Source organism: Phaenicophaeus curvirostris, chromosome 15 (genome assembly GCF_032191515.1).
Source record: "Phaenicophaeus curvirostris isolate KB17595 chromosome 15, BPBGC_Pcur_1.0, whole genome shotgun sequence".
Classification (NCBI taxonomy): Eukaryota; Metazoa; Chordata; class Aves; order Cuculiformes; family Cuculidae; genus Phaenicophaeus; species Phaenicophaeus curvirostris.
The window spans coordinates 7,893,329-8,134,178 of record NC_091406.1 but is presented as its reverse complement, the minus strand read 5'-3'; the positions used below and the strand labels follow the sequence as shown (position 1 = coordinate 8,134,178).

The window sequence follows — 240,850 nt, the reverse complement described above, 5'->3', positions numbered from 1 at the left end:
CACTTCGATTTAGAGCCAACTTGTTTTAAACAGTTCAGTGGGCAAAGGGCTTCCCAGGGGTGGTGGCAGGAGGATGGTCATTCTTCTAGCCGTGCCAAGACTGCCTTTGAGAGCACTTTTAGGGCTTTCAGGAAAGGAAGAAGAAAGGAAAAAAAAAAAGTAAGTTGCAAAGACAACTAAGCGAGCCCAGTTAATGTTGTGAGACTGAAAAGGACGACCTGTGGAATTTGTAAGTCAATCTGTACAGCTTGTTCAATGATCTGCTTACAGTTTTATCCAGCTGGGATGCTGTGGAAATTTGCTTCTCCATGTAAAATGACCTTTAGAAATGGAGACGTGTCTCATTTTCATTTTTTATGTGCTTCTGCATCCACTGTTCAGATAAAGCAGGGTAAGAGGCAAGAGAAAAATTCTGCAGAACGTGGAAATGAAGGAAGGTGTCTTTGCAGAACTTATTGTATCCCTGGATCTCTGCAGCTGGGGCCTCTTTACATCCAGGTCTCTACATCAATGTAAGTTTTGGGTGTGTACAGCACAGCAAAAGCTCAGCTCGTCTCGGTTTTCAACAATGTCTTTATTCCTCACACATTTGCAGATTTTTTTATTTTTTTTTTAAATCATGCCATAAGGTACTGGTTCAGTAATTAACTGGTTCTTTAATAGAGCTACAATTACTTTGTTTCATGATAAGGGAAAAAAAAGAATGCATTCCAAGACAGAGCTACTTTCGACATCTGGGAACCTCCTAACAGCTGGCTATCTAATGAATATGCATCTGCTTAAGAGGCTGTAGGCCATTAATAAACCAATAGATATAAAACAGAAACAATCTTTGTCAGCTTCAAATGAGATTGGATGCAATGTGCTGTGAAGTGTCACTGTCACATTGAATCGAGCGGGGGAGGTTAACAGTCGCTCCTTGGTACCACTGGCTCCGTGGCGGAGAAGGCGGCTGAGGGAGAGGGCTGGGCTTGCACAGTTTTGCAGGTGGCTTCTTCTGCATTCTACCTCCTCATTTCTCCTGGTACCAGTTGTGTATGAGGCACTGGTGACCTTTTATTTGCAGCTGTAGCTAGTCTATCTTTTGGTTTGACATAGGAGGGTGTGGATTTTCCTACACAAATGATCTGAGCAACACAGGAATTGATCATGTGAATAAATGACTGGGGAGAAGTTACAGGAATGTGATAAAAATGCACCGATCTGATGGGGATCTGGGGCTTTATAAGGGGACTAAGGTCGCCCCATGAGCCATGTTGTACAACAGGATTGTTGTAGGGTGAAATAAACACTCTTAAAAACGGCAACAATGACCTCATTTGACTGTATAAATATCTCTAACCCCTTTAAGAATTGTATCTGCATGTGTTTTCAGGTGTGCAGCATCATATGGTGTCCCAGCCTGCAGCAATGTTTGGTATCTTGTATTACTCTACAACTTTATTTCCTGGGGCATCTCCCATAAAGTGTAAAGTGGATTTCACATTATTTTAGGCATCCTTGTCCCTTCTGCACAGCTGGCTAATCCAGCCCAGGTCACTTTAGCATCTTCTTCCTTTCAGACGACAGTCACACTGAACACACTGAGCTTCTTGGAGCAGCAGTAATTAATTATTTTGATGCAAAATGTTAACTTGGTAGAATTTTCCTAAGAGAAAAACGATAATTTCATCTTAAGCCACAGAAATGGTACAAGTTCCTGTCAAATGTTGAATAACTGGTCTGCAGGCTCCTCTGGGACAGAGGCAGGGGTAGCTTTATTTTTGGTTCTGGGAAACTGGAATTGCAGTCTTGTACCTCGCCTGGACTCTGCCTTAAAGCCAGATTTAGACCATACGAGTGTTAGTTCCCAGCAAACTGTATAAATTGAGATTTGGAAGTGGGGTTTTTGCAAGTCAGCTTTGAAGAGCAGTCTTGGAAAGTTCACTTGGCATTAAGCTTTTTGCACCCTGATTTATGTATTTTAGTTATGAGAAAATAGAAGCAATAAAAGTTAAAATACGAAGAAATAACTCTGGGATTACTGCAGGTCTTTTCTAGCAACTTCTGAAGCAAGCAAACTATTGCACTCTATATCAACACATTGATATAATCTAAGCCAAAATCTGTTAAAAAGATTGACTTAATTCCTTGAATAGTATTCTGCTTACCCGTATTACTGAATATTAAAACAAAAACTATTCAGTCTGTTTGAGAGCTGCAGCCACACTGGTGACAAATATTAGCTTCTCAGACTTCAGGTTTTACACCAAGGGCTGATCTAAACTGGAGTTGTAAACCTCTGCGCTACAGGAGAGCATCTCTGTGGGGTTTGCAGGGACACAATTTTTCTGTTCTTCCTTCAAGTACAAGTACTGCTGCAGCCGGTGTCCCTGGGCAGGAGCAAGTCCTCATCCATTTTGAGTAGAGCAGGTAGGTCACTGATTAGCAACCTGCTTTTCATCTCAGCATTAGCAGAAGTAAGATGTTAGGTTTTTATCTTTTCCGAGACAGACAAAAGAGCAAGCGATGAAGGAGGGCTGTTCTTTTAAATACTTTAACTTTTCAAGGTCATTTGTAGAGCTTTTATCAATCAGAAAGCTAAACTCATACAAAAAGCATCTATAATGAACCAAGCACATCTTGAACCTTTATCCTTTCAGCTGAATATGAATTACCTAGGAAGGTGCTTCAGTGGCCACATTCACGGAGTTCAGCATCCCTGTGAACACTTATAAAGTAAGCAGAGAAGCCATGACTATTGTGGTTTGGCATCTATCAATTTCTTGTCTTTTTTTTCCTGTAATTGATTTATTAATTATAGCATCTTAATGATCTATTTAAAATAAATAAACCATTTACACCATTTCAAAGGTATTTTGTGATGTTCAGCCGATATTAAAATAGCACCAGCCTTATGTGCTTTTTCAGCAAGTGACCTAATTAGTTAATAAAGTAATTGAATATTAAAAAGGATGTTGCAAGTGATTAAAATTTAAGAGCCTTCAGAACATTATTAAAGCTATAAATCATACATCACTGTTTTAATTTGCATAGCTACAGAATTACTAATGGTCCCACATGCATAAGCTACTTGGCAATTAGTCTTTTAACAAACTGTTGGTGATACTATGAGGTTACCAAAATTTTTCCCCATTTTTTGATTTGCAAACAAAATTCAGATGTAAGAACAGTAAGGGTTAAATTCCTAAAAGCCAGGAAATGCTGTTCTTCCACATGTCCCTCTACCCTAGCCTTGCTCACCCCTTGTCCCTAACCAGGAGACCACATCCTCCCAAGTCCCTCCAAGGTGTGAAAAGGAGAGGAGAAAGCATCCGCTTTCCTCTTCAGCTTCCTGGACTCCAGGTGCTTTCCCAGCCCAGTCTCATGTGGATGAATCTCCCTACCTGGCACTGGGACATCCTCCAGTTTTGTCTCATACATGATTGTCACGGTGCCTCTTTTCTCCTCGCTCAGCTGGACTCAGTCCAGAACATCACCAGAGGGACAGAGCAAAGGGGGAGGTGCTGCTGCCAGGCAGTCGTGCTTGATCTTTGTCCCACGGCCATTGTCTTTGGGCTGTGGGGAAGAGCCAAACCAGGTGCTCATCACCTTCCACTCCCTACATGCTGGGGCTTGCAGCTCATGGGAAACTAAATATTGCAAACAAAAAAGGATTGGAAAAACTTCACTGCTGGGAGCTACCAGCTCTGCCCATGCCACTGGCTACGGCCTGCTGGCCAGCACAGCTGTGGCAGCACCTCTGTGTTACAGGCCCTGGGCTGGCAACAGGCAAGATGACAGTTTTTACCTTAAATAGAGATTAACTGCTTTGGCCAGATGAGCTGTCCCGGTCTCTGCTCTTGCCAGCAGCCAGTCTCTCTGCAGTGATGGCTCCTGGCCTCAGAAATACTGTCCAGCAGGGTACGGTCCAGCACACAGGCAGAAAGCGGGTCTGTCTGTGGCTTTAGGACTTGCAGCCTGACAAGAGAAACGATGGTGCTGCAGGCAGAGCAAACGCGCTGGTGTGTGACAGAGCACAACCCCAACATCAGGCAGCTCGGCAGCTGGTGAGAGGGAAAACAGCCAGAGTTATGGCTATGGCTGAGCAACCAGCACGACTGCTGCGTGAGCTCGGCAGCCTCTTCCCCCTCAAAGCAGAGTTGTGCATTGCGTTGTTGCCACCTCCCTGCACTGCACAGCCCCTGGGCTCCCTCAGCCAGCCCAGGCTTCTTTCTTTGCTCCTGCTCCAGGGACAGACTCACAGCAAAGGAGGGTACCTGAGCAGTTCCCAGTTTCCCCACCTTTTTCTTTGAGAAAGGCAGCGTCTTTCTTCCCTCTGGGAGTTGGGACTTCAGCATCCCAGCCCATCCTGGGAACTGGATCCTGCGTGGCTCTTGCTCCCCAGCTCCTTCCCTTGCACACTGCCCAGCTCAGTCATGGCAGGTGGGCTGATGTGTAAGCTGGTACCCTCATCTTCTAAGTCTCAAGTTCTTTTTTTTAATGGAGGGAAAAAATACATCACAGAGCAGCATTTACTTGCTAAACAAAGATGATGTTTCCACCAAGTCAGCAGAAGCCTTGATGTAATTTTAGCTATTAAAGTGCACTGGCCGCTACATTACCAGGAGAATTTCTTTTTTGCGCTGCAAAAAACTTTTCAGGAGTCTCCTTTGAAGACTTTATCGAGGTCAGGGGCTGCAGCCTCTTGCAATCTTTTCATGTCAGCCTGCAGCAATTTTTGAAAGCCCTTACACTGGATATTGTGACAAACGCCAGCTCTTTGTTCATTAGTTTACACTTGGTAATAGATGTGAGGCCAGGGTAGAGGATGGCTCTCGGCAAGCAATTCACACTCTACTGCACTAACATTTGCCATCTCTTAAATAGTTGGAGACAGTACAATCCTCTTTTAAGGATCATGGTTTTAATTAAAACAGCAAGCTGAGGAAGGGGTGGATTCAGAACATTTTGACCCAACAAGAAATGGCAAGCACGTGGCTGCCTTTAAAATAATTTAAAAGTGTCAGCACGTGAGGACAAACCCAAGTGCAAGGCAGTTTTGCAAACTAGGCTCTGTACATGCAAATGTTACTGTGATACAAGCAACACCCTGAGTGCCAAAGGCAAGCTGATAGAGACTGGAGTTGACAGTGATCGACACCGTCAGGCTGATTTGGGGGCAAGTGACATCAATGACCTGTTTCAGAGCACCTTTGTCTCCACCACCCAGTTTCACAGCAACACTGCAACATCATCCACTGATGCTCACAACACCAACATGAGTAGGGGCTGGGCGCCCATGCTCACAAGGGCCCTGCAGGTGCATATTTCGACGAGCATATTCTATACAATTACAGATATTTAATTCATAAACACCTGGTTTACGAAACACTGCAAACGTGCGATTTGAGAAGCAAATATAGCCAGCACTTCTCACTAGATAACCTTTTCTCATATACCACAAGCAACCCTAACAACTTGTTTATGAAAAAAGCCCATTCTATACAGGACCCCTTCCCTGTGAGAGAATCCTCCAAAGAAGGACAAATAAAAGACATTTCTTGCTCTCAGATTTAAACACTTCCATTTTTATGGTGGTCACAAGGCGGGAAGTTGAGGACTTTCTCACTCACCTACTTCTGCAGCTCACGGCTGGACTGCAGAAACAGCCAGCTCAGCTGGAAACCTTGAGGAGCAGCTGGGCTGCGAGCGTTGCAGTCTGGCTTTCAGATGCGCCTGTGCCAGTTTGGTAGGTGGTTTTTAGCCACGAAGCTCACACCCCTGATCAAAATCTAACTCTAGGTCACGAAGCGCTGACATCTCATAAACAGTTTTTCAAGCCTGCCAAAATACTGATTCACCTCAAAGACAACACCAAGCAAAAATGGAAGAAGAGTTACTGTGAAAGTATCTCCCCATCACATGACCTGCTGTGGCATCTGCACCAAAACTTTAACTTCTAAACAACAAGAGGATAGGCATTTTCCCACTCCTAGCCATGTTCACAAGGTGCTAGGGCAGATATCAGGAGAGGCATACACGCATTCCCTCAAGCATTGTTTTGAACCTGTTTATCCCTGGTTTTGGGACTGCATCCCAGTGAAGCCCTGGATGCAAGGAGGTCCCACCAAGAGTCTTCCCCACTGCTTTTTCCAGCTTCCCACTGCTCTCATATTGGAGCCTCCTAGCAAATAAAAAATTCTTCCAGCATTTTGACAACTTTGGGATGTTGCCTTACATTCACTTGCTTTTCTCCAAAAGAATCAGCAAAGAACTCTTCTTCTCAGCAGAGAAGTGCAAGATGAGTAACCCTGTCCCTTCTGGTCCAGCTTTTCCCATGCTCACAATCCAGACCTCGGCTGAGCCCAGCCTCTGCAGCCACAGCATCATTTTGTGCTCCTTCTGGTGAGCGCGGCAGAGTATCCTGTTTGCCATCCTTCCTGCTGCTCTATGCCATTAGCACGATAGTATCAGTTTTTCCACTCAAACTCCCACATCCTTTTCCTGATCAACACATCGTATGATTGTTCCATTGACCACACTGATGGGAAAATCTTATTCTGCTTGAGCCTTGTTCCCTAGAAGGCCAAGACAGAAAGGGGCTGGTTTCCTTCTTCAAGCCTGTGCTGGTGGGTTGCAGTGAGATCTACAAGAGCATCCATACTCTCAAAGCATATTATTTTACAGGATTTACTCCACTGCATCATTGTGCATAAATGATACACAATTTTAGCCTGTCTGTATACGACAAGACACAGATACCCAAGGAGCACTAGCCCTGCCTGTTTCACAGCCTGGGTAACATCTCCTAGCAGTCACTGCTTCCAGCTGTGTTCTACTATGCCCATCACCAGGCAGCACCAACTCCTGCTCTCCTCCCACAGCCTGGATCATCACACACCTCAGACAGCTATAGGACTCCTTATACCCCGAACCACACACAACAGTGACCTGTGAGGGGGTTGCTGCCACTCCTGCGTCTTGGCCCAGCGATGGTCCCCTCTGCCAAGGGTTGCCTCCCAGCGAGGTCTTCAGATTTGCCTGCACATTCCCTGCAACCCATCCAGTGATATTATGCCTATCCTAGTGTTTCCTTTGCAGGCTCTGATGCCAGATCCAGAAACCAGTTTGCAGAAAACACCCCTAAGAAAACACACAGTGACAAACTTTTGACCAGTTCTTGGCATTTACCTCCTGTTTCCAGCCCCTGGCCGGGAGGTGATGGCTCTTTCTCAGTGACTTCAGCCATGCAATCACTCCAGGACAAGTGGGTTTAGGGGAGATTCATAGAATCATAGAATAGTTTGGGTTGGAAGGGACCTTAAAGACCATCTAGTTCCAACCCCCCTGCCATGGGCAGGGACACCTCCCACTGGATCAGGCTGACCAAGGTTCATCCAACCTGGCCTCAAACACCTCCAGGGATGGGGCAGCCACAGCTTCCCTGGGAAACCTAGGCTGGGGCTTCACCACTCCCATAGTGAAAAATTCCTCCTTATGTCCAGTCTAAATCTGCCCCTCTCCAGTTTCTACCCATTGCCCCTAGTCCTATCGAGGAGGATTTGATTCAGTCTGTTGAGCAGTGATGCTCTAACACTCAACTACTCACACCAGGGCTGCAGCGCTCGGGGTGTGACCCAGGCACCACATAGCAGCAATGCAGGGTCTGACAGGCATCCAAACTCCTGGCCCTGAGCTGGCTAACAGTCCAAACGTGCCCCACTGATCTAGTTCGTATTTTTAGATGCCCAGGTCTCTCCTCTATCCAATCCCAGGGACATGGATGGGATCTGGAGGACACACTGTGAGGAGCACGGCTGCCCTTTACACCCCCAGGCATCAGGGAGAAAACAGATAGCGAGCCAGGCAAGGGCTCCTACGGTCGAGCAGGGTCCCAAGGAGGCGTTTTTAGGGAAATTGTGTCCAGTTCTGGAATCCTCAGCATAAGAAGGATATGGAGCTGATGGAACGGGTGCAGAGGAGGCTACAAAGATGATGTGAGGGCTGCAGCACCTTCCATAGGAGGACAGGCTGAGAGAGTTCGGCTTGTTCGGCCTGGAGAAGAGACAACTCCGAGGAGACCTTAGAGCAACCTTCCAGTACGTGAAGGGGCTATAAGAAAGCTGGGGAGGGGCTTTTACCAAGGCTTGTAGTGACGGAACAAGGGACAATGAGTATAAACTGGAGAGGGGCAGATTTAGACTGGGCACAAGGGGGAATTTCTCCACTATGAGAGCGGTGAGGCCCTGGCCCAGGCTGCCCAGGGAAGCGGTGGCCGCCCCATCCCTGCTCAAGGCGAGGCTGGATGGGCCTTGGGGAGGCTGCTCTGGTGGAGGCGTCCTTGCCCACGGCAGGGGGGGTGGAACTGTTTGATGTTTAAAGTCCCTTCCAGCCCCAGGCCCTCCGCGCTCCCGAACCCCTCCCGGGCGGGGTTTCCCGTCACCCGAGTGCCACCTCGTGGGCGGCGGGAGCAGCGGCCGCAGCTCTTCCCCGAGGGCGGAGGGATGGCAGCCGAGCCCAGCGCTCCAAACCGCACGGCTCAAGCCACCTCCGGTTCATTTTAATCACCCCTTTTTTTCTGGAGGGATTATCCGCAGGTTTTCTGCTCCTTGGAGCGGCCGCAGGGCTTGGCAGAGTCCCCCTGGCATCACCTACCTGAAGGGATGATGTGGCCAAGAGACTCCCAGGTGTAGAAAGAGCAACCCGAAGGGCTCTAACATGTAGGGAATTCTTTGAATAATCTTTTTGGAGCATTTAGTGCTCATGGAAGAGAGAAATCCAGAGCCCTGAAAACACCTCTAGCCGTTCCCTGGAGAACAGGACCCTCATTTCATAGAATCATAGAATCACCAGGTTGGAAGAGACCCACTGGATCATCGAGTCCAACCATTCCTATCAAACACTAAACCATGTCCCTTAGCACCTCGTCCGCCTGTGCCTTAAACACCTCCAGGGAAGGTGAATCAACCACCTCCCTGGGCAGCCTCTGCCAGTGCCCAATGACCCTTTCTGTGAAGAATTTTTTCCTGATGTCCAGCCTAAACCTCCCCTGGTGGAGCTTGAGGCCATTCCCTCTCGTCCTGTCCCCTGTCACTTGGGAGAAGAGCCCAGCTCCCTGCCCTCCACAACCTCCTTTCAGGTAGTTGTAGAGAGCAATGAGGTCTCCCCTCAGCTTCCTCTTCTCCAGTCTAAACACCCCCAGCTCTCTCAGCCGCTCCTCATAAGGCCCGTTATCTAGCCCCTTCACCAGCTTCATTGCTCTTCTCTGGACTCGCTCCAGCGTCCGTCCCTCCTCTGCCTGTAGTGGGTTTCCCCACACCGCTGGGTCTGGTTTCTCCTTTTTTGCCCATCTGGAGTGGCAGTGACAGGAACAGCATCCGGGGGTTTGGAGCTACATCCCAGAGGGGTACATACTGTCAAAATTTAGCTGTAAAATCCTCTGGGCAACTGGCACAGGTCATTCTTTACACATACAATCTGGATTTATTAACTCTAACCAGGACCTGAACTATTCACTCTCCCAAACTACTCTGCATAAATAGCAGTATCCCAGAGCAATTTCTTCACAGCGAGACCTGCGTGCTGCTTGTGTGGTGCAAGATGAGGCTGTTATGGGAGTCAAACCCCCTCTATCCACTGTTTCCTAAGCACAAGGCAGCAATGCTGCAGAGCTGTGCCGAGCAGGTGACCTTGCTGGTAAAATCACCTGAGCAGCAGTTGCAGATTTTAACACCACAACCAGCAGATGGAGGGGAAGCAACAGAAGAGCTGGGTAACAGTGAAACTGAGAGCAGCAAATTAAATGCAGTCCCAAACTCCAACAGTTCAGATGGTCAGAGACCAGCATACATGACCGGTACACAAAAGAGATTTGAGAGTGGCTGTAATAAAAACACCTGGTTTAAAATTTGTCAGATACTGCAAAATGTGAAAGGGGAGGTGAGGAAGAGAAGTGCCAAGATGCTTGCAGGGGCAGGTGGAACAAGATCCCCAAGGCAACCATCAGGACCCAAACATTACCTTCTCCTGTAGAAAGCTGCACCCACATCCCTGGGCTGTGAAGGAAGCGAATCTAGTGAGATTCAGTTATCTTGCCAGAGCTTCACAAAAACTGCACCTGCATTCAGTAGAACCAAGGCACACCTGCGTTAGCAGAATATCCAATCCAGCTGGTGCTGTTAAGTACTCAGCAGAGTACTTATATCCACTGCCCATTAACTGAAAAACCTAATGATACCTATTTTAGATATTCAAGTACTTACTCAGATCTCAATCAGGCTATAAACATCACCCGGACTGACCCATAAACTGAACATGTCAATCAGCAACACACTTATCTGCATTATTAAAACTTCATTTTTGACATACCCTTCATCACTCAGATCATTTAAGGAACTGAAGACTGCAAGGCTGAAGAAACTAATAATCAAACCCAAGAAATTTTCTGTGTTACGAACGATGACTGGACAGACTCATAAACGCCAAGATGAGAGAGGCTACAAGGCTCATAAGAACTGTGGGGAATAAGTTAGTTGTTTGGGATAATAAATCATTCACAGCAAGAAGACACAGCTTGGAGTTGAGAAGAACTGCTCAGAGAATTCAGATAGCACTTGATTAGGAAAAAAACCCACCTCGGTATTGCCAGAAATGCCTTAACTTCTTGTGACTAGCAGGAATGTCTCATTCCCCGTTTTTTCTTTTAAAATTTCAACTCTTTTCTCAAAATAGGGACAAAGCAACACCAGAAAGAGAAGGTAAATACTTTCTAGAACTCCAGGAGAGCAGCTAAAATCAGAGCTGGAATTTGTGACTCTTCCTTACCACTCCAACTATCACTTTTCTATAATTTGCGCAATAGTCTCACTGGATACAAGAAGAATGTTTGCTTAAATACTCCCAGATGTATGTCACCTGCATGCAAAATAACCCCACACCACACCACAAATTGCATGACACAAAAGTGACAGAGCAGAGATATTTGTTTTACAAGGAGCTGGAGCAATGCAAGATGTTGTTGCCCTCACTGCGGGGGAGATGGAGAGGGCTGCGTGAGCTCTTCACACACAGTCTTCACACCCTTGCCATCCAACTTCACTTACAGCACCACAGAAAGTGCTCGAATGCTCCAACCTGCTACATCAGCAGAGGAAACGGAACTTTCCAGTTCAGGTGGCACCACGTTTCAACTGCCTTTTGCACACTGGAAAAGTTACAGAGTTTATTTTTTAATAATTTGGAACAGTAAAGCATAATGAGCAAAGCTCGGTAAGGTTTTGCGTGGCAGTCCAGGGACCTGTTCCCCAAACAGCATGGGAATACAACTGTTGCAGCTTAACCAACTGTCTTGACTCCAGTTTAAGAAGGTATTTGAGCACAGGCTTACCCTTAAGCACCTGCATGAATATCAAAGAAAAAATCATGTCTCTTGCACTTGTGAATTAAATGGATAGAACTGCAAGCCAAAAGAGCACGAGTTTACTGCTACATTAACTGTAAATCATCTTGTAAGACATCAGGGAACATCAGACACTGGAAGACTGGGGAGATTGCCAGTGTAAAACACACTTTAAAATGCAAATGGAAGTCAATGGGTTGCAGACCTCTTCCGTGAATTCTGTCTGATCCTTCTAATTACTTACATCCCCATACGGCCACTTGTAGCTTTAAACTGCAGATTTTGTTCTCTTTAAACAACTCCCAGGTCACAATGGGAATTGCACCTTTTGGCAAACATCTGAATTCCAGAGCACGGGTATGCTAACATCTCCAGCAAGCTGCACCCATATAGTTTGCATCTCTGATAGAAATACTTGCGTCATTCACCATGAGAATAAACATGTTTCTGGAAGTCGGGTTCCTGACTAACTACGCACACACTGGACTGGAGGCTTGGCTGCAAGCTCTGGACCTCTACGATTCCTGGAGAACCATTTCCTGATGGCATGGTGGAAGACCACCCAGCAAGGTAACAAGTCTTGGAGTGATGAGGCCAGTAGCTCTTGCCTCCTTCATGGTGAAGTTCACTTCCTTTCCACACCTCTAAAAACCAGGAATAATATTTTATAGATTAATATACTTTTGAATACACAGACAACTGGTCTGCCTGCAATTCAAGTGATTTGAGCATTCAGAACCTGGTGGTCTCTACATCCAGGCATCTGTCCTAACCACTGCTGTAGCAGCTTCATCACTGCCACAAGCACACTGACAGAGCACAAACAACCATGCTTTCAAGCAAACTGTTACATGGATATATTTATTGCATTGCAGTCTTAGCACTTTTAAATATAAACATTTATATCTGGAAAGCAGACTATTGCAAATTCAGTATTATTTAACATGTTCATAGCAGCATCAGCTCAAGAAACAAAATATTTAGGAAGACAAAGAAGGAATTACAAAGGAGTTACAATCTCATTTATCAGCATTTGACCAAAACGTGGTATTGCAGCTTGGAAACAAGACACTGAAGTCACCAAATCTGATCTCGAAGACATAAGGAATTTCAAGACTGAAGTGCGTCGTTGTACCCGATATCCGCACATTTTCAGTGTGCCAAGACAGAAGTTTAACAGTCAAGTGCCTAAAGAGGGCAGATGATCTACGTACCTGCCCTACCTGACATATTATAGTTTTAATAACAATACTTGGCACTTATACGTATAGCACTCACCACTTCCCAAATCCTTGCAAGGCAGGCAGGGATTGCTCTCAGATGTATTACAGCTGTGGAGCATATGGGAAAGGGAGGGATGTGAATTGCCAAGGCCATTCAGTGAGCAAGTGGCAGTAGAGATCAGAATTTGTCAGCACCTGATTTCTAATCCCACGTCAGCGTGGTAGGTCATGCTGCTTCTCTGTGGTTCGTTAAGGAAGTTTTATGGATGACTAGTTGGTTAACTAGTCCCAGCCCACGCCACCATGCAGGACGCATGCACCATCTAAAAGGAGGTCAACACAACTGCTCCCCTCAAAATGCCCATTTTCGTTTCAAAGAATCTGAACACTTTTCTCATTTCCTCATCTTGGAATGATCTGTAACGCCGAAGATACAATGATGCAGCTGTACTTCGCGCTGAAGCACTGGATATCAGAAGCAATTGCTAGAGGAGAAGGAGCAGCTTTCGTTTCTTTCCTGAGGGAGAGCACTGATCTTTTGAGAGGAAAAAGGATGGATATGTTTTACACAAACTGATCAAACTACTTTTCATTCTAAACGAATACAAGACTGACTGAAAGTCTCAGGTGTACTAATTTTCTTCAGCTAAGTCATCCAAGTGTACACTATGAAGCTAGCAGCTAATAAAATAGTTACCCAGGAACATCAGAAGGTATTTTCCTTCCCTGACAGGCCTTCACTCCTACCTGCTAAGAGCAAGAGCACTTACAGTGACATCTAAAAGGACTTGTAAATATCATGAGACAAGCCATCTCTGATATTCCTCCACTAAAGCAGTCCTTTCTGCGGCAACCCCAGGAAGCTAACAAGGATAACCAAGCCTCCTACCACCCCTGCCTCAAAAGGGGAATTTTGCTTACTTCTTTTTCTCCCACTGGGCTTCCACAGCAAAATTTTAGAGGCAGGATCAAATGCGTCAGTTATTAAGGATGGAATCTTGCAGACCCCAGAGGCACAGTTTGCATGCTGTGAAAATGCTCACAACATAACAGAGGCTGCACTCATGAACTGTCTCTGCATACTCCCCCTTCCTCTATACAGCACAACTACTCAATGCTGGACAAATTATGCCAGATTAGAAAGCAATCTCCCACTTCAAGGAGTTACCACCAAGTAAAGCAGTTCCTTTCTATTTTTTCTCTGCCTGCCTTCCCATTTTCAGCATGTTGGACAGAATGTCAAACTCAACAAAAATCAGACATCTTTTTTCTCTGCTTCTTTTTTCCTGGACACTTCCTCACCCACGGTGATTCATAGGTGTAAGTAGGTGACTGCAACAGCAGATTAGGAAAACCTAGCATTGTGGGAAGGAAAAATAAGTGAAAAAATAGTTTAAAAAAATCAGTTCACTCCAACTGTTACAAGATAAATACTTGCAAAAGTCTGCAGATAATATAAAGAATAGCCAAAAGCTATGTGGATGCATAACTAGATGGGGGAACATTCCTTAGGGAGGGGGTAAAAAAACAGCGCACAGTGAAGCCTACTCCTGCCGAGAAACCTTGCCCTGCTTCCAAATGATACAGACAAGAAAGCTGCATCAGAAATAAGAAATCCAGAAACTGAAGCACAAGCAGCAGATGGAAAACATTACTCATTGGCTACTTCAGTAATCACCTGGTGAGCACATGCTAAGTACCTGTCTGCAGATCAGAAAAAAAATTTCTAGGCAATAACACATTGGACAAGCCAGCTGAGAGAAGGAACTAAGCCTACACTTTTTACAAGCTCCTTATTTTCCTTTGGCCTTTCCTACTCTACCCCCACAGCTCTGTTTAAGAACTGTTCAATAAAAATCAAGTAGATATGCAAAAGAATTTTTTCCAAGAAATAATCTCAGACACGATGCCCAGAACTGCAGGGTAATGCTGCAGCTCTCAGCCTCATTCTTCCTGCCAGTTTCCCTGCACCCTGACACATGGTAAGGTTTTATACTGTGGTTCCATGAAAATCTCCTTCAGAATATGTGTAAAGGTCCCTAGAATTACATCACCCTACAAATAAAAACACCACTCTTAAGATAACCATGAGACTTGGCTCCCTACTGAACTTCGTTGGCAATGAAAAGATATACGTTGACATCATGAGACATATCTGTGACATCACATTCCAAGACTATTGCATTACATTGTTTCTGCAGCCGGCATAACATTTCACAAGTTTCAGATTTGCCTGCTATTTTAGGAATTATTCTAAAAAATTCTCCAATTATCACACTTCCTTAAAGGTAGTTCAGAAAACTCGCCTTGCAGGAATTCAGTTCCTCCTCATAAACACACTTCAGGAATCACTGCTGAGCATCAGGCTGAATAATATCCTAGAAATACTGCACAGGTTACAACCAGTATGTGGGTCTTTTTCAGAGAGTTCTTTATATTTGGCTCAAAGCTTTTTCAGTCTCACACAGCTCTGTTTCTTATGATTGCCTCCTGCTCCTACCCTTCATTCTTTAGCATAGTAACTTCAGGTGTCTATGCTCACATCATCTTTGTGACACTGCTGCAGCAGAGGAATGGCTAGGAGTGACTGCTTTTTGAACAAAGAACCTGGCTTTCATGCTGTTTGGAAAAGGAAATAACCAGAAGCAATTAAAAAAGCAGCTCATTTGTTTTCAAGGGTTGTTTTCTTTTTTGAACAGCTTTACGTGAATACTTAAATGAGGTAGAAGACTTCATTTCAGACCATCAGATTCAATTTTATTTCAATAACAATTTCATTTGAAGTACTAAATATGCAAGTAACAACACACAGGATCACTTGCTTAGTCACAATCATGGTGCTTGGAAAAGGAAAATCACAAATGCTAATCCTGAAAGAGACAAAACTCATAAAACAGCAGTTTGATAATGGGCTTTAAAAGATTAATTGTTAGGAAAAGTAGGGAAAAGGAAGACATTTTGGAAGATCTGAGGTTGTAGAAGAGGCTGTAGTTAGGAAGCAGCTTGGAAACAATGAGAGGTGGAAGGGAAGCAGGAAACAAATGAAAAACCACTAAGCAAGCCATTAAATCTGAATTCGAAGACAGAACTTTAACTCCACAGATGAGACAACAACGAGAATGGAGAAGGAACAGTTTAATAATGAGGTAGAGCAAAAATCATAGACAAACTATAGTTCTTACTCAGGTTTGTTGATGGAGGTGATGATTTTGGATGCGTCAGTGATGATATAAAAATCAAGGCACAAACGCAAGTCTAAGCACCAGCAGTTTTCATAAAATATATTAAAAAAAAAGCTGTAAAGCAACGAACACCTGCAAGGCTTCAGAGAAAAACTTCTGATGAAAGAGAACACTGACACTTCTAGTAGCAACTGAGAACTTTGTGAAGTGTCAACTGACAAGGAAAGAGGGCACCACGGCTACCAGAACTTTCATGGTATTGAATCTTATTTAATGCACAAGGCAGTATAAACTAGACAGACAGAGATAACTGAGAATGTGAGGTAAAGAAAAGCAAGAATTCAATTAGATGTCATAGTACATAGGCCTGAGTGGAGATCTGACACCCTTTGGTCAAGTACAAAGGAAAGAAGAGAGGTCAAAACCAGTAGCCTTTGGTATGAATGGAAAAGGCAGAGGTAAGTTATCCCACCCAACTGAAATAACAAAACAGCCAGAAAGCAGGTAGGAAAAACTAACTAACACCAAAAACAGAATAAAGGAAAATACTCACTTGCAATAAAAGCTGCTAAGAAGTCAGGAGCAGAAATACAGCCCTTGTTTCTGGCTTCACATGTTTCTAATAATTTGTAAGAGTTCTAGTTAGTTGGCGACCACATAGAAAGCCAACTGAGAAAGCTAGGACAACAAGGGGTAAATACAAGAACAATCTTCCCAAACCAGCATTTAGAACGTTCTGAGAAGACAAAGTACTGACAGGGGTGAGGAGGGAGAACTGCAGACCACATGAACACAAACAAGAACAGCACAAAAGGAGAGGAAACAAGCATCTCTGAGAGAAGAATCTTTTCAGTGCCTAGTCTCAGTTCATAGTAGGAACAGATCATAGCAATAAAGCAACGTGTAATAAGAAACTGTAGGTATTCTTTCTTTCCCCCCCCACTCTTAATGAAGCTGTTTTGCCTCAACAGTACTTTTTATTCTGAGGCACTTCTGTTCCAGGCTGAACTTGGGTTTGCAGCTCAGTGGGTAAGCTCATCAGCCATCCAAGCCCCATGTCATCTGAAATGCTGACATAAAAGTTTCAGGCTCCCCCAGAGGCATACAGCTGCTTCGTGTGTCCAGGAACTCCTGCTGAATGATTTCTGTAATTCACCCAAGCACCAGACATACCCCTAATGACAAGCCAGACGTATGCCACGTTTGCAGCAACAGAAATATACGTCACTGAGAGTACAGTCACCCAGTCTGAGGACTTATGGCCTCTATATGCTATACAAGACCGGCTATAAAGAAATAAATAGTTGTTCTACCCGTTGTGAGGTCTAACCATTATCCTGGCAATTTCCCAACTTCATCTTGAACACATGGAGCTGCTGCAAAGCACAAGGCAGTTGAGATGAATACTGGACTAGCAGTGTGAAACCTAACATCCTTTGACGGCTAGGGGAACAGACCAGATAATGTAACAGCTTCATTTACCCTCAAATTTCTGCATGTACCTCTTGAAAAGCTGTTTATACTTGCAGAAACCTGGCCTGATCTACAGTAGCTTAAAAACATTGCTAAAACAAAACCACTGATGTGCTGAGTTTGACTTTTGTACTTCAAATCACTTTTTAGGCACACCTCCAAAGCTCAGTTCAACAGGAATTAGACGATGCATCATTCACATGGATAGGGAAGACCCAGAAAGATTTCTGCTCCATGAGAATTGCTGGAGACAGCACCTCTATTTTTAACAGAGGGAGCTTGAAAGGCGCTTAGATACAGTACAATTGTGCTCAGCACAAACGCTTAAATCTGAGAAGAAAAAACTACATCTTTGCAAAACTTCACTATTACACTAAGTAGCGAATGGCTGAAATATAAAAGTACAATTTCCCATCTTCACCCACAACATTCACAGGTAAGCTCCAAATATGGAAGTTCCCGGATCAGCTACATTAGCTGCTTGCTGGTGACACAGGGCTACAGCCTAAGATTTGAGATTAAAATCAAGTCCTGCCATCATTCATGCAAAAAGGGTAGTTTTCAATTAAAAGGTTTTCCATCGCACATGGCATTACAGAGCTAAGTATGAAGAAGAGGCTGATAGCCCTCAGTAAGATGTCACCCCACCTTTTTATAGACTATCTCAAAATGACTGTCAGAATTATGTCTGTAAAAGAAGACGTTCATGTAACAATATGGATGGTTTCATTAGCCATCTTCTCTAGAGATTACTCAGAACATGCAAAATAGCATTTCTGATTCATTTCAGGTGGAGACCTAATCTTAAGCTCCTTAAAAGTGTGCCACAATTAGGTCCTATAACTGAGTTCTACCAACCCTCTCTACATTTAGCTTCTTTTTACAGAGCAGTAGGATCTGTGCTTACCTCCCTCATCTCACAGAAACAACTGAGTTGCTGACCTTGTCCCGAGACCCCCAACAGAGATCTAAGGAGACAGCTTTGGCACCAAGCTCAGGATGCTCCAGTTAGAATTATTTCCCCTACCTTGTTGAGGCAATGGGAAACCAGTCACAGTACTGTCATACTTAATGAGAATGCTAAATAGCAATGAGAGCTGCAGCGACAATTCATGCTATCAGATAAATACTCTGACAAAGGTCAGCCAAGTCAATGTGCTAAATGGACAAGCAAAACATTCTCTCCTCGAATAAAAATCTGATTTATGTGACGTGTGAACACCTGTTGATAATCCACTTTGGGACGCTTTTTCCTTCGTGACTGGCTTCTTGCACGGGTACCACCGGCACTGGCACCCTCTGTGTGGGCAGTCCCGCTACCCACATCAGCTTCACTTCTGGCAGCCAGATGCAAACCATCACCTAGTATCTTCTTTTCTCCAGCTCTGCCCAAGCATTTCTGCCTCTCACGCTCATCTTCTGCTCTCCCTCGTCCTGATCCAACTTTCCATCCAAGCGTCTGAGAGTCATTTGTCAGGGTTAGGTCCTCTGAGACAGTCTTTGAGTCAGCTCCCTTCTTTACTGAGGACTCCTGCAGTTTCAGTCTGTCAAACAGCTGCAAAAGAACATTTGTGACATTCATAAAACAAGAGAGGCCTCTTGTTTGTCATTTCTACTTGGTATTTGCATATACAATCCCGAATCAGAGCTCACAATACACAATTAGTGAAGAATCTTTACCAGCAGTAAATACTATGTTCTCTTGCCAAAGTCAAATCGTGACATAAGGTGAATGGATGAACATCTTCAATCTGGGGAACAATACTGAAGTGCAGCAGCATTGAACTTCGGTTAGGAACAACAGAAAGTTACCAAGTTCATCCATTAGCTCACTTTCCCTCATGCTCTTGTAATATTGTCAAATAGTACTAGCTATTTCCATCCCTGTGTCCTCAGGCAGGACATGAACCCTAAGATAAGGGGCCTCAATCAGCAAAAAGTATATACTGAAAAAATGATGGACCTTTTGTGTTCCGCAAAACAAACTAAAAGAGGCCATGAGGGTATTCTGGGAGGTGAGCAGACCAAAAAACAATAGAAAAATAATAAAAGCTAGAGCAGCAGACCCACAGCACTGTATGAACTCATTAATCTAAGAACACATGCTGCTGAAACTGGAAAAAAAACTGCTTTTACTCTGGCAGCAGGAAAGCTTTTATGAAATACTGACAAATGAAAGGGATTCTTGGTTAGCCTGTCTCTTCCCAGCAACAGGATGAAAAGCCAATCCCTGTGAGAATGGGCTAAAGGAACAATGACAACTTGATTATTTTTAACTAATCTTTAAAAAAGGAAGGGTGGGTTCTATCAGAAAACAGATTTAAATGACTGGAATTTTAAAGTAAATTCCTCACAATGAAACCGTTCAAAAGTTTTTGTGATGCTTCTTTGATGTTCGAAAGGCCCAGAGCTATGCCATTCAACAGGCACAGCACTGCCACATATTTTCCCTTCATTGTTCAGAAGCTCATCTATCATTTCTTAAGTTCTCAACTTCATAAACATCTCTTTTTTTTTTTTTTTTTTTTGCAGCTGGATCCTAGAGTGTCTTGCTTTGCAGCAGCACACACAGACTAGAAGTTCAAGTGACCAAACAGACATTTCATTGGCTGGAGTCGAGGAGTATTATTCTATGAACATTACTATCAGTTATGCACTGCCAAATCACCTGGCAGGACAAATATGGACCGTGTCAGTCACGGGTGCAAAGAAATGCACATAACAAATAAATAAATAAAACACAGAGTGAGCTTATAGAAGGTCAGCAGAGTGCACTAAGCAGTGACAGCACCAGTGATCTGATACTAGCAACTCTAAAGTGGCACTTCTGTAACACTGAACTATGGCCAAAGTACTTTCAAAAGAGTCACAAATCTGTTTTCCTACCCCCCAGTTCCAGTAATTTTAGAGTAGTCTGTAAGAAAACAAGGCAAAACATTTCAAATGTAAATACAGTTTTAAAATCAATGCTCCTCTTTTACTACTTTGAAAAAAGGAGATAATAAAAAAAAAAAAAAAGCCACTGGGGAAGGTTACTTACCCGGGTTAGTGTGAGCTGAGGTTCTGCGTAGAAAGCTTTGCCTGTTATTGGTTTCCTGTAAGTCTCATCCACATCTGTCAGGGCCTAGAAGAAGGAAAAAGAAACAGAAAGGTCAAAATTAAAAGACAAGATGAAGAAGCTTTGGACCAGCTTTGTGTCATGGCATTATAAAATTATTCTCTGAAAAAAAATCCATCCTAGGAACAAGCTGTGCTTTGGAGCTGGCTTCTTAATCATCTAAGTTGTACTGAAGTATAACAGCAGCACCAAAGCCCTGCATTACTTTCAAAATCCTTGTGAGCCTTGCCTGCTAAATCCTTCTCCCTCCCCCACCTCTTTCCAAACTTTTCACAGCCCCAAGGTGCACAAATATTTAATAGCTGCTTTTCCATCCACCATCTTCAAGATCTTCATGTGGTAGAACACAGGAAAAAGCTTTTGCCACTAACGTTCCAGTGACGTGTTAAGTGAAAAAAGCTGAGCACTATAAGACTGTTTTGCAGAGCAACCTTGCGAAGCTTTTGTTATTTTCATATTTCACTTTTTTGGGTTCTTATCCAAAACCTTTGAAGGCGTTGGGAATGCTCCAAAGCTTCTGTCTCACCAAGAACCTTCTCTAAAATGACTATGCACCTCTCAGATGTACCAATCCAACAACAAGCACCACTTAAGTCTGAAACCCAGCACTTGGTGCCAGGGCAAATTAGTTTTATGAACCACAATACCACAATAATCTTCTCAAAATGTAGTTTTCTTAAACCTCTTGCAAATTTCAAGTTTTCAATATAGTGGTTATAAATCAAGGGCTGGAACAGTAATTACCATATTCCAGAACTTGTCAAATGCAACCAAAAACCCTGTGCAGACTCCACGAAGCCCTTTGAACGTGCGGATGTGGACATTAATTTTTACACCATCTCGGACACAGCGATGAAGTTCCCCCAGTGGGCTGCCTTCATGGACTGAAAGAGAAAGAGAACATCACCAGTCTGCAACAAAATGCATATAAACATATAGGAATTTGCCGTATGAAGAATACAACACACCTTGGTGCAACATTTGCCCTCCCATCAAAGCAAATGAGCAGCCCCAGAGCACTGTAACACATTGTGATTGAAAATACTAGATCACCAAAACTCTCTTTAGAGCGGGGACAGCAAAGACTTCAGAAAATATGAAGGTTTCACTTTATACAACCCAAAGCCAAATCAGCCTTAGCTGAATTTTTTTTTGCTACATTTCAAATGCATTCTAAGTAATGCTAATCTTATATAGAAATGGTTCGGAGGGAGCAGAAAGCTCAAGGAAGCAGAATGATTTTTTGCAAGAAAGACAAACGCCTAGCTAAAGCTACCTCAATTAGCTACAAACTGTTAATAAAGTATTGCATCAGACACGTTGCTTTTCTTTACAAGATTTCTGAAGCAACAGATGACTTCAAGTTCTTCAACTAACTAAATTGGATCAGTTTAAGTTAATGAAAATGTATTGTTTCAGTTAAAACTTTGACCAGTCATCTGAACATCCTTCAAAGATGCACCGTACTTTATCCTTCAAAGATGTACAATTCTTTGCCAAAGAAAATTACTAAAAGCAGCAGCCACCAATGAAACCATGCTGAACGGCAGCACAATTAATGTTTTAGTTAGGAATTCACTAAAACATACAGCTTACCTGTACACACAATCCTTATCTGCACACTAAAATAATCCTTGCAAGTGTACATTATCTAGAAGTGTAGATATTATTTACTTTATGACTTCCAACAAAGCCACAGTGAAGCCATTCCAGCAATAAATTACAGCTACCTGTTTGCTTCTGCAAACACAGCCCCAGGACTGCTGTGCGATTCCTACTGAGAGTCATGGAAAAGCACTGGCCTAAAAATCTCTCACAGTTCCTCACATTAATAAAAATATCTGAGTCAGAGATGACCTCTTGTTTTGTGTTTGAGGGACTATGTATTCAAAGTTTGATTTGCACACTAGAAAAGGCATCCTGTGAGTGAGTGTAAAATATTAGTGTATGACAGCTGATCTGCAGTATTTGGCTGCATGGTAACTCTCAGCCACAGCAGGGAAATCTAAAGCAGTTTCCTCTGCATTAACCTAATCACATTTATTTGTTGAGATCCATTGTCTTCTTTCCAGCCCTTTCCAGCTGGAGAGCTGGGGAAAATTGCTTTCACACAGAGCATAAGATGCCTCAGTACCTCCCCACTTTGCTTAGGGGGGTAATTTAATCAGTCTCTGTGCTTCCTTTGGCTGAACTGATGACAAACTAATGCTCTGAATTCATAGGTCCATTATGGGGACGAGAGATGACACCATCACTACATCAGACTGATGCTTTTAATCAGGTAACAGTATTTTTTCTAACCAACCCTGAGAATTTACAGAATCATTTTAGATTTAGGTATTTTTTAGATTCCTGTTTCTTTGATACAGGAGGTTTATCTACAACTTCTCATAAAAATCCAAGTACAACCTTTATTTACAGCTATGCCTTTGCTTGTCAGCACCCCACGAGGCCTGATGGAAATCACTACTTTGCAGCTCTAGCGAACCTAGACAACACATGCTCTTCCTACATTTCCTTACTGCTTAGGGTTCCAGCTTCACCAGAGCAAACCTCCAGCTTTACCTCACTGCAAGGGTAGAACGCATCACCGAAAACCATTTCAACAATCTGACACTTACTTCCCAGAAAAAAATAAAGCCAGCAATGCAAGGAATTTATTTTTGCAACATGCCTCTCCTGCCAGTACCAAACCCTGCATCGACCAGGCTCTGCAGGCAGGTAGATTTGCCTACAGCTCTTGACTCTGTTAAGCACCAGTATTAATATTTTTTTCAATCCACAGAGAGTTGATTTTATACTCAAAATCCAATCCCTACTTGTATAAAATAAGCACATGCTTAATACCAGGATTCTGAAGAATGACTAGAAAAATACTGTAAGCCAGAGGGGAAGTACCCTGGAAAGGAGAAAATAAAGATCCAAACTCTGTTTAAGTTCAAATCCCTGTCCTCAGGGTAGACTTTATGAAGAGGCAAGATTGAAAGAAAACAAGAGCAAAGCAAGTTAGTGCAGTTGAAATAACTCAGAATGTTACCAAATGCCTTTCTAACTGATCTGTGGTAACTGCTTGCACATGAGTTCTCTGCCCCTTGGTAAATGCAAAGGAATTAGAAATAGCTTCTCCTGAGCTGATCCAGAACAGGCACTGCTACATCTGGAACCATCCCTCGTGACAAGCATTAGCTCCATTTCATTTCGCTGCATTTCTGACCCACTACACTTAAGGAACACATCATACCTTGTCACAGCTACCTGGGAGCACAGCACCACAACTGTGGGATGTCGCAAACCATGTGTCACAGTTACTTTCAGAGGCAGCTACTGCCTTAGGATCCAAGTTTCAAATGCTGGCCCACCCACGGTGCAGACAGGCCCCCTACTAACAAGGGAAGCACACAATTTTGGCTATAAATTATTCTTAAAACTCTCCAGACCGCTGAATAGCACCTTCCATGTCAGTTGTCCCAGTCGTCTTCGAAGTTCAAGCTGTCCAGCCTTAGAGGTGTGGATATTAAACATGTGTGCTTAACAGAAGCATGTAATTTATTTGCTAGACCACCAAAATCAATTTTTACAGAGTTGTTTTGTTTTTAATTTCCATCACAGTAGTAGATATGCAGGTACTTTACATTAAGATCCTAAATAAATATATAAGGTTGGTTCTTTTGGAAAACCTATACCAAGAGACCCTCTGCGCCTGCAAAGCACCAAGCTGACATGGTATTTAGGATCACAGCACCTACGGCAATGAACACATTACGTTTTGGTGTCTAAGGAAGAAAGGAGTTCTGCTCTGGGCATTTAGAATTGAGCATTTTTTAAAAAAGAACATTAAGGTGATGCTGATGATTAAGAGACATACTTAGATTCCAGCAAACACCTGGTATTTTTAGTCAAGTGCACTAATGTTACATCTCATTTGATAGCAATGCAGGTGCACTCTTCAGTGTTTAAGGGCAATTACCCTGACTGCATACATAAACTTAGACAAGAAACTTGTATTATCATCACAGACGACAAATTTAGCAGCATCCCAGCTGCCTCCCACCTCAGTTCACTGCTCTGGCATCATGTCACCACAAACACCAGCATTATATTTATGCTCCAGGACTCACAGGCAGGAACCAAGCTACAGCAGTGCCTGACAGATCCATGCTGGGGTTAGGATTTAACTATGAGCTGCACGGACTCAGATCTGGTTTAAAAAGAGTAATTTTGAAAGCACAGTAGTTTCCCATCCTTTTTTTTTTCCCCTTAAAATCAAGAGGATTAATATAATTAAATAAATAGGAGGTGAACATTACCACAACAAAACCAGCCTCATCTCTGAGCAAGCAGATCTTTGAAACCATTCCTCAGCTCCACACACCACCTCCCCAGCATCACTTCCACTCAGCTCAAACACAACCCAATCCCCCTTCCCACCCAGCACCCCTGCTCTCACCAGCCACGTTGATAACAAAAATGATGGCAAATGAACTCTCTAAGACCACTTCTGGAGTTTTAGAAAGCAAGCATCCTTTATCAGGCCTCAGCAACACGAGTGAGTGGCCTCCATCAATCCTGTGCAGTGAGGCAGGAGCAGGGTACAGAATATTTTTCCCGCTTACATGCACACTTATAGATTTTCCCAGAAATCTCATGCATATTTTATTTACTTTCCAAGGTCTAATTGAACTTCACAACAGTCAAATCTCTTGCTAATCTGGAGCTTTGGAGCCAGCTCTCTGCCTGACCTTGCGTTTGAGACAGAGAAAGGCTGCAAACAGAGGTGATTACAGAAGACACACCTGTCCAGCACAGATCATACTTCACACAAGACGTTATGAACAGCGTGGAAAAAACAGCGTTAGGAAGACAACATGCCCTCAGAAGGACATTCTGCATAACTTTCAAAAAATGCAATTACAGAAGTATCACAGAATCACAAGGCTGGAAATGACCCACAGGATCATCGAGGCCAACCATTCCTATCAATCAATAAACCATGTCCCTCAGCGCCTCTTCCACCCGTCCATTAAACACCTCCAGGGAAGGTGACTCAATCCCCTCCCTGGGCAGCCTCTGCCAGTGCCCAATGACCCTTTCTGTGAATTTTTTTTTCCTAATGTCCAGCCTGAACCTCCCCTGGCGGAGCTTGAGGCCATTCCCTCTCGTCCTCTCTCCTGTCACTTGGGAGAAGAGCCCAGCTCCCTCCTCTCCACAACCTCCTTTCAGGTAGTTGTAGAGAGCAATGAGGTCTCCCCTCAGCCTCCTCTTCTCCAGGCTAAACACCCCCAGCTCTCTCAGCCGCTCCTCGTACTTACTTCGGTGAAACACAACTTTAATTTAGCTTAGATTAAAATATTCCGCTTTTTGTAATACTAACTAGTTAATTAACCAAACAGGAGGTGGCCATCACCGTACCAAAACCAGCCTCATCCCTGAGCAAGCCGCTCCGTGAAAAGCACCATCCCTCATTTCCACCAGTTACTATTATAAAAATATTGAATAATTTTGATTTAAGCGCCGGTCAAACCTCTAAATTCCCCCTCAAACTCCATCCCGGCCCCCCGGCTCGCTTCCCCCGGCTCCCCCCGCTCCCGGCTCCGTCCCCCGCCCGCCCCGGCGGTCCCTTACGGGGCATCCTGGTGAGGACGTTGCGCGGCGCCCGCCGCCTCCGCGCCGCTCCGCGCTCGGGCCCCACGTTGACCATGAGGCTGCGGAGGCGCTGGATGCGCTCGGGGTCGGGCGGGCCGCGGCGGGCCGGGGCGGCGCGGCGGGAGGGAGCGGCGCGGCGGCCCCGCGGGCGGAGCAGGCCGCGCTGGAAGCTCTCGTACTCGGCCAGGTTGTTGAAGCAGGGCGCGGCGGGGAAGGGGAGAGGCGTGTCGGCCGAGTACAGCGCCAGCAGCGGGTCGAAGCGGCTGGAGCTCACGTCCAGGCGGCCGGGGCTCGGCGAGCGGCGCGGCGGGCGCCTCGGCGCCGCGGCCCCCTCGTCCTCCTCCATGCCGGGCTGCGCGGCGCCCAGGCCGCCAGGGGGCGCTGCCGCCCCGCGCCGAGGGCTAAGCGGGATCCGGCCCGCGCGGCGCTGGGAGGCGGAGAGCGCCGGAACCGCCCGCGCCGGGAGCGCCCTCGGTCGAGGCCCCGGAGCCGCCCCGGCTGCCGTGGGCCCCCAGCAGGGCCCGCTGCGCCTGCCCCAGGAGACCGAACAGCGTCTGGGCGAGAGGGGTTCAGCCGGGCTGAACATTAAGAAAAAAATTTTCAGGGAAAGGGTCATTGGGCACTGGCAGAGGCTGCCCAGGGAGGGGGTTGAGTCACCTTCCCTGGAGGGGTTTAAGGGAAGGGTGGGCGAGGTGCTGAGGGACATGGTTTAGTGGTTGATGGTAACGGTTGGACTCGATGATCCGGTGGGTCTTTTCCAACCTGGTGATTCTATGATTCTATATAAATTGCATTTTAATCGGTGAACATCTATATAAAGGGCAGAAACATTTCTCCCAAGAAAAGCAAGGCAACGTGTGGCGATGTTGTCAAGTGGTTTTACCATAACAGATTTCACCACTACCATTAACCCTCCCTAACTGGTTGCTGGATGTTTGTTTAATGCTCCATTACAGCAACACAACATCAGATAGGGGCTCTGGCCTGATTTCAGAGGAAACACCATGGAGTCACAGTGTGGGATTCCTGCAGTGACAGAGCTACCCACCGGCCCAGGGCACAGGAGGAGCCGCGTGCACCACAGAGACCAGTCTGCTTCTCCAGCCTTGGGATTTATTTTCCCCTTTGTACAAAGTCACTTTATGACTTTATGCACGAGGGTACCTCAAGGACTTTCCTTCTCTAGCATTTATGTTAATAGAAATGAAAGGCCAGAGTTGTGCGGACAATCCATCCCTTGGTTGCAAAGTGTGAATCCACATGTAAATGGATATGTTTCATTAACACATTTTATTGTAAGGATAGGTTAATCAAAAAATGCTCTAAGACCTAGTACAGACCCACATTCTATACAGATGCACAATTACATACAATTCTATTCTACAATAGAGCTATTTATATATCAGCTATTCACAACGTATCTAACAAAACCATATCATGGTTGCCAAACGTTTTTTTCCTCTTTACTGAGACTGCAAAAGCCAAATGTTCCCACCTGTGCTTTATATGCAGTGTGTGAGGTCAGGCACCAGATAGTAACACAGGGTGTTTCAAAGTCAAGTAATTAAATTCCTGTTACAAGACAAAAAATGCCAGACAGACAGATAGGAAGTTCTTAGCGGTAAATGGTGCAATGATTCATTCAGAATCATCACCTCACAATCCCTCATATCCTTTTTCTGGAAATTACAGAGTCCATTCTACAAACTAAGAGTGATACACATTCTGTCATCGCACACACTGAACTGCTCAGTATTTGCTCAAAGCAGCAGAGGGGAAGCCCGGTGCTGCTACAGAAACATTGACTCATTGTTTATTCTCAGAAAGAAGCTGGGTGGTAGTAGTTTACATCAGCACCTGCTCTGTGGTTTGTTTCAAATAACCAAAATGCACATCGCCTTAAATGTATAGGTTCTTCCTTTGGGAAGAAAATGGTAAAAGCATAGAGTAGGCTGCTATGTGAATTCACGAGAACCTAACTTGGTGCTAACCTCCAGTCTTCAGACCTTCCTTCCATTTTCACGGCCAGTCCCAACTGCTGACTCTCTGTCCCTTAGGAAGAGCTGGCCAGCCAGATCCCTTCTCTGGGCATTGTTGTTTTGAAACCAGTATGGTTAAAAGCAGTAATAATATCCTTATGAATATCTATTCTATCATTATAGTTGTATTTCTATGCTGAAATAGGTAATTTAATTTAACTGTTTTGCCAAAGGGCCTTAGCTAATACTTAAACCAAAACAAAATGATGCATAGACCAGGCAACACATTCTCCCCACTTCCCTCTAATATATATTGTCAGGACTGCTATGCCTGTCTCATTCCCAGGAAAATCAGAGAATGAAATGCAAATTCTCGTCAGCACCCTCTTTGCAGGCACCAGGAACGTTCCCCTGTGTTGCTGCCTTTCATTCTGCTGCGTGGTAGGAGATGAAGGACCTCCCAGGTCACAGAAGGTGAGAGCACAATGTCTACCTGTAGGAATATAATGGAAGATTGACAAGGAGGAATTGTAAACAGACTCAAGCGACCTTGCAGCTGGGGTGTAAGAGAAAGACATAAATCACGCTCATCATTGCCTGGTCTGGTGTGCTTAAACAGAACCTTTTGTGTTTAGGTAACACAGGGCTGTGACAAACTCATGGCAAAAACACGCCTGAGATTTCTGCCCTGCTGATTTCTGCCCTGCTCTGAGAAAGATCAAAGCACAGCAGGAAACTACTCCATCCTTCCTTGATAAAATTCAGGCAAAGCAGACATTTATGGATTCACACTTTTTAGCAAGGACCAAGCTCTGCAGTACCTGCATTTCTGCTTGTTTCCTCTGCCCGGGTGCCGTTTTGGAGTTGTTGCAGACGCTAAGGTAACGGAAATAAATTTATTCTTTTCATTTTATCTGTGGCTTTGTGGTTGTTCCTGCATCCTGCCTGCATTCAAGTCACACACTACCCATGTCCTAACAGAATTTGACTTTCACAGTATTTTTATTATTAACTGTTTGGAACCTTCACCAATTACTAGTAAGAGTCTTAGGAATAAAAAAGGCCAAGTAATTAACACAGCAAGGAAGAAATTATTGGTTTTAATTTTTGAAAAGTATAAAAATCCTGTACATTTGACAAAAGCTTTTAAAACCAGTCATAGGAAAGTGCTGGGCTACTCCATTTACTTTCTCCAAGAATCAGAAACATTAGGCAGGTGAGCATTTTGTCACTCATCTGACTGAACACGCTGAACTTGAAGTTTAATACAAAATGTCAATTGAATTATTCCAGACCATCTCAGTTAAAACAAAAATCAAAATGATTTATTTTCTCATCTTCTTCTAACTGTTCTTATAACTGTTCAAATACAGAAGCTTTTTATAGTTCAGTTCAGTAAAATGCCTCCTGGTTTAAATACAACAAAAGTGCATGAAATTTCCATACACTTTTTCTACAAATCTGCATGCACAAGGAAGGAGTGGTCTTAAATTTATGATGAGTCCTTAATATTCTAAATATAACATGATTTTAGGTTTCCCATATGGGCATATTCTTGTACATCAGATAACATACTCGTGTCTTTTTTTCAGGCAACAGCAGTGCTAAAACCAATGCAGTTGTTGAAGAAGGTCACAGGCTAAACTCCGTTCATACTCCTTGCTTGCCAACAACCCAAGCAGACCAAAATGCAAACTACGGGTTTTACTCGTCACAGGTATCAACTACCCTCAGCCAGAATCTCAGGATATTCCTCCCAGAACTGGTCCCCAATGATGTCACAGTGCAGGGGAACAATTTTAGTCCTAGTCCGTGTCACTTCAACTTCCTTTTCTTCTGCTTCCTTTGGCAGTTTTATTTTCTTAGTCACAACTTCATTAATCTGAAAATACAGTTGAGACATTAGCAGACACGTAAGACTCCAGAGGGGATTCACAAATGGACAAGAAGCAAAGCTACAACAAAAGCAAGTATCAGCCCTATAGTAGATTACAGAATTTAAACACTGCATCTTTTGAGAGTGTATTCTCAAAGAATAACACAGGTGCAGGTGAAACTGCATATCACCGTCACGTCTTCAAGAAATTACAAATTCACATAACTGATTGCAAATATTCTTGAACGGTGTACAATATTCAATTTGGATCTACGTAAAGCGAATGGAAAACCTTGCAAAATTTCTACGATTACTAAGAAAAAACAAGCATAAGGAACAAGTAGAATATATTTCCAGGTGGGAGCCTCTATCTGTTCCAATTAGCTCCAATGCTGTAATAGAAATTGTTGGCCACATTTTAAATAAAAAAGAAAGGATTGTGTATTTTTTTTTTTTATGTACAGAACACTAACACTGACAGATGAAGTCCTGATCACACAAAACTCTTCTAGTTAGGATCTCCTAGTACAGAAGGACACTAAGGCCATAAACATTTATGATTTTCTGGGATCTCTTCTCATACAAACACAAGACAAGAATTTCTTACACTAATTCTGGATCAGCGATTAACAAAGTAGTAATTGAAAGGAACTCTCCAATAACAGCTGCAGTCCTTACGATGCTCCTTTACAGAAACACAAGAGGACTAAACATACTATGAGCTGAGCTACCCTACTGAACAAAAATACATAATTCCTTTGCAGTGGAAATACTTGGGATCTAACCCTGTGAAGGCCCTGGCACAGGCCCCAGTGATTATCGTATCAAATTCACAACAGTCATTAAAACATAATTTTTCAGGAACCAGAATACTTCCTCAATTTTCTAAGCTGGTAAAACTAAAACCCAACTGCATGATTCATTAAACGAGGGAGATTTATCTAGCAAATGTATCAGTCTTGTGAAATTCTACATATACATTATCATCTGTTGATACAAGTTTTATCTCAACAGCCAGAGATCTAAGAGCAGAATATCTAAGCCAGACTTTAGACTACTTTTTATTCTATCAGAGTTGAGTTTTTTTATACTATACTCATAGATATAGATCTCTCAAAAGCGCCTCCAAAACAATTAGTCATCTTGCACATCATTATGTGGCTAATATGGTTGGTTTTAAAATACATGGACATACATTTGGGATCATCTGGTGATCCTACAGCGCAGCTTGTCTGCCATAGTGTAGCTATTTAAAACATGAGTATGAAGCAAGTGGCAACATAGGCTTTTACCTTCTGCCATATCAAGACAGTTCCTTTTCTATACATCAGAGGTTCATTGTTGTAGTTGATGTTGAATTCAGAAAACAAGATTTCATTCTTATCTCCAGCCAAAGTTCCCTGAGAGGAAATGAAAAGATACTGTACTTTTATAGAAAACAAACAAACTGAATCTCTAGGGTAGAAAATGGGTGAATACTGGAAGACCTCAAGGGAGCCTTACCTGGAGTCTATCCTGCGCTTGCACTGGTGTCAAACCACTTCGCTGCACAAGCATCCAAAACACAGTGTTATAAAGATTATTAATATGGCCTACAGAAAACAGTGAGAGAAAGAGTATTTACCAAGTCCGGGTGATGACTCAGGGAAAAAACCCTTTATTTCCAGAGTCATATCCAACAAACAGCCAGGAATAAAGGCAAATTAATAACATCAGTTGCTAGAAAACTAAAATCTTTCAGATTCATTTTTAAGGTACTCCTTGTCCTAAGAATGATTAGAAGATAGACTTCATTATAAAATTCTATAAAGAGAGAGCAGAGAGTGAAGGGTGTTTACGTGTAACGTATGTTAGCTTCATTTGAACAACAGGGACTACGTACTATTGAAAGTCTAGAAAGGAAGTCCAATGCTCTGTCCTAGCATGGAATAAACAGCACTTTTGACTGCTACAATTTTGCTGCCTAGTGTCAATTTGAACATTCACATCTCTTCATTAAAGATTATCTTGGCTAAACAAACTCAGTACATAAAAAATGCGAATATTTCCTGGGCTGAATTCTCTCCCAGGATGCAACAAACATAGTTGTAGCCTTAAGACGGAGAATTTCAGCCGTTATTTCTACTTCCATACAAAGCCCAAAACAATTCTAATACTATTTAGAAGTACCACCCTACCTGTTCTTTCTCTGAAAATATACATAGAAATACAGGCATTTCTATTCAAGGAAAGGAAATCAACTGCACAAATCTCTGTTTTCTAGAAAAGCTTACAATCTGCTTGTCTCCAGCTGAGGTAGTCCTTTAAGTTTTGGTCACTGGGATACAACACAATTCGTCCATCAAACCCTGGTGGGTACAGAAGTTGCTGGTCCTTAAAATAATCCTTCCAATAGAAAACGTAACTTGAGGCAAACTGCGAGACCACGTGAGTCATGAACTTACTTGCAAATACAAAGTAAAAGATAAGAAGGAAGAAATACATCAATACGATTATATATCTATCGTTATCTGAGGTATCAGTAGTGATAATTCTCCGCATTTCTTAAATAATGGCCCAATATATCAGCTATGGCACAGAGACTCTTGAAGAAAAGGAAGTACTCGACTCAAGTAAAGAGTCTGGAAAAGGTAACATTTTGCTAAAAGAATGTTTGTTCTAATAATGTTTGTTTCTAATGTTTGTTTTACCAAAACTTTTTAAAAAATCTCTGCATCACTCACTGCATTACCTTTTTTCCTGAAAGGTCACATGTGAAGAGTTCACATGAATAACCTGAACTAACTGTAGTGTAAGGACCCAAAGACAGACCCACTACTCACCTCTGCATGGAAAGGCAAGTCTACAGAATTACCATTTAGAGAAAGGTTAAAAACAAGTTCACTTCAGCATCAAAGCAGCTGTTACCTTGCCCTTCTTTTAAACCATCTGCTCTTCTTTTTGAAAACAAAACTATATTCATCGCTCTGTCCGTAAGCGATAGCAATATCCTCTAATTCTTGCATCACCATCTGGGCACACTTGGTCATCAGATGAAGAGCACGGTCATCATTTGGCTTTTTGAAATCATGCTGCTCTGAAAACCTTAAAAAGCAGAAAAAGTTGAATAAGAACCCCTTGCAGAGCTAACCTATTCATTTTTCATTGTATTTGCTTACGATGAATATTGATTTCTAGTATCCTGTCAATACTGACAAAGAATTCTCTCCAGGTATGAAATGCAGTAACAAATCACCTCTTGTTACACACCCCAGATAACCCATTCTCGCTCCCATCAGTATCTCATCCCAACCAGTCCTTTAAAGTGATGCGGCTCTGTATTTCATTTGGAAAAAAAAAGACAAATATTACATTCTGGAAACTCACTTTCTCGTAGGGTTCCTTTTATACTCAGTCCAACAAAGGCAACATTATCAATGAATCTGTCAAGACTTGGGAAGTTTACCAGAACATCCTGTGACCAAGCCAGAGATCAAATCCCCAGCAAGAACAGGTCATATACTACTCCAGGGAGCTGTGTTCTACCGCAAAGAAAGGCAAACACCACACGGATATCGACTCCAAACCCAGTAAAGACCCCTGTACACCTCCTGCACACCCACGCACCGTCTTCCCACCACTCAGCCACAAGGCCCAGTTCTGACGCTCCCCATAGCCCTTTAAGATAAACAACCCTGGTAACTCTGTGCCCTGAAGAGGCCGAGCGAAGGGTTCGCAGGGGAACGGAGGATTTGTAATCCCTGCACCTGCGGAATCCACGCAGGCCGGGCAGGGACCAGCCAAGACTGACTGCCTGGCACCAGCCTTGATCCTCTCTCTCTCTCTCTCTCGCAGCCCTCGCAGCCCGCAGCCTCAGCGCCTTTAGTACGAAGAAGCTCCTGCTGTACCGCAGGCCCCCTCCTCCCGCCTCCGCGACAGGCGCCCCGGCCGCCGCCCGGCCTTCACCTGTGGAAGTTGCGGCCGTCCAGCCGCACCACTATCCAGCAGTTGGGCAGGCAGCTATCGTCCACCTCGAAGTCCCGCACGTACTCGAACTTGCTTTTGGCCATGGAGAGGCGCCGGGGGCCGCGCAGCCAGCCCGCCCACCTCCCGCTCCCCGCCGCTGCGGCTGAGGCGGCCCGCCAGCCCCTCAGCATGGCCCGAGCGGAAGCGGAACCGGCGCGCGCCCTCCGAGAGCGCGGCGGCGGGCCCTTCTAGGCGGCCGGGCGGGTTCCTCTATGGTGGCGGCGGGCCCTTCTAGGCGGCCGGGCGGGTTCCTCTATGGTGGCGGCGGGCACGTGGGCGCAGCGCGGCGCGGGCGGAACGGCCGCGGCCATGGCGGGCACCTCGCGCGGGGCGACGGGGCCTCGGGGCCGGCGGGGAGCGTTGGCGCAACGGCCGCGGGCGGCTAACGGCCGCAGCGATGGAGAAGGCGGCCAAGCGGAGGTCCCGCCGCTCCAAGGCGGCCCCGGCGCCGCCACCTCCGGCGCCGGGGGCCCGCGGCCCCTTGGAGCAGGTGTGCTCCAAGGTGGAGGAGCCCGAGCCGGAGCGGGGAGGCCTTTCGGCCTGCTCCGAGCATGGCCCGGGGCCGAGGGGCGACCTGAGGGGCTCCCCGGTGCTGTGGGCGGCCCGCGGCCCTGTCAGGAGAGAAAAGGGCCTCGAATGGAGCAGCGGGGAAAGCCAGAGGGAGGAGAAGAGCGGGAGTGGGAATGAGGCCTGGAGTGGAGGTGATGTCAGGGCTGAGGTGCCTGACGAGGCCTTTGAGACCTTCTGGTTGAAGATGGAAAAGGACAATAACCAGGGCGGCTGCCCGTGTGAGCCTGCTCCTGCCAGCACCAATGACCTCACCGTGCAGCTGGGTGAGGGGCTTGGGGTCCTCCCTCAAGATCAGAAGATCCCAGTTGTGTTTCAGCCTGAAGATCAGAAGATCCCAGTTGTGTTTCAGCCCGTATCTCCTGAGATCAGCACACAAGGGTTTGAGATTCTCCCTCAAGATCAGAAGATCCCAGTTGTGTTTCAGCCTGAAGATCAGAAGATCCCAGTTGTGTTTCAGCCCGTATCTCCTGAGATCAGCACGCAAGGGTTTGAGATTCTCCCTCAAGATCAGAAGAACCCAGTTGTGTTTCAGCCCATACCTCATGAGATCAGCACGCAAGGGTTTGGGGTCCTCCCTCAAGATCAGAAGATGCCGGTTGTGCTTCAGCCTGTACCTCATGAGATTGCCACACAGGGGTTTGAGGTCCTCCCTCAAGACCAGAAGATCCCAGTTGTGTTTCAGCCTGTACCTCATGAGATTGCCACACAGGGGTTTGAGGTCCTCCCTCAAGACCAGAAGATCCCAGTTGTGTTTCAGCCTGTACCTCATGAGATTGCCACACAGGGGTTTGAGGTCTTCCCTCAAGATCAGAAGATCCCAGTTGTGTTTCAGCCTGTACCTCCTCAGAACTGCATGCAGATCCAAGGCCCACTGCCGCCAGAGCCAATTCCTTTGGCAAATGTGCCAGTGAAACCAGTGCCGCTTAAAACGCAGCCTTTACTGAAGCCGTCAGTAAAGATTGAAACTAAAAATGTGCCCCTCACAATACTGCCCTCTGATTCAGGTATTATGTTAAGAGAGCTTGCAAGGGTGACACAGCTAACAGGTTGCCAGATAGGAGAACACAAGTGGAAAAGTCACTTTAAGAGAACCATCGCTTAGGATAGACTGGAGTTTGCTCTTCTTAAGCATAAGATGTAAACATATCAGAGCAGAGATTTCTCTAGTGCTTTGTTAAAGTCAATGAAGTTTTGTCCACTTGCTTCCTGACTACATTAAACCCCTTTTAACAGTGTTCAGAATTGCACTGAATTGTGATTGTAAGTTTAAGGTCAGGAACACCAAGAACACCAGCAACCTCAGCTGAGAAGTCAGGGATTGCAGAGGCATGGCACTAAACTGTGGTACCATCATTAGATATGCTCCCTGCATCATTAGGGCTTTGGATACATAGTTCTGGTGATGATAACAAAGTTGTGTAGCATAGACCATATCACTGCAATGTTTAGTTTGTAAATTCATAAGTTTATAAAATCCTAAGGAAACAATCTAGCCAAATGAAATCCAAACCAATGTGCTACCAGTCCTGTATGTTTAGGGTTTCTTGATAAATAATATGTAACAAAAGCCGGGTAATAATTCCTTATGCAGTGGTTCAGTGATGGTTTGTAGAGGATAGTCCTTTAGCCTCGATTATTTTTCTAGGAACTACTCCCCAAATGTGCATTGAGCTTCATGTGTTTCAAAGCTCTAACTAACCTTTTTACTGTTGCCATATATCCTCTTGATGTACTGTTGAAGGTAACCTGTACTGCATATGTTTCCTGGAAGATGATCATCTTTCCTTGTTTTGTTGCCTAGGTATGCCAGACGCTCCATTTAGCAAAAGCAAAACCGGGCATGTGAAGCGTCCAATGAATGCATTTATGGTGTGGGCTAGGATTCATCGGCCCGCCATAGCAAAAGCTAACCCGGGGGCCAATAATGCAGAAATCAGTGTTCACCTTGGACGGGAGTGGAACAAGCTGACTGAAGAGCAGAAGCAGCCCTATTATGAAGAAGCTTACAGAATCAAAAAAAAGCACAGCGAGGAATTTCCTGGTAAACGTGGTTATTTACCTGAGTGCTTTAGAAGAACAAGATTTTTTGAAAAATAGATCTCTTTTGTTAAAGCAAGTAATAGAGTTAGAAAAAAATAACAAAAATTTCAAGCACGTAGTCCTTCTGTCCACTTTCTAGTCCCTGAAAGTATATTATAATCATTTTTTAAAGCATCCAAAATGATATTTCATCCCTCATAGCCTCTGATGTTTCTTACGGTGTTAGACCACCACAGCTACAACAGCTCTCCTGAATTCTTTAGTAGTCTAATGGCCAGATACTGAGCTTATTGTGAACGTGACCTGTTGCGTCATTGTACAGGAAAGAGTTTCCTAGGTGGCCTGTGGTGATACATGCATCCATTCCTTGAAAGCAGGAAAGGGAAATGCCACAGGAAGCACAAGCATTGTATCATCTGGGATTCTTCAACATAGAGACTTGGGATTCCCAAATAATGCTGTGGAAGATGCTTTTTCTCAGCCTTTTGTCAAAAGGGTTAAAAATTTGTACCCTTAGCAAATACATTTCTTCATAACCCTGCAGTACAATAAAACAGAGCATAAATACTTCGAACACTCTTTTGCAAAGCTATTGAGATACCAGGTGTCTCTGTTGTCACAATCCTGCTAGTTCAAGATTATGGCTAATCCTGGTAGACAAACAAACCCAAACACAGAGGCTTCTTTAAAGTAGCATTAAGAATGTATAAGAAATGGAGCTGCTTAGTACAAATTCATAACATATTTATACATCTGTTCGGTTAACATTATAAGTCAAAGGCAAATGTACTTCTTCAAAATCTGTCCAGGATTCCTAGTGAGTCATATTTTCTATTGTTTCTTCTAACATGTGAGACCTAAGGGGTTAAGGAAATGATCAGGGAAGGATCTGCATTTTTAGTACAGTCATGGCTTTCTTCCAAACTGAAAGCTTGTGGTACAGTGTCATGCTCTCCTTAGCATGCGTTCCTCAGCTGTGCCATGTCACTCCCACTCGTATATTCCATTGTCTCACAAACAGTTCATATTTGGTAACATAAAAACAATGCCTAAATATGTCCATGTTATTTCCACCTCTGATAAAATGCTCTGTTTGTGAGCTTCCTGAGATAAATGGAGTTTTTCCATTGGCTATAGGAACAGGTTTTGGACTCTTTTTTTATTTTTATTTTTTTTTAGATACTCCAGAAAGTACAGATATCTTAGGTTTACATAATGAATGAGACCGTCCCAAAAACTGGTTGTTTGCATCTTTTTTATCTCTGACAGGTTGGGTTTATCAACCACGACTAGGCAAAAGAAAGCATTCTCCACTCTCTGCCTCTCCTGTATTTTCTAGTGCTTCTCAGAATATCATCACTACAAATCCTGCTGGCATTTTTCCCTTCCAGTCACCTGCTTATTCTTTTGTCGTCTGCGGTTTAAACAGTATTGGACATCAACTCCCAGTCTGTGAGTTTTCAGTAATGAATGATTTTTAAAATTCCAGTTTCACCTGTTGTAGTAAAAGTTATACATATTGTAGTGTAGGTGTAGTTAAAACAATTTATCAACACTGTTTCTTCAGCCTCTTAAATTCTTCTGACTACCTCATTGTGCACAGGTCCCTGCTATTGTCTTTGTAGCTCCTGGTTTCCTACTGCTACCTCTTGGTCTTTTTGGGTCTCTGTTGCTCAACACTTGCTTCCTATTAAGCTCCAGCTGTTTCTTGTTATGTAGGTAGCAGATTTCAAGAACAAGTAGCTTAGATCCAGGCAATGGAATTTTTGTCTTTAAGCATACTGATGAGGGCTGCTCACTTTCCAGTGAGTCAAGAAAATGAAATGCTTGTTTCTGCTCTGTGGTAATATTCAGAGATATAAAAAAGACCACTAAGATTTGCTCTGGTGAAGTTCTGAGTTGATGATGTGATCCTTTCTCAAATCCTTCTATAATTTCACTGAATAAGGTATATTTTGTTTTCTTACTATAGCATATTTTATAGTGTTATGTTGTCCTCAGATGCTACTATGTTTCATTCCAGAATTTACATCCTGTTGAGGTTGAAATGATTCTTAAATACAAACTGTAAAAGCATCTACGCTTTTACAGTTTGTTTAAGTCCTGTTGTCTCAGAATTTAGTCTCTTAGACTAGGTGATGGGGTTTGAAAATACTTACGCAATGTGTTTTGAAATCTTTCCGTATAAAGGCATCTCTGTTGACGTGAAACGTGATTTGAAAGTGTACCTTCAAGTGTGTGTTCTGCAAAACATTGCGAAGTGAAATTGGCTAGTGAGTTCATTCATCAGTGAGACAAATGAGAAAACATAGTGGGGAGTAGGGTGTCTTAACTGTTGCTTCTGCTCCTCGCTGCTGCTTTGGCATCACACAGATCTGTCAAGAATTTGGCTCACTCCAACTCAGCTAATAGACTTGGGAGGTCTTCTGAGCCTCAGGTGTTACATGTATGCTCCAACCCCATTCTGTGGCCATATTAGGACAAGACATAGTCTTCACCAGTCTCACAGTCTCAACACTCACTAGCCAATTTCTTCTTTCTTCCTTGAGTTTCTGTAGAAGGAAGCTTGAATGTGTGGGCTCTAGACCCATATATAGAACACATGTAAGTCAAGTGATGTAAGACTGTGAGGGAAGTAATGCTAGAAGGTGTTTTGAGGAAGGTGGTTCTGGCTCTGGCTGTGGTTTGCTACACTGCTGTTTATGAAATCTCTTTCACTGTTCCCATCTAATAAATAACCATTCTGTTTCCTAAAGGTGAAGCTCCTTCTGCCATCTGTCTGCCGACTTCTACCATTCAACATGCTGGTCCAGTTACTCTTTTCCAGACTTCTAGTACAAGCAACACATCAGTGGCTGTTCCAGCTCCAACCCTGCCCCTGTGCCCTGTAATTTCACCCCAGCTCTTTCCTAGGCCTACTTACACAGAAGCTCTTAACGTGTCATCTGGGCTCAATTGCTCTCTGATGAATCCTACACCAGTTATCATTGAGAGCTTCAGCAGAAATCCAAGGAGCGTGACACCGCCTAATATCATATTTTCTGTCTCTAATAGTGAGCTCCCAAGTGTGTACCCAGGGGTTTCTATTTTTCCTAGAGGAGTACCTCTTCCCCAAGCTACCCCTTTTCTTCATGCGCCTCTCTATGAGTCTCCTCCCATTTGCCAGCCATTCAATCTGTTTCAAGTATTTCCTCCATTTTCATTTCACCGCCCTCACTTTGTACCTGGACCTCGCTTTTTCCCCTCAAGGTAATTAAACCCTTCATTTCAATACCAGTAAGAACCAAATGCTTAAAAGCAGGATCTTTTGACTTACAGGAAGAAGATGGAGCATTCACAAGGAAAGGTGCTGTTTTCCTTCCTATTGTTCCTGTGTGGTGGGACCTGCTGGCCTAGGCTGCTCGTAATATGTGTCCAGTTATTGAAGGCTCTGTAGTACTATTGCAGTAATTGGCACTCCCAAGCCCACAGTACATAGGAGGATCTTCTCTCCACTTTATGCATCTAAGTGCAGTTGATTTCTACAGAAAAGCATTAGGTGGAGATAGTGTATTTGAAAACAATTGGATAGAATTACAGCAATGTGTGAGATATCTCCTGGGTACTGTGATTGCAGCTGTCATAACTACCAATATTTCTGAAATCCAGCCTGGTGGAAAATATCTTCAGAATTCTTATTTAAGAAGTAATTCATAGTTTTTCCTTCTCAATCTCTGGTCAGCCAATTAGAGAACACCTAATCAAAGAATTTACAAGCTAACACATGTAATGTCCCATGAGTATTTCCTAAAATAAGCATGCATATGAAGCACCAATGCCCTTCCAGCAGCAGGTGTGCTGCTCAGACGCAAGAAGTCTGATGGCCTACTGATGCTTAGTTGTTGTAGGCTATCATTTTTCTGTCATGACTGTGCAGAATCAAAAATAGCAAATTATTATGACTCTTAGACTTAAATTCTGCCTGTTTATACTCTTCTACTAAGAGCAATAACCAATATGTTCCTTTGGCAAAAAGACTACCTGGTGATAAATTAGGGCTGATGATGGCACATCAACCTTAAAGAACTTTATGCGTTGCTAAGTGCAATACAAGGTACTTCTGATTTTGAGGTCCTTTAAAAAAAAACACAGGACCCATATTCCCAAAATTGTCAAAGATTAACTTTGCTTTATCCCTTGGTCTCTGAAATCAGACAGTTTTTTGAGGCCTCTGAGGGAGAGGAGTGTACTTGTACTATAAGACTGTTCTGAGTTCACACAATGGAATCCTGAAGGCTGACAGCTTTGCTAATGCCAGGTTCTTTCTAATACAATGATTTATAAGTTCACATTCCTATAAACTCATGTCTTGCATACAACAATCATAATTTCTGAGAGCACTGACAGTGCAAATGTGTGTATGCAGATTTAGGCACAAAAAATGTAAATATTAGATTGGAAAGATAAATAGTCTTCTTGAAACCTCAGTAGACATTGTATCAATGTCTTTAAAATGTTGACACTGTAAAGCTCTATTACTTCATATTCATTGTTTTCTTAACAATGTAGTGAATTTCTGTAACACTGTTAATTACAATAGGTGTGTTTTTCTGTATCAGAATAAACATTCAGCCTTTTGACACTGGAGCAATGCAGGTGTATTTGGCATAGTAACTTCCTGCAGTCTACTATGTGATCACATTTTAAAAATTCATCACTATACATTCTTTAAATAGTAATATTGACAACTACATATTAGGCACAAAGATTCTCTGTCAGTCTTCCTGTTTGAAAACAATAGAAAAGTTGCAAGAATTTACTCAAAAGAATAAATCAGGGTTTTTTACCCCAGCTGTGTCACAAATTTTGGCATACAGGAATAATACAAACTGACTTTTGATGCTTTGTATTACTATTTGGAGTACGTCAGTTAACATACTGCAGGCTTATGAGATGCTGGTTTATCCAAGATAGTATTTCATTGATAAATACAATGTGGTTTGTGTTTATTTTCAAAGCAACATTATGATTGTATCTGGTATGAAGACGTGCATATGCACATATATGGACCTGGGCATGCTTCTTCTTATGGCCCCAGTATTTCAGTTAGGCATGTGTTTAAAGTATGTGTGTTTTGAATATTTCAACAGCGTAAGCTGACTAGCGTAGAACATTAGTGTCATTCTGGTTTTCTTTGCTAAATGGAAGTCCGGGCAATCTGCATTTCTGAAAGCCAACTTTCTGTCTCTTTCATTGCAGCATATGCCCATTCAGCCAACCTCCAATTGGCTATGGGAATTTCTCCGGCTTAGCATCTGAACGCCTTGGCTTTTATGAAGACAGGTACCAAAGACAGGAAGTGATATTTTCCGCTTCAGATGGAAGCTATGTGTTCAAGGAACACCCAGAAGAAAGTACATGTGAAGAACACCACAACTATGAGAGCCTTGTAATGCCCTGTTACAGCAGCAGCCATGAGGAGCCATCTGTAAGCCCCTTACCACAGCTGGAAGTTAAAGCACTGGAGGAGATATTGTTAGACACCCCACCTGCTCCCTCCAGTGTCCACATAATCAACGTAACTGACAGTGACAAGGAAGAAGAATTGAAGGTGTTGCAAGGATTGTAGTTTTTAAAACAAATTTTAATCCAGAGAAATAGCATAGAATGAGAAAAAAAACGTTTTTTTCAATACTATCTTTTCAGTCAGTACGTTCAATGGAAAACCCATGTAGCTTGAGTGAGTTTATAGGTCATTTTGAAAAGTATGATGATCTCTTTATATTTTGAGACATCGCATGCAGATCTCAGGAGGTCAAAACCCCCTGGAGTTTCACCTTCCTTGTGGGGGCATCCAGCTGCAGGCATGTGGTAATGTGCTTTCTTGAGGAGAGGTGTGTTTAAGCACATCCTTTTAATGTCAAAGTAGACATTTTTATGGTATTTGACATAGTTTTATAAGTATTACTTTAGGAGTTTTAATAATTCTGATTTATGACCGTAGGGTAATTCTTGCTACAGTAAACTTCTATAAGGCCTGGAGAGTAAAGTCAAGAATGATTCTGCAGTGCTTTATATTTTCCCTTTGGTGAGACAGTTTTAAGTTTAATTTGGATAATCTTTAACTGTAGTCTGTATTTGTGGTACAACTGCTGTACAACACACTGAAAATTTACATCAGTTTCAGTAATATTTGTCTGCAACCACTTCCATTAATAAGAATGGGATTGTCCGGTAGTTATGGTGAGGCATGGTAGCACCCAGAGGGAGGAAAATGGATGGGATCTGGTCCTGTGATTCACATTGGTGGGCTGTGACCTGACCCCTGAGCATAGTTAGTACTGTAAAGAATTTTCCAGAGAATACCAAATTCTCTCTGAAGAACATCAAAGGCTTTTATTAGAAACGGTTCTGTCCTGAACTCAAAGAGTAATGAAATACAAAATTTTTTGGCCAAAATTTGTAGTTTATGTTACTAACTTTTTTGTCTCCCCCATTTTGTGGAATAGAGGGTCATTTTGCTCTGGGCATCCTGTTATTTTGCTGTTGTTGTATTTGAATAAATTCAGCTGAACAACATATTCCTAGTGCTTCATTTTAAGCCATGGGTATTGAACGGCATGGGGACAGGGAAATCCTAAGTTGTGTAACTCACAGACTTACCATGCAGCTAAGCTGCACATACCTGGAGTAACAAGTTGAAGACCCCTTCTCAGACAGTTGGGCTACTAGTACTAATGTACGTGTGTGTTTGTGTGTGTGTGTGTTAATAATGACGTAAATCCAGCTACCATAGAAATATGGGAAGAGCTTAATCTGTGATGCAGATGAATCCTTAAGAGGAAAGTTTTATAAATAGTAGAAAATTCCTGTTAGTTCCTAAATTATCTTCTCACTGAAAGCTGATCTGGCCTACAGGAATGCATATGGGCAAATGTACTAATTCCTACACAAGTATGTTTTGGGGTGTAAAACAGCTGTTTGTGGGATTATTCTCTAGATCTAATGCCCCTCTTCTCCCATTTTTCTTTTTATGCACTATGGAGTAGGATATAAGACATATCATAGTGCATCAGAATCTAGAATGGTTGCTTGCTGTGGATATTACAGATTTACTTCCTCTGTAAAGGATTCTCCAGCACTGTTTGAAGGGAGGTGCCCCAAAGCTGCTCGCTTGTCACCTGTACTTGTTGTGAACCTGGTGCTGGTAGCTCTGAGTGAGTTTACGTAGATTGAGGGATTCAGCATTTGCTGCACAGCATCTGTCTGCTGACAGGACCTTTGCTGTTCGTTTAGGAAAGCAGTGTTAACCCCTCAGTGGAAAACTGCTCTGCTTAATACCACAAAGCCCAGAAGAAGAGAAGACTGAAGATTAACACATCCTGAATATATCAATGTGAAATAAAATGTAAGGCTGATGCCTCCTTCCCTTCCAGCTAGAGCTGAAGTCCCAAATTGTTCAGATGGGATCTGTGTCTGCAGGTCTGCAGCACTAGATCCAGCCCTCAGCTGAGCTCTCTTGAAGAAGGTTGTGTACTCTCTGCAATAGGAATGAAAATTATAGGAATGCCCGAACCAAACCTGGCTTCCTCTGAATCACTCTTTAGAATGCTCTGGCAGCCTCACACAGGGGAATTTTCTCGTCATAGAAGAGGTTTTTAACTCCCCTTTCTAGGTCATTTTCAGCCCACCTTCAAACTTATCTCCTAAATGCAGATTCCTGAAGTGCCAGCTCTCTGTGCTGTTGTTTCTCCTCTTGCAATGTGTGAAATGGGTTGTAGATAGTGCCAGTCCCATGGCCACCATGTGCCCTCCTGCGGGCCTGCTTCATGGCAGGGCAGAGGGTACTTGAAACATGAGAGGGCGACGCAGGTTACTCTCTTATGAGATTATTCTTTTTTCTTTATCTCCTCTTTACCTTAATCTAAAGCAAAAATCCCCTTGCACGCTTCTAAACTTGAAAAACAAACCAAATACAGATTTTCAAAACAGAGTTCATTTTCCTACTGCTGCTGTAAATGTCTCAAGGCATTCAGCAGTGCTTCCCGGTGTGCCTGTGGCTATACTTGTGCAACGGTGAGTTCCTTCTCCAAAGTTACTGGATGATTTTATGGATTGGATGTTATTAAAAGCCCTTATGCCATCATATCTGTTCCCCTTCCCTTACAAGGATAAACTATAATCACTATTCTGCTGGGCACGTTTACAGGCAGCGTGGAGAGGAGTACAGTGCTTTTCATGTACAAATACAGTTAAAAAGACTCAGTGTGTCTACATATGTGGCCTTCTACCATTAAGTTCTCTTGCCTATAGGAAAGAAGCAAAATAGCAGCATTGTCCCACCCTTTAAAAAAAGCGTAGAGTGCTTTGATATTATTTCATGAACAGCATGTTGGGACGAGCCCATCTCTGGTACCTGATCATCTTACAGCCCTTCTTCCTCTTTGGCAGGACAGCTGCTCTATGGCTCTTCCAAGCATTCCCGCTGTCCTACATGGGTGGTGGAAAACCAAAGCTAAACAGAAGATTCTGAGTCAGCCGAAGCTGTTCTCAACTGTTAAGGATCAGAATAATGAATTTTGCTGTTAAAATACCGGTTCCTGTCACAGATTCACAGCCTCATCCCTTTGATCATTTCAAGTGATCTGAAGGTGAAAATGTTTGGGAAAAAGGATGATTTGGTATTTCACTTTAGTCAGCTTAATAACAACAATGTTATACCATCTTGCGAACTATCAGGTAAGTGCAAAAACCCCAGTGCAAAAGTATTACCATCAGCTTTGCCCTGGGGAAACAAAACCACCTAATTTTCAAACCTACTGAAGAATCACATGCACTGACCCTTGCTCTGGGTGCTACATGGAGGCTGCTGCTAATAGGTAAATCCAAGCCTTGATCACAGAGGATGCAATAGATAAGGAAACAGAGCCCAGACTTCCAAATTCCCAGCTGATACTTTTAATCAGGCAGTTAGGATCCTGAAGGAAATGAGTCTGAGTCTGTGTAATTCCTAGATAACTGAAATCCTGACTTTGTTTTCTGAATCAGGAGAATGTCTCACTGACTTCAGTAAGATGTTTTTGAAGAGATGGGTACAGGCAGGATCTGACTCACCCTGTGCCAGAGGCAGGCAGCGCTATGGCATCTGAGCACTGTTAATAAGGCTAGAATATCCTGAATCTTTTCATGCAACAATGTCTCAGCAATGTAAGTCTTATATATATATATATATATATAACTTAAACTATATATAACAACTGCACAGTCCATGGTTATATTTTTATAGAGGGAGTTTCTGGTGATTATAAATTAAGATCGATTCTCATATTACCAAGACCCAAATATAAAAAGTTCACTATATAACAAATGCAAATATTGCACATATTTCATTTTTATGATATTTGAATGCTGACAAAAATCACAAGCAGATAATTATTGGCCTAAGTATTTTAACAATCTTAAAATAAGGATTGTTTTATTCCTTGTATGCTTTTTTCTAGCTGATCTTTTAGAGAAATATATGGAGCAGTCCCTGTGAAGATTTGTTGTAGTGGGAAGATTTGTGACAGTCTTTCAGTGCAAATATACACGTTCCTCATCAAAGTCTTTTTTTCCTTTGAGTAGACAGAAATTTTACGCAGAGATGAAAGCAGAATAGCTAAATTTATGTCTAAATTTGGCTTGCATTTTTACATATTTACAATAAAAGCACCAACAATAGTGCCATTGTTTTCTGCTAAATTACAGGCAGCTGTAAATAAATAAGAAAGTTCACCAAAAAAAAAAAATTAATATTTCCATTCAGGATACTCCAAATGATTAGAAAGGAGCTGAAATCTGGTTGCTGGATTTCTCCTCTGGGAAATAATGTGATTTAGTTGTGTGACGAAAATTTGTGACCTCTCTGCGGGTCAGCAAAAATGTAATTTACAGCTTGCTCACCCTGATGATTTTCTCTAGGTGTCCCCGAGATATTCTGGCTTTCTTCTTTATTCTGTCAAGAATAAACTGACCTTCACAAGATCACAAAGGTTCAGTGTGCAGAGTGCTGGCAGGGAGAGGAAACATATATGAGAGTCATAAACTGAGATGACATCTGTAACAGTCACATTTCCTTTGGGCACAGTAGCAGGAGTCAGCAAAGACTTTCAGTAAAAGAGAGCTCAATGGTTTCAATAGCATTACTATTATCTAGCCAACCTCCTTTATTCTAAATGGAGTATTAATTTCCTATTGGTCTGATTTACTGATACAGTCTGAAACGTAGCCAGGTGCAAATTCTTCGCATTTCTTAAGTTTGTTTCCTGGTGGTTCACCTAAACAGGCACTTTTAAGTACAGAGATGAATGGAAAGGGCTGTATGGATGATGTGGATCAATGGCTGTCTGAGGAGTGTGGCTAAGTGGTAATGCCTTTTCCTGCCACTCTGAGCTGACCCCATAAAAATGATTGTCAGTCCTGCCTTGCAGCCTTGCTAGAGTGGCTGCAGTTGAGCTGGCTGGGAATTACAGCAGAACTAATCTGGCGTAAAGGAAGGTAGTTGCTCAGCATGTGCAAGGAGCGTCTGTGGCACCATGGAGCTCAGGTGTTTGCATCTAGAAGCCTCGGTATGGCCCCACTAGCTTGTGCTCTTCTCTGCTGGTGTGCCTCTGGGCTGCAGTGGGTAACCCAGCAGCGAAGCAGCACATCTGGCGGTCCTCTGGGTCTCCCTGAAGGGCAGAGGACTAGCAGAGATGACACATTTACTGCAACCCGTGGGTTAGTCTGGAAGGATGTGAAGACATGGTCCTTTGGGAGCCTCGAATAAATGAGTGGATATCCCTGAATGGCAGCACAGGGAGTATGAGCTGTGGATGCTCCCAAGTCCTTCCCCAGCCTCGTTCCCTCCATCTCCCTTAAGGGGAAAGAGGCAGTGAATATCTTTTCACCCTTTTTCATGGGCACAATAAATCTCAGCCTATATCCCTTCAGCCATCCAAGGACAATGCATTTCCCAGGAACAGAGGGATTTAGGAAGACTCTGGAAACATGGGCTCAACCACAAAGGGTCTGATCAAATCACTTATAAACAAAATAAAGAAATAAATAAACTAAAGCTTTTGGCGCTCCTACAGGAGCCTCCTGACAACGATTTAGCTGCTGCCCTCCGTCAAGTCCCCTCTCTTCGCTACCTTTTAAGGCACAATGGATTTCCGAGCTGGCAGGGGGATGCTGGGGGATGCGGGAAGGCAGTTTTGCAGGGAGAGAGCCCCACATCGGCGCTTAGGCTTCCCCTTGCCCCGAGGCTGAGCAGCTCTTGCACTGGGGCTGCATCCCCGAGGTGCTGCCCGGGGTGGGGTGGAGAGAGAAGAGGTTGGTGGGAGGAGAAAGCGGCGCCGGGCGGGTTTTATATAGCGGAGCGGCGGCGGCGAGAGGCTTTCTGCTGCCTGGAGCCATGCGGGGCCGGGGGCTGCTCTGCGGCATCGCCCTCTCGCTGCTGCTGCGGCCGCTGCCCCGTGAGTGCGGGCTGCGTGAGACCCCGGGGATGCAGGCGTGGAGGGAGGGAGGGAGGGAAGGGATGCACGGCTGGATGGAGGGAGAGAGGGATGCACGGGTGGATGGAGGGAGGGAGGGATGCACGGGTGGATGGAGGGAGGGAGGGATGCACGGGTGGAGGGAGGGAGGGAGGGATGCACGGGTGGATGGAAGGAGGGAGGGATGCACGGGTGGATGGAAGGAGGGAGGGATGCACGGGTGGATGGAAGGAGGGAGGGATGCACGGGTGGATGGAAGGAGGGAGGGATGCACGGGTGGATGGAAGGAGGGAGGGATGCACGGGTGGATGGAAGGAGGGAGGGATGCACGGTTTGGTGGGGGGATCCTCCTGCTTCCCCTACAGCCAGCGCAAAGCTGTCCCTTCCCGCTCCGGTTCCGAGCCCTTTATCTCCCGGGGCTCGGCTGGGGCAGGGTGCTGAGCGGTCCTGTCTCCGCAGCTGCAGCAGCCGAGCGGCAGCCCGAGGTGGTGACTCCGCGCTGGGCAGCCCCGCGGAGCCCCGGCGATCTCCAGGTAGGTCGCTCCCAGCGCTGTATTTGTTTTCTTTTCAAACCTTTGCAGCGGGAGGGATGATGCTGCGGTTGCCACAGGATCTCGTGATGCGCGTTTTGGGGTTCTTGCGTAAACTGAGCTCTATGACAAGCGGCAGGGATGAGTTATAAAGCCCATCTGCAGCACGGGGAGCTGCTGCAGCTCTTCCACACCCCCAGAAAGGCTGGGCTGGCTGGCACAGCTCTGGCACTGAGCATCAGATGGCTCCTGGCCACTTGCAGTCACTCAGTGCAAAGACTTGTAATCATTTACCCTCTGCCACGCTATAAATTATAGGTCAAGCCTACCTATCTATATGCTTGTAAAAGAGGAGTGGGGCAATGCAATCAGTGGAATTTAGGGAGCAACCGAATAGAGGCGTCTGCTTTAAAAGGAGATGAATCTCACCTGTGAGGTGCAGCACTAAGAAAAGCAAAGCAGCAGCTCAGGTGTGTCTAACTGTGCCTCAGACACCATAGCTATCAATATAGATCTCAGCCCTGCTTCACTTACATGGGTGGACGAAGTGGTGTGTCAGTAGTCTGCAGGCATTCTGAGAACTGCTGGGGTGCTAGACTTACACATCAACCGCAAACCGCAGTTCAGCTTCCCAGTGTTTGCGTTGCCACAATCAAGAAGTTATCAGTTGCAACATCAAATGCAAGAGGGAAATCCACATGGTGTTATGTTGTGATCCAGGAAAAGGGAAACCACAGCATTATGCTAGAGAACAATCATGGCATCTCCCCAGGTGGGGGTGTTTGGGGCCTTATGTCCTTTCCATATGATGAAACTTTCTAAAACTTGTCATACGAGGAAAAAAAGTGAAAATGAATCCCTTATGATCTTAGAATCATAGAATAACCAGGTTGGAAGAGACCCACCGGATCATCGAGTCCAACCATTCCTATCAAACACTAAACCATGCCCCTTAGCACCTTGTCCACCCGTGCCTTAAACACCTCCAGGGAAGGTGAATCAACCCCCTCCCTGGGCAGCCTGTTCCAGTGCCCAATGACCCTTTCTGTGAAGAATTTTTTCCTAATGTCCAGCCTAAACCTCCCCTGGCAGAGCTTGAGGCCATTCCCTCTCGTCCTGTCCCCTGTCACTTGGGAGAAGAGGCCAGCACCCTCCTCTCTACAACCTCCTTTCAGGTAGTTATAGAGAGCAATGAGGTCTAATGAGATCTTCTTTCTCTTAAAAATGTTTTTGTGATGCTGCTTGGAAGTTTCAGTTCTCTTTATTAGTGATATGAATACATCTGGACAGCATTTCGCCTTATACAAATTTACTGGGTCTCAAGGGTTGTACTTAGTTTGTTTCAGGCAAGTTCCTCTTGGCTCTGAAACCAGCATTAGCAGAGCTTACATACAGCTGGGATCTCTCAGTTACACAGCAATTGATGGACTCTGAAGCAGTAGGATTATCGAAGGCAAAGGGAAAGCGTTCTTAGTAACAATGATGTTTGCACAACCTTTGTAAAGAAACCCTCACCCCCTCCAATTATGGGCAAAGGAACCTCCATTGCTTACATATTAGCGAAAAAACAGACTTACCCCCAGACTACTGAGCACCTGTGGTTCAGTAAACTAACTAAGCCCCTTGGAACTGGCCATTGTTGTATATATTAAATATACTAACTTGTTTTGCATCATCTCTGTGGGCCTGGTGCGATAGCCTCGGCAGGGAGCTGATGAAAGGAGAAGTTTGTAACTGGGCTTGGAATTGATGAAGTGGCATTAGTGGCATGTCTCTGGGATGACAGATCTTTCAACAGAGCATCCTATTCAGTCAGCCTTCGTTTTTTACTTTTTCAGTTGACGTGTTCTGAAAAATCCCCTCCATCACAGGAAATAATGCAAGTGATCATCTCACCAGTTTCGATGATTATTTTTTTTTGGTTTTGGTTTCTTTCAGCTAAATAGAGAAGTCTGTCCTTATCAAAGGGGCTGTTTCTTTTCTGGGGAGTTTATTAATACATTTCCTTTATGAGAAAGCTCTCGGACCCAGAAATCCCCAGCTGACCTTAGTGAGTGTGGTCCTGCTTTGAGGGAGGTAAAACTGAACACCTCCAGATGCCCTTGTTTGGCTTCTTGATGATTTTTTTTTTTTTAAATGTTGGGTTTAGCGTATGCATTTGGCATTGCACTAAGAAACTGGTGTCCTTTCTGCTAACGCAAGTAGGTCTTGAGGAGCCTGCTATCCTGTGTCCTCATTTAGAGCCATAGGCACATCACAAAACAGGGTTGTGCCCGTGTGCTTGAACACTCTAGAAAGTAGCTGTTATGGTATCCAGTCCCTTGGCAGCCTGGAACTAATCCAGGAGTATATACTGCGAAATACTGTCTGGACAACAGCTAGAGCCTAAAGATGTCTAAGGGACCCAGCTGTGTGCATCTTACTGACATTTTCTGGGAGTAAAGGAGTTTTATGAAAATCTTTGAGGCATGATTCCTCTTGTCCTAAAATAGGCTCTTAAAAATGCCATTTTCTGCTGGGAGTTTTGGTTAACTAGCTCATATATTTGACTTGGAAATCTCTGGGGCAAGTTGTGATGTCCAGCACGTGGTCCTGAGCATGGTGTACACGGGAAGAAGGTGCAATGCACCCCTTCCAGCCAGCTGCACCTCCAAGAGCTCCAGCACCAGGACTTGGTTCCATGGCTAATCCCATCCTTCCCCCCAAGACAGCAGGGTCACTACCTCAGGTACAGCATCCCATCAGTGTGCCTGTGCTTCCTAGCTCTGTATTAGCACGGCTGCACGGTGGGAATGCAGCAGCATGCCTGGAGCTGGGAGCCACCACACTCTCTCTCTTCTCTTCCTTAGCTCTGAAGGTTAAAGCCTTCCCCTGTGGTGGAAAGTAAGTAGCAGTTTAGGATCAGGGTAACAAATGGTGTTTCTGGATGTGTTCATTATTATGATGATGTACAAGTAACAGGCATTGTTTCTTTTGCACACAGCATCCATTCAGAGCTGAAGTTAAGGTAAAGGCAGAAGGCCAGGAGCTCATCTTGGAATTGGAGAAAAATGGGTAAGTGTGCTTGTGCCTTGCATTCTGGCTTGCGGTCTCACTAAAATAATTAATAAGGTTTACAGTGAAGTCAACAGGAAAACATCCGCTGACTTCAACAGGGATTTGATAAAGACAGGATGAGGAAGTCCTTTTCTGGATTTCAAGGTTATTCCAGGTCTGAGTCCCCACTGATGTAAATCAGCCAAGCAGCGCTAACTCTAATAGAGCATTGTCAGCGAAAAGCAGACGGTGACCTGGCCCTCACCATGTAAACCTATTTTTGCATCATAATTCTTACTACGTTAACTAGAAAACGTTGCTGATGTGAAGTGCACTATTTACCAAATGGCTCAATGCTTTTCAGTCAGCGTGACTGTAATGAGGATTTCATCTGCTGTGATCTGGAGAGGTCCTGCTCCGTTTCCTAGGAGGAACTCTCTGGCAGTTTCAATTCCATTAGTGCCCTTCATGTTAAAGTAGATTGAAAAAATATTTTTGCATTAACTGAATATGCAGCCTCGTCTCAGGCCCGATACAGCAATCCTGGGTGATATCATAGGGCATTATGTCTGTTGAATTCAGCTGAAGCTGCAGGAGATTAGGTTGTTCCAGAGGCTTTCTATCCAGTGAGTGCGTTAGTTTCCAGTGGTGGAACAGCAGCTGGAAATCGAGCTGCAAGAAGCTTGACTTTGCTAAGCAGTCCACCTGCACTCCAGCCTTTATTTATTTTTAAACAAGTATGAAGATTTATCTATGGAAGCACAACCAGGTGTTTATGTACTAGAACAAGTAGGAATAATAAATTTTGAATAATGACCCTGGTTATATTTTAAATGTATTGTATGAACACAGAGTTTGGGGGCTCAGCTTTCCTCCTGAAATAGTGAAGTGTCAGAAGATGTTAGTTTTGAAGGATGTCCATAAACCTAAATTATATTCAGGGCATTTTGGAGGAAAACCAGATTTTTCTTAGCATTATCTGCAATAAAGAGTGAAATCTGATGGCTGATGAAAAGAGTGCATCCTTCAAGGTGTTTTCTGTAACAGGCCACATAAACTACTGGGAGTTTTGGAGCTTCAAGAGCTGGACTCAAGCAGTCATGCACCTGTGTAGAGCTAAACAGAAACAGCTATAAATTCTGTGTGTTTTGGCATCTCTCAGCTGGGAAAATAGAGACGTAGTAGAAGAGACCAGGCACCAAAAGCACTGCTAACTCAGTTCTGTCTAATGCAGGAAGAATAGCTGCTGCAGATGATATTGGTCAGCAATGCCGGTCTCTGCTTGAAGCAGCATAAGTGCTAGAGCTGCTGGAGGTCTCCTTCCTGGTACAACCCAGGGCTTGCATATTCTGCAGTTGTTATGCAAAGGTGAATTTGTTTCTCTCACAGTAGAAGTTGGCAAGAGAAAGGATCCTTGCTGACTTAGTTCACTTGTGCTCCAAACATGATGACATAACCTCCAGGTGCCTAGGAGCAGTGTTGTGCTATTTCCAGTGCAGCCAAACTCACTGCTGGTGTTAGTAAACAGAATTATAATAGTGGGAGGGTTTCTATTGTGTTTATTTCCTGAAATGCATTTTCATTCATTAAGATTGTATACACACGAGCTTAAGCATGAGTGCACACTTTCAATGCAGGATGAATCTCCTTACTAGGACTGATGAAATGTAGCAAGTGGTTTGGAGTATTTTATTTTTATTTTCTGTGGAATAATGCAAGTAGTTTATAAATGGCAGTTCCTCACGTGAGAGTCTTGCCAGCTCTCAACTCCTTGCTCAAGAAAGGTGATGGCAGGATCCCAAAATACAAGTCTGAACTCGATTAAACAAGAGGCTCTGGAGAGCCACCACTTCCCAGAGACTTGTGAAAGTGGAGAAGTAGTGTAGAGACACTCAAAAGAGAAATAATGAAGCAAACAAACATCAAGTGCCTGGGAGACCTGTGGATGCTGTAATTATCAGCATCTGTAGAGCACTTCTAAGTAGGTGAAAACTGCTGCTTCTTGTCTAAGTTTGCAGCGAGGTAGTCAAGCCCAAGTCCTCAGGTTCCTGCTTCCCAGCCTGGGGTTTATCCCCAGCACCCAAGAGCTCCCCACTGCTATTGCTCATCTTATGGGGGAGCCTGAGGCTCTAGCTGAGAATTAGGTTACTGAGTAGTTACAGCATCAGGGACTTCACTGAAGGGTTTGTTGGGCACCCAGACAGCAGGAAAGTGTGAATGCACCCAGCTGGCTCCTGTTGTCCTCATAACCATATCCCAGCTTCCTCTTGCTCAAAGGAAACGATTGGCACCAGCAGGGTCTGGCTGGGATATGAATTACCCTATGGTTCCCAAATCTAGAAAGGAGATGTGCCCAGCTAGTGAAATGTGGATTAGGCAGCCTTATTACATATTCACCACTCTCATTATGGAGAGATAAGGCTGACGAGAATACTATCTCGTGTTCAACGAGGAGGGATGTCATAATCCGTGCAGCTTCAGTAGGGATGCTCTAGCTTTGGAAGAAACATGCTGTTCACAATATGTGGAAGAAAATTTGATGCTCAGCCTGTAATTTCACATCCCGTATGAAAAGGACAGTGTGTTCATCCATAGAGGTACAGCACAAAAATTATTGCATATGTTTCTTCAGAACTGTGTACAACTCTGTATTTTGTAATAAGCTCAGCACACATCTGAGTTTGGGCTTCATATATCTACGAATACAATTATTGCGTTATGTAATATTGCATTACTTCCTGTTCAGGCATTTGATAAGAAGGTGGAACCACACTGTAGTTCCAAGTACAATTCACAACACTTGATGTTTCTGAATAATCACAAAAGTATAATCCCTAAACGACTCAGGCTTGTTTCAGATGACTCAAAACCATGATCTGCAGCTGCAGGATTGGAATGCTCAAAGCTGCACAAACAATAAATATATGGAGAGATGCCTATAAAGCAGCTTTAAATTTGGCTGGGGATTAGGAACGGAAGAAGCTGAGTTGCAAACCGTGGATAAAAAGTAACTTTTTAAAGGCATTTGCATTTGTTAATAAAAAGCAGCTTTGAGCCAAGCAGGGAGGGGATGCTGGACGCTCTGTATGTGTGTGGCAGCATTGCTCGGTGTGAGCCTTTTGTTTCTGGTGAAGAGAAGAGCTCATGCTTGCACAGCAGAAACCTTCACAGAATTTGTTGATACTTTCTCTGCACTCAGCTGAGAAGACAGGTCTTTCCTCCTTCTCCTTTTCCTCTTTGCATGTCTCATGGGGAGAGCAGACTTGCAAAAGGCCCACTCAGCTGCAAGGGGCAGCTGAGGTTTCTCCATGAGAAGTCACCTTCTCCAGGGGGTGTCCGTGCCTGCGGGTGAATTCTGTGGTTAGCCTGGGGCATTGCTGTGTTTTGGCTTCGCGTTTCGGCTGCGTATTTTACCTGCCACCTGCCTGTTCCAGCCACGATGGCAAAGAACGCTTGGTGGCAGAGCCCCAGTGGAGATGTGCGGCAGCTGGCTGAGGATACCACAAAGGAAGGCCAAAACTCATCTGATCTGACCTTGGGAGTGATCCAGATAGGTATTTTTAGGCAACTGGATCTGATAAGGAGCAGTATCATTTCCAGTCTCTCCTGGCCCCACCTGGGTAGGCGCCAAGCGCTCCAGCCTTGTTTGACACTCTCAGCGGTGCAACAAGAGATTTGTATGTCACTTGTATTTCACTGTTTCTTGCTTTTGCTAGTTTCCAGTGAGTGAGGAAGAGGGGAGATTGCTGCCTGCCTCCAAGCAGGAAGGGCATATGAGATTATTCCACTGATGGCTACACATCATCAGTGTCTAATAGGCTTCCTGCAGAGGGGGATAAAGGTTATGTAAAGGAGGGAAATTGAGTTTATCCTGCTCTGCTGTCTCTTGGAGTCATCAGGAAAACAGGATTGGGATCTGGAAAGCCCTAGCTACTTCTCAGCCTCCCGATTCCCTGGGGATATTCAGTGATTTCTCAGTGTGGGGCAGGGAGGAAGAGGTAAGGAAATGGAACCCTTTAAATCTTTTGCTCCCTGACTCATTATCAGACAGGTTCCCATTTATTTCATTTCCTTTTTCCTCTCAAGGCAACTTTTTATGGTTCCCATTGGTAAGCCAAGAGGATATATGACAAATTTTGCTTGGGTCCTGTAACATGATTTATGCAGTGACTGTCACAGATGATACAGATGGCAAAAGAGGATGGAAAGTCTTTAGTCTGTGATATTTTTCCATTCTTTATATACAGCTAATTTAGTTCAACCTTAATAGCTGGGAAACTACTTTTTCTTTCTAAACTGCTGCTGTTCACACAATAAATATCTTCTCAGATATATCAGCAAAGGCTCTTGAGGAATGGAGCTTAAGAACTCCAGGCTTCGTCTGGATGAGACTCGCCAAGAAAAAAGTGTTTGGATTTTGGGGATTTAATGAAGTGCCAGTTTTTGACTGGGGGATTCCAGAGAGGTGAAATCTCTGATTTCCCACTAGGGGGGATATGGAAAGCAGGCCTGACTGCTCATGTTGTCATAGATTATGTGTTGGTGGTGTTCAAGATGGGGGTCACCTCAGGTTTTGATAATAAATTCTGACTTTAGGGAACATAGAAGTCCCTGGGAGGTCAGGGGTCAAATTCCCCTTCTTATCCTATTTGGATCCTGTGGAGAGGCAATGGAGTGGGGACCACAAATTGCAGATGGAAATCTGATGTTTAAATTTTCTTGTGAGAGTCTATTCCCTCCACCCCCAGATGCTGGCAGCCCGACTGGACAGATTTATTGTGATTTGTGGAAAGGGACAGGGGAAGAGAGGCAAGAGACTGCAGGCTTCTCTTTTCTTGGTTATAGGACTGAAAAATTTAGAGTTCATGTTTCTCATGAGAGCTTCATGGACCGTTTAAACTTTGGGTTTTGGGAGGAAATAAAAAAGTGTCTCTCTTAGATACTCATGGGTGTTTTTAAACTGGCAGCTGTTTATGCAGTCTAGGCCCCTCTGTAAAATGAATCCAAACAAAGTTGCTCAAGGGACCAAATTATATATATAAAAAAACCCTTCTTGTTCCAATTAGCAAAAGCACTAGCATGCCACTGGGGCCCTTCCAGTGCCTATGGGTGATTTCTATCTAGTGGAGCTGAGTATGTTCCCTTGGGATGAAGAGTTTTGAGCCCTTCTGAGACTTATTTCAACAAGCCATGTTTCACAGGCATGAGAGAACTGTTCCCGTTTATGAGAAAAATAGGGGTGAGGTTCTCCAGAGCATTTGGGAAATGTGCACTCCCTCAAATGAACATGGTCATGCAAGAAAGGTCCCAGCCTGCTTTCTGCTGGTTTGGGTGTGCTGTGCAGCGGCTGGATGAGCTGGGGGTCGTGCCTTTGCCCTGTCCCCAAGTGCCGTGGGGTGCTAAGAATGCTGGTGTTTGCCCCATCCCTGCCTCTGCTGTTGAACAGCATCAGCTCATGTGCTTTATGTGACCTCCCTGGCATGGTGTCTCAGTACAGCAAAACAGAGCTGAGCTGTACTATAATGTCTGCTCTGCACAGCGGGGCCTTTCCAGGCAGCCGCGCAGTCAGCATGGGGAGGAGGGTTTTGTTTCAAACAATGATATCATTGACAGGCTGGAGTGGGATCAAGATCACTCCACGTCGGCCATCAGCAGAAACAGTCTCAAGCCATCTGTACATTATGGCACTGAGCCACTCTTCCTTTGTTTGGCTTCCTTTCCTGTATTTAACACGGCTCCCAAGGCTTTCTGGGGATCAAATCCTGCCAAGAGCTGGCTATTCCACCCTGAGCTGAACTCTGGGCTAGATCTTGAGGGAATGGCTGATCTTGCCAAAAGCTGGTCACTGCTGGAAAGGTTTGAGGGCTTCTCTAGAACATCTTGAGTGTTCTTGTGTGGCTTACCTTGGCCTCAACCAGCCCCACATAGCTGCAGCTGTGATCGAGGTTTAGCAAAGGAGAATGCTTCCATCCAAAATCAGCTTTTTCTCTGACTTCATCAATTCTTCATGCTGATAACTCCTCTGATGAGGGACTCCATGCTGCCTTTTAGGAAGATGATGTGTGCTAGCAATCTGCCAGCTGTCTGACTGGGTCTCAGAAGCCTTTAAATGATGTTGTTTTGCATCCAAACTTGTGCGGCTTCATCTCAAACTGCTGGAGAGGTAGTCACAGAGACATAAAATTTAACAAAGAATGAAGATTGAAATAGTGTTGATTTTCCAGGCTGTCCTTCTCCAAAAAGGAGGTGAGCTCCCCTGGAAGCAGTGAATAAGGTCTGTCAGCATTTTGCAGGGCTGAGCTCCCCTGGAGTCAGCCATTCAGCCTCGCAGTGATGCTGTCTTGAAATGATGGCAGGTAAAGGCTACTGCTAAGGGTCTAGGGTACGTGTCTAACTAATATCACCTCTTTATCCAACAACTGGTACACATACAGAAGAGGGATAAGACTAGCTGATAGCTTTGGTGCACTCTGAGATGGAAGTAAAGCTTTTGTTCTTTTTATTTACCATTTCGTGGAAAGCTTGATGCTAGCTGAGGAAGTAAACTGGGCTGGGAATGAGTTTTTCACAGGCTCTGAAGTGAGATAGCACCCCAAGGGTGTTGCAAGATGTCCTGTTGTTTTTCCTCTTTCCTCACTGTCCTCCCCACCGCACACCACACAATGCACTGTGTTAGCCCTTCTCAGCAGTGCTGCAAAAGCCCCAAGGCTCCCCAAGGCTCTCTGGCATTAAAAAGGGGACTGTTTCAGCTCCGGAGGATTAGAAGCTTGACTATTCAGAGGGAGACTACAATGTAGGGTAGGATTCAACTGGTGGAGAGAGGCTTGAAAGTTCTAACATGGCACCATTCAGCTTGATGATACATGCTTTTGCCTTAGCACCTACATACATATCCCTAAAAATTTGATCTCTCAGCTCCTTAATCCACACCAGAAGGGGCTGGAGCCTGATTTTGCAGGTGGGAAGAGATGTGCATGCACTATGTGTTGCATGTCATCATTCTGTGCCTTGAAACATGGTATGCCAGTCTCTGGTGCTCAGCTTGTGTCCTGGCTTGGCACCGGGGCTGAGTAGTAGTTGAAGTACTGAGGCGTTTTATGATAGATGCTTGAGTAGAGATAAAATAGCTATTCATAGTGAATGCTTTCCAAGAATAAAAGAGCAGGAAGAAAAGCGTGTTTGTTTGGGAATGAATCAAGTAGACTGTGCAAGCCTCAGCTACTGGAAATCTATGAGCCGGTGTCTAATTCTGGATTTAGCAGTACTGGGCAGATGCACACTGGTTTAGTGTCTGCTGTTGAGATGGCAGTTTCTGACACAGACCAGATACCTGCCAGAGCACATTGCTCAATGCAGTTTCCTGCAAGTTAATGCAATCTGTTGATTAAACATTTGTTTCTTGCAGCCACATGCTGAGCAAGCTACTGCTGTCAGGGAGATGAAGGGAATTATGTTCTGTGGGATGGTGCTTCTGTGCTTATCTTCAGTTTACAGACTTGAGATAGCTGAATGCAACAATCTTGCCTTCTGATCACTGATGGGATCTAGTGATGAGAATTAACACATCAGAAAGAAACAAAATGCGCTTTCCTGGGCTTCACTGAACGTTGAAAGTGGAGATAAAAGCTGTTGTATTCCCAACAGTAAAAGCTGTCGCATAGAAGTTATCAGTGGTACATAGTTTTGTCTGACACTAAGCCATCAGTACTTGTTTGGTGTCTGAGCCTTTGGATGCCAGATGGGGAAGCACTTTCAAATTCTATCATGAAAGGTTGTGTTTCCTGGTGCTCTGGCCCAATTTAATAGATATCACAAGCACCCAATCCCTTACACAAACAGAGGCTTTCAAGGTAGATTAGACCTGACAGCCACATACCAAAAACCAAGACAGAAGGAGAAAATCTTTGGTTTTGCTTGTGATACAACTGCACGGTTGTTGCAGAAGTGTGTTTCATAGATGGGCCATGTTCTCTGATCCTCCTCCAAATTTTTGGAAGTAAAGCAATTGTTTTAAAAAACTGTTTAAACCTATATTTTACTGCTGCTGAGATGGACACAGGATATGACCTTCTTGGTTTGACCCAGATTTTGACTTGCTGTACTTTTTTACATCACGGTTTAGCAAATGCAGATGTTCAAAAAGAAGGGGAAGGCTGTTTCCTCTGGAATCGTATCAAAATGCTTACTATTTATGTACAGGAATGCTTTTTATAGACTTTAGGTCTGATCCTGAGCTGAAGACGGGGAGAATATTATCTATATGAGGATGACACAAATAAATTTAAATTGGGGAATCAGCATTTTCCTAGGACAAAGATGTGAATCACCTTCTGGGTAGAAGTTGAAATGCAGATGCGGGTTGGTTTATAATTGCAATCAGACTGGGGCACTGCGGGGAGTCTGGATTTGAGCTGAAAACTCACTCCAGTGCCCAGATGTGTCCTGAACTGGCCTGTGCTTGCTGTGCATGCTACACTGAGCTTGGTGTATTGAATCTAATCCCAGTGTAACTTGGGCATGATTTTGCAGTGCTAGAGGAAACTCATCTCAGAGACTTGTACCCGTTAAGGGAGGATGATGATGCTGAATTTACAGGGTTTTTCTAAGTCCTCACATAAAAACTGAATTGTTAGCTGTTCATTGCAGCTGTTGGAAGTGAGTCTTGGCACCTGATCAAATGCAGGGACAGATTCTTTTTTATTATTTTAATTTAATAAATGGCTAGAAAGTGCACTTAGGAAGATGGCTCACTCTGTTCTTTCGGAAGTGCGCACACTCCGTGACGAGTACTCAGCTCCTGGCAGGGCAGCAGATAGATAGATGTGGCAAGGACAACTATAATTCCATCTTCTGACTCTCAGCCATCATAGCATGCTCTGCACAGGGAAGCACAGCCTGGGGCTCCTGTGCCACCAGAAAGCCATTAGATGCTGCTGCCTCCCTGGGGACAACGTGTTAGCAAGCACCTTGCAGGTGGAAGGTGCTGATCCAGAGTGGAGTGCTGAGGTCACCTAGCTCTTGGCTGGTGTCCCCCGAATACCTGTCTCCTGACTGCCCTCTCTGTGCATTGCAATTAATTTTGCACTGCAGGTAGCAAACAGCAACTGCCCCACATCCACAACAGTGATTCACAGCAACAGGAATATTTACAGTGACTTCAGAAGGAGCTGCATCTAGCCAATTTTCTAACATGCTTAGGAAACGGAAATCCAGGTCTATAAAAAGGACTAATTGTCTTTTTTTTTTTCCTTTTTTTTTTTTCTTTCCCTTTGTCCATGTCCCCAGAAACCTCTTTGCACCAGGATACACTGAAACTCATTACAGCCAAACTGGACAGCCCCAGACCACCTCTCTGACCCACACGGTGAGTGGAGAGGACACTGTCCCTCCTGCAGTGTGCAGAGGAGACCACACAAGGGGCTTGGAGAAGTGGGTGACCTTCTCTCTCCAGAGACTTTCTTTGAAGCCATGTGTCTGCTTTAAGCTGAAGGGGAGGGCAGTCTGACTTTTTGACCAGGGAGGTTCCAGCAAGAAAGCATCTCTATCCCCTAGCAATGGTAAAAACATCTTACTGTTTTGTCTGAGCTGTGATATGAGAGCCCAGGTCAGCCCCCAGTATTGTTTGCCTCTCTCTGGGTGCTGGGGGACAGTTTATTCCTCCTGCTGCTCATCCTCCTGCTTTTAGTTTTGCCACTGGCACTCCGTGCTGGGGACGTTCCCAGCCTTTGGGAAAACCCATATAAGCTGGCTCCTGTTCAGTGAAAATCCCATGAATTACTGATCTCACTCAGGCCTTGGCTGACTCTCTGCTGCAGTAGCACAAAGATGTGCCTTGGTTGCAATGCAAAAATCATACCCCCATGAGATCATCTTTACTGATAGTGCTTCATGGTGAAGGGAAGCAATGAGATGAATGTGTTGGCGTTTCTGCCCCAAAGCCTCCTTGTCCCTGCTAGAGGCAGCCTTTGTCTTGTTGGGAGCCCCCGCATGGGGACTGTCCCACTGTCTGTGGCATCACCCTCTTTGGGGCTGAAGGCACATCCTCTGGGGCCTGACCCGGGGCCAGCTGCCATCGATAAGCAGCTCCTGTTGCAGGCAGAAAGCTTTGAGTCTGCCTTAATGCTGCAGCCATCTGAGTTACTTCCTTGGGGATTCAAAGCTCTTAATTTTTGCTGGCAACAACGAACCACTTGATGCACTTGCACATGGCAGCTGAAAGGTCAGATTTCGATACAGGCTCAGAGATCTCGTTGTAACAGTCAACTGCCAAATGCAGTGGAAAGATAATAATTACTGGAGTATTGGCAGCACTCACATGGGAGTCGGGTGCCTAAATATAGCATGAGGAATGGCTGAGAGAGCTGGGGCTGTATAGCCTGGAGAAGAGGAGGCTGAGGGGAGACCTCATTGCTCTCTACAACTACCTGAAAGGAGGTTGTAGAGAGGAGGGTGCTGGCCTCTTCTCCCAAGTGACAGGGGACAGGACGAGAGGGAATGGCCTCAAGCTCTGCCAGGGGAGGTTTAGGCTGAACATTGGGAAAAAAAATTCACAGAAAGGGTCGTTGGACACTGGAACAGGCTTCCCAGGGAGGTAGTTGAGTCACCTTCCCTGGAGGTGTTTAAGGGACGGGTGGACGAGGTGCTGAGGGGCATGGTTTAGTGTTTAGGTTGGACCTTAGGTTGGGTTTAGAAATGGTTGGACTCGATGATCTGGTGGGTCTCTTCCAACCTGGTGATTCTATGATTCTATGTGTCCATCCTGAAGTTGCATTGCCAACCCTGCTCCCCTCTCTTTTCCAGGACCACTGCTTTTACCACGGGGTTGTGAGGGGCTGGGAGCACTCCAGCGTCACACTCAGCACGTGCAGAGGGCTGCGGTAAGTGCCCGGTGATCCCGGAGCTGCAGGAATGAAGGTGCTCAGCTCCTCAGCATGCTGCCTCACGAGCTCTGCTCCCCCGGCAGCCAGGTTGCTGTAGTTCATTCCGGGCAGGTAGACCTGTTCTCCAGTGCTACCTGGCCAAGAGTCCTGGGCGTAGAAAGGAGCCAGCTCCTAGACCCCCTTCCATGTTCTGCCAGCAACATGGACTCGTACAACGAGTAAGTTTAACTCAGGAGTTCACTGGAGCAAAAGACTCTCATGTTAGCAACTCAGGGCTGTATCTGCCACAGAGACAGGACTTGCCATGTTTCAGCCCAGTACTCTGCTGTAATGCAGAATCCATCTCCTTCTCCCAGTCTTTCACAAGTGCCAAGTTTTTATGTGCATTTAAAGACCAAGTCTTCAAGTCTGAACTTTCTCCTGGGTTGTCAGCCCCGCTTTCTGCCTTCTCCCTGGGTGGTGCCAGCGTCCTGTGTGTTGTGCATTTAAAACCTTTGTTTTGATAGTAATGGAGTCTTTGGCAGGAAAACACAGTCTGGATCCTCAGCAGGAGCAAGTGAAATGGGTTGTTGCAACTAAGAAGCTGTGTTCATTTACATTAGCTCAGAGTTTGTTTCCAAAATACTGCATGGGCTTTATTGGTATTAGTGGTCATCTGCTCTTGAGCACTGCTTGGAAGCTGTGCTGACGGGACCAGCTCCAGCCAGGAAGCAGCCCATGCCAAAGGAAACCTGGGATATCTTAAGTGAATGTAGCACAGGCCAAAGAGCCCAGTGAGATAAACAGGACAGTGCAGCCACCTGTGGTTTGCAATAAATAATCCAAAAGCAAAAGTAGTCACAGGTGTGCCTTGCTTCTGTCAGCCTGTGTTTTCCCAGGCTGTGCCTTCCTAGCTGCAGAGGGGACAGAGGTATCTTCTTGCTGTGCATGTGTGGTAACGTTCTTGCACGCCTGAGCTGCTGATGGTGTGCTGGCAGCTCCTTGACACCATTTTCTAATTGCTAGGAAGGCACAGGAGCTGAGTACGGGTGGCTGTTTCTGCTCTGAGCCTTCACAGGGAGGTGTGCTGCCCATCGAACCACACGTATTCTAGTGAGCCTCAAACACAGGAGATTTCCAGCTCTCCTGGCTGGAAGATGCTCATTGAGAAAACCAGAACCCTACAGCTGTGTGCAAGTCCCAGAGAGAACTGTGGGGTTTTTTTCTGTTGACAAGCAAAATCTTCACATTCTTGAGGTTGGTTCTGTTAAAGACAAATTTCTTCAACTGATTGAAGAGCTTCCACTGCCCTTGAAGAAAAAGCTGTACTTTAAAAAAAAAAAATCACCACCTTCCAGGTTAGCATTGTTGTGGCACATGCTCCAATAGCTGCTTAATTCAATGTCTGAGGCCTATTGAACAGATTTTAATGTACACAAGTTCAGGGATTCCCCCCTCTGAACTCAAAATATTCCTATTGTTAATGAACTGAGTGGCCTGGTACAGATAAGTGCCTTGCCAGGGTCAGTCAGATGAGGATTCAACAGCAGATGAAGGATTTGTCTCCAGTTGCTGTGATCATAATTAACTTCCCTCTTAATGCTTCCTGTTTCAACAGAGGACTTATTGTATTGAATGGCAATTCCAGCTATATCTTAGAGCCAGTTCCTGACAGCCCAGACCAGCACTTGATCTACAGATTGAATGACCTGAGGCTGCAGAGAGGAGCCTGTGGCTACCAGGGCACCGGGGATGCAGATGAAGACTGGCTGAGGGACTTCACAACTGGGATGAAATCACCTCACCAGAGGGTGAGCAGGACTCAAAATGGATTTATGCATAATGCTCCAAATTTCCCACTTATTCCAGCCCCAAGGAGTCTGCTATTCTCCAGAATAGCTCAGAAAGTGAAATGAAGAATATTAAAGAGGATTTGTAGCAAGTTGATTGCCAAATGCTAGTACCAGCAGGGAAATAAATGAGCGTTGGGGACCATTATGTAACATGAGGAATCTGGACTGTAGCTATTTCTGCACAGATTTTTTTCATCCAATACATGAATAAAAGTGTGGTCTGAGGACAGGCACATGGGTGCTTGCTGCAGCTGAGCTGACTTGTGATACTTGGCTGCTATAAGTCAGTCACATCTGCAGGTCCCTGTCCATGTTCAGGCCAGTCAAAAACAAACTGTGGAAAATGACCTTCACATATGTTTTGACAGAGTTCCTTGGGGGACACTGGGGAAATAAGCTGTGTTGCTGCTTCTACAGGTGAAACGGGAGACTCTGAAGGCTACGAAGTATGTGGAGCTTCTCCTTGTGGCTGATTATGCAGAGGTAAGGAAAAGGTTCATGTTAATACCAACTGAGCACCGGGTCTAGAGTGAGCATCCCACCTGTCGCATCTCCTGGGGCAAGTAGGACAGTTGGAGCTCAACTCTTGCCATCCCAACAGTCCTACCCCTACCAGCAGACAGGGAGAGCTGTGTCATGGTCAGCTTTGTCATAGAAGCCATGTCTCCTCTGCTGCCACCATTAGTCAGGAGAGAGATCCAGGGTGCAAGTTGGTTGAAGGACTAGGGTTAGGGGTCAGTTCTTGCCTTCCAGGGTACCAGTGGTTGGCCCTGATTATTGATGAGAGAGGACTACCTCTCATCAAGTAGGGTGACTTGGGGGCTTCAAGAAACGATGTGCTTGTAACTCTACAGTACATTTAATCTCTAGAGAAGATAACTGGGATTATCCAGTGCACTGAGCTAGTAGCAGATCTATAAACCGTAATTTTCAAGGCACTAGGTTGTAGAATTGGCCTGGAAGAAACCTAATGAAGTCAGCAATTCTTCACTTGTCCCCAGCCTGGGCAGCATGCCAGGTGTACTTACTGACAGTGAAAACCACATAGGGTTTTGCTGACCATCTAATCTCTAGCACAGACGCGAGTAAGACTAGTCCTATTTATTATTTACAACTTGAAACTCCCACGTACTGCTTCAGGCTATAATTTGTTCTGAACAAAACTAAAGAGGCAGAACTTATTTCAGCCTTCTCTATTAGGCAGCAGGATACCAGGGAAACTATGAGAAAACACATTATACCCAGGAACTGCCATATGTTGTTCATCATTTTGTTATACAGGGTGGGCTAGACGCTCCTACAGCGCCCTTACTGCATTTACTGTCTCCTTTGCTAGAACAAGAGTCCCAGATTTTGTTAAACAACGTTTTGCAACTTTAATTCCTTGAATCAAACAGTTCACTAAAATTAACTTGTTAATTGCCGGGTGATTTAAATAAGCAAATTCTTTGGATGAGTGAGATGTGCAGCGAAAGAAGGCTTTTGGGCTTCACTTCATCATTACCTTCTTATTCCCAGAGTAATGTGACTTGTTTTAATATATTTCAGCTGTTCCTTGTTGCCTTTGTGCTGTCTGATGTGTTCATTTTGTTCAGTTTCAGAGGCATCACTTCAACATTGAAGCAACAAAGCTTAAACTATTGGAGGCTGCTAATTACGTAGATAAGGTGAGATCAGGTGTATGTGAGCAGGGGAGAGCAAAGTCCAAATAATGAATTATGAGAATTAATTGTGACAGAGGGAGACTGCCTTCTTGGGAGAGAGGATAATGTTTCAGCAGTTCTCCCCAGTGACTTGGGGAGTGTAGAGCATCTGACAAATGGTTCTGTTGTTGGACATCAGGGATGGGGTGAGGGGATCTCCATTCTTAACAGAGCCTGCATGAGCATCTCTGGGTTTTAATACACCTCTGTGTTAACTGTGTTACCTAAATAACTGTGTTACTAAATATTGCTTTTTGACAAGGGACTAAGATATTCCATTCAAATTGTAGAAATCTTGGCAAGTAGAGCTGGAGGGAACCTTCAGAGATCATCCTTACACATAGGAGTCAGTGCTGCTGAAGTAAACGTCACAGCTTCTCAGATCTACTCCCTTCTCCCCTTAAACTCCTTCCATCACTCCTTTCACCCCATCTGCCCATGAAGCCTTACCCTGTTTGTACTTGATGTGAGCAGCAGATTATTTCCTCTCTCTTTTCAGGAATTTTGATGTATCTAAAGATAAACATGATCTCAGTCTCCAGTCTTTGTTTTTCTAGACTATGTCTCTGTCATTCATTTAAAATGAAACTTCAGCATCTCTGTTTCAATTTAGTTGAGGTTTGTGAGTGGTGCACATTTCCCTCTGCTGTGTTGTGGCTCTAAGTTGCAATACATTTCCAGAGAGAACATCTTCTCTGGGCATGTGTATCTGTAGTAGCATTTAACGGGGTTTATATACAAGGTGAAAACCACAGTAAAATAAACGAGTGGTGCTCATTTTGTCTACTCTTTCCCTTTCTGTATCTTAGTTTTACAGATCCTTGAATATCCGTATTGCCTTGGTGGGGTTGGAGATCTGGAGTAACTGGAATAAATGTGATGTAACTGAGAATCCCTATTCCACTCTGAAGTCCTTTCTGGCCTGGAGTAGCAAGGAGCGGGTGCACAGGAAACATGATAATGCCCAACTAATCACGTAGGTCTCTTTCTCCTGAAATCATGGAATCATACAAATAACCCATTTCTGACAAGCAGCTTGAGTGGGTGGGAAATCAGTGTGTAAGATTCTGTTCTAAGATTCAAAGTGGCAGATTTACGCAGTGGCCACTCAGCCAGCACTAAGCTCTGGCACCCAGAGCACAATCACACTAGGAAAAGTGGAGGTTCCATGCTATGCAGCAGTCTTAATACACATGCATCAAAGTGTATCGGCTTTAGGGGGTGCATGTGTATGACAAGCGGCTGCACATGGTCTGTCACAGCTACACATACAGTTTCAAAAAAATCTGAACCATAAGTAAGAGTAGTAAAGGGGACCTCAGCCCTTTGTAGAGGCATTTGTTCCTAACTCATCCTGCCGAGACAGAAGGGACATGGTGCTAGGAGCTAGTTAATGGTCTATGACTGATCCTACTGATCTCATTAGGGCCAGTAGCTGTGGCAGCAATGCAGCTGTCATTGGAAGGAAAAATTTGCAGCAACTCTAATACCTCCTTACTTCTCCCATGGTATTCCACCCACCAGTAAATAATGGTGAGTCAGAGGAGAAACCTGTAGGACTGAAATGCAGACATGCAATGCCTTTTCCTTGTTTTGTTTTTTTCAGGGCTTTTTCCTGCCTTTAACATTACTGTGTTTCACCTAGTCATGTCCTGAGCACAACTTCCAAGGCTCCCATTTCAGACATGCTGGCAGGGACAGTGCAGAATTCCAGCTCCCACGCAGGAGCCAAGAATGACTGCACCTCAAAGGTGTAACTAGCACTCTGTCAAGTCCCTGAATCCCAAGCTGGCAAATAACAGGCTTAAGGTAAATTGAGTATTCAAAACAGTACCTAACTAAGAATCCAGAAACAGTCTTTTCTGTCTTTGTTGCAAAGCTCAGAGGGAGCAATTTTGCCACTAGACTGCTATATATAAAAAAGATTGGTCGATTGGCCAATAAAACAAAGTAGTAGTCCAAGAAAAATCAGGCTTAAGTCTTTGTAGCTCTGCTAGAATGTCCTGTAGTTGAAGATATGACTAAAGAAAATGTATTCACCTGACACTGTGTATGTGTATATAGCTGTGGACTGCAGGATGCATTTCTTTGTCTTGCCTTCTCAAGTGCCTTGTTGCCATTTCATGGTCTTTCTGGATTGATTTTAGGGGTGTGCCCTTCCAAGGTACCACAGTAGGCTTAGCTCCCGTGATGGCCATGTGCTCTGATTTGCAGTCAGGAGGAGTAAACATGGTAAGTAATTGCTAATACTTAGCAAGATGTTTCTTGCCAGCAGTGAATGCATAGGACAGAGGCCTCCTAAAGCCCAGGAAAAAAATATTTCCTGTGAAAGCCTGTAGCTTACCTGCTTGGAGGCAGGAATACGCTCAGTAGATGTTTTCTACATGTAGTAACGAGAAGTGCTGCTTACCCCATTGACTCAGAGGTGCACAGGACAGGCACAGGTAAAATGCTGACAAGACTCTTTGATCTTGCACAGGATCACTCTGATAATGCCATTGGTGTTGCTGCTACTATTGCCCACGAGATGGGACACAATTTTGGCATGAATCATGATTCAGCTGGCTGCTGTACTACCCCTGCAGAGGACGGAGGCTGCATCATGGCTTCCGCAACTGGGTGAGTTCATCTTACAGGGTCTCACAGAGAAATGCAAAGGGCTTCGTTACAAGAGCCATGGTGGAATAAGAGCTAGAAATGCAGGTTGGAGGTGGGTCTGTTGCTACCTGTTGGAGCCAGTGTGTTTATAGACAAAATACTACTGTGCAAGCCCTGGCTCTTGTATCAGTAGCAATTTGCTAAATTCCAAATGAACATATTGCTGCCTGACATTGGCCTTAGGTAACATCGGGATCTGGCAGCATTTACAAGTGTAGCTCTAAACAGTCTGGTAAAAAGGAAAATTTTCCTATCTTCTGTCCTGAAAGACTGTCTCAGGACCCCTCTTACTCCTCGTCTCTAAGTTTGTGCTACCCAGTGTGTCCTACAAAATGATCCATCACCTAAAAGTTCAATGAATATATATATGCATCCTGCAAAACATGGATTGCTTGTTCCTGGCAAGGACAGAGGAATGAGGGGTGACCAGAACACGTGAGGCTTACGAGGATTTTATTTCTGTGTTGCACAAGAGATGCGTAGATAGGTGGTTGATAAAGTTTCTAAAGCATCTTGTCCAAAGGACAATGGCATCATAATGTGATAAAGGGAGGAAAAAGGTTTGCTTCAGGGAAGAACTGATTATATTAAAACGCACAGTGATAGGACTGTCAGAAGACATGAAAACAGATGGAATCCATATTATCTTAATAATGCTGCTTGGTATCAGTAAGCCACAGAAAGCCTGTGTTTAAAGGGAAAAAGTAGCTGGATTTAAGAGAAAGGGGAAGCATGAGTGACTCTGGTAACCCACAGGGATTCAGAGCTAACTTTGGATGAGGAACCACAACAGCTTCCATATTTCAGTCATGTAAAAGCATCAGCCAAACCCATTCATGTAAAACCACGTTCCCTGTTTCCTCAAGCTTTCCTCCTTGAGGTTTAGTAGGTTTTAACAAAATTGTCTTCATTGGATACCTTCTTTTGTGTGAATGATTTCTTCCAAATAAGGAAAAACATTTAGGTGAGAAGTGAAAAAAATACTGACATGTAGGATGAATATCCAATACACAACATGTATGCACATGTACAAGGTCAGACATAGAGTGCAAAGGTTCAAGCACTATAGCAACAGAAATTAATAATGCATGCAGCAGAAAATATTCACATCATTTGCAATGAGCCAGTAGGTAGGGAAAAAGAAACATTACTTTTAGAGTTTGACTTCACCAGCCGTTATTCAGTTATTTACAGGCTAAATGATTCTCAGGCTGGATTCTCAGGCTTGCTCAAGCAGAGTTAGGAATAAGTCACAGCTTCATTACTGAGCAGGTAAGGATGGCCATACTTGTCAGCTATCAAAGTTGAATCTAACGCAACATATTTTGTTTTGACGAAGTTTATTTTTTAAGACCGTTATATTACTAGACAGTTTGCAGTGCAATCTCACTTTATTGTCAAATGTAATTGAATATTTTAAACAGGCGCCCAAAATCATGATCTGCTTTAGCACAGTTTCATAGATTTCACAGAGTGCATCCCTTTGGCACTTGCCAGGATTTGCATGTGCTCATTTTTGGTTCTCTAAACCACTGTCCAGGTTTGTCATGATGTTCTTCTACACTGTCCATATTCAGGCATCCATTCCCCAAGGTGTTCAACCAGTGCAATAGAAAAGAACTGGAGAAGTATCTGCAGTCTGGTGGAGGGATGTGTCTCTCCAACATGCCCGATACCAAAAAAATGTATGGTGGGAAGAAATGTGGAAATGGCTACTTGGAAGAGGGGGAGGAGTGTGACTGTGGAGAGGTGGAGGTAATAATTGTTCAGATCCAACCATTTGGGGTTTAGTGGGACACAATTATTTTGTTATGTATTTTGCAAATACAAATATGTGATGTATAAAAAGCTTTTTTTTCATTGTGCGGGAGTTATGCATATCTTCCTCGTACATAAGCGTATACACAATGTAAATCAAGATTGTAAAGTATCACATCTAGCTAAATTTACCCTGCAAAGTACAATGCATCCCAGAACTCAGGGATGGTGCAGTCCATGGTCGAACAGAGGTGTGAAAACCTCCTTTAAAAAAGAAAAGAATAAGTGGTCTTAGATATTGCAGTTCCATATGTAAGTTCATTTTACCTACAGCTGCATTCTTGATAAGATTGGAGCTTCTCTTAGTGTTGCATTTCACTTCTTCAAATTCATACCTTGACTAATAAGTATAAGGAAGCTGGAAGAAGCAGCCCAGACTCATCAGATGTAATGAGCACAGCCTATAGTATACAGTCAGTCCAACACAGGATACAATTATGCAGTGCTGTAATCCAGCACTTGCTAGGTATCATGAACGTACTGGAAGTCTATTAATTTGTTTGCATGTATGAGAACAGAGTAGCATCAGCCTCACACTGATGCTCTGGCATGTTCTTTCCCTGAACATGTGCCTTGTAAACTGTGCTGCATCTCACTGTTTTCCAGGAATGCAATAACCCCTGCTGCGATGCCAGCACATGCTCCCTGAAGCCCGGTGCAGAATGTGCCCATGGCAGCTGCTGTCATCAGTGCAAGGTGGGATATTTGGGTTTTCCTAAGCAAAGAGAAGGAATAGTGAGACTTGGAAGAACCTCCTAGATGTAACTGTATGCCCTTCTGTTCTCCGTGTCCATGGTGGGTAGGACAAGAATGAACTGAATAAACTCATAAGCAAGGGAGACATAAGTTACTTGTCAGGAAAATGTCTCCAGCAGAAATTACAGGCAAACATTGAAACAAACTTCCCAAACAGAGGAATTTGAGAATAGATTATATAAACATCTGTTTAGAAATGGTTCAGGTGAGTCAGAGGGAGATGGATCAGTGTCCTCTTGAGATCTAGCAGCCTTATTTTCTGTGCGTGATCTCATTGCTACCTAGGGAAACGGCCCATTCATCAGTAAGATTCTACACAGCTCACATAGTTAATGAAGTTACAGTGTCATTTGGATCATTGCTGACCTCAAAAACCTAAGACAAGGTGGCTGAAGAGAAACATGCAAGATTGTCTCTTATCTACAGGGAGACATTGTGCAGACATGGAACCACAAAGAAGCAATAATTCAGATTTTTCCCCTTTGTATCTTTTTAGCTGATGTCTCCAGGAACTCCCTGCAGGGAAAGGTCAGGACTCTGTGACCTTCCAGAATACTGCACAGGCGAGTCACCATTTTGCCCCCCCAACTCTTACCAAATTGATGGGGCTTCCTGCGATGGAGGAAAGGCTTATTGCTACAGTGGCATGTGTCTGACGTATCAAGACCAGTGCTTGCAGCTGTGGGGACCTGGTAAGGACACTACTTGCAGTGAAATGTGCTGTCCTTTGAACAGGCAACATTATTTTGCATCCTATTACACAGCTATTATTTACGCTGTGTAAGGCAATATTATCTTCCATATATGTTATTAATGACAAAGTCTGAGGAGCCTTTTCTCCTGCCTTGCTCACTTGGAGGAGGCAGCAAAAATTTCCCATGCTCAAACCATCTCAGAAAAAGAGCAACTGAGTGGTTGGCATGGGGTAAGATGAGTAACCAGGCTCCACAGGAATTGGCCACATGAGTCTCTTCCATGCAGGAGCGAGGCCAGCACCCGACGCCTGCTTTGAGAAGGTTAATGCCGCAGGAGACGTCTATGGGAACTGTGGGAAGGACATCTACGGAAACTACAAGAAGTGTGAGATGAGGTAGAAAGCAGAGTGGCAACCAAGAGTGGCTCATTGGAGAAGATGTTTTTATGTATTACAGAATTATGGGCCAATAGATAAAACTGATCCATGCTTTAGTTTCACTGCCTGCCTCCTGGGAAACCAGCTGCAGCCTTGTCAGACTTAGAGCCCTTAAAACTGAAGCTTTAAGTTTACCATTTCCCCTGCCTTTTGTATTTTAAAACATCCAGTTGATATTCTTTTCAAAGCAACAGTCTGATGCCTGCAAACCATTCAGCAAACCAGAAATACTCACTTGAGCCTTTCCTTTAAAATCAGAGATGCTAAATGTGGGAAGATCCAGTGCCAGAGCTCTGCTTCCAAACCGCTGCAGTCCAATGCAGTGGCCATAGACACAACGATCCGCACACCGTGGACACAGCTGAGGTGCCGAGGAACCCACGTGTACAGATCTGACAGTGAAGAAAAGGAGATGCTGGATCCTGGATTGGTGCTGACTGGAACAAAATGTGGGAGTCATCATGTAGGTACAGTCCTGCCTGTAATGACATTCATTTCCCACGTCTAATGCCTTTCTAGGGGATTTTTATGTTAGCTAGAAAAATAATTCTGAGAAGCAATGAAAGAATATACACCAAGAAGTCCAGAGCCAGTGCTAGATTTGGTATTCACTAGTTAGTTGAGGTTGTCTTGCTTAGAGATGAGATACACAATTAGAATTCAAGATGCCTGAGAGCTCCCTCACAGACTTCATGTCCAAGCTATTGACTTCTGAGCTCACTGATGTGTGTTAGCTGGGATTTTGAGTGGTGATTAAATGTTTGCTTGGGAACCAGGTTAAGTCCACGGCCTGTTGTTCTGCCCATGGTATTACTTCTATTGCCAATGAATCTGGGTTCCCACAAGTCACAAAATAACACAAGGCAGTAATATGGTATGTAACCCAAAGAGCTAATGATGAGGTTTTGGATCCTTTCTCTGCAGGTTTGCTTTGAGGGACACTGCCAGAACACATCCATCATCTTTGATTCTGAAAACTGTAACAAGAAGTGCCATGGGCATGGAGTAGGTGTTTTCCTTTTCATCTCCATTTCAGACTGAAATAGGATGGGCTGCCGTTCATCTGTGGATGGTTTTTCAGCTCAATTTGATACCATCCTTAGGTTTGCTCTGGAATTCTGCTTCTCGATTGTTAATTTGCACTTTCCTTTCATATTTGATGCATTTTACGGCCCGTGATTGTCCCTTTGACATAGGATTTTTAGCAGGTCTTCAGGAGGGATACGAATTGCAATAAATGATAAACAAGAAGGGGTAATCTTACAGAAAAATCTTCTGTAAGATTTAATTTTACATTGTTTAGATTAAGTTTATATTGAATAAGAAGAAAAAATCAGACTTACTGAGGGAAAAACGTAGTAAAAAGTCATCTTTAGAGCAGTTTATACCAAACTGTGCTCTGCTGTGCCCTCAGAGGATGAAAAGAAAAGGCTGGTGAGAATTGTTTATACCTTTTGCTATACCTTTGTTTTTCTGTCACAAGACATCAGCATCTTTCCATCCATATAGTCCAGTTAGGCAACGGAAAAACATGATAAATACTGCAACTTGCAGCAGTGTGTGCCTCCCTGAGCATCTTGGGAGGCCCCATGATGTACCTGACAAGGAGGGGGACTCACACTGCTCTTTCATTCTCAGTCTGCCTTATTTCTTAATATCCATGAAGCTGTAGGATGTGATTATTAGCTCTTCCATAGAATTAAATTAAATGCTACAATTACTACAGGATATCCCTAATCCGGGGGATCAACTCCCCCTCCAGGGGCTGTCTGGATGATAAAACAGCTAGCAATGGGCCAAACAATAAATCATAAATCTGAAAAATAAGAAATTGCCACTGGATGGAAGGGAAGACTTGTGTCCCTCAGTTTAGAGATGAGACCAAGGGAAAGATGTTTCTAAATGCAGTTTTTCTCCTGAAACCAGGTTACTGGTTCTTCAGCTGAAGAACCCTTGCCTTTTGGAGAAAGGGAGAGTTTGACTTAATAAAAGGCTCTTTCATTTCCTGAAAAGAAAATGTTTTCAGGCAATTAACTTGCTATTTAGGTCAAGAAGATTTTCTTTTGTAGTGTTCTATCCAGAAAGAGCTTAATATTTTTAGCTTGCAGATTCTTTTTGAGTTGGCACTAAAATCTCTGAGTCTTCCCACTCCAGGTCTGCAACAACAACAAGAACTGTCACTGCAACCAGGGGTGGGCCCCCCCATTTTGCAACAAGCAGGGGAGGGGAGGAAGCTTGGACAGTGGTCCTCCCGTGCCTGAAGGTGAGTGGGATCAACTCTACTAACAGTGTCACTACAGAAAGACTTGAGTTAGATTGGGAGCAGAGAGTTTTCCATCTATTCACTATTTCACTCTATTTTCTTGCCCTCAGGACCTTCAGTGGTTGTGATAACTCTTGCAATCCTGGCTCCCATTCTTCTTCTCATTGGAATCATATTTTTATTGTATTATCTGAAATGCTGGAATAAATTTGCCATCTGTTCTCTAAAGAAGACTCCACAGTTTAGGTAAATTGTCAGTGCTGTGCCTTGTCTGCTTGCATTCAGTGTCAAGATAGAAGAAATTGCAAAGGCTATGAGGAATGTAACTGTGTGAATTTGTTTCTATAGTGTGTATCTGCTTCTCCTTTTTTTGACCTCAGTTAAAATATAATGGAATTTATAGCAAAGAAAAAGGAGGAAACGCATAAAGGAAATAACACTCTTCTTTCTCTCATTGTCAGTGACACTTCTGGAAATGGGCATGCAAACCCTGCCTTCAAGTTGAAAACCCCCCAACAGCAGAGGAAGGTAGGGGCAAGGTCATCTTCCACCTCCCTGGGGAGAGATGCAGCTGCCCTAAGATGTGGGATGTGCTTCCCTTCCACACTGCAAGCCAGGGGGTGGATTTATCAAAGGATGAGAAAAATAGACATTACTCTTGGGTGAAAGTCAGTGGGAGCTGAAGGTAGCATCTATTTCTAGCCATTGTCTTATTGCTAGGCACTGGGATTTGACCTGAGCCTGCTTGTGCCTCTTGACAGATCGTCTTCTGTCACATCTCCCTCAAAACTGTATAAATTACAAACACTGAATGTATTTGCAAATTCTAGTTTATAACACTAAAGCCTGAGTTTCTCTGTACTCCTCATTCCTGTTTCTGTCTCATGATCCCAAATTGTCCCAGTTTGTCTGATCAACACGTACTAGACATATATTACACACAGATGTTGCACACGCTATTTTCTACTGTCTGACTCAAAGACCTCACATAGATCCTCAAAAGTGCAGCAGAGAGTAAAAAGGTGGTTTAAAGTGGAAATACCTAACTTCTGGGATTTGTGTGTCTTCTGCACAGGTGATCGGCTTCCCTGAAATCCCATCAAACCCCCCACCCCAGCAAGCTCCAGGCCTTCGAATAAATATGCAGCAGCCACCTGCCTTCTCCAGTGGCTACAGCTGCAGTGTGGGACAACCTGCTAGACCAGCACAGCCCACACCTGCCAAGGATGTTGCCCGGCGGACACCACCGAGCAGGCCAGCACCTCCTGCTCCCAAACCCCCCATGTCTCAGGTATGGAGTTCGCTTTCACCCTCTCAATGCAATTCGATGAGTACGTTTGGTCTCATTGAGGCTGGTGAAGCCTTTCTAACCCTGGTTAAGGAGTGGGAATTACTGTGCTCAGCAGTGTGTGCTCCATCTCACCACAGGAGAATTACCAGTGGTCGTCCTTATTTTGTAGTGTAGTTGACAATGGCCATGCTGGACACTAGCACGTACAGTTAGTTATTCTTCATACAGGTCCCTTGAAGACTCTGACTTGGACCTGGGAGTCAGGTAGCTTTGGTCACAAAGCAACATTCACTTTACCAAACTCATCTAAACTATTTTTTAGCTAAAAATAGGTGGTTTTCCAGGAATGAAAGGATTGTACAGATTTTTTCCCTACCTCCTGGCAACAAGCCCTTGTGAGATTCCCAGTCAGTGGTAAGTCTGAGATTCAGTACTGAGTACCAGATCTCCATTCCTTGGGATGATCCCACAGGTATATTGCATTTGTCATTCCTGGACTAAAGCCTCAGGAATATTGAGCAAATTGTGATGTGGAGCAGAAGAGGGACCTTTAGGACGTTCCATAGGAAACATTAGACTTAATCCAGACTGACCCCATCTTATGTGAGCAGCCTAGCCGTGAGGTTATTCTGAGGATTTTAAAGAAAGGGTATTGATTTATTTCTCTTGCTGGCAATTTTATTTTAAGCTTAGTACAGCTCCCACATTCTTATGGAAAAGATGGCAAATCACTCAGGCTGACTTAAACCCATTTTACCAAGATATTTCCCTATGAGCTTTATTACGTTAAGGCCAACAAAGAAGCAAAGGCCTCAGTTGCAAGGGATAGCAGGAGGTGGCTCCAAGGCACTCTCTGACGGAAATAAGGGAAAACAAAACCAAATTATTTTATTGAATGGGATTTGTTTCTAGCTCCATTGTTCCTGTGAACAGCTAGCACTTCAGCAGGAAAGAAAACTAAAACAAAAGCAGGAAGATGACTGCAGTCAATAAAGGAATAGGTATCCTTCCCAGCTGGTTGTTGACAAGTTCCCCACAATCTCTGTTGTGTACCCTTCCCAATGCATCCAGTTTCTTTATTTCAGTCAGACCTACTAGATGGGCCACTTTTCCTAGCATTTTCAAAAGAAACCTAGTGTCAGTGTCCTTCCTAGACATTTGCAGTATGAGCCAGATTTGCTTTCTCGTTATTCCTATAGGAGCTATTTGGACCTGGTTGTTGATGGGATTTAGTCCCCTTGCCCTTCCTGCAGTCACATGGCAAGGTCCTCAGAGAGCAATAGATGTCTAGGCATCAGCTGATGCAGCCATTGAACATCACAGTTGTGCATAGTCTAAGGAGGCTGCACGTTTTTTGGGTGCCCTCCAAGTTGTTAGTGCATCTGTGTTTATTAAATCAACACTCGAAAGCCAGCAACATAGCACAGAGACTAAGCAACAATAGGCAGTTAGCTCATGCGCGGGTAACTTCTCCCCAGGGGCATGCTTTACACTGAAATTCATTAGACAAATGGAAAATATAATGCTCGGAGCATCCTATTAGGGACAGCTGTGCACACAAACAAAGTAATAAATGATAGTAGGTGGGTGTGGGGTTGCGTGTGTACAAGCACATATATATACACAAGTCTACAGTCATTGGATGAGCAATCTCATAGTGAGTGTATGCTTGCTTTCAACCTCAAGTGCATCAATGATGGGGCTAATTTAAAGGTTCTGGAATATAGTTTCCCTAGTACTTGCAAAATTCTTGAAACTTGGTTCAAAACTTCAGGATCCTTTAGTAGCCAGAATATAACCTGCTCTGTTCTCAGCCTACAGCTCCAGTTAAAAGGCAGTGCAAGGTAACCCTCTTAGCCTGTTTGTGTGTCTTCTGTTTGAGGCCAGCTGCTCAGCAGTCTAAAGCTGATCTTCCTGAAGCTTGATAGGTGAAAAACTCTTAAGTTTTGAAAACCACTAATAAGATAAGTAATAGCAGCAGCCATCTGCACTTCTTTCTTGCTTCAGAGAGGAAGAGGTCTTTGCAAACACAGTTTTTCCTGTACGCCTTCATTCTTTTGTCTCTGTCAGGGGTGCTACAGGCTGAGTTGTGATGGAAACTCCTGCCCAAACTCTAAGGTTTCTCCTGGTTTTCATTATGCAACCATTAGATTGTAACATCCTTGGGGCTATCTCCAAACTAGAGACATTGAGGTGTGCAGCTTCATATCTAATCTGTTGTCTCAGACTTAAAAAAGAAATAATCAAAAATATTATCTCTGTTTTCAGGCCAGGCATCTCTCCAGACTCAGAATTCAAGACCATTTCTTTCTTATGTAGGATATTTCCAGGCCCCGGCCACCTCAAAGAGCTTTGCCAGCTAATCCTGTCCCAGCTAGACCCAGAGCCTGGCCGGGGAGCAGCCCTGCCATCTCATTGCCTCCTGCACACCCCAGAACCCCAGGACGACTCCAGCCTGTGGCAGAGGTAGGCACTGAGTTGCAATAGTGAGAAATGCATGAGCATCCCCTCATCACTGGGGCATAAAACTACTCTGAGGGGAGTAACCTTGTTATCTTACAGCAAAACACCTTCCTGCACAGCCCCACATGGTGGAAATGGAGAGGCTGTTGGGTTGGTTGCCTCGGGTTTTATGTGTTGTTTATTAAGCATTTACTATGTTAAACAACAGTTAATCCAGTCCTCCACATCCCTGAGCACTTCCTTAGGTAAAACATTTGTGTGAGTGGGGCTGAGCAATGAGGGTGTGTGTACCCAGAATGGTTAGTGAAGAGTAGCAAAAGAGGTAAGTCCATACATGACTTGAGGACCCCACTAAGGGAAAGAACCCCCCTCAAGCCTCTCCAGCCATGGCTAAGGAAATGCTTTCTCTATAGGAAGTGTTTCCCAAAAGTGTCCTTAATAAGAGACTTTGAGTCGCTGAGCTCAGCTACCTGCAAGCTAGACCCCTTAAAATGAAAAATCTCAACTTCACACACCACAGGTGCTGCCTGCAGCCAACAACATAACTGAGGCCAGCTGTAAAAAATGGGAAAAAAGCATAAATGTCATTGCACCACTGGTAGAAAGCAGGAGAGTTTCCTGTGTGATGCATTAGGGTGTGAATGTTGCATGTGAATAGAGACAAGCTTCCCCTGGCCTGCTGTAACATCAGCTCTGGGAAGGGGAGAGGGCAGCATATGGTCTTTCATCAATGCTCACCCATTTCTCTTTTCCCCATTTTCCATCTCACCCAGAATCCTGGTGTTGGGGCAGCTGGAGCAGCGAACATCTTGCAAAGGGGACAGCCAGGCTCCCATGCGCACTCATGAACCAATTGTTCCTGGCTAGCTCTGACCTTCACCGAGTGAAGACTGGATGGCCTTCTCACATGAAAAATATTCACAGCCACAGACAATGTATTGGTTCCTCTCCTCTAGCCTCACTTGTTTCCCACGTGACTCAACAAGCTGCAGTCAGGCTTGGCAGGAGTGCCCCAGGAACCGTGCTGGTACATGCCAAGCTGAACTCAGCACTCTGCTGATAGCCTTTTCCATATAGGGATGACTTGTTTATATGGTACTTAAATATTATTGTGCAATATCCAGTGCAGGGATGTGGGCTTCACATGTTTTTAATCAGTTATTTAAGTGTTACCAGGGAGAACAAGCTGTAAGTGCAGGTGCTGGCCCTGATGGGCTTTCATTTAAGACCCTGCCCTGCTGGCTCCCTCAGCCCATCCATGCAGCTGCAGGAGCATATATATATATATATATACTGGTGCTATACAGAAACTGCTGCCTCCTGGGAGAGCAGAAGGCAGCCACTGATAACTTTCTTCAGCTTATTCTCAGTTTACAGTGGGTGGCAATGGAGACCACAACAGGGGGCAAACCGTGAAAATATTCCTGGTGGAAATAATCTGTAGGTCACCATGGATCTTGTTTAGCTTGAATAGAGTGGTTTAATTATTTTTCCCATTTAACCATCTTCAGCAAGAGCATTGCAACCTGTCCTGCAGCACTCGCTTGTCTTGCCTCAGTGCTGCAAGACCCAAGAGTGTTTCCAGCATGGCCCATGCAACCTCATCTCTGTCACTGGGACACAGTCAAGGTACTAGAAGAAAACATGGAGCAAATGGCCAGAAGGAAGATCAGCAAAAGGCAGTACAGAATCTTCCTCTCCAGTATGCGGTACCGTGGATCAGTAGACACTTCTGCATGTGTCTCCTCAGGCTTCAGTCCATGCTGAGCAGTAATTCAGCATAGGGTGTGTGCTCCTCATATCAGTAAGAAACCTCCCTTGAAATTGCCCCGGTGGTAAAAGAGCAGAAACGTTACTGCAACACATGGTGCTTTTGTAGAGCAGCTCATTTACTGCAGGGTTTTTTTCTCCAGGACATGAGTGTAGAGAGCTGTCTGTGTGCACTTCAAGCAGCTGATGGTTCTGACCCTGTGGACCCTCCCTTACGAATTTGTTGGTTTTCTTTCTTCTAATGGCTTAGGCTTGTGTACATGTTTTCTCAGGATTTTGAAGGATGACCTTTTGTTATGCCAATTTTTTTTCCTTGAAATAATTTCCTAGGAGAACACAGGGAATTCTGGAACTATGGTTACAATAACAGTTCTGTTGTGTCTGATTTATTATGACAAATCCTCAGTGTGATTGCTGCTGCACATGTGAAAAGTATATTATTGGCAGAGAGAAAAAGTCTTGTCTGATGGTTCTCTTTCCCTCAGCTCTACTGATTGAAGAAAAATGCACATAAACCCTAAGCACTCATTAAATTCATAGTTTTGTGTAGTAGTGTGACTGTAGGATGACTTAAACCACACTAGTTTTTTGCAACTTTACTACCTCTTTCTCCACAAGAAAACAGTACACAGCGTGTGTCTTGAATTTCTTGTTGATTATTCCTTATCTTGAAAATCTTGGTCTTTTTCTTACCTCCTATATATTTAGAAAACAAACCAACCTAAAATACTTCTCTCTCTCAAATAAGGGATGGCAAATGAAGCATGAACTTTCTAATCTTTGTATGTCTTTTTCTACAGGTGAAATGTATCACATATAAACAACCTGTATATTCAAACAACTCCCATATTTGTTGTTTCTTGAGGTGCAGCTAATGTGCCTATAAAATAGTGTATTTTCCCACACACAGCTGGAGCAGTAAGCTGGACACATATGGTACATACACTGTAGTAGCAGAGATTCAACACAAGAAGCCCTCGCTTGAAGACAGCAGCATATTTCTGCTACAGCCCCTGAGCTTTATCAAATGGCCACCAAAAAGCACTAAGAATATTTTGACTATTTCATGCGAGCATGGGATCAGGCTTTTTAAAAATGTCCCTCCGACACACGGTGTTCAGAGAACAACTGGATGTGCCCAAACCCTAATGGAAAACTTGATTGCTGAGATATCATAGTCTCCAAAAGGCAGTTTTAAGTAAGTCCTTTTAAATTTTCATCTGAGTGCAAGTTGAGTGAATGAGAATAGAACTGCAGGAGGAGTAAAAGATGATGTTACTTGGGAGAATACACACCAAAATACATCTCACTTTCTCCTGTGTCCACATATTAATGGTTTACAATAATGCTCTCTGTGTATCTATGCAAATACTTGAAGAATGCCATTCATTGTGCCTTTTGCCTAGTTTTAATAAATTTGTCAATTGTCCTTAACAAGCATTCTGTCACTGTGTGCCATTTTATTACCTTGGTTCAAACCTTCATTTTATAGGTGGCATTTGTCCAGAGATGGCAGGAGAGCTGGAGGAATGGTCTTAATGAAATGCAGTTCTAGGCAGTGAGAAGGATGATTCCCATTTACAATCTGTTTCTAAAATAACATGCATAAAGTAGTATATCAATTAGGATGCAAAACCAAAGCTGGAATTAATTGTTTGGATTACTTTTAGCTGCCAAAGGAGGTCGCTGCTGTTTTGCTCTCTGACCCAGATGCTCTTTCTGCTGTACTCAGCTGTCCTTGAGCCTCTTTATCCTTTAGAGCTACACCGATAAAATCAGATAAATCATTAAAAACTTTAAGATCCACTTGAAACAGGGTTTTCTTGTGTTTCTTCTTGTTTTGGATTTTTTTTTTTAGAAAAAAAACTTTATTTCCATTTCCACTTTCAAAAAAAAAGTACTGAAATGTTATTAAAATAAGAGATTGTATATTCCTCTCCCCTCCAACCCCAAGTTGCATTTGCTCAGTGATGCTCAGACCTAGGTATAACAAGATCAGCATCCCAGACGTCATCAGTGTGTGCTGTGGTTGAGGGATAATCCAGCCAGAGCTGCCTCTGGACCAAGGCTCAGGCTTCGCTGATCCCTGTTTGGGATCTGCTGTGAGAAAAATGAGCTCCAGTCTCCTTGTGCTATAAGACCCAGCAGCAAGATGGGAGAAACTTTTAACTATCGTAATACCTTCCTTTTTCACTTTCCAGATGTGAAAATGTTATGTCTCTCAGTCCTCTGTCCTCATCACTGATATAAATCCCAGAGGGTTTTGAAGATGAGCTGTGACAAAGAGTTCAGGTAACATCCATGCTGTACTGAGAGAGATGGAGAGGTGTGGGACCACTCTGGGATAAACTGCATCTGTACAGCTCTGCAGAGCATCACCCAACTTAACGTCTTTTTAGCTCTTAACACAGAGCTCATAATTCCCTCTAAACATAACCAAAACAAAAAAAAGCTTTAGGGATTAAATGATTGATAGCAGGCCAGGTCATGTGTCTCAAAGAGTTGGGGGGCTTTCCAAGGTCAAGACATTTGCTAAGAAAAAAAAAAAAAGTCTTAAAATTTACAACAACTCACTCTTGGCTGAAAAGATTTTTTCGAAGACCACAAAGTCTTGAGGATGAGGGCAGTGTTTCTCCTGACACAGTTTATCGCGCCAGAGCTTCCCAGCCTGAGCGGGGCTGCCTTTTGCCTGGGTGAGGTCTGGATCAGGCGCAGCAGCTTCACAAACCTCATCAACATGGCCTGGGCACCATAGGTGGTAAAGACAAAAAACCCAAACAAACCCCCACAGAATACTAATTAACACTGTGCTGCAGGAAAACTCCTTTACCTTGCAAAAAAACAGGAGTGGAAAAATATTTCTCTGCCATGGTCCCGTAAAAACACTTCATGGCTTGGGTCCTGCCCCTGAGCCTAAGTGAGCAACTGTTCCAAAATTTGCCAAGTTTTACCTATATTCACCAACATTCTTGACCCATATTTGCAGAGCAAGTAATTAAAGATTGATGAGCAGAGTCTGAATAGCAGGTGTGGCGCATTCAGTCCTTGTCTCCCACTTCTGTTTTTGATACTGGTGTGTATTTTAGAGTTCACGCAAGCACCTAGAAAGGAAACAAAAGAAAAAAACACTAGTCAATGACTCCATCAGGACCTGGAAATAAACACATCAATGGCCACCTAGGGAAAGGAGTGTAAGAGTAAACATCATCCCTGCCAAGCATAAGAGATGGGAAAGGGCCTCAGAGAAGAGCTTTGTCCCAGGAGCATCAGGTTTCAAGAGGGTTTTCATTTTCAGTGGCTGAATGTATTAAAGCCCAGTGAGGATTAAACATACCTCTTGGTGCCAGACTATGACAAGGAGCCAATCCAAAACCCCAGTGAAAGACATGGCTTTACTCTACCAAGCCTTGGATAAGACACTGTTTTATTTTCTACTTTTCCGTTTTTAAATTGCTCACTAGCATCTGGAACATTGACATCAACCCCTTCACCCAACCCACAGACCCTTGCATGTAATGTGCTAGGTGTAGATCATAAATACTTTGGGTTTATCATCTGGGGCGATGCTGGAGTTGTCCACCTCTATCAGGATGTTCTTGTCATCTCGGGTGACAGGTGCTTGCTGTTCATTCTGGAAGACTTGTGGTAGATTCCCTAAACTGATGTCCATGTCTTTGAAAGCATGGAGTAAAAACACTCCCAAAATGATGGTGAGAAAGCCACAAACTGTCCCAATTATGTCCACCACGGTCATGGTGACCCATTCCTTAAAGAGGATGATGGAAGTTGTGATGACGATGGTCGTAAACAGCACATAGTAGATGGGAAACACCAAAGAGGTGTTGAAGATGTCCAGAGACTTATTGAGGTAGTTAATTTGTGTAGTGATGGATGCCACCAGTGTGATGACTAGGATCCATGTCAACGGGTGCTGCAGCACTGGCTGGCCAGCAAAGAAGCCCTTAATGGCAATACCCAGGCCCTTGACTGAGGACACGGAGAAGGCACCAATAACAGAGCAGATGGTGAGGTATATGAGGATATTGGTCTGGCCATAGCGGGGTGCAAGGTAGAAGATCAAGAGGAAGCAGATGGCCAAGAGGATCGCAGCATAAGTGAGGAAACCTGGAAGAGAAAGAGAAATAACTTAAAACTCAGCAGCGGGTATGGAGGACAGAGCAGTACGCACTGCCCAGCCTCAAGAGAGAAAATGCAACCTCCTGCATACCTGGTTCTTTCAGCTTAGACAACATTTCATCCAGAGTGGTGACCTCCTCATCCTCTGGGGCATGTATCACCATCACGGTGCTCCCCACAAGGCTCAGCATGCAGCCCAGCTTTCCTAGCAGGTTAAGCCGTTCTCCAAGCAAATATGAAGACAGAATGGCACTGCATGGGACAAAACCCCAACATCAACTCGTGTTTTATAGTCCTTTAAAGAAGGAACTGCAGCTAAACTAAGGTAAAGAATGCCTTCATGTGATACAAGGACACAAATTTGTAGTAAATTTGTTGGGTTCCAGTGTGTTCATACACAAACACGTTGCATCTACTGACAGCCAAACCTGCAGAGATACAGGTGTAATCTATAGGTCGTGGCTCATGTAGCAGGAAGGTAAAAAAATGCTGAATGTGTTAGCATATCCTCAAAAACATTTTCAAGGTCTCCAGATTCACTCATGAGCTTTTGGGCATTATGAAGCCTTTAGTGCCCAAGGAAATGACTTCAACGTTCAGCATAGCAGAGAGGAAAAAGCAACCTGATAGCAAAAGAGTTAGATTCATTTTAACTAGAGCAAACCATCTGAACTACTAAGCCCCAGAGAAACTCTGAAGGTACTGGGGCTACAGATATATCTACAAAAATATCTAGTTGTTTCCATAAATATTTTGGGTCACACACCAGAGTAGACCTAACTCTGTTTGCTTATGCGTTTCACATGAACACCCCTTCTATAAAGCCTTCAGTACCTGGAGTCATGTGTTTTGATACAAATTTCCTTTTTAAAAATAAAACAAAAAAATAGATTTTCAGCCCATCTGGCAAGAGGCAGAAATACAAAACCACAACAGCAGAGTCCCCTAAAAGACTAAAAAACAGAAGTCAAACAAAAGATACTTTAAAAAACAAGACAGATATGTTAGAGTCTTTTAGATTTTTAGTACTGTTCACTACAAAACCAAACCAACCTTCAACTGGCTAAAGAGTTGGAATAACTAAGGAAGTAATATTGATATTTGCAATAATTTAACCTGAAGTGTACGTGGCTGTTATCCACATACAGCATTTCCAGAAGGGCAAACTGCTTAATTCAGTGGTTTCCAAATGATCCCCCAAAAGGAAAACAACTGTTACAGCATTTTTTATAAAACACTGTGACTTTTTTTTCCTTTTGGCAGAATAAATCAAATTAGCATCATTTCAAGTCTTTCCATGTTACAAAACAAACAGGCAAATAAAAGAGGCGAACTTCAGACACATTAATCACCTTATGAGCACGCTCAGAGCCCCCAGAGGCGTGACGATAGTTGCGGGAGCAAAGGCATAGGCGGCAAAGTTGGCAGCTTCCCCTCCACCCACTAAACAAACACAAGAAAAATAAATACCAGTGAGATACAGCATACTTTTTGTGGTTTAGATTGTGGGCTTGCAAACTAGTAAGACATCAGTTAGCGAGTGGGTTTTCTTATGAGGGTTTCACGCTGCTTCTGAACAGAGCCAGATAGAGGGTGGAAATCTCCCCTGTACAAATTAATGCAAGCAGAGGGGCATTCCTGGAGCCACAAGCCCCCACAAAGAAGGGCTGGGGCACCAGGGCTTGGCCATCTCACAGCTGCCCATATTAACCCATTAGAGCCCCATAGCCCAGCCAGGCAGCTGCAGTGCATCTGGGTAATTAATGAGGGAGTGGGCAATTGTGGGAGCTGTTGGGAGGCTGCTCCTAACCCACAAAGTGTCTCTTTGGGGCTGTGGTGCCACTCTCTGGTTGAGCGTTGCTGCTCCCTGAGCACTGAGTATTGTGTACTTACTAATAGGTTGTGCTATGGTGGTTGTGCAGCAGGAGCTGCAAGGGCAGAGCAAGGTGAGGGCACCTTGAGCTGCAAGGGCAGAGCAAGGTGAGGGCACCTTGAGCTGCTGCTGCTGCAGTCGTAACAGCCACAAAAAAATGCTCTGAAAACACCTCTACTGCTCTTTGCACAGCCATGAGTCCAATTTCAGAAGACTCTGTAATACTGCAGCATGAAAAAGATTTAAAGACTGGTCTAAGCGAAGCAAGTTGCGTTCAAGAGAGGGGCCACTACCAACATCTCCTTGCTGTCTCCCTTATGCTGCAGATGTAACCCAGATACACACAGGAGGGTGTTTGCCCTGTGTGTAATACACCAGCAGACCAGCCAGCTGCCTTATTAAAACCTGGCATCTTATGCTTTTGACCGGGTTAAACTGAGCTAGCAAGTCCTACCAGCTCTGCAGGAGGATGGTGAGGGAGACCTCATGTGGCTCACAGCCTCCACTCCCCTTGAGGTACCTCTGCTGCTGATAGGGGAAGTTGCCAGAAAAAAGGCTTTAAGTCACCAGATGCTGGGCTCATTCCACAACTGATTCACAAGGACACAGCCTGGATAAGCTGCAAAGACATGGGAACAGCTTCTACTTACTGGTTAACAAGCCAGCCCACCAGAGCCAGTCCTTTAGGTAGCCATGGCCTCCATCTCCTGTGGAAGCAAAACACACAGGTATGCAGGAGTTAACAACCTTTTTCTTTGGAGAAAGAGATGAAAAACGTCCCTTTGGAGAGGGTTAAATTGCAAAATCAAGTGTATGACAAAGATATCAGCCTGGAAGCACAGAATATGCAGACATGCTGTCCTACGTGGACATTACATTGAGTGCAAATATAACGCCAAAAAAGCAAACCCCCGTAAGTTCAGGAATTGCATAAAACCAGCCTAATGGCAGGGGATGGGGATGGACTCAAGATTGGTCTGCGGCTCAGGTTTGCTGTTTGAGTCTAGACAGTCATTTCATTGTTCCATGCTTCTGTGATCCCATATGGGGACACAATAAAATAGGGACAGTGATACTGACTTATTTTTTAAAATTATTTAAGAATTGTTCCTAGGCCAGAAATGGGCAGCAGTAGTATTTTAATTATCATTATTTTGTTTTGTAATTATGCAAGCAGGTCAGCTGCCAGAGTGCATGATTGCAGTGTTGCTGGGATATGTCCAATTCCACAGTGCAACTCCACTCTAGGCAGGGCTCCTCCAACATTTTCCATCCAAGTATATGTGCACGTAAACACCTGCCTCACCCTAAGTTACTGGTGCTAGGGGAAAGTTATCTGTATGTTGTTGAGCAACATACCTCAGAAGTATCCCTTCTGAAAACCACAAGCAGCGTACACACAGATGGCAGGCGTGCAGTCCTGCATTAATAAACAGCTCCTGCTAATGCAAGATAAGGGGCCACTTCCTTATCTCAGTGCCTTGGTGGCGAAGCTGGCTAGTGTATCAACAAGAACAAGAGTAGGGTCGTGGAGCTGTGCTGTTCTGCTCTGATCTGTGGAGCAGGAGACTTGCACCTTTGTGCAAAGCGACATATTTCAAATACCTTTCAACACTCTGCTTCCTCCTGGTCTCACGCTTTCCCATGTAAGACCTGTGATGGGCAGGTATTGTTCTTCTGGTGGGTGCACATCTGATCACACAGTGCACGTGACTTACTACTTGAGGTGCAAGGCAGGGGAATGCTGCTTTTGGCTGAGCCCTTCCAATGCAGGGCTCTGTAAATTAGCTCCTCAGCTCCAGCAGAACACTGCTGTCTGAATCTCACACACAAATAGACATGCAGAAAAGGTCTCTCTTACCTTGCTGATGGAAAGCTGATGTGTACCCAGAGGTGTTCCCCTGCCATACGAGTGCTGGAGTTTGGATGATTTGTGTGGTTCTGGGAACAGCTGGATGACCATCTCCCTCCTGCCCCCCACAAAAGCCTTACCTGCCCTGGTGCCTCCCTTCTCCACCAGCCGTAGCAGCCCCTTCTTCTTGAGGATGACGCTGCTTCCAATGAGGAAACTGGAGAAGACAGCCAAGCCCAGGCCAATGTAGAATCCATAATTGCTTTCCAGATGGGTTATCCAGAAGTTATCTGAAGTCCCATTGTCCTGAGCAGAGTCAGCTGGGTCAGCATTGCCAATCACTCGGCAGACGACTCGGTGGGAAAGGCATGAAAGGGTGACCAGAGACCCTATTAAACCCCCATTAAGATAAGAGAGCAAATTACTGATATGACTAGCAACAGTGCTGCTATTGCTTTTGGGATTGATTCAGCAGTCTCTCTGAACAGCCACTCGTGCTGTCACCTAACAGCACATGCCCACCTGCTCTCAAAAACCCAGGACACCTCTTTACTCACACGTGGAAATGGCAAGGTGTATAGTGACAGATTTATGAAGTGTAGTTCAAGCAGCTCGGTGACACTGAATATATCTGCCAGTCTACACTTTGAACTGCAAGGCCACAAGGATCACTGTAACAGTGTAAATTGAATTTCCAAATATCTATGCCAGAGTCTCTCTACCAAACTTCCATATTACAAATTTGAATTATGCTGTATCAACACAACCCTGTTGATTCAAAGGCTTTGGTGCTTTCCAGCCAACTAATCCTTGCACCTGCCAGTTCATCTGTAGCTTAAAGCTTTGGATTTATTGTGGAGCGATGCCAGTACTGTGTAACTGTGTACCTGTTGTAGCTCTGTATACCAAGTGGTGCCATGGGATGGCTGTAAGGCTTGTCCCAGACCAAAGTTTCATCTACATGTTGCCTCTACTGACTAAGGATTTTATTCTATTTGCAGATTTTCTGAGTGCTCGTAAAGCATGCCAAGTTCTGACAGTGTGGAAGGACTGAAAGCAGTCACAGTTCTCTGCTGTACATCAAAAGCACTAAGCCCCCGTGTCTCTAGCCAAGGTGTGTTGCTGTCTGTGGGCGAGAAAACTGCTGAGTTTCTTCTTCCCTGATGCTCCTACCACACCCAGCAGAGCTTTCTATCACAATCTTCACTCCAAGTGTGCTACAGCGTGACTGTGATTGTGGGGAAAGGAGCAGCCAGGTGGAGTGTCACAAAAGTCCCTTTAAAGACTTTAAAATACTTTAATTTGCTGCCTGAACTCCTGTAGGCATTACAGAGCAAATATTTGTGTCTACAAGGGCAAGGGTAGCAATGGCTAAACTGCTCTGAGCGCATCTGGCAGCCTGGGCATCGCTCCCACCTTTTTCCTGAACTTAAAGATTGTCTCAGATCTCCTGCAGCTGCACCTCACGGCCCCTGCACGTGTGCTTGAGGATTCGGATCTGAATCGCATCCAAACATTTACCAACGGAAAAAATCCCAGTTACTTTCTAGATGAGTTTCCAAACCTTCCCCAATAAGTTTCTTTTTATAAAGGAAAAACTTCCTCGATTGTGAAATTATTCCCGGGAAACAGGGACAACAACTCGCCTCCTCGGTTGGGTAGAAGCCTCCACAAGGTGCTGCTGGGCACAAGCAGTGGGATGGGGCCATGACCCACAGGATTAGGTAGTTTTTAAAGGAAAAGGTTAAATCCTAGCTCCTCTGCAAGCTGTGAGGCTGACAGCGCGCCGCCCTGGCTGCTGTGCGGCTTGTGGATAGAGGGAGTTCCCCTGTTCCTATGCAGACCTCAAAAAAAAAGGAAGAGAAGCCCCAAAGTGCCGGGCTCAGCCCTCCCCCGGGGTCCCTGGGGCGCACCCACCGTTGCCGCAGCTGCCGTTCGCCTCCAGCCGCTCCATCGTCCTCCGGCTCTCAGAGCATCCCGGGGCCGCAGCCGCTGCTGGCGGCGCTGGGGAGGGCTGGGCTCGCTGCCGGCACACCTGCCCCGCCGGCTCCTCCTCCTCCGGGACGGGGCTGGGCTCGCTGCTCCGGCGGCTGCAGCGCTGCAAGACCCCGTCCTATCGCCCCCCAGCTGCCCTGCCCCGGGATCGGGGAGAAGAGGAGGAGGAGGAGGAGGCGGCGGAGGCGGCTGGCAGCAGCCGCGGGTGGGTCCGACAGCCCTTGCCCTCAGCAGGGATGAAGCTCCCCTGGCTCAGCCCAGCCAGGGCTTTCTGCTGTGCTTTCCCATGAGGACAGGCTGAGAGAGTTGGGCTTGTTCAGAGAAGGCTCCGAGGAGGTCTTGTAGCAACCTTACAGTACTTGAAAGGGGCTACAAGAAAGCTGGAGAGGGACCGTTCATAAAAGCCTGTGATGATAGGACAAGGGAGAATGGATATAAGCTGGAGAAGGGCAGATTTAGACTACACATTAGGTTGAATTTATTCACCACAAGAGTGGTGAGACACTGGCACAGGTTTCCAGAGAAGCTGTGGCTGCCCCATCCCTGGGGGTGTTCAAGGCCAGGTTGCATGGGGCTTTGGGCAGCCTGATCCTGTGGGAGGTGTCCCTGCCCATGGCATTGGGGTTGGAACAAGATGATCTTTAAGGTCCCTTCCAGCCCTAGCTATTCTATGATTCTATTCTATGATTCATAGGACAGTGGTACGCAGCAGGAGAGAAGCAGGAGGATGTGCTTCTGGTTGTGTGTTAGCTCAGTTGCGGTGGCTGAGCTGTGGGACGCTGGGCGTACGCCAAGTAAGTTGTGCCCCCTGCAAATCTGTGGACTTTGTGCACTGAGCGTGGTGGAACAGAAATTAAAAGTAAACGAGAAATTAAATTCTGTACTTACGAAGATATCTCCTTGTACTGAAAGAGGCTACAGCTGCAGTTCATACAGCAAGAAATGCATCGAGCGTTGACATTTATTATTGTCCTCTTAGTACTATGGGTGTGTATGCTAGGTCGTAGGACTGAAGGATGAGATTGGAGGGGCCAGAAACATACAGAGGTCTAGGGAAGATGGATATATCCTAATGAAAGTCCTGAGAGAGTGGGGTTCCCTGCCCTTGCTGGGCAAAGGCCTGAAGGTCAGGCTAAATTCCTTCAATGAACGTATGCTGTATGTCGGGGGCTGTAGCTCCTCCATCTGCTTCCCCTCCCACTGAAGCCAAAACCTTTTGTGGTAATACTAGATTGTGAATGTTTTGGAATGCGTTGCAAACCAGTATGTTTTGTGTTCATTCCCACCCTCCTCTTCCCACATCCTTCGTTGCTGTGTTTGTGTGCAGTGGCCATGTGTACACAGAAACCTGCTGCCACTACAAAAGCCCTTTTGTTGTAGCAGGAGCTGTTAGCTAGATTTTCCTGTAGGTCAGCAGAGGTTAAGTAAAACCAATAGCTTTTCTTCAGTAAGCCCACATTTATAGGTAGAAATGGAATCTGCCATAAAGCAATATAAAGATGCAAGATCTGCAGAACATGTCTGAAAATTTACTTTTTTTCCCCTATCGTCGTACAACTATTTTCTCCAGCAAATGTACTGCTCAAGTGTTTTGTGAGTCATTTGACTTTAACCAGGTCTGCTCATCAGCCCCAGACCTGCAGGTCACTGGCTGGGAGAGACTGTGCCAGCAAAATGCCATGTCCTCTCCTTTATCACAGGAGCACTTGATAATCAATCCAAACCACGTGGCAGTGCATTTGGATGTCGGAAATGAAATACATGCTGATTTATCAGTGATCTGGGAGCAATTCCTGCTGCTGTTACCTATTATGCAGGCAAAAGGCACCCATATCAAGACAAGGATGGCAGGATTTGGACTTTATTTAGGGAATTTACTCACCGATGCAAGTAAGAGCTATTTGTGCAATGTGTGAATACGAAGCTGATCGCAGAAACCGAGGTGATGGCTGAGTGGGATGAGTGTTGTTGTGTTTGTAGTGCTGACTGCCTGCAGCTGGCTGGGGAATTTGTGTCACCCATCCCCTCGCAACCTGCTCCACCTGCTCACTCTGGTGCTCAGGGGCACTGTGGCACTTTTGTCTTTGCTGGGACCTTCTCCAGCACCCCGAGGTCTTGCTCATAGCTGGGTAGTCCTAATCGTGATGTGGTTATTGGCAATTCAACTGCATCCAAATAATTTCCAAGCTTTTATGGGTGAGCTTTTTTGACATCTGTGCAGACTGCAATTGCCCATTGTGCACAAAAAGGTATTAGGAAGGGAGCCAATTTTTTATGGAAGGAATCTGGGATTAAAATAATCTTTTTGGTCATGGTGCAAGATCATAAATTACTGCCATGCCAGAGGAGGTGGTGCAGTCAGAAGCAGAGGGCACTTTTGTCCACAGATTTACCTTCCTCTGTCAACTTGGTTTCCTAAGGGAAAAGGGTAATGTGACCACATGCTTATGTGTTTATGTTGCCTCCTTCATCCCCAAAGATGTTTGATACCACGGGCCACTTTTTCCAGGTGGTGAGATCTCCAAGAGAAGCTGTTCTCCATTCTGCGAAGAGAGGAGACATGACAGAGAAGAGGTCCCAAAAGGAGGGGAAATTGCAGTGTGAGCTGGCTCTGTCAAATATCAGGGAAAGAATGTGCCTACTCGTCACTGCTGTGGGAGAATCTTCAGTTAGTTCTTGCAACCAACTGCAGGACACAAGTGTGTCATGTATTTCTTCCTCTCTGGTGCAGGGGCTGCGGGGGTGTGGTGCATAAAAGCACAAAGTCACAGGGGTTGCATTTGATGGATTTAGCAAGTCTGCTTATTAAGTTAAAAGCCAGGTAGGATTGTCACGGAATTGCCTGCTACACTTAGTCAAGGGCAAGTTGAGACTGATAACAATAAACCAGGGATGCAACCAATGCCTTTTTATTGCATCATATCCTCATTTTAATGGGAAGGCTGTAATTAAGGGAATTCAGCTCCAAACTGTGACCTTGCTGGTTGATACTGGCATCAGATGCTTCCTTGAAAATAACTCCTCAGAAATCAGGGAGTCTTCCTTAGCAACTCATCTTCTAACAATGCAGTTCCTCCTGAAATACTGGTTTGCAGGCCAAAAAACTTGACTGGAATCCAGGGGGTAGAGCAAGACAGCTTTGCATGCAAATAACCTCTTTAGCAACATCAAAAGGCTTTTCTTTTCCTTGCTCTTCTCATCTCCTCTAGTCTGGAAAAAAATGACTGAAAAATACTGGGTATCAATTGTCCTGTGTTACTAATAATGGTGGAAGTATCCTGCTAACAGATAATGGAAACATTTGCCCTTGGATGTCTTCTAGGCATGGTTCCTGTGGAAACCTGATTTCAGAACAGGGTTGCAATATTCTGCTGTGGCTTTGTATGGTTTGAGGGCTTGAAGGAGCTACTTGGTGCTTCAAAGAGAGAGTAAATCCTTCTCTTTCTGATTGTGTAGTGGTTGAAGGAATTGCCTGGTGTTCAGATGATTGCAGCAGTACATGAAAGGATGCTGAAAGTCAAAAAGACCAGACACTGTTGAGTAGACAGCCTTTAATTCAGCCTCTCTTGAGGTAACTGTGTCTGCAGAGCATATAATTTCATGCTACAAGAGCTTAGACAACACCACAAACAGGGAGAGTTCCCAAGTCTGTCGAACCCATGGGGGGGTTCCTATGCCCTGCTTCTGCGCACATACCTGTGGGTCTGTGCTGGGGAGCAGCTGAGTGATCCAGGGTCATTAGGCCCCAAAACACACCCCCAGTTTGTTTCTCCCAGGGCTGTAAAATTTTTTGATCAAGATCAGTTCAGTGATCCAGGTGACTGCGGCTCCATAAACCACATATGTTGGCAGAAGAGGAGTGGTGGGTTCATGACAGACAGGGGGTGGATGTTTAGTGGGCATCAGAGCAACTGTGGATGCCACAAGGTGAAGTGTCAGGTAATCAGCAGATCATTTGTTTGCAGATATCTTATCTGGCAGATATTTGCATCAGAACTCTAAATCAAGGAAAACTAGATGCGAAAGGCATTCCTGGCTTGCAGAAGGGGTCACAGAAAGGGTCATTTTTTTGTGCTTTTGAAAGAGTAAAACAATCATTAATGATTGTTCTTTGCATTGTTTAAATGCCTTTAGTCTGAAGATATAAACATATTTCAAAATATTAGGAAGAAGAAAGATGTTGGTCTTTATTTTTGATGCCAGTCCTCTAGGCTTGGCTATCTAAAATTCAGAGTCTTGACCCTGATACTCAAAGCAAAGTGAGACCATGAAGCCTGTAAGCTCTCAGCACTTCTTAGGGCTGGTGTTACTACTAGGATGTTCACGAGAGAGCAGCTAAAATTAGTTATTAAATAAAAAAGAAATCTTGCAGGAGGAAAGGATGAAACGCACCCAACCTGCCTAGTATTAGTGGCTCAGTCAGGAAGAAACTCCTGTTGTTCTTTCTGCCATTCCTCGTTGCAGAACCATGTCGAAATTGGTAAACATTGAGCAACTTTCAACCATCAGGCAAACAGTCCTCCCCAGCAGTATGTGACATACAAAGCTGCAAGGCACATCATATGTCCCATGAGTTAAAGCACATCAGAAAGATCAACAGAGCTGCCTGGCCAAGGTATAAAGTTCACTTCCACTTTTACATGAAGAATCATTGCATTTTTATCCCTCTTAAGCCAGGAAGCTGTTCCCATGAGGAAACCTTGGGAAGAAGCTATGAAAGGGAACATCAGTTACAGCATTTGTTGTTGACAAATCACAGGTGCTCCCACTGCCATAGATCCACATCAGTTGTTTCACCCTAATTCTTCAGCACCCAGAAAGTCTTTTCCCTTTGGACCCTACTGCTCCTTCTGCAGCCAACAATCACAGCTGCTTGATTCCTTGGAAGCTTTTAACACAAACCTAAGAACAGTTTCAAATGGAAATTTGGAAAAAAATAGCAAGGAGAGTCTCCTGGACAAAAAAAAAAAGGCCCCTGTTGAGTTGACAAGGCTGTGGTAATGAGAGGAAATTAGCTCCTCACTTTAACTTTGTTTTGAGTAGAGCCTGTCAAATCCTATTAAAAATGATTCTACAATTTTCCCTCCCCAGCCCTCTTATACTAAAACAAGATTTCAAATGAAAACTTACTTTCTTCCATGACAATTCTTTTTTTTCAAGAATCATCAACTTTTTTATAGGAAAATTTGTTTGCTTGTTTTGGTGTTGGCCACAAAGCTGCTTTTTTTCTTTCCTTTGGTATTGATAAAAATTTGACGCTTTATCAGCAAGACGCTGCTATTATTCCTCTTAACTTTTTCTTTGTGCTAGATGCAACCAGAAGCTCTCTTCAAATAACAGTTATCACAATGATGACGACACCAGAAGGTGAACTCTGCCCATTACATGAATGAGCCCAATTTTTATTTCTCTTCATCACAAAGGTCATCCCACATTTGTTGTACACACTGTTGGTTGCTGTGTTACGGGACATATCACCATGTATCAGACGCTTTACTCTCGCAGAAGCATTTCTAATGGAGAGATGGCAGCTTCTGTTAGCTGAATTTTAGAACAACAGCAAAAAATAATAATACAAACCCAAAATATCATTTTCAGCTGCATAGCAAATATGGATCAAAAATTTAACACCATTATCAGATCACAAGCGTAAATATACCTCACCTTAAATAAAATTCATTGTACAAAATAACTCAAGCAGCTTTTCATACAAATATGATACATTTGACAAGAGTTCTGGAGAATATTTTCTTGCTTTTTACACCTTCAATACTTTTTTCTTTTGTTCTCAAACACACATGAACTTATTGGGCTGGAGTAACGCAGGAGAAAAAGGACTAACAAGTTGTTCAATGCTAATAAGTGCTGTCAGAGTTTAAAAGGAAAACCATTGAAGTGCTGAGCTTGAACTAGTTTGCTTCCTCTTTCTATTGTATCATTTAAAGTCAAGTGTAGCATCATCCAAGAAAGGCATGTGCACTGCCAATAGTCAAATTTTATAATGTCAAAGCTGGAAAGAACATCAAAATAACTTAGTCTGACTTCATTCATGACACAACCCATGCTTTCCCCCCACTTCTGTAATTCCTGTATTGAGCCAACAAATTGTTTTTGAAGCAGGCATTCCAAGTGGTGGCTGATAAATTCCAGGTTGTTTGCGGACGACTTCAGTGTAAGCAGGAAAATGTAGGTTAAAAAGCAAGACCATAGTTAGTGGACTTAAAAGTATCCAGACAGTGGTCTGCATTTCTCTAGGAAAAAAAAAAAATTAGGGATCTGCAGATTGTAAAAGGAAAACTATAGGGTTAGAGTACATTTGCAAGAAAGACACACAAACTTGGCAGAAAGTCTGCAAGTGTGGAGAACATGCCCAGCCAGGTGGCAATCTGTTACTATTTACCCCTACTATTACAAATTTGCTTCCTATTTCTATTAACAATTATAACATTAAAAAAAGGCCAGGAGGAAAAAAAATCCATATTCATGTAGTTCTTTGAAGAGCTGAGCCTGGACCTCTTTCTCATATACAATCAAGGAGGGTTACAGAACTGAAGCTAAAGACTACTTGAATCCTTTAGATAATAAAAGGACAGTAATATCAAATCTCAGAAATGAAGACTATAAGATTATTCCTAGCCAATAACTCATGCTGCTTGAGCAACAAGGCAAAAGATCTGCATACACTCTACAGTCAAAAATGCTTTATATTTCGTTCATGCACTCTGGACATTTTGCTCAAAACATTTAATCCCTTGGAATCTGTAGGGATTTCCAGTTTTTGCCAGTCAGTCTGAGGGCAACAAATAGATTGCATCCACCTGTCCTTCCAAGTACATACAACTGTACTTTGAAGGGTTCCAGAGAATTATTATGGCAAAAATACAGCATAGAATGCAGAGTGATACTCATGTTTAGGTGAAATATCTCATGATTCATTCCAGACCTAAACCGATGAAAACAAGCATTTAAATTCACTTTTTGATATCCTATTTTGTCTAGGTAGCTAAGACTGGGCCGTGTGGCACAGTCCATCTTTTTATAGTAACTTCTTGCTCATGCTGGTTTCCGAGAGGACTCTTAACATCCCATAATGTCAGACGCAGTAAGACATTTAATTTGTGCTGTGCCCACAGGTGGCTCCAAGAGCCAGACAGGGACTTGTGCCACTTCTTCAGCAACACTTTCATACCAAAATAACAAGCACTTACTATTTAGGCCAGGAAAAATAGGATCTTGGTTGGATCCATCTTCCTTGCAACTTGTTTTCCACAAAAAATAAAGTGCTTGATTCTCCTCTTCCTTTCAAAAATATATATCTGTAGATACCCTCACTCCAGTAGCGTAGAAGTGTCGGAACATGATGGAAAACCAGAACTGACATCCTTAGTGGAAGAGTAAATAGAGAGCAAGAGCCCTGCGGTGTCACTGAGTCCTAGATGCTCTTCTGCTGCTCTTCCTCAAGACATGGAGGAAGTGACTTGCCTTGCCAGCTGGGCCCTTCCCTGCCACTCAAAGATTTCAGACTTCCTGAGATTTCATTTTACTTTCAGATTACTGTGCTGCACGTTTTCCTCCCTGCAACTTAAACATCTACCTCAGTGATTAAAGGAAACTCAAGGTGTGAAAATGTCCAGCACTTATCACATGTGGGGTACTTATTGGTTATCAAGGGATTGGATGGTGAGCGTCTGGCAGAACAAATTCATCCCACCTAGCAAGATCTCCCTCTTGCTAATAGGAGTTTGCTGGCTTTTGTTTCCTAAGACAAAATACTCTCACTGGCATGTTTCTACTAATTAATTAGATATTTCCTCCAAGAGAATAAATGCCCAGGTTCTGCCTTTTTAACATGTGTAATAGCATGCAGTTTACAAAGCATGATGAAATGCATTAAAGGAATACGTATTATCACATTTATATACTGTAACAGCAAGTATCTGTTATAACTTAGCTAACACTGAGAAATTAAATATTGTCAGCAGTGAGGCTAACATCATGTTCTCCTAGAGATGTGGTTTGATCTCCTTTAAGTTCAAACACAAGCTTTTGTATCACACCACTGAAAGGAAGCAGGGAAGACCATGAGTTTTGAAATCTTCCTTGAAGCTCCTACTGAATTTGTTCTCGGTATCCGGGGATCTTAAATTAGCTGAGTAGGAAAAGGAAACAGACTCAAGCATTCCCTCTGAATGCCTTTAAACCTGGAAATTTCTGGGTATTTTTTAATGCTTATCCTGTAGTATACTTCTTCTAAATAATCAGTCATTTCTGAGTGATGGGAAGTTTCCCAAGCCCTGCTGATAGTCACCATTCTCCAAAGAAAGATATTTGGTCACTGTGCCACTAGGAATTTGTCTAAAACAAGGGAAAATAGCATCCCAGAACATACGGAAACTAAACACCCCAACACTCATCCCTGGCCAAAGATCAAAGATCGAGTATGTTCAAGGTAACGACACCTGTCTCCTGTCAGGACCAGTGATTATTTCCACCCAAATTAATATATTCAAGAGCACATTCACATGAATGCAGCCTCTTCTGTAGTCTGTACAAAATCTTGTTTAGTCGATGCAAGATGTGTCTTTGGGGGAGAACCCTCTGCATTAAAATAAGTCCATGTCCCATAGCAGAGAAAAAGCCAAGCCATTTTCTCCTTCTGCATCTCTCTGAAGTGCTAACGAGTTATTTGGCGACTACATCATTGCTGTTCTAAAACCCACATACCAAAACTCCCTTTAACAGATGCTAGAAAGGCCAACGATGTGGCAGAGAGCATCAAGTCAGCCCCAGGCTGGGGCACGCAGCCATCCAAGACCAGCCCAGCAAGGCTCCTCTGCGCCCATCATTTGATCCTCAGGGTGCTGCCACAGCTGACATTCTGCCTTCATCTTTTCTTCCACCCAAAGAGTGAATCGGGGACTTGTTTCAGACCCTCCTGCTCCATGGCTGGTGGCACATATCATTGGGGGTGCTGATTTGCCCCATTGCTTCTGTGGTGAGAGTGGGCTCCTGGCACTGCGGATGCATGGAGCTCTTCCACCAGGACTCCCACGTTTGGGGCTCCAATATGGCTTCAGAGTGATGTGTTCAGTTGGATGAATCACAGGAAAAAAACTGGACCACTTCATGGAAGAAAAGCATGTTTTGCCCGCCCACCCCCACCCACCCTCAAGTCTGAAAACTACAAGTAAAACCGATCACAGGGATGGTACAGAAGAACATGCACTCAAACAGGGCCGGATGGGAAGATGCATCCTCATGTGTAGTAGGCGTACCCAGTCTCTGTTGCCAGGTCTCATGCCACTGAGTCAACCCTTCCCAGCTGTTCTGGGCTCAGTCCCTTCTCCCTTCCCAACCCGTGCAGGGTCAGTGTCCATACTAGCAGGTGGTGGCCAGCGACTGGTGGATTGGGGGCTGGAAGCAGCGCACGTGCTCCACTGTGGAACTATCTGTTTCCACTGACTTCATGTACTTGTTCAGGATGGCAAAAATCTCGTTGTTCAGAATCTGATACTTCCTGATCCTGTCAGCCATCTTCTTCAAGGGCTGGAGAGATTATGAGGGAGAAAAACAGTAGATGAAGAGAGTCTTAGATCATCTGACTAGCTAGAAAGTACCAGTACCTCTGCCTTTCTGCTGGAAACCTCTGCTAAAGCAAAGCAGCTGTAACATGTGTTAACAGTTCCATTTAGCACCTCCCTGGGACCAGTGACTCACTTCATTATAGGGTCTGATAACTCAAGACAGAGTATTAACAATTTCAGTGAGTGGTCCTATGTTAACCATTCTAAAGTCTAGACTCCCAGCTGCTTACCGATAGAGCCACTGCAATCACAGAATGGTTGCTGGAAATACCAGCTCCTCAGCTCCAGCTTCCCAACCCCAGGAAGAAGGGAAAAGCTTTGGGAGAAAAGATTTGATTGTCAAGCCAATTAAAACCTTGGCCTCTCTGCTGAGACTGCAGACGGAAATCTCACAGCGAGCATGTCCAGTTTCAATGAGGTTAACACTGCCCAGTTTTTTAATTTATGAGTTTGGACAAAGCAAGACAGAAAACAGAGAGAAGTGTGTTGGTTCAGCTCCTTTGGGAGCTCCTTCAACTTACCACATTTTTAATGATTTCATCCTTCCCATCCTGCCTCTGCACCTTCAGCAGGTGGTAGCAGAAGTCAAAGAGGTCAAAGCGACGTTGCTGTCCGAGGAGAACAATGATAGAGCAACCTGCCCAGTTCAGACCATCTCCAAAGCACTGTCTGGAAGGAGGACAGGGTGATGGGGTGGGGAGAAATGACAGGATAGAGTTAGGTAAGAGAAGTCCCACCACGGCACCAGGAACTCTCCTTGATGAAATCGTAGGGAAATCAAGTTCAGTCCTACTCCTAGAAAGTGGGTTTACACCTAGTGAAAATGAACTCAAGAGACGTGCAGAATTACACCAGGGCCAGGCTGGGCAGACTGCATAACAGGGTAACATAGATGAAGACCTAGTCTCTGACTTAGGTTGTTGGCCCACTTACCCATCTCCTTCTGCATTTCCCCTTGGGCGTGTCCACTACTCTTTTCCCTAGTTGTTCAGTTGTTCAAGCTCTGTGCAGCTCTTTAAGTCCATGCACAACAAAGCCATTTAATCAAGGACCCACATTCCCCCTCTACTCTCCACTGGTTGAGGTTATTGCTGCAGCTGAGGGCATCTTGGAGGCTTACTGGCCCCACTACCTCATGAATGGCACTAGTGGCAGATGGATACTCACTCTGCAGTGAACTCGTTGGTGCCCACAGGGATGCAGTAAACGAACTGCATGGCACTCCAGAGCCGATGAAACTCGACGCACTCATCCACGTGCATGACCCCGTTTGTTGGGGGTGGCCCGCGCCAGATTGGGTCCTGCAGGTAGCTCCTAATTCGTGTCAGGATCACCTCAAACATAGACAGCCCACAGCATAACCGCTCCTTGGTCAGCAAGTCACCCTCCCGGGCAATGGCTATTTGCTGAGGAGAAGGACAACCAAAGAAATAGAAGTGACAACGTAATACAGATGGACCCTCTCACTGGCTTCAGTGCTTCCCAGACTCCCCGGCTCTTTCAAAGTTAACACACTTTCCATGCAAGGTCCAACCTTACCTCTAATGGCTGCTCTCACGGCACTCCCCACCAGAGAACCTCTCATCCCTCAAATGGAAGATGACTTAATATTGTGCTCAATTATATTCCACCAACCTAAGTATTTTTTGAAACAACTACAGAAGTCAGAAAACAAAAGTTGGGAGGCAAAGCTCTGATCAGAAATACTGATACTTAATTCTGCTAGCACACTGTTCCATTCTATTAATGCTATTAGTGTTGCTGGGTTTAATGTCATGATTTGTGCAGATTATGAAAATAGAACAGACAGAACAGGGACATTTTCCTTCCCAGGACATTGCCATCATCTCTTTAAAATGCAGATAGCTTATGGCTTTCTTGATTTCTTTTGTAGTTAGGGTTAAAAAGTCCTGAGGAAGATGAGAAGCCATCAGAACCTTAATAGTGGAAAACCTGTGGTTTATAACAAAGTCAAAGGCTGCCACGGTACCCTGGCCTTCCACGTAGAGCCTTTTACACTTCTCACCACTTTGGCAGAGGAATGCAGAGCAAGTGTGACATTTACTGATTCCCTGCCTATCCCAGAGGACTTCCTGGAACTTTAAGTAGTTTTTAAGCATTTGTTCCATTTCCAGCTGTCCCTGTAATGCCTATGAAAACGTTATCCTGATCAGAATCACAACAGGGGCTCAGCATCTCATACAACAGGCAGGTACATGTCCTGGCCAGATATTAAGAACATGAATTGTGCTTAGTTTACTTGGATCATCTTTATTCCACCCTAAAACCACACGAATGTGCCTGCTCATCCCCTTTCCTAACTATTAGTTTATGCTGGTAGTAACCTAAAGCATTTTTAGTTTGGTGGCTACTGAAATCAGAAGCATTACAATTCCTGCTTGTGTCACAATTTCAAGGACATTCTGGGAACCTCAGATCAATTAATGTTCAACTAGTAGCAAATATTATGAGAAAGCAGTATTGCTGTGCAGAAGTCAGATTGGACTTGGGATCCCTAGATCTGTTAAACACAGGAATGATATCACTGGTTTCATGGCAAGCATTTGGATGTATTTGCTTAGCAATTAAAGATTTATTTTATTTAGCTTGTTTTTATAACACAAGGCTGTATGCTTTCTCTCTGCTCACCTGCTCCAAGCTTTTATAGGTACAGATTAACATCTGCACACACTAGTCTATGATGGCAAAATGGGGACACTGTAGAAATAAATGCATTACAAATATAATTTAGGTGTTAGCATTACTGTTTGCTAAGATATAGTGATAGAACAGATACTTTTGAGAACAAACTACTCCAATGATCTTAGTATACTGTTTTGGAAGAAATCTTTATCTAGAAAGGGATGTAGTGCCACTCAGTTATGCACGTTCACAGAAAGAATTTGGTTCTAAAAGTCATCACCATAAGACTATTGGGTAGATATCTAACATGATGTAGGCAGCTGGAGAGCTGTTAGTCTTGTGGCCAGATCTGCCTCACAGTCTGCGGTCCCACTGATTTTTAAGATCGGGAGAGGAAGGATGTCAAAGGATGCCACTGTACTGGCTCAACAATTCCAGCGAAAAACTCAAACTGACTTCACACTTCTGAAAATCCCTTATTACTTTCCCCTGTGATCAGATTTAAAATGGAGAGGGTTTCTTTAATGAACCACTTTGACCCTCCCTGGTTCTTTATGAATCACCAATCAAACAGCTGCTTCTGGATTTCCAATGCAAAACAATTATTTACCATCAATCACTGACAGTTTTCCTGCCATTGCACAGATCCAGTTATGCCACACCTTTTCTACAGATTGTTAACTGGCAGGCTTGTAAGAAATGTACCCAAAGCCTGCGAAGACAGATAGATCCCTACTAACTACAGCAGCCTCTGGCTCAGCCCATTTACAGCATGTATTTATATGAAATGCATAGGGCCACCTTTTAGGAGAGGCATCTAGCAGACAACTTCTGCTCAGATTCTGGACAACTGCTAAATGCACTTCTGTGTTCTGCAGGAAAAAGTCCCATATGGCCTGTGTCCAAAACTGCATTTCCAAAATGCATGTTCAAAACTGCATAAGGAGCAAGCTTAGAAGCTATGGAGACACCTATAGAAAGTGACTCTTGAGTTCCATTTACATCTCAGCTCAAAAAATATCTGGTACTGAACTGTACCTGTATGATGACTATGGGAACAGTTTAAAGAGAAAATAATTTTTAGCAGGACATGAAATACCTTTTTTTCATCACTATCATAACTATGGCAAGGATAAGCAACGCGTGGACTCAGTAGCAGATTTCAATGATGATTTTGCATGGAAAGAAGGAGAGAAAGAAAGACCAACACAAAGACACGAAAACACAGAGGTGAATTCTTTTTCTCGAGTGTCTCCTTTAAAAGGAAGTCAATGGAAAGTGAGAGAAGTGTCTACAAAGTAAGACAAAGCCCTCAGTTATCCAGCCAATTTATTTGTTCCATATGATTTCCAATGAAACAAAGTTCAGAATGTCCTTGGTCCATTAGAAAAATAAGGAAAAAAATCAACAACTTTCTGCCTGCAATAGGTCTGTCACTTCATACAACTGAGTGCTCATTCCATTCCCTCAGCAGTACATTACAGGAATAGGGTGTTGATTCATTTAATATTCTGAATGATTTTTATCCAATGAACCCTACTAAGTAGGCAGTGGAAGGCTGGTTATTGGTATCAAAGGAGCTCAAGTTTTGCCCATTACACTGATCAATCTATGGAGATATTTTTAACAGTAATCAATTTCTGCTCAAGAGACTTTTTGCAAGCCGAGACCCGCCTCAAAAAGACACTTAAATGGAGCTGTAATTTTAAGCATGTGCTGAAGCTCTAAGCATGTGCTAGGAGGGAAACCATTCTCAGATGCATTCCTTGACAGGGATGAACTCAAAAATAGGCCATACTGCAGCCCTAACACGGGATCCCCAAAAGTGACAGCAATTGATTGAGTCGGGGACAGCCCTGCAAAATTTCCCCTCAAACCACCCCAGCAATTCTCCACCTTTTTAAAATGGAGAAGAAGAGATTTTTCAGAGTTGTTCTTATTCAGAGCTGGCTTCTAGCATGCTTGCCTTACAGCTCTCTGCCAGCTCTCGAGACCGGAGGCAGCATCACACCATCTGCTCACAAATTTCTCTTTGAGGTGTCTGCTAGGGCAAGGATTGTGTTTTTCTTGTCCAATTGATGTTTTTTTTATTTTGGGGAGGGGGAAAAAAAGAAACCAAACCGGATCATTTTCCCAAGGCCAAACAGGCCATCTGGGGACTGCTCTGAATTTTCAACAGTCATCCCTTTCAATGAAATCCTTACCTGCGGAGTGCCCAGCCTCTCTATTAAGGGAACCAGGTGAAGTGGGGCATACTTGGCTTCGAGACGCTTCATGCGCACCTCCAAGCGTTCTCCTTCTGTCAAGCGAGCAGCAAACAGTGAAATGAGAGGAGGAAGTGGAGACCCGCAATTTCCACCGAGTTTGCTCAGAGCTGCCCCCCAGCAACCATCCAACGAGACTTTGGATCAATGAGCCAAACCAACAGCAAATGAGGGAACCAGCGATGCAGAGAAGGGAGGGATGTGCAATTGCAGTCTCAGCAGCAGCTTAATCACACGTCCAAAAGCATGTCCCTGTTACTGATCGCTCCTCTTGAGATGGACATTTCATGCTGTCATTCTCCAAAGAGGCTGTGAAAAGGCTTTAAAACCTTAAGGGAACCCCCAAACTAACTAAGGTTTCAGAGTGTAACTAGGATACAGAAAATGCAACCTTGACATCCGTTTCCACCTTACTTTTGGCTGTATCCTCTTATCTATCTTGAGTGGGAAGCAGGGCCAGAACTAATCCTCAGCAGAAATGTGAGAAAAACAGCTTCTGGGCAGAGACCTCTGAGTCTGTCCACTGTTTCCCTCTCAGCTTCTTACCTTTGATGTAGACCCTGGGCAAAATATTTTGGAAAGGAGCAGCATGCAGCAAATCACAAACTTCTTCCTGGGACTGAGGCAGGAAGAAAGAAAGATAAAGTAAGTTAAAAAATACCTATAGGGCTTGAGTGTATGGCTCAGGGGCCTGGGCAACACTACAACAATTCATATCTATGGCACCTATTTAAATCCAACCCAGCTCAGTAGTAACTCCAATGGTTCAAACCTAAATGAACTAAACTGGAAGAAATACCTCTCAACTTAAGCCAGGAAGTTTCCTTAACTCAAAGAAGTTACCTCCTGCATGTACAGGGCCAGAGCTTCATATGTCCCACTTCCTAGCACAGCAAGTAAGAGGGGATAAAGAACATGGATGTTTCAGTTTCATGTTACCCTGATGACTTCCTGCTCTTTATTTTTACAGAGAGTGCCCAGGTAGAAATTATCCTCTGGCTTAGTTGTTTTAGGATGCATACATGTAAAATATACTGTTGTATGGTTCTGTTGCAAATAGGTACAAAATGCCTTGGTCTGAAATTATTTGGTTGTTCATATGGTGTTCTCAGCCAGGGTTATCAGACCAGTGTCCCAGTGGTGTATGCACCAGGGAGAATAATATAGAAGTCCAGAGAGGAATAACATCATGAGATGCCACCTGAGAGAACGCATGCCGATGCACTTGAGAAAAAATAATCCCAAACACAGATGCACAAGGAGGAGAAACCTAGAAATAGGCAGGTGAAGACTGAGGATTGATGGCTGACAATACATTGTATACGAGTCTGCAATGGGAAACAGCAGCAAGGAAACCAAAGCTGTTTAACACAGAGGCATTGCGTCACAACAAGGCATTAGTTTGCTCCTACAAAGTCTGGTTCTAGGACATGCTTTCAGTTCTGAGCCTACTGTAGAGATTTAGACACACTCGAAAGCTAGTCATGACAGCGCAGCGAAAGATATTTGGGGCCAGATGGAATGACTGCTGGGTCTGTTTGGGATGCACGGGTGGATAGCCCACCTTCCAGCCAAGAGAGGACAGTGTAGCATGGAGCTGCAGGAGGCTGTACTGGCGCATGGATGCTGGGATGAGAGCGAGTTTGTGGGAGTGCAGTTTGTGACACAGTGCTGGAGGGACAAGGAACAGTCTGAGATCCCTCCATGGGCAGAGAGACACTGATGCTAATACAGTGTGCCTGTCACCTTGGTTATTTTGTTTGCAAAACGCTACTTATTCCTAAAGGAATTTTCTTTCACTGCTGTTTCCCTCTGATAAAGAGAGCATTTTCACCATTTGCAGCGTACATTCACCTGATAGCTGCCCCCAGATTAGTCATGTTATTAACATATCTCTTCCCCAAGGCCCGTTACCTGAAAGTAAGAATTCTGCTTAGAAATTTAGGCCTAAGCAACCCCTCATTCCTCAAACTTAAACAACAAAAAGGAGGTAGAAGAAGCAGACTGCGCATCTTCACCACAGCAGTCTCTGCCAGCAAATGCCTTAGATAACTCTGACTGCTATGAAGATAACTGCACTGTAAAAGCAACTGCTCCTGCTGCATAAGAGCTCTGTTAGAGGGGAAATCTTGTTACGGGATAGATCCACGCATCTGACACTTTCCAGTGAGCGAAAACCAATGGCTGCTGCATGCAAAGTGGCTTTATATTCTGAATCTATTTCTGTGTTGAAAACAGAGGATCACAGAGGGAGAGACTTTGGCTGGTAAGGAAAGTGGGCAGATGTGACTTTGCTGGGCAGCCTTCCTAAAGGGATCCACAATTTCTCACTGTCTTCTTTATTTTCTGCTATTCTAAAATGCCAGTATACTGCAGCTATACAGCTCCTGGGACTGGAGGAACATTTTTGCATTGAAATGAAGGATTTCTAAAAGAAACCACCACGTGTCCCTTAAGTGTCCATTTAAAGATGGACACAAAAGGCAAATGCAGTACATCCACCATAAAATCCAACACAGAGAACAGCAGAAAGCATTGACAAAGCCACAAAAGAAACAGAAAATGCCAGGGTATAGTTGGCAACTCTAGTAATTCCACAGCATAAAACCAAGCCGCCAGGTGATATACATATCTCTGTTTTTTTTAATCTTATACAACTACTGCTCACTGAGTGCGTTTGAAACAACCACTGAGTGGTTAAAATGCAAAGGCAAGTGCAGAAATATCCACTTTGAGGACATGTAGAGATCTTCAATTTTCCCTGTGCTCTATGGTTGGATAAAACCTGGAATATTTGAACTTCCTTCTAGTTTTGCTCCGAACAAAACTTTCTGGCTTTGCTTGGAAATTCCATCTTATGCTAGGGAAGTATTTCTAAAATATTTCTGGAAAAACTCAAACAACCCTGCCAAAATCATTATCAAATATGCAATCTTAATGGAAAATCGTGTTGTTGAACACTCTTCAGCTGGCTCTGCACCACACTGTGAGATAAATTCATTACAAATTAAATTTGTGTGGAGAAACTAGGAGCTAAGATGTGTGACACTCAGACATAGCCTTCACCCCATACCAGAAAGGGCATCACATGAACTGAGAGGTTGAGACTTACATGCAAAAGACTTGTGCAGGGGACAATATCAAGTCGTTACTCAAACTATGTTTTCAGTGAAGTTAAGTCATAGGAAACATATTATCAGCTCTTCTGAGATTTCCTGCCTGCTGGATTGCTTTATCCTTATCACCATTAGAATCAACAGGTTTTTTTTTCTTCATTGCAATGGCACCCCAAAAGAGCAAAAGGCTCAAATCTACTTGTTGCTGTACAAATGCATATATAAAAAAGTATTGATCCCTGCCCCAGAGAGCTTACAATCTAGAAATAAGCTCCAGTTGGTTTTATCTCTGACAAGGACAAAATAAGGGTAGGGTTTGGTCCAAGAATTAAATCCAGATCATCCAGTATTCAGATTCTCCTTCAGCAATCCCAGATGTCAGTGAACAAGTGCCAGTGCACACCATCCCCAATGACATGCCCACAGACCCTACTAACACAGCTCCAGAGAGACCCTGAGCACACGAGAAGCTGGAAAGTAACATTTCCCAAACTCTTCTGCTGGAGAACCCACTTCCACTTATATTCTTGAGCTGGCAATTTCAAGTACGATCTGTTAGTGCAGGGGTTTTTGCCTTACCAAAGCCTGCTCGATAAGGAGACAGAAGAGAATGGCATTGCCCACTTCTCTGAGGCTCTGGAACACATCAGTCTTCAGCTCTGCATACTCAATGATGTCCTTCAGCTGATGATGGAAAAACTCCAGGATTCCTTAAAGACAAGGATGGACAGTCAGAAAAGCAAGAGCGGCATCACCCTCTGATAACCTGGATAACAAATAATCATGCCTGATATTTCCTTAATCACAAATTGCAAGCTGTAACTGCTAAATGGATAGATGGAGACTGGCATTGGGAAGAACTAGCATGCAGTGTCTTATCCTTTCATTTACCATTGGGAAATATGGAGTAATTCATATGAAGTCCACGGATTCCCTCATCAGAGGAAGAATGAGATTTAAAACAGTAGTGGATTCTGGCTCATTTTGGTGCCGGCTCATGTGCACCAGCCAGAGTTTCCTCAAAAACCCAACAGAAGGTTGCAGTCATGCTGCAGAAAATCTTGCATCAAGTAGAGCTTTTAAATAATATCAGTGAACCTGCAATAATGAAACAGAAGCTAAAGAAGACATTCCATTACAAGCCATCTGTGTCTTCCAAGGGTAATTTCCAACAGGAGATCTCCTGGAAAGGTTTCCTACGTACGTTCTATGTCAATAGCAAAACAGCTGAAAGTGTGTCTCATGTTGCTCTTGCACGTCAGGTGCCAAGCCTTGTTTAATTACTAGTGTGCCTGAGTAAATGCTGTACCACACGTGGGCGAGCTCTTGCTCAAGCATCCACCTGTAGCACCCACCTGGAGAGCCATATTCATGTCTTGGCAAGCGGCATATCTTGGGCATTACTTCGATCAGAGTCTTCACGTACTGCAGGATGGTGCCTTGCAGCTGTTGGAGACAAAGGGAGGTTAAACCAGAACGACAGCTTCTCCCGGTGTTTGTTTTGAAATAGGCTGGTTTTGGATGGGTCCACACCTGACAGCACAGGATGAAGCTTCATCTGAACTCTGAGAAGAATTTGTTTAATTTGGATTTCACTCAAATACAAAATTCAGCCCAAGTGTATGGAATTAAAAGTGCTTTTACAGTTTCCTCCCAAATAATAAAGAACAGCTGCATGGATTTTCGACTTCAAAATACAGCTTGCTTTGTTTGTATTGTTTGCAACTGGAATCCAAACAAGGCTCAGTCTGAGATCCAGCTGGACTGGTGCTCCCAACCCAAAAACATTTCAACAGAGCTGCTAAAGGAGTCATTCCCCAGCATGGGAAATGCGCTTTCCACCTGAGGAATGACCACTGAATATTCAGAGATTAAAAAATAAATCTATATGCGTGTAGAACATGTTTCTGCAGATCCGATATGTTGTTCTAACATGGACAAGAACAAAGTATATTTCCTAGTTAAAAGCACGTGCTGCCATTTGGAGTTATACACCTGCATCTGGTAGATTCATTATAAGGGATTATGCACTAAACACTATTTAGCCAAACATAAAGTCTTTGCATTTTTGCTGAATGCTGTCTGATCTCACACACCAGCTACAGCATTTTCAACTGACATAAATTACAGCTTTAGCAGGTATGGTGCTTTATGGTAGGGAAAGTGGATATAGGCTTGAGATTTTCAGTTTTACACTGGTTTGTTAGACGTGTTCTAAGTGACATCATTGCAGCTAAAATCCAATTTAAATAACTAATGATGGAAATTCTCTTTTCAGTAAAGAATGACCTGAAAAATTATACACTGCCTAGTCCATTTTTAATGCTCAGTTCTGTAGTGCCCTTAGGGAGCACATGGGATCATTTCCCTGCAGACATCACATTTCTGTTAGGTAAAAGAAGAGGGAACTAGAAAGTAGATAGGACTATTGGCAGCCTAGCCTCAGAATACCTGATGGAAACGGATAGTATGGCTTGAGTTGGACTCACCTACAGCTGGAATTTTCTTATAAAGACTCAAAAGGTTGGCTTCATCAGTTTTGCTGCCTCCTCTCTACCTCCCTGCAGCTTTCCAGGGATATCACAAGGCAATAAGACAAACTGCTCTTGTGCTATTGCTGAGGAGGAGCATGTGTCTTGAAGGTCTCCCAGACTGCAGCACAGGCAGTGCTGAGGGACCACGAGTGCCATGTCCCAATCAATCACTCCCTAGAGGCTTTTAGCAAAGCAGCGTGCCAACTCCACCACCCCCAGACGTAGGTGGCTGATTACAGTTAACATTTCAAGATGGTAGAAACACTCCATCATCCCACAGGAATCGGTGGGATCCCTCAGCAACAGTGATAATTAGCCCATTAATACAGTGTTTCGATGTGGATCAAGGGGCATGAAGGTACCCAGATGGGAACACCATGAACCCAAAGCCCAGGCTGACTGTCCAAGCTGTGCTTCTCAAGGCATTATGATTTCTCCATCACCAGGGTTAGGCTCAGAATTACCAGGCTCTTGACAATCTTCAACAATTCTTCCATGACCACCGCGATGCCTTGATAGCCAAGAAGCCTGCAGATTGTCTTGAAATGAGGCGGCCCCACAAAATTGCGGTAGGAGCTATAGATGTGACTGTAGGCAATGTTGAGAGGCTGAGAAATTAGAAGCACAATGACTGTTAGAAAGGAGCATTTACCAGACCTCTAAGTAATTTTCTTATCACAGTATTATATTCCATCACTTCAAATAATTTTTAAGAGAAGGAGAAATAATAACACACATGACAATTCCCATTTCTTCTGTTTCTTGTGGTAAAGACATTTCTTTTCTTCCTACGTAGTCAAATATATTCTAAACTCAACACACTGCCACATCACAAGGTTTGTTACCCTGCTACGTAGCAACACCACTTTCATTTCCAAGGTAATTTACTCTCCCACACATTCTCAAACAAGGATTTGAGTTCACTGGCCTTTGCCTCTTCAAACCCAAATTCTTCTCTATTAAAATGAAAATATTTATATACAAGTAAACAGACAGATTTCTTTTTATTTTTCCTGTGGGCACTTCCTTTAATTTAAGCTTATTACAAAAAGAAGGAACTGGAGTGTCTCAGCTTAGAGGCAGTTGGAAGAGGCACAGAAAAGATCTTTTTTTGCACCCTGAAAAGCTCTGTATCAGCCTCTGAACTTAACAGATATCCCCAGGGGACTGTCAAAAGGACACGAATCTAACCCTAGTCTAGGGAAAATAATAGTACCCAGGGTTCTGGCCTCTCAACATTTTTAGCAGAAGAAAATCGAAAGTGATTTCCAGGAATGTACTCTACCAGTGTAATCTTGGAAATGTGGAAATTGCTGCCATGTTTTATCACTGGAACATTTAAAGGATCCAATTGGTGTGAGAGAAATAGAAGAAGAAGGAATTAGTTCACTTGTGTTATCTGCACAAAATATACTGAAAATGAAATGCAGCTGAGGTGCCACATGCTCAGCTTGAGCTCTGCAATGGGAGTGTTGGCATCATGACTCAGCCCAGCAGAGAAGGGCAGCAGCCTCCCCCGCCAACACCTATAACAACTGTAACCTCAGTAAACAGCAAAAAAATCACATTCTTTGAAAGATTCTGGCACGTAGCGCTTCTCACAGCAAAGTGCAGATAACCCACGAGGCTCACACTTACTAAAAGGCCTTTCTTAAAGAATGATAAGAAAACACACAGTATCCCAAATGCACAGTGCAAGGCTGACTTCGCTTCTTGTGTAAACAATGATTATTAGAAGCACGGTGCACCCCCCTGCAGCAGGGAGCTTGCTTCCCTGCAGAATTTACAGACCCCACTTACAGAGATTTCCTACTCTGCCAGTAATGGAGCCAAGAGAGTGGAGGGACCAATATATTGAAGAGCTTAGAGTGAAAGGGAGCAAATGTTGAATTAATATAATATTACAAAATGCTATGTATCCTCCAGTGCTGCTGCTCCCAGGAATTGCAGTAGGTGAAGGCTTCAGTTGTCCTCCAGTTCTGACTCACTTCCTCGAGATTTACTTTAACGCTTCATTTGAGTTACTAATGAGTTACAAAGGGAAGTCATTTGCTAAGAATTGGAAAAGTGTTTTCTTTTGCTCTCAGATACAGAATTTCAGCAGACTGACGTACTGTTCATGCTTTCACAGACTTGTCAATTGCTTTAATAAATTAATTAATTGTCCCTCATATTGTTACAGCTCTACTGCTCTAGTCCAGCAGCTTACTGCCTCCTGCAATTCCTAGGTGCTCTCTGAAAGAGTGAGCAGAAGGAAGACACAGTAAGAAAAGTCCACTACTTTCTGTGAAATTTAATTTCCCATCCTAGCAGGTTAAAAACAAAAAAACCTTTTAACACTATTATGTACAGAAAGACTACCCGAGAGGCCCCATAGTGCATTCATTCACAATATGCATGAACTTTCTCTCCCATCAAAACTAAACAAAAGGGCCCTGAATAAGGCCAGGCAAGAATTTAAAAATCCCTTAGGCAGACAGAAGCCTACTTTCAAAGCTCCGTGCATGCCAACTCCTGTTATAAGAACTGCTTTTGATGCTGCTGCTTAGGTTTATATCTCCATCCTAAGATAAAGAGTCTTTTAAAAGCTCTCTGGTTAAGGCTGATCCAAAGCCACTAGATACACACATGGACACATGTGAAAAGCAGCAATAGTTCATATTTCCTAAAGTGTATCTGTTTAATCACTAGGTGATGCCCAGCTGTAACGCTTGCCGAATGGCAGAGCTGATCATTCCAGAGGGAAGTGAGGAAGCTGTCAGGGCCCAGCCAACCACGCTCCCACAGTGTTTTGTTGCTTCTGCAATGTGTTACTCCAGTCCTGGCACATCCAGAAAGCACCTTGCTGCAGGGGCGAGCCAGGCTGCCCTGAGATGGCTCTTTGCACCCCATAGGCTCCTTTACCCTGTTATTTCCCCACAGTTAGGAAACTGGTGGCTCATCCAGACTAGAGAGGAACTAAATATACCGATTTCAATGGGTTCATGAATCCACGCTCATTTGTGAAAGCATCTTTGCTGCACCACAGCTAGGAGTCAGGTCTTCAGACTGTGCATGTGCTGTGGTCCCCTAAGCTGGGCCACCAGCAGTATCCAGTTGGGAAGCAATTGGTCACATTTTCCCCATAACGAGGCTGACATTTCACTGGATGAGCAATGAGCAGATGGTGCTGCCATGCAACCAACCACCTCACAGCAACCCCTCACCTCTCAGCAGGATAATGGGTCTGGAGAGCAGCTTTTAAGTGGTTTTTTCCCCACAAAATCGGGGTCCCAACAACAAGTTTGACTGGGAGAAGACACATTTTAGCACATGCATTGTCTGCAGATGAGCAGGATGATTCATCCCTGCCTGTCTGCAAGATGAGGCAGGTTCATCAAGCTCTCTGCAGAGCCACATAGCACATTAGCAGCAGGCTTGCATCTAATAATAATATTCTGCCAGCAATTAAAAATATCACTCCATTTAAGGGTGAGATACACAGCTTGGGGTAAAGACTGTAGGATGTAAAAAATGACACCAGTGGGTATTTTAAGACAAAACAGCTGAGGGTACAAGCTGGCTGCACAGCACAGCTCGCTCCCCCACGCTCAACCACTTCCACCCCCACAGAAAGTGGGAGCAAAGCCCCCATCTCACTGTGTCTTGGGAGCAACAGCTGCTAAAGACACTGTGGAGGTTTGCCCCACCTTTGGTTTGGGGCCAAAGAGGCAGGTTTTGGTGCCGGAAAGCTGGGAATGCAGGCAGGCTGGGATTTGCAGGGCAGGGCAGAGTTCCCACTGTCTCTCAGAGTTCAGGTGTCCCACCCTGCACCCAGGTCTCAAGGACAGCCATCCATGCTTGGAGGCACAGGGGGAAGGCACACACATTACTTTGGGAGCTCTGGAGTTTACCAGGGATGCTCTAGAGCAGACTCAACAGCAAACGAAGCAAAATGAAACGCAGTTCCATGTCTTTGAGCATGTTACTGGCCATCACCCAGACCCATCTGAGCTCAGCTGATGGAAGGCAGGGAGAGTTTTATCTGATAAAATTGATCAGAGAGAAAGATAATAGATAATACTGCCTGTGATAGAACCTGCTTGGAAATGAAAGAAGAATATACTTAGAGACAAAAATGAACATGACTAGTCCAAGAATGGTCCAGACTCCTAGCCAACCTAACTTCAGTGCAACAGCTGAGATGGTATCTTCGAAAGTGAAAACCAATTCTGATCAGAATTGCCAGATGAGGCCCTCTAAGTCAAACTGCCTGAATATAGCCTTTTTCCTTCCCCTGCCACAAAAAACTTCCACTCTCCCTATAAAGGTTTTACCATATTCAGCTGTATTAAACAGTTGTTAAGACTTTCATGCAAAAAATGTCCATATTCCCTGTCTGGGATAGACAGGACATGTACAATGCAGCAGGCATGTTTATATACTGTATTGAAACCATGTCTGTGCATATTCTGTGTCTCAGCAGAACGCTTCACTGTTTTCATGGACTGCATATACTCCTGTTATTTACAAGCTCATGGCCATGCATTCGGATGGAGGGGCTCAGCAACCCCTGCTGCCATCACCTCCTGTAGCAACCACAGCTCCTTAACGCCTCTGTGCTGTTGCTGCAGACGTGGCAGCAGAAAATAGAGTGGCTCCATCCCATCTAGATGCTGTAACTATTTTTACAAGTGCCAGCAGCACGCACTGTCCTGTAAGTAACATCTGCCTGCACACTAACTAAAAAGGGGAGGGGAGGCAAATTCAACCACAGAAAGGGAAATGGGGATTTCTAGCAAGTCTGGCATGATTCTGGGTCTGGCAGTGCCAAGAAAAACAGAAGCATTCATGCAAATAAAGAAATGATGCCAAATCTAAATCATTTACAGAGCTAAGAAGTGGTTAATGAGCAGTAGGTAGTGGGCTGCTGGTAATTTTGCAGCTTCTTTGACAGAGACTTGGCAACCTGCTGTGCTTTGTAAGTGGCTGAATGAACAGAAAATAGCTCAGTTTCTGCTGGCCACTGGAGTGTGCCAGCAGTTTGAACCCTACAATGAGGAGTGAGAGGTGACAGGCAGGGCCACGTCCACCCGCAGAAATGGGGAAAACCAGTGCTGGAGCAGTCCTGGCACTGGCATGGTTTTGGCATCTTCCCATCCTGGAAAATGATAATTTCAAGCTGATAACCAGCATAAACCAGTGGAAGTTTGACTTTGGCAGCAGGTAATATCAACATCACTGAAAAATTTGCTGTGGCTTCCTTTGAGCTAGCGGCATCAATCACAGCATGCAGAAAGGTCTGTCTGCCAGACCCTTTGTTGGCCTAATCCAGCTAATCCCATTTTCCTTGATTTCCTCTCTTCCCACTAATAATTCTTATTTGTAAACAACTGAAATTCATTTTGAAGCAACTATTACTAGCGAAAAACTCAACAACCCAAATACCAGAAGCAAGCAATTCTCTAGAAAACATCACCACCTTGTGTAATGCATCTTTCTGAAGCACGGATTTGTATCCTCAGCTTTCCCCCTGCAGGCAAGGATGTACTTTATTCACAGCATGGAACCAGCTAAGAGCTCTCTATCCTCCTGCTCTTGTAAGCAGGACCAAGCCATGTAAACAGCAGGAAGCCTCCTGGAAGCATTTTCATTTCCATCCCTGTCCATAATCTTTTTTATCTCTGCTCCTAGATTTCAGCTCACTGGTTGCTGTAGCTCGCTCACAGGACCAGAAGGGCATACAGATCTTGGAAGAGAAAACCATAACACCCAGAACTGCAAAATCTAGATCAAAAGCAAGGGTCAGACATACTCGTCTGGCTTGTAATAGCCCCTCCTGATGCAGTTTGCATAATCTCATCACTATTGACATTTAGAAGATCTTCAAAATGTTGCAAGCACCTTTCCAGGAACAACAACCTGTAACAAGTAACTCCAGACCCAGAAGCAACATTTCTTCTGCGAAGGTTCCTCCCACAAACACATTTGGCTATAGAGAGCCACAGGTCACTTGCTCAGAGCCTCTCCTTACCAGACCCAGTGCCATGTCTGTCCCCTTCCAGCCACAGACTCAAGCTGCTCCCCGAACACTCCTGGCACCGGCTTTGCATCTCCCTCCTGCCCTCTCACCAGACTGACAGGGAACGTCCCCAAACTGTCTCTAAAGCAGTGACGTTCAAACAACAGCCTGTCTGAATCCCACAGAAGTTTATCAAGAGGTCAACGTCCTTGAAAACCCAGTTTCCACTCCCATCACAAACCTCAGAAAGCATTAAAAAGCTAATGGACATTGTTGCAGTATCAGGGATGAAAAATCTACCGCTCAGTGGCTTTGGCTTAAATCAGTACTTTAAATGTGAAAGATATCATAGAACTAAAGACAAAGCCCCGAGTGCTAAATTATCAACATGCTCAGCAAGCCAGGATCCTGGATTTCATACCATGTGCCAATAAGCCTCTAACCCCAGACCCTGCTGGGGAGCAGTGATGGTCTTGCTGATGCCCTGTGGGTGTCAAAAAAGAATACCCTAACCAACCTAAATAAGCCAGCAAGCAAAACTACCTGGCTTGTTTTTTTCTGCCTCAGAGACACATTATCATCCCAGGCAGAAGCTTTTATGGATAACATTCCCAAATCACTTGAAGATGCCTGCCCATCTTTTCCTATTGGTTGCTATGGTGAGAGATGACGGAGCCCCAGATGGGTATAATACAAGGCAGCGTGCTGGGAAGGGATTTAGCAGAGGCAGGACGGAGGCGAGCAGTGGGAAGAGGGGAAGGCACTGCCTGCCTGTGGCCACCCAGCTCTCCAGCACCCACGGGCCACCACACACCTGCCTGGGAAGGTAAGCAGCTGCCTGTGGCTCTGGGAGGGCTCAGTGATGGGTGTGTGCATTCTGCTCTTCACCTAAAAATAGTTAAAACACTTGTTAAAAATGACCTGATTCTTGAGTGTTAGTTACAGTAAACGAGAGTGAAAAAAGGAAAAAAAGAAACTATGTCTACTGCATGCAGCTCTTGCTTAGAGAGAACTTGGCCGTTTGGGAGAGATAACCTTGGGGATGTAAAGGAGTGATGTACTGAACTGACTTGTGGCTGTTGCTAAACAGTAATTAGTTAGTGGTCGATGTCTTTTATCTCAGGGAGAGCTTAGTTCTTATTATGAATATGTTCGTATTTCCCTAAAGGCACTGATTTTGTATGTCACGAACCCTCACATTTTACATTTAAGATCTTGATATTACAGTGCGAGATGCTGCAGGAACAGTTTATATTCTATTAAGCAACAAGTAAGGTGCAGAAAATGCAGCAACAACTTAAACTGGTGACTTAAGCACTATGCAGCTTTTGAAATGGCATTTAGGTATAAAAATCAAAGTATCTACTAGCAGCTTCACAAGGCAAGATGGAGCTAGTTTAATGATCAGTTTATGCTAATTACACTTGCAGGATCTTTTCTATTCCACGGGAAATAAAAAAGCTAAAAATGCTTCATGTATAGACAAATAGTCATAAAGAAGTGATTTTTTTTAAAACCTAACTACAGTATGAAGTATGGCCTGTGTCCCAGTTGATTTTTTTATTTATGAAGCACAGTAGCACAGTAGTCTGGGTACAAGCAGGATTCATCTTTTAAAATTTTAGCCATTTAAGACCTAGGATGTAATCTAAGCTAGCCAGGCATAGTTCTAGGTCCAGTCTAATGACTAGTAAGACTGGTGGAAAGACTTCATGATGTCAGTGTCACAAAATGGGAAAATCAGCCTCTCCTTGCATCTGGTTTCAGGGGCACGATGAACATCGAAGTGCACAACATCACCTACACCAGTGCCACTGTTTCCTGGGCCATGAACAACCCCTGTCCAGAGAACTACTATCACGTCATGTACCGCCCCAACTGGAACAGCGTCTTTGCTGGTTATTTACGCCAAAACTTCCACCGCGAGGAGCGAGTTCCTCATCCCCTCAGCTCCCTCGTCCTTCACCAACTCACACCATCCACCATCTACGTCCTCTGTATCACCTGTAAAAACTCCTATCCCTCCAGCAATCACTGCACCACCTTCCATACTCTGGACAAAACCCCCCTGGTTTTTGGTGGCTCTAAGCACGAACCTACCACCTCCATGTGGATGGTGAGCAGCCTGCTCCTCCTTTGCTTCATTGCTCTCCTAGCTTACGGCTGCCTGCAGTTCTGGTCTGCACGGTGCCACCGGGCTGCAAGGCTAAAGCATCCCGATACCAGCCATGAAGAAGTGGGAGAAGGGAGTGGCTCACCAGAGGGGCCGCTAAATGATGGACTGAGAGAGGAGCTTTTGGAAGTCCCCATGACCAATGTGCTAATGAGGAGCTCCAGTTTCATGAGGGAGAGTCCGTATAGCTCCCCTCACTGCTTTTTTTCCTATAAAAACAGCGACGATAAAAGGGCCATCTTGCCACAGCATGGCCTTCAATGAGAGCAAAATAAAGGAAGACCCTGCTCAGAGATCATGCTGCTGTTTCCCACCTCTTTCCAACAGGGCTGTCTGTGCATCCATGAGAGCTGTTTATCCCAGGGTAGAACATGAGGCAGGTACACGGGTTGCAGGCAGAAAGATTTGTGTTGACTGACAAAAATATTCTCTTTTGTTGAGGGTTTTTCAAAAAGAAACCAAGTCAGCTCTCTGGGAATAGGCAGGCTCGTCTGACTGTAGTGTCACTAGATGATCTGCATCAGTGCTGTAGGTTCACTTCACGAGTCATCGATCAATGTGTACAAGAAATAAACTCCACTCAAGCAGTTTCACACTTGAGTGATCATCCATGTGCATCATACCCCAAGCCCTCCTAACACCTGTATAAACAGTCATTGCAGCTTTTTGTCAGTATTAAGTAGTCCTTATTTGCACACACAAGTATTTTAGTAATTCCTATTTTGAACTACAAATGGAATTCTGGAAGTGGAACCTTTCTCAGGAAGGAGCACTGCTCTGGAGCTTCAGCTTGCTCTCCTCTCTGAGCATTTAGATGGATCCGACTTGGTCTCAGTGCCAACAGCAAGCACAGAGTGGTATCAGCATCCCGTAATATAGCTATGTTACAGAGAAGAACGTGGGCAAGGAATAGCAAAAGCACACTGAATCTGCTTCTTGTACAGCTTTTTGGTTTCATGCAACAATGTGACCCTGTACATTTGCACCTGTCATTCCGTTAATGAGCTAGTTCTTGCATTTTGTTCTTCCTAAATAAATACTTCCACCATCCACACCTTCTGGCTGTTGTGGCTCATTTACTGACCTTGGATCCATACAGATAATATGGCTGAACGTTGGCTGGTTTGTCCCGCTGAGGCTCCTGTGTGAACGGGATCGCTGTCCTCACAAACCTGTGGAGGGCGTGGGAAATGGGGAGTAAAACGGTCAGAGCCCAGTTAATTGTGCTGAGTGCAGGTATGGCACAGCCTGGGGTGAACCACAGCTGCAGACTAATTAGCAATTCATCAAGTGGACTTACATGAACCAGAACGCAAACTCCTGCCAAAATCTATTGGTGGTGTGAAACATCAGTTTGAAGTATCAAAGGCGAGATTTCCTCTCAACTGGGGTGGGCAAGAAACCCATATATGAGCAGCTAACACAGCTCTGCCACTCAGTGAAGCAACCTCCTGACATAACTTAAATATAACTAGCTCATTCATTTAGAATCACTGTCCGACTTTGTTGCTTGAGTTTGTTAGTAATGTTTTCAAGGCAAAGGGGAGCTGGTTGGCTTTAACTTCACTGTAACTAACTGTAACTGTTATACAGCATGTGATTTTTATGTGGCAGGTGTGACATTCTGGAAAGAAAAGCAGGGTCTCCAGGTGCCCCCTGCCTTGCTTTTCCTCCTCACCTGTTGGTGGATCCATTGTAGCAGTAGTTGGGTAAAAAGTCAAAGTTGAGCTCCCAGAAGACGTGGAGGGTGATGCGCCCATAGGGTGCGGAGACATTGTGGTTGGCCTCGCGGAACATGGCATCAAAACTGTCCAAAGTCATGTGCTTGCACAGCAACCTGTGAGTCAGGCGATTTATTTCCAAGAGCCACTCCAGCTCCTGCAGCACACAGAGCAGCAGCAAATGCAACGTATCACCAAGATGACAATACAAACAGCTGATTTAATTGCTAGGGGAATGACTTTATATTCACATTCACACAGAACTTTCCAGGTGAGAAGGCAGAAAATGATGAAGACATCAATTTAACTCAGTGGTCAAGGCCAACTGCACTTCTACCCAAGGGGGTCCTGGTCCAGTATCTCCTAAAACTGCAGGAAGCAAAATTAATTTATTCCCCACTGAGCAGTGTCTGGCTTTCACATTAGAATCCTTCAAAGGTGGAGACCGGTAGTTTCACACTACTTGACTCTGATGCTCCTGTAATGTATCAAAGACAACAAATCCTGTACACAGACAAATTACGTCTTCGCCACCTTCATCCAACAGGGGGTATTAAAGTCAAGATTTCCTTTTCCCAGGCTAGAGGACTCTCTTATATGAGCTCTGCTAAATGGAACTGCTGACTGTCATCTTATGATTTAGGTAGATACTTAATGGTCCAATAACAATGCAATTAAAGCTGCCTAAACATAAATAGAGACTCAGTAGCAGAAAGAAGGATACAGTATGTTTCAACCAGCCATGTAAGTGGGACTTGAAGCAAAAGACAGTTCACTGTGTATCCATAGCAGTGTATTATTCTCTTCATTCATACTTGCAGTCAATAACAGTTCTTACCACTATGGACGTCAGGTCCTCGCTCTCAAAGCGGCTAATAGCCTGGTCTAACGATTTATACATGGCTGCTGAGATACGCTGGGTAATAAGCCTGTTCAGGTCAATTGATCTGCCCAGCAACTGGGAAAAGAAAAGATATTTGCATGTTATATAGAGATGGAGAAAAGGTACTTTATTCTTTTTAACAGACACAAATTAAAACCAAGTACATCCAAATCTACTTAAATGTGAGAGTAGTGATGCAAATACCTTGGCTGAGTTTACCATTATTTAAGAGGGATGGAGGTACATGTGGAGTGTAACTCATCTTCCCCTCAGACCCCATGCCCTGAGTTCAGGTTTTCAGAAATAGGTTCACCCCTTCTCATTCCAGCACTGACCTTGACTAAGCCCAACGCTAGGATGCCAGCCACCAAAAAAAGTATAATAGACCAAGAGCTATGAGTGCTGGAGTCTACTGCTTCCACTGTACCTGGACATGCCTCTGCTTGAGCAGTGTTTCGTAGCGGTTGGATGGTGGGTATGGAATAATCACCCCATAATTCTTACATTCAGCCCGGAAACGTTTGTCCAATAATACACTGAAAAAGGGAAGCAGTGTCAGAAAAAAAAAAAAAAAAAGAATCATAGACTATCAGCTTGTCTAGAGTTGTTTTCGTCCTTCTTTCCATCTCATTCTGAATGCCAAGCAATTTCCACATGCTAACTCTGGTCTGACATGGGCAGCCAGCTCTGTGGGACAGGGTAGATTTTGTTTACCCACAGTGGCTACTCCCGGAGTGGAGCAATGTGGATGCAGCAATACCACCAGTTACCAGCAGCAGTCAGGTTCTCTTACCTGCCAGCCATCGCTTTATAATAGGCAAAGATCTGATCTGCCAGCTTGTACACAAATTGATCAAAGCACAAATTCACCTGAGGGATAAAGAAAACAGGACATTGTGTGGGTGTCCCAAACACAGGGCAGCTCCTTCTTAGGCATGCAAGATCAATACAGCTCAATACAGAGCTCTAATTCAATACACACACGTATGTTGCACTATCTAAAAAACGCGCTGCAGTTCTCACACGCTAAAGGTAAGCAAAGAACTGCAGATACATTTCTCTCTTATAGTTTATGCATATTCCTACAAGTCCTGGTCCTGCACCCTAATCATCCTTTTGTCTCACGGATCTCTGGTTTTTTTATTTCCCTCTGATGCCTCATAACCCTCTGCCCATCACACAGTCTCTTCCATGGCCTCAGTGTGTGACAGTCTTAGGCATCCACTGTGCCCCATGGGTACAGCTGAGCTGACGCCCTTAATCACCAGAGCCTGCAAGCTCTCTGGAAGTTCTGATCTTTTGAAAACTTCTCAGGCCGATAGGGTGTTTTTTCCAGGAGATACCTATAATGAATTCACCAAACTGCTGGGCAGGTCTGTCAAACAGGGCAATGTGATCCCAGTGAGCTCTTTCAATGCAGTAAAGATGAAGAGAACTTACTTCAGCTTCAATTTCATCATACAGGAACTGCTTTTTGAACTTGGTCAAGGCATAGTATGCGCTGTCATTATAGAGGTCCAAGGGGTACAGTACATACCTGTGGGTAAGAAAATAGATCATGTCTTAACTTAACCTTGGAGCAGCATAAATGACAGCCAGTGCATTGGCCTGGCTCAGTGCAAAAGGAGGCTTTTCTCTGACTCCAGTCCTATCACCTCACCCACTCCACCCCTCAAATCCTTTCATGCTGTCCTTACTCCACAGAGTGTCCTGACAAAGGCTGTAAAATGGAAACCAAAGCTTTCCTATTATGAACATAATCAGCTGCATAACAGCATATTTTCTCTTATCACTTTTATATATATATATATAAAACTTTTATATATATATATATATATAAAAAAAGAAGTATTTAAGTGTCATAGCGAGGGCCCACATCTCTTTGGTTGCACATGCTGTCTAACCGCTGCAGGCAGATGACGGTACAACCAAGTTGTGCCCACATCCAAATACAGCAGTTGCCAACTGCTGGTTTATGATGCATAAGTGCCAGTGCCAGGAAGCCACCCATGTGCATCTGCTAACGAGGTATTCATATAGTACACAGTCATGTGACAGTAAGTCAAGAAACATCTATTTTCCATCCCACGCCAAAGAGAATGTTCATCACCAGCCTACACTTCTCCAAAACAAAATCCCAAGCCTCTGCCCAAGCACTGTTCAACATAGCCCGTTGGCTCTTACTCCATCATAGAGGGCTCTTTGGTTTCCAGGATGTGGTCCGTGAGGATCCAGGGCATGGACATCTCAATGGGAAACTGGATGCGGCGGCCCATGGTCAACTCTAGGAAGAACTCCCGAAACCAGAGCTGGGACAGGTCACAGCACTGCTGCAGCGCTTCTGCAACGCAGAGGAGATGTTACCCCATGTTACACCTACGGGGACAGCCATGACAGAAGTGCACAAGAGGCTACAGCCTCAGCTTGGAGTGGTTTTGAGTATGGAACATTTTTCTAGGACGTCTCTGTTTTTAAACTCAGACCATGTTCATGCTGTCTGAGCACTTTGTAATAGAAGAAGAAAGAAGGGATCATTCCTTTCGCTCTAGAGCTCCAGGGGGAACATTTCAATGGCTCAGAGTTACTGTGGAAGATTTATTGTGTGCCCTGTGGTTCAGAAGTTTGTCTGGGACAGAAAGAAAACTTCAGTCCTAGAAAATAACTTACTGCCTGTGGCCATATGCTATTGCTGACTCATTACTGTTCACATAATTATTGCTACCTAAAAACACGCCTGAATCAGGTAGAAGTAGGACATAGGGAAAAATCAATGAAAATCCTCTGTATAAGTCAATGAGGAGCAAAGCAGATCTACCTTCGTCTGTCTAAGCATACAAGAGTCGCGTTTAAGCCTCCCGCTGCCATAACCTCACCGCTGATGTTGAGAAGGTGGGTGAAGAAGAAAGACTGCTTGTGGAACTCCTCAATGGCCAGGACTATTGGCCCATCCAAGCTGCTCCTCAGAGTCTTCTTTGAGCCACTCTTGTCTGCTATAAGGGACTCCAGCATGGTCCGCACCATGTAAAGCTTTGGAAGAAAGTTGACATGCAGTTACCACTTTTCAGTGAGATACCGCCACACACAGCCATGGCACTCTGCAACAAAAATAAAACTTCTCCCAGATGGTTACCAGTCTCTGCACCCATAAGTCACTATCTTTCTGAGGTAGAAATAACAAATAATAAATAAAATAATAAATAAAGAATAAAAAAGGAGGCTGTGGGAACTACACAACAAAGCAGGCACCAAAGCAACATCTAACAACCAACAGTGTGAAGACTTTGTGGAAGAAACCATGGAAACAGCTGCTATTCCACATAAGTGGAAGACTCCTATGTGCCCATTAATAGACAATTAGTTCCCTGCCCATGAGATGAACATACACATACCTGCGTACTTGATGGTCCTACTGCTCGTCGTGGGACTTTAATATCAAATCCACCTTTAGGATCCTTCTCACCTCTCAGACAAGGATCATTTGGAGGCTCTCGACCTCCCTCCCAGTCACAGATTGTCTTCCGAATTGCCTGAAGGACACTGGAGTGGACGGCAGAGAGAAAGTAGTACTTAAGTTCTACCTACAAGATGAAAATATTCACTGCTGTGCACATATGGGAGTTTCACTGCTGTGCACATATGGGAGTAAAAGTATCTGAGATGGGGACATACACTACAGTTATTGGGGGAGTCATGCCTAAAAGTTACCTTGGAAAGAGTTGCTGGACAAGGTACATTGGCTGGTTGTATGCCATGAGATGTATGCAGGGCAACATGCTTATATAGCAAGAATATATTAAATAAATACACTGGCTTTGCATTACGTTCAAGAAGGACACACGAACCTGATCAGGACGTTCTTCTTCTTCCTGACTGCCTGCCTGAGCGGCTCTCGCAGGGTCACCTGGGCAAAGTCCTGCAGGGCTGCATAAATAGTGTTGCGGATGGCTTGGTTAAAGACACTCTCCATCCGGCCCATCAGCACTTGCAGACCTTTGATCATGGCAATTACCTAAAGCAAAAATAAAAAAAACCAGATGTATTTGCTATTTTTCCATTTTATGGAGAGGTCCATATAGCCAACACCAGAGAATCGCGGACTAAGTTCTACTTCAGTAACTTGAGTTAGGCAGCTAATTTTTTTTATGTTAGCTGCTTCACAGATTACACCAAGCTAAGGAGAACATTTACGCTACCAGTTTCTTGTACATGGCTCCTGTCCCTTGGTAGGCTCTGTTTTCATCTCTGATCTCTTAATATCTTTAACAACACACAACCCCAGGAAACTGCACGTGCTCCACACGCGGGTGCAGCTGTGCGGCTTGCACAGACCTGCACCTGCACCAGTACACAGTCTTCCTTGTACAAGAGTACAGTGACAATTCCCAGGAGGGAGAAAGCCACAAAAATTAAAGCAGTATTCAAACCACTTTGGACTGTGTAAGGCAAGATGAAGGTGCGAGAGCCTCCCACAACCAGGCTCAGAAGACCGTTACCACTGTCCACAGACAGCCAGACCAAGAGTTGATGGGGACTGGGGACAGTGCTTTGAATGTAATTCCTGATTCCTGATCTTGCTCCAGATCACACTACTCTGCAAGCCCACACTCCTTCTTTTTTTTCTTTTTTTTTTTTTTTTTCAGGACAGGAGCCTTGAACCCCCTTCTCAGGTCAGGAGAGGCTTAAAACAGTAATATTAAGAAAACATAGGGATCCACCTCTGTCTTTCTCCAGTACACAAATGCAGCATAAGAACAACAGTATGATGAAAAGAGAGAACTGCTCTTGTCATGCACTGGTACAGCATTTCTATCCCAGAAGGAGATCTTAAGAACTTAATTTGCCCTTAGTCCTGGGCAAATGAAGGGTCACAGTGATGTGGGAATCCTTAGTCCCTTAACTTGGGCCACAGGGATGCGGAACCAGCCCAGTTTGATGAGATGCCCTTCTCTCCTCTTCTCCTGGCTTGAGGAACATGTACAGGAAACCAGCCCTGGGTGATTCTCACTCCCACAGCTGGTACCCACCTCCACAAAGGCAAACTTCTCTTCACTGGTGTAGTTGTATCGGGTGGCTCTCTCATACTCTTCTGCTGTTCCTGGGCAATCTTTGTTGCAGAACTTATCTGTGGGATGAACCAGCTTCCAAGAGTACTAGAAGATGGAAAGAGACACTGTCAACAATGCAGTGAGTAAGAAGCCAGGCTGGAAAGACTGAAGAGGGCTTCATGCCAGGAAAACACTCCCTAGACATTGCTACAGTTGTTTTGACATCCCTTTGGGAGCAGAGGTTGTGCTTCTTGGCTCTGTGATCACTGTACTGAATACTGATTTTGTTTATTTGAGAGGCTGCCAATCATACTGGGCTTTTGGCATCCATAAACTTGTGTTGTGGTCAAAATTTTCCAAATTGAGAAATTTACATCACCATTCATATTATAGTAGTAGTTGCTCAAGACTCAAATTAATCTCTAACAGCTTTCAGCACTTAACTGATGTGTTCAGGCTAGGAGATCAATCACCTAGTTCCCCTTTAACATTAGTGGGGACACCCAAGCACTCACAGAGGATAGTTTAGGTCCAGGGTGAGATGATCAAGCTCTCCTTCTCTATTTGGCACAGATGGAGCTCATGGGCATTAGCTGTCCGAGCTTAGCATGTTTGTTAAAGGCTTAAAATTGGATAGCATGCAAGCAAGCTCACCTTTCCACAATCTGTTACATGCCACGTTAAAACATTCACGCTCATCCAGGAAGAGGAGTAGGCTACACACTCACCACTTCCATGACGTGAGCACTCCACTTGGACAGCAGCTGCAGTCCCCGTAATGCGAGATCAAAGAGCTCCCTGTACTCTTCATCTGATTTCTGGCTGTCGAGTCCTGAGCCAGTGACCACCTGGAGATAATTACATCGTGTCAGGACTAGACTCAGCAACTTGCTGCAGAGGCTTTGCTGAGCCAAACAGCAGCCACAGATCTCTCTCTCAAATCCCAGCTGAAATGATTTCCCCATGACCTTACGATCAAGCTAAAATTGCATAGTACAATACTGCCCCTCGGGAAAAGGGGTCTAACTCGGCAAGACTCTTTTTACCCAGGCAGTTAATTTATTTCTTACAGAAAAATGAATCTGACCTGTCACCTCTGAGCAAGTAACTGACTGTTTTCATTCCACTTTCTCATTCTTTTGTGATGGTCTCAAATTACTGAAATACTTTAGAGTCCTTTACACATTTAAAGTTTAAATGAATACTTACAAATGCCAAAAATGGCGGAGAATGCTAACAATTCATTAAACTAACAGCGATGAACGAGGATCACACATTTGCAAGAAACAGTCACAATTGCATCAGAGAGAGCTCCACCATTCAGTAATGAAAAGAACAGAAATGTCCTCGTGAACTTTCCTCGAAACCTTGACCAATAGCAATGGAAAAGAGCCAGCTATTTGCAAGACATGGGTGTTCTACCACCTGGCTGATAATAAATATTTAGTTGCAAAATTTTTTCTGCTTATTTTAACTGAGCTGTGGCCAAAGAGCAGAAGCTTTTGCAGTAGATGTTTCAGTACACATGATTTTGCACTGACAGGGGCCTTTCATAACTTGCTTTTCCATTGCTGGATTAAGCAGTGATTTGTTCCATTTGTGCCCTTCTTCCCTTCTCATTGTACGTCCTTTGTAACCCATACTCTTGCTACGCTTGTCCGCTCGTAGCCTCATCTGTCCAACAAGCCTGATCGTGGTGACTACCTGCTGAGCTTACCTCACTGTTGCTGTAGCGAGCAAGCTCTGAGATGAAGCGGATGTGGTCATCTCGGATCTGGACCATCTGCTCACAGATGTTGTACTGGGGACTGATGCTGCTCTGAGTGCACGTCCACCTGGGCAAAAAAGCAATGGTTTCAAGGACAATACACAGGACTACACCCCCAGTGACAAAGTCTTGCGCTCAACTGCTCTCTTCAACATGCTCAAGACCTAACACCTTCAGGGCAAATGTCAGTCTGTGTTCTCTTTTTCATGTTCTCTAGTGTGTGTGATGTTCTACAGATGGTCTTACACAGCGCGGCACAGACTCTTGCCTCACCTTTCAGCCTGACAATCTCTGTTCCACCCACCCTGAAGGCTGCTCCCTACGTTGAGCTCACCTACCCCTATGGTCAGAGGTGGCTATTTCCCTGACCACTGTCAGGGAAAGCTTTCAGTGAGGGATGAATCGCACAGCCTGGCATCATTTGCATCCTTTCTGATACAATTAAGGGTAATAGTTCCCTTAGAGATCATCCCTCCAGGTCTGCAAGGACTGTGTCATGCTGCCTTCTCCTGCAAGGAAAGACTTTGCAAGCAGCCAGCAAGGAAATATCCCTCCAACTGATTTTGGTCCTGGCTAAGTGACATATAAACGTCACATGTGCCATACAATAGTGTAACGGGGCCCCAAAAGAAGGCAGTGCTCCCTTTCCAAAGGCAAAAATGGTGTGAATCACATCTGTTTAATTTAATAACCAGAAAAGCTCCACCAAAATGCTCTGTTCAGGTAAATGACTGTTAGTGGGACTCTTGTGTCTTACTCTGTTATCACAATGTAAACATTCAGATCTTGCTTATTTCCCCCCTCAGATAACTGTCCATCTTAGAATAGTCATCTCCAATCTAGAATGGCCATACAACAGGAAGGTGAGAAACCTGCTTCTGATATGGATGTAGACATGAATACGTATTCCTACAGTTAAGTGTGAGGCACTCGTTGCCAATATTTGCAGTGGCAGAGGTCTTGGAAGTGCCGGGCTATGTCATTCCTTGTGAAATCCATCCTCCCACAGTCCCATCACTTGACTCTTACCCGTTTCAATGTCCTGTGTTCCCCACTGGACAATCGGCAGGAATGGCCAGGGGTGCACCAGCCCTCCCTGCCACACACAGCCTAGTCCACAGTGCAGAAACAAAGCGCCATGCAGGAAAAACACCAATTAATTTCACTTTCATGGAGATCGGGAGGGAAAGAAAGTGACAAAAACAATATTAGTTAGAAATGGGGATTATATGGAACCTTCTTGGCAGAATTAGTGTTGGGAATCCCACGCAATTTGCTGGGAAAGCAAATGAGTGAGGAAGAAACATTGGTTAGTAAGATACGACACATCTGGTAAGACAGATTTCAAGACAGACATTAAAATTGTGCACAGGTAAACAGCCCATGAGCTACCTTGGTTTCGAGATGAGACAACGAACGCAGCTGGCACATGTTTCGTTGAAATGTGCTTTCTGAATGATTTAAGATTGAAAGGTGCAAATTTATAGACAGTTTTTCATTTTTAAATTTTCAAAAATATATTCTTTAACATTTTGTAGATTTTTTTATTTCCTTTGTTTGAATTTTAATCGAAAACCTTTTGCTCAGGAAGTTTTGCCAAATTGTTTTCAGATTTCTCATGAACAATTAACCGGCACTTTTCAACCAGCCTTTGGGAGGGCTGTTCCTGGGTGAGCCACGTGAAAAGCCAGACCATCTGGGGTGGAAGGATGGGCAAACAGAAGTGGAGAGATGAGACTGCAGGTTAGTTCTTGTCCTGCTGAAGAGACAGCTCAGCTAGGCTGCTTCTCACAGACACCAGAGGAACCCGACTTCCACACGGCTCGGTCCCACGGATGAATGGTCACTCGCTGGTGAAAGCTGGGCTAGAAACCAGCTATTACAGCCAGACAAAGCACAGGAAGACTTTGCTTACATGCAGTTGCAAATGCTGTTTGGAGGGTATCTAAACCGAACACCGCTTCTTTTAGCAATAACTGAGCACAATGCAAAGCCACAAAGACAAGTGGGGCCTCTCGCACAGGCCTAGTGTGATCCAAAAGAACGCCTGGGAGCAGCAAGCAGCCTGTGAATCCAGGCTGAGAAGCAGTGCTTCACACCCTGAAGCATTGCTGTAAAGATTCCGCTGTTGCCCTTCTCCCACAGTATTAATTAATTTCCAGTGCATCTGATGCCTCAGTCCAACCCTCGTTCCTGCTGCCCTTCTCAATACCTGCCTGAGATAGAGGAGATGCCCTGGCTACAGCAGAGAGATCCACTGCTGTGTTCATGCTCTGGAGGATTTTGTCCCTGGGCTGAAAAATGTGGATTAAAATCTCTCCAGAGCAGGGACACACAGCTCGCACTCACACACCTCCAGGCATACACACCTCGCAAGCACTCAGCGGCTGCCCCGCTCCACGCACCAGCCACCTTTCCTTCCTCCTGCCTTGCTGCCGGCCACCGAGCACCCTCCCAGCCCTCGCCAGCTGGAGCAGATGTCCAGGCATGGCTGTTCCCCTGCCTGCACACAGGGATGTGGTTACACAAACGTTCAGAGCTGGCTGCACACGCACACACTCAAAGGTTGGCGATGATATCTTCCCATGCAGGGAACAGGGAGGTACACAACGTGCACACAGAGCTGGCACGCCAGGACTCACACCTCACAGGGACAAGCACGGGTACCCGCGCACAGACCGCACACACACCGGAGAGTTGCAGCTCCCACGGCTTTTGGGACACACACAGAAGCCAAGAGACATTATGGCAGGCACTCACTTGGATTTGTTCTCCTCATAGTGAGCACTGGTCTTAATGTATCTGGCCAGTTCTATCTGCATATCGCCGAATAAAGGAACCACCTGCAGCTGCTGGAAAAGAAAACAAGAGATAGTTGAAACGTGGCAGAGAGCCCATGCCCCAGCGCAACACAAGGGACTGTGAAGTGGCATCCTGCGTCTCTGAGGCTATGGAAAGGGTCAGGCTGTTTAAAGCATGCTGCAAACCTGAACCCAGGGTCATTTCATACCTAGGAGGTGACTGAAAATGAGCACAAGTCTTTTTGTGCAGGGAAAACCACCCCGTGAGTGCTCTGGAACCTTGGCAATACCAGCTAGTTACTGCCAGAACAGTGCAGTGCTGTAACCAGGCAGAGGAAAGGCTCTTTTTACAACAAAAAGAGAGAAGTGTATTCCTGAGCAGGGCTTATTGCCTCCCATCATAATCCTCCAAGAGACCAGAGAGGTAAAAAGCCAGCATGTTGGTATTTTGGCAGCACGTTGCTCCCTTCAGAGGGGAGCTGTAGGCTGCTCTGCTGCCTCATCTGCCACAGGCGTGGTGTCTTTCCCTGAGGACTCAGACTGTACTTTGACACAGTGGCTGCTAATGATGTGTCTTAAAACTTCTCCGTGAAGAAAAGGACACAGGCAATGGCTGCTTGCAACATAACATGCTTTGCTCACCTTTTACATCTTGTGAGGATTTGGATGGGAAATAAATTCAAACTCTACAGAACATACCTCAAGTTCAGACAGGTCCCTGCTTCACTAAGCTTTCAGCTGCAAATAAATTCAACCAGGAGGTACCAACAGATCTTCAATAAAATCTGCAGCTCCAACTTCAGCCAGCTACAAAAGCCTTGCCCCAAAATACAGGGAAGATAGCAAATTCCCTGTCCTATTATCTCATGCTTCTCTTCTCAGAATGGCTTGTGCAGAGGATGTGCAATGCTGCCATCAGGGATCCCCAGTGGCACTTTCATAAAAGGTTTAGATGAAGGGGTAGTTCATTTCCACTACTCAAACTCCTAGTCAATCCACTAGAAATTTAATCAGAAGCCAATAAGCAGATGTACTAAGAGGAGTAGTTGTCCTTTTCTTATTGAGATCTGATAGTCTGGAGTGGTACTTAATTGATTAGGTGAGCCCACAGCAGATGTTGGACAAGTGCAGATGGAAAAAAAGCTGGAAAGGAGAATGTTATTCCATGCAATGGAAGGTATTTTACCTGATTCTCTGGCCCACAGCACTTTACAATGAACAGCAAATCTGTTTGAATGCAGCAAGAGGACCAAACTCTACAGATTACACTAAGGATTTGATTTAAACTGAGATTTAGTTGAATTAGCAAAGAACTAGGGAAAACTCAAAAGATTCCAAGGGATGGCATGATAAATCACCTTTGCAAAGATACAGTACTCAACAATCTCCCTGGCAACTGGAAAGCATTCAATCACCCCATTATCACTCTGTCCATGAGGTTATGGTGCCTGTCCGTGCTTCCCTAAAATGGGAGTTTGAGTCCCTGTTGCCAGGAGATGATGCAGATTTGGTAAATAGGTTCTCATTCGCTCAGGGTAAAGATGGAGCAGCTGGTACACTAACCTTTCATGAAACCAGATATCTGGGCTCATCCATCCCCCGCCCCTTGCACAGACCTAGTGCATCATCCATAAACTGCAAGATGGGGCCATAAGCAGGGAAGCATCCTCTACCTTGTCACAACCACTGACCTTATGTTTCAGTATCCTCAGCAGCTCTCTGTGTAAAGTGGCAAGAAGGAGCCACTCTGCCGAGGCTGATGGGGAAGAAATGCTCTTGGTCCCATAAACATCACAATCTTCTCACTTTCCCTGATGTGGAGCAAATGTTGGAAACAGACACTGATCTTTCCATCTCAGGAAAAAATGAATACAGTGGAGGATTCCAGAAGGACCGCTCAAGCTCAGCAGGTTTAAGAAGAAAACTAATTGCTCCATCTGGGAAATGATTCTGTTATCCTCTTGCTATGCTGTTATTCTTTGCTGCCAATATATTTGTCCCTTGCCAGATCCCACTATGCCTCCTAGAGCCGACCTACCCCAAACCTGAGACGCCTCCTGTATCCAGCCTGTGCGCAGAAGCCATGGAAAGGAGGTGTAACCACCCCCCTGTGAATGCTGCAGGCAGTGCTGTGAAGAATCTCAGCCCATCTCACCATCACTGGTGGCTGGCAGTTTGCAAGCAGGGAAGCAACAGGGTTATCCCCAATTTTTCTCATGCTGATTGGCCCTAGGGCAACACAGCCTGGTCTCTAGCTGTGGAGCAGCCAAGTCCAGCCGCTCAGCTGCACATCCGCATGGACAAAGGCAGCCTGCATGGCTGCTTCCCACCCCATCACTGGGAGCATCCAGCTCTCACAGGCCTTTCTCCAAAACTCAAGTAAGACAAAAAATGGTTCAAACCACCACGTGAGCCCTTTGAGGAACTCTCTAAACACCTCCAAGTTCCAGCTGACACAAGCTCCCCAAAACCCTCGATCTCTCCTACAGGGAGCACAGCTTATACACAGAATAAAGACTGCCAGACCACATGTTGACTAGCCAGCTGCATTCTCTGTCCTGCAGCTCCGCAGCTCACTGAGGGAAAGGGGACAGCAACCAACACCCACACAGATCTCAGAAACCAGCGAGGTTTGCTGGTGGCCTAAAACGATGGTACTCCTCAGGGGATTGCAAACTTGCCTCAGCAAACGTGCAGAGACAGAAGCGATGACAGTCTGGCACATCCTTCCCTAATCCACAAAACTTCCCATGTACCATCCCTATCCTGCTGCCCAGCAAGGGCGTGCGGCGCCCTTAGCTCCCACTCACTAGCCAGACTCCAGCACCAGCACCCGGGGAGCAGAGCCAGCCCCGGGCAGCGCTCACACATCCACAGCCTTGCTGACATCAAGGGCTAGGCTCACCCACACTGCAGCTCTGTGCCCATGCATGTTTACAGCAAGCCCGTTCTTCATCCTTTGGCCTAGATCATTTCTGAACCCTTTGGGTTTTTGGACCTGTAAATGAGTTCCGTGGTTCACGTTTCGCTGGCAGCACACACAGTGGTATGGCTCATTAATTAATTGGTCTGCAACAAACTCCAGCCTCACCCAGACAGGTCACTGACCTTGAAGAATTTGTCTATTTTGCTAAGGTTGATTCTTTTCTTGGCATCCAGCTTGTAAATGTTGCTGACATTCCCATCCATGAGATACAGGCCAAACCCCATCACCTGGAGAAGACAGAAAGGTTAGTTTCATTAGTGTGAAATGAGCAGCACAAGTTTAAAAACAGTTCTCCATCACTTAGCATAAGGCAAGACCACTTCAGTCTCCTGTACCACCTGACATTCATGAGAAGACTGTATAAAACATGTGCACACCTGCAAGGATGTACGTGGTAGACAAAGGACACATGATGGATTGCTTCTGTTTTCTGTGCAAAAATACGATGCTCACTCTGCTAATTTGTTCCTCCTCTCTCCCACTTAACAACAACCTGAAAATCTTCTCCACCCAAAGGTGAACATTTACTCCCAGAGAAGAATTGAAAACATTTAAAGTATTCTCCTCTATAGATTTTTTTCCCTTTAATTCAGTACAAATCATTACAGATATTCAAACTACCAACATTATCCTTCAAAGGACCTTAGTTGACTCATATAGTGGTAATCAAGTTCTTATGGTAATAGTGACTGAAACCACTGTAATAACTGATGTCTAGTAAGGACAAATAATCAAAACAAGCAGGTACTTCACCATGCTCATCTTGAGGGCTCTTTAGAGTCAGGAAACCAAACATGGAAGGATCTGCCTTCTGCAGGGAATTATTGCTGGGAATAGGCATCGAGCAGAAAATTCAAAGTTGCAAAGTTGGCGGTGATTTTGGCATGTCCTGTACAGTTATTCAGGTCAAGCCCATGATCCCACATATCCAAGCACAACAGAAAAACTCCTTCAAACTCTGGAGAGGACAAGACACTCACTGCTGCTTTCATTCACTGGCTGGAAACCACCACCATGCATACACTTAGTCCCAGGCAGGCAGAGCTGCTGGCAACTCTGGGAAGGAATTAGGGAAAAGACAGAGACAGAGATAGGGAAGAGCAGAGGAAAGGAAGAGAGGAAGATTTTTATATGGGATTATGGGAGAAGGCCAGAAAGAACCAGAGAGAAATGAGGGGAGAAGGTCCAAGGAACAGAAGCAGCTCCTGGCACTGCCAAACAGAGGTGATGCTTCAGAGCACTGGGGTGGGACATCTTCAACCCACAGCCATATCCAGTGTGTTCAGCTATAAAGAAGAGGTTAAAGAGGAGAAAATGGGAGGACTGAGGTATGGCAGCAGAAGTTATAAAGTAACAGAGATCAGAAGGTAGGCAGGCATGCTGCTGCACGCAGAGAGTCTTCCCATCTCACTGGCACCAGTGTGTCCACAGCACACTGGCCTTGCACAGAAGGGATGCATGTAAGCCCAAAGGAGGAAAAAGTACAGAAAACTAAGAGAAACATTGTCCCAGGGGGGAATTTAGTTTTACTGAAACAAAAGTCAAACTATGCAAGCACCCAGCCCCCTAGTTATGGCCAAATCTCACCTTTAAGAGCATGTGTTTCTCACTGGGAGTGAGATACATCTTGTTTTCATAGTAATCCACACAGATATTAACAATATCGGCCAGCAATTCCTCGTAGCCAGGGATAACCTCTAGTTGTTGGTGCAGACACTGAAACATCAACAGAGGACATGTTATCCACATGGACAGAGAACAGCAGGAACCAGGGGAGAAACGTATTTGAAGGACTGAGAGTATAATTATAAGAGGTTTCTTAACAGATTGTATATGTGTGTTTTTAAAGTTACAGACAGTAGATTCACCTTGTGGTACTACCTGCAGGGAACAACCTTCCTTCTGCAGGACACCTCTCCCCTTCAGGACTGATCACAACAGCCAAACGTCAGACAGCAAGACAAAAAGAAACTGTCTGCCTCAGAAGCAGAATTTCTGACTCTCTCCTGTCTGTGCAATATTTTACCTAATAAGCAGAAGCTATAGAACTTGTGGAGTGTGGAGGGCCCTGGGTCTGACCTGCAGTCTCCCTGCAGTCACAGAGATGGACTGGATGGATTTCCTGTGAAAAACAGAGGAAGAGTTTCCAGCAGAACCTTCCCCTCTGAGAGCTCTTCTTGCATCTTTTAGACCTTCTTCCCTGTCTTGACACAGAGACCTTCAAAGCCACTCAGGATGACCCATGAGAGTAGCAATGAATGACCCAAAAGCTATTGCCTCAGCCTGGTCTGAAGTGCTGTCAGCCTTGAAGAGATCATTGTCTCTTTCTCGAAAGATTAACTGGTTCAGGGGAAAGGGACCTGCCTGTGTGATGCGGTTGTGGTTTGCCAGGAACATGGAGAGGTTCTGGGACTCCTGAATGGACTGAGGGTCTGCCATCTTCCGCAGAAACTGGGCAGCTCTGGAAGGGAGAAATCCAACATTACCAAGCATCACTTGCCCAACCTAGGACTCTTACCACCCATCTTCCCCGTTTTCACCTGCAGCTGCAACAATGCAGAAGTCTCAGACCCCCCTGCAGTACAGCTCTGCTCTACCCTTGTATTACTAAGAGGGAACTGAAACATACTTGGGCTCAGAGGTTTGCCTAAATTCACAGAGAAAGACTAAAATAGCACAGAAACCCAGCCTCCAGCCTCCTCATGTCCACCTGACCCCACTGCTGGGCAGACCAGGCGCTTCCTTGCAAACCAGGCACAGTCCTGCCCCTGTTCCTGCTGTGTCACCCCCTCTCACCTTTTGTAGGCAGAGTGGTCATTTTTGACACTGCACTTCATGTTCTTCAGCTCATCCAGGACAGCGAACATGTTAATGAACTTGCCCAGCGTGAGGAGGTAGGCTTCAGAGACAAAGTCCTTCCTCCGCTCAGCGTGGCACAGGCGCTTCACCTCACTGCAGAACCGCTCAATAGCCTTGCGCTGGAAGGCAGTGGGACAGGATCATCTCAGCAGCACCTTGTGTGCAGACACCATGCCACCGATGGGACCCTCCTTCACCCACCCACCACCTCCTTCACCCACCCACCACCTCCTTCCTTTAACAAAAGCATTTTTCTGCTGGAGATTAAAGCTCCAGGGTCCCTCTCCACAGTCACCATGGAACAAAGCAGCGTTACAAACCAGTGCAAACACTCACTGCTGGAAGGGAGTTCAAACCCCTCTATTTGTGCCTTCCTCAGGTGTGGTGTGTTCTGCAAAATCAGGCTTCAGTTTTTCAGGTGGGGCTTAAAGACCTCACAGGACATAAAACCGAAGAATTATGGTGAAACCCAGCTGCAGCCAGTTATTAATGCAGGCAGTGATGCGGAGAGGTCCCTGGAGCCCACAGCAGCTCTGTCTGCCATGTGGTCATTGCTTTGTTGGGATCTAAGTGTATTATTTTGTCGAGTGCCTTAGGTGTGGCAACTGCGTAATTTAAGCTTTGGTGCTCTTTGCCAGCTGACCTTGGCTTACGGGGCTGTGAGCACCATTCCATTCCTGCTAGCACAGCAGGATAGCATCCAGCTACATGGCTGCATCCCACCCAAGGCACCGGGTGCACCACCAGCCCTCAGCTCTTCCTGGCTTTGCTTCAGAGAAAAGCGTAGAACATTGAGCTGTGCTGGCGCTGGTGGAGAAACAGCTCTTCACATCCACCACACAATACCCCAGAAAAACAGGAGTCTGTGTCTCCCATTAGCCCCACACAGTGAGGGCTACGGTCCTCAAAGGTTTAGGTATGCTTATTCCCAATTTGCATGCAAGATTTCAGGACACAAGAGCAAGGGACACACAGATTTTCCTCTGTACAGGTCTTGGACTGTAAGGAAGCTGGTAGCTGCAAGGAAGAGACCTAACAGGGACCTGGGGGGCACTCCAAGCTGGCCTGGCAGTCAAGGACAGCACAGCTCTGCTTAGGATAAGTAAACACCATAGTAATAAAGTATTTTTGCCTCTCTTCCCAACCACTTACCTGAAAATACATGAACTTCATAAGCTTGGTGACTTCTGGCTCCAGGACTTCCACTGTCTTCTCATAAATCTCCACTCGGTTTGGCTGTTCATTACATTTCACCTGCACAGCAATGAAAAATCATCCTTGTCAGCATCAGAGTTTTTAACACAGCTTTGGACTGCAATGGCCATCGCATTCTGCTTGTTTCACAGTGAATCCTGTCCACATCTGAAGACAAAGGAGCGACTTGAGAGGGAGCTTGTTCTAAAGGCAGTAGGTGACAAAAGAAGGGGCTGTTTCTCAGATGTGAAATTCCCTCTACGCATTGTAAACAAGCACAATCCTGACTCTGAGAACTAAAAGTCTTGTAATGCATTTGTCTGGGACTGAACAGATGCTATAAGGAGTCTGGACTTGCTACACAATGTTGGAGTGTTATACCATAAAGTTATCTGAGACTTTATGTTGCAAATTCCATGGACACACAAAGCACCAGGCCATGGCTCTGCTATAGCCTCACTGGGATAATTTTGGTTCTGTTGCTGACTTGTTAAAAATCACTGGGCTTATATGTGGCTAGCAGCAATGAAGTGAGTCACCTTCCCTGGAATGCTAGGAAGCCACATTTAAGGACAGTTGTCATCCATCCCATATCCAAACAGGTACTTGCAGCCATTACCAAACTCTAAGGAAAAAAACCAGCTGCCCAAGGCAATGCATCCTGCTGTCCTCCTCTGGGTGTTGTTTCCAGCTGTTGCTGACACAAGGCTGTGATGGGGCTGACAGCTCTGATGAAAATTTAGTAGCCCAACAGCTGAGGCACAGGTTGCAAGGGGACAAATCAGCTGGCTCTACATGTGGGAAGTTGCAAGAGTAGCTTTGCCCTCTCTGTAGTGGGCAATCTAATGTCACTGCCCTGGTGTTTCATCCTGGGCAATATTAGTGGCTATGAGGACGCAGATCCTTTGCCTGTAAAACCACAGACCCTGCTGCAGCACAGGGAGGGATGTGTGACCGAGCAGCCAGGCTGTCGGGAGGCTGAGAACAGGACCCACGGCTACAGCCATGTGCCCCGGGGCAAAGTGCAGGGGTCACTGCAAGATCAAATCTGGTAAATCTGTAAATGAACCTTCAGCTGTATTGTTCTCTGCTCCTCTGCACACTGCTTGTGGCCCTAGAGGGAAGGATGCGGCAGAGAGCAGGGACCCCACAAGCTGCACTGAGAAAAGCACAAATGTTGCAGGGGTGTCCAGGATGGGAGGACAGTAAAATATTAAATCAGATGATCTGTAGCACTGTGTTGCCATCAGCACAGCCATGGTCTGCCTTCTTCTAGCATAGCCACGAGAGGCGATAGCAGCACAGCATCAAATATAAATGGGAGGTAAGTAAACATCCAATCAGCAGCAGAAATCTCCCCATGGCTGGGTCTTATGAGACCATCAACAGAGAATAACCCAAGGGGAACTGAGGTTTGACCTTTCCGGGGGAATTACAAACATGAACACTGTCAACCATGTGGAAATATTTTTTTCCTGGCTCCATGGAAGCGCTGCAAAACCCTTTTATCCGTAGGGTTAATGGAAGTGCACTGAACTCGCCCCGATGCACTTTCAGCTGGCGTTTCTGCAGTGATCCAGCATGCATTCACATTGCGGAAGACAAGCTCCGAGCTGGAATCTGAATCATTATCAGGGGGCCACGTGGTAACCTTACTCATATCTGGAGGTGTTTGCAGGATGATGCCACTGAAATTCAGGGTGGGAACAGAAGAACTAGGAAACAACTGAAGCAAAATGGCATGAGGTTTAACAAGGCCAAGTGCCGGGTCCTGCACTTGGGGCACAACAACCCTGAGCAGTGCTACAGACTAGGAGAAGTCTGTCTAGAAAGCTGCCTGGAGGAGAGGGACCTGGGGGTGTTGATGACAGCGACTGAACATGAGCCAGCAGTGGCCCAGGTGGCCAAGAAGGCCAATGGCATCTTGGCTTGGATCAGACACGGTGTGACCAGCAGGTCCAGGGAGGTTATCCTCCCTCTGTACTCCGCACTGGTGAGACCGCTCCTCGAATATTGCGTTCAGTTCTGGGCCCCTCACCACAAGAAGGATGTTGAGGCTCTGGAGCGAGTCCAGAGAAGAGCAACGAGGCTGGTGAGGGGGCTGGAGAACAGGCCTTATGAGGAACGGCTGAGAGAGCTGGGGTTGTTTAGCCTGGAGGAGGCTGAGGGGAGACCTCATTGCTCTCTCCAACTACCTGAAAGGAGGTTGTAGAGAGGAGGGTGCTGGACTCTTCTCCCAAGTGACAGAAACCTAACTGCCTTTGCCTGAAGCACACTCCATCTCCCCACAACATGAGAGAGAAAAATATCCGAGCACTGCACCAGGAAGGAAATAACCATAGTGTTTTAATGAAACCAAAGACTACCCATCCTCCAAACAAAGAAGTGGATACGGACCCAACTGGTAAAAACACACCACTATTGCAAGCACCATGCTAGACCACAGCTGTGCTAAGCTGAATGCTGCTATCAGCTGTAGAACAAAGAAGCTGGTCCTGTGGGTTGAATTAGCCTCAGGTGTGACTGCTTTGGGGAGCAGGGGAGGGACTTGTGAAACTAGGAAATGTATATAAGGCAGCCGGCTCAAGGGGACTGAGGTGGGAGGTATTATTAGAAGGTGTTCAAGAATACTGCTTTCATGTGAGTGTGCAGAGCAGTTGCCTTTTGCTAGGGTAGCAATATAGATCTGCTTCTGAAATGGCTATGAGCTGCTGAGATTGGTAGTTGAGACTTCAGTGGGGAAAGGATAATCCGAAGAGTCAATGATCTCTCTTTTCAGCCTTTCTATCTGCTTCAGCCTTCTCTGTTCTTTTGTTTTAATGTCTCCAGTCCAAACTAACCCACACTGAAGATTAAACCAACTAGGTGCTCTGGTAACACCTCTGCCTGAGAAGGGCCCTGGTACCTGGGGGATGGCTCGTGAGCAGCTCCTCCATGTGTAAAGCATCACGGCATACTCATGACCTTCTTCCAGCATTTCATTCTGAAAGACAGAGAGACATTATTGGAGCTGGGGGGCAGGGCATGCACTGCAGGCTCCGCATCGCTGGGGCAGAGCCCAAGGGACTCACCATGCTGGAGTGCACCGTCGCCTGCTCGATGTACCTGGCAATGCCAGTCACAAAGGCATTTCTGTCTTCAAAGTTTGTGTCAAAATTAGCCTATGGGTGAAAGGGAGAGATGAGGATTAAAATACAGCTACTTGTTTGCTCACCTGATACAGTCCAGTATGAGATATATTGGCAAAAGGCAGAAACAGGAGGGCTCCTGGGATACAGGAATGATTTATGAACAATTTAAGGTGCTGCACCTCTAGACCTGAAGTAGATTCATACATGCAGCCTATGATGCTTCTGAATCACACACGTTCATTACAAGAAATTCTACACATTATATGTGTGAAAACATGGCAATTGAGGCCAATGAACCCTTGCAAAATCAAGTCAAACCATATGGGAATCAGTTACAGGGAATTGCTGCCACACCAGGGAACAAACCTACAGCAATTATTCCAGGGATTTTTGCTTGGTAACTCAAAGACAGATGCAGCCTCATTAATTTCTATCTGTGCCCTGACTGCTAGGGGAAGACCACATCCTGTCAGCAGGAATTGCAAAGAATAAACACACAGAAAGGGCAGGGAACTGGCTGTCTGGAAAACATAAATATTAAAGCCAGCACTCATCCAGATGCTATTATCAGTGCTAGTGTTGCTCTTCAAAGCAGATGCTTTGGGAGAATAGTTGTTTTGGAAGTTGAGCTACTGCTTAGTGTCCGGACAGGGGAGTGAGAAAGTGCAGAGTGAGGAGAGGATGACAAAAGCAGCTCCTCAGCCTCTCTGCAGTGAGGACCCATTCACACGCTCTGCATTCAGGCAATTTCCTCTGTGGAGGCTGGCTGATGGGTTCTGCTAGAGGGCAGAGTGTACAGAAGTCCCAGGCACCCAGAGCTGCTCCTTGCAATGACATTAGCACTGCGGCTCACCTCAATAACTGATTTCCTGAGTAGGAAAAGCTAGGATGCAGACCACAGGGATCCTCTTAGTGCCTCCAGGACATTGCATGTGACTAACGTGACAGCACAAGCTGAGACTGTATATACATTTCTGGCTAGCAGGGGAGAGGGTTACATACAAACCAAGTATGAAGCTTGGCCACTATCTCTAGACCCAGTTTAGTGGAGGTTTTTAGGCCTGGCTGTGTGCACACACCTGTGGCCCTGAAAGGAGGCTGTGCCATACGACTGGACCCTGCACCCCTCACAGAACACAAGCCAGCGAAGAGTAAAAATGATTTAAAGAAGAGAGAAGCAAAAATGATATCAAGATTCTTCAGGGAGAGCTTAAATGTGTGCAACTCAGAACTTCCTTTGTGTCTGATAACCCATAGAGATACCAACGCTACTGAACGAGCCCACAGTCTGACTTGCTGAAAGAGATACCGTAATTTCAGACCCCTGCATACATATCACCGCAATCACAGTGAGGGTGTATTTATACACTGCCCTGGGTAAACCATGGATTCAGGAGTGGCAGGATGGAGAAAGTAGCCTCACATTATATTTATCCCTGGGTGTGTGCTGTAGGGCTGGGTGTGGTGGCCAAGCAGCTGAGGGCACCCCACTGTGAATCCAAAAGCAGGAGGTTGAGCCTTGCCCTGGGCTCATGCCAAGCTCTGCTTGGTCAGTGCAGTTGCAGCTAAATCTGTCGTTGTTGGAGGCAGAGAAGCGACTGTAGCGACTGCCCTCCCCTGCATGCGATCAGCTCCCCAGACCAGCAGCTCCAGCTGTGCAAGCAGCACAGACCAGTCAAAGTTAGGCAGAACTTTGATTCTGATCTACTTAGATGCGTGTACTACCATAAAAAGGCAGCACAGAAATATGTGCATAATAAAACATTGCTGAGAACTTTCTGCTGTTATCACAAATCTTATCTCCTGTTTCTTATCCATTCATGCACTCTGCTCCTCATTTTTAACTCCCTTGTGCCTTGCTCAGCCTTAAAGACTACTTTCACCAATGTCTAGCACTTCCCTTTCAAAGTCTTTGGGTACAGATTAGTGGCTGGATCTGTTTTGACCATTTCCTTAGACATGGTGAACCCAGAACATTTTTGGCTAGCTCTCACAGCACCATGTGCCCCTATGCTCTTCATGAGCTACTGGAACAAACCCCCCTGCCCCACCACCTCTGAGAGCTGAAGGTACCTGGTACATGATGGAGGATGGAGGTGGTTCGATGCATGGCTGCTGGTCTGGCAGAGGCAGCTCCTCCAGCAAGTCCACGTTGGACAAGGCATCCTCTAGCGTGACGTGAGTGGTCATGGTTCTGGATGTTCAGTTTCCGTGCTAAATCCAAAGGAAAAGAGAGGGTGATACACAGCAGACAGAAGACTCAGTAGGACAGCACCAACGGACAAAACTGGAGGCACGTCTGGCTGGCGCTGCAGGAGACATCATCCCGGTTTATCTCGTTTTAGTTTCCTCGAGTGTTTAACCTACATCTCCATGTGATCTCTCCTTCTGTGATTCAGCGGCAGAGTAGGAATGCAGAATAAGAACAACACAACTACTCACCCATGCGCTTCTCTGCTTAACTCTATGCAAAACTGCCTAAGATAGAGCACAGCTGGGTGTTGCAGTGCAGCTTCAGGAGCCCCAAGTGAAAGTGTGTGCTCCAAAATGCAAAGCGGTGCTATCAAAAATATCTCTTGAAACAACATGATTAGAAAAGTATGACCAATGCTGACACTCACATGCTCTCCTTACACACATGAACGGCGCTGGAAACTGTAAACAACGAGTTAAATTCTCCAAGGTGAACCGGAAAGGATCGAATGCTGCGCAGGCAGGCAGTGGCACTGCAAGCAGCAAAAAAGAAGCTGCCGTTAAAATTTTTCCCTGTTTCTACCACATGCGTGGTATCCTCTGCCCAGTCCCAGCGTGCTGTGGAGCAGCCAATGGTGCCAGCTGCACACAAAATAAAAAGCAAAGGGAAATATCCCACTTACCTTAAACAGGAGCCTCAGGACAAACCTCTACGTCCCTTAACTCCTTTGCCATTCACCTTTGCTTAAGAGCACAAGCATAGAGGGCTGGCTGCTGCTACTCAGGTTGTGTGCTTGTGTAATCGCAGCCACAGGGTTTCCCCAGTTACTACCTAATCCAAGTGCAGTACCCGTGACCAACCTAGACCTTGTATTTCCTAGAAAAAAACTCTGCTGCATTTAAGCATTTGCAGAGAGAGAACTCACTTTACATACTGACATGTCATTCGATTAGCAAATCAGCCCCCCCAGCCTGTCTAGCTTCAAATGCGAGCCATCGAATGTTATCATTCCAATCTACAAGACAGTGGAGCTCTCTATTATCAAAATTCCCATCAAGATACTCACATATTTATGAAACACCCTGCAACCTTTGCTCACGCAAGCGGACTGAGCTCTTTGCCTGCCATGTTATAGAGCAGATTTTCCAGTCTTTTAATCATCCCTCTGGCTTTCCTCTATGCTTGATCCAATTTTGCAACTTTTTTGCTGAAGTGCAATCATGGTAGCAGAACATGGGACTCCAGCAGTGCCTGATAGCAGCGCCAGATACAACAGCAACATAGGCTACCTCCTCGTGCACAATCATAGCAGTCAGTTCCTCTGTTTGCAACAGCACCTCCATAGGTGCTCATATACAGCCAATTACCTGCTAGAAATCCCTTAGGTTCTTTTTCTTTTTAAAGTGAGTCACTGTTTCCAAGAATATAAGTTTGCTTCTCATTTCCAGCACTGAGAGCATGCAAGCGACAAAGGCTTTGGGCTATCCATAGACAGACACACAATAACCTGGCAAGGACCATGAGTAAAGGGGATGTGCACTATATGCAGCTTCATTTTGGGTGATTAGAGGGACAAGTCTGGTGTGGTGCCTTTTCTCATCATCTCTGCCTGCATACATGGGCTGCAAGAATATGTATGAGCCTGGTAAAACTCATTCCACCTCCACAAATGCCTCCCCAAGGTATCCAGCAGCTGAGAAACAGGCTTGGTTATACCTGCAGCTGAAGCACCATGACATAAGTGCCTGGAGACAAAACAATCTCAAGCAGCCTTTTTACTACATGCTTAAATTGCTGTTTCCTTCTTCACCCTGCTTTGCTAAAATAGTTTCCTGTTACAAATTGTAGCAACTGTCAAACCCAAACATTACCTCCCTGCACACCACAGGCAGAAGCAGCTTCCTCCCTGCCTGCAAGAACCCTGCCCTGCTCTGTGCCTGGTGGGTGGCTCAACTTGCCCAGCCCCAGGGACATCCTCAGCTGGCCAGTGCTTGCCACCACCCCCCTCCAGTGTCTCCAGGCTCTCCTCTGGCTTCCCAGAACAACCCCTCTGGTACATCCCTGCCCCAGAGATCCTGGACTCAAATAGAGGAAGAGAGGCAGCATGTAGAAATATATGCACAGAAAAGGAAGTGTCAAGCCATAGCAAGCAAGCAGTGCAATCATCCAATCATCCATCAGCTCACCCCACGCTTCACCACGGCTGAGTAGAGTGCAAGAGTCCAGATGCAGATGGAAAACCTGCCCAGACTTCGGAGGTTAAAGGGATGTCTTTATGTAGACTCCCAGTTTCAATTCTATTCTTTCTTAAGCCTAAGAGCAAAACCAACAGATGCTAAGAGGAAAAGCACGATCTGCTAGGACTTCCCCTGGGTCTCGTACCTGCAGCGCACTGCGATAGACAGCAACCTCACAGCCAGGGTGCACGATGGAGGAGGGTTTCCTGGTCCAGTGCTGGCAGATCTGGATCCTCACCTCCGATCATCCACGGAGGAGCAGCCCTGAGCAATCCCCATCTGCCCACGCTGTGGCCCCTCACCTGCTCCCCTTGCCCTGCACCATCCTTAGGGCGCCTGTAGGGCTGGCGAGGGTCCCGTTCTTGGTTGGGCTCCACTGCCAGAAGTAAACATCCAGTAGTTAGAGGGGTTGTGCGCTGGTACAAAGGCTGGGGAAGACTCTGGAGGCATGAGCAATTGCTTGGCCCAGCCCTTGGGGTGCTGCATTTTGATAGGAATGGTTGGACTCAATGATCCAGCGCGTCCTTTCCAACCTAGTGATTCTATGATTCGATGGTGTCTCCTCACCATGGGGGCTGCCCAGGAGAGGCGAAAGGGGAAATCCCACTGCCACAGAACCACCTGCCTCCCTTCACCTTCCTGCAATGAGGTTTCTAACACAAATGTGCTAGGGCTACTGCAGCAAATCCAGGTTCATCCCCTCAGTGCAGCAATGAGCGGCACAGCAGTGACCAAGTGATTTCAGCCTGGGGAAGATCAGAATCCCTGCGATAGGCATCAAAAGTCCTCATTAAGCCTTAACTGCCATCAACCACCTGGGCCTCAGGGCAGGGGCAGCTACAGTGGAGAGTCCACCCATGTTGGTGGTTTGCTGATGGTGCTCTGGTGCATGTGTTTGGGACTGGGGGCCACACCATCCAGGAACAGCACAGCCGCCCACCCAGGAAAGAGGCTGTTTTGCTGCTGTGACATGTGCACCGCGGAGCGAGGCTTTCTTTCATGCACAGGAAGCACATCCTGCCTGCGTGGCCTGAAACACAGTTACATAGGCTGCTGGGAGCCCTCTCATAGTGGCTCTTCTCCATATCACATCACTGGTCAGAGAAGCTGAAGTCCCTCCCATCCTACCTGTTTTGGCAAAACTGAATGTAAGCCTAGCAGGAACCAACCCCACCCCAGTGAAAACCTGGAGAGAAATGCAGCCACCACCATGACTACCTCTTCTGTGAACGAGCATTGGTGCTAATGAGTGCTGCCCACACTTTCTATCCATCTGCTGCGGAAACTTCCTCTCCCCATCCCATATCTCAATCGTAACTCCTTTGGGCATGTCTTACACCTTCTAAAGCCAAACAACCACACGGAGTCTCTGGGGCTGCTGGACACTGCAGGGGTCTGGCCATGTAGGGTTGTGGTCCATGCACAGAGCGCAGCCTCACCACCCCAAAATGGAAATTGGGAGTTCCCGAAACAGAGACTATGTTGCGGTAGCAGGCTTGGTGGCAGATTTAACAGACAGCATAGGAAGGCTTTAAGAAGGAGCAAAGAAGGGCATCCCAGATGTCTGAACTTGCAGGGCAGGTCCTACCTTCCCCACCAAATGCTTGCCCAGAATTATTGGTGCAATATCACCCTCTTCGCAGCAAAAGGAACAAAGATACCTTTATTGTTAGAGCAGCTTAGTGGCACAAAAGAAGACTTTTAAAAGCGATTCTATAATGAGGAGTTGCATGCATGTGTGCTCGGATTCGCAGCTGCACAGTTGAGAGCTCTGGGGAAGTGGCATGGGCTGTTACAGTTTTTCAGCTCATTCATTCCAACTGATATTCACACTGGTGCTGCAGTAGCTACCAAGAGTGCGAAAAAAAGGCAAGAAAAAATGGGAATTGCTCAGGAGATTGGCCATAAGACAGGGTCCATGCCTTTCAAGCCTGGTGTGAGATGGGCAGCAAGATGACTTTTGCTGGAGAGATGACAATACAGAGAAGGAGGACAAATTTCCCCATAAGATCTGAGGTTCTGCTCTAGCTCTGATGCCCGGTGCCTGGGTAACCTGGAAAGGTCACTTAATTTACTTTTGCCCCTGTGATAATGCTCTTACTCCAAACCAGCATTTAACCCGTGGTCAGGAAGCATCCCGGCCCAACACGTACCCCAACAGACAGATGTCTCTTTGCATAAAAGCAGAGCATTTCTGGTACCCGCTGCCTTACAGGAGGAGGAGGGTAGATGCTCCTGGCCATCAAGGTATTTCTAGTCAAGAAGAATAACTTCAGAGTGCAAAATCCGACTTTGAAAATGCAAGAGATCAAAGTCCCCAGTGTCTTAGGATGCACATCATCTACCCCTTCTCTCACGCTGTAAGAATTACTTGTCAATTCCAACTACTACAACAGTCAGGGTATTCTTTGTAGGAGTGAATAAACACAGCCAGGCACACCCTACGCAGACACAGATGTTAATAACCATGAAATTACCCTTCCCATTAAAGGAGGAAGCCAAACTGCATGACTCCTGAAGCAGTTTCTCTGTATCTCTGCTTTACATTTTCTGCCATCCCATGAGGGCTGTGTTCCAGGTATTTATGCTGTCCTTCTCACTCAGTAACACAATGATTTAATTTATTTCTTTTAGAATAACTTCATCATTTTTTTCTGGTGCCAAAGAGGGTCAAGAATGGAGGCACGTATAGGAGGCTACATTTGAAAGATAGCAGAGAAATTTAAAGCAAGTTTTTGAGCAACCCAGTTGCTGACAGTTAAAGGGCTTCTTGAGAAACTAAATCATAGAGGACAGTATTGTCAATAGTTAGCCAATTACTGATCTGCCAAAAATGATCTTCCTATTTTTCACACAAAGATGATAATTGTTAATAAAGTTATCACTATACCAGCATAGTCTGCTTTGCTGAAGAGACCCTGGTCAGAAAACTGAAGATTTGCTTATATTCCTTGGGCTTCATTAATACCAATTAACTGAACACAGAAGAGGAGAAAAGAATTATCCTCTGCAGGGCATTGCCCTAGAATTACACAGCTGTGACAGACACCAAAATACAGGCCTTGTCACCCATCTCAGTGACTAACCCTAGGTAACTGTCATCACACAGTACACCAGGAGGGTTTAGCGACTCAGCCTAATTCTACAAAACCTTTGTGATCTAACCCCTCCCAGTCAGGAACCCCCCGTGGAAAGCGGCAGATGGCAAAGGGGGACAAGCTCTGCTGCTGGCAGCGTCCTCTGACCACACACACAACCGCCACCCTTCCTCCTTCTCCAAAACAACCCTGAGCAAGAAGGGAGGTTTCAGTACGCGCCTCTTTTTCTTCTCCTCATTCATAGAATCATAGAATCATAGAATAACCAGGTTGGAAGAGACACATTGGATCATGGAGTCCAACCATTCCTATCAATCACTAAACCATGCCACTTAGCACCTCGTCCACCCGCCCCTTAAACACCTCCAGGGAAGGTGAATCAACCACCTCCCTGGGCAGCCTCTTCCAGTGCCCAATGACCCTTTCTGTGAAAAATGTTTTCCTGATGTCCAGCCTAAACCTCCCCTGGTGGAGCTTGAGGCCATTCCCTCTCGTCCCGTCCCCTGTCACTTGGGAGAAGAGGCCAGCTCCCTCCTCTCCACAACCTCCTTTCAGGCAGTTGTAGAGAGCAATGAGGTCTCCCCTCAGCCTCCTCTTCTCCAGGCTAAACACCCCCAGCTCTCTCAGCCGCTCCTCATAAGGCCTGTTCTCCAGCCCCTTCACCAGCTTTGTTGCTCTTCTCTGGACTCGCTCCAGAGCCTCAACTAGTCTTTCCTTCCTAGTCTTTCCAACCCGCGGAAATTTCCTGCAGGATCCCTCCCTCCCTTCCCGAGCGGGATGCGGGGGGCACGGCGCATTTCCAGCATCCTCGGGTGGCAAGTTCCGCACAAAGAAACGTTCCCCGGGGCGCCCCTTGCTCCCGACGGTCTCAACGCCCGGCAGACCCGGCGGGTTTGGAAGGGAAAGGATGCGCCAGCTCCGACCGACGCCGAAGCACACGACCCTGCGGGCGCAGCTATAAACCCCAGCTCCCCCCCGCCTTCCTCCTCCCCCAGGGGCGCCGCGTTTTCACGCCACGGGAGATCGGGGCGCTGCTCGGGAGCCCCCGCCGGGGCCACCTTCATCTCCCGGCCCGGCGCTGCCGCTCCTCCATCTCCTCCATCTCCTCCATCCCTTCTTCCCTGCGCCAAGCATCACCCGGCTCGGGTTAGCGCTGTCCTTGCTGCCCGCAGCCCCCGGAGCTCGCTCCTCTCCCCTTACCCTGGGGTTGCGCAGCCGGGATGCGGGATTTGCGCTATTTTTTTTTAAATTTTTTTTTCTTTTTTTTTTTTTTTCTCCCAGCGAGGCCGAATGCTGCAGGTAGCTCTAAGCATTATGGGATACATCCCCGCACATCCCGGCTCGCCGGGGCCTCCCGCGTTCCCTCTGCCCGGGGGCGGCAGCACCTGCACCGACGCTGCCCCCACGGAGCTACCGGGAGGGAGAGAAGGAGGAGGAGGGGTGGGGGTAATAGAGAGAGGAAAGAGGAGATGGGAGGGAGGGAAGGAGAGAAGGATGGGGGCAATGCAAAGGAAGGGATGGAGGGAGAGAGGAAGGGATGCAGGGAGAGAGGGAGGGATGGAGGGAGAGAGGGAGGGATGGAGGAAGGGATGGAAGGACGGAGGGAGGGATGGAAGGACAGAGGGAGGGATGGAAGGACAGAGGGAGGGATGGGGGAGGCTGCGCGCCCCGCCGCCGCGCCGCTCACCTGCCGAGCCGCGGGATGCGATGCTCCGCGCCGCGGGATGCTCCGCGCCGCCCGCACAAAGAGCAGGAAATGGCTGCAGCAAGTGCACTTCCGCGGCTCTCCGCCGGCCCCTCCGCGCGGCGGCAGGGGGGAGCCCCGGCCCCGCGGCTCCTCCCCCGGGCAGCGCGGGGGATGCGCAGCGGGAGCGCATCCCGCATCCCGCATCCCGCATCCCTCCCCGCCGCGGGGGTGAAGGCTGGGAGGGGGGCGGCAGAGCGGCAGCGGTGGGGAAGGAGGGGACCACCGCCCCCCTCGGTGCTTGTGGGGGGTCCGGGCTCGACGCTGGGTGAACCCGTTTGGGTCCCCGAGAGGGTAGAGCAGGCTGGGGTTCTCCATCTCCCCGCTGCTGCGCCTGCTGGGTCTCAGGTATTCAGCCTCTCTTCCCCCCGAGGACCTGTACCATGCTTGGGTTTTAACTGCCATAGTAACAAAAGCCCTGTTTATGGACTGCATATAAAGCCTTGGATCACAGAGCTTGTAAGGGACCAAAATCAGTCGTCAATGCGTTTGCTCAGAGCTCCAAGCCTCTTCAGAGTCGGCACCGTATCCCAAAGATCTTCCTTTTGGCATTTCTTCAGGAGCAAGTTTCCAGTCTTTCTGCTCATGCTCCAATACAGCTCTTCAGATCAGCTATGAAATCTAAACCTCTTGCAGCTTTCACAGGAATATAACCTCATGGTGATTGATGGGAACCCTGCACAGGGCCTTCATTCGCTTTCCTGCAGCCCTCGGCTTCTGCTGCTGCTGTCTGTTTGTTGGAAGGCATTGGTGGATACCCAAAGACGGTTGAAGGTCTAGATACAGGCTTAGATATATTTCCTTGGTAGCCCTGGCAGCGTCTCTTTCCTGAGGATCAGCCAATGCTAAAAATGCACTGCCACCTGGCCCTTTGGGGATTAGAGATTAGAACCCTCTGGATTCCTTAGAGGCAGCTGCCCATGCTGATATAGAGCTGAGTTTGCTTCCCGTGGGTTTGTTGGCTCCATAAGGAAGTTTGGACACCAGGTTTACACTGTGGCTCTGCTGCCACAGGTTGGGTGGATGCCACGGGCTGAGGGTTTGCAAACTACAAAAGCAGGAGGACAGTCTTGGAAATGATTGTTGTTTTAATGGACAAGAGCATACCTGAAAATATCTATTAGTAGTGTTTCTGTGAGTAGAATCTTCGCCTTCCCTGCGTGGTATTTTTTCTATCTCACTTTTTAACTGGGACATTTTGTAGCCATCATTTCACTTTTTATTATCTATTGCTTGTCAAAAGAAATCAGCAAATGAGCATTGTTCCTGCAAATCCGGAAGATTTAACAGCTAATATTGCTCTGAGGTCACAGGTGAAACAAGGTCAGCTGAAGAAAACCGTGGCAGTGAAAACTCGCGGGGACCCTTTTTGCACTGCTTAATTTGTTCCCATTATCAGCCAGGCTCAAGGAGACGGGAATTACATGAATATTATGATATTATTTTAATCTTGTACTCTAGGTTGTCTTAGATCATAGAATAATAGAACGAGCTTCTCTGTGTTTGCCTTGCAGCTCTCTCTGCAGGCTGGGAAGAATGGCAGCAAGGAGCAGGCCCCATACAGCTGCAGACATGGGAATATCTGCATCAGCTGGTTATCTGTGGAGGGGGAAGGTAACATGAAGGTGAGGTTGAGATGAACAGAAGAATACACACAAAAATTAAATAACTGCCACGTGAGATTTAGCAGGGCCATCCACCTGAATCCTGCCATGCTGTCGAGCGCAGAGGGGACAAAACCAAATACACAGGAACATGTTCATTAAAAAATGCTTCAGGAAATTCTAAATCTTTTCCAGGCTGGATTTAAGGTAATTACCCACTGGAACAGGCACCCACAACCTCCACTTCCCCAGGGTGACCAACACTTGCCCAGGAGAAAGCTTTTCATGGCTAACAGTGCTGCACTCCAGCTTGTGGTCTCATCTGAGAAGCACTGGTGGCTCTTTCTGGGTGAGGTTATTGCTTGACTGCCTTTTCCTAGCTGGGATGCCAGCCTGGCTGTGCCAGAGCTTGGCCATTGCAGCAGCAGGTTGGGATGTGCTGAGACCGCTCTTGGCCTCAGCTCTGGTCAAGTGTGCAACCCAGGCAGAGCCATGTACCCACTGAGTACATTTCAAATACTCTCCAAGGAGTCAGGGAAGGGGTATTCAGAGAAAGGTTATTCGCTTTGTGACAGAAGACCGCTGACTCACCTCTGCTTTGCGGGAAATGTTTCTAGTTAAGCCACGTGAAGAGCACAGAGGTAGACTTGCCATGGAAACTGCTGTGATGGGAGAAGACTGTGTTACAGTGTGTTGGTATCATGCAGTTACCACAACAGGGCACTGGCCTTTTGAGATTTGTGAAGTCCCATGTAAATAATTGTGGGGAAATATCCTTAAATATTTTATGAAGATTCAGAGAATTTCAAGCCACCACAATGGATGTTTAGACTTAAAACATCTATGTGTTCATATAGTAAATGACCCAATTTGCAAAGATCCTGAATAATTCCTACCCCCATAAGCCCAGCACATAATCTAACTAACCCCAGGCCACAGCCATAGTTCTGCAGAGCAGAGATATTTCAGAAAGCCAGAAGTCTGCTTGCTTCTTGGTGGGGAGGATTTGGAGGAAGAGCAAGCTCATGGTTATAAGAGCATGAGGATGTTTTTGGCATTTTTTGCTACCACATAATGAGAGCCACAGCTGGGACTCAGCAATTTTATTTTTAGTAAAAATACGTATTGTATACATAGAAATGCTGCAAAAGAAAACTGAACATAAAACATCACAATATTATTTTGTGCAACACTCTCTAGCTAATAAATATTACATTTATTTCATCTAAACATAAATATAATCTCAGAAACATTCTCTAGCGGAGCAATATTGCTGCTGCTTAGTAGCAACCTCCTTAGGCTCAATAGACCCCTGGTTCCTCTCAGGATGGAGGGGGCTGCAAGCCAGAAGCTTTGTGAGCCTGCAGATACCCCTGCCATGGAGTCTCTGTGCTCATGGAAGAATAGTTTCAGAGTATCCTGTGGTTGTAAGTTTGTCTAAGTGCAATCGAGAAGGGGAGAAGACAGCGTTATGGCCAGTTGTTCTCAAATTCAGCTCTAGATATCAGAATCATAGAATCATAGAATAACCAGGTTGGAAGAGACCCACCGGATCATCGAGTCCAACCATATATGTAGCTTCACTTCCTTGGGGCTACTGAAAACTGCACTGGCTAAATACCAAATTTAGCATCACTAGAATGTGACAGCAGGCCTACTCAGACTAAAGGATGAGAGCGGCAAAGAGAACCCTAGCTTAAAGTCACTGTAGGCAAAAGTTCGAAGTCTATTTATAGGTGCTCGTATTCTACATATTGGTTCAGACTACCAGGAGATTTTGCCAGCAGACACGACTTGAAGATAGCACTCTGATCCTGCATTTAGGATTGACAACCTCCGGTCTGAATGTTAGGATTCTCCTTGCCTGGGAGAGTCATTCTGCATGGTATTTGTAGGAGTAATCAAAAGAAAATAAAGTGGTATCAAAGCAAAGTGGGAAGATCTATAAGATGGAAACTGATGTCCTTGCCTGTATCCACAGACCTGAAAAGATATTCTGGCTCCTAATAGCCACCCTAGAACCAGGGCTCTGAAAAATACTAAAACATTAAGCCTCTTTCTATGAAGAAATAGTTTGACTCCGGATATGTGAGATCATGGGATTACAGTATTTCCTTGTTCCATTTTTGTTGGCAAACATATTTGAACTTGACTTGTGTAATGACAGGAGAGATTGCTGCTGGAAATTTGCACCTCAAAATTTTTGTAAACTGCTGTATGTAAGGTTTACTTATGTTATCACCTGCCCAAACAGAGAAGCATCAAAAAATACTGCATATATGCACATATCACCTGTGAGTCCTCTTGACTTCTCTAGGCATTGTTAATGCTAAGCAGAAAGTCCTGATCTTATTTACAAGTTCTGCAGGACAATAACACCCACACCTTTGTTTTGATGTCAGTTACATCAAAGCAGTGTCTCTCTTTCAGTGAAAAAGTAGGTTGGCACTGAAGTACCAGGAGATGGATGTTGTTTATACCTTCTTCTGCTGTCACCATATAACATGGAACTCTTTGTGGAGTTAGTACCCAGGCAGTCCATTCGCATAGGATGTTTGCTTTGATCAGTCCCCAGAGGATGCACCAGTTTGTTCACAGAAGGGATGGAGAAGTCTCGTGGTGATTCATTTACACTTTGAAGTAGGAGAAAACTCTTCTCAGTATCACTGGTGCACTGAGCACATGGTCTGCACGTTTCGTCCTCGTGGCTACCCATCCAAGCCCTCTAGCTCCTCTTTTTCCCAACATGCTAGTTCAGGAATAGGTACCTGTGCCTTTCACAGTTAATCAGATCCTGAGATCTTGTCTTGTCCTGGGCTGGAGACATATAGCACTCTGCACTGCTCAGTCCTCCATACGCCATTCAAAGAAACCAGATGGATTTATCTTCTGATGTAGAAAGACTGAATACAGTCTAAAACCAATACTAATTTTCAGCTTTAACTTCCTCCCTCCAAGAATTTTCCACCTCACTATACAATGCAATTTCAGAGAATTTCAAGACTCTTCAATGTGTTGTTTTTTCTCTTCCATGGTTACAAACACACATGCACATGCAGACATCTCTTCAGTTTACTGAGTAACAGAATCCTGTATGCCAGTTTCCCAGAAAACCATGCAAACATGAACAAAACCACCTTGAAATGTCAGCATCAGAATTACAGTCACTAAATCAGCCTGTTCCTGGGCATCCCAGGCTTATTCTGGTGCAGAGCTTTCATGTCCAGCTTGCTCTGAATTAAAGCACCATGGAAATGTCTAAATGTTCCTCCTCAGTTAAAGACAGAGTTATTTTCCCCAGGGAAGACCTTAATTTGGGAGTTCACAGAAGTGGAATAGCAATGTCATATCTCTTATTTTTGAGGTTATATCTTCAGGAACAGTAAACTTGCTGGATTGTGTGGTTTAGGACTCAGTGCTCTGTCGCTGCGTCTGCTTGCAAGTTGCAAATCATGTTCTTGGCCAAACCAAAGCCTATGTCTGTCTGAGCTCTGGAAGACCTAAGGATGTCTTGTCTGTCTAGGAGTACCAGCTTCTGCCCTCTCCTAGAACCCAGGCATGTGGGAAGTGTCTATGGTGAGAGGATTCCTGTTAATGCTTCATGTGGGGAAAATCCAGCCATCTGCCCTCTCAGGACTCCTTTAGCTTTGCTTAGTGACTACAGGTCAAACTCAGAGATTTCACTCAGCTGGTATAGCAGAGCAGAAAAGGGTGGCCGGTCATCTTTCCTCTGGGCAGGGAAGAGAAGAGAAAAGAAGAATGTTATTGTCAGTTTGAGATCAATGGCAAGGTTAGGAAGGAAAACCTTGTGGAGAAACTGAGTATTGACAAAAATACTCTCTATTGTTATAGAGAAAATGTCAATGGAAGAATGAGCTCCCTTCTACGGAACATTTCTTTTCTACTAGCAGTGAATTTTGCCTAATGGACATAAAATACCTTGTAATGGGTTGGCTGTCATTTTTTGCCATTGCTTTTAAACCTCAGCCCCACAGATCTGCAGCTTTCTTAGGAAGAGAACTATTGAATTAACTTTAGTTATGTGCACTACATAGACTTCTTAGACAAGTCAACGCATTCTTGAAACAGCAGCTTAAATAAAGGCAAAGAGCCTAGAATTTGCTGGTGCAGATGAAAGCTACAAAGTGCTTCACCTCCAGGATTTTATCTTGTGTTAGCATGTGAAGTGTATACCCTCTCCTCCCAAAAGCAAAGAAGAGAGCTCTTGTCTTTGGGAACTAGGGCTCTCCCGTTACAATACTAACCATCCTCCAGCAGTGGCTCATGACCTCATAAATTGCCTTGGAGGCCAGCTTGGGTTTGTAGAGCCGAAATCCTGCATAGATTTCTTCTACCACTTCTGCATTGGTGCGATTCTCATATGGGATTTTACCTTCACTGAAGACCTCCCACATCAGCACTCCTAAAGTAAACAAATGAGAAAAATCACAAAGAAACAAATAAAATCTTCATCAGGCTCATGGCCACTTTCCACCTGCTCTTCTCTGCAGCTCCACATTGGTGCCTATTACTTGAAAAGGCATTTTCATTCGGATACTCAGTACATATGTGAAAAATCAGGCCCTAACACAGATGTACAACTTGAGGATACCTGCTGGGATCTCTGCTGGGCGCTGGACTGTGTGGAAAGTACCAGTCTGATTACTGCAAGTTTGACTTCTCTGCATCCTACTTTATGACAGTCTAGCATGACAGGGACTTCTTTCCCGATGAGTCAAATGAAGTCTAAGTGCATTGTGTGTCAGAAAGCAGTGTCGTGTATCTTCTCCTAAACTGTGAAGAGGGAATGCTTGTGCATGTATATCATCCAGATGTGTAATAAGGGAAGAAGAACCTCCTTTTTGTCACTGATTCAGTTTATCTATTGTTTATTCAGGTTAATTACATGCAAGAGACACGTCACTGCTGTTCTCTCCTGTATTGTGTTCTGAACCAGAATTTGCATGCATTTTGGTGAGACTCAGGAGCAAGAAAGCAATATTAATTACCCCATTTCTGTCAGCTTAGCCTTAGTACTGGCAACTCCTTGTCTGTAAAATGTCTCAAGTGGTGTGATTCACTGGGATGAATTCACATGCAACAACAGTGGAATTTCAAGGGAATGCAAATGCAGTACATTTTTTCTCTTTTTCTAAATAGTCAAATGTTTTCCTATAATTACTGTTCAGAGCAGCAGAGAAACTCATGCTTCTCTAGTGTGGTTGAAGAGAGACAAGCAAAGACAAAAAAAGGCTGTGGTATACGTTACAGTAAGCCACCAGATCAGAAAGGCTCTGGAGTGAGTACAAGGCATCTCTGTCATTATTAGGTTAATTTCTTTAGTCACTTAATATGACTGACTTGGTAAACTGTGCTCACATTGTATTAGAAAAGGTAGACAGACAGGCAGAGTGATCTGAAATAAAGTTGTGTAATTCCACAGTCAACTTTGCTGAATAATACCTGCTTTTGAGCTTTGAATCCTTCAAAGAGGAAGATGCATAGAGAGTACAGCTCCTCAGCAATGATATTGGCTCTATTGAAGAATAAGCAAAGCAGTGGTACTCCCCTAGGGTGCAGATTCCTGCACTGGATATTTCTCACACCCGTTTTGTTCTCCTAGGCACAGCAGGGTCTCAGGCCTTGCAGAAGAGATGAATGGGCCGAGGAGTAGTGAAGCAGAAAGCTTCTTACAGTCATAAGACCATGACATGCCAGAGAAATCCTCTTATACAAACCCCACTGGATGGGGAGGTAACGAGTCTGACAGATGGTCAACACTGCTGGCTGCACATTTCATGAAGGACTGACCAATGCAAACAATGCTCATTGGTGTTTCATTCAGCCCTAAAACTGGAGTGAAACAGCTTCACTCAGCATAGCTTGACTGTAAATCAAAGTGAACACCCTTCTTGGAGTCATCCGGCTCTTAGTGTAGAGCCAGTTTCTGATTTGTGAAGCAGAAGAACATTCTTACCAAAAAGTAACGTCTCGCCCCACGTCACTGCCACTTGCTGTGAGGCATCAGAGATGGCTTCACTGGCAAATGTTGTCCCTTGGAATTATGTGGTGAGTGCTGACAGCCTCCTCCACATGCCAGGGAATGGAGAGAGGAAAGGTGCTCTCTGAAGCATCTCTGGGTTTGGTTATTGAAGGCAGGAGGTGTGTGGGTCTGAGCACTCAGCTCCCACTGCACTGCTCGTACCCCATTACAGGAATGCACAACTTCAACCACAGTGGAGCACAGTACAGGGAGAGGGAAGCCCAGAATTCACAAATGCAGACTAGCAAAGGTTATAATCCTGCATTATTTACTGCTGGGGCCGGAGCTGAGTGGCACCTCATTGACTGTGTGCTGTGCCCAGCACACTGCACCGATTCATTCTGCAGTGCCACAATTTGCATGCTAGCTGGAGATGCGCCAGAGTGTGCCAGATCAGCAGGCCAGAGGGTAGCCTTTGTTGTCTCCAGTGCCGATGACTTTGGGGAAAAAACCCAATGGTTTTTTTATCTATGAGGGTACGGAAGGGAGACCAAAGAACACGTGCAAATCATAAAACAGTGCATCAAGGAGCAGGAAATAAGGTGAGAAAATGTGAGCAGTGAAATAATATTTTCAGATTGGCATAAAGCAAATGGAGTCAGCAGAGCAAACTTGGAAAGGCAGAGGGTTTGAGTGAAGCATCAGTGCCCGGGACCGATGTACACACAGGTGAGGTGCCTAAATGTCTTTCCTTTCCATATATAATCTTGTCAGTGACTCCTAAACTTTTTCTTGGACATTCCTGTTACATCAGCATGTCATAGAGTTCATTATTTAGTATTACATAGCATTGCACAGGTGTAATACGTTAAATTTGCAGTACTTGCAGTGTTCCAAAGTATCTAGGTAGTTTACTATTCTTTCCTTACTTTTACTTAAATCATTTAGGCTTGCTTTCCTGAACCATTATTAAGGCAAAACACCCTTGGTGTTTACTTAAAGACTGAGCCTCTATTTTTTTTTTCTGAGCTGGTGTTTTTTTATTTTTTTTTTCCATTCTGACAAGAGATTCTTACCAAATGACCAAACGTCGGATTTGGTGCTATAGTTGCTGTAGGAGAAAACCTCTGGAGCAGACCACTTGACTGGAAACTTGGTACCTGTGGAGCTGGTGTACTGATCGTCAAGAACAATCCTGGAAAAGGAAAAAAAGGGTGTGCTGAATACCATTCCCTGATCCATGACAGCCCTGCATGTAATGAGTGCAGCCTCAGTGATATTACCTTGACATCCCAAAGTCAGACACTTTGACCACGTGGGATTCCCCCACCAGGCAGTTCCTAGCGGCCTGTAGGAAAAGAAGGTGCAAAAGCAGAAGGTCAGAACTGAAAGACTAGCAGAGCCACTCACTTGCTTTTATCCTGGCAGAGCAGATAGTGCTTAAAAAAAAAGAGAATCAAAGTTGCATCATATCATACAAAGAGAGAAAACTTTGAGGTTCTCTTGAGGAATGGTTGGACTCGATGATCCAGTGGGTCTCTTCCAACCTGGTTATTCTATGATTCTATGATTCTATGATTCATGCTTTCTGTACATTCTACAGCCAGAATTTTCCTGTTGCCAAGAAAGCTGTTCAAGCATCAGTCCAACCATCAAGCCCTTGTTGCCCGGGAAGGGCAGATAAAGACTCTAAAATATCCACAGCTGCCCACAGTCCTTGCACCCCTAACAAAAGAGCAGCAGGTTGATTGCACACCACATATTTAGAAGAATTTATCAGCAGCGTGTGTTTATGCATATGTTAAAACAGGTCTTTTTGGCATCTTCGCTGATTTTAGACATGAAGAGTGGTCAGTCCCTGTGAACTGTGGGAGCTGAGGCTCTCAGGGAGCAAAATACCCACTCAGAAAAGAAAGACAAACTTTATGTCCTCATTTCTTCTCTCCCAAACACAGTTAAGGGAAATAAATTAATCAGCGCTCCAGGACATGCTTTTTTCCCCCCTAAAATATTGATCCTGCTTCTACAATAGGTTATACTGGATCTCCTGTCAACAGAGAGGCAGGAGGAGTGTGAAAGCTGAAATTAAGGAAGGGAGAAAGCACAAAGGAAAGCCCAGCTGGAGCAAAGGAAAAGCCTATCTGGGACCAACTTACCAGGTCTCTGTGGATAACGGAGTTTTGTTCCAGATAAGCCATTCCTTCGCACACATCTTGGCACATCCCCAGCAGGGTTTCCTTTGAAAAACTGCCCCGCTGGCTTCTGAGGTAGTCGGACAAGCAGCCGTTCTCCATGAACTCAAAAACCAGGCATATGGGAGTGCTCTCAAAGCACACACCATAAAGCTGGACTAGCTTGGGGTGAGACAGCTTCCTGTGGGACAGGGAGAAGGTGGAAAACAGGCTGAACCAGGCACAGTGCCTTCTAACCTTACAGCGAGTTTTACATATAGCTGCCTATGTCACCTTGCTGCATTTCTCTGCCAAGGCCAACTATGAAAGCAGAAAGAAGAAAATGTGTAAACCAAATCTAACATCATGTAGCACTAAATATCCTCTCATTTTAATGGCAAAGGTCACCAAAAGACTTTTCAGCATGGAAAATCATCCAATCAAACAAACAAACAAAAAATTTCTCTCTATTTTGAAGGGAGGGAAATGTGAAAAAATACAAACAGACAGTAAAACCAAAGAGAAATATTTTCAGTTGTGCAAAGCAAAAAAGAAATTTGCAGGTAAGGTTTTTCAATACAATTTCCCTCAAATTCTAAGAGAGTTCTCTATCTAATTATTTTTTATAAAAAGCAGTTTGCTCTCTAAAACACAGCATCAACTAACACTGTTTCCAGAACAGCAGAGAGCTGGAAGGCCATTCTTGATATCGGTAGATTTAGAAGAACAGTAATTCACCTACATTTTGCATTGCCCTCCTTTGTAACCACCAGAGCTCACTGGTCTGTCTATATTATATTTAGATACATAATAGATAGCCCAAGTTTAAATTCCCCATTCATATTCCTGAACATTATCTTTGGTCCAGTCTCATCAATTTTATAGGGTCTGACTTTCTTGGTGAATCTACTGCTTACATCAAGACTTTAGCTTCCTCGAGGAAATCCTCTTCAGACATTGCTCCTTCACGAATGGTCTTTATAGCTACTTTTGTCTTCTCCAGCAAGTAGCCAAGGTAGACGACCCCAAACTGACCACTGCCAATTTCCTGAACACGGGTGAGCTCAGAGGGGTTAATGACCAATTTTCCTGTTAATTGTAAGGGAGAAAGAGTAAGGACCTAGCAGTAAAATGTCAAACAAAAAGCTTTTGTGGGTTAAACATTGAGGCAGGATTCAGAGTGAGACTTGCTGGCTCTCCCTCAAATTGTCTGTCTGACCTTTGGTAGTGCATGTGACTAGTCCATGCTGCAGGTCACGTTCAAGAGTAAGAACAATAACATTTTCTTTCCCTACTTGTCTGGTCTATCCAGTTCTTCAGGGAGCATTTTTTCTACCGTGCATATGTGCACTACTGAGCACAACATGGTTTTGAGTTTCTTCAGTGTCTCCAAGAATTACAATAAAGACGATACCTGCAAAATTCTGTAGACAACAATACACAAACGGAGGCATCTTTCATGAGGGACTCAGCTTTCATCAAATTATGCTATGGTCCTATTTCCATCACCTTTGTTCAGCATACATTTTAGTACATAATGTCAACTTCATTGAGACCCTGGAGTTCTCAACACCTCCCTCAAGACACTGTGTGACTCATTCATTTATCAATGGCAATGACAAAGATGACAATCTAGTGAATAGTGCAAAGATATGAAGAAAGCTATTTATTTTGGTGGCAGTTGCATGAATGTTCATCAATATCCATGGTGATATTCAGGATCACCCAAGTGACCAGTGAGAAGTGCGATTCCCATATAGTGATGACAGTACTGTACCGTAGCTGAGCCCTGCAGTGATCGGGGCGTTTTTCCTCCAAGAAGAGACTGCATACCGCAAACGAGTGACAAGACCTGAATAACAGATGAAAAGGTGGGTTCCAGTTATTGTCACAGTGTGGCTGTCACTTCCTCAGAAAGCTCTGGAGTCTTGAAGCAGATTTAATGTACTAAGTTTTCAGCTCCACTTGAGGGCAGCTGAACCTCTATTCAGACTGCAATTTCCTGCCTGTCAATTCTTAGTAGTTTCAGCTTATTTCTTGTTTTCCATCTGTCAGCAAATGTGAGCTGTGGGTCTCTAATAAAATTCCAAATTATAACTTTTACTTACAGGGTATTTTTGAAGCCCAGGTTTTCCCTGGACTGCAGGAATAGGAATCTTTGGTGACTCCCATGTCTAGCCGTGGACCCTATCCATGTCCCTAACTTTGTGTCAATTCAAGGGCTGGGGATTTATCGTCTTCTGGGCAAGAAGGCCCTGCGGTGCAGCTGAAACAGATAGTTTGGTCTGGCAGTGGTGACATACCCCCACAGGCTCCCAAGAATGAAAGGAGTCTCTATAGTATGTCATTACAACAACTGTGCTGGTCGTAGTCAGCCGTCTGGTTGACCAGAATGAAGGTGCAATGCTGGAGGCTGGCATAAGTTGATAATTTTCCTGCCATCCAAGTGCCACGGTAAGTGGAAGGAAAGGTGATACCATTTAACATTTTATTGTAAGGACAGAGGGTTTGGGAGCCTTCGTTAAAAGAGTCACCTGGCTGCAATGTAAAACAAAAACTTCCCTGGTGAGCACCAGCCTTCACTCACCTCCTGCGTTGTGCTGGTGGTAGTTGATGAGGTCAGGGATGCAGTCAAACACATGCTTTTCTGCCAAGTAATACCGCTTGGGAAAGTCAGTTGTCTCGTTGATGTGATAATGCTTTATAACGGGATTGTTATCTGTGCTGAAAAAGAAGAGGTTTTCTTTGAGGAAAGCTAGGTTGCAAAAATAAAGACAGAAATGTGGGGTATAAATGGAATAGGAGCGAGGGAGCCATGGGAAAATCATAGAATCATAGAATCATAGAATAACCAGGTTGGAAGAGACCCACCGGATCATCGAGTCCAACCATTCCTATCAAACACTAAACCATGCCCCTCAGCACCTTGTCCACCCGTGCCTTAAACACTTCCAGGGAAGGTGAATCAACCACCTCCCTGGGCAGCCTGTTCCAGTGCCCAATGACGCTTTCTGTGAAAAATTTTTTCCTAATGTTCAGCCTAAATCTCCCCTGGTGGAGCTTGAGGCCATTCCCTCTCGTCCTGTCCCCCGTCACCTGGGAGAAGAGGCCAGCACCCTCCTCTCTACAACCTCCCTTCAGGTAGTTATAGAGAGCAATGAGGTCTCCCCTCAGCCTCCTCTTCTCTAGGCTAAACAACCCCAGCTCTCTCAGCAGAACAAATAGGAGAGGACCAAGGAGTGAGCTGCAATTGTTAACTTGCTGTGTACTTGTATGTTCTCCCTCTCGCTTGTAGATGGTCTCATCTCTAGAAAGGCTGAGGTTTCCTTATAAGAGCAGATTCAGTACTAACTTTCTCTGCCTCTTCTTTCTGAAAGAAAACTTTCTGTCCTATCACCCAAACTCTTTCACTAGTTTTGTATTACCTACCCCTGATGAGTCCAGCGTGTAGTCTATGTTGGTCCTACCAACACTTGATCTGAAGGGACAATTTCACCAAAATTACAACCCCAGCGATGTCTAAGGGACTATTTATAGAAACATATATAGATGCAGGGAGAAGTGAGCCTTTAATACACTCTGCGAATGGCAGCTATCTCTTCTGCCTTTTTTGGAAGTGTTTTCCTCTCTAATTTTCATAAGCCTTCTGCTCTCTCTTTATAATGCCAAAACAGCTACAGAGATTACACTCTCATAGAAGTCATTTCATTGATGTAACTGATGCGAAAAGCTGCTGAGCTCAGCTGTACCTTAATGCTTTGGTGAAAACAGAGACTGTGTACATGCCAGGCTGTCTCGAATCTCTCACCATGAAGGCACCTTCTCTACCCTGTAACAGCAACAAAGGAGAGAAAACTGGTTAGATACATAAAGGAAAAAAAAGAAGCAGGCTGGGGGCAAAGCTTTGCTCATTTCAGCCCTGTCTATGCTCTGTCATGATAATGTGCTAAAAATGTAGGGAAAAACTGAGCCACTACCCAACCAGCAGAGCTTCGTCTGTTCCATGCGTGACTGTGATGGGTACCCAGAGCCTGCAGGTACACCCAGCTGATCTTTCTGGGGTGCTATGTATTTTTAGCTCAGTTTCCTGAGGAAATGAGACTTATACGCTCGTGCTGAGTATGTGTGGGTACGGAAGTGTGTGTCTCTCTGTCCCTCTAAGCCTCCCCTCTAGAAATTTTGAATCCACTGATTACTTTCAACCTTATCTGACAAAATATTGGTGTTATTAATTTTACAGAAGTTTAGTGAAATGGACAGCCAAGTGGAAAGGCAAACCCCTTTGAGTGCCCTTCACTGAGAGATTAGCTACAGAATGAGTGTACAAATTATTCAACATGAGAGAATCCATATGGAAGGGTAAGAAAGATCATTTACCAATGTACCAGAAATGGGAAAAGCTTGGACAAGATCCTATCATGTCATAGTTACCCAGTTATCCAGTGTCTGAATATAAATGTGTAGGAAAATCAGGCTTCCTCCATTCTGGCACTCAAAGAACAATTTTCCTTTTTCATTTTTTGCTGTAATTGTTTTCTACTTATCTAAGTGCTAAAATGTATCATAGGCCGATCCTGCAGGGCCAAGCAGATGACATAGGAGAAGATTTAACATAACTGTTTGGACATAATGTGCTATCCTGACCTATATAATGATAATAAAAAAACATATTTTTCTTCTGTTTGCACATAAAGATGCTTTTCATCTGGCATCCAAAGTGCCTGATGATTTTGCTCCCTCCTTTGGTTTACATGGTAGATTTCCTCCACTTTCCTCTATCATCTACAGCACTTGCTGCAAACCTCATCCACCAAGGGCACCCTGCCTCGGCCTCCTTCCCACCTTCCCAAAAGATTGATTCATCTCCTGGAGAATACAGGGGCCAACACTGCATCCTTTGCTTATCAACTACTGACTTTCAGGGTACAGATCTGTCCAGACCAAAAGAAAGGATAAGATCACTAAACCATGTGTGGACACATCCCAGAGAAGCTTACAAGAAGGATAAGAATTTTTAAAAACATGTAAAATGCTTTTATTTCCCTAAAATACTATAATTCCAAGAAACAACACTTTATTCAAGTCCCCTGTTAGTGTAAGAGCTGACTTAAAAACTAAGGTTGTGTTTGTGTGGAAAATGTGAAGCAGTTTATTCTTTCTATTTTCACTACAGTCTTCACTGGAAAACTGGCTCAACTGAAAAACTGAAGGTGCATGCTCACATGCACACAGACACACACAAAACTGGAAAAAAAAACCCAAACCCAAACCCATTCTTTTGGCTTTCATCCAAAATAGTTCAGCACGAGATTGGTTAGATTGTCAGAACTACTGGCATTCACAGGCCTCCTTGCAGAGGAAGAAAAGATAAGCTAAAATCACAGTTTTCAGTTGACACGGTGTTCTGAAACCGTGTTTTTTCATCAGCCCTAGTTATTGATGTGTTTGACTGAAGAAGGATGACACAGCTTTCTGCCCACACTCAGATGCCATGGAAGGAAGGGGAGTTGCTAGTGGTCCTTTATTTTGCATTGCACACTAAAAGCAGCCAAGGACAGCAACACAGCAGGATCCCTGAGTGCAGCTCTCTCTTACACAAAGGATCCCTTGCAGGCTTCTTCTCATTTGTCATTAATTAATTATTATTGCCCATCCACCCTGCATGTTTACCTCATCCTTGAGGAGTGTTTCTGCTTTGCTTCTGCTGATGTTCTTATTGTACCACCTGAAAACATGAAAAGATTCCCAGTCAGCATTTCTAAGCTGTTAAAGTTTCTGCTGAAAAGCCTCTGAATCGAGTGTGTGGGACAGGAACATCAGAGGCTTGCAGCTACTATAACAAATCCAGGGCACAAGAAAAACATAGGCACAACTTACTCATATATTTGCAGATTGTCGGGTGATTTTTCCACCAGGTAGCTACTCGGCACATAGCCCTCATGCCTGTTAAAACGTGACATGGTGTGAGCATGCTAGACAGGATTTTCTCTGCATCTGTGGGAGTCAGCCCTGAAAGGTTTGCTTGCTCTTTGCATGAATGAAACGGTGATTGTTATGTACTTTTTAGGGTTATTGGGAGAAGGAAATTCCTAATTGCATCTCTAAACTTGGAGAATTTCAAGATTTTTCACAGTTTTTCCCTTATGTGTATGACAGAAAATATCAAACTCAGCTAAGGACTTTTTATTTATTTTTTTTTTAAATTAACTTTCAGATACAAGCAACATTGAAGGGGGAAAAAATTACCATAAATAGCCCTCCACCTCTCTTTTCCTGTATGTCAGAAGATGCTTCACAAAAGTTGTACTAGACATCAGCATATATTTTAATGGAAGAACAAACTGGATTTAGAAAGGATTTGTAAACAGGCTGCCAAAACTGGACTTACCCATTCTTATCTTGAATCAGCCACCAATGTTCCTCAGAGCTATCAATCACATAATATTCTTCATTATACTGTAACGTCAGCTCCTGTGGATTCTGGGCTTCATAGTCATATATGGCTATGACTAAGGCTTCCCTTGGGTCTAGCAACAATTTCTGCACAAATTAGGAAAAAGGCTGATCAAATTCATATTCATAAATACCGATGGCATTCTCTCTAAAATGCTGTTTCCCTGGTGGCAATAGTATCTTCTGAGTTCAAAAGTCTCAAAGCTAGGAATGCACCCCAGGGCATCTAGTGGGGTATGTTGACAACACGAGAGTATTTAGCACTTCCAAGCAATGAATTTCATGTAAAAATTTCAGTTGCACAGAAAATAGCTTTCTACTCCTTCTTAGGGCAGGATTACCTCTGCTGGATCTATTCTTCACAGATGTTTCCTAAACTTCTCTTGAAAAACCTCCAGTGACAAAATCACCATGGTCTCCCTAATGAGACTGTCCCAATGTCCTGCTGCTCTCCAGTAAGGCACCAGCCCTAACAACCACCCTGCTTCTCCCTTCTCCTGATGACAATTTGTCCCATCCACAAATGGCTTCTCTTTTCATCTTTACAGCAGCTTTTCTCGTATCCCTCCTACCTCCTCACTTTCCCTTGTTATATAGACTGAAAGAAAAAAACTCACCCCAGAGCTAAAGCTTCACTCATCATTGGAAAGCTATTTGTGAAACCAAGATGTCTTTGCAGGACTGAACCTAATTCTAGTGGGATGATGCTAATTTATAGCTTATAGAAATATATGGAAAGGTAAGAGAAAAGCCTGGGCAATGTTAGCACAGGTGATATTCTAGGTCACTGCACTGTGATGAACCTTAATGAGGACATTTTCACTGCTGCTAGTTAAACACACGGGGCACTAAATGGACAGCTTAGTGTGTCTCACTGTACTCACCCAGTTATCCTCAGGAGTGGGGGGAAGAGGCTTCTTTGAGGCTGAAATGGAATCAAGAAAACTAATTTGAAATAGATCTGGACAAAACCAGGTGAGAAACCACCAAGGTAATGAATTGATAAAGATGATACAAAACCAGCGGAGAGCAAGCTTTGGTCTTTCAGAGTAAGATGTGCCAATAGCCTGCACCTACACAGTGACTCTCAGCCACACAGCACGGGTTTGAACCTGGGGTACAGGTTACTTAAGGAATCATCCAGATAAAAGGGAAAAACATACATGCTTTTTCAGAACACAAAGTAAAGTCTACACTCGGCCATTGAATCCACAGAGAAAACACAGTTAGGGCAAAATAAACACAGGATTGAATACATATATCTAAACAAAGTTGTTATGGCTTATTGAGTGAGGACAGTTGATCAAGTTCTTAGTTCTCCACCTCCTCCAAAGTCAGCAACAAGCATTTCACAGAGGTAAAGGTGCTTCAAAATAAAGAATGCCATACATAGTAAAAGGTAAGACAGAATAAGGAGTGTCCCAAGAAGCCAGCAACATGTTTCTTCATGAAAACGTAGCAAGATATTCTTCGATGTTCTGCATAAGGCAGATTTGGTCCTCTACTTTGCTAGGAACAAATATTTTCAAGGTCAGGATGGTCTTATACAAATCGCATACCATTTTTGGTGGGGTCATACTCCACACAGCCAGGTGCCATCTTCTCTGTCTGTGTACAGCATCTCCACTTGCCATCAATCCAAAAATCTGGATGACACTTTGCAACCAAATTGTTGTTGTTTCTGGTTTCTGGAAAATGTTAGGGGAAGAAAAAGGGAGTGTGTGGGGGAAATATGTTTATTTGCATCCACATCAGTTCTGAAAGATATTTAGAACTAATTGGAAATAAACTGCACTTCAAAGAAGCTGCTTATTATTTTCAAACCAAGCATTGGTGAATATTATCATCCTCCTTCATTAATGGTTTTCTTTCCCCTAAAAGGAATGAATGCCACCATTGATGTGGAGGAGTAGCCTTCTTGCTGGTGAAGGAGCCCATAACTCTATTTTGGGAAAAGAAAGTCCTGCCTTAGTGAATCTCTCTTGAAACTGATAAGCACTAAACCACAGAAGTAAGGTCCTGTATCCTGATGATATGAGTCTATATCTTGATAATTCCCATGAAAGACTACAGCTCTACAGTATGTATGGTCATGGACACTTGCTGCTTTGTCACGATGTCCAGAAGGAGCTATACAAGCTGGGATTCACCGGCACTAAACTCTTTTTGCACATGTGAATACCAGTCTTGAATGTCTGTATGCGTAATTAAAGGTCCTTCTTGAAGTTTGGTCTCTCTATCTATAATAAAAATTTTCCTAAAAAGAACAAAAAATTTCTGCTGGCCTGTTTGAAGAGACTATACAAACTGTCCAAGTGAGGGGACAATCTCAAAATGTTGAATGAGAAGAGGTGATAAAGCAGAAGCTTGGAGCAGGTGCACTCCAGAAGGAGAATAACTGGTTGCAAGAGTAAGTGCATGAACTTACTAATACCTCAATCAAGTACCATGGTTTCAGAATGAAGAACACAGCAGCTGGTGTTATAAAGCAGGAAAAAGCTATGACGGAAGCCTGGTGCAATTTTCGTGTAACTAGGTAACAGCTTCCTTGTGTCAAATATTATGGTTTATTTCTGCCTGCATTGGTTAGTTATTGCGCCTTCACTTCAGAACCATGGCAGTGAACCACAGTGCAATTCAGGACGTGAACAGGAAATGAATGCTACCCACAAAATGTTTCTTAATAATCATGATTCTCTAAGAAGGTTGCATCTAAACAAAAAATCTGTTAATAAAAGCTGAAATGCCTTCTACCTTCTATATTCTATTAATTTGTAAAATAATTCAATTAGCCATATAAAAATCCTCATCTCTTCCTGAATAAGTAACCTCAAATCACAGTAACATATTAACAGTTTATCCTAGAAAGAGGCTAATAAAACATTCCATGTCCAAATTTTCCACTGCTGCTGAAAAAGCACCTGCCAGATTTGCAGGCAAGTTGATGTCATAACCTCATTCCCCATTACCACTGTGCATGCTTAGATATAAGAACTCGACTCCTCTTGCACATTTCTCTGCATTATAGCTTGTGAGAAAACTGTCTGGGACAAGTAACTTCAACAATGAGGTGGGGGCAGGGGGTTTATTACCTTCCTTCAGCGTAAAGACCCATCTCTGCCGACTTTCACGATTGGGTGCAAATACGTAGAGGACGTAGTTGTCATGGACGATCTGGAGAGGGGAGCAAAGAATGGACCCAGCCATTAGAGGCAATCCCAGATACGCTGGGCACAAAGGAATCACTGCAGGAAACAGATAGCAGCCACTATACCAACAAATTATACACAAAATTATGATGTGGGGAAGTAGAGTAACGGGGCCTGTTCAGAAGCATGTCTTAACTTCATTGACTTTTGATTGCATGAAATGGTGTAGAAGCCCTGATCAAGAAAGAATTCTAGACAAGCAAAGTTTTAGATCAATTTTATGCTCTTAAGAAATGTCCATCAGATCAATGGCGATGAAGCAATTTCAGTGGGCAGAGGATTCAGGGTAGTACTATCTGACTGCAGTTTATTCTTCTATTCACCTCTGGGGAAATGGCACCACTTTCTTAGCAGTTTCTTATAAGTTAACTTCATTCAAGACCTATGAGCCAAATTTAGCTTTTCTTGTGTCAGTATAAATCTCAAGCAACTCCCTGGAGATTATTTGGATTACTATTATTCTTCAAAGTTTTTAACAGCTTTCAGTAGGATTAGAGAGGGGAAATTAGAAGCTGGAGCAGATGAACAATGAGCAATCAAAATGTTGTTTTCATCAACCTGGCATTAATGATGAATAAACAAAGGAATAGAAATACAGAACATTTGTGAAACTTCAGACCAGAGAAGTAAAACATCACAAGAACCTAAATAACTCAGAAACTGAATCAGATTTCAGCCTAAAATTTGATGTAATGCATATTCTATAGTTCTCCTCCTGTATTTATCCAACAATTTAATTCTAAATCGGGCCTAGTCTCTTTGATGCACAGATGCTTTGAAAACCTTTGAGCACTGTCTTTAAACAGAGTTTCCTGCAAGAGAGCAGCTGTTTTTTAAAGTTTCTGCAGGGGTGTAGATGGGGCAATGTTGATTGTTGTTTAAAGCACAGGAAATATTTGCTATGTCTTGGCCTGAATACCTCCAGGCGGGCACACAGACAGCTGTGCGACTTAGCTGCTTTGCATGCTATGGAGAGATAAATTGCAACCTTTTTCACAAAAAATAGAAATAGAGGAGGAATAATTCCCACTCATTTAGAGCCCATTTAGTACCCCAAGGCTCAGTGCTGGGTCCAGCCCTGTTCAATGTCTTTATCAATGACCTGGATGAAGGCATCGAGTGCACCCTTAGCAAGTTTGCAGACGACACTAAGCTGGGTGGAAGTGTTGATCTGCTGGAGGGTAGAGAAGCTCTGCAAAGGGATCTGGACAGGCTGGACCGCTGGGCTGAGTCCAATGGCATGAGGTTTAACAAGGCCAAATGCCAGGTCCTGCACTTGGGGCACAACAACCCTATGCAGCTACAGACTGGGAGAAGTCTGTCTAGAAAGCTGCCTGGAGGAGAGGGACCTGGGGGTGTTGGTTGACAGCGACTGAACATGAGCCAGCAGTGTGCCCAGGTGGCCAAGAAGGCCAAGGGCATCTTGGCTTGGATCAGACACGGTGTGACCAGCAGGTCCAGGGAGGTTATCCTCCCTCTGTACTCGGCACTGGTGAGACTGCGTCTTGAATATTGTGTTCAGTTCTGGGCCCCTCACCACAAGAAGGATGTTGAGGCTCTGGAGCGAGTCCAGAGAAGAGCAACGAGGCTGGTGAAGGGGCTGGAGAACAGGCCTTATAAGGAACGGCTGAGAGAGCTGGGGGTGTTTAGCCTGGAGGAGGCTGAGGGGAGACCTCATTGCTCTCTCCAACTACCTGAAAGGAGGTTGTAGAGAGGAGGGAGCTGGCCTCTTCTCCCAAGTGACAGGGGACAGGACGAGAGGGAATGGCCTCAAGCTCCACCAGGGGAGGTTTAGGCTGGACGTTAGAAAAAAATTTTTCACAGAAAGGGTCATTGGGCACTGGAACAGGCTGCCCAGGGAGGTGGTTGATTCACCTTCCCTGGAGGTGTTTAAGGGACGGGTGGGCGAGGTGCTGAGGGGCATGGTTTAGTGTTTGATAGGAATGGTTGGACTCGATGATCCAGTGGGTCTCTTCCAACCTGGTTATTCTATGATTCTATGATAGAGCCACCCCTGTTGATATTATTGTTATGTCTGTATAATGTTTTGAATATGTAAGGCAGGTTTTGAAATATGCACTAAGCAGATGTCCAAAAGACATAGTCGTGAACATGCACAACTGCACAAAATTACTTGTTTCATGCCTCTCTGCAAGATGCTCCCTTGCCAGATGAGTCACACAAACCCAAAATGCCACTGGTAGTTCCACAGAAGATTTACAGCTGGGTGCAGCCAAGCTATTTTTAAAAAAACCAGACAATATCAATTCCCCAAACATTCCCACTAACTGTGGGACAAAATTCGGTTGTGCTATAAGCAGGAGCGATTACCATGACCTCAGGAGAGCACTGTCCATCATGATTGGTCTACTGTTATTATCCTAACAAAACTGGCCACTGCCTTCACTTTATTTTGCTGTTCCTACAAGCACTGGAAAGACAGAGATGTAGACTTGAAAATTCAGACCCAGAACAACTAGATCTGAGCATTTATTCCTTCTCTAGTCTATGTTCACTCAAGTTAAGGGCAGTCGAGGTTCCCTCATCAAGCTTTCCCTTAGATGGGCAGCTCCAGCCCAGGCCCAGCTGACAGCTTTCCTGTTGAGGTGGTCACTGAGACCAATTGGAGCATATAACAGCATCTTCTGCTGCTCCCAAAGCCCATAAACAAGGCTGTAAAACTCCGATTGCCTGGTTTCTTGAGTACTCATCATGCACCAACATAGCAACATTTCGTAATATTCCAGGACACTTGCTATGATCCCGGCTGGGGACTGCCTCAAGCTGGAGGGAGTTTCTGATGCAAAGACCACTGAACACATTTGGTTTCATCACCACACAGGTAAATCGGCCAAAACCCTGGTTGGATTCCCCATATGAAAGATGGGCTTTCTCTGAACATGAGTTAGTGGGCTAGCTGAATATCGTTAAACATGGGGTGGGATTAGAATATCTAATGATCCTTTCCAATTTAAAACCACTCAACATAAGAGTTTATGGATCTCATAACAACACTCAGTTTCTGATTTCACAGTTCATTTCAAATCTTGATTTGCTTTTTCTTCTTTTGTTGTTATTCACCCTGGTGTTGTTTCATTAGTGACTGCACTGTGAAGGAGAATTTCATTGAAATACAAAATGAAGTGATATCTCTGTCACTATGGTCAACAGAGAGACTCACCTGGAAAGGATATTTATACTGACAGGGAATGATGATGTCACTTTTCACAATTTCCACACATTTAATCCTGGAAAGTTCCACATAACCCTTCAAAGTCCTTTTTTTCTAAAAGACAGAGAAATCAATTTGTTAATGCTAATGATTGTGGATTAAGTGAATAATTATTCAAGGCTGTAATGTCCACGAAAGATTTAATTTTAATGGAGCAGAAGGAAATTAACTGATTACATAAGAAAGATATTTAAGAGTGTAAAGAATCATTCTCGTATATGGTACTTCTAATATGGATTAAACATACACACACATACATGCATACATATATTTCAACTCAGCACATGGATTCTTAGAGAACCAGTCAAAACTTTGGGTTGAAATTCAGGTGGGTTTTTTTCTGCCAACAAAATGAAATGCTCTTTTAATTAAAAAGAACTGCTTCCATGAAACATCCAGTTTACTAACACTCCTGTTTCATCCTGTAAAACTATAAGGCTTTTATTTAAAAGAAAATATTTGGGTACTGGGAGTTTCAAAACTAAGCATTTTATTTAAAATGCAGCACTTTTACTGGATTTGTTTTCCAAGAAACAAAACATCTCTCTGTTTTTGTTCTGTCTGGGTTTTTAGCTAAGAAAGAATAACAGGAAATTTTGAAATAAACAATATCCTCAAAACCTCGCTGAGAAAAATATTATGCTGGCAACCTCTGCTGCGTTATTATTAATCACGTACCAGATGACCAGATAACGGCATGGGCAGGTAGGAAAGGGTAAGAAATGAACAGACATCCAAGTATCCCAACTACCTTGTCGTACCCTGCTGAATCCTTACGCTGTAGCTCCTCAGCAAGAGGCAGTGAGCTTTTGCAGGAGAGGGATGAGGCAGACACAGACACGCAGCAGGCAGGAGCTGAGCTAGGGCTTGGTATCTGGTGCACGCTTCGCAAGGATTCCCTACAAGTGCATTCGCTCTTCAGAGGCAAACTAGTTTCCTGTTTTATCCATTTTCCGTAGGGGTTAAACACTAGCTGTCTCCCAGCTCAGCTTTGTGACAACGTGATGGAAACTGGTGAGATTTAAGAACCCCAAAACACTGTTTTTCAAACACAGGCTACGGTTAATGGGAGACAGCATGAACTTCAGTGATCATGTTGTACTTGTCATGGGTTATAAGAGACACAGCAAGACTTCAGTTCCTTGCCCTCTCTTGAAAGCCCAACCCAATCCTTTGAGTCCTTCACCCTCCAGCTCCCTCTTGCCCCTTGCTCCCCACGTCACCATGACCCTGTTGCTCTGCCCTGCTGGCAGCAGCCACCACCAGGGAAGGATGCCCACCCCTCTATAGACCCATGCTGGCCCTCACTGCTGCTCCGTTGCTACCTTCCATCAGTACATTTAGCCTGAAACAGTGAAGCAGTTGATGCCATCAGGGATGAGGTGAGGATTGTCCCAGTGTACTGTCAAACAGAGAAGACCCAAGGCTCCTCAAACCTTATTCTTCCACAACTGCCTTCATATACTTGGACTTGAAGAAAGAGAGGAAAATTATTACAGTGGAGTCTCAAATTGCTCTTGCAGAACTTTGTGGGTGTATTTGGTTTCTGTATTTGTATTTGCTTGCAGTTCAACCCATGCCTCTGGATTTACTGCCAGTGTCATCTGTGGAGAGCATCTGCCTATGCAGCTCCATGGGCTGGAGTGGGATTTTTTTATATGAATAAAACCAAGGCTGTAAATCACCCCCAAAGTAAATACTAATTAACTATTAAGAGTATTTCCAAGCCTTTGAAGGCCATACTACACCAAATTTTCACCATTTGTTTTCTTTAATTCTTGTCTATTCACTACTTTCTTCCAGACTTGACTTCCCCTGTCTCCACAGCCTCCTCTGTCAATTGTTCTGCCCCTGGGACTTCTGTCCCTTCCATGAGACACAAAGCCATTTATTTGCTATAAAAACCTGCAATTTTCCTAGCATTGAACCCTCTTTCATCTTATTGCTTTGAAGTCCCTGGTCTTAACCACATGCACTCCTCCTCTGAGGCTTTTGGATGCAATGCTGTGCCAGTCACACGCTCTTCTTTTTCACTGTAGGCTGCTTTTGGTTATGTCTTTCCAGACCCTGCTGAAAGACAGGGTCCAGCCTTTTCAAGGAGCTTCATGCAGTCATTCTGCAGCTTTCATTACCTACTGTGCTCATTTTAATCATGTAATTTCAGCAATGGAACCTCCACATAAGCCCACACTGCAGTGCAATGTTAGGGTGTGTCTCACAGCCGGTGCGTTACCCGGTAGATCCTCAGCAGATGGGATTTTGCTGATAGAAAGCAATTACAGTCCTGTAGCAGCACAGATAACTGAAATTACCACTCACAAACCAGGCACTACACAGAAACTGTGCTGGAAGCTAAATGTATCCCTGCTTTTGTGATGCTTGACTGCACTTTAATCCAACAAAAGCAACCGGGCCATTTGGAAGGGAGTGGAGAGGAAAAGGCTCTTAAACATAGTCTCCAAAACCTCAGAGAATTGTTCTGAAAAGGGCTAGACAAAACATGATGACAGATCTCCATTTGTTGTTTTCAATCTGCCTGGAACATAACTAAGTGGATGTTTTAGTTGGTCAGTCAGAAAAGGAATCAGTGGTCTTACTGTATACTGTGTGGAAAGATAACCAAGGCGTGCTGCTGTCCCATGAGAAGTACAGCGTGAGGTGGATCAGTCTGCTCTGTTTCATTTCTTTTGGTCTGTTATTTGCAATATGGCAGTTCCAGGAAGGAGAGCTAACAGCTTCAAATGGAGCCAGGTGCACCACAAGCCCAGTGCACTACTGTCTTAATTTTTGGGATTTCACCTTCTCTTGCCACACTGCTCCAGCAATTCTTTCACTGATTAATCCTTTAGTTTGTGTCTACTGCATAAAATAGATGACCACAATGGTCCTTATTTGTGTTAGATACTAGAACAATTGACTGTGGGATAACTGACACAACCCTGCCCTTGAACACAAGAAGTCATCTCACGATGCTTGCTTGGGGAACAAGCCACCTGGCATTTATCGTGCGCCAAGACTGCACAACCACCAGCACTGCTACTCCCCCATGCCCATAGTAGCTTGGACACCAAACAAAATGAATCACTTCTCACCAGTTCTGGGTCTGGGGCAGGGGTAGGAGCGGCGAAATGGGCTCATGGGGGAGGGCAGCGAGCAATCAGTGGCGGCTGCAGGTACTGGGGTGGGCTGTGAGCACAGTTCCTCACCACGGCTCTGCACCCTCAGAAAGGGGAGGGAGCAGGCAGCATTTTCTGGCAGGCAGAAAGGCAGCATGCCATGTTTCATAAAGTTGGCTTTATGAAAGTTTACAAGAGTTGTGTAAAAACTTGTATCTCTGTATTTCTTTTGTGCTGGTGAGGGGAAGACCAAGCAGTTAAGATTCATGTGGCCCCGAACTCCTTGGCAGGTCACTACCAAGGGCTCTCCACACTGCATCTGGGTTTTCCTTGCCCCACATCAATGGGTGTCTGCGTTCTCCTCTGTCTTCCTGTACCTCTACCCCATCACCTACATGTCCCCAATCCAGCCAGGCACCTCACAGCAGAAAAAGAGTATGGTCCTGTCTATAGACCAAATCATAGAATCACCATAGAACCACCAGGTTGGAAAAGACCCACCGGATCATCGAGTCCAACCATAAATATGTCTATCCATGAGCCCATGTTTGCCCACTGCTCCCCAGTTGCCACTGGACATTGTCCCTTGGTTGAAGGGTAGGGAAAATGTAATTATAGCTGCAATGGAACACAGTAGGAAATTCCAGTCCTCTGTAAGCTCAACCACAAAACAAATTCAGTCAATAAAAGCATTTAATAACCTGTATCATCAGGGTTTTCTTTGTAAGAATCTGAGCCAAACCTCATTCCCTGTTTTCACTTACTATTTTGACTCTTGATTAAAATAGATGAGGAATCTTTGCCTTGGCCCTTAGCAGGATCTGTTTGTCCTGTGTCACCTGCCCCCTATCCCTCTGCTCCAGCTGGGCTCAGTGTGCAGCCTGGGCAGAGGCAGAGATCGATTTTGGGGTTTGAGGGCTTGAGGTGGTGATATGAACCAAGTTACTTCTTTTTCAGTGCTATGTACAGTCCCCCCGTAACAGGCAGGGGAAAAAAAAAGCGCAAAAGAGCAAAAGCTTTGCCTTCTGCACACCACTAGAGTAAAGCGTACAGAAGTGTGAAGGGAAGCTTGCATGCACATTGAAGTATTTTTAGAGTGGAAATGAGAGGCTGCTGTGCTGGCAAGAGTAGTGCCATCAACATCTACTGCAGGCACCGACTTTAAGAGGACTAATATACCTCTCAAGAGGTCTTATACTTGCATGGTGAACGTTCCTCAGGGCGTCATCCACAAGTCTTACTAACTCTTACTAGCTATATTGTAATTGCACACAGGGTAACAACCAGTTAGCAATAACAATAATAAAATCTAACTATATCATACCACCATCACCTGTAGCTTTATCCCATTGGTTTCTGCACTGTGGTACGTGTGCACCATAGTGTGATGGAGAGGTTAAAATGGGCTCAGGAAAGGGCATGAGCTAATTTCAGGGAGCAGAAACAATGCAGTTGCCCTGAGGCAGTGCTGAATGCAGGCAGAACTTCACGTGTGCTTTTTTAGTAGCTTTTTTTCATGAAAATCAATCCCCTTTCTAAAATTTGGAAATAGATTGCTCAGCTCCAATCTGTGTTGCAGTCCTTTGGCTCTAGTTCCATATAGAAAAGTGGATTTACCGAACCTGAGTGCTGCAAATTCAACATGAGATCTTCACACTTATTTTCCCCTTTGTGTATGTCATCACTTGTCATAATGACTATGGAGTCGAAGCTGTACTGTCAACCATGCCTACACAACCCTACTGCTTTTAAGAACAAAACCACCTGCACTGTTGTTACATAAACAACAGGAGAGAAAAAGAAGCATATATCCAGGGGCATGACACCTTTCCACTCAGCTGATTAGGGCTAGGAGGGAACAGAAGTCAAAACGGAGCAGGCTGTTGTATCCCCAGAGCCCACAGCTGTGGATGAATGCCCACACGAGTGGGTGACTTAAGTAACAAGGCAATAATTCTATGATATTGCTATTAAGAGCACAGTAACCAGTTTAAACATTCCCCCAGCTGTGAAAACCAAAGGGATGTGGTCACAGCTGGGGAGAGGTGTAAGTGGCTCCTGGCTCAGCCCATGTTCTCAGGTAGCACTGGAGAGCAATGAGCTCAAGCTGACATGAAATGAGAAAAACCCAACAAATCCCACCATAAAAATGTCTGCCTTCAGAGTAATTTAGGCTGATTTGAAACTGGTGGAGAAAAATATTTAAAGCTGAACAGGCTTCTCTCATAGAGCTATCTCTGAGCTTAAAAGACTGAGGTCTAAGTTTGTATGGTCAGATCCTTCCAGATATTCCCTAACAGCTTTCAGTAAAACATTTAAGGCTGTTTTTGTGGTTTTACTCTAACTGACAGGTACTGACCACTCCTGGAGACAGGCCACTTGGCTCATGGGCCTCTGGTGTGATCTACGATCACACTTTTATACTCTCATGTGCTTAAATTAAGCTCTAGGAATAAAATAAAAGCTTCTATCTATTGCTTGCTCTGATTTCTCTTCACCTAACTCTGTAAGAAGATACTTACCATAGCCATGAAGTGTTAAACCTCTACATGAACTACTAAAATGTAATTTTATGGAGGATATAAGTACATTGCCTCAAAGAAAGTGATACCATTACAGGTCTAACCGCTGGCAGGAAATACATGGGTCAATGAACAGACCACTCCAATAGACCAGTCTGTCTCTTCTCTGTAGCTAATACAGAGAGACCTGTGCACTCTCTGCTCACCCAAAGATGAGCAGCTCTGATCCAGACATCAAGTAATGGTAGTGGTACCACATTATTGTGGTACCCAGAAGACAGCCCAGAAGACAGTGGCTTATTCAGTAAGTGTGGCATCAGCCTCAGACATCTGTGCCACTTTTAGACTATAGTCAGCTTGAAATGCAAGGAGAGATGCTTATTTCTGGCTGACGCCATCCAAGAAAGAACGTGACAAGCTGAAGACTATGCAAAAAAACCCTACTCACTGCCTGAAATACTAAACTATCTCTCTTTACGCTTCTGTCTGCTGACCTGGAGGATTTGGCAATGACCATAAGCCGTTAAGCAAATGGGATATAGATAACTCGCCAGTTTAAATGGTTTGGCTAACTCTAAGAATGGACATTTGAAACTCTGTCCTAGATGCCTCTCCAAGGGGATTCATTTGTCTGCTTCTTTTGCAGTACTGTAAGTACACTGGGACTTTGAGAGTACTGCATACTGCCTGATTCTGGTGAGGATCAAACTCATTGAAATAGTTAACATGATTACTCCCATGTGCTCATTTGCTCACATGCACAGTCGCTACAAAATCAGACCTTGGAAACAAAGAATTTTTGCCCATGGAATTGATTTGCATGTTATAATAAAGGCACTTCTGATGTATTTTAGTAGAGATGGGGGCTGAATACATATGCCTGTTATCAGGGCTTTGCTTTATGTTAAGACAGCCCTGCATTGTGCACTGCATAATGAATTCCAGAAAACACAGCTTCTTATTGTTGTCAGTTATTGGGGGCTCATTCTCCTAAAGAGATATGTAAATGTCTTTCATTAACATTAATGGCGATTGTGTACTTGGCCCCTGAGGAGAACAGTGCTTTCTGTCTAGCTACGGCCACTGTGATGAAAATGCTACTACAGTTATTGCAAAAATTTGCCTTTATGGTGTTGGTTGTCTGGACAGCGTTTGATATCATATACAGAATTATCCCTGCACCCTTTGGCTGGTTTATTTCTTTGCTTTGGAATGCTGCAATAAGCTCTTAAACATCTTTTTACACCCACAGCATCAAAATGCAGAGGAAAGGACTGGGCACTAAGCCCTGTTGAACACAGGCAAAACACGTAACCTCGGGCTTAATGCATACGTGTATGCTTTATTTTAAGCCACCTGATTGAAAACAGTGGGATTAAGCAGTTTGCTAACTGTTTTACCTGACTTCATGCATAGGCTGAATAGTGGAATAGTTATAACAGAATTTAAAATCTTAAAACAATGGCATTTGAAAGATAGTTTGGAAAGCAAAGACAGTCTTTAACCACATGTAGATACTCTACGCAGCAATAAATATTTTCCTATTTAAATATGGAGGTAAGAAAAACACAGACTATAAAATAAAAAAAAGAAAAATCTTATTGGGCATATTTGAGACAAATAACTTGCAAGTAAAAATGTTTGTTAACCCTTGAAGCTGGTATCCAAAGTCAACTGCGTTATGCTGCAATACAAGGACAAATCATACTTTGCTTTTCTTGTTGGCTCCAGTTTGAACTTCAGATGGCCTGAAGTTGCCAGTGCTGGATAGCAAGGCACTACGATCCCCAATACTGGTCTGCATACAGTAACAGTGTGCAAACATAAAGGATCAACAGCATGTTCAGTGATTCTTGTAAAACGAGCAGTATTATTTACAGCCGTAATGAGGCTCAGCAAACATCCAGCTAAAAAGAAGAGGGAAATAATTCTCACATCACTAGAACACTTATTGCAATGGGGTGTGCAGATTGACTTCTTTATATGTAGCAAATCAGGGAAATGCAAGCTTGGGGAAACATTGCCAATCTGAGCACGGACCTCATCATCCACATCCCTTCTGAAGCTAACTGTGAAGACTAGACCTCATATGTACGACAGCTGAATTTATTTTAAAACATAAGATTGGTTTCCTGCCAGCCATCAGCTTGCTGCCCTGGAGAAAAGAACGAGCAAGTAAAGATCTGTGGATGACTTTTTCACAGATATAATTGGGGTGCACTTGTGATCTTTCCAACGCACTCCAGATCATTCCTGTACCCAGGTGAAGAGCCAGACGCAGGCTACACAACTGTTAAACACACTGGTTATAACATCCTCTGCTAGACCCCTACAATAAAACTAGATCCTTTCTATAAAGTAGCAAGGTAGTCTTATTCCTCCACGTACACCAAATACCCGCTACCCAGAAGCTCTAAATGACCCATTTGACCACTTTTCAATTCTCAGTGAATGGTGCTGTTGTAAGGACGAGAAGCGTTAATAAATTTTAACACAGATCATCCTTCCCTCCACTCCTCTACTGCGAGAGAGAAAATGGCTGACATACCCCATGGCGATGTTCATAGTAAGCCAGCTTGGATTTGGTTAAGACAAAGAAGCGCACTTTAAAGTTGGAGGGTGAAGTTCTTCTCTTCTGCTGGGATTTTTTGATCAGCAGTTCCTCCAGCAGCACGCAGTTATTCATGGCTGAGCCAAAGATGGTCCTCTCTCCAGACATGGGTTGCCTCTCCTTTGGGGTGAGTGCCCGTCCAAGAAAGACACTCAAGAAAGAAGGCAGTTAATGTAAAAAAAAAAAAAAGAAAAAGTTGTTTAAAAGGCAGCGTAGGTGTTTCAAGCTTTATCTTCCAATCTACAGCAAAGCTTCCTTTCTGTCAAACCATAACCACATCCTCTCTGAAGTCATAAAATGAACAGCACATGTTGAAATATACTCTAAGGTAAATGTTGTGGAAAAAATAATACTTGAGGGATGTTCAGTAGATGCTAATCAATGATAAGGATTAATTAAAGGGGTGTGGCATGATTAAGCATCTGTATCCCACTTGACCAGTTAGTAAATACAGTTCTAAAAGCATGCATAGAACATGGATATGTAGGATGGGCAACTCTCCTGTCCTCTCAGAAGTAGGTCATGCATCCATATTTCTCTTTCAAAGGAATGATGGTTTCCCATTTAGAGTACTTAACAGTTGACTATGTGTTTGAGAGATTTCATAAAACTTATTTTGAGGAATTTTCCTACATAAGATAAAGTTTCTACTATGTAAGCAAAGAAAATGATACCCAGAATATACCTGTATAAGGAATCATAAATATTCGAGGTCGTTAGATATCTAAATGGAAACCAAATAGTTACGATAACTGATGACTAATTAATTTTCATTGGTCACTATTTACTGTTTACTGATTGCTTCAGGTGCAGTTTAATTAGCACGTGGCTGGAGGCTCCAGGAGGTAGAGGCACAACACACCCTCTGTGGAATCAAGAGCAGTGTGATCAGCAGTGAAGCGAGCACAGACATCAAACCAAACACAACTGGTTTCCTCAGGACTTCAGGGCACCATTCAGGGCAGTCTACCAGGCTAAATATAGAAATATAAAAAAAATTATATGTACCTAATGCACTCAGTATAACGAAAGCAATTTTTTCTCCCTGCTTTTCTATTTTTAATGTTTTATTTATTTTTTGTTAGTGATGTGTAATTGTATTGCTGATGCTTTGGAGGATTGGAGAGATGGAGACTGGTGGAATGGGAGGAAACTGTAAGTGAAGTGATTTATTAATTAGGTATTTCTGAAAATTGTTTCAGTGTAAATAATTACCCGGTGTTGGGTTTTGGCTTTATTTTAATGCAGCATTAGTGTATAAGGAGGTAGCTCCCTATTGCTAATGCATTTTTAGAGCTGTTTGCAAACTCCAAAGAAGGTATTTTATTTTAAATTCAAATAAAAAAAAATCAAAACAAATACCAGGACTAAAAACTGTTTAAATAACAACTTAGATTTTATAGTTCATAGATAGACTTGGGAACCGTATTTCTCAAAACAATATATTTAATATCCCTCCCCAGAAAGATGTGGCACATTTCTTCCTTGCTCTTTTGTGTTATATTGTTTAGGCAGCATTTCCAGGGATCATCAAACTTTCCTTACTAATTCTGTTCAATGCTAACTGGGAACCTGCGTTTGCCATAAAAATTCAATTTAAAAATAGCACTTGACAGAGAGATCTCTATGATAGATGCAGTATCACTGAACAGAAACAGGGAGAAATAGAAGGTGATGTGTTGTTGGTCCCTGTATGTATATATATCTGTCTATATGGTAGTCTTGCTGAATGCAAGATGCAGTATATACTGAAACATTCACTGTGTGCAAGTCTAGTGCAGTTATGTTTTATTTCTTGGCCGAGTAATTGAGTTCCAAAAAACTCCTGTGGTTGAACAGGAAAGATGACACAAGTCTGTGATCTCCTGAAAAATGATCACTGTTCCCAAGGGGGATTTCATATCTATTTGTAAACTAGGATTGATATTCAGGCCCAATTTCCCAATTATTTTACAAAACATTTTGCCTCATACAATGCAAATATAAAAAGTAGAAGAGTCTACTGTAAGTTTTCTAGGATTATACTCTGTGTAAGCAACAGCTATTTGGATACTTGTTTAATATGTGTTTAGGTGCTTGCCCCTCTAAAATATAGGACTACTTCTGCAAGCACTTCCCTCATGCTTGAGAATTTGCTGGTTTAAATTATCTTTTCTTATAACTAAGAAACTAAACATGGACAACAGAGTAACCTGATAAATTGTATGGGCTTCACTCTGCTAGCAACAGTGAATCCCCTGAAAGAGGCTGTTGACCTTAATAACATTTCACTTGATTTGTGTCAGTACAGATGAATTTATAACCACAGTTTGTAATGTCACTTTGTAATGCATTTTTAGATATGATCATTTATCTAGGACTATGTCATTTTTTCTAGTCTCTTCTTTGCATTAATATTAAAGACTTTTGAAAAGTCTTTGTAGCTTGGACCAAGGGGGGTTACGGTCTGTTGGCAGAGCTGTAGATGTTGTCTTCTTGGAAAATCAAATATAAATAGAAATGCAAGGGTACAACACCACAGCTCTGCAGAAAAAGCCAAGCATACAGGACAGCAAAGAGATGAGATGCCAACACATAGACCTCAGAGGGGCCTAAAGCTGCTAGAGAGGAGAGGATGTGGGGGGGAGAAGAGATTCAGCAAGGTTGCTAAGCAGTGGGGGACAGCTAAGAAATTGTTTGAACGTAGTGACTGGCAGCTTGATTTCTTCATGAGATAAGAGATGAGTTAGTGTAAGGACATGAAGAGGTGAGTGATTCGATCAAATGTTCAGACAGGGGGCTTGGCAACTGCACCTCATATGGTGAAAATGTGGTATGCTGCAATGTGCTGTAGGAGGTCTGACGGGAAGATACGGGACAGTCAAAGCAAGAGAGAAACAAGGAGTCAATGAAATTTGTCTTTGCATGTTGGAGAACTGGACAGGTGGTGCTTCTGTGGAACAGAAGGTACAGACTTGATACAACACACGTAGAAGGACACTGAGTTGTAAGGAAATAATCACAACTTTTGGTCTGGAGTGATAGACTTTGGTAGTTACACCAGAGCTGGCAAGATTTAGCAGGCAAGATTAGCCATTCTGGGTTTCCCACAGTGAGTCGAACCTGATGATAGGCCAGCAGGGGAAAAAAGTAAGAATGACTGTAAGGAAGGAAACAAGGCAAGGCAGCCAGGTCTGGGTGCCATTCATATAAACACAGGAGATAATTTCAGTGGGAGCTGCTAAATATTTCTGATTTGCAATAACTCTTCACTGTTGAACTGGGGAGAAAAGTAGGGACTGATGTGGTTTTGTATCCACTTTTGCCATGTATCTCCCCTTTCGGATTCCTTTTTTACTTTAATCCCCAAACCCGTGTCTAACAAGCATCCAAATATTTGAGTGCAGCAAGCTAAAACCAGACTATGAACACTCTCTAAGTCTTATGAGTATATAGCTAGGTTGATATATATATACACACACACATATATATACACAAAAACATATGGTCTAAGAATTGTAATGATATTTATTTATACATTTGTAAGAAAGTAACCTGCTTATGTGTATTTGAGTTTTATTTAATTTCAAAGATCATGTTTTCTGCTCCAATTTTTAAATGAAATTTTTTGCTTCTTTCAAGACATGAACTACAGACATAAATCCTACGTCGCAGTCCACCCAGGTGACTAACAAGTTATAACCTTGCAAACAATAAGCCTCAGTCATTTAAGGGATTCAAGACCCTTCTACAGCAGAGCAGGAGAGATAGATAGATAGATAGATAGATAGATAGATAGATAGATAGATAGATAGATAGATATGCACCTGTTGTCTAGGACAAAGTTCTGCAGGGTTATTCTATGATTCTATGTGAGGACAAGTCTGTTGAGCTCTGCCCACAAACCTTCCTGAAAGGACCTCCATGGGTGAGCTGGAATATCCTGCTAGCACAGGTATCTAATTTCTGTATTTAGATTAGATAGTAGGAAGAATTTTTTTACTGTGAGGGTGGTTAGGCACTGGAACAGGTTGCCCAAAGAAGTCATGGATTCCCCATCCCTGGAGGTGTTCAAGGCCAGGCTGGATTAGTCTTTGTGCAACCTAATCCACGGCAGGGCAGTTGGAACTGGATGATCTTTAAGGTCCCTTCCAAACTCAACCATTCTATGATTCCATGATGGTGCAGTGACACTCTGAATGTATGAGCACACTCCTTTAGATCAAGCCTTTTGGCACCACTCTGTATTGCATAGTACAGAAATTCTGTATCCTTAATAGAAACAATTTATAACTATCCTAAGTATCTTAAAACCACTGAAGCCTATCCCTTAAGATGAGGAGACAAAGCCTGATTAATTTTTTTAGGTATCCTACATCTTCTCTGCATAACTGCTTTCATAAAGCCTGCTACCATGCATGTATCCTTTGACACTATTGCATCCATACTCAGGAAAATCAGAAATAATTTGAACATTTCAAATTTAAGTTTGAGCTGCTGTGTACACAAAATACTCCTCTGTGCTGGGCAAGTTGAGGTTACAGGTAAAGTTCTTATCAAGTATTGCCTCAGTGGGCTCCTTTTGTTCTTTTAATCACTTTTATTCTTCCCATGCTACTTCCTGCAAACTGTCCTATTTCTGCTCTGAAAAAGGTTATTTTAGGGATTGGATTTTTTTCTGAGGGGATTTACACAGATTATGCAGTTCACACTTCTATTATTGCAGGCTGTGGAAATCTCCCCACCTGCACATCCTGCTCTGATACCAGCGCTTATGTCCTGAAGGCGGCAGAGAAATTTATAAAGTTAAATATAGATAGCTTTTGTTTTTTGTAAAAAACAGACCGGAAGGCTGCAACTACATCTTCACTCTCGTAAAACAACCTGTATACTTCTATCATGTGTAATATTTGGGCCATGTTTACTGCCTGGGTGCCAGCTCTTCCTTTTCACCAGCTGTTGAATATGACGATTACCATTCAACTTCCAAGATTCCACAATTCAACCCATTTTGCTACTTAGTTTTTTAGAGTGTGAGAAACTCTATTTAGGTTACTCAGCTGTCTTGCTTCTTTGGCAGTTCATTATCACCCCAATACACATGTCTCCAGTAGACCAGAAGAACAAAACAGAAAGCTGCAGAAAAAAGGAAGAATTAGCCCGGTCTTTATGAGCCAGATGCACCCAGATTTCCTCTAGGTCTTACAACTGCACCTTTGAATCTGCTCACACTGCTCCCAGTGATCAAGGGAGCTGCTCTTGTAGAACCAGAGTGAGATTCTCCTGTGAACTGTTTGTGAGCCCTGAGAAAGTAGATGCCTTGTTTTGAGCATCTGCTAGGAGGATGTGGTGAATTCTCCATAATTTGAATGCCTGAAGCAAATCACTCCCAGGCTTACTGACGTTGGCAGTAGCATAGAGAACATGTTTTTATACTGGTGAACTTGCATAGGGTTAGAACAGGCTCTTCCGTGACAAAGGTACAAATAATCCTTTGCTCAGCTGTATTCTCTCAGGCAGAAATGCAGAAAGGAAACCCCATTTACATCAAGTCATACCCAAACTGGGAATTTGCTCCAGCTCTTTTTATTAGTGCCTGCCTATCGTGGTTCCTGTCTGTTACTATTTCCTTCTGAAGACAAAGGAATAACTTACATTGCTGGTGAAACTGCAGTGCTGCAAATTCAGCAGCTTATTCTAGCAATAAGACATATTTGCAGCTACCCAGGTTGCTGATGGCTGGACAGGGAGGAGTACTTCATGCCACGCAGACACATTTTTTGAGGTATGTTCATTTACAAGTTAGAATAGGCAGTCACCACAGTGTGGGACCAAGTAAAGACCCAGCATTAATGTCTGGCTTAAAAAATCATGTAGAGGTGAGCATAGGAAAGAGGGCTGGCTTATTCTATTACAATGTGCTTTGATTTTGAGCCATGTCAATTTATTAACCTGCTTAATTGCTAAATAACTGTGCAGGCTCTGTGCTGAAATTTGGATCTGTTTGAATCTGGTAATAGGCTGTATAGCAAGAAGCAGTTCAAGTCTCACATGCATTGAAGATTAATGTGCCCCAATTTTTACATGACAGGAACATTAAACTACTTTCCTACATCAGAAGGCAAATAGGCTGCCACTGATGTTGCAGTCTGAGGAGTCAGAAAGAAAAGGCAGCATGGCACTGCACTGTAAATTCATTAATTCCCAAAGACCCAGCAGGACACAGGGAGATGGGAATTAACTACAGCAGATGGAGATATAAAGCTTGCTTAAGTCCCCTTCACCCCCAACAGGGCTCCTTTTCCTTTTCTCTCCTCCCTGATATATGCTGCAGCAAAGCCTATAACAATCACCAAAAAAGGAAATTCCTGAGCTTATTGCTTAACTAGACTGTAAGATGTAACATTCAGCCTAACCCTACAATGAAGTGGAGCTGAGTGTCATCTTGGAGTTATTCTTCAGACAATATGGGAAAAAAACCCCTACACTTGTATTTATTATTTAGAGTGCAATAGCAATCAAAAATAAAGAAATATATTCCAGCATAGAAGACAGCAGCACTGTTTTAAGACCATGCATGAAAATGGGATTTGTATTTACTGTGCTTGTACAGTGCTTGGATTCAAATTCTGCTATAATAGCTCAGCACACTGCAATGACATACACTGTACACACTGCTAATGAATTAACAGAATTGCAGTGTTGATAATGAAACATGCTTATTTGCCTAAAATTAGTTATGAAGAAAACCAAAATAAACTTAACTAAAGCAACAAATTAAGATGTTGCGCCTTTGATGCAGAGAACATCATTGCATCAATTCACCATCTGCTGTAGGGGTGTCCAAGTTCATTCCACAGTTTGCAGATGCTGTAGGAATTGTACTAGATTGTCAGAAGTAGAATTATACTACATAGTATCCCTATTTCAGAAAAGAGCTGAAACGTAGCAGAAAGCAAATTATAGAGTGCAATGCATGACACTCTCCATCATTCTTAATTTCTTATTTAGAATCACTGTAAAGAGAAAAGTTAGCACCTCTCCATAGGTTGAAAAGGGTCATCCATGACTCTTCTGAGAATCAACACTGCTACCAAGAATGAGACTGAAACCCTTTTTTCATCATTCAGCAGTTGACGTTACATCCCCTCTGTCTTGGCCACTGCATACAGACTGGGAAAATGACTCAAGAAGATCACAGAGATCATGTGAAAAACAAGTGCTTGGCCCCACACGGTGTTTTCAACTTCTTGAAGTCACAACATTTTACATACTTGCTGCACAGTTCACTGAGTGCAAGGCAGCAGAGAATCAAGCTCAGCTCCTGTTAAAAAGTGTCGGTGCCTCCTACTGCGTTGGTTTTCTCATTGATCTCTGGAGGCAGTGCTTTTTATTCCTTGCCTGTCTTTCAGGCTATGATGTAACTTGTGAGGCAACCTAAGAGATGGCTGCCACAGATACAAGGAAAACCATTCCTCTTACCTCCCTCCCTTCTGCCTGCGTGCTCTTCTCTCTTAAAAGCTTCCTGTAATACTCAGTAGATAAGATAGCACAGTGAGTTGACTTAATGCACTAGAAGAGCAGAAAACATAATCCAGAAAAAAATACAGTCATGTTTTCTGTGGAGTCTGGAGTTGCATCAGTTTACTTTGCAATTTAATGTCTGACAGTGATGGTAGAAAGTAGTGAGAAGGACCGACTGCGTAGCCAGAAACAGGGGGGCTGGAGGCGCAGTGGAGGAAGGAAAGAGAGTGGGACTCAGAGGAAGGAGTGGGGAAGGAGGGTGAAGGAATGAGATCTTGCTTCAGAAAACTATTTAGCTGCAGCATGGAACTGCACCCTTGCCTGTATTAGAAAACCACGTCTCAGTTCCATATTCATGTGCCTTGATAAGATCTGCATCTCCAGCCTGGAGCTCTTGCTTCTTCAAAATCGTTATTTGTATGTGCTGAAGTAGTACTTAGGAACAACAACCACGTTAGAAAAAAAAAAAAAAAGAATTATAAGCCACTTTGGATTCCCTGACATGATCACCAGTTAATGAAAGAAGCAATGTGGGAAAGTATTCTGATTTTATGATTGAAGATTAAAGATCTTGTAAATCTTCCTGCTGATCCCAAAGGACCTTGTGGCTTAACATGGAAAGTCTGAATGACTGTTTTGTGTCAAACAGCAAACCTGTAGCACGGGAAACTACCAGTGTCCTAGCTCAATGCCTGCACCCAAAGCTCTCCTTCAGTCTGCAGAGACTGCAAGTCCCATCGCTGTGGTAGGAAAGCGATGGCTGGTATCAACTTCATAAACATCTTCATTCTTTCACTTAGGTTTTTTTTTTTAAGTTTTGATTGTCAAAATTATTAAAGTATACAATACTTATTTTAGAATCAAATGACCTGTTGTGCCTTCCAGTTTTCTTTCCAGATTTTACTAACAGATCCCGTACTAGCACAAGTTCTCCGTTTCAAAGCCCGGGTCCAGTGCAGAAATGCTGAAAACTGAACACAACACAGGCAAACCACATTATCCTGTTATGTTTCTTCTGCATTGTGGTTCCCACTGTGGCTGCCCATTAGGATATTTCTGCACAAAGAATAAGAGCTTTCTGTACCCAGGCCCCTGAGTCTGAGCAATCCATCCCACTTGTGAGGTTTCTGTCCAAATGGATGTTTCTGAGGACACTGGATTAATTCACATCTTGGGGCACCACAAAATCCTTAAAGTAGAGATCTTTGTCTCACTTTTTAAATAGAAGTAATGCCATCAAGAGCAAAAAATGCGAAGATACCACTTCAGATATCAGATGGCATCAGGTCTGTCAGTATAGAGACTATTGATAAATACAGATTGAATCCAGATCAATTTACAGTCAGTTTTCCCTAAATCAAAGTAATTGCCGAAAGGCAAGAATACCCTCCTTCAAACAACATGCATAAATTGAAGCCTAGTTACTTAAAAAAACCAAAATAAATCCTTGAGCCTGTATTTGAAAACATAACATAGGCCATATCCATATATACACACGTATGAATAAATACTAAACTATAATCACACCAATTATATCAATCTGTGAATACAGAAAGAAAAGAAGGACAAGCCTTTAACTCAGGCTATGTAATGTACAGATTTGGGACTAAGAAACAACATTATTATTCAAATCATCAGGAACCTCATGTATAATGTTTAAATGCTGTACTGCACAGCCTGAGAATAAAGGCATCAAACTTCAGAATAGGAGAGTTCACTTAAGGCCCTTCTATGTGACAGATACTCACTAAATAATCTTGTGAGAAACACTCATTCACTGGTAAAATATTGCAAAGGACAAAGGCTTCGAAGCAAAGATAATATTTTTACTTTTATTTTACAATTCAGCACTGAATTGGATGCCCTTCTAAGAAAGGCATAACATTTTACAAAAGTAGTGAGTATATATACTAGTTTTAGACAAGGAACCATATAAATCTCTCCAATATTACTCATAATATTTTTGGAGTATTTGACCGTGCCCGGAGACTCCCTTCAGGTTATCATTTGACTTAAGACAACTATGTCTTGCTAGACAACTAAACATCATTTCTGGAGATTGTCTGCATATTATCTCTCGATACAAGACAGTTTTATATGACAAGATAATTAAACATACAAACCATCTGCAGCAAAACTTATCAATTAATTCTCACAGTCTGAGAATAAATATCTCAAAGGGATTTTTTTTTCCTTGCCAAAATTTATTTGGCTCACAAATGAAAACAGATCAGCCTATTTTGCAGCCGAGTTTGCCATCATTGTCAATTGTTGTTTAGTTTGGAGAATTTAAATACTCAGATATTTGGTAAAATGTGAACTGTAAACGTCTTTCTGGTATTTTATTTAAATAAACTTAACTATTCTGGCATTTCTTTGCACTGTTTTGCAAACAATTAACGGTATCCAGAGGAATTAGTACTGGATCAAAATAGGTTTTTTGAAATGATTGGTGTTGAAAAGAGTATCTGTAAATAAATATCATAATATAATATAATATAATATAATATAATATAATATAATATAATATAATATAATATAATATAATATAATATAAATGTATTATTCTATGTATATAAAATATATATACCAGCACTGCCCGGGCACGTTAGACAAAAGCCACTGGTGCCACCTGCCGAGGAAGGGGGGGAATGGGACACACGTGGCCAAGTGTCAAAAATCCTTCCCTGCTGGCCACATCATAGAATCGTTTGGGCTGGAAGGGACCTTAAAGCTCATCTAGTTCCACCCCCCCAGCCATGGGCAGGGACACCCCACTAGACCCTGCAGAGGTGATGCCCCCAGCCCAGGGCAAGGTCTTAATTCCACGAGCCTTGGCGGAGCGCGGAGGGACGACACACCCTGCACTCAACACCCTCCCACGAGGGAGCGCTCCGCGCATCGTTTGACGTCTAGGAACGGTGTCGGCTCCCAGGACGCGCCTCCAAAGAGACCCTGCGGCGATTGGACAACACGCCTGACCGGCGTTTAGAACAGCCAATCAGAGCGCGCGATCAGAGACCGTCAGCCAATGGAAGGGAAGGGAGGCGGGACCAGGGCGCGCCCCTGCGGCGATTGGGCCATGCGCTTGACTGGCGTTCAATGCAGCCAATCAGAGAGCGCCTCTCCGAGCCGCAAGCCAATAGAAGGGAAGAGCGGCAAGCCGGAAGTGGAGCGCGGAGCGGCCGGCAGGCAGGTACGTGAGGGCGGCAGGCAGGTGGGGGAAGGCAGGCGGCTCCGCGCTCGGTCACTCCCTCGGTGTTGCCGTCTCTCTCCGTCAGCGGCGTGGCGGGCCCTGCGGCACGACTCAGGCCTTCCCGGAGGCTCCCCCGGAGCGGGGCCGTGGGCCCGGGGAGCCAGGCCGCGTCCTGCCCGCGGGCCGCGTTCGGGCTGCGCGGTTTTCTCTCCGCTTGCGGGCCAGGCCTCAGCCGGGGAAGAGGTTTCGCCTCTCTCCCTGTGCCTCCGCTCTTTACAGGCTGGGCTTTCTTAGTTCGTGAGATGGGTGCTTTCAGTGTTTCTACTGAAGCGAATCCTGCTAAAAGCATACCTTGGTGAAAAGCTAACACGGGTTTATTTGGGGCTTTCCTGTATGCTACACGCTGAGAAGCGGTTCTTCTGGCTCTGTTGTCACAGCCAGCTCTCTTATGTCGGTTTTGTTTCTCATTGTATGATAGTGTTGTCACACCAATTGTGTAACTTACATATTTTGGCATATTTCCTAGGTGTTTTCATCTGGCAAAAATGAGTGAACCTCAGCAAGTGAGTGCCCTTCCTCCACCTCCAATGCAGTATATAAAAGAATACACCGATGAAAATATCCGTAAAGGCTTGGCTCCAAAGCCGCCTCCACCTGTGAAAGACAGTTATATGATGTTTGGTAATCAGTTTCAATGTGATGATCTGATTATTCGACCTTTGGAGAGCCAGGGCATTGAGCGGTTACATCCTATGCAGTTTGATCACAAGAAGGAATTAAGAAAACTTAACATGTCTATCCTGGTCAACTTTTTGGACCTCTTGGATATCTTGATAAGGAGTCCAGGGAGCATAAAGCGAGAGGAAAAACTGGAAGACTTGAAACTGCTTTTTGTTCATGTCCATCATCTTATAAATGAGTATCGCCCTCATCAAGCTAGGGAGACGCTGAGAGTCATGATGGAGGTGCAGAAACGTCAGCGTTTGGAAACAGCAGAGCGATTTCAGAAGCACTTGGAGCGAGTTGTAGAGATGATTCAAAACTGCTTGGCTTCCTTGCCTGATGATTTGCCTCATTCAGAGGGAGGGCTGCGAGTGAAAGTGGAAAGAATGGATACTGATGATGGTGGCAACTGCATTGGACAGAGCGAAAAGCAGAGAGAGCGTTCGGGTGGCAAGAGAGATCAGGTTTTAGACAAAGATGCAGCTATGTGTAGCATAATTGATGAAATGACATGAAGGGAACACTTGTTTGTAACTTTGCCATAGTCAGAGGCAGAATGGATTCTGAGTGTATGTATTGTATTTTGGTTTGCTATTGTAGAAGCAGACACAGTGTTTACTGTGCGCCTTTTAGAGACTCTGAGTGAATAGGCAGAAGAAAACGCTTAATACTTTGAGTTGTGTGTTTATTGTTAGAAACAGAAAAAGTATACTTCTTGCTGAATGTATCATGTGAGGTGGTAGCCACAGATTAAAGTCAACTTTTTCTGTTGTACTTTCATTTATCGCTTTCTGCTTTTTTTTAAGTATGCTCTCTTACAGTTTTAAATTGCTTTATAGTATGGAAGCAAGTAAGGGTTCTGACTGAGAGAAATTGCAGTTGATAGTTCCCACATTTCAAATAAATGCTAGTTTACTATTTCAGTGGGTCCTTTCGGGAATGGGTAATTCAATATTACAAATAAAATTAGTGTCAAGTCTACAAAATCAACTATCTTCTAGTTGTGTAATAAAATAACTGTACTAAAGAAAACCTAAGAATTCCTTTATTATAGACATAATGTATTGGTATTTGCCTGATAGAGACTGTCCGGAATCTCAATTAAATTAAAGTTAATTAGATTATAGTTTGATTACATGTAAATCATAACCAATCTTGAGCTTACAAAAATGCCTGTTTTCTTTTTTTAGATACATAGGTGCTCAGACTAGCTTTCTTCTGTAGTTGGTACACATGCATGAAGTGAATCATTTTATCACTGCAGATGCTTCATGTTTGCCTTTTAGGTTGGCTCTGCATCCAGCTGAGGATTTTTCTGAGGAAGGAGAGTGTAGTTGGATAATTAACCTTTAGTACTAATTGAGAACTTAAGTTTGAAAGAACCTGCAAGTATTCCACCAAGTGGAAGCCATATTAACAGTGTCTAAAGAATATTTGAATGGGATCTACCCCCACTCCCAGCAAGAGGAAAAGAATGATTTGATAGCAAAGAAGTGACTTCTTTACTTGCCCTTCCTGTTAGGGAAGTCCTACTTCCATCTTTTTGCCGTGCAACACTAGTTAATTGCCCTTTCTGAAGTATTTACAGCAGGAACTTGCACAAGGTATATTTTTCACCATGATTAAACAAACTATGCCTGTTTCATTTGATAATTCTGTTGTTTTCAGAAATATTGCTTAAATGGGCAGGCAGAAGTACTTGGCTGTTGGATGGAGGGGGTTGAGCTCAGTGCAGATAAAGATGAAATGAACTGAAGCGAGTTTATGACTCACTGGGGGGCACCATCTGCTATTTTAAGTGCACATGACATTGTAAGTAACAATGAAGAAGTAGAAATATCTTTTTTAGAAATACATGAATAATTCTACAAAGTCAGCGCTTTTGTCCTTTATTCACCTACCACTGTTTCCTTTGCTCTCCCTGGACTAGATCTAAATTATATTGCTTGTAAGTAACTAAAACAGCTGCAATTGAGCAGAATTAATTTGGTTTGTACTTTGCAAATGTTGTTTTATGTGAAAGATACAAAGAAATATTTAGTGACTCCTAGATAAGAGGTGGAATAAGAGGTTTGTCATGGATGGTTTAACTTTGCCATTTGAAAAGAACTGTCATAGATGCACAGTTTTCCCCTTTGCTGTTACAGCTTCAGTTTGGGAAAACAATAGATTGTAGCTGCGGTGAAGGCAGTGGGTGATGTGTCTGTTAGTTTGGGCAAATGGACTTTTCACATTTTGTAGGAGATGATGCGGCTTACTAGCAAATGAGGTAATTGTTGTCTTCTCTAGTGTGTTAATTAACCTGCTCCTGGTGACGACATCTTTACCTCAGTAAATTCTGGTTTTATTTTTGGATGTGATAATGTTTGAAGTATTCTACCACTGAAATGTTAATGTATGCAATTTGTTGGATTGTGTATGCCTTATGAAACTTGATAAGGTAAGTTAATATCAGGAGTTAAGCAGCAGTTTGTTGGCTGTTTTTTTAATTCAAAATAAAGAAAAGGAAGGGAAAGAAAAAAGCCCAGCTCTTCTGTTACACTATCTGAACAAGCACAGGGAAGAGGGAAGTACAGTTACTTGGAAAGTTCCAAGAGTTCTTGATACGGAGTAGCGACGTGTGTTGCCAGCAAACGAAAGGGGAAAGAAGAAAAGCAATTTAATGATATGTCTTCCTAATAGTGTAATGAAGAGATGTTTCCAACAGTGCTTTAAACTTATTCATTATTTAATGTTTTGACTTGCTTTTATTTCGCAAAATATGGTCTGGCTATATGGTCTGTGTCAAGAAAAAGTCTGTGGCTACTTTAAGGGCTGCATGAAAGTGATGACGTTGGCATTTTTTCTAGGAAATGGTTGTCATTTCTTGCACAAACATAAAAACAGGAACCTGGAAGACAGGCATGTAAAAACTCAGAAATGATATCAAGGCACTCAGTATGGTCGGTGTTTAAGAGGAAATTGAAAGCAAGTGGATTAACTGTTGCCCTGTAGTTCTTGCATTCTCTTACTATGTGACCAGAATGGCTTTCCTAGGGAAGAAGACAGCACCCAAACTACTGTAGGCTACCATACAAACAAAACAACCTGAGTGAAGTGAGTCGAAGGTTCTTAGGCAGAGCTCTGGGATAAGTTTCCTTATTTCCTTATCCTATTTATTTCAGAGCTCCAATGTGGCCCATGCATGCTGCTGTTTCAGTTATTGATAAAAAAGTAATTCCTTACAATTTTTTTTTTTGTCTGTATAAAACAGTGAGAGATAGATTAATTGCTTCAGTAAAGAATACTTGTTGGCCCCATATCAAATCCACTCAATCACAGCTGCACTTCTATATATCCTATATAATCTCTTAATTAAATTTTATCTGCTATGACAAAAGGTGGGGGACCAGTAAGGGGCATGAATTACTGAGCTGTGTCAGCTCAGTGATGGTGGCAACAATTTCATCTACTGTAATCAAGCAGATCTGAAAAAGCCGCAGAAGTAGATTTATGAAGTACTGCAAATTTTTGCCTCTTGGTGAAACCACAGTCAGTAAGTTCAGCTGTGGATACTACCAGCAGCAGCACTTGGCTGTGCTGCTTGAGACTAACAAGACTAACCACAGGAAAGGCAATACGGATTTGACTAAAGGGCATTGTGTCTGAAGATGACGTAGTAAGAAGTAAAACCAGAAGTTTACGAAGCACATAAGTTTTCTTGAATGTAGGTGCCTGAAGGGTGAACAGGAGCATTGTTCCTCATCTTCAGCTACAATGTCATCTTCTTTCTGCCTGAACTGGATTCTTCTGATCCTGTTTACAGGTAACTAACTGGGCCTAGATGAACAGGTGGAGGTGGAGGGAGGTGACATGCATCAATGTTTCTGAGAGTTGCAAAGAAAGAGATTTTGTGTTACAACAGGAAGCGTAGCTGCATGGCACAGAAACTGCAGTTTTGCTTTGCAAATAGAACTTTATTGCAGTGGCTCAATAGTCTTCTTATAGCCTTACATCTTTTTAAAACAAAATCATGTTGAGGGTATGATGGATTTAAAGATGATGCCTTTTGGGCTGTCTGTTCATTTAATCGGTGAATGATATTTTGCATTTTTTTAGATAATCATGATCTGAGATGAGGAGAGTACTTTAAATCATTTTTAGAAAAGGTTTTAAACAAGGCTATTCCACTTCAGCAGGCTTTGTGAAGGTGAATACTTTTGAAGATAAAGAAAAGCCATCTATAGCTTGTGGTGTTCTTTCACCAATATGAAATTTTATTGGGACAAATTGATAATTTCTCCTTTTTTGTTCTGAGAAAGCAATCCTCCTGGGAGAATATTGCTAAAGGCAATAGCACTGAAAGCAATGGATTGCAGAGTGGTACTAGTATAGGCAGATACACATAAAAAACTTGGTGATAGGATATATTCAGTAGATAGAAAAGGCATATTACAGATAGTGTTTCTTTTAGTTCTTTATGAGGGTGTTTGTGATAAGATTCACTTCAAGCTTGCTTTTTTTGTATTAAATAAAATGTATTTTTTTCAGAGATTAGCTTGTAGTATGCTATTGTGGCAAAATCTCTGCATGCAGACTTATTTTTAGCTATAATAGCTTAGGAAAACAACTGAACTGGGCTGGGTAAAACAACTTTTTTACATGGGATAATTGCAATGAAGCCATGTGGTTCTTGGCGTCTCCTGGCCAATGTTGGCTGACCTACCTCGAGGAGCTCCCTTTCCTAGTTATAGACAGGGCTAAATTCTAACAGAGATCATTTGTTGCCTGTACTTTTTGCAGCAAATTCTGTCTCTGAAATGGGGGATAGATTAATATGGGTAGATTGAAATATTTACAAATGTAATCCCATTTTATTGAATTCGATAAAAAATGGGTAGTGGTAAGGATATGGCACTGTTTTCTTTGAAGTACAAACAGGCAGAATGTGTAACACAGGAGCCCCATTGCTTAACCTGTTAGAAGGAGGAGGTTGCAGGATGGGTATGACTGGATCACCAGAGCACAAATGATTTTTGTTGACGCTTAACACATCTTTTTTTAAAAAACTCCTCTAAAAGCAATATTGACTGGAGTTGTCTAACTATAGCAAAAGCAACTATCTCCCTGTGATGAGTAGGCTACTGTCTGCTAGATCTCACTGTTTTGACTTGAAAAGTGTGACACAGCCTTCTGGAAACATGAAAAATTATTTCTAATGGGAAGCAAACAAATTAGAAACTGCATAAGAATGAGGGAAGAAAATAACGTAGTGAAAAAAGGTTATAGAACTTCTCAGAAAAGGTCTGAAAATTTTCTTCTGGTAAGGATGGGCAACATCTGTCATTAGGCAAGAAAAGGGAAATGTATTAAGCAGTGATCATTCTGCTTTAACCTGTTATTTAGTGGCTTTTCATTAAAGAGGAAAAGGAGTTTCTCAGAATGGTTGTAATGAAAGTCAGTTAGTGTTCCCCCTGGTGTGGCTTGGATTAAATCTAAATGAAAGGAAAAAAAGAGTGAACAGGCTGGAAGTGGCTGAAGAGGAGCCACAGAGTTGCACAGATCCAAACTCTTGTTCTCTTTCACCTCTCTGCCTGCCTGCAGAAAGTATATTTCTTCATTCTCTGAGTAGAGACACGTTCTGAACAAATTGCTGGCCTGATCATGATCCCTCACTGTGTCAGTCCTGCTGGGATTCACAACTATTCTTGGAAAAACGTGATCCAGCGATGTCTGCTGGTGTTTGTGAGATGGGAGGTGTTGGGTCATGCACAATGCCTGAGAAGCTTCCACTGCCATCCACGGTGCTCACCAGCTATGTTTGTCTTTTTGTCCCCAGGCCCCTCAGTATCGGAATTACTTGTGAAAGGAACGGTTGGTCAGAATATCACTGTGCCCTGCTTTTACAGTGTTAAAAGGACACAAGACATCACATCAATGTGCTGGGGTCGCGACAAATGTCCTGTTTCAAAATGTTATCGGGCCATTATCTGGACAGATGGATGGAAGGTGACAGAGCAACACAGCAGCAGGCATTTGTTGAAAGGGAACTTGCAGATGGGTGATGTGTCCCTCACGATCCTGAATGCTGAGGAAGAAGACAGTGGGATATACTGCTGCCGTGTGGAGATCGCAGGGCTGTTCAACGATCAGACAAGTAATCACAAGGTTGTGATAGAGAAAGGTGAGTGCAGAGCAGTGCTTTTGTGAGAGTACCACTGGTCTGGATTTCAAAGATTGTGGCGGAAATGATCTCTATAATCATCCATAGGACTGGTCTTTAGGACTTTGCAGACCTGCTGTTAGTGTTATGTAAATCAAACTGTCTCTGGCATTGTTGTAATCCCAGTGCAGTCGCTATAGTTAAGTAAGGGACATGGTGCTTTGGTTGATGGTGCATCTGATGCACAACACCACTGAGCTTTCTCAGAAGCACTGTTTGAAGAATTTAAGAGAAAGTGGAACAAAGAGTACTTAATTTTCCAAAGTGTTAGGCTTGTACCCTTTTCATAGAAGGCAGTGCTTCATTTTCCCTGCTTGATTCTAGAGTAAAGCCCAGGGACACAAAATTGCTATAGATATTTTCTTAATCAACTCTCCCTTTGATTTTTAGTTTTTCTCTTATTAGCAAACCTCATGATAATATATAGAACAAGTGGCTGTCAGATGAGTAGTGGATGCTAGGAAATTTTTGTTACAGAAACACTACTTTCACTACATAAATGTACACTAAAGTTAATTATATTGTATGTTGGTTTTGTTTTATTTTTTTAACATCAGCCAGGATCTCCACTGCAAGTCCTCACACTTACACCTCTGAACAGACCTCAGGTAACTGATCCAAGTATTAATCTCAATAGCATCTATAACCTATATTGCAAATGGGGATCTTGGGAAGGTAACAAAACTACAGATGATAGAAATGTCGTGGTTAAATTTTACTAAACATTTCAATAGAACAGAAACCAGAAATTGGTTTCAAATTCTGCTGACATCTAGAGAGTCCAACAGAAGGAATGTATATACGTGGGAGGAAGTTTGCTTCCAGGTGTTATGCTTAAGTAGATGTTTTAGTGGTGTTGCAAGCATTGTTTTTTTGTGGCTGTTGTTTTGATATGTATTTTCTTTGTAGTGTAAAACCTCACCTTGCCTTCTGGAAATACCTCCCAAGAACAGTAAAACAAAATTTTAGGAGTTGGGTGTGTCCACTGTTTAACTGATTTATTTGTTACTCTGTAACATAGAACTGTTTTATTGGACTGGCTTACCAGTGCATCTAATCCAGGATCCTATCTCCAGTAGCAGTCAACAGTAGATGATCAAGGAGGATGGTAGAAAACAGTGGTAATTTTGTGATACAGTGCCAAAGTATTCTTCTACCCTGGTATATTGTGTGTCTGACTGCCCACATCCTTTTTAGCCTTTACATATTTAATAACGTGAGGCCACTCACTGTAGTGGAAGAGGTAATAAACAGCTATTCCTTACTCAGTTTCTCCCTTGTTACAACTCTAAAATGTCATAACAGTTGCGTTTCCTTTTCAGAAGAAGAAGTGAAAACTTTCTCAGACTGTTTCTGTTCTAGTTGCAAATAACATAGCTTCCAATCTTAGAACTCACGGGTTTTCTTAAACCTGTGACATCTTCCTTAGCTGCTGGTGGAGCAATTTTTTTATGTTTCAGAATGTACATTTACAGAGAGAGAGAGACTGGAAAAGGCAGGTGGCCGTGTGTCTCTGTTGTAGGAATACTCCAGAATCTCCAGTGACAGAAAACAGTGAAGCAGATGATCCTGTCCTCTTCAAAATAAAGCTTATGGGATAAGGATAACAATATAAAACATCAAAGGAACCAGCTAGATTTGTCACATTTTGTTTTCAGAAGGGCTGTTTTTCATCTGAGGAGGTGTGGAGAAACTGAGACTGATGATATGGAAGACATAAGTTTGTACCTCTGAATTCTGAATATTGCAAACAGCTTTGCTCTGGGAAATTACCTCAAAATATGCTGCAGGTCCTTACAAAAACAAATCACACTTTGTCAGTCTGTTTATTGTATAGCTGTCTTGGACTTTCTCCGACTGCATTGCTTGTTTTTTTCGAGGTCCTCAGCTAACCCTAATCAGTTTTCATTAGATAATCTAAGTTCGCTTTAGGCATCCACTATGATTTCTTTGCTCCAAAAACATATTTAGAGCCAAGACTTCTGATAGAGATATTAAGTTTGATGGTCTAAAGTCATCAGCACAAATTCTGTCTGTCAAGGAAGAATGGTTCTCTGTGCAAGTGATGTTCCTTGCTTTTGCTCAGCTCCTGGGAGCACCAGCGAATCGTCCTTGCCCATCACAAGAACATGGTCACCGATTTCTGCTTCAGAAGCTCCTCAGACTGTAAGCATCTCTGTGCTATAGAATACCTAGACAAAGTGGGTAGGCATAAGAGATTATTGGGTCATCTCTACAGTTCACTTGTGCTGTTTTAGTTTGATTGCAAAAGAGGTTTTTTTCCAGTCTGCGTGTTTACCACTCATGAAAGAATGCTTATGTGCTCATTATTAAAGGGGACGAAAAATGCTTTGCATGCAAAAGGTACTTCCTGCTGATGCAGGAAGAGCTTTAGCAACATCTGTATTGCCTTTCAGGCTTCTAGTCCCTGCTCAAGCACCTCAGACTGCTTGGATGTAACCTTGGAACTGCAGGTATGGCAGGGTATGGGGGAGAGTGGAAATTAGACCTCCTGACAGCATAACAATGCTCCTGTGCTGCTCACGCAGTGGGGTTCAAACAGGCAGCTCTGTGTTTGTCCTGCTGAGTCCTCCAGCACACACTGCAGGGTGACAGGCAGGAACACCACCCAGATTTTGTCAGGAAGAGAAGACAGCCAAGCTAGCCTTTGGGAACGCCTGCTGTGTTGTATTACAAGATGGTTTGTGCTGTGGGTATTCATCGTGAGGCACGTGCAGAATACAAGTCTGGGACCAGACTGCTTCAGCATCTTCACAGGACTGAGTTCATTCTGAAAGGTCAGATAGCCAACGACTGGCTTCAGAAAGAAGTATTGCCTAAGTAAAGACCAATGCAAGGAGAAGGCACACTTCCTTATTGGTGTAAAGTCTTGAATAACTACTGAATACTGCTTGAAACTAGTCTTGTATCTCAAATCAGGCATTTTCTTTCAAGTGTAGTTTTTCTGCAGGATTGCAAAGCATGCAAAATGGATTTCTTGCTGTCAGTGTCACTAATGCTTATCTGCTTTGTATTTGACAGAATGTGTCTGTCTCACTTCCCAGTAAGCACTATGCAGAAAATGGGCTATACATTGGGATTGGTGTTTGTGCAGCACTTGTAGTCATCCTTATTTTGGCTCATTTCCTTACTAGACGTAAGTACTTTTCACAGGTGTTTATTCATGGATGGGATAGGTATGTCACATCACAGTTGGTTGCTTGTTCAGCCTTCCACCTTAGCCTCTGGGTGCAAGGTGCAAATGTAGTCCTGTCATTTTATATCTCAGACTCCTTAGCACCCAGTCAGCCCAGGTTCTGGTAAAGAGACGCACACCACAAGTCCACCTACCCTGACTCACTGCTTTCCTCCTGCCCTTTACTCAATTGCCATGTTGTCCCAGTCCTTCCGCGTGGGAGAGGCATTGGTTTTGTATAACCATATTCAGTATTTTCCTATGTGCCAGACTTTCTCTTTAGAGGCTTTTGGATAGGCTAAGCCATATGAATTAGATCTTGTAGAAATAATGAGGATTTCCTATACTGAAAACAACTGCTTAAAATTCCCATATTTAGTTTCTTACGCTTGATTTTTTTTTTTTTTTTTTTTTGGAACTGCTACTTTACTTGCTTCTGATAGTTTAAAGAAAATTATTTGTTTTCTTTCTTTTTTATTTTATTTTCATCCTGGATGGTCCTTAGAATATTTATACAATACGAAGAAGACGGGTAACTTTGCAAAGTAAGTATTCGGTTTCCACTTTTAGGTAACAGGAAAAACTAGGCTGCAGAAAGAAAATGTTTTCAATTAGCTGACCACTCCCCCACATGCTTTGACTTTCTTTTTAGTCTCAACTTTATAGGAAATATTATAAACTAATAAAACCTACTTATTAGTTAGTAAGCAAAAATTATCATAATTGTCATTGCATTAGAGAGCATGAAAACTTGAAGTGTGGGTTGTCTCATAAGTGGAAAAGTGATTCATTTATCAGTCATGTTTAAATAAATGATTTTTGAATATTTTAAATTTTCCAGTGAGCTGGTTTATTTAGTTATGTATCCTCCTGTGTATTTATTGCCTGTCTTTTGTTTAACAGCATGGTTTTTACTCTTTATTGCAGCTTCATTGCATTTTGGAGGTCAGAAGGTGCAGGGAACCATAGTGCCCTGGAAGATGAGATCCACGCAGAGGAAAACATTTATATAATACACTAAGGACTGTATGTGTGCTTGTCTTTGTCGTCACTGGGACATTAAATAGTTTGCAAAATGTTAGCTGCTCCCTCTGCTCAGCAGCTAAACATGCCTGAACTACTGAAGCATTATTCTTATAATTCTAACAAAACAAATAAAAGCTACACTTCTAATTGAAAACTTTATCAGCCTGTTCCAGAAACAGAAACCCTACTGGCTTAAACAAAAATTTCCAGAATCCACTTATCAAACCCTAAGGAAAGCTACCATTATATTTATTACATGTTTCACATTATCTTCCTTTTTGGAAAAAAGAGGGAGGGCCAGAATGGCTGCTCCATCACAAAACGAAAACCACATGTTTTTTAGAAGTTTGTCTTTATAGCTGGCAGATACAATACCCAGGAAGAGAGTTCATGCATCTCATGGTTCCCATAACAAAGATGACACATGGAAAAACTTTGTACTATGAGTATTTCAATATATGTCTAGCTGAATTTTCATTAAAGTGAGATTTACCCAGCCCAGGTAACAGCTCAGTAATGTGATGTGCTAATTCCTGTCCACTCAGAGTTAGATTTGGAGGAGCTATTGATGCTCGACCCATCATGCGATGTCCTTGGAGCCTCCAGCATCAGTACTTCAATGGGCAGAATCTTTACATCTTGTTTTCAGAGAACTATGACTAAGAGTCTTTCTCTGCAACATGTCTCACCTTTTTTCTCTGTGGCTTTCTCCTTGGGTGTGGCTTTGCCTGAGAAGTCCTCAAGGTGAAAAGTCTCAATTCCAGGCCCCTAAAACAACTGAACAAACAACTAACTACTTTCTCACTTTTCTTAATTTGTGGAAAGACATGAACATTGTGTGTTTGTCCTGAGTTTACACTCCTCTAGTTACCAGGTGACTCTGTCTTATGCTGAATTTTGTGATGGCTTTTAGCTTGTTATTGGGAAGTGTCTGTGGCTGGTGCCTTTTCTCCATTGCTATTCAGTTAGATCTGGCTTTCAGCTTTTATTCTCTGCAGCACTAAACTTTGGTTTACTTAAGTAGACAGAGGCAGCCCTATGAGGATAAATAAGCACTGTATGCATTGATGAGGAACAGACACAAAACACTCAAATCAGCTTTAAGTGGAAGAATAATTTTCTGTGATGATTTTTAAGAACATATTTTTAAACAGAAGCTGGGGACTTCCTGAAAGAGCAGAGTAGAGGTACAGTCAGGTGAGAGACCAACTCTTAACAAATATTGGTTAGCACAAGTTTTACCCCGAAGTTTATCACAAGCAACAATATGGGATACCTAAAGCAGACATTGCTGCCACAGGGAAGACTTGCAAATTTACCTCAGACTTTCTATCATTGAATTCATAATTTTAAAGAGAGTTGCAGAAAGAACAAAGCTGGATTATCCTATGAGGAGTACAGTAGCAATAATAAAATCAGTAGGTGTTTATGTTAACAGCTTAGACGTGAGTTGTCCTTTGGGGGGAGCTGGGGTCAGTGGAGCAGTTACCTGTTCTTCCTTGAGCTGGTAGAGAAAGGAGGGCTTTCCCCCAGGAGTCCTGGAGACCTGAGCTGAGGTGGGATACTGCAGGTGAGCATGCTTGCGAAGATTCACATGGGAGCAAAATGCTCTTCATCTTGTTGAGGAAGGAAGAAATGGAAAACAATTTGGGATAGGTGACCCTGGTGTGCTCTGTACTTTCACTTGTGCTGTGCGTTGTCTTGGGGCTGTCTGTTGCAGCAGGCCTAAAAGATTGAAAAATGTGGAGATGAATTCATGATTGACTGAAGAGCTCGATGTGGAAGGATAGATTTTAGGGGATTGCTGACCCTGGACCAGGAAACCTTTTGGAAGAAGTCAGATCTGCTGTTTTCTGTCTTCATGTCAAGTGTTGCCCTGTGTAAGGTATTGAAAGTAGGAAGGACCTGCTAGTGTTAGACTGGTTTTGTATTTGACTGGTCATAGCAATTATTAAACTAAAATTACTGACTCTACTGCAAACATTGATTTCCTTCTACTTGGCTGAGCATGCTGCTGCTGTGGGCTCTAGCTCATGACCAGAGATGGAGGAAGTCTGATCTGGTCTCTGAGCTAAATCTCAGAAAACATCTTCAGTAATTTCAGCTTCCTGCAACTTTTACCAAATCATTCCCTACTGAGATCAGGGTCATAGAACTGTGCTGCTTCCAAAATGATGGGTTTCCAGTCGCTCGTTCTCTTAAGGATTTTGAGGACTGTCCTTGAAGACTGCTAATCATCACAACTGCTTGCCCACGAGGATTTTTTACTTAACGTTACAGTCTACTTCAGATTAATTCTTATATCAGAGAGTTTTCAGGCAAAATAAAGTCCTGGAATATCTGATAACCAGTATCTCAATTTAAATTTCCTTTCTGCTGTGCAGTTACTTGATAAACAGACTCCACAAAGGTTGTCTGAAGCAAGAACTTCGTCTAGACCAATTATACTGTTTATAGTATAATACATACAAACACATGCGGGCAGGAGCTCCCTGTGCTTTTTCATTACTTCCACTCATGTCAGTGGATTTTGAAACAGACATTTCAAAATGAGCCCCAAGATGTGCAGGTGGCACTTGGAGCCCATTCAGAGATTATCCAGCTGCACACAAATTGAAAGCAGATTGATCTTGATAAACGAGCTGCAAACTGGTTTTGTTTTGGGAGAGCTCTGTGCTTTTCCTTTTCTGCCTGCAAGAGCCACTAGATAGCAGTACAGAAGCAGAAAGCGAGGCATATTTTTCTGTTTTTCCCAGTACACCTAGGTTTTGAGTGGCCTTATTTTAATTTAGTCTGCTGCTTTTAGCCCGGTCTTGCTGAAGAAACAAAACTGACGCCATCCTGTGCTCATCCTCTTCCTTCCCTAGTCACCTGCAACATACTGACCAATTCTGTTTTGACAAGCTTCATGGAAATTCATAGCTGGATAAAGCTTCAAATTCATGCCCCAGGTGGGATTCAGCTGCTCCCTGCACTGGCATCAGCTGGTCATGGGCTTGCAGCCACTGCTTAAAGGTGAGCAATGGGAGACAAAGGAAATATCTGGGATCATTGCAGAGAAAAAGTCTCCAGGATACTGGACGCACCAGGTTTCATTAGTTCTGTTCACAAAACAGCTGGGGCTGTGTGTACTTGGCATTGTATGCACTATACCTGGTACAAGATAGCAAATTAGACATTTTACCAATTGCTGTTTAACCTGCTTTATAATGTTGATAATAAGCCACTGCTGTGTTTTTGTGTCTATCCCCACTGGCTGCTGTTTATGCTGTACTGAAGCATGTGAGCAGCATTGTGGCATCACTTTGATTCAGATAGACTCGGAATAGTTCTCCGAGTTTCACGCTGCTTGAATCTGCCACTAAGCTGGCTAGAGCTACATGCTGGTGACAGAAATCAGGCATCCTGGTTTTGCTGGAGCCAGTCTATTGGGGATCTACTTTTTGCCAGTGTAATGTGGTGGTGGTGTGATGGATGAGAATGCTAACGGAAGGTAGCCTCCTACTCCAATGTACTAGTCTGACAGGTCTACAAGCACTAGAGCCCTTCTCTGATGCATTGTTGGGGGGATATTGAACAATTAATCACTCTTCAACCTTCCTGTGCTGTTACACAAGATTTTGTAGAGTTGTTGATGGTGCCCTTTAGGTTCTCTCTTTTCCAGGCTGACTCTTCTTGGACTACCCATTTAATCTTCCTGTGGAAGCTCTTTCATACTTCCTACTGTTTTTTTTCCCCTTTCCTGGGATCCTTTCTGGATCTAAAACAGGCTTTTGAGAGGATTGAAACTATACATAGAGTCCAAGGTAGATTTGTACAGTGGTGTACAAATCTAGCTGTCCTCTGCTTTGTTTTCTACAGCTTTACTGCTAAAATTTTATTTGCTTTTTTTATTAATGCTACCAAGCAGAGGGGGCATATTTTTGTGGTCTTGACTACTCATGATAAGCCCAAAATTTCATTCCTGAGAGGGTAATGTCTGGTTAAAGCCCATCATTTCATTATTTGAACTTGGAATTGCTCTCCTGTTTGTACCATGCTATGTTTATTTGCACAGAATTTTATCTATCTGCACTTCATCATTCCTGACCTTATTGCCCTGAATTACTTTTGCTTAATACTCATCTTTTCCAGAGAATAACTCCCAGAGAACTTCTTTATAAATTACTCTGAAAGCAAAAAAAGTCAGAAAGAGTAAAAGAAATTTCTTGGAGGAGGTGTTGCAGATCTTTGGGAAGGACATTGTTTCGGTGAGAAAACATTTGTGAACATTCCTCTAAGGCTCTCTTTGCAAGTAGAAAACATGAAGCTAGGGAAAGAGAGAGAGTGGTCTTCAAGTAGAAGGCAGAATCAAGGGAAGTGATGAGATTAAGAAAATGTAAGCAAAACCAAAGTCTAAGATGGAGAAGTAAGTGAGAACAAAGTTAAAGGTGGAAACTAAGCCAAATGTTTAGGAGTGTAAAAACACAGATCTTGTTCTCGCACCTCACCACTGCAGAACGGTAATGAGCTTTAAGAGTTCCATGGAAAAGCAGAACAAATAGTGTATAGAAATCTCTGGTGGCAGTCATGCTGAGTATCTTGGAAGGGGAAAAGAGAATAAGATAAAATGGGTTAGAATAGAGTAAGATAGAATAGAATAGCTCAGTCGGAAGGGATCTTCAACTATCACTCAGTCCAACTGCCTGACCAATTCAAGGCTGACCAAAAGTTAAAGCGTGTAATTAAGGGCATTGTCCAAATAACTCCTAAGCACTGAATGGCCTGGGGCATCTGCCAGCCCTCTAGGAAGCCTGTTCCAGTGTTTGACCACCCTCTCGGTAAAGAAATACTTCCCAGCGCCCAGTCTACACCTCCCCTGGTGCAGCTTTGAATCATTCCCATGTGTCCTGTCACTAGATACCAGGGAGAAGAGACCAGCACCTCCCTCTCCATTTTGCCTCCTTGGGAAGCTTTAGAGAGCAATGAGGTCACCCCTTAGCTTCCTTTTCTCCAAAGTAGACAAACCCAGAGTCTTCAGCCACTCCTCACTGGATATGCCTTCCAGGCCTTCCACCAGTTTTCTTGGTCTGTGGACACATTCAAGCACCTTAGTATCATTCTTAAATTGTGGGGTCCTCAACTGCACAGAATGCTCCACGTGAGGCTGCACCATTGCTAAATATAAGCTGGAGAATCATTTCTCTTGACCAGCCTCTGTCCGGAAGTGTAGGAAAGAAGCAGTTGTGGTACATAAAATCTGGAAGTGGAGAAAAAAAACACCAGTGGGGCTCACTCAGCATTTCTGGAAAGTGTAAGGTCTAGTTTTCTCTTCTACTCTCTGCCCTGGAGTCTCCATCAGCTAAAATGTCCCATTTTGTGCTCCTTCTCTGGATTACGATACAGACCTTTATAGGTGAGTCTTCACCTGCTTTTTGTGTGCTTGCTAAGAAAACAAAAATCTTGCAAAATTAAAAAAAAGCCACTTGTTTTGTGAAAACAAAATGATGAAAAGTTCATAATTGTATACAAACCATAAAATTTTTTCATAACTTGCTGAGTTAATACTGATCAAGTTTGGGTTTTTTTTCTTTCTTTATAGAAATATTTGTGGTTTCTTCTGTGTATAGGCTTGGTTAGTTCCCATGTCCCCCCAAACTATATTACTTATTTACTATTTTTGAATGCATACTGCTGGCTTTGCTTCTTCATCTTTTTCTCCACTGTGCTACAGTGCTGACACAGCTCAAGCTAGAGAACTGAAATATTGACAGAGTAATGAATGTATATACATGATAAAGAAAGGATTTTCTGAAATACTGGGGTCTGTCTGCTGCTCTGAACTGAATATGGGAAAGCAGGGCTGGAGATCCTTCTCCTTTTACTCCCAAATATTCAGTTGACCCATCTAAAATCTGAATCCTAATAAAGTCCAAGAAAGGTGACTTGGGAGGCTGGGTCTTGCAAGCATGGTTAGTACATGCTTCATTTCTGGATGTGCATTTAGGCACCAGCAGTGCAGTTTCCAAATTGTCTGAGATTGCTCAAGAATGTGAGTTCACCTACTTTCCATCGCGCATGAGCTCCTAATGGGAGTTGTGCTTTTAAATCACTGAAGCATTTCAGGAAATTGTCTCAGATGACTAAGTATTAATTGGATAACATCTAGCAGGATGAAATATTATGTATAAAATCTAGGGAAGCTGCAATGTTCTTAAAGTACATGAAAAGTAGTGGAAAAATTTGGTCAGCAGCAGAATACACTGAGGAGCAAGAGGTGATTTGTGCCCCATTGAGACAAGGTAACACAACCTCCACGGTGTCTGCTGTGTGAGTGGAATTTTGCTGGCACTTTGCTGTACTCCAGGGAATTCCATAATATTTTTTGTGTTTTACGAGTCTCAGCAGAAGAAACAGGGGGGCTCTCTCCCTGCCTTACCTCCAGTGTCAAGATAAATTGGAGGGACTCACCTCCATTCAGTCTTATTTTCAAAACCTTTCTTATGTACAGAGCTACAGAAGGCTGAGAATGAGTTTTTGTTACCTTGTCTTTAACTTGGCTCAGTGCTGAGAATGGGTAGTCTTGATACCAGTAGAGTGGGCAATTAAATGCTTCTTTCATTTTTTATCAGTCATTTTCTCTGTAATTTCATCAGTACAGAAGGTTCAAGAAGAAATAAACAGTGTTGCTAGGGAAAAGAAGCCAAGTATCTTCTACAAAGAAGGAAAATTATTCCAGAAATAGATCACAAAAACAAAAAGCTTTTTCAAGCAGCTGTCTTGGCTGGAGGCTGTACGTCTTTGTCCATTGAATGAACCAGTCTACAGGAACACTACACCACCACTTATTGGAATCACTGAGAGTTCAAGAGAGACTATAATTAAATTTGTGTATATCTGTATGATCTGAGCAATTATGAATACCCCTTTCTAATTTGGAAGATACACTGAGTGTCTGGAGTCCATTTCTCTCTTGGATTAAGGATGGAGAGTGGCAAACCTTACTGACTTCAGTGGGACTACTCGGGCATAGCTGATGCTCAGCGTGCCTTGGATTGAATCTGGATGCCTAGGAGGGACTCTGCCATTGGCAAGGCAATCTCTTAATTTCAAAGACTAGCTAATTCAGTCTTATTTACTAATATTTCTTTTGGAAAACATGTCTGTGGAATAGGCTGCACCTGGGAAGGAAGTTATTTAGTTCTTTCAGAGGCTCACACTGTTGAATCGAGTCTAGTGCAGTACTGAAACTTTCCAAGCCAACCTGCAGTGCAGGCAGATGTTAACAATATTAGCCTCACATAAATTAAAAGGGGATTTGAAACTGCAAAACCTGTAACTTTGTAGCACCAATACTGTTGGGAAACTCTACTGGAGACACTCTGGTGCCTTGTGCCTTCCTTCTTCTTTCTTACTTTCTTTCTTTATTTGAGAAGCTCAGGGCTCTGTTTCTTTCAAAGAGAAGAGCAGGCAAACTTTAGTTAAAGCGTTGCTTAATGAATCTGCTTTTGTGCTGTGCAGGACTGTGATGAAATAAGAAAAGAAAATTAGTGCATTTCTCTTCAATCAGCAGTAACCTTAACTCCAGGAATAGTACATCTTTGTTGAGATGACTTGAAAATATGTGTTAACCTGCTCAGTGACTAACCCCTGCTCCCCTAGGAACACGTTCAAGGTCAACTAGATGAACTGTTTTGTTCTGTTATCACAGAAAGAGGCAGCTCTCTCTGTTTGTTTTGCTGTAACAAGGCAAATGAACCTACCCTTTCCAAGGAATAAAACAAGCAGTCATCTTGCAAAGCCTTATCCTGTATTCAGGAATTCATTTTTTGGCACATCCTACCTTCATTTCACTGCAAGAGCTTCTGCCCTTCACACCATACTGCATGTCATTTTGTCTGCCTCTACTCTTTTAGCATTTGGAGCTGTGGAAACCTGAACAAGTTGGCTTGTTCAAATCTTGCCAATGGGGTAAGCAGTAATGAAGCTGAAATGTCATTGCAATAACAAGTCATGAGGCAGCCTGCCACAGACTAAAACCTCACCTGGGGAATAGTCCATTAAAGACAAAACAAAAGAGACATGGACACAGTTGGAAGCATCTGTTTGCTATCTGGGAGTCACGCCAAAAAGAAAAGGCATTCAAATAGCTGGCAAAACAGAATTGTTTGGCAAACCAAGGCCAAAGCTGGTGATAATAGCAGCAACTGCTGTAAGTCCTCTTTGGGGTAAGCAAGCTGGCCGTGAGACATGAGATCTGCAGGATAATCCTCTTGCTGCAGTGGAGGACCAGATCTGGATGTTCTGTAGGTCCCTCAGTTATGTATGTAAGTGATAACATACGTAAGTGATAAAGTGGGGAGAAGAGGCAACAAGATAGGAGAACCAACACAGACTAGAGCAATGTAAACCTGAAAAGGCTTACATGAAAATTGACATGAAAGTTCGCCTGCTCCTCTCTTTGAAAGAAGCAGAACCCTGAGCTTATTCAAGAATAAAGAAGGAAAGAAAGAAAGGAAGAAAGAGAGGAAGGAGGAGGAAGGTACAAGGCACCAGAGTGTTTCCACCTGGTTGTGCCATGGACCACTAGCTGCCACCAGAAAATGCTCCTATATGACAATATTTTAGATTAGAAATTCCTCTTAGGGCCATTTGGGAACTGCATGGACTGTTAAGAGGGAACGATACATAGTGAAGATTCAAACCACGTGCTAAGATATGTATTGACAGCAAACAGCAAGTACAGCTGGTCGTTAAGAGCACAAGGAAAGCATGCAATATGACCTTTTCCACGTCAGTATAACACTAGCTGTTAAAGCCTCTGTGTACACAGTAGTTTGCAAGGTAAGTAGCGTATTGGCAGGGCTTGCTCAGAAACTGAAAAAACCGTGCACTTTCTGAGAACATGTTCCCATAGATAGATCCCACTTCTTTGCCAGCTTAATTAGGTGAATTTCACACATGAATAAATATTTTGGACCCTGCTATTGGGAATGTCAGTGAAAGACAACTAGGACTGCATTTCTATTTTGAAGGAGCTGATGGTGGGCTGAGAAAACCAGATGTTTTTCACACTAGGTTTCTGAACAATTTTCAAACCATCTCTTAGGAGAGGAGATGGGATGAGAGCAGAGACCTCTTTTTCGCAAGTCTAGTCTGCACTTCGTCTGCCAGCAGCAGACCTGAGGTTTGCTCATGATGTGTTTGATGTGAGTGATGTGTTTTATGAGCAGCTGGCTGGGTCGAGAGCAGCAACAAGCCAGTGCCTGTGAGCTCCTGGCTGTCACCCTTTGTGCCCTGGACCATTAGCTGCCAGTGACTGCTGGGGGAGGCTCAGGCAGTCAGGAAATATGGTCTGTCTGCAGACAGGAGTGTTTCTTTTCCTGTCTCCTTGTGTTGCATAGGTAGCATCGTGCATGAAAGACTGCCAACACTCATCTTATCTTGTTCTTTTCTTGTTTTCTCATCTTTTCTTGTTTTCTTGCAGCCCACACTGCATCTGAAGCCGTTGTTAGAGGAGTAATAGGACAACCTGTTACATTGCCTTGCTTCTACCAGGTGGCTCGACAAAAGGACATCTCCGATATGTGCTGGGGCAGAGGCTCCTGCCCAAATTCGAAGTGCAATAACAAAATTTTGCACACCACTGGGAACAGGGTGACGTACAGAAAATCTCAGAGATACAATCTCCAGGGCTATATTTCCTATGGAGACGTGTCTCTCACCATTGGGAAAGTGACAGCAGGAGATGCGGGTACATACTGCTGCCGCGTAGAGATCCCAGGCTGGTTCAATGACATCAAAAAGAACATACAGCTGGAGGTGGTCAGAGGTGAGTTTGGGGGCCCTTGTGACACCATCGGTAGGGAGAAATCTCTCACTGGATATGAGTTTAAAGATAGAGTTTACCTGTGCTTTTTCTTTTTTAGCAAAAAGCGATTTTTTTAAAATTACAGAGTTTTTGAAGGAGGTCTGCAACCAGTTGCCAATTTGAACTGTATTCAATGAGCAGTTTTGCTGAGAAAATAGTAACCTTTGTCCTTTTTTGCCTTTGAAATGAAATATTTTTTTTTATTTTGTTACTATATCTGAAATTTAAAAGATAATGGAATTTAAAAAGAGATTTGAAGAAGCCTTAGTGTGAAATTCAGTTTTTCATTTTGTGTTCACCTCATTACCAAAAAGACTTTTTAGGCTTATGTCATGAGGATACCCTTGTATTTGGAAACTCTTTCAGGGTCTAGAAGGACTTTTTCCCTTTCCTATTATTTTGCTGAGCTGCAGGATAATGTAAGTGTCATACAAAGTCAAGAAGAGGCTGAAAAGCATTGCAAAACATGAAAAAAGAGATGTTACTCACCCTCCACACTACTGAAATGCATTGTTTTTCTTGAATGAATGTTGTAAGGGCTGTAGCAGGAGAGTGAGGGGAAAACGCTGCAATTCCATATCTGTCCCTGAGTCTGAGGGCAACAGACTCAATAGCTCATAAAAATAAAGACTAGTTTAAAAGATTAACAAAAAGCTTGTAGCTGAAAATTGAACTATTTTATTTTTACAAAGGCATTAAAAAGAAAAATCACAAAGTTTGCAAGTTTTTGGGTTCTACCACACAAAGTTCTGGCTCTTCCATTTCTGTAAGAGTTCATCTGTGACCAGAGGGTGTGTTTGAGACCTACCAAAATAAAAGGAAAGCTGTAAATCTAGGAAATGTTCTGTCTGGGGCATGTTTTCTGTTAACTGAAAAAAACTTTTAAAATTGTGACTCTCCCACCTTCGTTCTTAGTATTTTAGCAGTAGATAATTTTCATTCCTTTCTGGGTTGGCTTTCCTCAGTGTTACTTGTGAATGCTCTGATTTTGCATTTTTTTTAGCTTATTTTTTTTTCCATGCAGCCCCTCCAGTGATAAGAACTACCACGAGAAAGGCTCCAGATTCCCCAACACATTTCAGGAAAACAACTTTTTCTCCCCAAGCAACCTCTGATCATCAAACAACAGCTAAGACTACTGTCCTCCTAACAACTACCTTCCCAACAACTACACCCACTGACCATCAAACAACAGCAGAAACTGCTGTCCTCCTGACAACCACCATCCCTGAAGAAACAACACCCACTACGTTTCCACCAGTAATTACGCTGGTGACTATTGCTCCTCCAACATTTGCTGTGACGACAAAATACACTTTTCCTGAAACTACGGTGACTACCAGTGCTCTCCCAGACTTTTCAACTGATTTCCAAGCAACTGACATGGGGACTGAAGAAGATGATCTGTTCTGCTCAGGAGAGTCTGTCCCTCTTCCTGGAGGCACAAAGGGTAACAAGCACCAATTCTTTCTTTCTGTGTAACAAAGATGATGTGTGTTAGCCTCACTCATGCATCACAGAGACTCTCCAGATAATTATATTTGTAGCTTAGAAATTTTCTCCAAGATGCCTACAGGTATGTCTCAGGAGATTTAAGGAAACACAGATCAAGTGTTGTAGATGATGCCAAACTGGAGTGTGATAACAAAGAGTTTGGCTTGTATTCAGGGGTGTTTTACCAGGCTGGAGAAATAATGTGACAGAAACCTCATGAAGTACAACAGAAAGACAAAGTACTGCACTGGAGATGGAGTAAGAGAGATTCACTTAACGTTAGATTCTTTCTTGCTTTGAGAAAGACAATTGAAATGACCTGCTAAAAAGATTAGTTTAGAGAGCATTCTGCTTGAGTGATAAAGTCAGTAAGAATTCAAACCATGCTTAAAGTTAACTGCTTATATTGTCATCCCATATAAAGGCTGTTGTTGTTATTATTATTCAGTCGATCAGAGTGACCTCTTATTATCCTAACCATTCCTAAGTTTTATCCACATCAATGATTTCTTTTCTACAGATTGATGTCTGCATGTAAGGCTGTCTTTTGTGACTTTCTTGGGTCTTCTATCACTCAAAGTTCTTTCTGACCTGAACCACTGAGGACAGCTTTTTAATATCATCTGTAGCCTTCCAGCCATAACAGTGTGCCCCAGTTAAACTTGCTAACAATTAATTACATCCACAGCTGAACAGCTGAAACATCTGAACAGCTGAAACATTTGACCACTGGCCATGCTAGTAGTGTGCATCTGTTATCTGGGTAGGATGAGCTGCAGACGTGAAAATTGAAGTGTAGATTTTCACCTCTTAGCTGCAGGTACAGAACTGTGCAAGCAATTTTGAACACCATATGAGGACTTCTCTAATCTGTGATCTTTATAAATGTTACTTTTGACTTTGTTCCAGTGATTACCGAATTCCGAAGTACGCTTCTGACTGCGGAGGTAACTGAAAATACTGACATTTCCCTCATGGTGGAAGATCTGCCAACTGAAGGTGAGTAGGATAATGTTGCAAAGTCAGAAGTTACATGTTCAGAGAAATTAAGAAGTCGTCATAAACAATAAGTATTGACTATCCTTCAGAGTGTACCAAACATATACACCTACACCTACACATACATGGAGCTATTCACTGTGTCTGGAAATAAGAGGTATCTGGGGTCCACACAGAAATTGTTTGAAACCAGGATGTAACTAGAACTGAGAAAACCACATTTTTAAGCCTCCCAAGGAAGTAAATTTTGAATCACTTACTACTGTCAATATGTCAGATCTGAGAGAAATTAAGAATTGGTCTTTGTCACCATCCAAGCTGAATTCTCAGATATCTAATTTCTCATCACTGTGAATTCACTGAGCTTTCCATTCTAAATTCTCCCTGAGCGTTGTGAGCTTTGAACCTCACTGAATAGTTCAGCTGGGTGTGGCTGCAGGCTCAGCTCTCCAGTGCTCAATATTTGCCCTTGGTCATGATGGAAAGCATCAGTCAATTACCACAACTATCAGTCATTCCTTCAAAAGAAAAGGAATGGGTATATGGAATCATATCATATATGAGAAATGAACAAACTTACATAAGGTTTGCACTGTATGTCTCTCAGTCAAGTATAAAAGTAGAATGGCTCAAATTATTTGGGTGTGATAATCTGCCCACCAGATGCCCTCAAATGAAGATTTTTAAAAAGAAAAGTTAGAATTCAAGGATGACGTGTCATATTTGGCTGTCAAGAGAGTCCTTTTAGCTTCAACTAGTGCCAAGAATCATTTCTTTCTTGAAAACACAGTATTTAGATTTTTTTGCAGGTCTTTTTTGCTAGAACTAGAGCCTTACAGCAGATATAGACGTTAGGAAACTGTTCCTTAATGCTGCTGGAAAAGGCTCACAGAACTAAGATTAAACTGGTCTCTTGAGCATTTGTGAGGGTTTCTAACCCCTGTCTCACTTGTCATCTTTCTGGTATAGTTCTGGATAATGCCTACATTCTGCCATGGTAAATAGGAAGTTTTGCAAAAGGTCTTAGCTTCAGGACTCTGGAGGCAACTGAAGTTGTGATTGTGGGCTAGAAAGAGCCACAACAAAAGCAATAACACCAGAAAATATACCACGCTTATGAGTCATATGCACTCCCACTGATGTAAAAACTTGTGTAATGCTATTTCCGAGAGCCAAACTGTCATAATGCGTGAAAAAGCTGCAGCATAACTGAGCACTGTCTAGTAACAGCCATAAACCAAGTTAAGTTCTTGACTCTGTCTCCTTTTACACTGTAAAATAATGCACTAAATGGACCAACTTCAGTCTTATTGTAAGGGAAGGAAAGGCAAACTCATTGCTGAACTCTGCATTAATATTAGCACAGCAGCTGTAAGACAAATCCATGGTTGAGAGACCTCTCCATCTCTAAACATAATTCTTGCCATATAGGTTGGATTAGCTGGGGTGGTTCATTCCTGCTAACCGGGCTATGATTTTCCTTCTTTTTTTTAACCTTTGCCTGCTTTCCCCCAGCAAGAACCCCACCAAGGCCAACCATGCTTCAAACTCTGAAGAGAACTCTTGGTCCTTCAGGTGAGGAGAGGAAGCAGCCGTAGTTGCTCCCATCGGCCAGGCTGCCGCATGCTGCTAGAAAGTTTAGTTTTGACTTGTGGACCATGTAGGTTAGAGTGAGATGTGCACTTCTTGTGTTCGGGGTGGTTCTACTGAACTACAGAACATTTCTTCCCTTCCCAGCTTCTAACTACAGTTGCATATATATGAGTTATCTGTACCCTGTCCATGTCTTTGATAAAATGCAAGCACATTATTTGGTACACAGAGACAAATCAACTCAGCTTTCATGGAGAGCTGATCATAAGTGAGAAATTTGAGGGAGACTAGGTTATTCACTGAATTATGTGCTCTGAAAAGTTACAATTACAATTGCTGTAAAGCAATTTTTTTTCTAGTGGGATTATTTGTGACCATCTGATCACCCCATCACCATGTGACATTTGAGGTGTCTCATGCATGTGAAGTTTCCATTGGCAGCGGTCCTGGGCGCAAGAGTGTTACATATACGTGCCTCAACAAATGACTCATCCTGTCCCTGGTACCTTTTGCATAGATGGGGGCCTCATGGTTGTTCTCCTGTTAAACATTTGAAAGCACTACTCATCACAGTCTTTCTATACATTAAGGCATGACCTAAGACATAGGAGCTTTCCTGTCACAAGATTTAAGCTGAGGTTTTGGTTCACTAAGTTGAGTGACTCTTCTAAGATGCTGCCAAATATCTGGTGCTTCCTGTGACAGATACAGTATTCCAAATACTTTAATACTTCAGTACTTTGTAGCATGAGGTCATGATGAACCAAGGCCCAAGCCTAGATTAACATTTATGACTTTAAATTCAATAGCAAAAGTAAGAGATTAGGATCAGAGTATAACAGCAGAAAAGTTTGATGCAAGAGTTCTTCAGTACTTATTTAGTTCATCCCTATTTACAAAGCTTAGAAAACTAGAACTGAATCATACTTAATATCCCTAGATAGAAAAAAATGTGTCACCCTCAGAGAGCTTTTTTTAATCTGTGGTAAATTATCTGAACATAAAATTATTTACTGTGGTCTTCAGATTTAATGTAGCTTTCAAAACCTGCAATCACACGTAAGTCTGACCATAACTAAACTGAGGCAAATCCTCCACTTAGACTTGTACCTTGTTTATTACCTCTGCTCTCTACGACATCTTATCATGCTTACAGAAATGAAAACTCCTTTACAGCAGATGAGTTTCTACTGCCTTGTTTCATGATTTGTCCCTGGGAAGCCTCTTCTTTCCTTGACGGAGACAGACATAGACCAATGACTGACGGATACACCATTTGTGGTGGAAACAGATTGTTCCCTTTTGGCTGCAAGGTGCTTTATTTCTCGTTCTCAGGGCCAGATTTTGCCCTTCTCATTCCCTGAGAGTTCATTACTCGCTGATTAAAGCAGTGGCAACCACAGTGGCCCTCATTCCTTCATGTGCCTGTGCCAGTAATAATTTTCATCTTTTTTATTTTCAGAGATTCCAGCAAGTTCAAATGGCAAGGCTGGACATGGTGGTAAAGGAGATAAGGTAAAACTTCCTTTATATTTCAAGAGTGTTTAGCTAGAAGCCGGAAGGGTAGCAGGACGTTGTAGTGATTTTTCAATGTATTCATGCTAAAAGGACAGTGTTTGCAAACAGTAACTTGAACTTTTGTTTAGGAGCTCAAGAACCATCTATTCATCTTTATAGTGGATAGAGCCAAAGCTGCATCCATCCCATTTGGCTTGGGTGCTTCAGAAAAATCTCACCCCCCTGACATCTCTGTAAGACAGGCAGAGTGACCTTCAGGGTGTGACCAGGAATAAGGCAATTTAGGACAGTTGTTATACTTCCCGGTCTCTACTTAAGAGAAGGATGAGAGTGACTGATTTCCTACTTTTGACACTTTACTAAGAAGTCCATGTTAAGTGGGATGAATCTAGGGCCAAGTGCCTCAGAAGAAGATATATTAAATAATTAACAGGTAATTAATGTTGTTTATCTTGGTCAGTCTGATATGTCCAAAGTAAACAAGCTTCTAAATCCTTTTCAGGTTTTCTTCTCTCCCTTCCAGTTTCCCATCAATGTCATTCTAATTGCAAGTCTCATAGTGGTGTTCATTCTTTTCATATTGATGCTCTCATTGTTTTGGAAACGTAAGTATCCCTAAGCACGTATTGATTAATGTTTCTAATGCTGGCGTAGTGCAGACATCCTTCGGTATCCCTGGTTAATCTGGTAAATCTGCCATGGCCCCTGGGACAGCACTTCATTCATTTTATAGAAGTTACTGGCCTTTTCTCCAGGACTGTGTCACCATGAGGAGACCAGGGAGCATGAGCTGGTGGGGATGCAGCAGGAGGAAGCCTGTTCAAAGAACCTGTACACTCAGTTGTTGCAGGTCTGGCCGATCTCGTTTGCTCTTCCTTTAGGAAAGTGTTCCCATAGTTTCCTGGAATTGCTCCTGATAAACACTGGTGTAACTCAAATTGGAATGAGATCCTTTCTTTCCTGCTTAGCCCACAGAAATTTTGCAGCTTGCTATCTTTGCTTCTGAACTTATTTGATGGATTCATTAGAATTATGGATTTCTTTTTTGCCATTGTGACATTAATATTATTTTGCTTCTAGGTAAACACACAAAGAAGCTTATAATAAAAAGGTAATCCATTTTGTAATTTTCTATTAAAAGTTAAATTATAATTTTTTCTGAGAAGCAGGAAGGTATTGGCCGCTGATTGTAATGAGGGTAGCATTGGCTTGTGCTGCTGAGCCAGCTTCAGATAACTTCACCCCAGAAAATCAAACAGTGGTTCCTCGATACTGCTTTTATGTAGCAATGAACAGACATCCAGAGCACTGGAGAACTTCAGCAGCTGGTACTTACTGTTATGTAACAACCTTAACTTAAGGAAGTACCTAACCTGCTTTAATCTTTGGTCAAATACCAGCTCATGACCCTGGCAGGGTTATTTTTAAGAAATGAAGAGATAAATGGTTATGATGAACAACGGGAAAAATGATTACTCAGAAACAGATTTATGGACTGTCCTTCATGGAGTGGCAATTCATGCTGCTCCACAAAGAATGGGGCCCACAAAGGGCTCATAGCAGTAGTGCAGCAAACCACTAGATAAATCCTCCAGCTCTTGTGGGGCCACCGCACCCTCTAACACTCTCCTTGGTTAAGGAGATTTGCAAATTTGCCAGTGGTAGGTGGTCCCTCACTGCATATTCCCCCTAGGAGGTACAGAATGGGGGCCAGAGAGGGACTCTTTCTGAATTCCATGGTGGTTACCCTACGGCTGTCGTTATAAGATCTGAACAGCCTTTTCCTATCCATTATAAGAATGCAAACAAGGTAAACGTTTCTCTGGTGCAAAAATTAGACATTGAACGTTGTAGTCAGTGGACTCAGTCGATTCTGATACCTGTTTCAGGCATTGCCTGATGTCCCAAATAAGAAAGTATGGTCAGAAGCAGCAATGTGCTTTTGCCCCATCCATAGTGATCTATGCTTTTCACTACAGCTTAAGATCAGAGGAAGACCCTGAAAAAGTTTTCAGTGGCGCTGAAGGAGAAAATACCATTTTTAACCTGTGAAGAACTCCTACATCATCTGTAGATGCCATGGAAAATAAAAAGGGCCTGTTTCATGCTGCATTGAAAGATGCTTATGAGCCCTCAAAATATCAGTGGGTGTAAGCCAAAGGCCAAAGCTTCAGCTGTGGAAATTTAAAATCTTTGTGCAAATTTTGCCATGTCACCTTTAAAACTCATTGCATAAAGAAGCTGCTTTGAGAAGGTGCTTTATGCATTATTCATAGGTGTTTCTGGCATCTGCCTTTTTACTAATATCATGTTACAGAGCTGAGTTTGGTTTTCTCTGTTTTTACTAATGCTCTTTCTTGAATACAACTTATACTGGGAGGAACAGAAGCGAGAAGAAATAACATGGAATGCTGCCTAACTTCAAATTGCCAAAAGAAAAAGGAAAAAAATCCCAGCAAATAAAGTTCTTATTGCTTTTTTGTAATCAAGAGGAAAATTAAGCCACAAGAATGCTGCGAGTATAAATCAAAAACCCAGATTACTTAAGGGGTACCAATGCTGCCTGTGATTCAGCATGTTTGAGTGACCCTTGGAGATGATGTTAATAAACTTTGTAATTTACTGCTAACAATTGTATTTTTTATGCCACATCCTAAGGCATTTGAACAGCAGTTGGTTATTCCCCAGGTATTGAAATGACTGGTGTGCTGTCTCAGCTTCGCAAAGAAGCACTGCAGCATTTTCAGAGGTGACCAACTTGCAGGGAAATTTTTCTATCCTGCCCCCCCAAAACCCCATACCACTCATTTGTAAATCCATGTCTCCCCCACCAATGTACACAGGGGATGCCTCATCGGTTTTTCTTTTTGGGGTTGCCTTTTGGTCCCCACAGCAACGGTCTTGTGGAGCATCTCTCGTGGAAGGTTCTGCTTGAAGGTGCAGACCTGCAACTCCAGGCTGCTTTTTTAGGGCCCCAGCACCCAGTCACAGATTAGCATGGTGCTGGCTGGCTGGGTTTAGTATGGATGAGTCTGGAGTGCCCAGTGCTACTAGTGCTGCCAATTTATCTTTTAGAGAAGTTCAGATGAGAAACACAATGCAGAGTGCAGCCACGTCTTAGAAACTTGTCTCTCCTTTGGGATGCCCGTGGGAAATGGGAGAACCACCTCAGCCTTTCTGAGCAGCATAGGCAAAAATCCTGTGATGTCTACGAAAAGGGTCTGGGGACAACAAAAACAGTAAAGAAGAAGAAGAGATGAAGGGTGGTATTTACCTTCTGCTACATCTAGTGGGACAGAAGGGCTATGAGGGAGAACTTTGCGGCTGCTGCTGGGGACAGAATTTGTCCCCAGTCCTTCTTTGCAACAACAAGCCGTCCCCATGCTCCTGTCTCATCCCCAGGGGCACTGGCAAAACCTGCCTCTCTATTCCTAGGACTGGCATTGCTGAGCTGGCAAGCAGCCTGTGGCTGTTTAGCGGCTCAGGTGTGTCCCTGTGTTGTGCTTAGAGTTGACCCTGAGGATGAAGATGTTTTGGACACCATGGGCAGCATGGGCATATGTGTGGTTAGCACAGAAGCACAGCCCGTCTCCATGCCGTGGACCTTGGCTTGGCCCTGGGGTGCCTGAGCAGGAGACAGGGCTGTTGGCAGCACAGAGCAGTCCACAGAAGTCTGAAATCCTCCGTGTTATCCTGAAGCTCTGTAAGTGCTGCCATAATGATAGCTCTGCAGCACTAACCTTGTCTTCTACTCAGCTGAGAAAACTGGAGCCTTTGAGCAGCCATGAAGCAGGTTGGCAATGTATGGTAGAGAAAAGCCCATTATTTCACTCTGCTAACAGCATTCTTTCTGAAGGAGTTTTTGCTTGTCTTTCAGCTGGGTTGAAATCCAGGCTTTAAAAACAAGACTCAGTTGATAATCAGCCTGGGGGCATTAGTGAACTGGGGCTCGCCATGGAGGCTGGGGAATCATCTGTAGTAGAGCTTTGGATATGTCATTGGGGTCCTCACTAACTCTACTGCAGTGACTAAGGGAACGGCATGGCAGAATGTACAGTTTGTCATCTCCATTGCCTAAAGTTCACCAGTCCCTGCTCTGGCATCTCTGGACAGCAACAACTTGAAGTAAGAGCACATTGTGGGAATAGCATTTGATCAGATTAAGACTCTGTGGGCCAGCACTGGACTTCCCCGCTAGTCATGCTCAGGGCTGCGGCAAGGCTTTTTGACTCCACAATGATTTCTCACGGGCCACGAGTTTAAGGGTAGGCAGAAGAGGTTCCTCTTTGGGGTCCCTCTCAGTCTCGCCTGGGTTCAGCACCCTACTGCGCACCCTGGTCTAGCAACACTGTGGGAAGCAGAGGAGAGTCCCCAAACAGGTTGGGTTTGCTTAACTGAAATCTGTGTCTGTCCCATGCTGGTTAATCTGTCTGCCAGTGCACATAGCACGTGCTGAACCTGGGAGCTGGTGACCAGCTCTGCTTCTAGGCATGGATCCCACACAAATCTGTAAGGAATAAAACCTCCAAACAGTTTTGATGTACTCCTTTAAAAAAAAAAAATATACACAAGCAAACTGTCCCCTCCCCACCCCACCCCCCAAGTAAACCTGCTAATTTGCTAATTAAGGCAGCAGTATCTTATTGCAGCTTCCAACTGGCAGGGCTGAATCAATCCATTTGCTCTTATTAGTTAGCTCTGCTCCAGTGACTTCTTGAGAGCAGGTCTGGCTTTTTCTGAGGAAGGTTCCTGTGTGTATTGTGGTGCTGGCTGGACATGGAGGACCTGTTCTGGGGAGCTGCATGAGGGCAGAAGAAATAGGAGCCTACAAAGTGAGTTTGATCTAATCAGCCATGTGGAAATACAACCCAGAAATGCTATAGGGAAGCTGTAGTGTAAGTTATGTTTCTGAGCATTTTTATTTATCTTTTTACCCACCCCAGTTACTGAGACTGAGGTTTGGGTCTAGAGTGGCAATTGGGAGAGAGGAATGTGGGAGAGTTTAAATGAAAATATACTGAAGTAATTTCTGAGGAACTGACCCTAGCTGTTAATATGTTCAGTGAAAGGCTAAAGGGAGCCTTTTAAAACCTAGCTAAAGGAAAAAGAGATGCTGTTTTCCAGAAGCAACTGAAGCCCTGGAATGCATTTTCTGGGTCTAGTGAAGAAAAACTGAATGAAAGCAGCAGCTTTTTAGAAAGAAAAGACTGTTGGGGAACATGTCATTGGTATCTGGAAATGTTACTCTTAAAAATAAAGACTTTTATCTTAGAAGGCAAAGAAGTGCACTTGAGTAAAGATAAAGTATTGCAGCCAAGAGAGCTCTCTGGTCAGCAGCTTAATATAATACGGAGGGTTTGAGCTGCAAAGCCCTACAGAGGCCAGTGCTTCAGCCTGGGAAACCTTTGGCAAAAAGCAGCCTGGCCGTGGCAGTGCTGCGAGGCTTGTGTCCTTGTGTTGTGGGGTGCAGGTTTCCTCAAGAGTTGCTTTGCTACAACTTGTTGCTGTCTATTGAACTTGCTGATGCAGGTCTCCCTCCAAAGTCTGCCCATGTGCACCTTCACCCTGGCCTCTTGTATCTCCCAGAGAGCTGCCAACAACGGCAAAAGCATTTGTTTTAGAACTGTTGTCCACTTCCCCAAAACTACAGTCCTCCCTGACCTTGCCTCCTGCCACCTTTCACATTGCAAGTGCTAAAACCTGAAATCATCCTCATTTAGTGCCTCTCCCCAGTGCCCTCAACTGCTAAAGTTACTAAAGCATTTATGGGCTCGCACTGGGGGCCTGTGGCTAGAGCAAAGCAGGTTTTCATTTGTTCAGAGTCCACGTTAAGCCTAAACAGTGTTATATCTGTGGAGTCTGGGTCTGCTCCATGGAGCAAGGTGGTTAATTAATGACGGATTTATAATAGCTTTAGGTCCAAGTAATAATTTTCACAGGACCCCAGTACATTGTGGACAATTTTCTGCATCACAATGACCGATTAAACTGGGTAAAGGAGGTCTGACGTGAAGAGATAATGACTGAACTACCCGATTATTATGGAGGAGGTACAGAAAAGCAATTAAAAAGGGAGATGTGAATATTCTGGGACATAGGATTGGCTAATGAGAAAACAGGAAGATGTATGAAAAAAAAAGGCAAGTGCTGAGTTAGGAATACAAATCCTTTAAAGAGAAACCAGAGGAACGAATTAAATATCATTTTGAGATTAATAAGAGACCTTTCTTAATAGACTTTACTGGAGCTGTCTGCTCTGAAGGTCCCTTTCCATCTCAGCAGCACAATTCATTATGTTTCTGGGTTTGTTTCTTGGCCTCAGTTTGCTTTTCTAGGCGTTTTTTAAGGTTAATATAAATAAATCTCTGGGTTCCAAAGGTGAAATCTAATTGGAGCTTAAGAAAGAGCAAGCAGAAGGGAAGAATGTGGCTGAGTACATAGGAAATTAGAAATAAGAATAAATAGCATCATGGGACTTGGGGAAAGAACAGAGATAACCGCACTGTGTGAGATGAATGCATGAAAAAGTGGAAAATTTTAGCCTGGTAGAAAGAGGAAACGGACGTGTTGCCGCAGACATGACAGCAGATGGCAAAATTGAGCTACAGAGACAGAGCAGCAAAACTGGAAAGATTAAAAGAGGCTGTAAAGGTGATACAAATTTGCTGCCACCAAGCAGAATAAGCGCAGCCTCCTCCAGTTGTGATGGAGTTCCTGGGGGGGAGCTCAGCTTGTGGCTGGCTCACAGGCAAGATTTTGGTACGGTTGGCCTGGGCTCCAGCTTAGGTGCCTTCTAGCAATACAGTTTCCTACAAGTCTTGGTTACATCCTGGTTTTCTTGCGTCTCTGAGGCCACGGTAGCTGTATTTTTTGTTTCCTCTTCCCACTGATGTCTAACCCTAACTGGGAGCACTGTGGCTTAGATTTCTCTTACTAATTTAAAACATAAACCCAAGACTCAGCACCTTCTGCAATCACACCGTGGCAGCAATGACTTGGCAAAAGAAACGTCAACCTTTAACCATCCCGTAGCTCATCTCAGCATCTGCTCCCTCCTGTTCTCAAGCTCATGAGAAAGGGTTGTGATCTTGGCAAGGGGCCCTCAAAATTATCACTCTGAGGAGAGCTCAGAACTAAGAGAGTCACTGAGATTAAAGTGGGGCTTCCCACAGAGAATCCTTTGGTAGGAAGTCTCATCTCCTTCACCTCATGGCAAGCCCAGTTTAAGAGCTCCTGGTGATTTGAAGCTGATGTAGGACACCACAGGGACACTGGGAAGATGGATGCAAACTGAGAGTGCAAGAAGTGTTGGAAGGATCAAGGAGGAGGCTGTTGGGAAATATTTTCTGGTATAAGTTCATTGACTTACTTTAGCCTTTTAAGCAGTGAGCCTTCTCCAAGGGGAAGGGAAATAGTTCATTTCCCAAAATGGCACTTTTTATTTTTCCTAAGAAGGAAATAATCTGCATGTTCTACTGCTGTTACAAAAATACAGGGTTTTAAAGAATATATTTAGGAAAAATGAAAGGATTGTGTGTGAGACTATTTTTAAAAAAAAGAAAATTCTTAGGAAAACAGGAGTAGAGTATGTAATCTGAACCAGGGAATAACTCTTGTCAATAATTATGTTTTCTCAACCAAAATATACTAAGACTTTGCTCTCCTTGTTTATGTACTAGTGTGTGCTCTGTAATTCTGCTGATGTTAGGGAACCTTGAATCCTTGAAAGTAACCCCTTTTCATGCTTAGATGTACATCTAATGAAGATTCATGGCTTCGAAGTTTCTCTTAAGCACCAGAGCTGGTATCCTGCTTAACTAAGCCGTCCAGTAGTTAATACACACCACAAAATCATCTGCATATTTAATGCAGGGCAGAGAATTTCTATGGAGGAATCTATAGCTTTTAATCCACTGATGAATCATTTATGGGATTTTGGATTATTCACTTCTCACTGAATTAAATTGTCTTTCTTTCACAAAGTGAGACCCCTCCTGACATGGTCTGCGTCACAGACTGGGCTGCACAGTGATGTATGTTGCTGGGATGAATTATTTATTGGACACTTTAGATCACTTGCCTGGCAGTGAACTAAGCCTGTTAATTTTAAATCTGTTCATATCCATTCCTGAGTACACAAAAAGGATTTTACGTACATGAAATTCATCTCTTCTTCCTCCATCTCCCTCCAGAGTGCTACTGAATAATCTCTGGCATTTGGATTGGGTTAGTTTTGGATGCAAACTTTCCCTTAGGGGAGGACATGGCTGAGTCCTGGCATAAGGGACTGCTTGTCCAAGCCATTTTTGGACCTGGTGGGCAGAAGGTTTGTGTGTGAGCCCTTCAGATCTTTGATTTGTTGGCGTGTCCTACTTCAAAAACCGTGGAACTGAAATGATTGTGATTTCTTAGCTTGCAATGCACATGGTATAGTCCATTTAAGCCCAAGGTAGGTGTGCAGAGAAGTTATCAATGGACCTTCATACAGGCAGTAGGGAAACTCCTACAGACTGTGATGATCAAGCATGAATTTTTATTTTCTTTTTTGCATTATACCCTGCAAGCTTCAGCCCATGCTGAGGCAGAACTCTTTCCCAGGGCTTTCCCGTGAGTTCTACTTCAAGGACAAGGGGAGTTCAGTTTTCCTACAGAATGGTGAGTCAATGCTACTTTTGAATTCTGCTTGGTGTTTTATGCCCTTGGTCCATTATCTAATGGAGAATATGATGAGGTAATTATGGAAATACACAAATTGCAACCTCATGAATACCAAAGAAATTCGTGATGATCCATGCTAAAAGAATGCATAAAAATGCAAATCATTTGTAAATGGGGAGCAGTAAATCTTGTTAATATTAATAACTTAGTGCATTTAATTACATTAGGTCTGGATGAAGTCTAACCAAAGCCCTCTGAAGAGAGGGTTTTAAGACTCTGTTCTGTGAACCGTACACCGTGAGGTCGAGGGAAGCTCTAACTTGGATTCAGTTGGTGTGTGGTTACCTTTGGTTCCCTCCATAGTCAAGGGAGGAAGGATAAGGCTGGTCTAGAAGGTGATCCAGCTCGATGGTGGATGGGAAGATGGTGGATACTCTTTATAGGAAACTTCAGAACTCGGTTGGTCATTGCTAACTATGTGCTGACTGTCCTGGACCCACATCATAGAGACTCACCATAGAAGGCTTTGTGTGCGCTGTGTGGCTTCAACAGTATGCTTAAGTTAAATAGCACCGTAAGGGAAAATGTCCTTACTGTACAAAACCTCATTGCCTTGTCAGATGTGCAGGCTCTGACACTGGGGCAGAGATTTATCTTCTGGCTTCTGCCTGGGGTTTATCTTATCACTTTGCATCCCATTGGTTTTGTGAAGCTGTGAGAGGTGCTCCCAGTAACATCCAGGGGATGAAAGAGAGAAGAAATTCCATCTGTGCTCAGACTTTTGTACTATTTGTGCTGTTATTGTGATACTTCCCATCAGGTGTGTAGGGCTTTTGTTAGGAGTCTTCTAGGATGAGATTTCCCCCTCCCTATCCACCTACTGACTCTTTCTCAAGCCCTTACCAAGTCTTTGTTGATTTCTTTTCCTTTAAACTTTGCCAGGCTTGCCAGTGGCTGGGTGTTCGGCAGGGTTCGCATTTATCATCTCATTCTTCCCTCTTCTCTAGTTCATTCATTTCCTGTCTATAGCTGAGTTATTCTACAGAAGAAATTAATATTATAATGCAAAGATACTGGATGGCACTTTCAGACATGATGCCTGCAGCTTCATAAAACCTAATGAAGGAGAGAGGAATACTCCAAGAGGAAAAGGGAAAATGTCATGATTTATTGCTTATAAACAGCTCCTTGGATCTTGTTATCTTTGCTGTGTAGAGGCCTGAGATCTAGATTGGGCTTTATAATTCACATTGAAATTCATTGTATCACATGCCTCCTGTAAAGCTACTTTTTTGAATGATATGGCAAACCCTATTAAAGAGGTACTCATTAAACTACTGCACCTTATAAATTCTTCCTGAGTTTTGTTGACAGTGCGCATCAAACACAAACCATTAAGTGCTTTTCATTCTCCTGGTAGTGTGCGATCATAATGCATTACATGACAAAATAATGTGTTTACATGACAGATTTAATGCTTGATCTGCTGCATGAAATCCTTCTGAGCACCAGAAGATAAGAGAAAAATGTAACATTATACTTCCAAGTGTCTATTAATTCTTAACAAATAATAAATTGCAGTGGGATGCTGATAGGAATGGATGAGAGAGGCGCATGCACATGGGAGGAATTCATGAGGATCAGTGACATGGCAATGAATACTAAATGCAGACATCATAACTCGAGGTAAAATGAAGTATTTCTATGTTGGCAAGAGAGCTCCTAGAGCCTGTGGACTTGCTGTGGTCCTGTGTGTGTCTGGTTCTTCTTTTGTGCCCTGTCAGTCCATACTGGCTTGCAGTTGGGATCCCATTAGACTTATTTTCACCTCTCCTTCTCTCCTAAAATGGTACCAGCAAAGAGTCCTCTTTTAGGAAGACCACAGCTTGCCCTGTCCTGGCTATTGGCATGTGGCTGGCATTGAAGCTGGACACCAACTCTGGTGGGGACATGAGGGAGAGCTGCACTGCCCTGGCAGGACTTCCTACCAGCCCTTTGCGTTATGTTTGAAGTGTTACCCACTTGCCTCTCAAACTTGGGAACAGCAAGGCTTGCTATAGTGAGTTGCCTTTATAAATTGTCAACATGTGTCTGTCCTGACAGGTCAGGGACTGCTGTTGGATGGCTCAGTGGACAGGGGAGCTGCACTGGGTGCCTCGCAACCCAGTAGCAAGCTTCTGCATGGATGTGTGCATGGATGATGTGTTCATTGGGGGATCCATCCTTCTGGGGCTGGAAGAGCCAACCAAAAGTCAACACTTGCTTTCAAGAGTTTGCTTGCAAGCTGTCTCCCATAGCTAAAGAAGAAAAGTAACCATGTTTCTATTTTTCTCACCTAAAATGCTGTTTTACCCCCTGTTTGGCTCCTCTAGCTGGGAACTTGTCCAAACCGGCACCTCCTGTACTGACTCATGCAACCTGTGCGCGCTGCTGGGCATGTGGCTTCCCACCCTCCTCCTGCGTGTTCTGGCCATTCCATCCCATGCACCTCCAAACCAAAACAGAAGACAGAGAAATTTAGTCTCAAGGCATCCTGTTGCAAAGTACATTTTACTTCTTGAAAACGTCCAAGGAGACTATTTTTACTTTGCTCTTTGTTTGTTTTCATCAAAAGTGGTTGCTTGTTTTGGAGTATCTTTATGAAGAATTTTCCTTCAACAGATCTAATTTCTCTATCATGCTACTAGTCTACGACCAACCCTTTCCCTCCATGAATTCATACTGTAATCTGTGACTTAGTTGACTTCCAGCACCAGAAGATAACTGTCAGGGCCTTGAACTTGGAGTTTCAAGCGTGACGTTCAGCCACTTCACAAGTTTTGCGTACGAGGGCAGCTGTGTCTATTAATCTTTAAAAAGAATCCAAATCTCTGGGTTTTATTGCAAGTAGGAGCTAAGAAGGAGTTTGTATGTGGGAAAACAATGCTGTAATAATGACATACAATCAAAAGGAGGGTAGTAAACCTGCTAGTTCTCTGTATTTACTGGGGTGTTTGCTGGGGAGCTGGAGCTGAGACTTGTTTTAACTACAGACAGCTTTCTCCTTTCAGTTTTTATGGCTTTCTCAATCACTTTGCTCATCTGCTGCTGGAAGCTTTTATTTGCTGATAAGGGCTGTTAACCAGTTGGAAAGTCAGACCAATGCTGTTATGGAAAATGCAGCAAACAGCTTTGGGCAAGTTAGAGCCACGATGCCAGAGGAAAGAGGTAAGTAGGAGGGCTCCTTCTCCTCCTGTTGAAAGGGAAACTTCCTGAAGAGGGGACAAATCACAGTAAACTATATATAAATATATCACTGGTTTACTGCAATTTGTCTCCCTTCCCTCAGGAGCAGGCATGTCTGAGTGTGTGTGTGTATGTGTGTATATATATATATTTTTTTAAAGATGGATGGCTGAGGTGCTGAGGGGCATGGTTTAGTGGTTGATAGGAACGGTTTGACTCGATGATCCTGTGGGTCTTTTCCAACCTAGTGATTCTGTGATATATATGTAAGTCTCTCTGTGTATGGATAGACATACCTGTATCTGTCCTGGCTCTCTGGCATCTGATGGGACAACAAGTTCCTCTTGCTTTTTCTGCTCCCTCTTTTTTCAGAGAAATTTCTAGTCTCATTCAGTGGGGAAATGATTAATAAATGCTGATTTGCAATGAGAAGAGTGCTCAGACTGCCTTACCCCAATGCAGTGCAGTGAGAAGCATCTCTTAGTGAGAAATGACCAGTTAAATTCTATGAAGTCTTTGAGTCACATTAAAGGCTACTTCCAAATGGACTTTGTAGTATCTTTCTTTATCTGGAAGCAAGCAATTATAGAAATGGAAAAAAACCCCTTCATTTTAACATTACGATTTTCCTTTGAGCAGTATTCAGAGTTATGTCTCTGCAAGGGTGCAGGGAACAGTGCTATGGCTGGGCTGCGGCATTTTCTTTTCTAGCAAAACAGTTCCGAGGAGCAGGGGGTCAAATGTTTGTAAGCTTCTTCGTGTGTCTATGGGTACTTTGAAAAATCTCAGGCTTTGTTGAGAATTCAGATTTTCTTGTTTATAAGCTGTGTCTGGCAGTGTGATCTTATTTCATGGCATTTTGCTCCCAAGACAGTATTTCTAACCTCTGGAGCTCTGCATATGATTCTACTGCACAATTCAAGAGGAGAGTGCTATTGGTTTGAGTTCTTAAAGGGATATTCAGCATAGAGGGTTGGAGTGCAGGACCCAAGATCTTATGGTTTTTGGTGAACATGGCTTTTTTGGTTTGGGATTGGAAATTTGTTATATACAGGTTTTTGTTTTTTGGCAGAGACAGCAGTGATTCTGGGTGTGTTTTGTTTTGGTTCCTCAGCCATTAGTTATTATTCTTACGTGCCCTTTCTGAAAGAGTTAAAAACTAATCTGGAATTTCAGGTCTGGAATGTCATGTACAATTAAAATATTTATAGATAAAAAATGTATATAGTTTCTAAAGTTAAACAAAAAATACCCCTGTCCTGCCTCCTCCAAAACTAAACCTCAAATCAAACAACTTTTCTCAATATCCACCTGTTATCTTTCAAGTCCTCCTGCAAATTACTAACATGGTTCAGTTGACCCAAGTACACTTTTAACAGTTTTTCTCATTTTACACTTTTTAAAAGATTTCTGAGTTGCTTTTAGCTCATTTAACCTCCCCAGAGCTGTGGATTCTCTTTAAATCCTGTATTTCTCACCAACTGTTTGGAGATCTTAGTTACTGGAGTACAGCAATATCTAGTTTTCAAAAAATTTCCTATAGTAGCAAGCATCCCTTTCAAATCTCACCTCCATTTGGCCATCACTTGAAAAATTAGGAGCATCAGGTTTTATGAAAGCATTTCCATTTCCCTTTGCTCTTTCAGAATCTTTTTGCCCTGAAACAAATTGAAAAAATTCCGTAGTACCTTCTTGTAAATTCAAACCTCTCTCAAATTGTGTCTGATAGAAAGGAACCTCCTGTCCTCTTACTTTTAGTCTTGAGAAATTTCTATCTACCCACAAAGAAATATTAAGTCAAAACTGATGACTCTGTCTGGAATTAGTCCACTGTAATGTGACAGCTTGTGCTCCCCAGAGCAGAGAAGCAGCCCTAGTAGCCTGGGAGAAATACTGCTGACTGCAACAACTAATTCACTTGATTTTCCTTTTGCTTCCTGGAAACAGTTTATTCAAAGCCCTCTGCAGTCAGGGAGCCTGAGAGAGTAGTCTAGGAAAGGATTTACTCTTTGCATTAGTTGACAGACTGCAATCTTCAGTGCAAAGAAGTAAATTAAAAACCAGGGAAAGAAAGGCTTTTAAAAAGCTAGTGTCGTGTAAATCTTGGCTCAACATAGTAAAGCCCAGCTTTCAAGCTACTTTCTTCCCTGTTTCTTCTTTGAAAGAGGAGCAATTTCAAGGGATAGAGATGTAAGGGGTTTGGGATGGTGATAAAAATGCCTGGTAATGATGGAACATCTCCTGTCATGGAGCGAGTACAAGGTGCTCGCTGAGAAAGTCTGATGGGGCTTTGACTGAATGTTTGGTTAAACTAACTTCCTTTAATTCTATAAATTTATGTGTATAAACTTTCCAAATTGCTATTACATCTGGTCTCTCTCCTCTAGCAGTCTGGATTTTGGATCTAGCCTGTTGTGACATGGTCACAGCAGACCAGGTTGGTGTCCTGACCCCATGCCATCTGCTGTCTCACAGGCAGTGGCTGTTGCATTTGCATGAGACAGATTTGCCCAGGAAAAACTGGCATGAATCCTTTTAGAAAAAGTATAGCCAGTGAGTCTGCTGGGGTATGCAGTGGGTTCCTTTTTCTACCCTCTGCAGGAGGGATTTGAGATCTTCTCAACTGATGTTACCTTTTCTGATGGAAGTGCATTAGAAATTGATTACTTTTTTCTTTAGCAGGCTCCACTGCTTTCCTGCTGGGGCTATTTATGTAGAACTAGATTAAAGATCTCCTATTTACTCATAAATCGTATTGACCTGGTAAAATCCATGCCATTTTCAGCAAAGTCTGTTCCATTTGGAAATAAGATATAGATCTCCTAACTTCAAAGAGCTTTTCTGAAAAACCCTAATCTGTGGCACAAGTGGGGTTGAAGCTAGTAAGAAACCAAGATTCCAAGTTTTCTGTGCTTTGTCTTCAGCTGAGCTGCCATCTGATACCAAAGTCTAGGAGTGTTGTTTTCCCACATTAGATCCCTCCAATCATCAGAAAGTTTTACTTCTTGGCACTTTTGCTTGTGGGTTAATAAAATCCACAGTCTTAACAGACTGAGCTGCTTTCCTTCGGCTACCCCATCTTTGAATTCCTCTGAGATGCAGAAATGAGGCACATGGCTGGCCATCACCCATCACCTCCAAGGGACTCAGCCTGAGACTTGCTCCCAGGGTGATAATAGCCTTAATAATGAGTTCCCTATAAATTTAATTGCTGTTGCTTTCTTTTAAGACTAACAGAAAAAAGAGAGGTGCTAAGGGCAAAATCTCTTTATAGAAAGTAGCCTATGAGTTACAAGGTGAGCTTATGCATTGGAAATCAGGAACTAATTTCCACCCTTCTCTTGAGGGAGTCTAAACACACCTCTCAGGACAGTGGCCAAGCCAGTGGCTACTCTGGAGTAGGAACATGTTCCTCCATTGTCTGGAGTTGGGATACTGAAAAGAAAAAAAAAAAAAAACAGCTAACCAACAACCAAAGCCAACAGCTGACCCTGTTTGGGTCCACCTTGTGGCACACAGAGAGGAAGTACTGTCAGAAATGAGTGGGATCCAGTGAAATGGAGACCTGGGCTCGGCACCATACTGCATTATGTTTTCCATTCAACACTTATTTAACCAGGTATATAAGCTTTTGTATTGGGAACAAAGTCCTTCTCCCACTCTGTGAATGTCTTCGCAAGCAGCTTTGACCCACATAGATCCTGTGCTCCTTTTGCCCATTAAGAAGATTGCAGATGGACCATCCCTCTGGATACTTGAACTTTGGCTGGGTCATTTCCAAGGTACCTGCTAATCCCTGTGCAATGCCTCTCTTCCAGGCCCTTAATTCCAGGGTCTGGAACTTCTCCAGTAGCCAAGCACCTTTACTCAACCCCAGAAACTGCCATGCCTAAATTTCAGATGCAGCAGGTACATCCAGCCCCAAGTGTAAACGTGCAGGAACAAGTGAGCTACTTGATGAACTGATTAAAGATTTATAGTTCTTAGAGCACATAGCTGTCTTTTGGGGCAAATCCTGGATCAGAAATCCATCTCCATCCTCACTAATCCATGTATTATTCTCTCTCATTTCTTTGCATTGATTCATTTCAATTTTATGTTGCAGCGCTGGGTCACCAGTGTGTGTCTGATGTTGCAATACATTATTTACTTGTCTCCTGACTCTCTTTGGTATTTGGTGGCACCTAATAGCATGGTTGACTCCTTTCTGTTTCTTCATTTAATTATAGATTTTTTTTTTTCTTATTACCAACATCCTACTGGTCTGTTAGATGGTTGTATTCTGCCTGAATCCAAAGTTAACTCTTCTGTGCTTTTTCTTTTCTCTCTATTTTACTACCTGCAAAATGTTACCATCAATTGGTTTTGTCTCCTCTGACTTTCCAAGTGATGCAAACCCCATTTATGGTGTCATCCCATGGGAATTCACATCAAAAAAATGGAGAGCAAAGAGCTCTCCTCTGCTATCAGATACCTCTTGGTACCACTGGGGTGAAGTGCCCAGTAGTAAGACCAGACTTTTGCCTATTTTCTCTCTTCATCTGTATATTCTGACTGAATATTTCAAGTTGGGGATTCTCCTCTCTCTAAGGAAGGGAGGGTGGGACCTGATTTACTTGCTGGGGTTCCTGTGTGTTATTCTTATATAAAAAGAAATCCTTTTCTTTTCCCCAAAACTACCAAATTGAGATAATTATCTATAAGAATATGGCAGGAAATTGGCAACTGGTTCTTGCTTTCTAGTGATGAGCAAATTGCTGCAGCAAACAGCAAGCCCAGTGCTGTAATCTTGCTCAGGCTGAGTGCAGACGTGAGCTGGCACTGCTAGCACAGACGTGGACTCAGCGGAGCGACCTGTCTGCTTGCACAGCCCTTGTGTTTCCCAACCACTGGTCCCTCTGAAGAGGGATGTCTCTCTGGGCATGACCCACCTGCTGCCTTTCATCAGTTGTGATGGGCTTTTAATATTTTAAAATGTCAGAGAACATTTATCAGCCCCAGTGACGATGAAACCTTTCTTCAACGTTCCCAGGCTTGTAAAAATGGTGTTGTAAAGGACTGCAGAGCAGTTCTGTTTAGTCTCAAATCTACTTGTAACAGCTGGGCTGCATCATCCCCTGTGCTTAAAGCAGCACAGCGCAGTGACCCCTCTCAGCAGCCTGCTTGCTCAGTCTCAGCTGCATCTCTTGAGGATGTCTCTCACCTGACTGCCCCTTCCTGCAATGCATAGCGGATGCAGAGTAACAGTCTCCTTTTGGGATTTCTCATCATTTTCCTTTTGTGGACTGCCTGAGCAACAATGGCAATACCTTGTGCATCTCTTTTCATCAGTTAGTAAATCCTGTGCGTTCTGTGAATTACAGCTATTCCTCTCACTTCCTCTGGATCCACAATAATAATAAAGGATAGCTGGACCTGTGCTGTGTAACTCCTTCCTTACTTGGTCAGCATGACCTGTGTCATGAGTTCTGAGGACGTAGCAATACCTTAACTTCAGGACTTAAGCAACCTGACTGTGCCAACAACTGCCCCATCCCACCACTAGATAGAAAATTTTACTGTTGGAGAAACATCACATAAAGGTTTAGGAGATGCTTGAACGCTGCCTACAAGTGTTGCTCAGAAACACTTCTATCAGCTTCCTATGACTGAAAATGTGAACACAGAGGTCTTGAGATAATCCACTTGTGTATTTTAGGAGGACTAAAAGACCTCAATTTTTTAATTCCTTTTTCTCCCTGCTGGACTTTAACTAGCACATGGGCCTCAGCTGTATAGTATCCCTAACCAGAATGGAAATGAGGTCCTGTTGTCCAGACTGACAGTTGCTGACACCCCCATGCAGAATTTGGCTCCCATTCACTCAAAAAACACTGCACCCCTAGAGAGTTATGCAGGTGTTAGTACAGCAGGGCCGACCTTCCAGCAAATGCAGTTCTTATTTCCTGGGTTGTGGGTGGCATCTGGTGGATACCTGTCCCTGCTGTGGTAAGATGAGCTTTGACTCAGTTCTCCTGTGAGAAAAGTGGGATTTTGAATAAATCATCTTCAGTGATGCAGTCAGTTGTGCTTTGAAGATACTGATCAGGGGTCTGGGAACTCCACCAAGATTAGTTTCAGATTTCTTGTTGTTTTGTTTCCAGTTTGATTGCATCCAAATCACAGCTGTAATTTCTTACCATGCCTTTCTCCACCCAGCCATCAGTATTTCTTCACTATGAAAAAACTGATTTTCAATACTGATTGACTTTGACTTTTCTGATAAACAAATTTGATCTTTAAAATGTCTCATGGACTCTTACTTTTCTGCATCTTAAATTGTTTTATCAGATGATTTTCCTTAGATGGTTCAGTTTTTTAATATGCTCTTAAAAAAAAAGCCATCGGCACCAGAGTTGAACCAGCATCCTGGGTTTATCTTGCCAGTGGCATAGTTGGGAGTAAAACTCTCCTTCTTCCTTCTGCTTGCTCCTTTGTGGTTAAGTTGGATACATCCCCAGTCTTTAATTCAAATAGTTCCTACGATAGAAAATCTATCAGGCGCTAATGGAAGATGTTCCCATTGTTAATTGCTCTCTTTGGTTTGCCAAAAGAAAAAAAAAATTAGCAAATACCTCTGTATGGATTGATCCAGTTTCAGCTTGCAGCCATTGAGTCTCATCCTGCCACTGTCTGCTGGATAAAAGAGCTCTTTCTTAGCAGAAAATCATGGGGATACTTTAGTGACCTCTTAACCTTCTCTTGGTGCAATCAAATAAATGGCAACTCTTTGGTCTCTCACTGCAAGGCAAGCTTTCCTGACGAGGGTCAGGGCTGGTCAGCAGAGTCCAGGTCAGAGATCACAAAAAAAATACAATATTTATGTTCTTGGCCCACTTTCTGCGGCCCCAAAATAGATGAACTGTGAGAAGGGATTGGGCACTTAAATACATTTCATCTCTCCCCTCTTCATGATTAAAATTAGCAGTGAACTAATGGATAAAATTAATCAGGCACTGTTTCATCAATCTCCTTCATGAAAAGGCAGGTGAACGTTAAACTACATTAAATATTACTTTCTTATGAGCAAATTGAGATTCCATACAAATACAGTTAATTAAAGTTTGAGACCAGCCAGTTACATGAATACGTACGAGAATGATTTGAATATGGATGCTACAACAGTGGAGGAGGGGAGACAGAATCTGTCTGTGCCCCTAAAAAAAACATTTGAGCAGCCTCGTGCAGCATTTCATATTTAACTTAATAAAGGCACTTACTGTTAATGAGATGATAAATGTGCTGGAAAATAAGACTAAGTGATTAAAATAGGAATTTCTTGAAATGTAGCACTAGGCAGTGGTGGAAGTAGGAAGGAAATGGGTTACTGGGAGCATCTGACAGGAAAGTGTGTGCTGGGACCCAGCAGACAGATAAGTGTGTGCCCAAAGAGATGTCCTGTAGTCCCTTTCTTGGCTTCCTGACCTTGCCTCTTTCTTCCCACTCTTCCTAATGTTGCTAACTGTGTTGCTAATAAGCCCTGATCATGCTATCGCTCTCTAGGTGTACAAATGAATATAAATGAAAAGGCACTCTGGCCAGTGATTTTTCCTAACTTATGTGCTTATCCAAAACAACAGTAGCAGAGGCTGAGTTAATAAGAAGTTGGTCACAGAAACAGAGTCCTGTTGACTAAAGATAGCAGAATTTAGCCCTTAAATCATAGGAGATTTGGGAGGTTCTTGAATTATGCTAGTGTCGCTGGGTGAATTTCATGGTTTTAGTGACCTCCCAGCAAGGACAAAAACTATTGCTTTCTGACTAAGGCCATTTTCTGCTAAAACGAGATATAGTTTCTGGACACAGAAGAATGAAGGCATTGTAATTTCAGAAGCTGTGTGTGGGATTTGTATTTGAAAATTTTTCATTTGTTATGAAATACTGATAGGATGAATTCACTGTCTCCATTCCCCTCTGGAACTGACCTTCTCCTGGGAATGGACTGCTGAAGCATTTAATATTTAGATATCTGCAAAAACTACCTGCAGCAAAAACTGCATTGAGAAAATGGGAATATGTTATTAGTGTATTGTCGCAGCATACTTTCATTGCCCTTTCAGTTCAGGTTAAAGAACATGAGGCAACAGAACCCTCTCAGATCTGACTTGGCAGTTGCAGAGCTGGAAATTCAGTGCACGTTGCTGGAAAAGTTAAGGTAGGTTTGGCTTTGCCATTCCTTTTCTTCTGCGTTGAAAGGATGAAATCTTGCCTTTCTGGGCATAAATCACTTTTATTATGGGAGCTTAAGAGGAAACCTCCCTGGAACCAGGTTGTCCAGCAACAGACTACTGAGATTTTGAACCTTTCTTTGAAATATCTGGCTACCATCACGCCCTTGCTTGATTGGCTTTGTGGGGGCATGCAATTCAGAAGACTTTAAAGCAACAACAGCCACAAATAGTTTAGAGAACATTGCTTATGAAAACGGGATAGAAATCCACTGAGTGATCACAGCAGTGTCTTGGTCGTGCCATAAGCACTAAACCATAACAGCCAGAAACAGACTGGAGACCATACATTTAGACTCTGTGACACGCAGGACACAGGAGAAAACTAGGTAACAGTTATTTTTATTTTAGATACATAGGTGCTGTCTGTGCCAGGGAAGTAAAAAAGAAAGAATCTGCCAAAGGAAAGGTTTTTTGGTACAAATTTTGGTTTTTGTCATGCAGAACAGGATAGGGGCTAACATGGGAATGCTACTGATTGTAAGGTTGAAAAGGACGAACAGAGCAGCTCCTTGAAAATATAGGGTTCGTTTGGCCATTAGGTGACACTCTTTTGCTACATTTCCAACAGCCAAAGCTGCAGGGGAACAATAGAAGTAGAACACAAACTCTTTTATTTTGGACAAGCCAAGTGTAAGTGTTTACTCACTCTACAAGTTTAAATCATGTGGGAACTTTACAAGAAATTTTCTGATCAAGAACCTTCCACTTCATCAAATTCCTGATTAATTTGATTCTCCACTTTAATGTGATTGAGAATTCAGGAACCAGCTCCCTTGTGTTTAGAATAATCACCAATATATTTTGCTTGATTTAAGTCTCTTCAGGTAAGTATTGTGAAATAATTCAATCATCAGCTCCAGGGTGTGATTTTAATTTGTGCAAAGAGTAGCATTTCAGCACTCTGGAAGGTAAAGGAGTGCAAGGAAGATGTGTGAATTATAACAAGAAGAAAGAGAGGGACAAGAGTTAGTTTTCTTGTATTTCTGGCTGTGCCACCGAGCTGTCTTTTGACTTTGGTCAAAACAAAAACTCTGAAAGCAGTACAGTATCTCCCCAAATTCAGAGAGATGAGTTTGTCATTTTCTGGCAGCAAAGTCTGTATAAATGCATCTATTCCACCTGCTTTTACACTATCTGCTACAACTATAACGAAAGATAAATGCATGCTTGGCCATCCCTTGAAAGAGGAGCATTGACTTCTCAGATTGCAGCCACATCATAATGACACAGTTAAGAATGAGGGCTTACATGGAAAAAACAGTGACACTCATTTTTGTTCAGAAGCATTTGAAAGATTTGTAGCAAACTTACATCTTAGTTCTAGAGAAGTAATGAGATTAGTACTGATTAAAGACTATATTTTAGATTTAAAAAACACAGTCACTTTTAGATAGCAGATAGGAAACCTGCTGGTTTTTACTCCTGACTAAGATTTTGTTTGTTGTTGCTGCAGTCAGCAAATGAAAAGCTCCTGTTTTCTGCAGTGCACCTCGCTGGGAGGAAAATTGTCAATATAAGAAGTGAAAGAGACTGGTGGGGTAGGCATTAAATATTCCTTTTAAATCTTTTTAATATCCATGTGTAAGGGACACAAAACCTGCATTGACCTCTCCCCAGGTGATGCAGTGCCTCTGTTCAAGGTCACTTATTTATGCCTCTATTTGTTTGCTCTAGAGCCCATCTATCTTCTTGAATAATTCACGAGCATGCTCCGGCCCAGGAACCCTCTTTAATGAGTTCAGGAAGCAGCCAGGGCTCAGTGCTTCAATCAGCTTCAGACTACTGAAGTGCAGAGCATGGGGCTCTGTATGCCAGCCTTCCAACGTGTACTTAAACAATACTGGTCTTCCAGTAGTTTGCACTCAATGAGGACGGGATATGGAATAGTCTCCAACATGAGGCTGCCAGACCCATCTCAGTATTTCTTCTTCAACCTTTCAAGATAATGAAACTTGGTAAGAAGTGAGGGACAGAGATTTAAAATCAGAGAGCGCTCAGATGCTTCTATTCCTTTTTTGACTTGTTTTCCTTGTCTGGGGGCAGATCCTGCCCATTTTGCAGGTTTAACTGAGTCATTGATGCTGGAGTAAAGTACTGCTCATTGGGAAGACAGGGTGGTCAAACTGAATTAGAAGGAGCCAGTGTAGATGGTTATATTCTGTCTTTATAGGATTAGAAATATGTCTACCTACTTATGTGCTAAGAAAGACCTTCCCACTCATGATGTTATTCATAAACACAGAAGCACATCAGCTTTTTTTTTTTATGTCAGATTTCTGGTTGTGTGGCAGAGGGATCTGGGTCTCTCACAGGCTCTCAGGGCAGTAGTTGTCTGCTACAACTCACAAACAAGAAATATGAAAAGATCTGTAAATCATAGAATCATTAGGTTGGAAAGGACCCACTGGATCATCGAGTCCAACCTACAAGTCTTTTTCCTCTCATATACTTTTCCCTGGGGAAGCGATTTGGGAGCCCAATTGCATTCACTGTAGTAGCCACCAGCCTTCATCCTCTTCCTGCTGAGCACCTTCTCTCTGGGAGGAGCCG

The 240,850-nt window shown here is 43.7% G+C and overlaps 11 protein-coding genes across 19 annotated transcripts; 6 read left to right on the top strand and 5 right to left on the bottom strand.

The window, feature by feature from the left end:
- Positions 1-15,338: 15,338 nt before the first annotated feature.
- On the bottom strand, positions 15,339-26,370 carry LSM11 (LSM11, U7 small nuclear RNA associated). Its single transcript, XM_069868952.1, has 4 exons — positions 25,999-26,370; positions 21,121-21,260; positions 20,299-20,382; positions 15,339-18,813 (listed from the first exon to the last, which is right to left on the bottom strand). Exons 1-4 carry the CDS (start codon positions 26,363-26,365, stop codon positions 18,409-18,411), a joined length of 996 nt encoding a protein of 331 aa, XP_069725053.1. The 5' UTR covers positions 26,366-26,370; the 3' UTR covers positions 15,339-18,408.
- A 2,712-nt stretch (positions 26,371-29,082) lies between these two features.
- On the bottom strand, positions 29,083-34,029 carry THG1L (tRNA-histidine guanylyltransferase 1 like). 2 transcript variants are annotated; one of them, XM_069868888.1, is made up of 6 exons: positions 33,820-34,029; positions 32,782-32,958; positions 32,148-32,317; positions 31,378-31,466; positions 31,167-31,274; positions 29,083-29,880 (listed from the first exon to the last, which is right to left on the bottom strand). In XM_069868888.1, exons 1-6 carry the CDS (start codon positions 34,008-34,010, stop codon positions 29,719-29,721), a joined length of 897 nt encoding a protein of 298 aa, XP_069724989.1. In that variant the 5' UTR covers positions 34,011-34,029; the 3' UTR covers positions 29,083-29,718. The 2 variants fall into 2 exon arrangements, with proteins under 2 accessions (XP_069724989.1, XP_069724990.1); XM_069868889.1 differs by lacking the exon at positions 33,820-34,029 and having other exon boundaries at positions 32,148-32,313; positions 32,782-32,917.
- A 117-nt stretch (positions 34,030-34,146) lies between these two features.
- MED7 (mediator complex subunit 7) lies at positions 34,147-193,049 on the top strand. 2 transcript variants are annotated; one of them, XM_069868901.1, is made up of 2 exons: positions 34,147-34,151; positions 192,073-193,049. In XM_069868901.1, exon 2 carries the CDS (start codon positions 192,092-192,094, stop codon positions 192,782-192,784), a length of 693 nt encoding a protein of 230 aa, XP_069725002.1. In that variant the 5' UTR covers positions 34,147-34,151; positions 192,073-192,091; the 3' UTR covers positions 192,785-193,049. The 2 variants fall into 2 exon arrangements, with proteins under 2 accessions (XP_069725002.1, XP_069725001.1); XM_069868900.1 differs by lacking the exon at positions 34,147-34,151 and adding an exon at positions 191,511-191,546.
- SOX30 (SRY-box transcription factor 30) lies at positions 35,000-43,008 on the top strand. Of its 2 annotated transcripts, XM_069868878.1 has the most exons (6): positions 35,000-35,017; positions 35,243-35,453; positions 36,251-36,490; positions 37,759-37,941; positions 39,246-39,738; positions 41,728-43,008. In XM_069868878.1, the coding sequence occupies exons 2-6, from the start codon at positions 35,303-35,305 to the stop codon at positions 42,095-42,097; spliced, it is 1,437 nt and encodes a 478-aa protein (XP_069724979.1). In that variant the 5' UTR covers positions 35,000-35,017; positions 35,243-35,302; the 3' UTR covers positions 42,098-43,008. The 2 variants fall into 2 exon arrangements, with proteins under 2 accessions (XP_069724979.1, XP_069724978.1); XM_069868877.1 differs by lacking the exon at positions 35,000-35,017 and having other exon boundaries at positions 35,164-35,453.
- On the top strand, positions 47,845-80,683 carry ADAM19 (ADAM metallopeptidase domain 19). The gene is made up of 23 exons (XM_069868863.1): positions 47,845-47,963; positions 48,441-48,514; positions 51,495-51,565; positions 60,833-60,911; positions 62,348-62,424; positions 64,025-64,217; positions 64,677-64,742; positions 65,855-65,926; positions 66,772-66,938; positions 68,110-68,194; positions 68,442-68,581; positions 70,198-70,375; positions 71,045-71,134; positions 71,691-71,886; positions 72,176-72,284; positions 72,585-72,789; positions 73,251-73,331; positions 74,481-74,589; positions 74,700-74,835; positions 75,051-75,117; positions 75,665-75,880; positions 78,200-78,346; positions 79,117-80,683. The coding sequence occupies exons 1-23, from the start codon at positions 47,903-47,905 to the stop codon at positions 79,189-79,191; spliced, it is 2,694 nt and encodes an 897-aa protein (XP_069724964.1). The 5' UTR covers positions 47,845-47,902; the 3' UTR covers positions 79,192-80,683.
- Positions 80,818-89,992, bottom strand: NIPAL4 (NIPA like domain containing 4). Of its 2 annotated transcripts, XM_069868880.1 has the most exons (7): positions 89,893-89,992; positions 88,116-88,364; positions 86,774-86,830; positions 85,603-85,693; positions 84,342-84,502; positions 83,655-84,238; positions 80,818-83,214 (listed from the first exon to the last, which is right to left on the bottom strand). In XM_069868880.1, exons 1-7 carry the CDS (start codon positions 89,927-89,929, stop codon positions 83,203-83,205), a joined length of 1,191 nt encoding a protein of 396 aa, XP_069724981.1. In that variant the 5' UTR covers positions 89,930-89,992; the 3' UTR covers positions 80,818-83,202. The 2 variants fall into 2 exon arrangements, with proteins under 2 accessions (XP_069724981.1, XP_069724980.1); XM_069868879.1 differs by lacking the exon at positions 80,818-83,214 and having other exon boundaries at positions 83,619-84,238.
- Positions 95,341-150,036, bottom strand: CYFIP2 (cytoplasmic FMR1 interacting protein 2). 3 transcript variants are annotated; one of them, XM_069868859.1, is made up of 31 exons: positions 149,890-150,036; positions 142,747-142,887; positions 140,614-140,703; positions 140,448-140,525; positions 137,501-137,602; positions 136,286-136,467; positions 135,854-135,950; positions 135,077-135,205; positions 133,612-133,716; positions 130,463-130,554; positions 127,652-127,769; positions 126,663-126,782; positions 125,914-126,039; positions 124,732-124,898; positions 124,279-124,426; positions 123,763-123,916; positions 123,074-123,230; positions 122,330-122,426; positions 121,683-121,759; positions 121,317-121,425; positions 120,845-120,964; positions 119,964-120,163; positions 119,370-119,457; positions 110,576-110,719; positions 108,933-109,023; positions 108,157-108,287; positions 105,008-105,080; positions 104,402-104,496; positions 100,722-100,960; positions 100,076-100,223; positions 95,341-99,516 (listed from the first exon to the last, which is right to left on the bottom strand). In XM_069868859.1, exons 2-31 carry the CDS (start codon positions 142,861-142,863, stop codon positions 99,349-99,351), a joined length of 3,762 nt encoding a protein of 1,253 aa, XP_069724960.1. In that variant the 5' UTR covers positions 142,864-142,887; positions 149,890-150,036; the 3' UTR covers positions 95,341-99,348. The 3 variants fall into 3 exon arrangements, with proteins under 3 accessions (XP_069724960.1, XP_069724961.1, XP_069724963.1); XM_069868860.1 differs by having other exon boundaries at positions 130,463-130,551; XM_069868862.1 differs by lacking the exons at positions 104,402-104,496; positions 105,008-105,080.
- On the top strand, positions 116,739-119,317 carry FNDC9 (fibronectin type III domain containing 9). The gene is made up of 2 exons (XM_069869190.1): positions 116,739-116,938; positions 117,880-119,317. Exons 1-2 carry the CDS (start codon positions 116,739-116,741, stop codon positions 118,547-118,549), a joined length of 870 nt encoding a protein of 289 aa, XP_069725291.1. The 3' UTR covers positions 118,550-119,317.
- On the bottom strand, positions 152,652-180,990 carry ITK (IL2 inducible T cell kinase). The gene is made up of 17 exons (XM_069869188.1): positions 180,785-180,990; positions 172,548-172,652; positions 169,250-169,331; positions 167,717-167,845; positions 167,042-167,082; positions 166,093-166,244; positions 165,582-165,647; positions 165,375-165,429; positions 163,454-163,533; positions 162,292-162,428; positions 161,482-161,556; positions 160,622-160,793; positions 159,690-159,906; positions 158,817-158,881; positions 158,610-158,728; positions 155,816-155,973; positions 152,652-155,280 (listed from the first exon to the last, which is right to left on the bottom strand). The coding sequence occupies exons 1-17, from the start codon at positions 180,953-180,955 to the stop codon at positions 155,209-155,211; spliced, it is 1,896 nt and encodes a 631-aa protein (XP_069725289.1). The 5' UTR covers positions 180,956-180,990; the 3' UTR covers positions 152,652-155,208.
- Positions 193,050-195,746: 2,697 nt separating the features above from the next.
- On the top strand, positions 195,747-203,190 carry LOC138727042 (hepatitis A virus cellular receptor 1 homolog). 2 transcript variants are annotated; one of them, XM_069869186.1, is made up of 8 exons: positions 195,747-196,074; positions 198,088-198,432; positions 199,029-199,079; positions 200,558-200,637; positions 200,889-200,945; positions 201,514-201,628; positions 202,173-202,212; positions 202,595-203,190. In XM_069869186.1, exons 1-8 carry the CDS (start codon positions 196,026-196,028, stop codon positions 202,686-202,688), a joined length of 831 nt encoding a protein of 276 aa, XP_069725287.1. In that variant the 5' UTR covers positions 195,747-196,025; the 3' UTR covers positions 202,689-203,190. The 2 variants fall into 2 exon arrangements, with proteins under 2 accessions (XP_069725287.1, XP_069725288.1); XM_069869187.1 differs by lacking the exon at positions 200,889-200,945.
- A 4,777-nt stretch (positions 203,191-207,967) lies between these two features.
- On the top strand, positions 207,968-220,736 carry LOC138727041 (T-cell immunoglobulin and mucin domain-containing protein 4-like). 2 transcript variants are annotated; one of them, XM_069869183.1, is made up of 9 exons: positions 207,968-208,088; positions 212,160-212,504; positions 213,568-213,993; positions 214,947-215,036; positions 218,092-218,144; positions 218,671-218,752; positions 218,903-218,997; positions 219,228-219,258; positions 220,127-220,736. In XM_069869183.1, exons 1-8 carry the CDS (start codon positions 208,040-208,042, stop codon positions 219,249-219,251), a joined length of 1,164 nt encoding a protein of 387 aa, XP_069725284.1. In that variant the 5' UTR covers positions 207,968-208,039; the 3' UTR covers positions 219,252-219,258; positions 220,127-220,736. The 2 variants fall into 2 exon arrangements, with proteins under 2 accessions (XP_069725284.1, XP_069725285.1); XM_069869184.1 differs by lacking the exon at positions 218,903-218,997.
- Positions 220,737-240,850: the final 20,114 nt, after the last annotated feature.

Coding starts and splice junctions, on each gene's coding strand:
- LOC138727041 (XM_069869183.1), top strand. CDS start 208,040: ATGTCCCATTTTGTGCTCCTTCTCTGGATTACGATACAGACCTTTATA. Junction 215,037..218,091: donor GGAAGATCTGCCAACTGAAG/GTGAGTAGGATA, acceptor TTTTATTTTCAG/AGATTCCAGCAAGTTCAAAT. Junction 218,145..218,670: donor ATGGTGGTAAAGGAGATAAG/GTAAAACTTCCT, acceptor TCTCCCTTCCAG/TTTCCCATCAATGTCATTCT.
- MED7 (XM_069868901.1), top strand. CDS start 192,092: ATGAGTGAACCTCAGCAAGTGAGTGCCCTTCCTCCACCTCCAATGCAG.
- CYFIP2 (XM_069868859.1), bottom strand. CDS start 142,863: ATGACCACTCACGTCACGCTAGAGGATGCCTTGTCCAACGTGGACTTG. Junction 137,603..140,447: donor GCTCACGAGCCATCCCCCAG/GTACCAGGGCCC, acceptor ATTGCTGTGCAG/GTGAAATGTAATGAACAGCC. Junction 123,917..124,278: donor TAGGACCATCAAGTACGCAG/GTATGTGTATGT, acceptor TTTCTTCCAAAG/CTTTACATGGTGCGGACCAT.
- ADAM19 (XM_069868863.1), top strand. CDS start 47,903: ATGCGGGGCCGGGGGCTGCTCTGCGGCATCGCCCTCTCGCTGCTGCTG. Junction 64,218..64,676: donor TGAAATCACCTCACCAGAGG/GTGAGCAGGACT, acceptor CTGCTTCTACAG/GTGAAACGGGAGACTCTGAA. Junction 64,743..65,854: donor TTGTGGCTGATTATGCAGAG/GTAAGGAAAAGG, acceptor CATTTTGTTCAG/TTTCAGAGGCATCACTTCAA.
- LSM11 (XM_069868952.1), bottom strand. CDS start 26,365: ATGGAGGAGGACGAGGGGGCCGCGGCGCCGAGGCGCCCGCCGCGCCGC. Junction 20,383..21,120: donor TTGACAAGTTCTGGAATATG/GTAATTACTGTT, acceptor TCCTTCTTCTAG/GCCCTGACAGATGTGGATGA. Junction 18,814..20,298: donor CTCAGCTCACACTAACCCGG/GTAAGTAACCTT, acceptor GTTCTTTTGCAG/CTGTTTGACAGACTGAAACT.
- LOC138727042 (XM_069869186.1), top strand. CDS start 196,026: ATGTCATCTTCTTTCTGCCTGAACTGGATTCTTCTGATCCTGTTTACA. Junction 198,433..199,028: donor CAAGGTTGTGATAGAGAAAG/GTGAGTGCAGAG, acceptor TTTTAACATCAG/CCAGGATCTCCACTGCAAGT. Junction 202,213..202,594: donor AAGACGGGTAACTTTGCAAA/GTAAGTATTCGG, acceptor TCTTTATTGCAG/CTTCATTGCATTTTGGAGGT.
- NIPAL4 (XM_069868879.1), bottom strand. CDS start 89,929: ATGGAGCGGCTGGAGGCGAACGGCAGCTGCGGCAACG. Junction 85,694..86,773: donor GTGGGCTGGCTTGTTAACCA/GTAAGTAGAAGC, acceptor GTGTTTGTTTAG/TGGGTGGAGGGGAAGCTGCC. Junction 84,503..85,602: donor GCTCTGAGCGTGCTCATAAG/GTGATTAATGTG, acceptor TGTCCCATGCAG/TGCCATTCTGTCTTCATATT.
- SOX30 (XM_069868878.1), top strand. CDS start 35,303: ATGCAGATCCAAGGCCCACTGCCGCCAGAGCCAATTCCTTTGGCAAAT. Junction 35,454..36,250: donor AATACTGCCCTCTGATTCAG/GTATTATGTTAA, acceptor TTTGTTGCCTAG/GTATGCCAGACGCTCCATTT. Junction 37,942..39,245: donor TGGACATCAACTCCCAGTCT/GTGAGTTTTCAG, acceptor TGTTTCCTAAAG/GTGAAGCTCCTTCTGCCATC.
- FNDC9 (XM_069869190.1), top strand. CDS start 116,739: ATGCCTGCCCATCTTTTCCTATTGGTTGCTATGGTGAGAGATGACGGA. Junction 116,939..117,879: donor CCACACACCTGCCTGGGAAG/GTAAGCAGCTGC, acceptor ATCTGGTTTCAG/GGGCACGATGAACATCGAAG.
- THG1L (XM_069868888.1), bottom strand. CDS start 34,010: ATGCTGAGGGGCTGGCGGGCCGCCTCAGCCGCAGCGGCGGGGAGCGGG. Junction 32,959..33,819: donor GACGGCCGCAACTTCCACAG/GTGAAGGCCGGG, acceptor CTGCTTTTTAAG/GTTTTCAGAGCAGCATGATT. Junction 32,318..32,781: donor TGGTTTAAAAGAAGGGCAAG/GTAACAGCTGCT, acceptor TGTATTTGCAAG/TAAGTTCATGACTCACGTGG.
- ITK (XM_069869188.1), bottom strand. CDS start 180,955: ATGTCTGGAGAGAGGACCATCTTTGGCTCAGCCATGAATAACTGCGTG. Junction 161,557..162,291: donor CCACCAGCACAACGCAGGAG/GTGAGTGAAGGC, acceptor TCTGTTATTCAG/GTCTTGTCACTCGTTTGCGG. Junction 158,882..159,689: donor CCGTTATCCACAGAGACCTG/GTAAGTTGGTCC, acceptor CTTTTCCTACAG/GCCGCTAGGAACTGCCTGGT.